Below are 288358 nucleotides of genomic sequence, written 5' to 3'. Positions count from 1 at the left end.
TTTATCTTAAACCAAACTTTGCACCCTCTATAATCTGTATGTTATTCCCTGATAACCAGAAACTTCTATGCTCAAACTCTGTTCACTATTTTTTTTTAACATCAGCTTAATAAAATTTTTAAATCTTTTACTGGACCAACATCTGTTGGTGAAAGAGACACACTTTCCAGCTACACAGAGCTTGTGTTCAGGTCTGGGAAAGGAGTGCCACAGCTAAATACAGGGTGGAACAGATTGTTAAGCATAAGGAGTTAACACATGTTGCAAGAGGTTATTTAAAATGAAGTGGACAATTAACACCTCTGCAGCCAGTCATAGGACAAGGTGTAAGTGGGTTACAGATTATTGTAAAGCCACATAAAACCAGTGTCTCTACTGAGTCTCTTTGGAGTCCAAAAGTAATGAATTTAAGCTCCCAGACTCATCTTTTGCAAGTGTTGTGCAGGTTTCTTTTGAGGATAAAGACTGAGAGGTCAGATATAGAGTGATCATTTTGTGAAAAGTGTTCACCCACAGTGATTGGATGTTTTTGTCTTTTATCATTTTTCGGTGCAAGTTCTTTTATGGGTGTAGTGATTGTCTGGTTTCACCCACATAGTTGTTGTTGGGGCGTTTAATGTACCGAATGAGGTACACCACATGTTGTCATAGCCACAGGCGACGACTTTCCAAAGTCTCAGGGGAGGCTCAACCCCAAGCTCTGCCCCAGGCCCTGTCTCCACTCTACCCCTTCTCCAGGGCCCCACACCCACCCCGCCTCTTTCTGTCCCCACTCCACCCCCACCCCACTTTGTCTCGCACCGTTCTGCCCCCTCCCCCGAGTGTGCCATGTCCTTGCTCCTCCCTCTCCCCCCAGAGCCTCCTGAACGCCGCAAAACAGCTGATTGCACCGGGCGGGAGGTATGGGGAGGAAGGTGCAGGCACTGATCTGCGGGGCCTGCCAGTGGGCAGGAGGCACTGGGGGCAAGCTGATAGGGGGGCTGCCGATAGGTGCTCAGCACCATTTTTTCCCCGTGGGTGCTCCAGCCCCGGAGAACCCACGGAGTTGGTGTCTATGGTGATAGCCATGTGTAGGAACCAGGGATCTTGAAAGGTATGTTGTGGTGGGGCAAAGGGGGAAGTTGGTCATCACAGCAGGGGAGATATAAGCCAAAAGTGAACAGTTTGCTGCAACCCTCATCTGGACCCGTCCTACACTTACACATCAGAGTAAATCCAATTTAATATTGTCCTAGAGTGAATAGTTATTTTGATATCTGATACACCTTTATTACTGATGTGTTAAGTACACAATCTGTTAATAAGGGCCAAGATTTTCAAAGGATTCCAACTCCCATTGAAATGTAATTGGGAATCGGGCACCTAACTACCATAGGCTCCTTTAAAAATCTCAGCCAACATTCCTAAATATAAGATCTATTAAAAACATTGTAGCTGCTATATGGTAGGTTACAGGACACTATTTATGAATTTATTTTGCACACTGCTGTAAGATCAACTTTTCCAATAGCAGTGCAGTTAATAAAGGACATGGCCCCTGAAATGCACAGAATTGATGTGGGTACTATGCAAAGTCATATAATCTGCTAGAAATAGTTGTCGATCTACATTGTTTAGCCCTTCAAAGCTGTGGTTATCCTTCATATTCAAAGCTGAATGTTTGGAACAGCTTTGTGACTGTTGTAATGTTTGTACACAGCAAACCTAGTTTAAAGGGCACATCAAGGGTTTCTCAGATTTAAAAAAAATCTACTCTATCTCATATCCTCACTAAGCAAATGCCTACTACTGTAAGAGATTTTACTTAACACTCAGAGACAGACTGGAATGGCTGTCAGCAAGAGAGGTCTTACAGAGAAGTTGTATGACATAGATAAAGAAGCTGTTCTGTTATTCTGAATGAAGCAGTCAGTTGTTTTAATTGGCTTCGTGTTCACTTCTTCCTGTATTACTGCTGGTTCAGAAGAGTGGGCTACCTACCTGATTCTCCAGGACAACGTAAGAACAGTGGTTAAAGTAGATTGAAATAGGCAGAGCAGCTGTCACTGCACCAGCCAGAGAGGAGGAGGAGGTGGTGTAAGGGAGAACAGCTTCCCTAAACCAAGGAAGGAGGGAGAGCTGTGCCCCGCCTACTCCCCGTTACATTAACCCCTGCCTACAATGTCTCTCTGGAAGTTCAAATGTATCCATATTTTCCTAACCAAGATGGCCCCCTCTCTCATTTTAAACTTGTATGGGGATTTTTATAGATTAAAGAGCCAGATCTTCAGCTGGCGCAAAGCAATGTAGCTCCACTAATCTCAATGGCGCTATACCACACACCAGCTGAGAATATGGCCTTATGATTCTAACCTAGAGATGCCACAAACCACTGTCAGGTAAGGCGAGTAATCCTCACTTCATATCATCATAAAATGCTATGCATCATACTGCACTGAATTTCTACTTCCAGGATTACCCTCCATCCCTTTGAACATGCTGCCTTAGAAGGTGTCACGGTAACACAAACCAACCAACAATCCTCTCGTTTCAGTTCTTTAATTCTCAGAGAGAGTTTACATTGGGGCAAATTCATCCCAGATGTAAATCCTGTTTAGCAAGGATTAATTTGGCCCAGTGGCTCTAAGAGACGTTCTGTACAAAACACTGTAGGTGCACTCTCTCCCTCTCTCATATAGAGTAATCACACATAGGTTTCAGAATCTCCTCTCAGGATCATTGGCAGGCTCTTCTACTGGAGAGACCCAGAGCTCCCATCCCTGTTAGTCTCTTCCTCAATAGAAACCCACAGCCTCTTGCTTCCCAAGTACTCTTTGCAGAGAAACTCATTACCATTTTGATCTCTCCCTTGTGCTGAGAAATGGGAGCAGCCTATATACACCCTCCCTTGCCAACGTTCCTTGCTGTGATGCCTACAACCCAAGAACACTGGTTAATACAACTCCCTAAAGGCAGTTGTTGGATCAAACCAGAAAAAGGTTAGTGCTGGACCAAAAGCATGTTTTGAAGGGACAGCATACTCATTTACAGGCAGAAATCAGCATTATATACAGTTTTAATATCCAGTTATTCCAAACAAGTCAATCAGTTCTTCAGTTCAACAGATTAATTGCACATTTATGAATGATATCTGGCCTTGACTTACATTTTTCTATCTTACAAACCAACTGTATTTATCTGATAAACTTTTGGACCATACACTCTTGTAGAAGGAAATTGTGGCACTGGTGGTGAGGTTTTTTATTTAAACTTAATTAAGGATTTAGTGTGTCCATCTGATTCTTGAAGAGATCTGCTTATCAGGCCTACTCCCTACTCATTCCTTCCAGTTCCAGGAATATGCTGCTTAGAAAATTATTTTACTGGATCTCTGCCCAGCTGAACCTACAAGTTCTCATGGTAACTGGTTTCATAGATTGATTAATTTCTGATTTCTATCAAACCAATGTGAATTAGTCTCGAGCTGAGAACATCACCTACATTGCTACAAACTAAGGGTCTGATCCTGCTCCCACTGAAGTCAATAGCAATTTTATATAGACATCAGTGGGAGCAAAATCAAGTCCTGGTAGTCTAAATCCAGACATCAGGCACAAATCCACAAACCCAGATACCCAGTCCCCACTCTGAGTAGAGACCTGGGCCCTGGAGAGGGTAGGGAGTTAGATCCACAAGCCTGTCAATGCCCTACTAGGGCTTTCCTCCTTTGAGTCTTCACTTGCTTCCCATCTTGTGGAGTTTCATTCATGACTCCTTTCCCACGACTGGTGTTAGATTCCATTTTCAAACACAACGACTATATTTGTGCTACAGATTTAAACAGCTTTCCATCCTCATCCTACAAAAGATTTTTGTCTGGATGAAAACAGGCTGTGTGCTCATGGGGCACTAACAGGTAAAAAGGAACAAGGTCTTATGTTCTGTAAGGCAGCACTCATTATATAGGCTTGCCCACTATTGCCACTATCGTTAAGGATCAGCCAGAGTTTCCATTACAGCCACCTAATTTCAGAGATTTAAACTCATACATTACAAAAATTTCTTCAGTGTGAAACTTGGCATTCAGGGGCTCACCCAGAAGCAATTTATTTTTAATTGATATAGCTCCATAATTGCTTTGGTCATTTTTAAGTGGCAGGTGAGGAAAACACAATAGACACTTGCTGGCTTTAAGTGCTTTTTTTGTGTTCTTGGAATTTATAAATGAGTGTGTTTTATATGGGATAAGTCTATAATGTGAACTAATTGCTTGAACGAAAAAAAGGCTGGTACTATGTACTAAAGCTATAAAACAGTTACTAACCACATGCACCAGCTACTTTTTCATAGCCATTTTTAATACACATTTGTTATTAAAGATCAATAATCAGGATTTCTAATGGAAATGCTGACAGACCCTTAACTATACCTTCACTGGCCAGGCACTTTTCTATTTTGGCTTAAACTATAATGGGTTTATTCTTGCCCATTGAAAATTTGATGCTAATTTTTAAAGAGTGGGTTTGTTTTGGCCAGCTTCTAGGCTCCTCAGAGAACTGCAAAAATTGCACAGTGGAGATTGCTGCCATTCTGAAGATAAGGGGCCTTATTCACAAGTCACTTACACCAGTGCAAATCAGGAGTAAGTAAAAATGATTGAAGACTCTGAGAGGACCCACCACTGATTTCAGAAACAGTAGATTGCTAAGCTTATAAAATGTTGTCTTTAAATAAAATTAACAGGGGTCGTGCAATAGATAGTCATATTGAAATAAACAATATAGCATACTGTATACTTTACAGGATATGAGAATATTGAAAAGAAATCAATAGTAAGCTACTTTGGTGTAGCCCTTAAAATGAATCTATAACAAAAGCACTTATCGTGCAATTGTACATATATGAGCAAACACTTGTGCCTACACAGAGTTCCACTGATTTAGTTTCAACTAGATCAAAAAATTGCACACACTGTCCCAATATATCCTGTATTATTATAGATACACCTTTTAGAGTGTAAGCTATGTAGGTTTGGCACTGTCTTTTATTTTTGCATGCTGTACAGAGCCAAGTGCATTGTCAGAGCTAAATGGATAATTATTAATGATGATTAGAAACTGGGGTTGGGAGTTGAGGTAGTAATGGGGCAATGGGATAAACAGTCACCTTAACTCCTCATCAGGCAGTCAGCTCTAATGCAGAGCCATAACTCATGACATTACAAGTAAAAATCATATCGCAGGGAAACTGCTTCAGATGCCTGGAAGTAAACTCCTTTCTGCTTCTTTGTGTATGTACACTCAGAAATTCACAGGAAAGTGTGGCTATTTTTAAGGCTTTTAAATGGAGCATCCTCTTCCCCTTTACACAGTCCCCTCTCGCTTCCCATTGGAAGGAGTTAGGGGTTCTAAAGTGGTGTTTCAGGAGCACTTCACACTCCGACCCCAATATTTTGTATTCTGCTCTAGCTAGTATATCTGCTAAATGTTTCAAGCCCAAAATTATTATAGAGGGATCGGTAATGACCGGTAATGACCCTATGTTTAGGTTATTTAACACTTTCCATTGGGAAAGGTTCTCCTCACCATTTTTGAGATGCTCTAACACCTCCATTGTTTGCAGCAGGCCTGTGATACTGGGGGGGGGGGGGGGGGGCGTGATTTTTTTTTTTTTGTCCCATTAAATTCTGTTTAGCTCCTGCTGATGTATAAACTGTTAAAAATCACCAATTTCCTTCTCTCACTTGCATTCTTCAAGATAGGAGGGGTAGGAATTAGGTCCACTATATAGCCCCATCAGACCATTTCATACTTCTAGAATAACCCCCCCTCTCTTGCTGCCAACCAGTGTAGTTAGTCTTGTAGCTCAAGGGACAGAAGTCTGTGATGAACATTCAAGGTGGGGGTGAGGGATAGCTCAGTGGTTTGAGCATTGGCCTGCTAAATCTAGGGTTGAGAGCTCAATCCTTGAGGGGGCCACTTAGGGATCTGGGGCAAAAATCAGTACTTGGTCCTGCTAGTGAAGGCAGGGGGCTAGACTTGATGACCTTCCAGCTCTATGAGATAGGTATAAGTTCAAAGCCTTCTCATGATATGGGGGGAGGTATTATAGTTACAACTTTGTCCTTTTTTATTTTTTAAAAAAACTAGGACATTATGTTAAAAAACTATTATAAAAACATTTTTTAGCTTGCAAAGTCACATCCTTGAAAATTAGGAAATGTAAACTTTATAGGTGTCCATGCAATCTTAATTCTGCCCCCTGGTTCATATGAATTATGGTACAGTCTTCAGTTATATGATCAAATGCTATTTTCCCCATGGACCCCTCCCTTATTCAGTGCAAAGAATGGACACACAAGAATGCAGAACTAAGGTTGTAAGGGCAACTGTAAATCTGGCATTTCCTAACTTTTAAGTGCTTAGTTATGCTGCCTAAATAACATTTCTTTCATGTAGGTGAGTGGGATTTTTTAATATATTTGGAAATATGTGAAAACATTGTTCTTGGTGACAAGGCCAGAGAGTTTTGCCACAGGGAAAAACAATGAATGCAAATTAGATGCCAAAGGACAGTGGTGGTAAGGAACTGCGGCTGACCACTCCATGACAGAGAAATTGGAGTGATGTTAGAAATGAGCATCCAGGAAGTATGGTCAATAGAGATAAATAACAATAAAGCTGCATGTGTGTCACAGATGTTATGGAGTCATGGATTCCTGATTCCCATGTTTGTTTGTTTTTTAAATATCCATGGCTTTTGTAGTTTGGGCTTTTTTGTGGGGGTCAGTGGAGTGGTGGGTGGTGGATGTGTTAATAAAACAGTTGCACCAGTTTCACTGAAAACCTTCAGCACTGCCAGGTTAAATCCTAAAACTGCATACCCCTACAAATGACAGCTCAGCAACACTGAAACCAAGGCCCAGACCAGTGGAGTACAAATGACAGGTTTAATTGTTCTAGGGGTCGTGAGATTACGTTTTTCCCAATGTAGCTTATTCTTCAAGAAGAAGGTGGGCAATCATATGTTCCAGTGGCTGCTGGAGGGAGTAAAAATCTCCACATTGAAAAATTACATGGATTTTAAATTCCAGTTACCAAGAGTTTGGATATGTTGCATAAGAGATTTTACACACTGCAATTTGTTGATTCTTACACACATTCTTACATTTGTGGATAAGAAGTTAAAGGGTAATATTACCCAAAATGGGTTTGTGATCTAGAAAATTCTGCTCCTGGATATAATTAGTTGTTAACTGACATTCTAAAATAAAATAAAGGAATGCTGAACAGGGTCAATGCCATTAATATTATGTGAGAATCCAGAAATACTGGAATGTAGAGGTCATATTGACAGTGCTGCTGTGTGTAGCACAGTGGCAATGAGGCACACAATTCTAGAGGCAATATGACCAAAAGTTGAATTTCAAGACTGTACCATGATTTGGAATGTTCAAGATTACTAACATTATCATCATTATTTATGATCTTGGCAGTAGTATTCTGAATTTACTCAATGGGGACAAAATTGCACTTGCCAAGGCCAGAAAAGGAAGGATGCCATAATCAAGATATGAGATGACCTATTAATTCATCTAGTCCATCTTCCTGACAACATTGAATTGCTCCTGAGTGCCTTTTCTTATTCTTTGTTCAATCCAGTTTTAAAAGTCCTAAGGGATGGGGATTCCATCACTTAACTTGAGAGACAGATTTATACCACCTGCTGTCAGGAAATTCTTCCTGATACTACTTTTTTAACAACATTATTTTTCTCCAGGTTATAACCTCATGTACCTCACTAACTAGTGATTCTCTATCCTTTTTGGTTTTGCCCTTCAAATGTGTACAGACTGTTATGTCTCCACTTAGTCATCTCTTAAAGCTATTCATATTCAGTAGAGCTGAGCAAGTAATTTGTGATGACTCATTTATCAGACACATTTAGCCACTTTTTCTGCTCATGGGATCCATCTTACTCATAATTTCCAATATGTCTCTGATAGGATGCTGCTGCTCTCACCTGTGTAATGTAATCTACCAGACAGGCTTCTGTGAAGTCAGGAAAAGGGGGGCGATAATGACAATTAAAGACCATCAACTGTATGTAATTTAGGAAATCTAAGAACCAGTCTTGCTGCTTGAGGTGGAGTACTGCAATCATCTGAGGAGGTCATGTTTTATTTCTAATTACAACCTGTCAGCTTACCAGGACCAGATGGTGTTCACCCAAGAGTTCTGAAGGAACTCCAATATGAAATTGCAGATCTACTAACTGTGGTACCTGATCTATCATTTTAATCAGATTCTGTACCAGATGACTGGAGTATAGCTAATGTAACGCCTATTTTTAAAAAAGCTCCAGAGGTGATCCTGGCAATTATAGGCCGGTAAGCCTAACTTCAGGAAAATTGGCTGAAAGCATAGTAAAGAACAGAATTATCAGACACACAGATGATCATGATTTGTTGGGAAAGAGTCAACACAACTTTTGTAAAGGGAAATCGTGCCTCACCAATCTATTACAATTCTTTGAGGGGGTCAACAAATATGTGGACAAGGGTGATTCAGTGAATATAGTGTATGTGGACTTTCAGAAAGCTTTTGAGAACCTCCCTCACCAAAGTCTATTAAGCAAAGTAAGCAGTCATAAGTGATCTGGAAAAAGGGGTGAACAGTAAGGTGGCAAAATTTGTGGAGGATACTAAAATACTCAAGATAATTAAATCTAAAGCAGACTGCGAATTCTCACAAAAGGATCTCACAAAACTGGGTGACTATTCCCAGGCAGAATTGAGACAAAGCCAAATGCTGGCTGTACCTGCCAATAGAATGCCAGAGCACATTACAGCTTGTACAGCTAAAGAATAAACTATTCCCTTTACATCAGAGACAGTGCCACTATGTCTAGACGTCTTCCACAGACAACCTAAGTAACCCTTATCATAGAGACCTCTTGAAATTCAGCGAACTGTTTGAACACAAAGAGTCATCAAGTGTCATAGTGGTCATGGTCATTGGGCAGAGTGGGTAATGAATCGACATATTTAAAGACTTCTCATTGTCATAACAGTTCTTGTCCATATCCTGTATTAGTTAGAGGAAACAAGGATGTTTCCAGTAGTGGAAAGGTAAGAGTGCAGGGAGTGGAAAATTAAACAAATTTGCCTGAGAACATCTATTTTGTGCTTTTAGGATTGTGTAGTAAAGTGCATGGTATCATTTCATCCCTGAAAGCCTGAGGTATACTTCAGTTGAAACACTTCTATATTTTGAAAGCTCTGAAAATCTGATCTTCCTTTCAATATGAAGTCTTTATGACATTACACTGAGGATACATTTTTGTATTATTATTCCTTATGTCCTTCAAGATATTGAGTGGTTAGAAGTGTTCTTGACATCCCCCCTCTCTTGCTATTCTGTAATTAAACTTCTGCAGAACACATCAATTTTGAAAGTGAACTATAAAGTGTTCTCTCAGTCATCCTAAAATAATAGGTTAGCACTTTTATATGATTTTCCAGTTTGAAAATGTTTGAAAATGCTAGCTAATTAATTCTCATAATACCCCTACGAGGTATGTAAATATATATTATCTCACTACAGCTTCATCACGAGGTTAAGTGGCCTACTCAAGACCATATGGAGAGGTAAACAGCAGACTTCAAGGTCTTGATTATTATATCAAAGATAGATCCACATTTTTGTCTATCAAACATTTATGGAGACATGAGCATTTAATCCTGATTTGCATGGCATTGTTTGTGCAAGTAGACACACATTTGTATACAGATAATTAGGAAGGCATCTAACAGATCATTTCTACATGCAACGACCCAGTTTGTGCATGCAAGCGTAAACACAAATTAGGATGTGCTGCTGCCAGCTGGAAAAGGGACTATCATAGTTTAACTTCTGTGCCAGGGAAGATAATGGAGCAAGTAATTAAGGAAATCATCTGCAAACACTTGGAAGGGGGTAAGGTGATAGGGAACAGCCAGCATGGATTTGTAAAGAACAAATCATGTCAAACCAATCTGATAGCTTTCTTTGATAGGATAACGAGCCTTGTGGATAAGGGTGAAGCTGTGGATGTGGTATACCTAGACTTTAGTAAGGCATTTGATACGGTCTCGTATGATATTCTTATCGATAAACTAGGCAAATACAATTTAGATGGGGCTACTATAAGGTGGGTGCATAACTGGCTGGATAACCGTACTCAGAGAGTTGTTATTAATGGTTCCCAATCCTGCTGGAAAGGCATAACGAGTGGGGTACCGCAGGGGTCTGTTTTGGGACCGGCTCTGTTCAATATCTTCATCAACGACTTAGATATTGGCATAGAAAGTACGCTTATTAAGTTTGCGGATGATACCAAACTGGGAGGGATTGCAACTGCTTTGAAGGACAGGGTCATAATTCAAAATGATCTGGACAAATTGGAGAAATGGTCTGAGTTAAACAGGATGAAGTTTAACAAAGACAAATGCAAAGTGCTCCACTTAGGAAGAAAAAATCAGTTTCACACATACAGAATGGGAAGAGACTGTCTAGGAAGGAGTACGGCAGAAAGGGATCTTGGGGTTATAGTGGACCACAAGCTAAATATGAGTCAGCAGTGTGATGCTGTTGCAAAAAAAGCAAACATGATTCTGGGATGTATTAACAGGTGTGTTGTGAGCAAGACACGAGAAGTCATTCTTCCGCTCTACTCTGCTCTGGTTAGGCCTCAGCTGGAGTATTGTGTCCAGTTCTGGGCACCGCATTTCAAAAAAGATGTGGAGAAATTGGAAAGGGTCCAGAGAAGAGCAACAAGAATGATTAAAGGTCTTGAGAACATGACCTATGAAGGAAGGCTGAAAGAATTGGGTTTGTTTAGTTTGGAAAAGAGAAGACTGAGAGGGGACATGATAGCAGTTTTCAGGTATTTAAAAGGGTGTCATAAGGAGGAGGGAGAAAACTTGTTCACCTTAGCCTCTAAGGATAGAACAAGAAGCAATGGGTTTCAACTGCAGCAAGGGAGGTCTAGGTTGGACATTAGGAAAAAGTTCCTAACTGTCAGGATGGTTAAACACTGGAATAAATTGCCTAGGGAGGTTGTGGAATCTCCGTCTCTGGAGATATTTAAGAGTAGGTTAGATAAATGTCTATCAGGGATGGTCTAGACAGTATTTGGACCTGCCATGCGGGCAGGGGACTGGACTCGATGACCTCTCGAGGTCCCTTCCAGTCCTAGAATCTATGAATCTATAGAGCTGAAGAGATAACTGATTTTGCAATTTGGGGGCCAAATCAAAACTGATTTTTTTTCTCACCAAAACAAAACAACCAATCACAAAATATTTGGGGTTGAACAAAATGTTTTATTTGACCTAAAACCACTTTTTGTTTGTTTGGGGGATTTTGGTTCATTTCAGGTGTTCTTCACCCATTCAAAAAAAAACCCCAAAACATTAATGAAAATTTTAAACAAAATATCATTTCAAACTAAAAAGTGGAAATGGTTTAACAAAATGGTTAAAATGAAACATTTGGAAATGAAAAATCTAAACATGTAATTTCGAAATGGCTGAAGCAAACCATTTCAAATTAAAAAAATAAAATCTTTTCATCCAAAACTATTTGCCAAACTGGACCTGAATTTGCTAATAGTTTCAGGCCCCAGAAAATGCATTTTTTTGGGTGAATTTACCATTCACTGAAACAATTTTGCCCAGCTCTAGAACCCCATTAACACTGCATCTGCAATCATTCTGAGACCCAGTCCACATATTTAAATACTCTGGGCTTGACATTGATGTACAGGGGTGAAGCTCCATTGATTGCAAATGAGTTATTCTTGATTAGCACTGGCATTAAGTGCAATCGGAATCAGGACCTATGATCTGCTAGGGAGGAAGGATTGTCTTATGGTTAAGGAGCTACAGCAGCACTCAGGAGGCCCAAGTTGAATTCCAGCTCTGCCATGGACTTCCATGTGGCTTTGGGCAAGTCCCTTAACTTCTCTGTGACTCAGTTTCCCATCTTTTGCTTGTATGTTGTTGTATTCTCCCATCCTTTGCCTCTATTGTCCGATCAGAATGCAAACTTTTCAGGGCAGTGACTGTCTTTAAATTAAGTATTTGTACATTGCCTATGTATACTGAAATCCAAAAACTGGTTATGCCCTTCAGCCACTACTCACACAGACTACAGACTGGTCCCGGCTGAAGAGAAAGGTGATATACATGTACCAGCACATGCTAAAATGTTTGTTCCACTTTTGCATCTGATGTTATGATTGAGCCTTCACTGCTTCAGTTTGGTTCCCTGTTCTTTCAACCATTCCAGATGATCAATCCTTGTATGCAATTAAAATCCTAGTTGTGAGTGCACTCAAAATATACTGGTGCCTATCTGCTTTTCCACATAATGCTTCATTAATTCTTTCAGCATGAACAGCTTGTCTGGTGATCTCAGCTCATCTTGAGCATAGTTTGTTACAGAAGGATATATCATCCCTGGGGATCCAATGCAGGAAAGCACTTAAGCATGTGTTCAAGTCCCTTCCCATTCAGCAAAGCACTGAGCAAATGCTTAAATCCCATTTACTTTTATGGAACGTAAGCACATGCTTAAAGTTGTGTGTGATTAAGTGCTTTGCTGCATACAGATACTTTTCTGGATGGGCCCTAGCTGATTTGACAAACTAGAGGCTTTGCTTTTAAAACAGCCTAGTTTTGTCTATTTTTGCTCTGCTTTTCAGCTTGATTCAGGGAAATAAACATTGTCCCACTCCAGAATCTTACAAGAATCCACTTGTAAACAAGATGAGTTTACAAAATTTTAAAAAGTGACCCCTCTGACAAAGATAATGAGAACAAAAATTTTGGTACCGGTAATTTTCATTTAATTCAAAAAGTTCTTCCAGCCAAAAACTTTTAACTCACAGCCAGTAGAGCTGACAGAAATAGGTAAACAGCTCTGCTTGCTAGTAATTTCGGTATATTTCCTTCTCTCTGGTTTATAATATAACATTTTGTAATGATATTTTGCCAGTTATCAAACATCATGTCACACAGACAACCCTTAACTGAGGAAAACTGGCATCCGCTTGTCCAGCTCCACAAGTAGGAGAAAGTATAAATAAAGCATAAATGATTAATTTAGCCTTCTCTCCCTGCCTACCGTTAACAGCTCAAGGACCCACAGCACACTGTGCTCCTCTGATGTACCAGTGCGGTAGAGCCTTCAAGACTGTGGCTAACCCCTTTCCAAGTACAAACACCTGTAAAAACAAAATTAGCACTGCCAATATGTCTAAGCAGAAATGCTTTCCAGTAGGTTATAGATATAATATTCACCCCATTCAGGGGAATCCAAACAAAACAGACATGTCTTATTGGGGCAAAAGGATATTAAGAATAATAGACAGATTATATGATAGTTTCTTGAAGGCAAAGAAAGAGACATTAGTCATAGTTTTGCTATAAAATGAGACTTAATCAAAGGGGAATGGGTTAGAGGTTATGTGTTCTATTTGTGCTATTATTATTTTTAAATCATTGAGGCTTCCATGAGTGGCAAAAGAAATTATCCTGAACAGTGCAAAACAATCCAGACCTCACTGGAGCACTTCAGATGAGCCAAGAGAATCCATCACACAAGCCCTGCTGGCTTCATGCTAACCTTCATTTTATGCCTTTTTAACAAGAGATGATTGGGATCTTGGCTACCTCGGATAGAAAAGATTTTATTTAATCAAATCACCAGGCAGGCATGGCTGGTTATGAACAGCAACCTTAACACACTGTAACTTTTCACAGAAACAGCGTTGTTCTAATCTGCTGCTTTTCTCCTCTTCCTTCCCATTTCAACAGAAAACTCTAGTAGATGTTTATGATTGCTCCCCTTTGGCTATACATATTATTACCAAGCCTGCTGTATAATTAATAAGTTTTAGGGGGGGAGGGGCTCAACCCACCCTCCAATATTGCAGGTACACAATTAATTGTAATAAACTGTACAATTAAATGCAAAGATGGCAACCGCAATTGCATCCGTTTATATAATGACTGCAGCCATAAATTGCATGTACATAATTGTCTGAATTATGGTTGCACCAAATGAGGGCTAGATGTCTAAATGGGTGCAGTCTGAGTGCAATCAACAATGTCTCCAATTTTATGCCTATGTTTCTTTTTTTGTGCACCCACATTATTGGATGGGTTACTTGAATTACATTTTTCCAAATTTAACTTTCTTAAATTACATTTGTACTTATCCCAAGAAGAAAGATTGCATATTTCACAAAGAGCTTTATATCTGAGATACATTAGCTTGATTGTTAAATCTAATTTCTTTTAAAAAAAGATACATCTTATCAAAGAACCAGAGAAATTAGAAATGGAAAAGACCTTTAAATTCATCTGCCTCATCTCCCTACCAGTGTAGGATTGTCCCATTGTACATTTTCTAGTTCTTCTTTAAAGTTAATGTCCCCAAGTGATATAACTTCTACACCTTCTGCTGTTGAATAGATCAGAATGCCAGGAAGCATTTACTGATATACAGCCTAAATTTTCCCCATCCAGTTACCCCAAATGACACACCATTGCACCATTCTAAATACTCCTTCCTTGGCATTTTCAACTTTCAAACTAGTCATGGAGAAGAAGGTTCACTTGGTGATAATTAACAATAACATTCTTCTTTACCTTTTTGAAAATCAGCAGCACAATCACTTCCCTCCATTCCACTGGTATTTCCCTCAGTTCTACACAATTGTACAAAAAAAAATTGCCAGTGATTCATTTAGCTATTTCCATTAGCACCCTTAGAGGCACATTATTGGGATACAAAGATTTACATAATATTCATTCAAACTTTCCAAGTAGCCCATTACTTACTTTTGTATCTAAAGCTATTTTCACATGCTCGTTGTTACTTCCCAATTGTTCAACCTTTTATTGTAATTTTTCCTCTTAAAGACTATTTTCAAATCATTAATGTAATTCCCTGGCTCATTTCTTTACAAGTATACTTTCTCTGTAATACCTGTTTCTGGTTCTGATCTATTTGTAGGCTTGTTAACGCTGTCTTTAATCCACTGGATTAGCAATAACTCTTTCAGGAGGAGGGAGGTGGGTAGGGGTGGAAAGGGGGAGTGGGTGCAAAAAGTTATGTATTATTTGTATTATAGTAGTGCCTAGAGGCCCCAGCGGAGATCAGAGCCCCTTTGTGCTAGACGCTGTACAAACACAGCGAAAGATAATCCCCGCCCTGAAGATTTTACATTCTAAATAGATAAGAGAAAGAATGGAAGGGGAAATAGAAGTGAAGTGACTTGCCCAAAGGTCACACCGCAGATCAGCTGCAGAGCCTGGTTTAGAATCCAGGCCCCCTAACTCCTGATCCTATGGGCTATAATGCCTGCTAATGGATGTTTGTTAATATTTCCCAAAGGGATGTTGTAGTTGGGATTTTTTCTGCCCTTTTATCTTTCCAAGCAATCCACAACTGACAACAGCCTTGTTTGGTTGTCTCCCACTTTCAGTTATATATATATAAAATCTTGTCATGTGATAACTGTTAGTAAATGGTGACTCTTTCAGTGGTGAGCATAGTATATTCATTTGCCTTCCAGGAGAATATATATATATATATATATATATATATATATATATATATATATATATATATATATATATATATATATATATATATATTCTCCTGGAAGGCAAATGAATATACTATGCTCACCACTGAAAGAGTCACCATTTACTAACAGTTATCACATGACAAGATTTTCAAAAGGAAGTTAGGAGCACAAACCCCCTTTGGTTTCAATTGTGTGTATACTACTGAAGTTCCATGGAGCTTTTCTCCCTATAAATAATTCTTCAGTCAAACAGCTCTCCCTTCTTTAATTTTGTTTGACTAATAAAATCAGACCAATTCGCAGAGATACAAGGCTTTCAGGTCAGCCTTAATCCCTATATAATCCTATTTGGTTAATTTACATGATGAAAGGGTAGAAGATATAGATGGGATGTAGGCCTCACTCCATCTTGTGCCTTTTGACACCCCCCCCCCACACTTTTCCCGCTACCCTCATCTTTAGGGTTGCCAACTATCTAATCACACAAACCCTGTCCCTGCCTGACTCCTTCTGCAAGGCCCCACCCATCTCCCTTCCCTCCGTCACTCACTCTCCCCCACTCTCACTCACTTTCATTGGGCTGGGGCAAAGGGTTGGGGTGCAGGAGGGGGTGCAGGCTCCAGGAGGGGGCTCAGGGATGGGGCAAAGGATTGGGATGCAGGAGAGGGTGAGGGGTGCTGGCTCTGGGAGGGAGTTTGGGAGCAGGAGGGGTCTCCGGGCGGAGGCAGAGGGTTGGAGAATAGGAGGGGGTGTGGGCTCTGGGAGGGAGTTGGGGTGCAGGAGGGGGCTCAGGGCTGCGGTAGGGGGGGTGGGGTATAGGAGGGAGTGATGGGTGTGGGCTGCCAGCTGGGCAGCGCTTACCTTGGGTGGCTCCCAGTCGGCGGCTCCCTGCCTGCCCTGGCCCCACTCCGCTCTCGTAAGTTGCCAACACGTCCCTGTGCCCCTTGTGGGGGCCAGTTATCTCTGCGCACTACCTGCGCCCCGAGCGCTGACTCCGCAGCTCCCATTGAGCAGAAACTGCAGCCAATGGGAGCTGCAGAGGCAAAGCCTGCCTTAGCCCAGCTGCGCCACTGACCCGGAGCTGCCTGAGGTAAGTGGGGCCAGGGAGCTCCATGCACTGCCTGCCCCCTCCACGTGCCACCCCCAGAAGTGGCCAGCACATCCCAGCGGCCCCTGGAGCGGGTGGGGACCAGGGGGCTCCGCATGCTGCCCCTGCCTGCAGGCACCACTACCGCAGCTCCCATTGGCTGCAGTTCACGGCCAATGGGAGCAGCAGAATTGACGCTCAGGGCAGGGGCAGCATGTGGAGACCCCTGGTCCCCACCCGCTCCAGGGGCCGTAGGGACGTGCCGGCCACTTCTGGGAGTAGTGCGGGGTGAGGGCAGGCAGGCAGCCTGCCTTAGCCCCCCTGCGCCGCTGGACTTTTAGTGCCTAAAATCTCCCGGTATGGCTTCAGTAGCCTCTGGGAGATAGAGCCCAATTCCAGGAGACTCCTGGCAAAACCAGAAGGGTGGCAACCCTACATCTTTCCCATCCATAGCATGACAACTTGCTTACAGTGGTTGCCATTATACTGTCAGCTTTTGCTAACATTTACAAAACAGTGATATCTGAGCCACTTCAAATAGGGAAGTGACTGCAATATACCCCCACTCCTCTTGCACATTCTTGTAACATTTCATCTTCCTCGTGTTACCAGCTCCATTTGCCCATTTTGTCAGCTTCTCAAATAAATATGCCTTTACCTTCTTCCACACTGCCCCTCGGGCTGCCAACCCTCCAGGATTGTCCTGGAGTCTCCTAGAATGTGATGAAACCTCCAGGAATACATCCATCCAAAATTGGCAACCCTAACTGCCCCTTACATATAAGACACCCTACCTGAACTGATCCACCAGGCCACTCCTCACTCCTCTACATCTCTGCTCAAGACCCACTTCTGCTGCTGCACTTACATGAAATCAAACAGTTAATGATAGCTGAAGAGGTAGATGGTGATAGTTGACATTGAACCCATTTATAATTATAAAGAGAAAGCAAATGTATATATCTATATATAAATTGTAAATATTTGATAGTATCCTCTCCCCTGCCTCCCTACCCACAATCTTTATATGTCACTTAACAGCTTTTTGGAGCAGAGACTTTCTCTTTATATGTGTTTAGGGACCTTAGCCTGCCTAGGGCCTCTGGGCACAATAAATAATAACAATACTTACATATCACCCTGTGGTAACTGGCAGCAAAATGTTTGTAATGGTAACCACTGTACACGGGCTTACGCTGACCTCCAATGTGTAACCCACACTACCATTTATGTCACCTGTGAATTTGTCCCAGTCTGCATGCTAATTATCTTCATTTGTGCACATTGAGGCAAGTCAAAATTCAATGTCAACATCTATAGCTCCATTAAACTTAGGCTTCATCCAGTAGATTAATGAAACCACTCTATCCACTCAGCAGTTAGTGCATAGAAATTTGCTGACTTCAGTGTCTATCATGCTGACCAATACTGCTTTATTGGTCCCTGGTAACCCTCTGCCTATCTGTATCCATCTGTTGTCTCTTGTCTTATACTTAGATTGTAAGCTTCTCGGGGCAGGAACTGTCTTTTTGTTCTGTGTTTGTACAGGCCCTAGTATAAAGAGGTACTGATCCATGGCTGGGCTCCTAGGAGCTATAGTAATACCAATAATAAGTAAGACAAAGAAGAACTAGATAAAATGTCTGTCTTTTTTGAAAAATGCCATAGTTGTTGCAGAAATAAAATAACTTCTGAACAGATTTTGTTGTGTTTCATTTATTGGTCAATAGTTTGCAAATTTCGGACTCACTCAGAGCGTGTATTCATTTGCATGAGACAAGGTGGGCGAGGTCATAGCTTTTATTGGACCAATTTCTGTTGGTGAGAGAAACAAGCTTCTGAGCTACACAGCGCTTGTCTCTCTCACCAACAGAAGTTGGTCCAATAAAAAATATGACCTCACCCACCTTGTCTCTCTAATAGCCTAGGACTGACATGGCTACAACAACTCTGCACACATTCATTATCATGACATTTTACAGCTATTTTAAAAATTGTGCAAGTTTTTACAAAAGGTTTGATTTTGTGGGTGGGAACTGTGAAACCGAGAAAGGTTATTAGTAGGACCCTACCAAATTCACAGTCCATTTTGGTCCATTTCATGGTCATAGGATTTTAAAAATTGTAAATTTCATGATTTCGGCGATTTAAATCTGAAATTTCACCGTGTTATAATTGTAGGGGTCCTGACCCAAAAAGAAGTTGTAGGCGGGGGGCGCAAGGTTATTGTGTGTGTGTGTGGGGAGGTTGTAGTACTGCTACCCTTACTTCTGCGCTGCTGCTGGCGGTGGCACTGCCTTCAGAGCTGGGCAGCTGGAGAGCAGTGGCTGCTGGCTGGAAGCCCACCTCTGAAGGCAGCGCCACCACCAGCACCAGTGCAGAAGTAAAGATGGTGCAAAAGTAAGGATGCCATGGTATGGTATTGCCAACCTTCCTTCTGCGCTGCTGCTTGCAGAGCTGGGCCCTAAGTCAGCAGCTGCCACTCTCCGGCTGCCCAGCTCTGAAGGCAGCAGCTTCAGAAGTAAAGGGTGGCATGCTATAGTATTGTCACCCTTACTTCTGCGCTGCTGCTGGCAGGGCCCTGCCTTCAGAGCTGGGCACCTGGCCAACAGCTGCCACTCTCTGGCCACCCAGCTCTGAAGGCAGCACAAAAGGAAGGGTGGCATTATCGCAACCCACCTAAAAAAACCTTGTGACACCCCCTACAACTCCCTTTTGGGTCAATTTGAGAAACGCTGGTCTCCCCCGTGAAATCTGTATAGTATAGGGTAAAAGCACACAAAAGACCAGATTTCACGGGGTGATGGAGGGGAGACCAGATTTCACAGTCCATGACGCATTTTTCGTGGACGTGAATTTGGTAGGGTCCTAGTTATTAGTGACTCACATTGACTTTGTTGGATGAAGACAGAGTACATTTTGAGCGGGGGATATAATTCCCAAGATGATAATAATTCTCAAGACACTTACCCATGCTAGTTCTGATCAATCTAGCGAACCAACAATAGATGTGTAACTGTGGTGGCGTGAGCAAAGGCGGGGGCAAACCACCCTTGGTACATGCCTAGGGTCTTGGACGGGATTGTACTCGGGGTGGTTAGCCCTTCCTGCGGCTTCTGCCATATCTATACATCTATTTTTAGCTTGTCCTTAATTTGGCATCCAGTTGATGTTATAGAGTAGGAACACCATAATCAAACAAGCCATATTTATCACACTTTGATTTATGGTTGTTCTGTAATTTTTATAATGATGTTTCCATGCTTTATATTTTAGCTCATCTTTTACACCAACTAACAAACAGGGAAAGGAAAAGGAGGCTGGGGGATTCTTGCCGTCTCTAGGCCACAACACACAGGCAACCAAGAAGTGATAGTAACCATGTTTCCAGTGAAAAAAGCATTTTGAAATAGCTAGAGGTTTCCTTTGGTTTGTCACCAGCTACCGCGTGTGAAGATGTAACACACCTCTGAGTGCATTTATCTGTATACTGTTGGGATCAGATAAAGTGTTTCCTGTCAGAGTTTGGTATCAACAGCACTCTGAGGGGTCTCAGTGACCCTTATAACCTGTGTTAAAGTGGACAAGCAGCCAGATGGCTACATATTTCTACATTCTTTTGCTTTGTTTTTTCAGTGTTAGATATACACTGTATATATCTTTTCTCTTGCAAATCTAAAGAGTGGAATAGAGTCACAGAAAAATGCCTCATAATAGAATTTACTGTAGGTGACAAACAGTTGTACCACATAAAGAAGAGAGGTCTTTCAAAAAGTAAATTAGTTATAATTAGGTTGTATAGGGAACAAAACAGAAGGCTAAATTTCTCCTTGGTTGTGACCAGGACTTAAATTCGTAGAGAGTATCTCTTAGACCCTGCACACCCGTCATACCGCCTCCCTCCCAATGCTATAAAAACTCCAGGGGGGTTGAACATATTTACCAGAGCTCCATTCCGGACAGCTCCGGCTGACTTTAAGCCCCGGTTGTGACTGTTACAAACATACAGCACAGGAAGGATCAAAGACATTACATTTACAGCCATATAAAGAGACTACTCAATTTGCTGAAATGCCCGTTATGTGTAGATAGTGCCTTACTACAGACAATAATTATTAAAATTCCATTGTCTTTTAAATGAACAGTATTCCACATCAATGCTTTCTAGCAGTTCCCTTGCTATACTGAATGGAACAGGGCTTTTAATGTGAAGACAAACTATAAACTGCATTTAGTGATATAAAAAGGATGTAGAAAGAGGAATAAAAGGAAATAAGTGGTAGAAAACAAAACATAAGGATTTCCAGCACTACTGGCAATGACTGAAACATAAATCTGAGAATTAACAGACCATAGAAACTGTCTATAGGCCAAATCCTCATTTTACTGACTTCAGTGTTACCAAGATTAGCCCCTATAAAAACATGGTAAATTTTCCAAAATTTACATTGAACCAGCCAGAAGTGTCAGTGCTCTTCAAGATGATGACCAATTCACTTCCTAACTTCAGGTTCATCACTGTGTTTCTCAGAAGTATGGGAAAGCATGCACAGCTTTAAGTGGAGCAAGTTCATTGACTGCATTAAAGAAGACAGATTTATGGGGTTTTATATTTGAGTAAGAGGAATAGATGCAAATTACAGTTTAGAGGTCTCAGTCTAGCCAATGGTCTATGAAGCAAGTGTATAGCAGCGTTTCACATAAGGTGGCTTTTAATTATGATAGCTAATAGAAAATATATAAAATGTTAACTAACATCAGTAAAGCATAGAATCATGTGGTTATCTGCTCCATCCCCCGACAGTGCACTAGTGCTCTCTACAATATATAATGTAAATGTGGGCTTGGACTAAAACCCTGCATCTGAACATCTGGTGAAGTTTGGATCCAGTTTGGTGACCTTTGCAAATGGTCCCAACCACTAGACTCTTTTGGACTAAAACCTCAATGTGAACACCCCTAACAGATTCAGAACCAAACTTTGAGGCTTGAATCCCTCTCTTTGGAATTAATTTTGAAAGATTTTGTCCTGTCTAATTTTTAATCTCTTATACAGTGTAGCTTCCATTTCTTCCCCTGGAAGACTCTTCTACAGTTTAATACAGAAGTGTCTAACAACATTAGCCCAATAGCAAAATACATTATTTTAAATACCATGGGGCTAACATCAGGAGAGGAGGAGCAGTCTAAACATGCTTAATTTCTAGTTACACACATACAAAAGCCTGAAAAATATTTTCAACACTGTCTGATCAAAAACCCAGCCTATTATATTCTAAGGTCTCATCTCACCCATAGCACTTTCATTCAACCACTCCACCCACCTGTACCACACACACATCCTATTCAGCCAAGGAGTGTCCACCAGTTACCCACTTCCTTCACCAAGTCACCCACACTTGCACGTGCACGTGCACACACACACACCACTGCTCGTTCCATTCATCCAGTTCCTCCATACACAACTCAGACCTCCTTCACTGGGTCACATCCAATACACAACACCACTTTCTCCTCCCTTTTGCTCAGTCACCAACATGTGCTTCAGACAGGTGTCAATCCATATAACAGGTTTCACATGCAAAACAACTTCTCAAATCGGAGTGTAAGCTGGGTCTGAATGAGCTCTCTCCTGACCTCTAATGATGAACTGGGGGGAAAAGACCTCAGGAGCAGACTATATTTGCATAGACACACCTACTCTGCCTAGGGGATCAGACAGACCTGTGTTGCCAAAGTGATGATTTTTGGCTCTTTCGGGTTAAAATTCACTTTCATATTGAGTGCACAGGTAACAAAATGTTGTTATCCTTATTGTATCAGGCAGGCGCAGCAGGATTGTACTTGCATGCCCTGACTGAGGGGGCCAACCTAACTTCAATCTCATTCGCTAAGTAGGAGGTAGTGACGTCAAGGTGTTACTACTTGGTGGTATGGGTCTGTTTAAAGGGTCCTAGAAGCCATTAGACCCTTCAGTGTTTAAATACAGACCTGACTAGACTAATTATAGAGTCCTGGTTCTTTCTCAGTGCACAAGAGCCTGTGAGTCCCCTAGTGTAGCCTCTGCACAGCCAGTCGTCCTGCCCCTGTGCAGTGAATGTTCGACTGTGTTATGTCCATCTGCAGCTACCACTGGGGGGACAGGATTGCACACTCAGGGACAGATTCAGTGAATAATATTTCACCTGGGTGCACTGTCCAGGATTTTGCAAATATCCTCAAACAAGTTAAAAATTGGCATTTGTGGACTTGTGGGACCATGAATGCACTTCAGCCACAGAAGTCTAACAGAAGATTTTATTAAAATTGAATTTGACCCCAAGGCACCATTATAAAGTAGGATGGTATGATTTATTAAAGTTGGTGGGCATTGCTTTCAGATGACCACTAGAGGGAAATGTTGGTCTGTTAACAATGCAATTTCTGAGAGGTTTTACTGCATTTTTTAATCAGACTTTAGAAGGAAATCTCTGAATTCTGTGCTGTGCCCTTCTGTCATTTGTTCTATACGGGAAAACATCAGATGTAAAAACTAAATAAATAAATAAGCATTCATGCTCCTAAAATTGAGGGACACATTTAAGCCAGTGTGTTATGAAAGTAACATTAGTATCATTAGCCTCTCAAATGAGTATGTCCGTGTATGCTTTGTGATTAAAGATTAAAAACCTCTTGTTTGTTCCCTGAAGGGTCACAGAAGTCACTTTGGTCAAGCCACTTCTGCCTCTGCTGAGCAGAAGAATTGGACCTAATGAAAAGTTTTATTCTTTTTTAAGGTACAAATGCCATAGTAGTCCCTAATCAAGCAAGGCCCCCATTGCTTTAATGGGAGTCTTGCTCCATTAACGACTGCAGACTTTGGCCCTAAGTCATTAAGTAACTCATTGAATCACACCACAATAATAAATCATATTGTGATGTCCCTGTATGTACATTCATTTAGCATTTTGGAGTGCATGGCTTCATGATATGATGTGTCTGCATTTTAAAATAAACATGCTGCTATTTTATTCTGTTGCATGTGTACGGCAAACACCTCCTGTTTATGAGCATCCAAAGTATTATGACGGATTGGCTAAATTCTAACTAAAGTATGGAGGGCATGATACTGATGACAAAACAGGAAATGTGGAAATAACAAATGCACTATTCAGTACTACAATATCAATACATTAAGGTGACATTTCTTTAAAAAACAGACTATGACATATTAAATTGCTGTATCTCTATGCAACTACTCTGTAGGAAGTACTATACTTGAGAAAAATCTGTGCTTCAGCAGTTTGTGCCCCTTCAGAAGTTTCTTGAACATGTCACTTGAGAGCAAGTGCTTTGGCTGCCAATATAAAAAATTCTCTAGCCACAATATTTCATAATGGGTGGGGGAAAGCTTTTGATAGGACAATATAAAGATCCTAAACTAATGTTTCCACTGGATAATATTGTAGAATTGCTGTAGTCAGGGTATAAAACAAAAGGAAATGTAAGAAAAATGTCAAGGAGTCTGGTGGCACCTTAAAGACTAACAGATTTATTTGGGCATAAGCTTTTATGGGTAAAAACCTCACTTCTTCAGATGCATAGAAAAATGTGGACATCATGTAGAAACATTTTTTTTAATTATACATGTATAGTTTTCCACAAATTATTTCAGTTATTCTTTTTAATATCATATGAGACATTGTTAATTACATGTAACTTACACGTCTGTCTTTGGAAAAGATGCCCAAATTTGCTAATCTTACTTGGATGACTGCTGACAAGTTCTATGCCATCCTGCCACAAGCTGTTACCGTATCCATCCTGAACCATTCCAGTGTCTGCCTGACTCTGTGGTAATGTTCTCTAGGATCATATGTATGCCAGTCTACTTGCAAGGCACAGAGAAAGGCTTTGGCTTCAGCTTTCACAAATTATAAAAGCCAGAATTTTGTCTTTTGCAACATCTTGGGCCAAATTCATCCCAGGCATAATTCAAATTAATTCCAATCCTTATAGTTACCAGTTTCCAACCAGTACTGAGTAAGAGTTGGTGAAGGAGAATTTTTAAGCAATAGAGGTGTTAATTATTGTCACCACAAAAAGAAATGAAGAGGTCTATTTAAAATACCACTCTCAGACCATAGTTTATGACGAGAAATGTGCATGAAATTTCCATCTCCCCTCATCCTGAAAAATATTTCTGCTATTGTTTGTGATAAATATTTCATTTTTAAGGATACAGAGAACTAGCCAAGCTTCCAGAGGAGATTGAATGAAAAGTTAAATGTTAGCTCTAGTATTCACCCCATTAATCAGAGCCACTTTCTGGGTAGTGCCTACTCTCAGACTCTGCATAAGCACCTACATTGCCTCTATCAGGCTGCCAGTTCGTGTGGACAGTCAGATCACACTAGTCCATTTAAAAGATGCAATAAATCTCTTGTGTAGCCTATTTGAAAAGTGTCAGTACCTTTGTTTTCATAGGCTTATTGTTCATGTTGCAGATAGCTTCTGGAGAAAATCTTAACTGAAATAGATGGCTCCATCACAGTGTGGGGTTTGGGTCTTAGGCCCTGAAAGTTTGTATCTTAAATGCTCTTTGGCACTCTTATACCCTGGAGACATTCTTGTACTGCTGTGACGGACACTATATAAACGTTGAAACAGATAGATTAACTAGCAGTGTAAAGACTATTTCTCCATCTGTTATGTCATTTACAGGACCATGAGCGTAGCAACTTCGTTTTGGTCCATGACAAAATTATTGCTAACAAATAATATTTAGTAACTGGCAGTAGTGCCAAGCAGCCCCAATCGTGGACAACAACCCCATTGTGCTAGGTGCTGTACAAACACAGAACCAAGAGACAGTTCCTGCCCCAAAGAATTTACTATATATAGTGTATTTATTATTCAAAGCATTCTAGAAACATTAACTAGTTTGCTAATTATTATTCTCCATAGCCATGTGAGGTAGGTAAGCGCTGTCACAGTTTCTGAACTGTCAGGAAGGTTTAGATTCCAGGAAGGACTTATTTCCTTCTTGGAAGAGAAACCAGTTGATATAAGCACAGCATATAATATCCTTGTCTAATTAATTTATTATAGGCACACTCTTGAACAGTTACAATTGATCGTGGTAGCAGAACACAGCAAGAATTACAAAAAGCAACAGTGTTCAAACATAGGCAGACTGTTTCTCCCTTCAACTGCTCCAGAATAATTAGTTTACCTCACTTACAACACACCAAAATATTTATGTGAAGGCTACCATTCAAAATTACCTCTTTATAATAAGGTGATCCAGCTGTCAATCAAAACTACTTATGGGTTGCACTCAGTTCTGTCTGTGCCTGCATAAGCAGAAGTGTTCATTCCCTTGATATATTTTAATTATTATTTCAAGCTAAGATAAATAAATGGGGAAATATAGGATGGATTATATTATACTCTGGATTGTACACCAATAAAACTGTTAAGCAAGTTCTAATTGCAGAACCTTTATTTTTAGTGATTCATGAGCCAAAGTGAGCCCACAATGGCTTTCAGGTTTCTGCATGAGTTTGCAAGTGGTTAAAATAAAAGTATCTTTTAACTTGTACAAAAAGTAGATTTCATCTGGAGATTCCAAGAGAAAATAAATGTGGACACCACAATACCAATTTCGCAAAGCTAATTCTTAGAGTAGAGCTATAATTTAAGCAAGAAATGAGGGATTTGGAGGGGGGATGGCTTCAAAAGTTCCTAAGTAATTTAAGAGTAAAAGTCTCACTGACTTTTCATGAGACCCCCATGTTGCTAAGTCACTTAGGCACTTTTAAAAATCTCACCCTTAGGCCTTCAATTCTGCATTACAAAAACGTAGAATTCTTTTCCAAATACTTCATTGCATTTCTAAAAAGAATTTTGCATTTATGCAGAAGCAGTTGTGCTCTCCTAGATCTCCAGTAGCACAGCTGAGCTCCTTGACGATCCAGCCCTAATGCAGATTCACGATAGTTCAGAGAGTCGAGACATCTACCACTAATTTATTGTTTCTCCTGCAAATTGATATTAACTGTTAACCTAAAAGAAAGAACTGAAAATTATCATGTTAATAATGTATATATTTAATGAAATCTGCAATGTTTCCATTGTATCAGCATATTCTTCTCAGGGATTTACAGCCATTGGGAATATAAGCACAGCTCTAACATTGTCCATCTGTCCCTGTAAAGCATCACAGGCAGAATGCCAAATAATGCTTTTGGAGCAGAGTTATTCTTCCCAAAATGTTTCTGGGGACCTATTGTAACCACAAACACCCAAAACCAGAACTGGTCTTGAACCTCCAGGGCATGACATAACTGCTGACATATTTCAGACAGTGTCTGAGCACCTTCATCACAATCCATGCCAGCAATTTGTTAAACTGTCTTACTGTGGACAGACACAAACTGTGCTAATAGGGAATTTGCCCTTAGGTTGAGTGGCCTCTCCAATTTGTGATTCCAGTAGAGAACACGACTATGGTTTCTGTTAATTATGAGGATTGCCAGAATGCTTGTAGGGATTAGAAACAGGAAATCCAATGATCCACATAAATGATTTTAAAATGTTGATATGTTGAGCATTCAGAGAACTTAAGGCCTTACATAATGTGTAATTTGACACCTAACATTGGTCCTTTTGGTGTAAACCATGTCATTACATTACTATGTACTACTTTTGATTGACCCAATCTTGAGAGAAGTAAACTTGCATGACACTGTAAAGTAGAATTGCCACATGTCCCATTTTTTAAAGGGTGCATCCCATTTTGGCTAGCACTGCCTAGCCAAGATATTAAAAGACGCCCCAAAATAACTTTCAGAATTCATGCAATGTCACCATCAATATGTTGTGTTGACTTGTTGCAATGTCATAACATTTCTTTATGCCATCATGATATTTTGCATTGTTCTGATGTTGCAACACAACAGGAGAACACTGCATTGCAAAGTGATGATAATACATCATGTTTTAATGACTCTGTATTGCAAAGTGACAACACTCCAATTTGATCTCACAATATGCAAACTTTCCCGGGAGAACAGTTAATGATCACAACCCTAAAAAGTATAGACTGAGCCACTGTTGGCAGATATGTTGGACAACAATAATATATGTATCTTTTGTGCCACCAAGTCACCATTGTACCTTGTAAATAGTCATATTACTGGATATAATAAAATCTGCTATATGCTTCATCTGAATTATACTAACACAAAGTCTCAATTCTGTTCTCAGAGGATGATTTCATAGAATCAAGAGGTCTTCTAGTCTAGTCCACTGCACTCAAGGCAGGACTAAGTATTATCTAGACCATTCCTGACAGGCGTTTGTCTAACCTGCTCTTAAAAATCTCTAATGATGGAGATTCCACAACCTCCCTAGGCAATTTATTCCAGTGCTTACCTACCCTGACAGATAAGAAGTTTTTCCTAATGTCCAACCTAAACCTCCCTTGCTGCAATTTAAGCCCATTGCTTCTTGTCCTATCCTCAGAGGTTAACGAGAACAATTTTTCTCCCTCCTCCTTGTAACAACCTTTTATTTGAATACATATGCAAGGGTAATTCATATAGCTCTTTCTGAGTTTAGAATTGGGTGTATAATGTTACTCCTGTGTTTTCAATTCCTTTTCATGTCATTATTATAATGATAGATTTTAAGGCCAGAAGGGACTATTATGATCTGTCTGACCATACTTATATTGTGGTAGCAGCTAGGAGCCCAATCTGGCACCAGGATTGCATTGTGCTAAGCACCATATCAACACATACCAAAAAGATCCTTCCTGGCCTAAAGAGCACACAATCTAAAGATAAAATGAGAGACAGCAGATTAATACAAAGTAGACAGGGGGAGCACAAGATAACAATGAGAAGATACTGGACAACAAAGGATCTGTGGCTATTGCACTAGTTTTGCACTTTGTTTTTTAATTACAATTTTGTATAGATTAGAGAGGTGTTTCTGTGTGGCTCCTAGATTTTGGATTATAAATCCAGATTAACCAAAAAAAAAGCAACTCAATAAAAACTTTAAGCAATTTACTGAGCTGTGCTGTTTAATTGCAAATCTTTTACTTTGTAAAATTCCAAAAATCTTTCATCCAAGGTGTACCTCTGAGCTGCTTCCTTCTAAAGCAAACTTTGAACACTTATCACTTGGATGGCATTTAGACATCAGAATAAAATTACCTGACCACAGTAAGTGAAGATTTTAGGACCTGATATAAAAAAGAATGAGATAGAGAACAGTGAAAAATTGCCCATTGCAGAGCTAAGGAGAAGAGTGATCCAAATTTTAAAGAAACTGGAAGAAGGTCCTAAATATCGGGGATGAAATCTTGATCCCACTGAGGTCATTGGGAATTTTGCCATTAACCTCACTGGGGCAGGATTTCACCCCTGAACTCCAGCCATGCTGCTACCTGGTCACAGGATAATTCATTTGTCTAATAGTTCTTTGTCTTCTATTCTCTTGTATGTCATTTTGCTATGCCTGGCATGAGATATACTGTATCATGGCTGATGATGCCATTAAGGCAGTTGCTAAGCAGAGTGCTAGAGCTGGCAAGTTCACAAAGACTGGCTCTAAGGCCCAGGAAACTAAATGGACATTCTGTATGTTGGCTACCACCTCAGTCTGAATCTGCAGTGGAATGCATCATAAAAACCTCAGAAGGAAAGGAATATTTTGGACTATTTGTCTTGGAGCATTTTAAAATGAGACCCCTATTGTAATTGACGTTATCATGACGTTACCTAAAGAGAGAGGTCATATAAACAAAACAATAGCTAAACAAGTTAAAATCATTAAAGGGACACTGCCCAGTAAGTATACCTCTCTCCAGACTACTTCAAATTGCTACAGAGCAATAACCTTTATCTCAGACATTCAAAAACAAAGCTCTAGAAGGGCATTGTAAAGTTGCAGGAGCAGGATCCTAAATTTTAAATTTAATTATAGTGGCGAGTCTGAAGCAGCACGATCTCTACCAGCACAAAGAACTATAAACCATGGGTCACATCCACTCATGCTTGTAGTCTATAGCTATATATTGCCCCAGTTCATCAAGTTACCTAAGCAGGTGTCTGTCTTTAGGCATGTGGGTAGTTCTATTGTAGTCAATGGGACTACTCACATGCTTAAAGTTAGGCATGTGTTTAACACCTTGCTGAATCTTGGCCAATCATAGAGCGATAGATTATCATAGTCAACTGCATATAATACTTTGGTGTAAGTGTTTTCGGGGTTCTTGCTGACTTATGAGCTCAAACCCAATTGCAATTGAAATAAACGGATCGCCCCTCCCAGGGCTCCTTGCTTGACTAGCTGTGTCCGTCTCTCCTTATTCCTCACCTGGAACGGACAGAAATTTCTACAACAAGGACCTCAATAAGGGCAAAGGGCATGAAGTAGTAATTGAGTGTGTTACAGTTGCAGTGCAGCATTAACATCAACAAAGGGGCACAATGTGGTTCCACAGGAACTTAATCAGAAGGACGCACAAGCCCAGGAATGACTGCCAAATGAATTGCGTGGGTAATGATGCTTCAGATACTCTGATAAAGTCACAGGGGCCTTCAGCCTTCATTAATACGGCCATTGTCCTATGAGAGTTATTTTTTTATTTGTACCTTTGCTTTCTCATAAACAGGCTGCAGTTACCCATTTTGTTCAGGCAACTTCATATTTTGCCTGTGGAATTTCTGTACCCGATCACACCCAAACACACACAATGTACATGAAGAAATTAGGCAATATTTCTGAAAAATGTGATTAGTGATACAGCATATAAACCAAAAAAACTGCACAATAACAGAATTGTTCAGTAAATGCCTGTTGAGGCTAATGCTGTTGTAAACCTATTTCGTTTTCAGGAACTTTTCCATATACACGTCTTTGTAACTTTAAATCTAGAAGGTCTGATATACCATACTGTACACATGTTTATTTATGTAGCCAAAGTGTGTAGAGGTGGGATAAAGTGTTGTCAGTTTCACCGAATGTTTCAAATTGTAACCCTCTTAAGAAGCACATTCCTACCTGCACCTTAGCCCCTCAGTGAGTAGTTTCCTGGAGGTCCTCTCTATTGTTGTATTAGTGTCATCACTCCATTAGTATCCTGGCTGGGTCTGGGTATCTAATTCAGAAAGTGCACCTGAACAAGCATAAAAAGAATGATAAGTCCTACCTGTGCTTTGGGGTGAAGTGTTTTTGTAAAACAAACAAACTATTCATACCATCATGAAAAATAACTTCTGCTGTACCTGTCAAAGGAACAGCAGGTCTTTTCTGGTGAATGAACAGGCAGCGGCTGTGCTTTTTCAGCCACTGAAAAAGAAAACAATCTGTAAATACAAGTATACAAGACATTTTGTTAGCTGACGACCAGATTCTGCCTCCCTTAGTAGGCAGTGGCCCTATTACTTTCAATGGGACTACTCACTGATGGCTCAATTATGAGCCTAGCTGTGCATCCACACTGAGCAGTAAAGAAAGATAAGGAACCCCTTCCTGGCCACATTGCCAGACCCTGAGCAAAGGGAGTTGAGGTGTGAGCAGCCTTGTCTCCATCCCTCCAACACGCTGACCAGCACAGCTGAACTGGCATGGAGGGAGAAGTAAGGCTACGTCTACACTATGGGGGGGAGGGAGAGGGGATCGATTTCAGATACGCAAATTCAGCTATGCGAATAGCGTAGCTGAATTCGACATATCTGATCCGACTTACCCCGCTGTGAGGATGGCGGCAAATCGACCGCCGCAGCTCCCCCGTCGATGGCGCTTACTCCTACCTGGGCAGGTGGAGTACGCGCGTCGATTCGGGGATCGATTATCGCGTCCCTACGAGACGCGATAAATCGATCCCCGAGAGATCGATTTTCTACCGCCAATCCGGGAGGATAGTGAAGACCAGCCCTAGGTTATGCTAGCAAAGGGCTGGTGCAGTTTACCTCCCCCTGGGGAAGCAGGCTCAGAAGGTGACTCTCAGAGTTGTGCTCTGGTTCTTGTCCTGCTCCTAGGGCAATACAGCTACACACTGCCCCTTACTCATGCTGGATTGGAAGGTGCCAATACTCAGAATGTCTAAGAGTAGAAAAACCTGGCCCTCTATCAATAATACACTTATGGCCTGTGTTATACAGGAAGTCAGACTAGATGGTCACAAAGGTCCCTTCTGGCCTTGGAATCTAGGAATATTGCAGAGTTAAAGTTAACAGCGTACTAAACTGTAAGAGTTTCCCCTTTAGCTATCACTCTATTGTGTCTCTATTAAGTTATTTCCTTTTATTGTGACATGTTTCTTAAGAAAAAATAAAATCTCTCATCTGCCAGATATTTTGGTAGGGTCTGGAGCATCATTTCTTTAGTCATCCTAATAGCTCATTTAACACTGGGTTTTATATGAGGGCTTATATAGCATGCTGATTTCCACGCAGTAGAAAACCAAAACAAAATGCCTGAATTATAATAGAAGACTGAAGATATTACAGCAGCTTTTCAAATGGTGCAAATATTTGCCTCAATTATTCTATTTACAATTCCAAAAATAATTCTTCTGTTGGACTCTTGAGTACAAGACACCACTCCAAACCATTTTTAAGGGAGTTTTGACATAAATGAAACTTTATGCTGGCATGGCAAGTAAAGTACTTGATTAATAAAGAGTTTCACTGTTTTCAAACACATATTCCATGCAGGCTCATTTGAAGAAAACCACAAGTGGAGAATGCTTTACTGCTTCCAGTCACAAGGGGGTTGTGTATTTCAATCCTGCTTACACAGTTAGCTTACTTTGGAGCTCTGGTAGGAAAGAAACATGACCAGCAGAAATAATGCTACATTCAGTGACCCTGCCCTTAGAATCAATTGGCCTGATGGGAGAACTTTTTCTCTCTCTTTTGCTACTGTTTTCTTAGTTTTTAACCTTTTAATACTTAATAATTCTTGAAACACCATCTTTAGAGAGAAGTCTAATGCCTGAGGACTTCACGTACTGATTGATATGGAATTCAGATGCTGTGAATGGGAAACTGAAGGCTTATATTGACAGATGGCATTCAAAGTAAGTATACATGTTAATAGTCATCATTTACACATATCTGAAAATTTGCTAATATTTTGTGGGGTATTTCTGGATGGTCAGTACACCTTTCAAATCATCTTAGGCTACAAGGGAACGGAATATGCACAAGGGTGGTAGTTGGTGGAAGTGGACAACTAGGAGTAATGAGGTCAAAGAAGAACTTAAGAGGAATATCCTGAATATCAAGAAAAAATCCCTAATGGTGAGAACTATTAGGGTTGTGGAATAGCCACCCACAGGGCTTGTTTCTTTGGTCACAGCCCTATCTCTTGGGTGCTTTAAAATTGGATTGAACAAAGCACTAGAAATTTTTCTGTGGTTAGAGTAAAAAGCAAAATCAAGATCGCTACTTTATTCTTCCTTCATCCCAAAAGCCCTTTCTGGCAGGCCAGGAAGGAACAAAGCTGCTCCTTGCCTAGTAATGAGTGATGCCTACTGGTTGGCTGGCACCTAAAAGGGCTGGATTGGCCAATAGTCATGAACCCTTTGCAAGGCTGGCACCATCTATATTACACATTTAAAATGGCATTTTGGGGTCTAATTTTTTTTAAACAAACAGCTTCTAACTTTTCATACACAGTGAAGCATGCAGAACTATTTGTACAAAAAGGTACACACAAATACAGTTTGTTATTGCGAGTTAAGTATTTAGCTGTTGCTCCAGTCTGAATGTACAAATCCTGTTTGCACATATAGAGAGAGGGGAGGGATAGCTCAGTGGTTTGAGCATTGGCCTGCTAAACCCAGGGTTGGGAGTTCAATCCTTAAGGATACTATTTAGGGAACTGGGGTTGAGCAGGGGGTTGACTAGCTGACCTCCTGAGGTCCCTTCCAACCCTGATATTCTATGCTATTGCAAAATTCCAGACACATTTAGAGTCTGTTTCTGAAAAGTTGGCCCTATTTGACCTTACTCTAATCATGTGTATATATAGCACAGATGGGTAGTGGTACAATCATGGGTAATCCCTTCATGGACTGTGTGTCATTCCATCATTAATTCATTGTGTGGTCAACCTCTAACCCAGATTTCAAAAGTATGGAGACTGCCTGTTGTATTATCACTGAATTAAATAAAGTCAGTAGGATTCAACCAGATTATTTATTACTGAAACAAAATCCACACAAATGCAATGGCTTCCTTTTCTCTTTTTCCTTCCTCCCCCTTTCCCTGACTAATTCCATCTAATGTCCTGTAGTATGTTCTGCATTTACTCTCTCCTCCATAGACATCTCCTTTCTTCAGAAATGAATCATTAACATGAAACACACCACTAAAGGCCAGATGATGTAATGCACGCCTTGGTGGCCTTCAGGATCAATCTGGAACTACACTGCTCCAGACTGAGCTAGTTCTGTAAAGGAAAATGTGACTAAGGGACTTTTTCCTCTGAGTGGGGACAGGGTAGTTTCACTGTTGCGAGTTCTGTTGGTCCCCGAATGAACATGGCTGGCTGGCAGTAGATTGACTTTTTGGTATTTTAACTTTGAAAGAAGTTGACCTATTTTAGTCTTACCTGATCGGTTCATTCTCTTGGCAGTGACTACAGGTTTAGAGCTAAGTTATATGCTGTAAAAGTTTTCTTTTCTTTCAAGCTCCCCTTCTAACATATTCTACATTAGAAGGATTTACGGGGATATATTATATAGCAGCATCATTAAAGGGCACCAAAAGCTTCCAAAGAATAGATCCAGCAAATTAGAGAGCAAAGGAATATTGATGGGCTTCAAGTACAATGCTTCTCTAATGATACCTTTTTTATTTAGTAACAAATATGTTTTTCCCATTTCAGACTCCTGTTAGTACTATAGTGTCCACACAGCAAAGAAAGAGTAAGATGGATTCCATTCCTCATTATTCATCATGAACAGGATTTATTTCTAAACTTTAATGAATTTTATCTGCTAAATTGCATTTAGAGAGGCTTCACAGGTATCACTAAGGACCCAGTTTGGCCTGCAAAACTGTTATTCCTCCTGATGATGTGCAAGAAGGAAAGAATCCACCCAGTTTAACTCTTTGATCTCAAGCTGAGTTTAAAAGGATAGCCATTAGGTAAATTGATACAAAAATCATTAAACAATAAACATGAAACCCTATCATGCTGTTTATACAGAATCACTTTTCAGACTACAGTCACACTTTAAATGTGGATTTTGGAAGATCTGAAGAGTTTTGAAATAATATGTATGAAGTAATATGTATTCATATTTTAGGGACAGTTCTTTCTTGGAGGATTTCCCATGAAAATAGGTTTCCATTCCAACATTTGACATCATGGAGATTCCCCTCTTCTAAATAGTGATGTTGCCAAGAGAAAACAAGAAGACAGCAATTTTTTTAATGCCAAAATATAACAGCCATATTCTTACTCTGAAGACTGGGAAGGTAGGGGTTCAAACTAGACGTTGACTTTCCTGTTCAACAGAGGAGAAGCAGTTTGCATAACTCTGTAGGCCTTTAATATGGTAAGGATTCATATCTACCCAAGTCCATCTAGTTGTGAACATATACACAAGGCTCATGTTGGATGGATTTATGACCACTGAACAGATTTTGCATTATTTCACTGGAGCCAGTAATGAGACTTGGGGTCAGCTTTGATACAATAAGACAGTTCTGTTCTCAAGGAAACAAAATTTCCCTCTGTAAAACCAGGCTAGAATTACAGTGTGCTCTAAAACATAAGATAACTAGACAGTTCCCACTAATTTGGGGGAGATGTGGAAGTGTGTAGGCCTCTGCTAGACATAGACAAGGCCTTGTGTCTGATTCAACAACACGACTCTGGGAAACAGATCACCTCTTGTAAAAACTGAAATGTAGCAAGAGCCAAAATGGAAATTAATGAGGCATTTCCCAGCAACTGGGAGAATTACAAGATGTAAAAATGTACTAGGGCACTGCCTGCCACAGAGTTAGTGATACCAAGATTAGGAGAAATTTCCCCTAGGGTCAAAGGGCTCAGTTCAGTCCAGCATCAATCTGAAAAATCAACTGAAACTAATTTCTGTGGAGCTAGGATCGAGCCTCCTGTTCAGACGGAATAGGGTCAACCTATACAGTGTTGTGATGGAGCAATCCACCACTGAAGAGGAGAGTGCTCAAGTGAAGAAACTTAACTTCACTGAAACCATATACTATAAACTATAAAACCACAACAGAAAAGATAAAGGAGAACCAATTACACTGGAGAAACTACAGAGTAGGTTTCTTTCCCTTTATTATAAAAAGCCCTACGTCTTCTTACCTCAGAGGAGTATTTTATACCATTCTGGGTTTCCTCTGAACCCTGTAGAAGCCAAGTGTGCATGCTAGTGAATATCATTCTAGGACAAGTGAGGCTGTGTTGCTTTTCATATCATGACACAGTACCACCACCTGGTGCTGGGAATGCAGTATTGCAGTTTCTCCCTTAAAATGAACAGAGAAACTGCAATATTAATTTGTTGTTTTGGTTTAATTTTTGTTTGGTATCTGATTTCCTGGAGGGTTGGTTTTGGTGACCCCCTCCTTCTGAGGCAAGAGGAACTTTTAAGACGGCAAATTGTTTTTAATGTTTAAGAGAAAACAAACTATTGGAGAATTTGTGGCAGTGGGAGGAGAGTATTGAAGGTGAAGAGAGCTAAATGGCTACATATGAAAGGGAGGTGGAGCCAAGGGGTCTATAAAGTTGGATCCATTACTTATGAGTATCAATACAATTTTGTCATGGTAAAATTAGGCAAAATTCATGAAACAGTCATGCTAAAACTGTACAAGATTTTGTAAATGTACTAGATTTTGATTCAGCTTAGGGTCTGGAAATGGCAACAAAATGTGTAACAATTTAACAATCAAGTATTGCAGTGTAACACGGAGGCATTGACACTTACCCACCAGCCAGGTGGCCCACTGAGGTGAGTCAGGGAGTGGAGCTGGCACTCCCTCCCCGATCCCCGCCGCTCAGGGCTGAAGCCCAAGTTCGTGTCCCGCTGCCTGGTGCTGAGGCCCAAACTCCCAGACGTCTCTTAAAATCATGGAATTTGTGTCGGCTGTGACAGAATCCTAGCCTTAATTATGAGTCAATGTAGGATTCAGTTCTGAGCTCAGCTCAGGATTTACTAAAACAAGAATTCCCATAGTGTAAAGCTGTCTCTGTGGAAGTGGGGGCTATATGGATAACTTATCTGACATTTATTAGACTGTTGTAAGTCAAATCATTTATTTTTATCTCTAAAAATGAAATACCATATTGATACATGAAATGGACTTCTGACTTCTTTATACCCTTCTTCCCAAAGGTAGGGGGAAAGTATGCATAAAGCACGTATAGAAGTGGATGGACACAAACAAAACTCACAGACCCACTGCTGACTCACAGATGAAGAATGAACTCAGACAAGACTGAGTGTGAGAACTGAGGGGGGATTGATTGTGGGTCATGCAGGACGATTTCTGAAGAACTGTTTCAAAGCCACGTAATCACTGCTGCAATGATCTATTTATCTCTGTCTTTTGCTCTGTCAGGAGCAGATCGCTGCCATAGATTGTAGCACTACCACATGCAGATCCTCTTGAGTTACTGGAGAGAGCCAAAGCTTCTGGCACCGGTGTCCTGCTACATGATCCAATAAGTCCAAAAGATTCCAGCAGAACTTACTTGTATCCTGCCATATGATAATGGTGCCACTGAATCCTTTCAGCCATCACCTTGCCCTCTTCTTGAAGCCAGAATGTATTAAAAAGGAGGGCAAATGTGATTGCATGAAAGCACTTGTCTTCACTACTGGGGTAAGTTGACCTAAGTTATGCTACTCCAGTGATGTGAATAATGTAGCTGGAGTCGACGTAGCTTAGGTTGACTTACCCCAATGTCTTCACTGCACTGCGTCGACAGGAGACGCTCTCTAGTGGACTTACTCCAGCTCCCCAAGAAGAGTAAGTTAACGGGGTCGACTGGAGAGTGCTCTGCCGTCGATTTAGCAGGTCTTCACTAGACCCGCTAAATTGACACCTACTGCATTGATTGCAGCAGCATTGATCTCCCCGGTAGTGAAGACAAGATCAAAGAAAACTCAGTTCTGATTCTGTGGAAGCATATAACTACTAGTCAAGCACCAGCAGGGCAACTGTTAGTGGGATCAAGAAAAAAATTAAAGGGTCTGTCATGGGATATGTCTGCTCTTAAAAGATAGGAATTCCCTTCAGCCAATTAAGTGTCTCTGGATGTTTTTGCGTTTCCCCATTTTTCCTCTTTGATTCACCACTTTTAATTGGTCGCTGTAAAAGGTAGATGAGCTTGTATTCAGAATTTTTGAATAATTGCTGCTATCCAGATGGACAAATAACTTATCAGTGACACAGAATATTCTGCTCAGACAAGTTGAAAACCATCATTAATGCTTAAACAGTACCATGCCACACAAAACAAAAGTCTCTCAAACCCAATGCATCTCAGGTTTCCAGTAAATATAAGATAGAAAAACAATACAAAAAGTCCAACATGCATGAGCGGTGTTACAATTATTAGAGAAATGCATAGGAAAATTTGAACTTATTTATAAAAACATTGAGTTCAGAAGTACGTACAAGAGTTATAGCCTAAAATGCATCTTTAAGTCCTTTAATTGGTATGTTCTCTGCTTGTTTCAATGAACATATCTGAGCTATGGATTGTTCATGAACCATCCATAGTTATTTTCAGCTGATTATTTTAAGTTAGGGAATTGTTCCTTGAGTTTTGTGACCTAAGCCTCATGGTACTCTTGCTGTTCTCATTGGATGACTTAACCTTTATAAACTACTCCTACTTTTGTCTGAAACATATTTCAATTCAGTAAGGGTGAAAAATAACCCCTGTGCAGAGAGCTAATACAAACCTATGCACCACTTGCACGCTATCTTAAATGGTTCTTAGGCCTTCTGCTGGATCTCAGCACATACGGGAATTTCAGTCTAAATTAATTTCTGTTCCTGATTAACTTCCAAACTTCAGCCACACAGATATCTGTGAATACTAAATAATACAGGGTACAAACAAGCTGACTCAAAATCTAGTTTCTAAATTCAGCAAGCTGATTGTGAACAGACTTTTTCATGATCCAGCCAGCTCAAGTTTCATTCCAACATTAAGAGATTAAAAGGGTCAGGGCTCCTATAGGAATAAGTAACAAAATATAGAAAGCAGAAACGTTTGCAGCTACGAAAAACTGGGTGAAAACTTCAGTAGCATCATATGTCCTGGAAGTAATTTCCAGCAACATTAAACAGAATCTAACAGCAAAACATTTTCCATTTGTTAGCACATGAAGATTAGTCCCAGTGCGTGAGTCAAGCATGGAAGCCAAATGTAATTTGAACTAATCATACACAATACTGTATCTTGCAATGGAATAATTATAATTTAATGAGTGTCTGAATGGTGCCTCATGATTTTCAAAAAGTTTTTAAAACCAAAATGAATATTAGTGTTTTACATCCGGTTTTATAATCTTAGCAAGAGAAAAATAAAGATGTATTGATTGCGTATTTAAGAAAGCTCATACTTCCATAATATCTGGCTTGTAAGGTGCTGGACAAAGACTGGGTGCCAGGCATAGCAACATCTGGTAACTTAACAAAAAGAAATGTCATGAGCACCCCTCAAGGGGTAGGGTACTGCTACATGCAATAATCTTAGAACATAAGAACGGCCATACTGAGTCAGACCTATGGTCCATCTAGCCCAGTATCCTGTCTTCTGACAGTGGCGACTTGAATGGGGCAATAGTGAAAGGTCATAAAATGAGCTGTCTCAAAATTAAATTAACTTCAACTTTATCATCAATTCATTTGGGGTGAAATTCAGCCCAGTCCAGACGATCTGCACAAATCTAGGCAACACTTAAGCCACACCTAACATGGGCGTAACTAGTGCCTCTGTGAACTTCCTATACTGAATTGAATTTCAGCCCATGTGGAGACCTTCTATTTCTTATATGAACTACTTGTGTCTCTAGAAAACCTTATCATTTAATAATAAATAGCTCTGATTTCATGTTTCCAGTCTTCTACGTGTCTCAAGCCACAGGTGGGTACTATATTATTATCATTCCTATTTTACATATGGGGAAACAGATAGCTAAGCAATGCAGTGAGTCAGTGTTGGATATGAAGCTAGCATTTACAAGGCTAGTATATTCATTTCCTAGTTCAATTTCTTGCAGTTCTTCTCTCCATGATCACCTAGGACTAAACCCTGGTCTACACTTAGAAGTTTTACCAGCATCACTACATCAGTTACTGGTTTGATTTTTTTTGTTGACATAGCAGTTCTGGTAAAAGCCCTAGAGTAGTGTAATGTACTGGTATAGTTTATTTCACTGTGCCAAACTGGAATGAACTATACTGATAAAAGCACGTTTATACTAGTATAACGGGGTTTAAACAAAGGGAATTTTGCCACTTTAACTACATGAGCACAGTGAAAGTGGCAAAACTTTTAAGTGTAGACATCTCTCCAAAATGCCATGGTGACACAAAGCATCAAGTTCTCTTCTTTTGCTTCCTATCCATCCTGTTCCTGAACCCCTCTCAGACTCCATTTTTCTTCATAGTCTCCATTTGTTGTGTAACTCCTGCCAGTGACTCTTTCATCACACTGTTGAACTCCTCTGGTTACGTGATCTCTCTCATTGTCTTCAACTCACACTCAAGTCTTTGTACTTCTGCTACAGAGGGACAGCCACCTTTTATTTCATGCAGAATAGCTCTCCTGTAGAAACATGAACGTTTCATATCTTCTTGAATCATCCCTTTTAGATCATTTGGTATTTTGATTGACTTTGGTCAGTGGTGGCTCTATTCTGCCCTTATAGATGTGGCAGTCAGGTGACATACTAGAACAGGGGTAGGCAACCTATGGCACGCGTGCCAAAGGCGGCACACGAGCTGATTTTCAGTGGCACTCACACTGCCTGGGTCCTGGCCACCGGTCTGGGGGGCTCTGCATTTTAATTTAATTTTAAATGAAGCGTCTTAACTATTTTAAAAACCTTATTTACTTTACATACAACAATAGTTTAGTTATAAACAAATATAGTTATAAACAATAGTTTAATATTTAGTTTAGTTATAATGTTTAGTTATAAACAATAGTTTAATATTAAACAATAGTTTAATATTTAATAATATAGTTATAAACAATAGTTTAGTTATATTATAGACTTATAGAAAGAGACCTTCTAAAAAACGTTAAAATGTATTACTGGCACGTAAAACCTTAAATTAGAGTGAATAAATGAAGACTCAGCACACCACTTCTGAAAGGTTGCCGACCCCTGATCTAGAAGCTTCTTCTTATACCTAATCCATTCCCCTTTTGTCTTGCTAAGCCTGTCCACCTCCTAACACCTCACTAGTTCATGCATTACTATGATCAGATACAAACCCTTTCTAACTCTAGATAGATAGTTGTCTTACCTCCTTTGGCTGATTTCCCTTTGGTTAATACCCCAGATCACTCATTGCATCTCATCTAGCTAACTGACTTTTAAAGATATATTTCTATTCTAGGACATGTACTGAAGCTGCAAATACTACTATAATGGACTGGCTCACTTTCTTTAAACCTGAGAGCCAAGATGAGTAATATCTTTTATTGGACCGACTTCTCTTGGTGAGAGAGACAAGCTTTCAAGCTACACAGAGCTCTTCTTTAGGTCTGGGAAAGGTAATCAGAGTGTCACAGCTAAATACAGGATTAAATCGATAGTTAGCATAAGCATACATATTGTAAGGGACCATTCAAGGTGAAGTGGTCATAGGATGAAAAAAAGAGGAGTTAGAGGGTTACAGATTCTTATAATAAGCCATAAATCCAGTGTATTTATTAAGATCATAATTTTCAAACGTGACCTATTGAGAGACTCAGCAATAAAAGCAATTTCATATATGATTGACTAATTTTTTCATCCTATCAGCATATACCTCCTTTCTTCCCCCAAGACAAATTCCTCAGGCATATTTTGCTTAGCTGCTCACGCATAATTCTTCTCAATTTTTTTACCACTCCTCTGACTTTCTTGTGTTTTCCCCATGCTCTTAGCATTTGCATACAAGCTCTTAGCGCAAGGATGGGCAAACTTTTTGGCCCAAGGGCCACATCTGGGAATAGAAATTGTATGGCGGGCCATGAATGCTCACAAAATTGGGATTGGGGTGGGGGAGAAGGGGAGGGCTCTGGTTGGAGAAGGGGAGGGCCAGAACTGAGGAATTCAGGGTGCAGGAGAGGACTCCAGGCTGGGGCAGGGGAGTGGGATGCGGGGTGGGAGGGCTCCAGCTGGGGGTGCGGGCTGTGGTGGGGCTGGAGATGAGGAGTTTGGGGTATAGGAGGGTGCTCTGGGCTGGGACCCGAGGGGTTCGGAGGGCAGGAGTGGGATCAGGGATGGGGTAGAGGGTTGGGGTGTGGGAAGGGGTGCAGGCTCCAGCTGGAGGTGTGGGCTCTGGGATGGGATGGGACTGGGGATGAGGGGTTTGGGATGCAGGAGGGTGTTCTGGGCTAGGATAGAGCTTACCTCAAGCAGCTCCTGGAAGCAGCAGCATGTCCCTTCTCCATTAGAGTGCCCCCCTCCCCCCGGCTCCTATGCGCTCCAATGGTCCCACTCCATTGGAGCGCATAGGAGCCAGAGGGGGGCCATGCCACGGCTTCTGGGAGCCGCATGGAGCAGCCCCCAACCCTGCTCCCTGGCTGGAGCACTGGAGTGCTGGAGCGGGGCAAGCCCCAGACCCCACTCCCTAGCGGGCGCTCGAGGGCCAGCTTAAAATGGCTGGTGGGCCGGATCCGGCCCGCGGGCTGTAGTTTGCCGACCCCTGTCTAGGGACTTCCTTATACTTTCTGCTACATTATCTCTTTTTCATTTTATGGTTACATATTATCACTCTTTGAATCCAGTTTAGAACATAATGTATAAACCCAATTTCTAAAAGATACATAATTAGCATACAGTTTTGGACCAAATTGTGTGCACCTTAATTGAACAAATTCCCACAGGCTTCAATGGCAGTTTCTCAATTAAGAGCTGTATAAGAGTTGGTAAAAAAAAAAAATGTTTGAACAAGCTTACATTTTGGGCTTATGCACCCTGACAACACCCCTACATAAACAATTAAATCTCTCTTTTACAAAGCTCACCGAGGTCTGCATACATATACCTTATACACTTTATAATCCAAATAAAATACTAAAAACCCTCACAAAATCTAATTTAAGGCACTAGGCTGTGTGGAGTATTTAAACATATGTGGAGACTCTCTCATTGGTTATTGTACCTGAATATTCACCCAAGTATTTCCCATAGAAAAAAACATTATAACTTATCCCTGGCTAATTTTGCAACTTCCTTTTTGGCTGTTGAATCTGAACCTTATCGCAGCATATGCTCCCTTTTCATCCAATTCAGCCTTCTTTCTTGGTTGTAAGCACTTGTCTGGGTGGAAGAAAGGTGGTCACTTGTGTATGAAAAAGGGTGGGTTTTGCTGAATACTAAAATGCATACTTTGCTCAGGAATACGAGAGTTCACATTTCCTAGGTAATGGGCACCAGAATCCCACAAAACTGTGATAAAATTATATATAACTTTTATGGCACAGGCCTATGGAGCCATTTACAAAAATAATCTGTTTTTTATATGATTGGTAACAAAAATACATAAAAATGTTGTTTGCCCATATATTGAGAAATATCCTGTCTTGGCTCTCTGCTGCTAGTGAGTCACAATTTTACAGGTTTCACTAAAATAAAAATGAAATTAAAAAGCTCACATTTTCAAAGAAGTACAGAAACATAATATTTATAGAAGATCATAAACAAGTACTCTGTTAATAGCCATTGAACTTTGTTTAAAGAATAACAGACTAACATTTCCAAAGTACTCTTTCCTGAGATTGAACAGGATTTTACTCAAACTGTTGTGGTAACTAATGAAAAACAAATGAGACTCCCAAACAGTTTTGACGGTTAGACAATATCATTGCTTCTTGCACTTGCAATAGCTGCTTACGCTGCAACTACCCATTTAAATCACAGTGTCATTTTATACTTGAATTCTCAATCTGTAGTATAGAAAGCACCAGACATATTTAGTCCAAATTGGAAACATTCAAACATCTGATGGAATGCAGCTTGGCCCAAATAAGCCAGCAGCTCCTGCATTGCAGGGCTTACTTCAGCTTTTAAGAGGGACAGAGAAATGTAACACACCAGTGCCAATCAAGCCATTTCATATAATACTATGAGAATGGAAGCTAAGAACCTCTTGGGAGGCTGACATTCATAGTAGTTGTAGTTTAGGTGCCTCATACCCAGATTCTCCTATATGGGGCAGGTTTCCCGAGCTGGAGTACATCTCCCATGATGCCCTATGGCAGGAATTCCCTTGATGCACCACAGTGGTTCATCGAGACAGACCATTGTGTATCATGGGAGAGGTACTACAGCTGGGGAGCCCGGCCCATAGAGGAAGAATAAGAGCATGAGGTGCCTGAACAATAACTTTCATGAGGCACAGTGGAGGTATTTCTGAACTAAAATTAAAATTAACATTTTTCATTTTTTGGCCACAAATTATTGTTTCTCAACTTTTTGTTGAAAGTCAACATTTTTCATAGAAACTTTCCCCGTTTTTCTGACAAGCTCTAATGTTTATTCATGACATGAAAAAGAGGGTGAGCAGTGAGATTGTAACCCCAGAACTTGACATTACTTCCTGTAACCTCAGAACTTGACATTACTGCCATTAGCCATTTTGTGTGTCCAGCCACTGCTAGCTGAAAACCAAATACCACATAGCTAGAAATATCTTAGGGCCCTGAGATGCAAGGCCAAACAGCTGCCTGCTTGCAGTTCTGCTAATCAGAACGGGAGGATGGGACAGAAATTTAATGTACTACGAGAATCGAAGGAATGTTTGTACAGCTAACCTTGGTTTTAAGTGCCCCTGACATACAAGTTTTATTGTTATGACTAGAAACGCTTTGATAAGAGAATCAGTAATTTGCTGAACTTAGGCGAATTGGTAACCTACTAGGGGTTACTATGGTGACCCACTAGGAGTCACTGTGAGTTATGTGCTTTGTTTAAGTTAGCTATAAAAAAGATTAGGTAAAAGTAAATACCTCAGAGCAGTCTGAAGAAGCTTTTCTTTAGCCAAGGATCTGACACCCCAGCAGCTGGATAGAAGGAGAGCTCCCAGAAGCCTGGCTGCTGATCACTCAAAACCATCTCAGACTTTGGGTAATTATCAATGTTTTGGGTGCTCTGAATCTACTGCTACTGCATATGTGTGCGTGCGTGTTCGAGACCTAATAAAAAAGTAGTTTTAGGTAAAAGAACTCTTGTTTGTACCAATCATTTATCAGACGGAGGAGCTGTGTCCCCATTGATTTATTACTTGCACCGCCTGGAGAGAAACAGTTAAGTTACCATTGCTTTGGGTTCTGAAAACTTGGGTAACAAGATGGCAACATTTTCAAAAGACACAAACCTGGATAAAACAGTGAGGAACTTCAGAGGGACCTAACAAACCCAGGTAAATGGGCACTATGAAGGCAGATGAAATTCAATGATGACTAATGCAAGGTAATGCACATTGGAAGAGATAGTTGGAGCAACTCAGACATTGCTGGGTTCTGATTTGGTACTGCAATTCCTATGTTCGTGTACTCCTCACTAAATTTATTTTGCATTCAGATATCTAGTTAAAACCTGAGATATGAATAGTGGGATTAACATAAGTGGAAAATATTCCTCACAAACCAACAGAAGCTTTTGTTCCTTCAATAACTGTTGCTAAATATCTACTTCTAGCTTTTATTACTACTTATAGATTAATGGGTTCTATGATCTCCATTTTACACTCTAGGAAGCACTAAGAAGCCAACATTTTCAAAAATGGCCACTGATTTTCAAATCCCAAATTCGTCTCTCAAATTCAAGTCTCTCAAATTAAGAGACTTCAGGTCTGCTTTTGAGAGAGGATAAGCACCCACAACTCAAGTAGAAGACAATAGGAGCTACAGGTGTTCATCACCTATGAAAATCAGGGATGAAAACCCATTCCTGTTTATGTCAATGGGAATTTTACCACTGGCTTCAGTGGGCCCAGGATTTTATCCAAGACTATAATGTCTCAGCTTGGGAACCCAAAAACTGAGGTGACCTAAATCAGTTTGAAAATTTTGGCTCATGCACACAGCAAGTCCTCAAAAAATTCCACAAGGGCACACAGCAGTTCTTTGCCTTTACTCCTAAACTCTGTTCACTTGACTTCATTGCCTAATTTGATTTGTTGCTGTGTAAAATAAATACCAAGACTTTGGAGGCCCACATTTCTGAAGTCCACTAATGGTAATAACACCTGCAAACTCTGTGGGAATTTTTGCACCTGCTCTTCTGGAAATGTGGGCCCAGATTTCAGTGACAATGAAGAAAATTTTGATTTGACATTCTTTCAGAGCAAATGTCACTCAATCCTTCTAGGCACCTCAGGTCAAATCCTGCCTTGATTTACAGCCCTGCAAGCCTTTTGAAGTCAATGGGGAAGATCCTCAGCTGGTGTAAATTGCTACAGTGACACTCAAATCAATGGAGCTATGATGACTATTTATACCACTTGAGGATCTGCCCCAGTGGGGTTGCACGGCGAGTAGTTAAGGTAGTAGCTGCCTCGTCATTACTAGAAAAACATAAAACAAGTTGGCTATATTCAGGACTAAGGAGGGAATGAATTGTGATTTAAGATGAAAAGCACTAAATATGTACCATATACTTAACTGAGCAGTGACTAAGGAAGGGACACTCTCAATCTATACATGTTTGAAGAGTGTGAAACACAAATGTGGGAGAGAAATTATGTAGGAGCAATGGGATAAAATAAGGAAAGAAAAATATAGGATTAGAGGTGGTCATCAAAAGGCAGAGGGAAGTCAGTGTTTTAAAATATGTTTCCCCTTTTTAACATCAAAAGTTCTCTGAAATTTTAAAATGTGAAACATTTCAAACTAGTTTTATAGTTTGTTGAAAAATTAGAGGGAAAGGGAGAAATAATGAAAATGTAAACAATTATTCTGTTTAGTTTGTAATTTGAAATTTTGTTGAAATATAACACACTTTGATTAGTTATAATTAGGATAAACTTCAGGAAATCTTCCTAAGAATGAGATCTACCAGTCTGTGCAATAATCACTTAAGTGACATGGTATAAGCCTTCTCATGCATTGATGTAGCGAGGCAGTCACCCCACTCCGGCCCTGAAGGAGTTAAAACAGCCTTGGGAAAGGGCTGGTCCTGGGAGCCAATTGGCTGGGCTGATCGGGAAGCAGCCGCAGCCGGGGCCACGCTCATATCAGGCCACAGCTGGCCTTATAAAAGGGCTGTGAGCCAGGAGCTAAGGAAGTCCCTCTCTAGCTGTTGAGAGAGACGGGTCTGGCTGCTGGGGAGCTCACCAGGGTACCTAGAGTGAAGCAGGGCTGGGGGAAGGCCAGGGGAGCTGGGAAGCTCCAGCCTGGAAAACCCCCAGGCTGCAGGCTTTGCTGACGGCCTAAAACAGGTACTGGGGTTGCAGAGTGGCAGCCCAAGGGTAGGCAAAGGCAGCAGGTCCAAACCCTCCTTGCTAATGATGACTGGCTTGTACACTGCAGTCTGCCCCAGTGAGCAGGGGCTAGATGGTGACTGGCAATAACCATAGACTGAGGTGAGGTGGGGATAGAGGGTTGGGGGTTCCCTGGGGAGGGGAGACCTAGAGCTGTGGGGGTACTGCAGAGGGCAGAACCCTGAGAAAAAGGGGCACGGGGTCCGGGAGGGACACGGGGGCCAGCGGTAGACGAGACACTGGCCTGCAGAGGGTGCTCCTTAGGCTAGAGAGCTAATTCCCGAGATGACCAGCAGGAGGCGCTGCACCGGTGAGTCCTCGCATCGGTGTAATTGATACACCTCTACCCAGATATAACGCTGTTCTCGGGAGCCAAAAAATCTTACCACGTTATAGGTGAAACGGCGTTATATCGAACTTGCTTTGATCCGCCGGAGTGCGCAGCCCCGCCCCCCCGGAGCACTGCTTTACCGTGTTATATCCGAATTCATGTTATATCGGGTCGTGTTATATCGGGGTACAGGTGTACCAGACAAAACACTAATAAGTGTTCAACAAGGAACCCATCCAGCATTAGAAGAGAGTAGAAAATATATAATATCTCTTCCATCTCTAGATTCTATTGGTCTAATTCTAAATCACACTTAACTTGGAATTACATTGATGTAAATCCATTAGGACTGATTTTACTGTCAGTTACCCCTGCATAAATCATGAGAAACTCCACTGAAATCAGCAGCTTTACTCTTGTGTAAGTGCAATCAGAATCAAGCACTATAACCTTAAGATAGATGTGATTTGTGGTACTAGTGTTACAGAGATTTCACTAAAACAACAAGGAGTCTGGTGGCACCTTAAAGACTAACAGATTTATTTGGGCATAAGCTTTCGTGGGTAAAAACCTCACTTCTTCGGATGCATAGAGTGAAAGTTACAGATGCAGCCTCTTTGTATAATGTAGCTGTAACCAGTGGGAAAATAGCAAGTAATGGGCAGAGTTATATCCTAAAATCATTTAGAACACCTGTTATGGCCTGGAACAAAGCAATCTTTGAGAACAACACATCAGAGGGGGAAATGGCTAAGAAAAAATAGTAACTTGATTCGTTTGTGGATGCTAACAGTGTAGAGAGTGTTTAGCAGAACATGAACTGCATTCATACCTTGAGTTTCCAAGTATGTTTTTCCTCCTTAAGTGTTGCATCCGATTTTCCTTTCCACCATTGAGAATAAAGGGATGATGATAACTTAAAAATATTTTATAATACTTTAAGTATGTCCTGTTTCATACTACTGCATATTTTGGAGACATGGTGTTCGTACCAACTGAATGGCATATTTGTACGTTGGGGAGCTACATTCACATTATAATTCAAAATGTAGCTGAGCTCCCTACTTGAGTTATGCTACTAGGCAAGCTGCATACAGAAAGTACTCTGTGAAACAACCAAGGAAAAGAAATCCTGCTTTATTGTGCATATAATCAGGAGAGTAAGGAAAGAAAATTTAAACAGTTATTTAAACAAATCTCATTCCAATTACTACTTTCCTCTCTGTCAGGGTCAATTATTCTCACGTTTGACATGACCAGAGGTGATCTTTTTTTTCCTTTTCTGTTTTTTTTTTTTTTAATTTTTTTTACACAATATATAGAGTGCCACACAGTCACTTTTAAATGACTGTAAAATAAATTAATGTACACAGGAAAAGGAGACTTACTAAACTTAAAGATATCCTCTTATTTTGTCATATTTAGGCAAGTTAAAATGCAGGAGCACTTTAAAAGCGGTAAAGTGTTTCAGAAACACATTCACTTTTGCCCCTTAAAGTAACAGTGAGAATTTGTTGAAAAACAGAACATTTCTGCTTTGGCGTCTGTGCCAGACAAGAAAGAAAGTCCAGGAATGTTTTCTTTCTGTTAGGAAAAATCCTAGCAAAAGAGTACTACTCATTAAATGAATTTGACATACTAATTACAGTGTAAGACTTACGATGTTCTAGTTAACGTGGATGGAGAGTACTGACAAACCCTTATCAGGACACGTAATGCCACACAATATTAGGTCTCAAGAACTGATGTGTGTCCTTGATTAAGAATACATTTTTGATCAAGTGTGAATGAAAGTGGCTCAGGTCATTTTTTTAACATGACAAGAGTAAAATCAAAGTGTTTTGTTTTTACTGACTCTGGTCTTTCTTCCTTATTTAATAATCATGGAAGATAATGTATATTTTTCTTGTACAACGTTTTCCTGTGTAACTGTGGTGTTTGCTGCTGTAGTGTATTTTCATGATTGCCTTCAAAGTCTTATGGCCAAGCTCCACACTATCTTTTCTCCTATATGTATTGATGGAAGTACTCAAAAGCAAACAAGACTGCGTATATCTTTTTGTATCTGTGCATAGCTTAATTGTATTACAACTGCTCCAGGTCCATGCTTAGACACACCCACCTCCTCTATTACCTCTTTCATTATACAGTATTAAAGGATGTCAATGTGCATGCACTGGCAATGCATGGTGAAAGTAGACTCTTGCAGGGCATCCCGATGGAACTGAGTATTTCTATAGGTATTTGTTAGAAGTGCCAAAACTTCTCCATGTGTAGCATATGCTTGCCAAGGTAAGTCTCCAGCCCTAATATCTGGTCTAGATCATCAAGACTTTCTAGTTGCCTCGTTTCAGTGGTGGCTACCATTTTTGCAGAGTCAGATTTGCTACCTTAAGCTGAGGGAATGGTGTGAAAATACTCTATTTAATTTCTCTGATGATCCACTTATCCAGATTTAGCTTGACCCCCTTTTCCCCTAAATCTATAGATTATGGCACCTCAGTTGGTAGCATGTTCCTACACCACAGCTCCAAACATCCTCATATCCACAAGGGCTGCAACCCCACAAAACTTAGCAGAGGTTTCTTTTGAAATCATTCTCAGGCTTAATGAATCTGTACTTCCCTTGTGAGATATTAAACATGATCAGCCTTGAACTTTCTTAGTCCAGTTTGATCAACAACTACCAAAAGCTGGTAAATTTAGCTCTTCTGTGCATAGTTTCTCCATCACCACCATGGAGTTTACCCACTGTTTTAGGCACATTTACATTGACAACCCCTAAATTCTCCAAACAACATTGCAGCACAATTGGGATTTTCTTTTCAAATAATTTTAACTCTTTCACAAACTGTTCTATGGTGTAATGGGGACACTCACCTCTCATGAGTACCTCCTGTCTGCTGGGTATAATGCTGCAAATTCTCCTGCCCCAGACACATCCTGCAGGTTGTTGACCTTACTAGGTGGGTCTTCAGTGATTCAGCCCTCGGGCTAAGTCACACAATGAGAATTGAATGAACTCCTTCTGGGAGGTAGCAAATATTTCAATTAAACTGTTTGCCCCCGCTGTCTTCAGTCCTGTCTCTGGGTCCTTTAAATCTAGCCCCTTTTCTTAGACTTTACAAAATGAGTGTCCCTTTTCTGGAGCTTAGGCCAATCCAGCATTGGGTGATGGAGAAACTCAGGACTACCCACTACTCCAGGTCACAACCCAGGGACCCTATACACAGCTGCCGTATACTGCTCCCTCCTGTTTTCTGATGCTATTCCCTGGGAATTTTCCCACATAGCCTCCTTCTCTTCATCCTTATCTCAGAGCTAAACTTCTCAGAACCTCTTCCTCCTTTCTGAGTGTAAAATATCACCAGAACCCATCTTCCAGTTCTCTCTCAACCTCTTATGACCAGCAAGGAGCACCCTTCCTTGCTCCTCTTGTCCCCCAGCCAGGAACTGAGCTGCTCAGGCTCTGTGGCTCCTTTTATCTGAGTCTGCTGGGCTCTGATTGGTTGTTTCTATGCAGCCTCTCTAGGCAGGCCTGGAGGACCCACCTTTGCTGCTTTTTTCCCTGGCAGAGTGTGGTAGGATGGCAGGTCCTCCAGCCTGGAAGGGCTAGGTATACCCAGTCACACATGGGTTTGGGTTTAACCTTGCACTTTTTATAAAATGGATGTTGTGCAAGCATAGGCTTAGCTTTTGAAGTGATATATTCATCACCTTCAATTCTGTATTGTTGTGGGGTTTTTTGTTTCCCAGCTGACATATCTATTTAGGTATTAAATAAGTCTTTCTCTTTCTCTCCAGTCCAGATCTGAATGGGAACATCATAGTTCCTCCTCATTTTTCAGTTCTAGGGGGCCACTGAAGAATTTCAAGCAGCATGTATACATGACTGAAATTCTTCCATGTCTAAGAAAGGTTCATGTTCTCCCAGTTCAATCAGGGTATCAGGACTCTAACTGACTCCATAAGTTGGGCTTATTGTCCTTTTTTAGGCTGCTTAAGTCCTTAGAGGACTTCTGACACCACATTATTTTTTTTTATTTGCATGGGTATGACATATGGGAAGGTCACCTAAAAAATTAATCAGTTGGAAGGAGACTGAGACAAAGACAACAAGCAGACCTGAAAAGAGTTCAAAAGCTTGTCTCTTTCACCAACAGAAGTTGATCTAATAAAAAATTATCTCAACCACCTTGCCAAGCAGAATAAAGTCCAGACCAGGCATATATATACTTGGTGCTTAAATAGGGCCAATTTCATAAAGCTGAAAATAATTATCAGCCAAATCAGTTGGGAGGAAGAATTTAATTAGAAAAATCTGAATGATAATTGGGAATCATTTAAGGACACCTTACTAGATGCACAAAAAGCCACAATCAAGGAAGAAGGCTGTATTGGTTAAACCATTCTTGTTTAGAGGAGAAGTGAAGGCAGCTATAATATAGCTAATGGAAGAAAGGGGAAGGTGAAAGTAATGAATATATATATATATATATATATATATATATATATATATATATATATAAAATCAGAAGTTAGGAACTATAGAACATTGATAAGGGAAGCAGCAGAGTTAAGGACAATAATAGAGTTTCTTAAAATATATTAGAAACAAAAAGAGAGTCCTGACAAAGGTATTAGTCCATTACTAGATGGAAATGATAAAATTAATCATAATAATGTAGAAAAGGCAGAAGTGTTCAATAAATATTTCTTTTCTATATTTGGGAAAGAAACAGATGATATAGTCTTATCATATGGTGATAAACACCCTTTTTATTCCACTATATATGGAAATTTACCACTACTATCATGTTAACCAGAAGCTACTAAAGTGAGAAATTTAAAAATTAGCAGGTCTAGATAACTTTCATCCAAGAGTATTAAAAGAGCCGGCTGAGGAGTTCACCAGACCATTAATCTTGGACCACTGAAGAAGTTCCAGAAGACTGGAAGAAATGTTGTGCCCATTTTAAAAAAGGGATAACCCAAGTAATTATAGTCCTGTCCGCATGACATCAATCCTGTGCAAGATAATGGAGTGGCTGATATGGGATTTGATTAATAAAGAACAATGGAGGGTAATGTAATTAATGCAAATCAACATGAGTTTATGGAATATGTATCTTGTTAAACTAACTTGATATCTTTTTTATGTGATTATAAGTTTGGTTGATAAAAGTAATAGTGTTGATGTAATATTCTTAGACTTCTGTCAGGAGTTTGTCTTGGTACCACATAAAATTTTGATTAAAAATTAGAATAATATCAGATTAACATGCACACATTAATTTGATTAAAAACTGGCTAACTGATAAGTCTTAACAAAGTAACTTTAAATTGGGAATTGTCATCCCCCAAGTGGGTCTGATTCCAGAGGGGTCCCGCAGGGATCAGTTCTTGGCCCTACATTATTTAGCATTTTTATCAATCACCTGAAAAAAACATAAAATCATCACTGTTAAAAGTTACAGATGACACAAAAATTGGGGGAGTTGTAAATAATGAAGAAGATGGGTCACTGATTCAGAGAGATCTGGATTGTTTGATAAACTAGGTACACACAGACAATATGGATTTTAATATCGCTAAATGTAAATGTCTACACCTGGAAACAAAAGTGTAGCCATACTTACAGGATAGGGGACTCTATCCTGGGAAGCAGTGACTCCGAAAAAGATTTGGAGGTTGTGGTAGATAATCAGATGAACATGAGCTTCCAGTGTGATGCTGTGGCCAAAAAAGTTAATGTGATCCTGGGATGCATAAACAGGGGAATCTTGAGTAGGATTAGAGAGGTTATTTTACCTCTGTATTTGGCACTAGTACAACTGCTACTGGAATACTGTGTCCAGTTCTGGTGCCCACAATTTAAAAAAGATGTTAATAAATTGGACAGTCATTCAGAGAAGAGCCATGGGAATGATTAAAGAACATGTCAGACAGACTCAAGGAGCTCAATCTATTTATCTTAACAAAGAAATGGTTAAGGGGTGACGATTACATTCTGAAAGTATTACCTGGGGAACAAATATTTAATACAATACTCCTCAATCTAGCAGAGAAAGGTTTAATATGATGCAATGGCTGGAAATTGAAACTAAATAAATTCAGACTGGAAATAAACCATGCATTTTTAACCGAGAGAGTAATTAACCACTGGAACAATTTAGCAAGGTTCATGGTGGATTCTCCATCACTGAGAATTATTAAATCAAGTTTGGATACATTTTTAAATAGAGGAAGCCTGTGCTATACAGGAGGTCAGACTATATGATCATAATATTCCCTTTTAGTCTTAGAATATATGTATCTAATGTTATGCCTGCCTACTAAAAAGAATTGCATCACAACTGACAAAAAGCTTTTCTCCAAGATTTAATTGCCTGTGTAGTCAGTTAACCAGAAGAGTTTAGAAGAGTATCTGAAACAGTGCCACCTGGTGATGCTCAGTAACATTATATGGGTGATTTCAACATGCATGCAGATGATGATCCTTCCAGTCTTAGTCTAGACCTCCCTGTCTCCATGGATATATCTACACTGCAGCTGGGAGCAAGCCTCCAAGTCCACATAGGCAGACTCACACTACTAAGGCTCAAGCTAATGCACTAAAAATAGCAGCAAGAACATTGCAACTCATGCTGCAGCTTGGGCTCTCAAGCTTAGTGGGTTGAGTGGGCTTGAGATTCCGAGCTACAGTCCTAGCCACAACATCCACACTGCTATTCTTCAGGTGCTATCTTGAGCCCCACTAGCGCGAGTTTGTCTATCTGGACATGCTCCCAGCTGCAGTGTGGACATACCCTATGACATCAATGGGAGCAGCTCACCTGATTTCTGGACATGTATTTTTTGATTTGTGAAGTCTAGCAAGGAGATACAAGAGTGCTTCATTCACAATCAAGACACTCAAACAACACAGTGATGAGAGTGGAATAAAAATTAGACCACCAGACAGACATTCAGCCCCTGGTGAAAATTATCATTGGTTCCCATCAGGAAGGCTAGGTACTACAATTTTTCAACCAAACTACTGTTTCGACCCATGATCAGACAAATATCTCTTGAGGTTGAGAATCTCATCAAACTTTCCAAACTTTTGAGGGGAAAGTTTCCTGAAAAGTTGATGACGAGAAGAAAGACCTCTAACTACTTGGGCTACTTCTCAGGGGATGGACTATGTGAGGAGGGTCTCCACTGGTGTGAGATAGTACATTTTTTAGAATTATGGTTGACATTGTAACAAAATTAGATTATTAGTTAAATACGTAGTTTTAAACATTGATGACATGCTTAGAGTTTTATAAACTGAAAAAATAAATTAATTTAAATTTAAGATGAAATAAGGACTTTTTGGTTATTTGACTATGTAACTGTTATGCCTCTGTTTTCAATCTACTGCATATTTAAATCTCTGTGTGCAAAGACATGCAGACATTTAGTTTTCAGTTCATTGCACTCTGCATCAAAGGGAAAGATTGCATTGTGCTCATTTGTGAATCCTTTTCCTTTTTTTCTGGTTTTCCTGAATTGTGAATAAAAGTCCCTTTAGAATGAAAGTACATGCTCTGTTCTTTGTATATGGAAATTTAACAAGGTCACAACAATACTGAGAGTATAAGGACATTGAAGATTAAAACACACACACACACACACACACACACATCAACAACAACATAGGAAAATAGATACAGGGCAAAATGTTGGTCACATCACTGAAATGAATCACCCTTAGTGGGATGACAAGGCAAGCAGGGTTTGGCCTGCACACACAACCACATACCACTTTGGTAAACACGGTTCTTTGTAGGAAAGAAAAGGAACCAGGATAACTTCCAGAAAGAAAAATTTATTTCGAAGCACAAGACATTCTGCCAACAGTTTGCTTAAACAATAAGAACTTCATTGACACTTTAACAAGGGGAAGCATTTCTCTGAATTACTGCCTTATTTAAACATTACACAACAGACATAGTTTAAAGTGGGAAGGGAATATCTGTGGCTCTTCATAGGACTATCAAGGTCAAAAGTCAACAAGAGTACTTCTTCTAATTGAAGAGAAGAAATTATTTCCTTACTGCCATACATAGTGTGTTCAGTTTTTACAACAAATATTTAGAAATTAAATCATTCTGTTATGAAAAGACATGATTCACTCTACCCTAGACAGACATTAGCGTAATTGCAAATGTGAAATTCATAGTTTCTAACATTTGTAAATATTTGCACAGAACCATTTCCTGTTTCATGAATACAAAAGCCTAACTTTGCTACAGAACCATTTAGTGTGGAAGCCGATGCCTGCTTGCCATATTTATGGAAACAGACCCACTGAAGTCAGTGGGACAATATTCATTAATAAGATGAGTAGAATTTGGCCGATGATCAGGAAAACAAAGCTGTCATACAATATACTTTCAAAATCCTATACTAAAAGAACATTACAGGTTAACAAACCAATATGCCTCAGGAAATTTAGGGGGAAGACTACATGCTTCATCCTAAATTTTGCTGGTTTATACACGTTGCAATCCCATGGACTTCTCTGCCTTAGTCCATTGCCTTTACTGGAATTGTACATCTGTGCAGAATTTGGCCCTCTATCTTTAACCTACCAAGTTATACTAATGTAGCACCATCCAAATTCTGTCTTTAGTTGCCTCTCTCCACTGAACTCAAAACCAAATCAGTTTTTATATTTGTGGAATTATATTATCCAAGTTCAGTTTAAGAGATACAGAAAAATTCGGAATGGGTACTTTTCTATCTGAAGTAGCTTGCGTATCCCGATTTCTTGATAACAATAACATTTATTTTCCCATTGATCAATGAGTGATTTTCAAGTGTAATTTCCACTGCTTTGTGCTGAGACAATGGAGCCCAACACAAGGGGCTTGGATTGCACCTTCACTTACAAGGCTTCATTTTTAGTTGCATGTTACTTGTAGCTTCTCAGGTTTTAGAATTTGAAGGCAGAGGGGATTTTCATCCAGGGGTTCTACTACTTTTGGTTTTGTTTTCTTTTAAGTGGCTGCTGAGCTAGTGTAATTGTTTAGGGCTAGATTCTCTGCTAATGTAAACTGGCAGAGTTCCATTGACTTCAGTGCAGCCTTGTGATTTTACCCCAGCGGAGAATTTGGCCCTATATCTGAAGAGGAGGCACAGTCTCAACAGCATTGCTAAATGGAAAAAATTAAGAAAGAGACAGACTGGCAGAGGAAGAGAGAGAGAAATCTGGAGAGAGATCATAATGCCTGTTTCAGTAGCTCCTTAACAAGCCAGTTGCAGGCAGTGGAGGACAAGTCAGTGAAGCTCAAGCCGGCAAAGTGTTATTCTGGCTGTTACTTGGGGGGAGGGGGGGGGAAGAGAGAGAAGGGGTCTGATTTAGTTTCACTGCCAGTGCTTGTGTGAGGATTAAACAAGATATCTATCATTGTCTCACATACTGAAAGTGGGATGCAAGAGCATTCCTGCCAGGCATACCTGTTACCATATGCCAGTGTGGAAATTCATTTTATTCATGTTAGGGAAATAGTGAAATGCGAAGCTCACCGTACTATGACCATATATAAATTCAAACAGAGACGCCATGCACCAGATGTAATAATACTTAGATTAGATTAGGCAGACCATCACAGGGCTGGGGATCACTAGTGTCTGGTTTATACCTGCCATGTGTCTATACAGTTTATATTAAATATTTACAGAGCAAAGGCAGTGTGGCCTTTTCTATTTTGTAATATTCTGGTAACGAACGCATGCAAAAATAAGGCATGCCAGAAAAAAAAAATTGGAAAACCCTCCATAGTAGCTGGCCAAAGTGTCACAGATGTTTGTAAACACGGTAACACTAGAAAATCATAATCAACAATACAGACATCAGTATCCTCAATGTCTGACTATTCTCATTCTGCAGTCAAGCAAGCCAAGCTATAAGTGCAACACCTGCCAGCCTCCAGCAAGCATACATGAGGAGGAGGAGGAGGACATGAAAAATGAGGAAGAAACATTTTGCCCACCTGTAAAGTCTAAGCCACCAAAGTGTGAAAAAAAAACCCACAGGGAATAAACTGTCACTCATGAACATCTAAACCTCAAACAATCAATAATACTCCTGACCTCCATTGGCCTGTAGAATGGAGCAGGAGCATTGGGGGAAGAAAGTTCAGCTACACGGGGCTGTGGCAGTGACTGACCAGCCACATGTCAGAATGTATCCTAGAGCGGTGCAGCTTTGCAATACAACTTCCTATGTACTGCACCTAAAAGACACATTCTGGCCCTCAGTTCTGACCAGCTATTACTCAGGCAAGAATACTATGTCAGTCAGGAGATCATTGTAACTCCCCAATTAGATTTGCTCAATGGTCTTCAATATTCATCCCAGTGGGAATTTTCCCTGATAGATGAGTGATTAAAATTAGTAAGAACTTTAGGATTTAACCCATTGACTGTACAAAAACCGTCAGCAGCAACAGCTCACTTCATTGCATCGTAATGCAGAAAGCAAAGCTACTCATCCCAGTCATTCTAAAGTCTTTCGTTTCCTTTTGGCCTGATCATGATCTGTACCCTTGACTCCCATAAGGCTCAGAATTATTGCCAATGTTATTCAACTTATATTCGAATGACCTACCTTATACTGGGTCTCACAAGTTTGTTTATGCAGACGACATATGCCTCAGCACTCAGGCACACTCCTTTGACATACTTGCGATTGTTCTGAACGCAGATATGGTGATGGTGGCTATGGCCAATTATTGTCATCGGTGGTGCCTGATACCAAGTGGAAGTAAGATTGTATTGATTGTCTTCCACTTATATCATACACAAGTAGGCAGAGGCCTGAACACATTTCTCAATGATTAGCGATAAAAGCATGATTCACACCCAGTTTATCTACACATCAGTTCCGACAGAACTGTCACGTTTCGTGACCATCTTACCAACACAGCGACTAAGGTCAAAACGTGCAATAACTTTCTCAGAAAACCACCCAGAATGCCATGGGGTGCCAATGCCCAAACGTTATACAGTTCAGTCTTGGCACTCTGTTACTCAGCAGCAGCGTACTGTGCTCCAGTATAGGCTCACTCATCTCACACAGAGATGATCCACACACAACTTAATTCCACCATGTATATTATTTCAGGCACACTTAAATCTACTCCTCTACCATGGTTACTGGTTCTCTGCAGTATTGCTCTGCCCAGTGTTCGCAGAGATGAAAGTATAGCAAAGCTCATGATGAAATTGCATCATATGCCACATCTACCGTTAATTAAAGACTTGTTCAATCCACCACATAGTCTGCACTCACATCGCCCAATGGATATATTTACTGGGTGAGGGATTTACGGTAGAGGACACATGGCGAGCTTCATGGTCTGCAGAGAAAGTGACAAATAATTATCTTGTCTCGGATCCCACTCAACGTCAACCTGGGTTTGATGTACTGCAAAGGCAATGGAGCCTTCTGAACCAGTTTCAGAATTTGTGCTGTAGCGGAATTTCAGTGGCATTTTAGAGACAGTCCACTATGTCATGCTATGACTAGGGTTGACAACCCTCCAGGATTGACCTGGAGTCTCCTGGAATCGACATAAATCTCCCGGTGACTACTGAAAGCAATCCAGGAGATTTTAATAGGCTATTTTAAGAAAAATGACATATCATGTTGGAAAAAAAAAATATCTCGGAGTAACTTCAGTCAGAACTGGCAACCCTAACTATGACACATATTGTTGAGGACTGCTAACTGGCTCAATTTCCTGGAGGTTTTCATGCCTTGAACATAGTTGATAAGAACGCTGTGGCTTGACCAGATTGCATACAGCAAATAAATAATAATAATGGTCTGTACCATGAATATGCTATATGTATTGGGCACTTAGGTGCCAAAGTGCAACAGATGCCTTAGAATACAGTACTAGGGTAGGTAGATAGATGTACCTAGCACATTTTGGGTGCTATTGAAAACAAGCCATAACAAATAATACTGGATATATATATATGTATTTTCTCATTTCTGTGCGGTACAAATAATTCAAATGGTATTTCAATATCCTCTCAAAGTATACTTGCTAATGTACCTGTAGCTACCCTACAAGAGTACAGTCATCTTTTTCTGGGATGAGATTGTGACCTGTTTGCACTGTATATTAATACATTGATATATCTGAACATATTGTATCTTTCTTTTTAACCCTCATGGACAAAATGCTCTTGCACTCAATATCCCCTCACTCATGGCTTAGGTTATAGTCTCATAATGAGAAATCACCATTCAAATGGTCTGAAGAGTTTGCCAACCTCCCCTGGCAAAGGGAAGGAAGAGAGGAGTTGACAATCCTCATGTTGCAAATGTACAAAACAAAATAAAACCCCTGAAGTAGTAGCAAAGACATGTTCCGTGTTTGGACAACACCTTGCACAATGGGATCCTGGACTGTGAGTGGGGCTCCTAGAAAGTATGGCAACTCAAATATGTACATAAAATAATTAATAATGGTCCAAAACAAGAATTGAAATTATTTTTTACTTTCCAGTTCACCATTAAAGGCTGCAATTATACAATGTAAGTACAGTGGTCACATTCAAAATGTTTTCTCTACTTTGAAAGGCTCTACTGATGTAAGCTGGGAGTTTCAACAGAGGCCAAGGTGGGGAAGTGCCCAATTCCAATTGAATCTCAGTGGGATTTAGGCACTTAAATTCCATTGGCTCCTTTGAAATTCCCAACTTTAAGAAATATTTCCTACACTACTGGATGAAACTGCCTTTGTTGTGCAGGAGTTCAGATTAGATTGTCATAATGGCCTCTTCTGGCTTTAAAATATATAGATCTACGAATCTATACTAAAAATGAGGAGTTGCAGTGGAACCAGTATTTTCCATCGAAACAAGAAACTTTTTAAATTCAACCACTGAAAGTCTGGAATAAAGCAAAAGGTTCATTCTGACCTCGAATCACTGGAAGCATATTTTAGGGCAGACTGGATCTGGGGAAATCAGGGCATCACCATGCTCAGCAGAAGCACTCCTTATTGCTGCACTCCATCATGTACCTTCTTACTGATGGATGGTTCTGACAATGAGCCCAAAGCTGTTGGTGCAGGGCCCCTAGCTCATGGGGACTGCACCAGCCAGGGACTATTTCAAATGCTACTCATGCCCCAATGAATCGTAGGTGGGAGATATGAGCAGCTTTGTCCTGACAAAGTTCTGGGGAACCAGCATCTCCATTCCTTTTCAACATGAGCTACAATGCTAGATCTTTTCTCTTCCCTTTTAACAGGAAACCCCCACCCACTGTTTCCCTAACTCCCTTCAGCAATGCTGCATACTTTTCCTATTCTCACCTCAGCCCATTGGGGTAACGCTGAGCTGGCATAGCAATGCAGATTAGTGGAAGTGTGTGAAGACAGAATTTCACCCTGAGTTTTGAGGCTTTTAGGAAGAGGTGCCCAACTAAGTTGCTCCCCTGGGGGCTGAAGATTCATTTGAATCAGAATTTATTATAGACACCACCATGTTTTTTGAGGGGAGAGGCCATCCCATAGTTGCTATTATCTTGGTGCAACTGAATGCCACTGGCTATATTACATGAGCGCTTAATAGAGCTCTTGGTCAATTTTCTATTGGAGCCTGAATTGTTGCACTGAGGGAAAGCAGGATACTTCCAGCAAGGTCCAGGTTTCCTTTAATTTAAGAGTAAATCTATTTTATCCTCAAAAAAAGTGGTGGGTTTTTGTTGTTATTTTAATTTCTGGTGGTTAAAACAGATTAAAAAATAACTCTTAAACTTGCATCTCACTCAACACACTAGTATTCAGGGTCTCTAATTTCCATAGGAAAAGGTCTTTCATTTAGCTATTAAAATTACCTTTCCTAAATGGACGACTCTCACACTAGCAAAATCCAGACCTTTCAGGAACATCTATCAACTGAAAAACAAATGGCATCAGTCTGTCTTCATTTCTTCTGGAAAAAACCCAAATGTATTTATATTAGCATTTCAAGTGTATAATAAATCATTTAAAACTGAACAGTAGCTTTCTCATATGAGCAACATTTGAAATCAATAAAAGGGTCGAATTTGTGTATTAATAGGTCCCAGTGAAGTGTTACTGCTGTTAAACAAAACAATTTTTTTTTAAATTATCACCAGCACTGGAATATCAAACATAGTTAAAATGCTGGCTTTATTGAGTCTTTAAAACCACCTAAATAAAAAAACAAATTCCATACCAAAGATATTCAAGGATTAACTAGAGCTTTCCTGCAAGAAATAGTTTTTGTGGGTTTATCTGAAATTATGATGGTAAAAATGCAGGACCTTTATGACCTGCTCAATGGCAGGTTTACATTGAAACTGTTATAAATTATTACAGAGATGAAGCCAATCTAAACAGTCCAACATAAATATATCTGCAGACATACTGGCTACTACATATTCTAAACACTGTCTGTATATGAATAAACAGAGCTTTCTAAATCATTTAAGAAAATGTATTTATTCATAAAATCAATAATATTTATATTTATGTTTGACAAAAAAAGACCTATTATATCTAACTTATTGGAACTTGAAAACTTTTAGTATGGGTTCTTATGTGGTTTTCCTACATCTGATAATGGCTGAGAATTTTATTTTGAATTACATGAGTGTTTCTAATAGTTTTTGTATTTGAGTAATCCTTACCTGTTTAAATTGTTATTTTATTACATTTCACAAGTTAAATATTTGAATAAACATACTGTACAGTGCCACTTTCATTCAGCAGCGTGTCCACTAAAACTTTCATTGGAATATAAAACAGGCATAGGTAATATTGAAAAACAAATCTATATTTGTGTGTTTTTACTTTCTTTACTTTACTTTGTGTGTTTATACATTTCAATCAGCAGTAAAAATCATATTTCAGCTCATACTATTATTAAGAAGCACTTGTGTCAGGAAAGGAAATTGGAGATCTTAATATGGCCAGAGCTTGTGTATTCCATATATATATATATATCTATATCTATATGCATGAAACCATACAGGAAAAATTGTAGACTCGAACAAAAGTATAAAACATAATGACACTGTGTTGCTTCCTAATTTCACACTATAATAAAAATAAGAACATTAAAATACATTCAAATTACTTTAAAATACCTTCTTTTAGCTTGGAGGTTCCCAAAGTGCTTTTGCAAAAGTGGCAGGTAGTGGAATAAATTTCAAGTTGCACCTAAATTGCATATGCAAAATATCGTGTGGGGTACACAACTGCAAAATTAAAAATAGCAAATTGCCGATTAGGAATATAGGATCAATGGTCCCTCCCCATTCTGTGAGTGAACGGTGCAAAAGGCAGGTGGTGGCCATGCAGAAATGTTTCTTACTAATCTCCATTAGCTGGAAGTTGACTTATGACCAGAAACTCTTGGGGTTTTTTTTTAAATCCTTATGATTAAAACTCTGGCTAGTCATTTTTATCCATATGTAGCTGAGTGCAACTGGCCCTCCTGGTTCCTGGCTCTGCTAGGCTCCGATAAAGTCACTCAGAGACCCTCTGGTTCTGAAACCACTGGTGCTTTTATTTACAAGTCTGTGTTCCCACCACCTTCTCACCATACAGTGTGCACAACTCTGGGTTCCTTATGTCTGAACCCAGGAGAAAGGGCTTTCTCCCTCTGCCTGCACTCCCTCACTCTTCTCCGTCCCACTTCCCTCCCCGGCTTCCTTCTTCCCAGCCTCTTATATAGCCTTGGGCTAATTGGGCTGGCATCTGGCTCTCATTCCCCAATTAGGGCAGGTTTTTTTCAGCCAGCTCCACTTTATTCACCTAAATGGGGCTGGCATAGCAGAGGGCTGAGTCAGCAGTCCCTGTCCAGCACCCTGTCCCACACCTAGGAGTGGGCCTGGAGTGGGTGCGTTTCTTTCAGCAGGCATCTGCCTTCCTCAGCTCCTTAGATCCTCTCAAGTGCCTGGTCCTGGGCGGGGACTTTAACACCACCGTCGAAGAGCGGTGAGTCCACTTTCCTATGTCCGGGTGGAGGTAGGTGGGTCATGCCACTCCTGGTTGGATCGCATTTATTTATCTCGTCACCATCTCCCGTGGGCCCACTCCTCCACCATTTGGCCAGCCCCGTTCTCAAACCACCACCTGGTGGCCGTGACGGCCTCTCTCACTTCAGAGAGGCTGGGGCCAGCCTACTGGCATTTTAACAATAGCCTGCTGGAGGATGTGGGCTTCATGGCTTTCTTCCAGGAGTTTTGGCTGGCCTGGCAAGGACAGAGGGGTGCCTTTCCCTCAGCACAGCAGTGGTGGGATGTGGGGAAGGTGCGCGCCTGGCTCTTCTGCTGTGACTACACCTGGGGCACCTGCCGGTGGGGTGATGCAGTGATAGAGCAGTTGGAACAGGAGGTCTTGGAGCTGGAGAGGCATCTGGCCTCCAGCCCCGGAGATCCTCCCGGCATACTCCACAGAGGGATGAAGTGGGAGGAGCTCTGGGCCATCGAGGATCATAGGGCCCAGAGAGCATTTGTTCGAGTCCGCATCCGTCCGGGCCAGAGTCTTCTACGCCAACCTCTTCTCCCTGGATCCGACCGACGCTGATGCCTGTAGGGTGCTCTGGGACGCACTCCTGATGGTCAGCGTGGATGACCGGGACCAGCTGGAGCTACCTCTCACTCTGGCTGAGTTCTCGGAAGCCCTCCGTCTCATGCCCACTAACAAATCTCCAGGCATGGACGGGATGACCGTGGAGTTCTACCACATGGTCTGGGATGTCCTTGGCCTGGACCTTGTCACCATCTGGGCCGAGTCCTTGGGGAGTGGAGTCCTCTCTCTGTTGTACAGGTGAGCTGTGCTCATCTTGCTACCCAAGGAGGGGGACCTCTGCGACCTTTGGAATTGGTGTCCCATCTCGCTCCTCAGCACAGACTACAAAGTTGTACTGAAGACGATTTCTCTGCAGCTGGGGTCCGTGCTGGCGGATGTGGCCCACCCCGACCAGACCTATACCGTCCTGGGCTGCACCATCTTTAACAATCTGAACTTGGTCTGGGATCTCCTGGAGCTCGGGTGTAGGGATGGTGTGTCATTCGCGCTCCTGTCCCTGGACCAGGAGAAGGAGTTTGACTGGTTGGACCACGGGTATCTCCTGGGCACTCTGCGGGCATTTGGTTTTGGGATCCAGTTTGTGTGTTTTCTCCAGGTGCTGTACGCATCCTTGGAGTGTTTGGTCAGGCTCAACTGGACCCTGTCGAAACCAGTCAGTTTTGGGCAAGGGGTGCGTCAGAGGGGTGTGTCAGGCCAGCTGAATACTTTTGTCTCCTCCGTCGGAGGCTGACGGGGTTGGTGCTTCGTGAGCCGGAGCTGCGGCTGGTCCTGTTGGCGAATGTTGAAAATGTGCTCCTCGTGGTCCAGGACCCTGGCGACTTGGCGCGGGTGGAGGCTTGCCAGGCCGTCTACTCGGCAGCCTCCTCCGCCCGAGGGACCAGTGGCAGGTGAGCTCCCTCCCACCCGCGCTTCAGGCCATCCGGTGGAGCGTGGGTCCACTGCTCTATCTCGGTGTTTACCTTTCTGCCACGCATCTGTCTCCACCGGAGAACTGGTACGGTTTAGAGGGCAGGGTGACTGAGTGGCTCCAGAAATGGACAGGACTACTCTGGTGCCTCTCCCTCTGAGGGAGGGCACTGGTGCTCAATCAACTAGTCCTGTCCATGCTCTGGTACCAGCTCAACACCCTGGTCCCAGCCCCGGGCTTCCTGCCCAACCTCCAGGCGGTGATTCTGGAGTTCTTTTGGCCAGGAGTGCACTGGGTCTCTGCATGGGTCCTCCACCTTCCCCTGGAGGAGGGAGGGCAGGGCCTGAAGTGCCTACACACTCAGGTCCACGTCTTCCGCCTCCAGGCCCTGCAGATGCTCCTTTATGGTGCAGGTAGTCCGGCGTGGAAAGTACTGGCGCACGCCTTCCTCCACCGCCTCTGAGGGCTCCGATATGACTGTCAGCTCCTGTATCTCCATCCGAGAGGTTTTCTGCAAGATAAATCCAGGCTGCCGGTCTTCTACCAGGACCTCCTCCGGATCTGGAATCTGGTTTCAGCAACCAGGTCTGTGGTGGCCACCGAGGGAGTAGATCTCCTTATGGAGCCCCTGCTACACAATCCCCAGCTCCGTATACAGGTGGCAGAGTCCCCCTCGGTGCGCCAGAGGTTGGTCCTGCAGAAGTCACCTGGACTCTGACTGGGGAGACTGGGTGGATCCCCTGATGCTCGCTCAGCGCATGGGGCTCTCCACCCTTCATACTCTCCGGTGCATACTTCAGGAGGTGAGGGCAGCCTTATTGTCTACTTCTTGGGTTTACCTCCAGCAATTCCTGTGGGAGGGTGCTCCCCGCCCACCCTAGGCCCTCCGCATTTTTTCATAAGGCCCCTGCCCTGTGAGCCCCCCCATCTGCCCCACCCATACATCCCGATCCAGCTGCACGACCTGCGTCTGGTTTGCTTTCGAACCACGCCAAGGCATATCTGTACATGCTCATGCTCCATACTCTCCATTTCCATACCCTCGTGTCCCGCCCCAATGCTAAGTGGTGGAACCTATTGCCACCTACTGAGGGAGAGGAACCCTGGTGGGCCAGCCTCTATTCCACTTTAGTTCTATGGCCCGCCAAGGATATTGGTTGGTGGCTCCTTCATGGACCATGAGCACGGGCGTGTACTTCATGCAGTTCATCCCCATCCAGCAATGCCTGCCCCTTTTGTGGTGTGAGGGAGACCCTGGTGCACATCTATCTAGAGTATGCTATGGTGCAGCCCCTGTTCCGGCCTCTCCTGAATCTCCTTTTACATTTTTTACATCTCCTATACACACATCCTATCCTTGGCCCCACAAAATCTTGGGATATCCTCGTCAACCTCCTCCTAGTGATGGCCAAAGTGGCCATTTATAACACCAGGGAGAGGATGTTGGCTGAGGGAGTTCTCTGCGACTGTGGGGTCTATTTCCAGTCTTCTGTCCATTCCAGGGCAGAGTTCCTCTGGGTGGCGTCCGCTGGCTCCCTTGACACCTTCGAGGAGCAGTGGGTGCTGTCCAGGGTTCTCTGCTCGGTATCCTCTTCCGGTTCCCTTGTTTTGACCCTTTGACCCTCGCACCTGCCCTTGGTTTTTTTTCCGGTTGTCCCCCGTAATCATTTGAGTTCCCAGACCCAATGGATCCTCCCCATAGGCTGGGGGAGGATCCTTTAGCGCTTCCCGGAACCCAACAGGACCCTGTCACACCATATAAACATCTAATCCTTTTTTTAAATCCTGCCAAACTCTTAAATTATGCATAAAATTACTTCTTTTCAATATATAGCTTAGGTACCTTAGACTAGATGATCACAGTGGTCCCTTCTGACCTTAGAATCGATGAACCTCTCTTTGACAATCTGGTCATTCCCAAAAATGTATGCATCATTTGAAATAAGTAAATAAAAAGATGCATTAAAACCCCAACATGAGAAAACAGACTGATACTAATTAATGTTAGCACTATAGATTTTGATCCATCGATTAGATCTCCACATTTACAGACTCAAGCCCTTAATTCTGAGTATTTATTTGTCACATAAAATTTTTAATGGGTGTGTGATTTCAGACAGTTAGTGCTGCATGTGATTGGTAGTTCTGTTCTCACTGTCTTCATATGCTTGTACCCTGCTCATTCCCACTGGCAATCTCTTTCCTGATGCAGTTTAACACTTGTGAGGAGAAGAATCTGCTTTGGTCTCAGAAACATTAGCTTGCTGTAGTTTTTGAAAGTTGCTTGCATAGTAAAGAAAGGGCTGAAGAAAGAAACAGGATTTCTGCTTCAGTATTAAAATCACAACGGAACTGCAGGACCGAGAATGAACCATATATTGTTTCAGGTTTCCACTGGGAACTTGTAAGAGCTACAAGGAAACGGAAGCCACCATTAGGTCTCTCAGATCGTGGGACAAGGAAGGATCAGATATAATTATCAGAAATAGGGATAGAATTATTTTCCCCATTCTAGCTCTCCCACTCCACCTCCAAATGGCTGGTGGTTTGCTCCTGCTCCCTCTGCTCCAGGAAGCTTGCTCTATCATCTGGCCTCTGACCCCCTTACTCCTTTTCTTCCTCTTTCCTTCCTCTTCTTCACCCTTCCATTATTAATCAGGGCCCACCTCTTACCTTCTTTGCTCTGCACTTCCCCCATTCTCTGGGCCCCCTCTTCTCCGCTCTGACTTCTTTGTCCCACAGACAAATGAGGCTCACACTGCTCTCTAACACCTTCCTCCCCACTGGTCTGCTGTGCACCCCACCCACCCAATTCCTCCCTTACCAGATCCACCTGTTTCAGGATGGCGGGCCGCAATGGGCTCCTCATGCTGGGAGTACAAATGGGAGGTGCTGTGTGATGATGTAATCACACAGCACATTTACTAGTACTTGTCCCCTAATGGCACCTCAAAGCAGCAGCTGCAACAGCAGCCCTCTCTGGCTCGATCTGATGTTGCTGCTTAGTGAGACTGACTGTGCAGAGCTTGGATATACCCAAAGCCTGAGACCAGGACAGCTAAGCTGGCTGCATCCTCACTAGCAGCAATCTTGAACAAAGAGACTTTAGCCCAAGCTCAAAGGTTGGGATCAAGATTCAGAAGAAAACTGAAACTTTGGGTGGTTTGAATTTGTGGTTCTAGTTCATTCCACTACAAAGTTTGGATCCAGATCTGAACTTCCACCACTCAGAGGGCGTTTATACCTGGAGTCTCAGTTCAGGGCTTTCAGGTAGTAGTGGTAAATCCTGAAGAATATTGAGACATTTGCACAGAAAGGGAGCTGGTGCTATCATTTTCATCCTTCCTCCTCTTCCTGGCACTGTAACATGCAGTGTTGCTGGATTTGAGAAAATGATTAAAACAAAAGTAATTATAATGGATTTTTGCCCACCCACAACCTCTGAAAATATCAGCCAGGCACAACAGTCGGTTATATACGCCATTAACAGTGAGGCAGCTCATGTTGACTCCAGACAAAATCGCTGCAGAGTGAATGAGTAGTTGCTATCTATGGTCCACGGGCCCCTGGCAGGGAAATGAATGTCTACCTTTCAGCAGTTATGATAAGTAGGGCGCTGAGTGGTGAGTCATCACTGGTTTTCCTTGCTACTGTAAACTAGGTTGCTGCAGGAAGCCTTCTTATAAGATAGCACTGGAAGCAGAATAACAAACCAATTGCAGTTCTGTAATTTCATTCACTACTTCATTTTCTCCCAAGGGCAAAATGATACAAGCAGCACTGACAGGAATGGAAAGATGTTTCAATTTAATTACCATAAATGAACAATAGCAACAAATAAAGTGGTGGGAATGACAAATGGAATTGGAAACATAAAATAAGGAACCAAAGAAGGAGATGGAATGAAATCTAATGGGGGGAGGGGAGAAAAGAACAGGCAGAAGACATGAAGAAAAATAAACAGAAAATGCAGTACAAATTAATTTTGTATAGTATATTTCATACAAACTATACGCTATGATGCTCTACAGTGTTAAATAATGGTGTATAAAACAAATAGTAAGTAATAGCAATCAGAGCAGTAATATACCGGTAAGTAGGCAAAAAAAGGAAAAATGCTTGTAAAGAAGATAAATAATCAGAAAGGTAGCGAAAGGCAGCAAATACAAGAAAAGAAATAAGATGGGAAAATCTCCTAGTAAAGAAATGACAGATTAAAAAAAAAAGGGGGGGGAAATGTATGAGAGAAAAATACAGCTGGAATTATATAAACTAGTGCTATAAAATCTACGTGACTGAGCAGAACAAGAACTGCAGCACTTTCTAAATTTTCCCTGATGCTGATACTATCAATCAAATCCTTATGACTGAGTCTCAGGTGCTGCTTTACAGTATCTTCCAAACTTTGGCAAAAGCTGGGATCTAGAAATGTGAAAGGCCTAATTCGATCCTTCAGTCCATACCAGCAGAGAATTGGTCAAAATGCAAGAAACAAAGGCTATTATTCTCCTAAATTCTATGAGTTCCTTTTAACTGTCTATACATCCTTGTTAATTTCATCCCTACTGAAGTGTATGGGCTGATATTGATGAAAATGCAATAGCCAAAAAATCATGAAAATGTTTCACACTTTTGCACAGTCCTGCTGCCAATGCTGCTGCAAGTGCTGTAGGTGCTATCTGTTTTCTTTCTACTGTCTTTTAGCCTATGTTGAGATTTCTACTGGCAGTTGCATGAGCATGAGACAGCATGACCACTTTCAAATATGTGACTTGATCCAATGTGTCTAAGCTTACATTGACTTCCGTGGGACCTAAGTGAACTGCACTTTCCAGGGCAGCTTCATTGACTTCATTCACACCTGAGGATCTACCCACCCAGATACAACACTCACTCTGGTAATGGGACTGAATATTGTAGCTCTTATGGGTGTGGGGGGAAAACCTGGATGTGAACTGCAGGCACCATCATCTTCCTAGGCAGACTGGCAAGTAACTGAGAGTGTGAATGATCACTCGTTATCTCAATGCAACGGCCTGATTATGGCAATTTAAATGCCAGTATGGTAATCATATCACAAGTGCTTCGAGCAGAATAAATTTTTCATTTGAAACTTTATCACTTTGTTCAAAATGGAAACTTCTGCATAAACTACTAGTTCTAATGTTCTAGGATTTTATGTTTAAACTGAACATTTCAAAATTTTGGGTCTTTTTTATCAATTCTTCCCCTTTTCACCTTTCTTTCCTTTTAATTTCTCTCTCTTTCCCCCCCTATTTTTCCTTATCCTCAACTTTTGAAAAGTTACAGAGCAGGACATTTTGAAAAAGTAAAAATGGCAAAAGGAGAACTTGAACAAGAAACCAAACACTGAGCATCATTCACTCGATTGCATTCAGAAGCAAAAAGAAAAAGGTGGGGGAAATGGGAAAAAAAGGAAAAAATAAATTGATTTAAAAAAAAAATGTTTTTAAATGGAATGAAATTACTTCACATTTTGGTCTTTTTTTCAACCAGCTCTACAACAGATCATTTTAACAGAAATATCTCTCACAAACACAAAATGAGAGAAATGTGCAAAGACACAGTAAATCATGAAGCAAACACAGGGAGCTAGTAGGAATATAAATACGAGTCAAACCAGGTAAATTAGAACAGAGATATGCAGAACCTCAAATACCAAGAGTGAGATTATAGTGAATCCTTAAGGGTATTGGCAGCTATGACAGACGCTGGTCACTGCGATGCTGATTAATTGCTCTAGAGTAGACCTGATTAAGAAGATCTGCACCTAACTGATACATTGGGGTTGGCTGAGGAGAGCAAAGAGGCTAATTAGGCAGAAGGTAGAAAACACAGAAAGGAAGTGCAAAGGGGGAGAAAGCGAGGGAGGCTTTCAGAGTCAGACCCTAGAGCAATGGTTCTGAACTATGGGGTGGGCCTCTCAAGGGAGGTGTGAGCAGTGTGTTTGTTTTGTTTTTAAGTGCTCTGGTTGTCAGCCCTGGGTGGCTGGGGATCATGCAGAAGGGCTGCACACACCCAGGAGGCAGGGACAAAGGAGACAGCCAGAACCCTGCCACCCAGGCTCAGACTCTCCTTCCCCAATCCCTCACCTGCAGGTGGTGGGGTTCCAGCTGTCAGCCCCAGGATGCAGCAGGGTGCAAAGTCTGCTGTGAAAAGGTGATATTAAAGAATATTACTTTTCACATTGCCACCCTTACTTCTGTGCTGCTGCTGGCACAGCACTGCCTTCAGAGCTGGGCACCCAGCCAGCAGCCACTGCTCTCCTTCACAGCTCTGTCTTCACAGATCGATGATGGTATATGTAGTTTGGAGGGGGGGCATGTAAATGATATAGCCACAAGGAAGAGGGACTTGATCAAATAAGTTTGAGAACCACTGCCCTAGAAGTATCTCCCAAGAGGAAGATCCCTGGCCAAGGGAGCTAAGGATTGTATGTTACTGTAAATACAGGGCTGCATGAGTTTGTCAAAGTAAGGGGAGGACACTGTGAAATAAACCACTTGAGGTGCTTACCAGAAGAAGGTATCTGACCCTGCCCTATCACAGTAGCCAATACAAATGAAGAAATGAGTGCAACATGAGAATAACAAACAACAAAATATATAACTCAGCACCATATTTAAATTACTTTAGAGCATGCCTGTTCACAAGAGGATGTAAGGTAATGATTTATGAGAATTGCAAAATTACTCATCACTGTCACAGATTCTTCTCAGGAGGCTACACAGAGGATTGCTGTTGAACATGTGATTGATGAGACACACATACAGAGATAAAAAAAATTTACTCAACACCCAATAAATTCCTATTATCAGCACACAGAGATGCATAGAGAGGATAATCATAAGATATAATCTTAGTATTATAGACATACTCAACCTCTGAAAAACAAAGATAGAAGAAAATGTAAGTGAAGATCACCACAAGAGGAAGCCGCTGGGCCAGCCTTCCTACCATGTTGCCCCATGTCACTGTCTCAGTGTCCTGACAACAGGCTGAATAACCACATCTTTTATACACCTTAGCCAATTCCACTCGCACATGTTCAGGATTATATCAGATAAAATTTCTCCCTTTGCCTTTGTGTCATATTCCGGCTAATCGTAGTTAAACTTCGGACTGTTCATACCTCACTTGCATCAATTCATGTCCCAATAGTTTTGATACGTCAATGCCTTTAGCTCCATGGTTACCTTACTGCAAAAGTACCCCAAATCCCCTATATTTTAAACATTTATGCAATCTTGCAATACACTTGTTCTTCTGTGGTTAAATTCTTTGTCACAAAGTATGAGAGTGTATAATAACTTCAGGTCAAACCTTCAGGTCTACTTCAGCTAAGAAATAATAGGTTTAATTTTTTGTTACTAGTCCTCAGCTTATTGCCAAACCTACCAGAGTTGTTATACAGTTTTTATATTTCCCTACTTGCCTCTTACAGGTTATTAAAGCTTATTCCAAGCATTTTAGCATATGACATGTGATTAACTTCTTACACAGAGTCCTTCTTTGAGATCAGGTCAGGGTCACTGGTCAACAAGGTGGAACAATGTCATGTAGAGTATGATTTGATAGCCATATAAGGGAGGAAAATTTAAAATAAAATCATTAGCTATGCAGAAATGTTTTGAGAAGATCCTGATCTGGAAAAAATTATTTGTTAAAGAGAGAAAAATCCAGATGACAAAAACAACCTGTAAAATAATTTACTTTACCTTTTTTGTGGGAAATAACGCTCTTCATATGAACCCCAAGCTATTCACCAGCTGGAAGGGATGATATTTTCAGATATCATGGATACCAGTGAATGTGAGGTCTTGAAATCCGTTGCTGCAACCTCTCCTCTCCTTCTCCTCCCTATGCTTGACAGACTCAACAAAATGTAAATATTTTACAGCAGACAGGAGAAACAAAGACCATCTGTAAGTGTCACCCACCAAATGTCACCTATGTCAATGTGCTAAAAAACCTACAATTTCTCAAATATTTTAAAAAGAAGTTTCTTTAGGTTGACAATTCCATATGAAACTTAAATAATGACATGACAAATATCACACTGCATCCAGTCTTCCACTCTCTTAATAGCAACCTGTCCCCCACTCAATCTTCATCTCAAAGGATACTTACAGATGGTGGCTAGAATATTTTCAGGTCAGATTGCCTAATGGAGAGAACCAGAAACAGGTACTGTAGGAGAATCCAAAAGCGGAAGAAAGAAGATACCTTTGAAAATTGCCAATTGCATTATTTTTGCTGTTCACACTTTATTTTCTCTGTTAGTAGGATGAACCTCATTGGTGGCCTCAACAACAAGGGATAGAACCCTGCTTTCTTTGGCTACAGCAGCTGAGACGTTGAAGACTATAACCTCTAATTTGCTTTATGGGGAAACCAAGTTTTAGCTCTTCTGGAAGGAATCATAATTTAAACTGGATGTATCCTTTCCAATTTAATTTTTTTGTTTTTGTATCCAGTATCAACGGATCACAGCGCCCCTATTATACGTATGCACATTCCCCAACCAAAGCCTATTTCATTATTTAAAATTTGCATCTCTTTTCCAGTTTGAATTTTTCAAATGAAAGTAGTTGCATCTTTATCTAGTTTTCCTCCATAAAACATGTTAGTCTGAACAGCAGGGCCGGCTCCAGGGTTTTGGCCGCCCCAAGCAGCCAAAAAAAAAAAAAAAAAAAAAAAAAAAAAAAGCCGCGATCACGATCTGCGGTGGCAATTCGGCGGGAGGTCCTTCGCTCCCAGGCAGAGTGAGGGACCGTCCGCCAAATTGCCGCCGAATACCTGGACGTGCCGCCCCTCTCTGGATCGGCCGCCCCAAGCACCTGCTTGACAAGCTGGTGCCTGGAGCCGGCCCTGCTGAACAGACAAGGGTTTCAGATAGTTAAGCGAATTGGATACACATTTGAGTCCTTATGCAGTGTGTTGTTGTAGCCGTGTCAGTGCCAGGATATTAGAGAGACAAGGTGGGTGAGGTAATATCTTTTATTATATTATATTATTTATAAAATATTTTAACCTCACCCACCTTGTCTCTTTGAGCCCTTAGGCATTTATCCAAATCAAAGCCAAACCCCAAGCTTTGTGAGGGTCACCCATTAGCCTGGCTGGGCAAAAAGCTTATTTAAATTAGTGATTTTAAAGTGATATTAAACATAATGACAATATTTCATGGAAATTAGTGTGACCTCTAGACAGCGTATAGTACAGCTGTTTAAATAAGAGATATTGCCAATATTGGGTAGAACTCTGCTCTCGGTTACACTTTGAACTTGATGATATTGTATATATGTAACGAAGAGCATAATTTGGCCCACTGTACCTGATTTTAAGATGTTGCATTGCATAGTTGTATAAAAAACAATACCGGCCCTGATCCGGCTATTGGATCCGTGAGAGTGGAACAGAGCTTACATGGAGCCCTGTAACAGGATTCTATGTGGATACATGGACCCATCCAGGTGAATTCAATTACAGAATTAAAGACATTGGGTGAACTCCTGGCCCCACTGAAGTTTATGGCAAAACTCTTTTATTAAAGTCAGGATCCAAAATATTTAACAATGACAGGTGTAGATAGCTGATACATCAAAAGAAGTTGTATGTTTTTTCCTTCTCCACTCCCCTTTCATATGTCTGTTGTTTTCTTAGATTGGGACTGTGGTTTTATTATGTGTTTGAAGAGTGCTTAGCACTAGGGTGTGGCACCCTAACAACAACAGCTGCTGTTCACCAATATACATTCAGTAGGATACCACACCACTTAAGTAACTCAGATGAAGATACTATTTAAAAACTGGAAAACACTAGTTTATGTATTTGAATTTTAAAAAGGATTAACATGGATTTTCATCCACAAGTGAATATGAAAGCAGAAGTGCTGTTTAATAAAGACGGGACAAAACAAATGGGTGGAAAGAATCCAGGAAAGTCATCTGTAATCTAACCATATGAAAGCCAAAAGGCAACCCCTAAACTGCCAGTACAACTGCCTGTAGAATTTGCCAAGGAGCCAGAGTCTGATGTGGAAAATACTATATTTTTCCACAACTTCACATCTGGACACTATAATTGCCATCTAAAGGAGTGGTGGTGTTCTGGTAAGTAAATGACACCCAGCCACCCTGCCTAAGCATTTTTGATTAATTAATGAAAAATATATTCAATATGTAAGTACATTAGCACAAAAAACATTGGCACTGCATTACATGTGACAGGATTTTCCAAATATAAACGCATAAATACACTCTCTGCAGCTGAAATCTAGATTAATGTGGGGTAATGATTTTATTTCCTTAGAAAACTTTGAAATAGTGACAATCATTAGGAGGGGCGCTAACAGTAATTGACAATAATATATTTTATATTTCGAGTATACAAAAGGACTCGACATGTTTTACCAACTGATTCACTTAAATACCTGGAGTGAGATTCTCACCTTCAGTCCGGTCCCTTTTTGCTATGTACAGTGGCATAAAGGATATCTAAAAGCCCCATTTCCAGCTGGGGAAGGGTTTTCCCAGTACAGGCACTGTAGAAGAAGCCTTAAAGCTGCTTCTTGAGGACCCCTCACAAGATGGGGTTGGAAGTCTAGTGGGGGGCTGTGGAGAATCCAGCCAGGGCTGCAGTCTGTAGAGCAGCACAATAGAGTCTCTAAGTTACACAGGGTCTCCTCAACTCCTGGAGCAGCTCAGGATCAGGAGGGCACCAAAGTGGGCTGAAATCAACTGCACTACATCAGCATAGCGAGATGTGATTACCACCCTGTCTAAGGAGAAAAGACCCAATCAGTTGACAACCCTGACTGGAATGTGAACAAGGGTCCAAACAACAGGTGTCAAGGTTGACTTGCCAGCCAAAGTATCCATTCATAATTGACCAACCATCCAGTGTTCCTGAAACATCAACAAAAGCTGTATTTCCCCCACCTTTTCTATCCTGTCTCTCCTCCACCTTGTGTCTGACAGTTAAAAACAGAAGAAGTGATTACTCTTCAATCATCAGGACTCAATGTAAAATTCACCCTTTCCTTTTCCTCAAATGTTGCATAAACAAAAGAGACATATTTTGCCTCCAAAAAAACCACACTTTAATAGGTTTTAATTGATTGGTTGCATAATCACTCAATATAAATGATTATTTAATTTCTTGTGTTTGAACTTTCAACTTTAGAATGAATGCTTTTGGTTGTTTACCAAGAAACCAAGTAAACCAAGCCTCTGTAGAATAAAACCATAAATCTAAGTATCATTGTTTTAATGTAGGTCAGTGAAAGAATTTATAAATAACTCTAACTCTTTTGACCCTTGAGATCAGTACAACAATGCTTAAGTACAAGTTATATGCAATATATATACTGTAAGGTACTTTTAGAGGTACTATAAGTATTTAACATTGCCCAGTGTTGTGACATTCTTTAATAGAGGAAAATATGTGCAGTGCTTGGAATCAGTGGGATGTGTTTAGGTGGCTATGTCAGGCTTAATTCAATATTTTCTTTGGAGTTGTTGACTGATGTTTCAGCCTTATTAGCTAATTATTTTTGATATTTTCTTTTTGATGGGGAGGATAATGTTTACATTGACATTGCTTCATCTCATCTGGACATTATAAAGTTGTCTCCATATATACGTTAGCAGAGAAAGAATCACATGTTGGTATAGTAATATTAAATCCTTAAATCTGAATTTTTTAGTCTTGATACTTTAATGCAGTTGTCAGACAGCTCCATTCACATCATCTTGGTAACTTTGGACCTGATCCTGCAACCCTTACTGGGCCAAGTGTCCCTTTAATTCAATGAAATATTTACAAGGGTGAGGGTTTTAAGACAAAGCCCTATGTTAAGTCACTAAATTCCTGATCCTGCACCACTGACTTCAGTGAGAACTTTGCCATGGACTTCAATGCATGTAAGGTCAAGTCCTAAATCCCAGTCAAATGAATGACAAACTATGTTGATCAACAAAATATTATAAAATATAATTGTTGCACGGTACATCAATTTGTTCTTCTATTGATACACAGGCTGATACATAGGCAGCTAGAGAAAACCAGTAAGTCCTAAATTTAGACTTGAACAAATAATATTTGTGATGCTCTGGGCCTTTTCAGTGAAGATTAAAGACTTTTCTCTTTTTCACTCCTGTGTCTAAACCACTGGGTCATTTATTTCTCTCATGCACCACACCTAGAATTAAATAAGGACCCGTTGACTTCAATAGAGCTATGCCAATTTATACCAGGAAAGAATCTGGCTCAGATTTTAAGGCCAGAAGAGACCATTATGACCATGTATGATAACTTTTTGCATAACATAGGCCAGGGAATTCCACACAGTAATTCCTGCATTATACCCAATAACTTGCAGGAAGGGTCCATAACACTGGTCTACAATTTTTGAGAAGTCATCTGCTTCAGAGATAAAATGTGCTATTTATTATGTATTTTGATGTGCTGAATTCAAATATTAAAATTAAAACAACTGATTGGCTACTGTTTTTAAGATATTTAAGTTTTTTACATTTTATGTCTATGTATATTGTATAGATAGTAGAGTTTTAATCATAAATGGTAAACCTAGGTCTTTTCATGTGTTTATGGTTGCTTTACATGATAATATTTCACCTGTCCTGTTTATGTAACACTTTAAAAATCAGCCAAAGAGTTATATAAATAAAATTTATTATGAAACAAAAGGCAAAAAACTATTCTGTACATAGTTTAGTCCTATTCAGTGTCTACTCGGCGCTTCTTGGCTTGTCGCTTGTATTCATTAAATGGAGCGTCTCTTGTCACTGTCCAGCAATAGTCTGCAAGCATTGATGGGCTCCATTTGCCCTGATAGCGTTTCTCCATTGTTGCAATGTCCTGGTGAAATCGCTCGCCGTGCTCGTCGCTCACTGCTCCGCAGTTCGGTGGAAAAAAATCTAGATGAGAGTGCAAAAAATTTATCTTTAGTGACATGTTGCAACCAAGGCTTTTGTATGCCTTGAGGAGGTTTTCCACCAACAACCTGTAGTTGTCTGCCTTCTTGTTTCCAACAAAATTTATTGCCACTAACTGGAAGGCTTTCCATGCCATCTTTTCCTTGCCACGCAGTGCATGGTCAAATGCATCATCTCGAAGAAGTTCACGAAACTGAGGACCAACAAAGACACCTTCCTTTATCTTAGCTTCACTTAACCTTGGAAATTTTCCACAGAGGTACTTGAAAGCTGCTTGTGTTTTGTCAATGGCCTTGACAAAGTTCAACAGACCCAGCTTGATGTGTAAGGGTGGTAACAAAATCTTCCTTGATTCAACAAGTGGTGGATGCTGAACACTTTTCCTCCCAGGCTCCAATGACTGTCGGAGTGGCCAATCTTTCTTGATGTAGTGGGAATCTCTTGCATGACTATCCCATTTGCAGAGAAAACAGCAGTACTTTGTGTATCCAGTCTGCAGACCAAGCAAGAGAGCAACAACCTTCAAATCGCCACAAAGCTGCCACTGAAGTTTATGCACCTCAAAAGTTGTTTCATGTTGTCATAGGTTTCCTTCATATGGACTGCATGACCAACTGGAATTGATGGCAAAACATTGCCATTATGCAGTAAAACAGCTTTAAGACTCGTCTTCGATGAATCAATGAACAGTCTCCACTCATCTGGATCGTGAACGATGTTGAGGGCTGCCATCACACCATCGATGTTGTTGCAGGCTACAAGATCACCTTCCATGAAGAAGAATGGGACAAGATCCTTTTGACGGTCACGGAACATGGAAACCCTAACATCACCTGCCAGGAGATTCCACTGCTGTAGTCTGGAGCCCAACAGCTCTGCCTTACTCTTGGGTAGTTCCAAATCCCTGACAAGGTCATTCAGTTCACCTTGTGTTATGAGGTGTGGTTCAGAGGAGGAGGATGGGAGAAAATGTGGGTCCTGTGACATTGATGGTTCAGGACCAGAAGTTTCATCCTCTTCCTCGTCTGACTCAAGTGAGAATGATTCTGGTGCATCAGGAACCGGCAGTCCTTCTCCGTGGGGTACTGGGCGTATAGCTGATGGAATGTTTGGATAATGCACAGTCCCCTTTTTCTTCTTTGACACACCTTTCCCAACTGGAGGCACCATGCAGAAGTAACAATTGCTGGTATGATCTGTTGGCTCTCTCCAAATCATTGGCACTGCAAAAGGCATAGATTTCCTTTTCCTGTTCAACCACTGGCGAAGTTTTGTTGCACAAGTGTTGCAGCATATGTGTGGGGCCCACCTCTTGTCCTGATCTCCAATTTTGCAGCCAAAATAAAGGTGATAGGCTTTCTTAACCATAGTGGTTATACTGCGCTTTTGGGATGCAAAAGTCACTTCACCACAAACATAGCAGAAGTTATCTGCACTGTTCACACAAGTACGAGGCATCTCTGCTCACTTTGGCTAAACAGAAATGTGTCCCTTTGCAAAACCAAACACTGACAAATAAGAGAGCACGACACTGTATGATTTCTAGAGCTGATATAGGGCGATTTGTTCAGCAGAGTGATGTAAGCTTCGTTATGATGGCATCATCCATGACTTCTAGGAATAACATGATGCAATTCATATCATGTATGACGCAATACCAGCTTCAGATTGCATCATTCATTGTTTTGCCTAAAAAGCAAGTACTGTCCAAACCCAATCATAGATTTATTCATAGATCCAGTCAAAGATGTATTTTAGTCATTTCTGGTTTAAATTGAGATCCCTTCCCTTTATAACTCACTTATCCTCCGCCATTCCCAAGTCAAGGGTCGTATATACTGACCCAATAGCATATCTTGAAAACTAGAGCCAATCAACAATTTTAAGCATCATTTTCGTTCTCAGTGACCCAGAATTAGTAAAGTTTGACTACATTTATTTCAGAAGCATTTTGGCTGTAGAGCAGTGTAATCAGCCTTGAGAACCTGGCCCCGAACTTGATTTATAGACTCCAGCTACTGGAGAATTTATCACACCAGAGTAGTTACACCTCTTCCTAGTTTGTTGTGGCTGAATTTGAACTGTGGACCAGTTAGCCTAAAGTCGATCCCTGGAAAGATACTAGAACAAATTAAACGATCAATTTCTAAGCACCTCAAGGCTAGGTATTAGCCAAAATGGATTTATCAAGAATAAATCATACCCAAATCAACCTAATTTCCTTCTTCTCCAGGTTAAGTTCTCCTCACACCTTCTATGGGTCAGCTCGATTATCACTTCAAAGTTTTTTCTTCTGCTGCTACTGATAGCTCATCTCAATTGATTGGCCTCTTACAATTGGTATGCGTACTTCCACCTTTTCATGTTCTCTGTATGTATAAATATCTTCTGTCTGTGTGTTCCACTCTATGCATCTGAAGAAGTGAGCTGTAGCTCACGAAAGCTTATGCTGAAATAAATTTGTTGGTCTCTAAGGTGCCACAAGTACTCCTGTTCTTTTTGGTCTAGTTGAGAAGAGAGAAATAGTAGATATGATATATCTTGATTTTATATAAGGCACAGACACATTCCCACATGACATTCTCATAAGCAAACTAGGGAAATGTGCTCCAGATGGAATTACTATAAGATGGATGCACAACTGCTTATAAAACGTACTCAAGGAGTAGATATTAATGCTTCGCTGTCAAACTAGAAGGGAGTATCTAGTGGGATCATGCAGGGGTATGTCCTGGGTCCAGTCCTATTCAATATTTTCATTAATGAGTTGGAAAATGAAGTGGAGAGAATATTTATAAAATTTGCAGATGACATGCAGCTGGGAGGGTTGCAAGCACTTTGGACGACAGGATTACAATTCAAAATGACCTTGATAAATTAGAGAATTGTTCTGAAACTAACAAGATAAAATCAAATAAAGAAAAGTGCAAAGAACTTCACTTGAAGGAAAAATCAAATGAACAACTACAAAATGGGGAATAACTGGCTAGGTGGTAGTACTGCTGAAAAGGATCTGGGGGTTATGGTGGATCACAAATTGAGTGAGAGCCAACAATCATAGAATCATAGAATATCAGGGTTGGAAGGGACCTCAAGAGGTTATCTAGTCCAACCCCCTGCTCAAAGCAGGACCAATCCCCAACTAAATCATCCCAACCAGGGCTTCGTCAAGCCTGACCTTAAAAACCTCTAATGAAGGAGATTCCACCACCTCCCTGGGTAACCCATTCCAGTGCTTCATCACCTTCCTAGTGAAAAAGTTTTTCCTAATATCAAACCTAAACCTCCCCCACTGCAACTTGAGACCATTACTCCTTGTTCTGTCATCTGGTACCACTGAGAACAGTCTAGATCCATCCTCTTTGGAACCCCCTTTCAGGTAGTTGAAAGCAGCTATCAAATCCCCCCCTCATTCTTCTCTTCTGCAGACTAAACAATTCCAGTTCCCTCAGCCTCTCCTCATAAGTCATGTGCTCCAGCCCCCTAATCATTTTTGTTCTCCTCCGCTGGACTCTTTCCTATTTTTCCACATCCTTCTTGTAGTGTGGGGCCCAAAACTGGACACAGTACTCCAGATGAGGGCTCACCAATGCCAAATAGAGGAGAATGATCACCTCCCTTGATCTGCTGGCAATGCCCCTACTTATACAGCCTAAAATGCCAATAGCCTTCTTGGCAACAAGGGCACATATCCAGCTTGACTCATATCCAGCTTCTCATCCACTGTAACCCCTAGGTCCTTTTCTGCAAAACTGCTGCCTAGCCATTCGGTCCGTAGTCTGTAGCAATGCATGGGATTCTTCCATCCTAAGTTCAGGACTCTGCACTTGTCCTTGTTGAACCTCATCACATTTCTTTTGGCCCAATCCTCTAATTTGTCTAGGTCCTTCTGTAACCTATTCTTACCCTCCAGCATATCTACCACTCCTCCCAGTTTAGTGTCATCTGCAAACTTGCTGAGGGTGCAGTCCATGCCGTCCTCCAGATCATTAATGAAGATATTGAACAAAACCGGCCCCAGGATCGACCCTTGGGGCACTCCGCTTGATACCGGCTGCCAACTAGATATGGAACCATTGGTCACTACCCGTTGAGCCCGAAAATCTAGCCAGCTTTCTATACACTTTATAGTCCATTCATCCAGCCCATAATTCTTTAACTTGCCAGCAAGAATACTGTGGGAGACTGTATCAAAAGCTTTGCTAAAGTCAAGGAATAACACATCCACTGCTTTCCCCTCATCCACAGAGCCAGTTATCTCATCATTGAAGGCAATTAGGTTAGTCAGGCATGACTTGCCCTTTGTGAATCCATGCTGACTGTTCCTGATCACTTTCCTCTCCTCTAAGTGCATCAGAATTGATTCCTTGAGGACCTGCTCCATGATTTTTCCAGGGACAGAGGTGAGGCTGACTGGTCTGTAGTTCCCTGGATCCTCCTCCTTCCATTTTTTAAAGATGGGGACTACATTAGTCTTTTTCCAATCATCTGGGACCTCCCCCGATCACCATGAGTTTTCAAAGATAATGGCCAACAGCTCTGCAATCACATCCGCTAACTCCTTTAGCACCCTCGAATGCAACGCATCCAGCCCCATGGACTTGTGCTCATCCAGCTTTTCTAAATAGTCCTGAACCACTTCTTTCTCCACAGACGGCTGGTCACCTCCTCCCCAGTGCAGTAGTCTGGGAGTTGACCTTGTTCGTGAAGACAGAGGCAAAAAAAAGCATTGAGTATATTAGCTTTTTCCACATCCTCTGTCACTAGGTTGCCTCCCTCATTCAGTAAGGGACCTTTCCTTGACCACCTTCTTGTTGCTAACATACCTGAAGAAACCCTTCTTGTTACTCTTAACATCTCTTGCTAGCTGCAACTCCAAGTGTGATTTGGCCTGCCTGATTTCACTCCTGCATGCCTGAGCAATATTTTTATACTCCTCCCTGGTCACTTGTCCAATCTTCCACTTCTTGTAAGCTTCTTTTTTGTGTTTAAGATCAGCAAGGATTTCACTGTGAAGCCAAGCTGGTCACCTGCCATATTTACTATTCTTTCTACACATCGGGATGGTTTGTTCCTGCAACCTCAATAAGGATTCTTTACAATACAGCCAGCTCTCCTGGCCTCCTTTCCCCTTCATGTTATTCTCCCAGGGGATCCTGCCCGCCCATCAGTTCCCTGAGGGAGTCAAAGTCTGCTTTTCTGAAATCCAGGGTCTGTATTTTGCTGCTCTCCTTTCTTCTTTGTATCAGGATCCTGAACTCGACCATCTCGTGGTCACTGCCTCCCAGGTTCCCATCCACTTTTGCTTCCCCTACTAATTCTTCCCTGTTTGTGAGCAGCAGGTCAAGAAGAGCTCTGCCCCTAGTTGGTTCCTCCAGCACTTGCACCAGGAAATTGTTCCCTACACTTTCCAAAAACTTCCTGGATTGTCGATGCACTACTGTATTGCTCTCCCAGCAGATATTGGGGTGATTGAAGCCCCCCCCCATGAGAACCAGGGCCTGTGATCTAGTAACTTCTGTTAGTTGCCGGAAGAAAGTCTCATCCACCTCATCCTCCTGGTCTAGTGGTCTATCGCAGACTCCCACCACGACATCACCCTTGTTGCTCACACTTCTAAACTTAATCCAGAGACTCTCAGCTTTTTCTGCAGTTTCATACTGCTCTGAGCAGTCACACTGCTCTCTTACATACAATGCAACTCCTCCATCTTTTCTGCCCTGCCTGTCCTTCCTGAACAGTTTATATCCATCCATGACAGTACTCCAGTCATGTGATTTATCCCACCAGGTCTCTGTTATTCCAATCACATCATAATTCCTTGACTGTGCCAGGACTTCCAGTTCTCCCTGCTTGTTTCCCAGGCTTCTTGCATTTTTGTATAGGCACTTAAGATAACTCACTGATCATCCTACTTTCTCAGTACGAGGCAGGAGTCCTTCCCTCTTGCACTCTCCTGCTTGTGCTTCCTCCCGGCTTCCCACTTCCCCACTTACCTCAGGGCTTTGGTCTCCTTCGCCCAGTGAAACTAGTTTAAAGCCCTCCTAACTAGGTTAGCCAGCCTGCTTGCGAAGATGCTCTTCCCTCTCTTTGTTAAGTGATGTGATACAGCTGCAAAAGAAGAAAACAACTAACCTACGAGGAAAGGTTAAAAAAACTGGGCATGTTTAGTCTTGAGAAAAGACGACCAAGGGAGGACCTGATAATAGTCCTCAAATATATTAAGGGCTGTTATCAAGATAGCTGGAATTAATTGTGCTCCATGCCCACTGACTGCAATTAGCTAAATTGGCAGCAATGGAGATTTAGGTAAGACATTAGGAAAAACTTGCTAATTATAAGGATAATGAAGTACTGAATAGATGATCAAGGGAGGTTGTGGAATCCTTATCATTGGAGGGTCTTAAAAACAGATTACATAAACATCTGTCAAGGATGGTCTAGGCATACTTGGTCCTGCCTCAATCCAGGGAGCTAGACTAGATGACCTCTTGAGGTCCCTTCCAGTCCTACATTTCTTTGACATTACAATTCCATTAAAATATATTATTGCTGCAGCACTATATTTACCTTTACCACCATGTTTGTGCTGTAACATATGTTGAGAATAGGAAATACCACAGTAAATATAAAGTAACTTATACTAGGATTTTAGTGGTAAATGTTCTGTTTTTAAGGGAGCCTGCTGTGTTTTAGGCTATTGTCCAGTAATTGCTTTTCTATGATGTTAGAGCAATATTAGACTCACCCATAAGCATTTGGGATGATTGAAATACGCATTTCCACTGAAATATTAGGGGAAGGAACAATTGTCAGGTTTGTATTTGTTAAAAACCTGACCAACTTCCCAAGTGACATTCTGGAAAATATGCAAATGATTTTTTAAGTTATTTTAGTAATAATGGTATTCAGCTCAGGAAGTTTATATTAAATCCAATCTACCGAGGAATTACAGGGAGAACTTCACTGTAGCTGATGGATGATAAGAATAAAGTCCTCTCAAAATGAATTGAGCCTTGTGTATACATCCATAAACTATGGTCAAACAGTTTATTTCACATAAAATCTCTACATAATGGGCAATGTCATGTAACACTGATCCCAATCCAATTGTATCCCATATTATCAGTGTATTTTTTCAGCTGAAAAATTTAATGTGATAGTATTTACAAATATTGACTTTAGTTCAGGCTCTTGGAACTTAAAAACATGATGTGACTTCCCAGAGATAACTTGGGAATTAGAGCGTCTTTTGGTCAGTGCAGAGATTGGTATTTATGCACACTCTTTGATGTCTTTGAAAATAGGTTTGTGGTAAAGTGGGCAAATATTGTTAATGAAATTAGCATTAATATTTATGAAACACACTGACAACTTCTACAAAGATAGCCTTGAGTGTGGGAAAACCAAATATGTGGTATTCAAATTTGAAAAAATTTATTTGAGACAGCAAAAGTGCATAACTCTTGTGAACAGAGCACTTAATCACACACTTGAATTATCAAGAAATCTCACATAAGTTTAAGGAATCATTTCAAATAAACGTAGTAACAGGCCATTATGAAATCTTATCCACAATGAGTTACAACAGCATGCAGTGTTGTGCTATATAAAAGGAGTAGCAAGAAACAGTTTTTGAACTAGAGGTTTGTACTGTATTTATACAGAACCTAGCACAAGAGGGTTCTGGTCCATGACTGGGGCTCCTCAGTGCTATCTCAGTACAAATAATAAATAATTATTAGAAATGTTAAACAAAAGCCAACATTTCAAATCAGAGTAATTATTTAATGACTTGTAACTCAGATCATTCAATGAATTCTATCCAAACTTTGCAGAAACATTATTTTTGCCTTTATAATTAATATGTCAATTTTCAATTTTCCAAGCTAAAATTATATAGTGGTTAAAACAGGATCTTATAATGTAAAGAAGTTGCTACTTTAACTATGGAGATACTATTGCCTCTCCGTCACACCTAAAGCAAAGGGCATATTTCACAGTTATCTTTTTATCCCAGGATGAAATGCTCACACAGCTATTGCGCTAAAAACATTCTTGTTTATTACAGCTTTTAAATTTGTTAACATCCAAATGGCGTAAGTTGACCTTGGGGAGTGTAAGGTAATGGAATATGTTTGCTGCTTTGGGCCTTTTGTCCTTTAAAACAAACAATGAATTGGGGCCCTTTGTGAGAAAATATAGTTTGAGAATTTCTATTTTCATGGACGTGTAATGTAGTGGAAATTAGCAGGGTGCACTCAAATGAAGCTCTTTCTCTCTCAGGTACTGTACAGACTCCTACGTACAGCATGTGAGGAATACAACAGGAGTAATATTTTGGCATTGTAATAGTAATGACAGAACATATCCTGCTCTAGTCAAAATTACTGTCCTGACACTAAGGAATGAAATTTTCATCAGTGTAACTTTTTCATGCTGTGACACAACAGTCATCACTTCTCCCATTCCTCTTAGGTATTTGACCCTGAGACAGCAAGATAATTAAGCACCTGTGTAACTCTAAGCATATAATTGGTCCCATTGACATTAATGGGACTACTCACATGTCAAAGTACATTGCTGAACTGGGGCCTGAGTGACCAGTCTGTCAGTTTTTATTCAAGTGAATAATTCCATTGACTCCAGTGACATTTGAGGGAACAGAAACCTTGCAGGATTGGGCACTGAGTTTGTAAAACAAAACTTGAACAGATTAGTAATTAAAACTGAAGACATTAGAAAAAGGTGAAGGTAGTATAGGTTAGTTTATCATTAAATTAATTTCAGTTAGCCTATGCAAACTAAATTCTGATAAACTCTGTCCTTCTCCACATCTTCCCCTTCATTCACATTACTTCAACAGGAAAGAAGCACAACATGGAATGTAGCTTATGCAATAAATATGTAAATAGTTTATGTGGTATATATTCTCCCCATAGGGAATTTTGTGTTCAATTGAATACTTCTAACTAGGGCCCTACCAAATTCACATCCGTGAGAAATGCATCATGGACCGTGAAATCTGGTCTCTCCCGTGAAAACTGGTCTTTTGTGTACTTTTACACTACACTATACAGATTTCATTAGTATTTCTCTCCCCCATCCCCCACCACCTTTTCGGTGATGACCCCTACAGTTACACCACCATGAATTTCATATTTAAATATCAGAAATCATGAAATTTACCATTTTTTAAATCCTATGACTGTGAAATTGACCAAAATGGACCATAAATTTGGTAGGGACCTACTTCTAACTAATGGATGATAATTTCAATGCAAGTGAGACAGAAAATAGTCAAAAAGGAATAAACTCAACTGTTTGAGAAGATCGAGGTAATATTCTGAAAATATTTGACAGATCTTTGTTTCCTGTTTTAGGTACAACTGAATCTAATACACCCATCTCTCATATACTTCAGCACCACCAATGGTGACCAATGGAAATAGAAACATGTGCACTTTAATAATCCTAAACTCAGTTCAACCGACTTAAAAATGTCACTTAGCATTAGTATCAAATACCCCTATAACTAATATAAATCATATCAGATCACAAAAGTTGTGTAGATTAATAATTTTCCTTTGTTATTTTATACTGAATATTCAGTACAAATGGTTGCTATAAAACTAATTTAATGAGCATATCAAATAAAATATATAGATCTGATTTTAAAAATGATGAGGCTACAAAATTCATATTTTTGTGCCTAAAAAAGTAGCCTGATTTCCAAAAGTGCCGAGCACCTACATTCTCTCATTCACTTCAGTGGGTACTGCTTTTGTGTTCAACACTATACATTCAAGCTTTTTTACTTGGGCACCTAAGTAAGGATTTAAGGACTATTTTAGGTTTAGAAGTCCATTTTTTGAAATTTTGGCCATAATGAAGATTTAATTGAATAATTAATAGTAACATCAAACCACTAATTTTACAGAAAATATAGATTAATCAATAGCCTCAGAGTGAATTAGGCAGTACTTGTGGGGTACTTTATATTTTAATTTAGTCTGTAGGTGGGATACTGGTTAATATATTCACTTATTATATCTGCTAGCAGCTATGTGTTGTTTTAAAAAACAAACTAATGGCATAGGATTACAAAAAGTATTAGCTGCAGTCAGAATCTCTATGTGGTGTCCCTGATCTGTTGGGTGTAATTTTAAAAGGATTAGTTATATCAAAACATTTTTTTTAAAGAGGGACATTGTGAAAAATGTTTTACCTGTGAAAGAGCCTTAGGAAGACAGCTACCAGGGTTGCTGCTACATTGGTTTGGATTACAGCCTGTCCAGGACAGAGTGGAAGAATAAATGAGTCAGCTGTGCATGCTTTCCAGACATATTTGTAATGAAGATCACATCCCTGAATAACAGACCTGGGTTGAGTGATGATCTCTGCCATCATAGGAATGGGGCTTATATCGTTCAGTGCAAATGGTTTTCTCCTATCAGTATTTGGAAGTCCAGCTTCATTGGATCCTAAAAGATTCTGAGGGCTGCGATCAAGCTGGTTTTTTCAGATATTTTTCATGTAAAAAGTGATTTATTTGTTGAAACAACATAAGGAATCCTTTATGGGAAAACCTATAGCAGCCCTGAGTGTACTTATGAATGATTGTCTTGCACGTTGCCAGATGGAATCAATATAGCATTTAAGTAGAGCTGTCCAGAAAAGAGAAAAAAAATTCAGAAATTATTGTTGTTCTTCATCTTCATCAAAATTTAATTTCAACCGAAAATTGCCAACTAGTTGTAGAGTTCAGGAAGTGTGAGAGATATTTTAGGGAGGACATCTAGTTTATATGCTCTATGGCCACTGAAGGCTGTTTAATTTGTTAAATTTTCCAGAATATGGTTTAGTGATATGAGAGGCTTTGGTTATTGCTATTACTCCCATTTTTGTTGGACAATGTGTATAACCACAGAATCATAGAAATGTAGGGCAGGAAGGGACCTCAAGAAGTCATCAAGTCAAGCCTCCTGTGCTGAGGCAAGACCAAGTAGACCTAGACCATCCCTAACCATAGGCGCCAACTTCTCCTGGTGCCGGTGGGTGCTCGACCCCCCACACCCCTGCCCCGCCCCCTCATGCCCCTGCCCCGCCCCCATTCCAACCCCTTCCCTAAAGTCCCCACCCCAACTCCGCCCCCTCCCTGCCTCATTGGACCCCTTCCCCAAATCCCTGCCCCGGCCCTGCCTCCTCCCCTGAGCGTGCTATGTTCCCACTCCTCCCCGCTCCCTCCCACAGCTTGTTATCCCACGAAACAGCTGTTTCGCAGCAGCAAGCACTGGGAGGAGAAGCAGGGACGCAGCGCACTCAGGGGAGGAGGCGGAGGTGAGCTGGGTGGGGGGGCAGGGCAGGGAGCTGCCGGTGGGTGCAGAGCACCCATCAATTTTTCCCCATGGGTGCTCCAGCCCTGGAGTATCTACGGAGTCGGCGCTTATGTCCCTGACAGGTGTTAGTCCAACCTGTTCTTAAAAACTTCCAGTGATGGGGATTCCACAACTTCCCTTGGAAGCTATTCCAGAGCTTAACTACCCTTATAGTTAGAAAGTCCTTCCTAATATCAAACCGAAATTCCCCTTGCTGCAGATCAAATAATTTCTTCAGTGATTTTTTAAATAATTTGTCCCAGTATCTTTACAGGTATTGGCAATATCAGGTGATGCAAATTGAAATAACTTATTGCATTTGTGTATATATGCAATCCCACTTGCAAAAGATGCACTGAAGTTACATACTTATCTGTCATTTGAATGTGGCTTTTTTAAAATGGTGTGTTAAGTGTCCCATTCTCATCATATAAACACAAATATTTCATGTCTTTACACTGCACTGATTAAATTAGTGGTCTCCACTTTCTATCACCATTGACTTCAGTAATAGTCCCCAACAGTGTAGTAATGACATGAACATGTCTGATATTGTGAAGGTCATGGTCCGATCCTAGGAATAAACTCTGTGCCAGGGCTTTGGCCCTGGATTTTGTGGAACACTTCAGTCAAGGTTTAGAGATGGACAACCAGAATGATTAATAGCATAGAAACACTTTCATATGAGGAAAGAAATAAAAGATTGGGACTTAGAAAGCAACAAATACAAGGGGACTTCATAAAAATATACAAAATAATGAATGGTATAGAGAAGGCACTTCTATTCATCCTCTTTCATAATACAAAGACAACAGGAAAATTAAAGGCATCAAATTTAAAATTGATGAAAAAAATACTTTATCATACAACCCACAATTGCCACAAAATTTGACTGAGGACAATAGCTCAGCAGGATTCAAAAAAGGTTATGACAATGTATAGATAAGACTATCCAGAGTTATAATATTAAATAAGGATTTTTTTTAAAAAAACCCTGTTTTTGCAGCGATATAAACCAGAACTAGTCAAAAAAATTCCACTGAAGTGTCTTTTTGACAGAAATTGGGATTTGACTAAACAAAAATTTCCACAGAAAGTGTCTGCTTTCCTCAAAATCTTTTTATTTTTACATCAGAAAACCAACAACCCCCAACCCTCCCCCCCCCCCCCAAAAAAAGTGCATGGAAATTTTCGGCAACCAAAATCTTCGATTTTTTGACAAAAAGTTTAAACTTTCTGTGGCAAAAACCCATATTTTGATCAGCTCCAATATAAACTGAACCACTATGTTACAAGGGTTAGGAAGAATTTTTCCTATGGGCAGGTTATTCCATTTCTGTTTACTATGGAAATCCTTGTACCTTCCTCTCAAGCAGCTAGTACTGGTCACTATCAGAGATGGGATACTACACTAGATGGACCATTGTTCTGATCCAGCGTTGCAATTCCTGTTCCACACTTGGTAAATCTTCCCCTATGACTATATACTGTCTGACTACATACACAAGTCCATTGGCCTAACATAAAAATTTTGTTTTGCAATTAAACAAATTTTGGTTCGAGACCCAACATTCACTTTGTGAACATTCATAGAAACAAAACTTCATTTTCACAAATATTTGCAAAAAAATGAATAGAAAGAGATGCAAACTGAGTGAAAACAGAAATCTACGCAGAATTTATTAAATGTTTGCGAACAATTTCCCCCTACTCTCAACCACCTCTATTCACAACCAGGAGTGTGCTCAAAAATGTGGTGTACTTTTAATTTAGGCAAAAAAACCAATTCACAGATTAAAAGTAATAATTTCTTGGGAAAAAAATAGTTAATTTTTCCTTAAAGATAAATTTATAAGGTTTTACCACTGAATTTTCCTACACTCATGAGGATCAGAACTTGAAACAGTTTCCATATTATTGGGTACAGTGGGACAAGAAAAATCAGGAAATTCATGTTTTATGAGTTGAAACCAAAATCAAAGTTGCATGGTCATGCTTCACATCATCCGTATTGGATACTTCTGTTATAAAGGGTCTAGAATGTTTTGCAGCTATAACTTTGAACTTTTAAGTTTCTTCTAATGCTGCTAAAAACTAAGCACCTGATTCAATTAAGAGAACTAGTTACAGCTTTGCACAAGACTACAAAAATCCCTTCAAATTGTTTTTGTTGGGTTGTAGTGCGACCTTGTCCAGTGATGAAGTAGAATGGATTGTTTACTGAATAACCTTTGCAAAATAATTCAGTAAAAACTCATAGAACTCTCAAAACCATAATTCATATTCCTAATGTACTAGGAAGGCAAGCATTTTGACACACACCTTTTTAGCTTCTGTAGTGTAAATTGAGTTTCAATCCATAAAACTGAAATATATATTTTTAAAAGATGCTATGTAATTTTTAAATTTTAAATGAACATCTCTTATGGTTAAGTTTCCAAATTGCTGAGCTGAAACTGTGTGGCTCAGTCCAACCTAAGTAAGCCATTAGAGCTTTACTCACCAGGAGCCTGACCCAAAGCCTCTACTGAAGTCGGACTTTCGACTTTGGACTTTCGATAAGGCCACAGTTTCTCAAGCCTTTAAAAAAGAAATCTGTTTTTAAAAAGTCTAATCTGACACCTGTATTTATTTTAGATGGCATGTGGTTTGTTTTCGTCCACTCTATTTGAGGACTTGCAGTTCAGAATACATAGGATGTCAAATTTATGCTATGTTTTGATAGCAATCAGTTTTGTCACAATTTTAGTGAGCGTGAAGTTTAAATTACAGTTCTTAGTACAAGTCAAAATACTATTTTGAATCAATAGTGGCTTAATCAACTGAACCAATTAACTCTCAAGACAGCGCATATGAAAATTAGTTATGCATTTTTTTGTATAGCAGAAAATACTGTGTATTAGGTCAAATTCATAGATGGCACAATTCCATTGGTGTCATGAGGGTAGCTTGCTTGTTAGAGAAAAGCTATTTAAATGGGTGTCATTGGTTTCTGTAAGCCATTTAGAACTGATGGTGACAAGATAAGCTAATACAACCATAAATAAAAAGATGGTTAGTGAATTATAGATGTCAAATTGGCAAACTGTCTCTTTGTTATTGGCATCCCTGAAATAGGCCCAATCTGGCTGCCACTTAAATCTATCACAAAACTTCCATTCACTCCTATGGACTAAGATCCATTCCCCACCTTCTGTATTGATCACCAAAAATATACATAGAACTGAAGTTAGGTGAAAATCTATTAAGTAAGATAAAGGTTTTAGTTTGTTCTGTCTTTATTTCTCTGTTTGCCACAAGTCTCTTACTAAGAGACCGTTTTTGATGATACAGTTAAAGGAACCTATTAGAAATATGAAATCATTATTTCTAAAGGATTCAGGATTTCTCCTGTGGACAGCTGCTGGCTGTAGAACTGAGACAAATTTAATTCAGGAAAATATCCTAAGTAATGGAGCCAGAGAGGCTAAATCGGAGTGGTAAATATTGCTAAGCCATCATTACTTGCTAAATAGTTATTAGTCATCTCTATTTTTTTAACTGCACGCTTGAAGTTGTAAAAAAAAAAAAAAAAGACGCTTGTGATACATTCTTAAACAAAATAGAAAAACCTACCCTTTGAAACCACGAAACTCTGCCAAGGGAACCTTAAGGGTCTAATTTAAACCAAAGTAAAGAAATCCACATTTCAAGGGTTTGAACAGAAAAAATCCTAGAGCAGTGATGAAGACACAGATGAGAGAAAAGAAAGGGATGAGTATAAGACGAGTATAAAAGAAACAGAGGGAGAAGGAAAACAAGCAAGGACTAAGTTAAATAAATAATCATATACATAAATACATTTCCAAATATTCAAGCATAAAGAAAGCATAACAGAAAAGTAACTGAGGTCTATGCACATATACATTGGAAGATTTGTGGTATACTGTTGTCTCTCAGGTAGACTATTCCCAGGCCAGTTAAGGCTATATACTCTAAGTCAAAACCAACATTTTAAACTCTATCCATAAACCAACAGTCAGCCAGCGCAGATTATTGAGAAGTAATGTCACGGCAAAATACTTCACTTAACAACCTGCCACATTCTGCATTAAGTTGAGTTTCTGCTCTCGGCAGTAGTCCAACCTAGAGGAGAATAGAGTTTTCTGTAAGCATTATTTTAGAATTTGGTAGACTCCAGGAGTTTCTGAGGGCAGTTCATGGTGGTAGTTTCATTTCACCGTGCCATACGGGTAGCTCTTATTTCCACAGACCATTTAAGTTGCCCAAAATAATTCCTAGAACATATCTTTAAAAAAAAGTCCATTTGATTTAAATATTGTCAGAAATTGTCTGACCAAAATAGGGACAGGGTTCTTGCATTTTTTATCTCTGCATCCAGGATACAGTCCAGAATATCCAAATATGTTTCTGAAGTTGAATATACAAGCCACCATTACAGGCAGACAGTGTTGTATGTATTACAGCCAGAGAGCTGAGCCAATCACAATTCAAGAGCAGGAGAGGTTATAAGCATAGGAGTTATGAGAGCTCTATGGACTCAGTGGAAGACTCTGAGTGGTGTTTGCTATCAGGCTGGATCTCAATACCTGGAACATTTTGGACACAAACTACAGACTTTCTCTCTGATACACAGGAAGAAAGCACCTCCCCTATTAATCAAAGGACTGTATGCTCTAGCTATAAGGACCGATCAGACATTTGTTTGCTGAAAGATAAGCATTTTGATGAGGATTCAGAACATGACAGATTTTTCAAGCGCTGAAGAAATCCAGGTGACGCACAGTGCATTTTAGGCCACCCCAAAGATTGATAAATCATCTTTGAAAGATAAGAGATGGGGAAAAATGTGTTTATATATGTGAGCTAAAGTAGAGAAGTTGGTAGTAATAGTAGCAGCTTTGTAATCTGCATAGAAAGAAACTGGTAGATTTACCACTTAATAGCTTTTGATTTTACAGTTATTGAAGAGCTATTGCAAATACAGTTTAGATTATGTGCATTAAAAGTAAATGTTGGTGTTCTCTTTTGGAAGCAGACTGGAAGCTGTTACTAACACTTATATTAAGTATTTTAAACACAATATATCCAGGACGTTACTCTGTGGAATGCTTTCTAAAAAGTCCTGAAAAGATAGAAATGTGACTATACTTTAGAAAAAAGTTAAGCCAAGGTGCAGGAAACAGGAATGTAATAGTAATTGTACATAACTTACCTTCACCCACTGTTACAATGACTTACCAGTTCTCCTAAATTCACAGTTTCCAAGGTCACAGGGGACCACTGTGACGATCTAGTCTAATATCCTGTATAACACAGACCATTTAAGTTGCCCAAAATAATTCCTAGAACATATCTTTAAAAAAAAGTCCATTTGATTTAAATATTCTCAGCAATGGTGAATCCACCACAACTGTTGGTAAAGTGTTGCAATGGTTAATTACTCTCACTGATAAAAAAAACAAACTATACCTCATTCCCAGTCTTAATTTGTCTAGCTTCAACTTCCAGCCATTGGATCATGGTATACCTATCTCTGCTAGATTAAAGAACCATTATTAAATATTTATTCCCCCTGTAGATACTTATAGACTATGATAAATCACTCCTTAATCTTCTCTTTGTTAAACTAAATAGATTGAGCTCCTTGAGTCTATCACTAGAAGGCAGGTTTTCTAATTCTTTAATCATTCTTATGACTCTTCTCTGAATCATCACCAATTTATCAACATCCATCCTGAATTGTGGGCATCAGAACTGAACACAGTATTCCAGCAGCAGTCGCACCATACCAAATACAGATGTAAAATAACCTCTCTATTCCTTCTTGAGATTACCCTGCTTATGCATTAGCCCTTTTGACTACAGTGTCATGCTGGGAGCTCATGTTAGCTGATTATCCACCACAACTCCCAAATCTTTTTTAGAGTCACTGCTTCCCAGGGATAGAGTCCCCCATCCTGTAAATACAGCCTACATTCTTTGTTCCTAGTTGTATACATTTATATTTAGCCATACTAAAACATATATTGGTTGTTTGTGCCCGTTTTACCAGTCAATCCAGATAGCTCTGTATCAGTGACCTGTCATCTTCATTCTTTACCAATCCCCCAATGTTTGTGTCATCTTCAAACTTTATCAGTGAGGACTGTATGCTTTCTTTCAGGTCACTGACACAGATGATAAATAGTGTAGGGCCAAGAACCGATCCTTGTAGGATCCCACTGGAAACAGACACATTCAATAATGATTCCCCATTTACACTTACTTTTTTTAAGACCTATCAGTTCGCCAGTTTTTAATCCATTTAATGTCTACCATGTTAATTGTATATCATTTGGGGTTTTTAAATCAAAATGTTGTGCAGTACCAAGTCAAACACCTTACAGAAATACATAAAGAGGGTTAATTTACTAAGGCAAAGAGTTGGGTCTTTCATTTTGACCTAAAGGTGGTCACGGTTAAAGCTGCTCTTAAATCCTTTGGATGGTATCCTGGCAAGCAATTTTAGAGTTAATGCTGTAGGTCTCACTGCACCTGGAAGTAGCACTGACTCTTTATGCCATTTCCAAGTCATTACACATAAATAACGTATCTCTGCTGCCGCACAACACATCTCCCAGCGCTCCATCCTCCTTTCTGAATCACAATATGATAAATTCCACAGTCAGTGACTGGCTGCCAATAAGGTTTCCCACCAGCTCTCATTAATCTCCTCTTTTTCATTCAATGCTTCCTCACTCCAGTGGACTGTGACAGTCACAGACAGTCTTGGTTGCAAAGGGAGAGGCAGTTTCAGAAATATCTGGTCCAACCTATTGGGAGTGTTAAAGACCAGGACTAGGACTTATAGTCCATCTGATAGTCAATGGGAATCCAGTGAAGGGATCAGAAATGATGTGCTCTTATTTGTAATGGCATATTTACTTACCAGATATTTATTCAGCCACTAGATTTATCAGTGTGCTTAGAGAATTCCAGATAGGGTGTGGTCCCTGACAAAAAAAAGTAAGACTGAGCTAGGACTTGAACTGTGAGGAAGGCTGTTTGTTTCTGTCTGTTGCCATAGTGGTTTTCTTTAATTAAATGCTTCCTTATGAGGATACGTCCTCACCTCTAGGGCTTCTCTTCGTGCCTGGATACAGTATTGCAGGGGACTTCACCTCTTGTACCCTCTCTGGTGGCCTCTTTCTCATCCACTACAACCAATCTCAGCCTCTCTCAACTTCTCACAATTCCCTCTCTGGATTTTCTGTGGCTCTGCTCTCCAGTCAACTCACATAACAGTTCATTCCCCTACCATAATAACAAAAAGGCACAATTTAAAGGCCAGATCAAATGCCCACACTAATAGTTATTCTGCCCCTCTCAAGCCTTCTGCTTCTTGGCAGCTTTTCCTGGTCCCTGTAGAGCTTCCCTTGTCTTGCCTCTTTCCCAGCAGGATTCCAGTCTATTGCTTCCCTTCATCAGGGACGCCACCAGTTTACCTCTGGGCATCTCCCTACTCTCTGTAGGCCCTATCTTATGCCTCCCTGTGTATAACTCAGCCTGACATCCTCAGCCTCTTCTTAGAGGGGAACTACCCTAATTCCTCCCTCCAAGGTCCTTCTTCCTCTACTGAATTCACAGCTCTATGAAACTCACCCTGCTTCATTACCACAGCTGGAGTCACTCTTTCTAAATAAGCCCCATTACACCCAGCTGGAGTCACTAATTAGTCCTGATGTTGCCAGTTTATCAGTGAGGCTGAGGCATAGTTCATAGTCAATGAACAAGGGTGAGCCCAGCTTGCCTCAAAGGGCCAGCTAGCCCTTGACATGCCTGCTTAAGACATTGTGACCCATATACAGTGATAAGATATGGTGTAAGAAGTAAATCTGTGACAGTTTGATTGTTCCTGACTACAAAGGAAACACCTAGGTTTGTGGCTCCAGAGCCTTTCAACTTCAACAGACCCACAGAATAGCTGAAGTGGAAACACAACGTTTCACATGCTTTCAGTTTATCATCAGGCATTGTGGAAGGTGCCATACAGATGACATTTATGCTATGAATAAAAAAGATGCACAATCCGTGCTAAAGAAAAAACACAGAGTAATGACTTAGAGATAGTCTTTAAGGAGTCTGATGATTACTTTATTCCTAACCATAACATCATCCATGAAAGGGCTTGTTTTAATCACTGATTACCTACCCTTCTGGCTGCAGTCACCCATTCATTACACATAGACTCATAATCTTTAAGGCCAGAAGGGACCATCAGGATCATCTAGTCTGACCACCTGCATCTTGCAGGCCACAAAAAGCCCACTCACTCTCTCCTGTAGGGGGGTCCAGAACCTCTGGCTGAGTTACTGAAGTGCTCACATCTTGATTTAAAGACTCCAAGTTCCAGAGAATCCATCAGTTACTCTAATTCAAATCCACGTGACACAGGCCCCATGCTGCAGAGGAAGGCAAAAAAGCCCCAAAGTGTCTGCCAAACTGACCTGCGGGAAAATTCCTTCCCAACCCCAAATATTGCAATCAGTTAGACCCTGAGCATGTGAGGGTCTCTCTCAGAGCCCCTCCCCAGGTAGTGTCCCATCTCTGGCCATCAGAGATGATTACTAATAGAGGATGTGGAGGGGCCATATGCCATTGTACACAACCTCATCATACCTTCCCCTCCATAAACTTATCAAGCCCGGTCTTAAAACAAGTTAGGTTTTTTTGCTTCCACTGCCCCCCTTGGAAGGCTGTTACAGACCTTCCTTGATCTGGTGGTTAGAAATCTTTGTCTAAGTTCAAACCTAAACTTACTGATGGACAGTTTATATCCATTTGTTCTTGTGCCAGCATTGGCCCTTAACTTACACAGCTCCTCTCTCTTCCTGGTGTTTATCCCTCTGATGTATTTATATAAAGCAATCAGATCTCCCCTCAGCCTTTGTTTTGTTAGGCTAAATAAGCCAAGCTCCTTAAGGCTGCTTTTGTAAGGTAGAATCTCTGTTCTTCTGATCATCCTAGTTGCTATTCTCTGCACCTATTCCACTCTGGATTGATCTGTCTTAAACATGGGAGACCGGAATTGAATACAGTATACCAGATGAGGTCTCTCCAGTGCCTTGTATAATGGTCATTACACTTCCTTATTTCTACTGGAAATACCTCACCTAATGCATCCCAGAATTGCATTAGCCTTTTTCATGGCTGCATTGCATTGGTGGCTCATAATCATCCCGTGATCGACCAATAAATCCAAGTCTTTCTTCTTTCTTTTTTGCTTCCAACTAGTAAATCACCAGCTTATAAAGCAAAAACTCTTATGATTAGTCCCTAAGTGCATTTGCACTATTAAACTTAATCCCATTTCTATTACTCCAGTTTTCAAGGTTGTCCAAATCTTCTTGTATGATATACTAGTCCTCCTCCGGATTGGCAATATCTCCCAACTTTGTGTCATCTGTTTATTTTATTAGCACATTCCCTCTTTTTGTGCCAAGACCATTAATGAAAATGTTAAATAAGATTGGTCCCAAGACCGATCCCTGAGGAACTCCTTTAGTAACCTCCCTCCTGCCTGACAGTTCACTCTTTCAGTATGACCCACTGTAGTCTCTTCTTTAAACAGTTATTTACCCACCTTTTGATTCTTGTATTTATTCCCATCTTCTCCAATTTAACTAATAATTTCCCATGTGGAACTGTATCAAATGCTTTACTGAAATCCAGGTAGATGAGATCTACTGCATTTTCTTTGTATAGAAAATCTGTTATCTTCTCAAAGAAAGAGAACAGGTTGGTCTGGCATGATCTACCTTTTGTAAAACCGTGTTTTATTTTATCACAATTACTCTTTACTTCTATTTCTTTAATTACTCTCTCTTTCAAAATTTGTTCTAAGAAATTAAATACAACTGAGGTCAAACTAACAGACCTGTAGTTTCCCGGATCACTTTATTTTCTTTCCTTAAATATGTGTACTATATTTGCACTTATCCAGCCATAGGGTATGACCCCCGAGTTTAGGGATTCACTAAAAAGCTTTGCTATTGAGCTTGCAGTTTCATGTGCCAACTCCTTTAATATTATTGGATGGAGATTATCCAAGCCCCCTCATTTGGTCTCATTAAATTCTCTGAGTTTGGCTTCCACCTCAGAGGTGTCATTTCTACTTCCATATCCTTGTTCCCATTAGCCATCCTGTCACTGCACCCAAGTTCCTCAGTAGCCTTATTAAAATCTGAGGCAAAGTATTCATTTAGGTGTTGGGCCATACCTAAATTATATTTATTCTCCACCCTGTCCATTAGAAGCTTGTATGAGTTAGAGAAACATTGTAATTTTGGAACTCCTAAAAGTGAGCATCTTAGAGATAGAATCATCATTGGCATTTCTGATGATTTATCATGGAAGGTGCAATCAAAATTAGATCTAACCCTTAGACAATGGAATTAAGTTGGCATAGCACTCAGAAATGATTAAAAACCAAGAAACCAATCCAGGGTCTGCAAAAAAGTTTGATGAAGTCGGTTACAAAAACCCCAACTGAAGAAAGGGAATAGACAGTATAAATGTTTGTAGCCAAATGTACATATTCCAGAGCAAAGCAACAGATTATCCACAAGGTGAAATCATGATCATATACACATGGATGAGTGTCCAGCCAAGAACACAAAAAGCAGAAAATGTCACAAAATCAGTCATTTTGCAGTAGGCTGGCCAGCTATGGGCAGACACTTGTTCCTTCCAGATGCTAAGAAAGACATTTTCTTCCAGTCCTTCCCTCACTTCCCAATTCTTGAACAGACTTCTATCCTTCCGTTTCAGACTCCTTCCTCCCTTACCCTCTTCCACGTCCCACCCAATTCTGAACTGAGACGGTATTCTCCATCCTCCTATCCTCTCTTGACAGAAAGATCCGAGGAAAAGTCCACGAAACATTACTCAAAATGTTTCCTGAACTTCGTATTGGTCGCCACATACAGAGAGTATGGCACGGCCTAATTTCTTGTACAATGCATAATAATCATTGCTACATACCAAAAGGTTTGGAGATAAAAATCTACAAACACTGATGCGAATTTTAATGTAAAGCTTTAAATGAAATACAGTTTAGATTTATTATATAAAGAAATGCATTTAGCTGTTTTAAATTTTGCATGATGCTTGACCAAGCAAGCAGGGGCAGCTTTCTTTTACGGGTCAGAAGAAGGTTGTGTGGTCTCTTCAGGCTTCTCTTATTAATGTGGACAGGTTGACACTGAAGAAAAGCATGTACTGTGTGTATTTGTTTTATTTATTTGTCTACTTAGACTTTTTTCTAGTGGTGCCTCTCAGATTCGCTATGTGTTTTAAACCCATTAAAAGCACACATTTAAAACAAAACACATCAAACAGACTATAAAAAGACAGGCCTCCTAAAAACCTCCTAAAATACATGAGACATTGTAAAAAGTGTGTGAGAAAATGACACCAGGCCAGGAAAAATATTTTATTTCCCCAGGAAAGTGAAATCTTGGATTAACTGTTACTTGTGTTACTCAGGGATAGCACACAATCCTAATTTTCATTATGAGAATTGGCATTATTACATGTTCAGGCCAGTCCTCGCTTCTTTACCATGGGCCCAACCCTGCTCCAACAGAAGTCTTTGGCTAACCTCCAGGTGATTTCAGTGGAAGCAGGATAAGACCCAGTGTTAGCTACCTCCTTTTTGGCTTGTGTATGAACACATGACAGAATCTGATTTTCAAATATGAGCACCGAATTACAGTGCTCAACTCCACATTTAAAGGCTGACATCACCACTTAGGAATCTAAAGCAGATATTTAGATGCCTAAGTACCAATGTGCTCAAATGCAGAATTGGACAGCTTTACTTAAACACAGCTATTTTAAACTATGTCCCACTGGATGCAATAACGCTTTTATTCAGGTCAAGTAGTTGATATCAGTGAAGAGTCACCAGAGTAACCCTAGAGAGCTAAAAGCAGAGTCCAAAACCATCAATGAGAGTTTGAGTAAAGATTCAGTGAAAACTGAGTATGGACCTCAAGGTTTGGCCCACAGATACAAATAAAATACTGTGTTACAACATAAGCAAATATGAAAATTATATTTGAAATATAATATTGAAAAAACCTCTGACTTTCTTGTACTTTATAAACCTGTGGAGAAAATTACAGTGCAATTATATTAATTACAATGCTAGCTGGAATGTCTGTATCTCAGTGCAAGAATAAAAACTTCCATTGAGGGCTGTTATACATACAAACTTGCACCATTTTAATTAGATTCTAAAACTGAGCAAGTTATTTCAAGCCATGTCCTTGTGTGGACGATCTTATTTCAGAAGGGAAGTGGCTAAAGTCAGTTGAGCTAAATTTGGTAGCAAACTAGCAATAGTCAGAGGTGACTTATGACATCTCCAGCTAGTAAGGAGGCTGTACCCTTTCCTCTCAGACATGGACCCAACCATCATGAATTACATGTTCATCCTCCAGGCCAGGAGTTCACAAAAGGGCTCTGATATTGAGAGAACCCAGGATAAAGCTTGCACCGCATTCTTGGGCGTCTGGGTGAGGAGGCTATGGAACATGGGGAGGAAGGTAGGCAGTTATACAGTGGATGCAGCGGGGGTCTGTGCTCTTGTTGGCTTTCCTGCAGCTCCAACAGACGCTTCATCATGTCCGTTTGCTCCCACAACAGACGCTTCATCATGTCCATTTGCTCCCCCATTAGCCTCAGCATCGCACCCTGCCTCTGCTCTTCACGGTCACTTAATTCTTTCCTGGCCTCTGCCACTGAATGCCTCCATGCATTAAGCTGTGCCCTATCAGTGCGGGAGGACTACATGAGCTCGGAAAACATGTCATCGCGAGTGCGTTTTTTTCGCCTTCTAATCTGATATAACCTCAGGGACGGAGATGATGGGGGGGCGTAGAAACATTCTACGCTCTATGATTCTGGGGGGATTGCATGGTCACCTGTGCTGCTGAGTTTGCCACGCTGACCAAACAGGAAATGAAATTAAAAAGTTCCCGGGGCTTTTCCTGTGTACCTGGCTAGTGCATCAGAATTCAAAGTGCTGTCCAGAGCAGTCACAATGGAGCACTCTGGGATAGCTCCCGGAGGCCAATACCATCAATTTGCATCCGCACTACCCAAAATTCGACCCAGCAAAGTCAATTTTAGCGCTACTCCCCTCGCCGGGGAGGAGTACAGAAGTCGATTTTAAGAGCCCTTTAGGTCGACGGAACGGGGTTGGTTGTGTGGACGCATTCATTTTTAAATCAACCTAATGCGACTAAATTCGACCAACCCCGTAGTGTAGACCAGGCCTTAGCCTCTGGCTAGGAGAGAAAACAATTCCATTCCACAAAATAGTAGAATGAGCCCAAATCTTGCCCCGTTTAGAGCAAAGCATAAGACCTATCTCTTAACAAAAGTCTTCCCACAATTACTCCATCTGAAGAATGATTCAGGAATGCTTCCTTAGAGAAAAGCAGAAGGAGGAGAGGAAGGGGAAAAAGCATGCACAGTAAAGAAAGTTGATATTAAGAAGGGTGGAGAACAGTCCTGAGAACTAAATTTTCTGTAATTAATTTTAGGGAGAGAGATTGTAAAGAATATTAAGGGTGACTGTGTGGAGATTTAGTCAAATAGTTTGAAATGATTTTCGTGCAAATCAACCTGTGAAAAATACTATGCAGTTATCAGAAAATTCACCCAAGGCACAGGATATTTGATCAATGTGTCTGTATAACTCAAATTTGGTGTATCTGCACTATTTGAGATTAACATTAGATTAATAAACTATGGATATTAGATTAATAAACTATGTAAACTAAAGCTGAGGCTCCCTCTTCAGATTTCACATTTAGAAATACTTAAAATTAAATTCCGTATGCAAATCACAGTGTCAGACAGACTATAGAAATAAATAATCAGTTTCATTTTGTTGAAATATAAAATCCACACTCCCTCCCCATAGTCTTTGTCTGTTTTACTTGCACATTATATCCTAAAAAATCTTTAAAATTAAAATAAGATGATGTCCTTCAACGGGATGCAACAAATGTGCAGCTACTGTATAATTAAATCTTCCTCCTTCTTTCTTTGATGCTCTGATTTCCTTGTAAAAGATAGTTTGTTTTTCTTACTTAACCAATAAAGACTTTCTGCATACTTAATACATTTTGTGAAACCTCCCATGTGGACCTGTGTTTTTATGTCTATACGATGAAAAGGTAGCCTGGAACATATTATGAATTTATTACAAAACCCAGAGGGGTAGTATGAAAACAAAGGGGTGGAATCCAAAGCAGGTGCAGGTGCAATGAACACTGATCTATCTCTAAGATAATTATTTGTACTGTGCATTAAAGCTATAGAACTAAGAATGGAATCAAACAAAGTTGAGAGATATACCAGGGAAAATTGAAAATAGTCCCTCCTTTAAGTTTCCCTTTTAATCATCTGGATAAGAAAACAAAGTGGAAATAAAATCCTTCAATATTTTTCTAGGTATTTGTAATAATTCTTCCTTTAAAGCCATATGCAGAATCTATCCTGAACGTGATCTAAGCATTTTATAACCAGTGACAAATAGAACTATAGCTGCAATTCTGATAAACATCAGCTATTGCAGTGGGATAACCAATTTTACTGTGATCATTTATATTGGCACTCAATTAATACAGTGATCGGGGCTACATATGAATCTAGATAGACAGAGAAAGAGAGATCACTTTGGACTAGATTGCCATGGCCGTTACTTGGCCATGGAAAGGAGTAAGAGAATAGGCCCCCTCTCACTCTCCTGTTTGTCCCTGTTCAGATTGTGACTCTGGCTGTGATGGGAAAAGCAAGGGCTACTTATCTAATACTCATCCCTGTGAACAAGTGGGTGAGGAAGTGGCAGAGGAGGGTGGACAGTAGGATCAGCTGTCTCCATCCTCCCTTTGCTGCATGAAAGGGAGTTTATCCCCCATTCCACAAAGTAAAGAGGGAGCAGGGGAGGAACTCAGACTCCCCTATGACTATGTGCCTGTGGCAAAAAATAGTTTAGTCTCCTGTGAGCTATGCTGTATGGTTAGCTGTAATATTTTGGTCTAATTTTGGTTGTTGGGTTTTGTGTGAAGGTCCTAGGTGGTGGTGGTGGCCTATGATATTCAGGAGGCTAAACTAGGGTCCCTTCTCACCTTAAACTCTATGACTCTGTGATTCAGTCACAACTTGTTCCCTAGTCTGCTCCTGTGTATATATATCTCCTTACTATATGTTCCATTCTATGCATCCGATGAAGTGGGCTGTAGCCCACGAAAGCTTATGCTCAAATAAATTTGTTAGTCTCTAAGGTGCCACAAATACTCCTGTTCTTTTTACATGCTACCCCTTACTCAGGGTAAATCATTGAGTTACAATTCTAGGTCTAAGTACTCAGCATGCTAATATGGGGCATAACCATCCCAAGCACCTAGACACACACACACACACACACACACACACACACACACACACACACACACACACACACACACACACACACACACACACACACACACATCAGAGACTGACCAAGATCTATATCTTTTGCTATAGCTATAACTGCCCCTTACCCCTAAAGACTACATTGTATTTCACATACAGATATTTAGCCACATACTGAAGAGGAAAATAAGTTGTGGATGAAGCCCCTATGGACAGCAGAAGCCTATAGATGACAAAAGTAATGGAATTTAATCTGGCAGAACTAGGAAGAGACAGACGTGGGAGGAAGCCAAAACACTAGGAAAGGGATAGCACATACGTGCCATCTGTAACTAGGAGCTAATATACTGATCAATGCAAAGAGGTTTTTTTTAACCTCAGATTCATTGCTTAAAAGGCAAATGTTAAAAGTGGAGAACATGGTCCTCGGTAAAATTCTCTTTCTAGTGATCAAATGGCAACAGTTTATTGTAAATTTACAATTGCATTCAAGTTCTTCCCTTACAACACCAATTTTGTCACTACTAAAAATGTAGCACTGAAATTTAATTGCTTTTCTTATCCAAACAGATTTAGAAATGGAGGCAGAGATGTAAAACTGTTTTTTGTAAAAGTGTTGAAATGTATTTTAATTTTGCCTTCTGATACCGGATTAATGTAAGTGCTATGAAAGAAAAAACCCAGACCGTTACTTTGGAAACCGACATAGACTTATCACTGGGTGTTCAATTCAATACCCATTAATGCTTATACATATGGTACTAATTCTGCATTAATTCTGTCAAAAGTGATATCATGCTTAGAACTTCCAAATTATGACATCACTAAAACAACTTTGCTCTTCATGGGTTTGGAATATGTCTGTGCCAGAATCGGCTTGAATTTATTCACCCAGCCTATTCTGACAAGTTAAGTTTAATTAGTTCATGCCCTCATAATGAACAGGAGACTATGTTTTTGAAGATTTGCCAAAATAGTTTCTATTCTCTTCCACTTAAGTGCCAAACGCTTGCACTTCTTTATGCTATTTATACCTTTGCGTATAATTACTGCTCCCTAAGGTGTGATTGTCCTATTTCATAAGAGTTTGTGCAGCTGCCAACATGAAGATGTAAATAAATTGTAATACCGTTGCTATGAGGTGTAAAAATCCCACAGCTCATATCCAGACCCTTGTATAATAAACTCAAGTAAACATTCCATTTCCTGTAAGTGATTGTGGTTTGTGACTAGATTTAAAAGGCAGTGCAGTAAATCATCACTTATTTAATGACTTGGTGAAAACAAAGTCATATAAGCATGAAACCAAAAGCTGTATTTACAAACATTTTTGTCCTTAAAAAAGGAAAAAATATTTGTACACAAAGGTGCCTAAATCTCTATTATTGAATAGTGTTTGGAAGCTAGTTACATTTAGATTTACTGGACCAGAACTTGGGGTGTGGCTTCATCACACAAAGCACAGGTCAGGGGGAATCTGCACAAAGGACGGACTTAAAGTTCACCTCTGCACTATCCTGACTCCACTGCAACCTCTGTGTATGGCTGGGTTCCTCAAACCCAGTTAGAAAACTGTTTTTACATATTCCAGTCTACAATAGGCCAAAATCCACAGCTGAGTATGGGCATGATGAAGGTGCATCCGAACCACGCCCTCTTTTTCTTTCCAAACAACAAGCGGAAGGTGGGGCTCTTAAGGAGCCCATGCTGTTTCTGTGGCACCAGCGAGTCACTCTTGTACAAGGGTGATCTTCTGTAAGCCAGTTAAACTTGCATAAGGGCCAGATTATGTCAGTGGTTTGGGGCAATCCATACTGGAGAATCTGACTCACTACTTTTCTTCAGCTGGTCTATTTAACCAGTCATTATATCATTACCTTCTCCCTGTCCAACTTGTTCTACCACATGCCCATGACCAGTCTGCAGCTACAATATAGCTTTATTGTTTCACTTGGTATCCAACGTAATGAAGTTAATCAAGATGGGCTCTTTCAGCATTGTTAAGGTGCCTGTATTGTGGAAGCTCAGTGTAAAAGAGAAACAATTACCTTTTAACACACAAGTTCGATATATATATGGATAGATGAGTTAAACAGCGTGTTAGGTAGGTGAAGTGAGAGAGATGGAATACATGATACTGTTGTGTGAAACCATAAATGTTTTATTCTAACTATGGCCACACTATTCATGATTAGTGAATCTATGAGGGAGTTAAGCAGGTCAATCCAAAGGAGTGTCAATAAAACCTTTATATCACACTGCATCATCATGTATTTTATGTTACATGTCACAAAGAAAGTGGTCATGTTTTAGAATTTTAAGAATTTTATTAATATAATTTTAAGCCTCTGACTATGAAACTGTATTGCCTTACTGCCATGAATCCAACTGTACAGGACTCAGAGGGAAGAGAAATATAGCTAATAGCTTAGCTTGGGGGGCAGTGCTATCTAGTGTATAAGACACTGGATGGGGAGTCAGAAGATGTGTGTTCTAATCACAGCTCTGACATTGACCTGCTGTATGATCTTGGACAAGTCACTTTACCTCTCTGTGCCTCTGTTCTCTTACTCTTCATCTATCTCACCATTTTTCCAGTAAGTTCTTCAGCACAGGGATTGTCTTTCATTATGTCTTTCATTGGTCTTGCCTCAATGTGGCGGGGGGAGAAGGGGAGACTGTAAAGGGCTTGCACAATGAGATCCCAATCTTGGTTGGAGCCTCAAGATGCTATTGTAATATAAATATTGAAAAGCCCCTAAAATATCAATATTAGTATTGATTTTAGGGTCCAAGATCTCACATCCTACCAGGGCTAGATAAACAAATGCATTATCCTGTTGAAAGAGGAGGATTCCCAGCCTACAATGATATAATCTTTTTCTGGTCCAAATGAACTAAAAGTGGTCATTAGTTCAGGACTGAACATTACATGTCCTGGGAAGCTGTTCAATGTAATTTGGGGATGGAGGTGTAGATAGGAATGCCATGTTTGTGAGGAAAGAAAGAAATACTTTTCTGGCAGGTTGTTTAAAAAAATGGCAGCTGTTTTAAATTGCCTGGGGGGCTGGATTGTTAAAAACAGTCTCCATGGAGATGGATTAATGCATGTGGGGTGGTCAAAGGTGCAAGATGAATGGAATTTATCACCTCTTCACAATTTATCACATAGAGAATAACAGCACATGCTGTATGTGGTATATGTGTGTAATAAGTGATGACATCGTTTGGTACAAAGGGTTTATGATTGATATGACTTTGGAATGAGTGCATTACTCATGAAAGACCAAGATGTAAGTGAGTTATGCAGGTCATCCAAAAGGAAGGTAAATAAAGCCTTTCCATCACACCACAGATTGGTGTATCTCCTTTAGCCATTATATTTTACAGGAAAATTATTCTAGAACTGACCCACCAAACTTAGAGAATCATAGATGTGCAGGGCTGAAAGGGACCTTGAGAGGTCCAGCCCGCTTTCTCCCTCTCTCCCCCCACCACACTGAGGCAAGACCAAGTAAACCTAGACCATCCCTGACAGGCATTTGTCCAATCTGTTCTTAAAAAAACACTCCAGTGATGGGGATTCCACAACCTCCCTTGGAAGTCTATTCCAGAACTTAACTACCCTTATGGTTTAGAAAGCTTTTCCTAATATCTAACCGAAATCTCCCTTACTGCCAATTAATATCATTACTTCTTGTTCTTCCTTCAGTGGACATGGAGAACAATTGATCACCATTCTCTGTAAAACAGCCCTGAACATATTTAAAGACTCTTATCAGTTCCCCCTTCAGTCGTCTTTTCTCAAGACTAAACATGTTCAGTTGTTTTCTGAACCTTTTATCATTTTTGTTGCTCTTCTCTGGACTTTCTCCAGTTTGTCCACATCTTTCCTAAAGCATGGCACCCAGAACTGGACCCAGTACTCCAGCTGAGGACTCACCAGTGACAAGTAGAGTGGGACAATTACCTCCCTTGTCTTATATACGACACTCTTGTTAATGATATAAGCCTTTTCACACCTACGTTGCATTATTGACATATTAAATTTATGATCACTATAACCTTCAGATCCTTTTCAGCAGTACTATCACCTAGACAGTTATTCTCCATTTTGTAGTTGTATATTTGATTTTTCCTTCCTAAGGGAGGTAATCTGCACCTGTCTTCATTGAATATTCATCTTGCTGAGTTCAGATTCACTTCTCCAATTTGTCAAGGTCAATTTGAATTATAATCCTGTCCTCCAAAGTGCTTGTAACTCCTCCTAGTTTGAGGTCATCCACAAATTTTATAAACATACTCTCCCCTCCATTATCCAAATCATTAATGAAAATATTGAATAGTACCAGAACCAGGACTGACCTCAGTGGGAACCCACTAGGTATGCCCTCCCAGTTTGACATCAAACCGTTGATAACTACTCTTTCAACAAATTGTGTGCCTATCTTAGAGTAATTTTATCTAGACCACATTTCCCAAGTTTGCTTATGAGAATGTTATGCAGGACTGTGTCAAAAGCCTTACTAAAATCAAGATATAGCGTCTACTGCTTCCCCCCATCCATTAGGCCAGAAACCCCCTCAAATGAGGAAATTAGCTGTGTTTGGCACGATTTGTTCTTGATAAATGCATGCTGTCTCTTCCATAACCCTATTGTTCTCTAGGTGCTTGCAAACTGATTGTTTCAGTATCTTTCCAGACATTCTCTTACTGGTTTCCTGCTTCTAATTCACTTAAACAATTTATTGGGCTTTGGTGTTTTTTTGTTTGTTTGTTTGTTTTGTCTATGGTTACTTGCCTTTCACAATACCTCTTAACCCTCCTAATTTCCATTTTACCTGCCATAACATATGGTCCTTTCTATTAGTTTCACTTGTGCTGGATTACTATTTACTGGAGGCTACCAGTTCGACTTGAGTAGCCTCTTGAACTTTACCGTCTAGCTATATTGACTTTTAATTGCCTTCCTATTTTCTGTTTTGTTTCGGTGCATTCACGCCTTCTGTGATTCTTATGGGATGCTCATGCAGCCTTCATGCTGAGTCTAAGGATTTTAATTTCCTCACTTTTGACTTTAGGGTCTAACTAACTTATTTTTTTAAAATCTCCCTATCAAAAGTTTAGTGTCACAATGATGTGTTTGGTACAATTGCTCCCTTTAGGATGTTGAACTTATTTATATTGTGGTCACTATTAATTAGTGGCTCAGCCATAGTTACTTCTTGAAACAACTCATGTGTTATATAGAGCTAAGAATAGCTTCTCCTCTTGTGTCCTATAGAACTTGCTGGTACAAGAAGAAATAGTTGAACAGGGTAAGAAGTTGTTTCTCTAAACCTTGCCCTGCAGGGGATGAGTTTTTACACAGTTATCTGAAGTGTCCCAATTTTACTATTTTATTAGACTGTTACCTCTTTTATGTTCTTCAACATTGTGCACTTGACATTAGAGCTGATTGAAAAACAGAATTTCCATCCCATGGGAAATACCACTATTATTATTTATCAATATTTTGATGTGCCATTTCTTCCCTAATTGGATTGAAAAGTTGGAATATCAAAACTTTTTGCAGAACAAAAAGTTTAAAAAAAAATTAGACTTTTTTCGTTCTGAAAAACACTGATGGGCAATTCCTGACTAGCTGTCCTCAATATCTTTTTCATGATCCGGCAGCCAGTAGTATAACACTATTAGTATATTTGTATTCTTCTAAATTGGGATTTCTAGCTATACAGATTTCAGTGTGTGGTCTTCTCTGCACTGAAATGTTATCTCATTAGATTTTATGGAATAATTGGAGGACAATGCTGTGCCTCGCTCCTATAAACTATTCTGGCCTTGCAACAATTTAAAGCCAGTACTCCATATATTTTTGTCATACCATTATGTTTCTGAAATTCCTGTTATGACAAGGTTCTCTGGTAGGAATGCCACTTCATTTATTTTTGCTTTTAAGCTTCTTGAATTGATATATAAAATGTATAGTTTTTATTTTTGGTTGTGTGACTTTTATCTGACACTAATGTATTAGTGTGCAAATAACCAATTAGACATTTAGCTGAGCATGTGTGCATGAAAATAACTGATTTGTGTCCATAATCACAGTAACCGCATGTCCTCATTAGGGACACAATAAGTGAATGCATTTTTTAGTTGTGTTCCTGGGTTTCAGCAGTTTTAATTATTTATAGCCATCACTGTGGTACTTACCACCTTAGTATCTGAGTCCCTCTGGAAAATGAGGCCCTCAATGTCCACAGCGCCAGAATCTCTGTTTTTAAGGACTTGACTGAAAGTTGAGAAACCTGAAGAAGCAAAACTTCAAACAAGCATGTCCAAACTACTGATATTCTGTCAGCCATAATTTACAGTGCTTGGTGGTTCTGGCAAATGAGGGTTTTCCTGTGGAGTTTAGTGCTGTGACTTCACATGCCTTAACAGATGTGCTAAATCAAAATGCGTCATCACTTATACATCATGACATTTCTCTATGAACAGGATAAACTTGGAAGGCCAGATTTTGAAATGGAATAAAGTAGGTTGGCTCCCTAGAAGTCAATCGCTCTAGTGATATAAATGGACCTACGCCCATTTATGTCAGCTAAAGATCTGGCCCACAGGGCCTCACGTATTATCTGGTGGCAAAAGTGTTCTATTAACTTCATCACATTTTAAAAATTCATATATATTTCTGACTAATTGCAAGCCCAACATAGGGATTATGATGCAGGAATCTGTCTCTTGTTACTGCTACTGCTTGGTCCATTTAGAATACGCATCCTGAGATACAACATTTAGTTCTAAATCCAGGTTTCAAACACCCCATTTTAGGATAGTTTTTATCCAAGATGCTGCTTCAGCCCATAATACAGATATTGTAATATTCAGGTCTAGGTTCATATTATTCATAGGTTCTAAGGCCAGAAGGGACCACTGTAATAATCTAGTCTGACATCCTATGTAACATAAGCATAGAATTTCCCCAAAATGTTTTTTGTTTGTACTAGAGCATATCATTTAGAAAAATATCCAGTCTTGATTTAAAATGTTCTAGTAATGAAGAATCCATCCATTATCAACACTTTAACCCTAATAACAAATAAGAAAATAAAAATAACAAAAATAATAATTTTTTTAAATGGTGTAATTGGCTTTTGATTGGGGCCCATTTTTACAAGATAGTTTGGGAAGCCAGAAAATGAAATTTAGTCTGAGGATGGTGGAAATATCAGGTAAAAATGCTAACACAGATTTTTGGATATGGTTTAAGCTGTGCCAAGGAGGAAATGGAAAATAAAGAGACTCTTGGAAAACGAAGAGGTTTTGACTGACTATCAGGACTCTGGCCAAGAGACCCTGAATTTCCTTCAAAGACTGTTGCCAACTCACCTCACTGAGGACAGGTGGAAACAAACCAAATAAGTTTGTCAAACTATCTCAGTGACAAAACCTGTAATTAATAAATACATAATATGTAAATAAATTAATTAAATGAAAGCACGTGTTTATAGTTTAACTTTTTAATTACAGAGCCCAAGTACAGAGAGAGAAAAGCTGGCAATTTCGGCCTGATTCTCAGTTACCGTAAGTCTTCTTTACATTGCTCTGACAATAATAAAGGAACCTTAAAGGGTATGTCTAGCCAGCATTTTAGAGCAAGCCTTCCATCCCAGGTTGACAGACTTGGGTTAACAGGGCTCACGTTAGTGCTTTAAAAATAATTGTATAAACAGCATTTTGAAGTTGTAGCTTGGGCTGATGCTCAGGCTTAGAAGACGGGTATACTTCAAAGCATGAGCTCCAGCCCAAGCCGCAACTTCAAAGCACTGCCTATACAGTAGTTTTTAGAGCACTCACACATGCCCCACTAGCCCAAGTCTGTTGACAATGAACTGGGAGGCTGGCTCTAACATGGTATGTAGACATATCCAGAATGACCTTGTGGTTAAATTTATATAACAAAGCGGTTAATTTTCTGGATGTTTTCTCTTCTGGGATACCAAAGTGGGTCACTAAATGTGAGTCACAGATGTGTAAAATCCTGACCCCACTGAAGTCAATGGAAGTTTGGCTGTTTACTTCACTGAGGCACCATTTCACCCGAGGTATCAACCTGTGTCCTGTTATATGTTTTCTTTTATTGAAAAGGAGCGCCCCTGTTATAGTTGCTAGATTGTATAAAGGCTAGATATGTATCAACAATGTTTTTATTTAATTGTTCATAGCTACCACTGTACAATGTCAGGTGACAAGTGAAAACCTGACTAAAAGCTTAACATCCGCATTGAATGAAATATTTTAAAAACAGAAAATTGGGTTTTCAACTAAACAAATTTTTTTGTGGAGAGTGTCTGATCTCCTCACAAATTTGAGTTTTTTTATTAGAAATCGCAAACCCCAAACTTTTTATGCAAAACCCAACTCTTTTTTTTTTTTTTTTTTTTTTTTTTGGCAGTTTTTCGCTGCAATTTTTTTGGTTTGGGGCCCCGAAAAAATCATTTTTCTGTTACCAATATTTTCAATTTTTTGACAAAGAGTCTAAATTTTTTGTACTGAGGTGAATAAGGGAGGGATTTTCCAACCAGCTCTGTCACTATCCATAGTGTTTCTATGAACCTGATACAGTACTTACTTTATCATCAGAAATTATACTAAGTGCAATACATCAGACATGCTGCATCACAGATTTAGCAACTTGTATTTTATGACACATGTTGACACATCCGACCAAAATATTCCCAGGTCAAGATAAAATTTAATTCAGTTAGGATTATGGCTAAAGACAGATAAATTATTTCAGAAAATCTTATTAGAACAATGTAGCTATCAGAACAACAAATGTTTGAAAATTTTGAAATTCCATCCTAAGAATTTGTTAATAAAATGCTTTATCTTTGCTCAAGAATTCCCTTGCCCACACCACTGGATGTCATCCACTGATGTAGAAACTAGTCTATTAAAACTAATATAATTAGTTCTCAATCAACTTCCTTTGTTCATCTGACTGCTACAGGTAGGGTCACGGTCATAGCCTCCCTCTCTAGTTTATTTCTAGAGAAGGAGGTTCCTTGTGGTCGAGACCATTATTGGAATAGTGCATAGGGTGAGGTTGGACAGTAACATTAATGTATGTGGACACTAAGTTCTTCAAACCTATGTTAGGAGGCAGAATAAGATACTTAGAGTGATGTTTGTCTTCTTTACAGAAAGGGTGCATAAGCTAGAGTGGTCTTCATTCTGGTTCTGCTGTGTTGACTTTGTTTCAGAAGCACCCATGGATCAAATAGGACTCACTGATGGTGAACTTTGGTAACAAAAGATGGGTATGTCCCTTCAATTAAAGGTGCTTTTTCATAAATGGTGGTGATTATGATCTAATGGGCATAATAGAAACCTGATCATTCACATAACTGAAATGTCATAGATGAGTATAATTTATAGATCAGTATAACGTATATAGAATTAGAAAGCGCAGAAGATGTGGAAAAGTGTCATTCTGTAATTGGAGCCTTTGAATGTTACCATAATATAAATATCTAATAATAATTATGATAAAAGACAAACACTATGGCAAGGTATGCCATAGAAATATCTCTAAATAAATAAAAAATAAAATGTTTTTTATTTGTATGTATTTCATTTTGTATAAATCTACATTCCTTTTCAAGAACATCAGAATTAAAAAACTGTTAGAAACCCAGTAAATGCAGAGTTAAGTTTGTACTTCTCAAAACAACCTGACTTCTACCTCACAGGGATGCCTTGAAGAACAAAAAATCAGACACAGACAGTTACTTACCTGTTCTGTAACTGTTGTTCTTCAAGATGTAGGTGGAGACATGTATTCCACTCAGGTGTGTGGGTGCCCAACACATTAAAGCCAAAGAACTTTGCTTAGCAGTACCCTTCTGGCCCTCGGATCCCCTTCCATAGCTATATAAGGGCAGCACTGCCACAACCCCGCTCAGTTCCTTCACACCAGCATCTAAGATTGGAGATTCTGATGCTGAGGGGCTAGAGGGTGGGTTGTAGAATACACACCTGCAGTCACATCTCAAAGAACAAGAGTTATAGCACAGGCAAATAACAGTCTTTTCTTTTTGGAGTGGTTGCAAATGTGTATTTTACTCAGGTGACTCGCCAGCAGTAACAGTAGGAGATGGGGCTCAGAGTTTACTTACACAATGACTGCAAAGTTTGCATCTGGCCTAGCTGCCACAGTAACAGCATAATGTTTGGTTAAAGTATTTACAGAAGACCATGTAACAGCCCTGCAAATGTCCAATATTGAAACATCACTGAAAAATTTGATATTTGTCACTTAGGCCTTCATCAAATGAACCCATAGCTTCTGTGGGGACATGGTCTGAGCTAATCCAGAAGCCCTAGTAATGCAGGAAGTTATCCACCTGGAAATTGTCTGCGCAGAGACTGGCTGACCTTTCATCCAATCTGTGTAAGAGACAAAAAGCTGAGGTGATGAACAAAATGGTTTAGTCCTTTCCAGATAGAACACTAGGCACTGCCAGACATCTAATGTATGAAGACACTGTTCATCTACATTTGAGTGTGGCTTTGGAAAGAATACAAGTAAGATAATAACCAGCTTAAGGTGAAACTGTGAAACCACTTTGGACAAAAACTTTGGATGTGGCCTCAAAGACACTTTGTCTTTGAAGAATTGTGTATATGGAGGCGGTGCTATTAGGGCTTCCATTTCGCTAACTCTTCTTGCGGATGTTATAACAAGAACAGCTGTCTTTTGTGAAAGGAAAGACTTCGAGTAAGTTGATAGCGGCTCCAATGGGGAACCCATCAGGGTGCCAGTACAGTACACATTTACACTGTTTCTTTTACAGTCGGAAACAGACAATACATTTCTGAAATCTCACTATCATGGAGTTTGTGAAAACTGACTTTGCTTGGACCAGGGGATGGAACGCCAAGATTGCCACCAAGTAATTCTCAATGAGTTAAGAGCCAGATCTGAGGATTTCAAATGTAACACATAATCCAAAATGTCCTAAGCATCGGTTGAATACCCTCAGATATTGACCAAACCAAAAAATGCTTCCACTTGGCCAAACAGGTAGTCCTAGTACATGGTTTTCTATTAAGTAGGACCCTCCGATCTGCTTCCAAACATTGCCCTTCCTCCTTATCTTCTTCGTGTAGTCCGTTGATTCAACAATGACATTTTCATGTTCTCTCTTTTTGTGGATTCTGGAGTGACTCTGAAGTCCAAAGCGTGATGCACATGCTCGTGAGCAGATTGGGGAAAGTCATTGTGAGCCTCTTGGTACCACAGCAGAATGATGCTTTTCTCTTGTGGCTAACAGTCAATTTTTTCTATCCTCTTCAAAAGCCTGAGAAGCTGTCAGTGTTGTGTGTTGCCATTCTGATCTATTTAATGCAGCCGTCTCAAGATCATCTGGTTTTATTGTACCAAGGTCTATGCTGTTCTTGATGCTGTCCTTGTAGTGCTTTCTGGGCAGCCTTGATTCTGGTGTCCTTGTGCCAATTCTCCATTGAACATTTTTCTGGGGTGTCGATGTCCTAATGGTGTGTCCAACCCAGCGTAGTTGGGCTTTTATCAGCATGGCCTCGATGCTTATGGCATTTGACTTTTGGAGAACCTCCAAGTTGGTAATTTTGTCTTGTCCGTGGATCACCATAATGGTGCGCAGAGTCTGCATATGCAAGGCCTCTAGCTGTTTGATATGCCATTTGTATGGTGTCCAGGTCTCACAGCCGTAGAAGAGCGATGTGAGCACAAAAGCTCCCTATCTAAACATGTACCATCTCCACCATGAAGTGCAGACTGCTCAGCACTGGATGTGCAACATTGCTGTGGTGTTGAGTCAGTATGTCAGGAAGAAGAGGAAAAGATCTGGGAGGTCAAACAGACTGAAAAGGGTGGAAAGAACCAACACCGTCTTGACCAAGCTGCCGCAATAAGAATCAGTTTGGCATGGTCCAACTTATGTTTGAGGATAACCCGAGAGATGAGAGGAATAGGAAGAAAGGCATACATTAGGACCACTCCCAATTCAGATGGAAGGCATTGGTTAAAAGCCCTGAACTGAGTCCTGCTCAAGAACAAAATTGACAGCACTTCTTGTTGTCCTTTGTTGCAAACAATCAACGGTCTGGATGCCCCAGTCTCTGAAGATTGACCTCACCACACTAATCTTCAGAGACCATTCATGATTCTCAGAGAAAGTTCTGTTGAGATGATCAACCATCTGGTTTTGAATTGCACTCCCCAACCTGTTGTGGAGATATTGGTAAGTACAGTCCTGGTCAGCAGAGGATGGGCAAAGGGAATACCCTGACATACATTCCTCTGTTCCACGCACCATTTTAGAGAGTCCACTATCTCTAGAGACAGTTGGACAAGCCTGTCCATGACTGACAACTTGGGCAATAGACCAACTTCAACCATGACTGAAGATGACAAAGACTCAGTCTCCCATGCTGGACGATGTAAGTGTATGAGGCCTTATGGCCTAGTAACTTCAGGCATACATAGACCATTGAAGGTTGAGATTGGAGGTCCAAACACAGGTGTTGAATTGTCTGGAATTGCACATGGGGGAGAAAGGCCCTCAAATTCATAGAGTCTAGTAGGACCTCAATGAACTCAATTTTTTTAGTTGGAATCAGTATTGACTTGTTTTGTTCAAAAATCAACCCTAGTTGATCAAAGAGATCCAGTGTGAAATGGACATGACTGAGGACTTGTTCTTCAGATTTGACCCTCACAAATCAGATATGGGAAGAAATGAATTCCTTTCCTCCTGAGATAGGCTGCTACCACCATCATGTATTTGGTAAAGATGCATGGGGGGGGGGGGGGAGTGACAGGTGAAAGGGGAGAACTGTGTACTGATAATGTTGACTAGCAACTAGGAATCTCAGAAACACTACATGGAAGTAAGCATCTTGGAGACAGGGCAGTAAACCAGTGGTTTTGCTTCAAGATGGGGAAAATTGTAACTAGGATGACAATGCAGAATCTCATATTCTATGTACTTGTTGAGACCACAAAGATCAGAAAATAGGTCTTACCCCTCCCTTGGACCTGGGGATGAGGAAATAACATAAGTAGAGCCCCTTTCTGCGATGCTGCAGGGTAACCTCCTCTACAGTTCCCAAAGTATGCAGATTCTGGGTAGATTCAAATTGACTGCTTGTCGGCAGCTGATGAAGGATGAGCTGGCTGATTAACATTGAAATCAGGGGGCCTTCTCTTGTGAGACTTGTGTCCTCTCTTAGAAAAGACCTGTTGCCTTGCAGAAGTAAGCAGGCTGTCTGAAATACTGTTGGGAATACTGACAGAACTGCTGTTGTAGTTGCTGACCCACCAAGGTGCCTTCTAACTTCTGGGTTATAAACCCCTAAGGATCATAACATGGCCCTGGAGTTCTTAAAAGAATGTAAGGTCTCATCTCTCTTTTCAGAAAAAGAAGACCATCTGCCAAATGGTAAGTTTTCTCTGGTCTGTTTCATGTCCAGAGCAATGCCAGTGCTTTGCAGCCAAGAAGCCCTCCTCATTGTCACATCTGAGGCCATAATCCTAAATAAGGTCTCCAACATAATCCTAGGTTTCAGAGTAGCAGCCGTGTTAGTCTGTATCCTCAAAAATAACAGGAGTACTTGTGGCACCTTAGAGACTAACAAATTTATTAGAGCATAAGCTTTCGTGGGCTACAACCCACTATGCATCCGAAGAAGTGGGTTGTAGCCCACGAAAGCTTATGCTCTAATAAATTTGTTAGTCTCTAAGGTGCCACAAGTACTCCTGTTATTTTTGAACATAATCCTAAATGAAGTTGCTGCCACATCAAGTGCTGACTGTAGCAACATCTTAGCCACTAGACAGCCCTCTGCCAGGAAATCCTTAAACTCCTCCCTGGCATCTTCAGATAATTTTTCTGTATCTCTGGACATTGTGTTCCAATTCACAAAGTCATACTTAGACAATAGCACCTGCTGATTAGCAATTAGCATTTGGAAGGAAGATGAAGAATAAACCTATCTCCCCATTAAATCCAAGCTCTTGGCTTCTTTTTCATTAGGTTTGGACTTATCATAGAATCATAGAAGATTAGGGTTGGAAGAGACCTCAGGAGGTAATCTAGTCCAACCCCCTGCTCAAAGTAGGACCAACCCCAACAAAACCATCCCAGCCAGGGCTTTGTCAAGCCAGGCCTTAAAAACCTCTAAGGATGGAGATTCCACCACCTCCCTAGGTAACCCATGCCAGTGCTTCACCACCCTCCTAGTGAAATAGTTTTTTCCTAATATCCAAACTAGACCTCCCCCACTGCAACTTGAGACCATTGCTCCTTGTTCTGTCATCTGCCACCACTTATATCTGCCTTGTCTCATTCTCTCATTGGCAGCAGTCACCACAAGCAAATTAGAACTGGGTGTGAGTAGAAACACTCCAAAAATCCTTACAAACAGACATAGTATCATTTGTCGGTACACTTGAGAGCAGGAGGCAAGGATGCTGCCATGTGCCATAGGAACTTTGCAGCTCCAAGAGAGCACTGTTTATAGGGAGGGCTCCTCTCCTCAGGGCTGAAGGTTGGATGATTTCCACTAATGTACTGGCATTCTCTTGGATGAACTCCACTTAAATACCCAGGGCTGCAGCCCTCTTCCCTAAAAGGCCCTGGTAAAATTTAAAGTCTTCTGGAACAGGAGAGGATGAGTCCAGGATGGTAGAATCATCTGCTGAAGAGGATGATAAAGGTGATAGAGTCAAAACCTCTTCCTGAGGCAACGTGGGCTCCTGTTGCTGCATTGTAGATTCAATAGGAGCCATATCAGTTTGTGTCTCCCGCCTTCATAGGGCAGGAGAGGAAACAGCCAGAGGATTCAGGGATCTCTGCCAAGAGTAAACAGTTGACCAGAATCTTGGAGAATATGGGACACCCCACCAGATTCCACGAACCCAATGTGGAAAGTATTATGGCACCAGAGGCCACTAGGTGCTGATCCAAGTCCTGCTGTCCCCACATAGATCTTGATACCAATATCAGTCCTCTATAGAAGGTCTAGAAGACTTACGAGACTGGATACTGGGAGGAGATGGAGGGGAAGAAGCTGATCCCAAACTCGAGAATGAAGAGCCCTCCTCCAAGTAGTTTGTACATAATGGAGGGGGCAAAACTGCTGAGGCTACTCCACACTCCAATCTGTCTTAAGTCCAGTTCTGCATTGGCCTTGCAAGCGGTACTGCAGATTCTGTTGGTACAAGCTGGAGACTTGAAGCTTCACTAACATTTGGTGCTGGCATCAACAATGGGGCTGAAGTCAGTACCAGAGTCAAGGTCAGTACAAGAGGAGAGATCAATCCTCCTGGTGTGGAAGCCTGGACTAACATGGCCCTTGTTACCATGGCACTCACCAGAAACCGGAGTCAGTGCTGAGAAAGAATGTCTCTGTGATGATTACGGGATATGCATCACCTCTTTAGCAGGCCTGCTAACTGGTACTGCAAAAGGCTGCTGAAGCAATCAATTCAGACCATGCTGGTACCAGGCCACAGAAGGCCGTGGGTCCAAATCATAGCTTGTTCCATGAGGTGTAGTCTTAAATGCAGGTCCTGTGCAACCTATGCCCTTTTCTTGAAGGAGTGACAAATGGAGCACTTCTCCTAAATGTGCCTCTTCTTAAACAGAACAAACACCAAGTGGAATAGCCACCCCACACAAAGGTAAGGGCATTGCACTGGGCAATGCTAACAAACAGTAACTAACTACTAAGTTAACTAACTAAATAACTACAAGGATACTATTACTAACTAAACTAACTATTTACAAAAGCTGACAAAGATATCTCTGTTCACAAAAACCATGAGGTAAAATGATTTTAGGTCATAGGTGATGAGAAGGAACTGAGGGGGATCGGGGCAGTGCTGCCCTTATTTAGCCATGGTAGGGATTACAAGGGCCAGAGGGCATGAGAACCACTTCAGTGGGTACTGCTGAGCAAAGTTCTCTAACTTCAGTGCACTGGGCGCGTGCACCCCCTGAGTGGAATACATGTCTGCAACCACTCAAAGAAGAACTCTGACTTCTTTATCTATCCATAGCAAATAATTTAACCTTATAAGTGGCCAAAAGAACTAAATTGGTTTACTCTAAAACATACAGCAGTTGTCCAAGTTTGGCTTTACTTCCTGCCATACACACACTACCAAAAAAATCGTATTTGACAAATTTCTAATTAGACAATAAATACCATGCTAAGGGCAGTCATTCTCTGTTTCTCATTAAGGGACCCCAAAATGCACTGTGTTGAGGGCAAAGTGCAGGTTAAGCGATCAAACGTGTGTGACAAATTTAATACTTGCTTCTCACTATTTATCACAAGAATGTCACTAGAATATATATGGAATATATATATATATTGTGCATTATATATAAGACATAAAAGGTCCATAAGGTTTGCTTAGTTATAATATTTATGTGATTCTTTGTGACATGAGTGTGTGACAATTTAAAAATCACCATAATCTGGAGTATTACATCACGCTGCCCACAACCCCCAGTCCAAACAACCTCCTTCCCTTTACCACCTAAAGAACATAATTGTACTCTAGTGATGATCCATAATCAAGTAATGTTTAACCAGCATGAAATGACTTGCACTGTGCTCTGAAGTTTAGTGAATATTTTATATGCAGTAAAATAATATTTGGCACTCAGATAGCACCATTCATCCAAGCATCTCAGGGAACTCTGGAAGCATTAAGTAAGGAACAACTAAAAACAAAATTAGTTGCATCTGAGACCTGCTAAAAGACTGTTAAAGGAAATGATCCAAAAACACTACACATTTTAAGTGAGACTAAATGAAGGCGCTTCAGTTCCAGCAGCAGAAACCAGATTTATTTTCCCTAAAGTTTTTACCTTACAAAGACATAATGAGTCTCCCCGCCAGCAGGAGTTCTGCAGGATAGAGGACTGCATGATCAGGCCCTCAGTTTACAAGTACACGTGTGTTTGTAAGATTCCTAATTCATTTATTCCTGTTTATATTATTGTATCATTTCTTTCTTCCCCTCTCTGGCTATGTTTACTCTGCACACTCCTCATGGCAGCATGGACAGTATAAACACTGCATACCTCCCTGGCATGGGTATAAATAGCAATGTAGACAGTGCATAGGCAAGTAAAGACACATCTGAACCCTGAGGATACATATCCTACACAGCTTTCCATATGCACAAGCAATGCCTCCCACATCTACATGGCTCCCCCCTGTCAGAGTCTTTCCCCGCTGCAGGAAAAGGCTCCAGCAGCTTCCTGCTTCTGGAGCCTTTCCCCACTGCCTTCCTCCTGAAAGAGCCTTTCACTGACCTGTGTAGTTACACACTGCAGTGTGGACACAGCCTGCTTTTCACCACAGTGTCTAGCTACAAATACCCCACATGCCGCCAGTAGTGTGCAATGTAGCCTCTGTAGCTATGTAGCTGTTGGGAATAGCAGCTGTTCTTGTCTCAGCAGCAGGGACATTTAAAAACTATCTTTCTGCAGATAGCAACTAGCCTTTAAACAGTTGCACAAGGGCAGAGCGTACAAGGAACCTCCACTAAGCCACCACACACTCACTCTGGGCCTGTTGCGAATACAGTATCTGCTCTCAGGGGGAACAGGGGCTGCTCATTCCATGTACCCTGCAGGCAGTCATCACTGCAATGCGGGCGGGGAGAGAAGTAGGGTCATGCCCCACCCCCATGCCAGAGGGCGCAAACTGCAGTGTGCAAAGGGATGGTGGAGCCTGTACATCCCTGGTACAACCGGGTAGCTCAGGGAGGGGTGTACCTCCCCAGCTTCCCATGAAGTGTGGGTCTGACTCCCCCCTACTCATGGTTGTACCTATCTGGTAAAATCTACATTGCCATAATATTGATCCTCCTGGAGGGAGGGGAAGAGGAGCCCAACCTCTTACTTACACTCATATATGTTCACTACACTATTCTACAGTAATGGTTCAAATGCAGCACCTTAATAGCATTTTCACAAATAGTGCTTTGGTTTATTTTCATACCGTACATTAGTAATACACCTCTACTCCGATATAACACTGTCCTCGGGAGCCAAAAAATCTTACCGCGTTATAGGTGAAACCGCGTTATATCGAACTTGCTTTGATCCGCCGGAGTGCGCAGCCCTGCCCCCCTGGAGTGCTGCTTTACCGCATTATATCAGAATTCGTGTTATATCGGGTCGCGTTATATCGGGGTAGAGGTGTATTTATAAAGGTTATAATAATTTGAACAAAAATATAGACCTGATTTCATCCTTCTAAGATACAATCTCTGATTGTCCTAAGAATTATGCTGCTTTGGATGTTGTGCCACAGCTGACCTTTACTTTGCTGTTTCTTGACTGCTATACTCCATGAACATCAGTCTGCGTGTTTTCCATGTCCCCATTCCTACCTGTTTGTTCTCCCACAGACAAGGATTAAAACAAGTACACTTTTTACCAACTAATATGCTTGTAAATTTCATCTAAATATTTCCTGCCATTCAAACTGGAAGAACTTTGTAAAACTTTTCAGACATACTTACTTGTACGCTAAGATTTCAAGAACAACAAAAACAGGCTGTTTTCCCATTTTACCTTGATTGATATGTGGAGTTTAGCTATGCCGCCTCAAGCTGTGATCTTGTCATGTCTGAGACCTATGGATACTCAGGCCTGCTCAGTACTTGTGTAAGTAAGTTCTAAGGGACACTTACTGTAGGAGACAGAAGAAGTGGGTGCTGGCGATTCAGTAGCTGGCACTCTTCCTTCTGTGTCAGTACTGAACCAATGCCCCAAATATGGCATTTGGGAGCAGCCATGCTGTTGAAAAGGTTATTTGTCAAATGAAATGTAAAACTAATGTCCTGACTACTTGCGGTCATTAGAAATCTCATGATACTTTTCAGAAGACTAAGGGAGCTAGCCTGGGTGTCCTGGACACATTCCAAATAAGTAATCCTATGCCACCTGCCTAAAACACTCCCTATAGTTTCATTTGGGAGAATTATGTTTGGCCTACTTCCGACATCATATTATTCTCTTTCTGTCCTGAATGGTAGTGTAATGCCACTGTTGCACTATTTGAAAGTCTGTTGCCTTCTACCTATGAGGTGGCTGCATTACAATGAGGTGAAGCAATCTCTATGTATTTAACTATTTGTGGAGAGATTTGGAAATTTTCTTTGAAAGATGTTATATAAAACATGAATTGTTAACTAGAAAAACTAATACTGACAAATCTAAGATGAAAAAATATAATTTATATAGATCCATTTATTTCACGCTTCACTTGGCCCTCATTATACAGCGTGTTGCCCCAAGTCATCTAGATAATTTTGCACTATCCCCTTTCCGATCCTCCCATTCTCTTCTCCCCCTTTAAAAATATTACACTCAGAGTAATTGTGTGTAAAAGTTGCATAATGGTTTCTATTCTAGCCCCCTGCTTTCAGTTATTCATAACATTCTGAAATTACGTGTTTCAGGCTGAAATACTCAAGATTTGGTCTCTGCCTAAAGGTGAACTTGTTAGAAAGTTTGAGCAGAAATTATTCAGCCATTATTGAGTAGGAGGAAAATAGAATAAATAGAAAACTATACTAAATATACAATTGCGCCCTCACATACACACCTTTCCTCCCTGGGTTACTTGGGAACAGACAACACTCACCGGCATAGCTGGGCGCCTGATGTTGTTGACACTGAAGGAGATCCTGAGTATCTCAGTGGTGATGTTGGATAGGTGGAAATCCTCAATCCACCCCTCTGCTGCAGTCCTTGTACTTGTAAAGGAAATAAATCTTGGTGCTGCCTCCACCTGGCTGGGCCCTGTACACACTCTGTGGCATGCCTTGGGAGCTTCCAGGAATAAACCTGAGCTAATCTGAGCAATGGGTCTAACTCAAAGGTACAATTTATAAACAATATACACTCAATATACATATAAGTAAAGATGTGTTAACTCTAATCTAACAAATTAAAAAAACATCATATAACAAGAATGAGATTAAACAAAATGTCATAACCAATTTAAATCAGCAGAGGGCATGTCAATAAGTCAATTAACAAATGCAATTTACAGGAGTAAATGAAACTTAACCAACTTGCATTTACACTCCACACACTCCCATCCCAGAGTGGACACTCCTCTGAATTTCAGAGTTCTAGACCTTGAAGCTGGGGACAACACTCTGTTGGTTTGGTAAAGCAGTCCAGTCAAGGCAACAAGGGGCAGAGCAAGTTTAATTTGGATCATTCCAAGCTGAACAACCCCTCTGAAGATTGAAGTTGTTTTAACCAGAGGTCAGTAACCTGGATTCTGGTCAGATGACAACACCACTCAGTCTCTTCTCAGACTCAAGCAACCCCCTTAAAGTGTCATCGCTGTCCCCCTTCCCTTGCAAGCACTTTCCCCAACAACAAAGGTGGTGGTTACTCACGCTGCCTTCACGGCAGGCCCAGCTCTGGGCATAGCAATATTCTCTGCCCTGGCACCAATGAAGCCCAGCAATAGCCTCTGTGGCTCCCTGTTTGGTCAAAGCTCCAGCAGGCTCAACAGCAGCTTCTGACTTTCTAGCAGCAGCTCCTGGCTTGAACAGAGCTCCACAAAGCGATCTCAGCTCCACTCCAAGATGCAGCCCACGGCATGCTCTCTCTCATTCTCTGGAAGTGGAAGTCTCTCTCCCTTATCCATATACCAAATGACTGGAGGATAGCTAATGTGATGCCAATTTTTAAAAAGGGCTCCAGAGGTGACCCTGGCAACTACAGGCCAGTAAGCCTCACTTCAGTACCGGGCAAATTGGTTGAAACTATCATAAAGAACAAAATTGTCAGACACATAGATGAACATAATTTGTTGGGAAATAGTCAACATGGTTTTTGTAAAGGGAAATCATGCCTCACCAATCTACTAGAATTCTTTGAGGGGGGTCAACAAGCATGCGGACAAAGGAGATCCAGTGCATATAGTGAATTTAGATTTTCAGAAAGCCTTTGACAAGGTCCCTCACCAAAGGCTCTTAAGCATAATAAGAGGTCATGGGATAAGAGGGAAGGTTCTCTCATGGATTGGTAACTGGTTAAAAGATAGGAAACAAAGGGTAGGAATAAATGGTCAGTTTTCAGAATGGAGAGAGGTAATAGTGGTGTCCCCCAGGGATCTGTACTGGGCCCAGTCCTATTTAACATATTCATAAACGATCTGGAAAAAGGGGTAAACAGTGAGGTGGCAAAATTTGCAGATGATACAAAACTCTCAAGATAGTTAAGTCCCAGGCAGACTGTGAAGAGCTACAAAAGGCTCTCACAAAACTGGATGACTGGCCAACAAAATGACAGATGAAATTTAATGTTGATAAATACAAAGTAATGCACATTGGAAAACATAATCCTAACTATACATATACAATGATGAGGTCTAAATTAGCTGTTAACACTCAAGAAAGAGATCTTTGAATCATTGTGGATAGTTCTCTGAAATCATCCACTCAATGTGCAGCGGCAGTCAAAAAAGTGAACAGAATGTTGGGAATCATCAGAAAAGGGATAGATAATAAGACAGACAATATCATATTTCCTCTATATAAATCCATGGTACACCCACACCTTGAATACTGCATGCAGATGTGGTCGCCCCATCTCAAAAAAGAAATATTGGAATTGGAAAAGGTTCATAAAAGGGCAACAAAAATTATTAGGGGTATCGAATGGCTTCCGTATGAGGAGAGATTAATAAGACTGGAACTTTTCAGCTTGGAAAAGAGGCGACTAAGGGGGGATATGATAGAGGTCTATAAAATCATGAGTGGTATAGAGAAAGTAAATAAGGAAGTGTTATTTACTCCTTCTCATAATACAAGAACAAGGGGCCACCAAATGAAATTAATAGGTAGCAGGTTTAAAACAAACACAAGAAAGTATTTTTTCATGCAATGCACTGTCAACCTCTGGAAATCCTTGCCAGAGGGTGTTGTGAAGGCCAATACTATAACGAGGTTCAAAAGGGAGCTAGATAGATTCATGGAAGATAGGTCCATCAATGGCTATTAGCCAAGATGGGCAGGAATGGTGTCCCTAGCCTCTGTTTGCCAGAAGCTGGGATCGTGTGACAGGGCATGGATCACTTGATGATAACCTGTCTGTTCATTTCCTTTGAGGCACCTGCCATTGGCCACTGTCAGAGGACAGGACACTGGGCCTGATGGACCTTTGGTCTGACCCAGTATGGCTGTTCTTATGGCATCATGGGAGTTATAGTCTCCAAGGCTGGATTGCAGTGCTCAGGATCTTCTGAACTGGAACACTCCCAATTAAATTCAGAGGGCCCTCTAGTAGAGGGAGCCCAAACAATTGGCTCTCTTTTTTTCTTTTTAATTCTTGAACAGTGTGAAATGCTTAAACAACTAGAGACTGAAATTTGGCATGAAAATATAGCCTTTGGTAAGGTGAAGTGCCTTTCCCTGTTTTAAAGAAAATTAGTTTTCATTTGTATATTTTAAATTTTTGAGTCTGCTGGACTAAACTTACATAGAGAAAAATGTATGCTACGGCAAGACCAACTGAAAGTCTTAGAATAGTTTGCTAATAAAGGAGTGGGTGAGAAAAGAGCCAAAGCTATATGTGAAATGGTAAAATTAAATTAAAGATATGAGAACTAATGAAGCCCCTCAGTGTGATGAAATTTTGGAGCAAATACCATAATTTCCCCCAGTCCATAACGTATAGATGGTCTAACACAAATTAATGTTATTTCATTATGAGAGAGGATATCTTTTGTCTGAATGTAATGCACAACTGGTCAGAGCATGAAGAACTCTGTCATTTAGATATGCAATGTCCCTCAGCATTACATCAGCCAGAGAAAAGTCCATATATTTCATACCAAAAGCATGCATTCATGAATAGATGTGTTTGGATGCATCTGGACCTGAATCAGCGTAAGAGAAGGAATTGTGAAGAAACTAACTGGTTTTAAATGAAATAATCTTTAAGAATTCTTGAGCTAGGCAAGGAAAATACCAATTAGTAAGATATAGCAGACCTATAGTGGAGAAACCAGTGTCACTCAAGACACTTTGTAATCACATGATTTAGTAAATATGCTGTGTGACATAAACTGAGGGAAAACAAGTAGAGAGCTCTCTCTTTGTGCCTTATATGCATAGTATTAAGTGAGAATCAGTAATATAAAATACAAAGAGCTAGTGTGAGAGTTTCCTTTTCATCCCAAGTAAAGAAGGTAGAGCTACTTTGGAGAGTTATTATTCTCAGGTCCCTCAGGAATGCTGTGGTAGACCTGACTGCACCCATAATATTGAATATCATTATTGGAATCCTTCTTGTCTATGTCACACTAGTTCAAACCTAGATAGTATATTGCCTTTAATTAATTGAGTGTTTATGAATTTAAAAGTTATTCACTTGTGAATATAGTGAAATTTCCAGGATTTATGATGGGAACATTTTATAACAGCGGCATGTGTTTCCCTACAATTTGTATAGCTTCATTCATTATAATTTTTCCTGATGTTTTGCCTACCATATTATTAACTTCCCCAACGTAATGAAATACCAGCTTGTCTTCTCACAGCAGAGAAATGAGAGGACTAATTATGAATGTGGAAATCCCAGTGAAAACATGCTTCTATTGAAAGAGGCTAGTGGTCCAAATAGGAGTTTGCTGGATTTATGAAGACTATAAAAAAAAGCAAACATACAGGAAAACAGATGCATTTTTTCATCCAAAATCTTGGAAGTCCTACACATTGAAAAAAGGGTATGTTTTTTTTAACATTCATGCCTCTATTCACACAAAAATATATTTTACTATAAGTTATAAAGTTTGAATAAATCATCAAAGTTTCAAGTACTTGCCATGCATAAATATTTAATCGTTTAGAAGTGTTCTTTTCAAAATGTAAGAGTTTGTAAGCATAGTATTTGATTTGTTACTTCTGCAGTAGTGAGATTGCTTTTGATTCAGTAGGATTGCTCTTTAGCACTCTTTACAGTTAGGAATTACAATAACGGGAAAATGGATAGTGTTCAGCGGTGGTAGAGGGTTTTTTTTTCCCCTCCAGCCTGTCAGTGAGAAGATGGGGTGAAAAGCCTGTGAAAGTGTTGTGGATCACTGGTTATTTTACAAAGATCCAAAGCTGACAGGACCACCATGGTCATTCATGTTTATTGTTCAAGAGGGTGTTTTTTTGGATCATCGCTTGCAAAACCAAGCTTGTAAAAAAAACAAGTTACAAAAGGGGGAAGGTGTGCAGTGTAAGCAACTGGCCTCGTGAAACATTAAGACCTGCTCTAAGATATTCTTACCCTCTGTTTAAGGCAATTTGTATTATTACATGTGCACTCTTCATTGTTATTTCTCACAACAACTCAGGCCTGCTTCTGCACTCTGTCGTCCGGGTGGCCACTCATAAAAAACTTGATTTACATTCTTGCTTCAGACTCTCCACCTTTTCACTTCCTGTTGCTTCTGCAGTCTATGTTTTGCTTGCCTTTCCTGATCTTTTAGTTTTAAGATTGGACAGAAATATTTTTGCATGTGTACAACAGGGGAAAAAAAGACAACCGGCTCAGTTTTTAAAAGTAATGTGTTTATAATTTGTCTTTCAAGTTACTTACAACCCCTTGGTTTTCTGAATCCTAGGAGATTTCTTGATATTGACAAAGTAGTTCAAAAGGACAGGTGAACATTTCTACCGTAGAACTGTTCTGTGCATACAAATTACATCAATTATTATTTCATGTCTAAATTGGAATACAAACCTGTATTTCTTTATTCTGGATTTTATGCATACCTAATTAACCATATCAAAATCATGGTTACATTTAGCCCATGATAATGTTCATTACTGTGGATCAAAATCCCTCCTCATGTCATCAGAAATGTAGTCACTTAGTAACAAGTTAAAGACTATGGGCGAAGTAATGTGTGGTGCTGAGCACCTGCATGTTCCCATTTGGCAGAAGTTTGCAAGTGGGTGCTCAGCACTTTTTAGGGTCAAACCCTGTGAGGCAGATCCTTGGGCTTCTGTGGAGCTATAAAAATCAGCACCAGTTAAGGATCTGCCCCTGTGACTATAATTCAGTGACATGGCAGGAAATATCAAACTACTAAATATTTTGGGTATATCGATAATAATACAGTAGAACCTCAGAGTTACAGACACCTCGGGAATGGAGGTTATCCGGAACTCTGAAATGTTCATAACTCTGAACAAAGCGCAGTTCGGACTCCAGATCCAGCAGCTGACACTCCAGGCCAGGCTTCAACAGCAGCTGAGCTTCCTACTCAGCTCCAGCATGAGTTTGCAAGTTTGTCCCCCTCCCAGGGGAGAAACAGCACATCCCCCTCCTGGTGAGGGGGAAGGGGTGAAAACAGTGCAGACCCCAGCACTGCTCCTGCTCTGCTGGCTCCCTCCAGCTGCCTTGGGCTGGCAGCCCCAGGTCTTGCTGTAAGTGTCTGCCCTGGGGGTGGGGATGGAGAGTGAGGACAGGCAGCCCACATGTGCCTACCTTTAAGATGCAGTACAGGCACAGTAGAGTATTTGCCTTTTTTTTTTTTTTTTGGTCTCTGCTGCTGCCTGGTTGGTTACTTCCAGTATCACTTGGTGTCCGGCTGACCAATCAGTCTGTAACTCTGGTGTTCGTATCTTTGAGGTTCTACCGTAATACTCGCACTTATACAGCACAAAGGATTTCAAGGCACTTTGAGAACCATTGCTGAATTTGGCTTCATGTATTTTTGATCCTTTTTACACCAGTGTTATAAATGGGTACAGTGAAGCAAAGAGAGGGTAAGGGTGAAATTCTGTCCTGTGCTGCTGGCCAATGCAACAATTATTAATTGTATTGCAGCAATGCCTGGAGGCCCCAGTTGAGATCAGGTCCCAGTTCTGCTAACATATAATAAAAAACTAAACAGCCACAAAAAGTTTACAACCTGTATAGACAAGACCAAGGAAGTATTAGGATCCCCATTTTACAGATGAGGAACTGAGGCACAGGAAGATTAAGTCAATGGTGCCCAACCTTATTACATAAGAGGGCCACATAAACCTAAGCACAACCTTGTGTGGACCAAACAATTTCTACATATTTTAATAAGATTTAAAGTCACCTGTATTGATTTATATTTTAAGTTCAGTTTGTTTTGTATGTATTTGTATAGGTTGTTTCTATGTACAGTATTGTCTTTTTACACACTTGTGTAAACTAAAATAACATAAACATGACGACAAAACGCTAATGAATCAGCAATTAGCATATTGTGTTGAAGCAGGCCATGGGCCTTATGAAATGATCTGGTGGGCCATGTATGGCTTGTGGCCATATAGGTTGGACACCCCAGGATTAAGTGATGTGAATGAAATTACACAGGAAATATATGGTGGAGTGAGAAAAGGAATCAAATTTCTCAACTCTTAGCCACAGGACAATCTTGCCCTGGTACATCTTAAGTCCCATTACCCCCTCTTTTGAGGACTTAAGTAGAGCATACATCTCCTGCTGCCCCTTTGTGGGGGTGTCAATTTCACTTAAGTGACTTGCCCCAAGTCACTTTAGTGAACTGAGAACAGAACTCAGAGTGGGCCTCTCAATCAGTGGCTCTAATCATTTGACAGCACAGCCTCAAGCCAGCAGAGGGAGAGGGGAAAAAATACCGAGGATTTCGTTGAGGGGGATGAAAAGAAAAATAAGCAGAAGCAGCAATGAGTTCAGTGGCTAATTTGGCTAAAATGTGCCAGTCCTTCTTTACTTTGAAAAACCTTCAAATACAACAAATCTCATTCAGACTAAAACCTCTTTGATTTCAGAAGTTTCATAGTGTCTTTCTTAAGTGTTTTGTTTAAAATGATGAAGTCCTAATAAATAGTGGACACATAATAAGCTTCTGTGGGATTTGGACTTTATCCCACAAGTGAGAGGAAGACCTCATAACTCAGAGAGTGATGAAGCCGCAAGAGAGTTATGAAGGTTTTCCGCACTAGTGGGATTAATTCCATATTCCACAGATGCCCATTATATAGAGGTTCTCTGTTTATACTGCAAGGAGGCAAAAAGCATTTTTTATTAAATTAAAATGTCAAGGTTTAATATAAATGTCTTAGTCAGAGAAGTAAAGAACAGCTGCTTTGTGATGTCACAAAGCATCCTGAAAGTAGCGGTAGAGTTAGTGGAGAGACATCAGATGAAAATATTAATTCATTAATAGTATTTATGTTGTGAGTATGCACCAGTACTGGTAACACTCTCTCTATATATTTTTAATTCATCGATCAGTCTCGGAAGGTGAAAAAAAGTGAATTTATTGAAGAGGATCCTTAATATGTGGATAGTTTCAGTTTATCGCTTATATAAATTAGAAATCTGTTGCTAAAAGAAATGGTAGGTCAAATATCTACTCCTCTTGAGTTGTGTTGCCTCATGTCACTCATACAGCCCATCTTAACAAATTCAGAATCTCCTTTTACCTCAAAATGGGTGCAAGAAACTACAAACCCTTAAACTTAGGCACTATCCTCCTCACTGTGGAGATACCTGGATTTTTAGTGGCTTGTTCTGCAAATCTCAGATACAGAAAACCAATGGGCTGAAATATTTTCACAAATTTTAGAGGGGGAGTCAACATTTGTGATTTTGTAACTAAACTACATCTTTAGCTATGTAGTTAAACACCATGTGTGGTGTTTGGTTTTGTTTTGTTTTGGTTTTTTTTAATGGAACATAAACTTTCACTGAATTCTTGCTCTCTCTGCAATGCTAACTTTCAATCACAGATTAAATCAATACTGAAGACTGGCTCTACTCATTGTTATAGTAGAGCCAGAACTTTTGATTTATGTGGGACAGAACCAATTTAAATAGTTTCAAAAACAGAATAATTATTTTGCAACATTCTGCACATAAGCTCTGTAGCAATGCATCACTGGGTTGCATTCAGCATGAGAGCATATATTGACTGACAGACACTCACCTTGTCATTTGTTATTGTGCTTAGACTTTAAATATATACATATATATTGGGAAAGAGAATCCGTTTTCATTACAAACTCCTGAATCAGAACCCTGAATATGGGATTGGATCAGAGTTTACAGCTCAAATTTTCCAAATAAATGAGCCAAATCTGAATACCAAACCCAAGCTTTATTTCTAAAGCCAAAGGGTAAAATCCTGCCCTTATGACAGAACAAAGAGCCATGATAAAGGCTGAGGATATCAAAATGCTGCCATCTTCCATCATGTAGTGGAGACACCATCATCCTGTTGGCTTAGAGGGTAAACAGTGCAGGGTCCTGAGACAGTCTAAAAGGTAATCCCCTACTATGAAAATGTTTGGGAACACCTAAATTGTGTTGGCACTGCAGCATTCATTCTGAGAGGACAAAAGACCTGAAAAATTCCCACGCTGTCTGACTATGGCCCTTTGGAACCCTTTATTGCTGCTTAGGTAATAGTGATCCAGAACTCTGGAACATGGGGTTGCAACCCCACTTTTCTGTTGCATGTAGGGCAGGAGGAAAAGACACCCCCCACCCACCACCACCACCACCACCACCACAGCTCTCTTCCCCTGCTAGTACAACGGTGCTGTGAGGACACCTAATGTATTTAGAATATTGTTTATCTGCTTTAAATAGCTAAAGATGTAGTTTAGTTACAAAATCACAAATGTCAATTTATCTTTGCTAGATCTCTGAAGCTACCTCCATATCAAAAGGCTCTAATCCAATAGCAGCAACTGTGGAGATGTACTATCATAAGAATCTTAAGCTGGGTCTCAGGCAATGGTGAGATAGTTGGGCTGTTCACCCAAGAACAGCAAATGGGAAGAAAAGAGGAAGTAATAGATCTTGAGGTGAAGGCAGAAAGGGGGTAAGGGAGAGGAGGAATGATGGCTTATGTACTAGTACCTTGTAGGTCTTCCTACAATTTCTCTCACCAGAGTATCTATGCACCGAAGGCTGTCCTTACTCAAGAATCAGAGAGGTAGCCATGTTAGTCTGGATCTGTAAAAAGCAACAGAGAGTCCTGTGGCACCTTTAAGACTAACAGATGTATTGGAGCATAAGCTTTCTTGGGTGAATACCCACTTCGTCAGACACATGAGTCTGACGAAGTGGGTATTCACCCACGAAAGCTTATGCTCCAATACATCTGTTAGTCTTAAAGGTGCCACAGGACTCTCTGTTGCTTCTTACTCAAGAAAACTCCCTCTGAGCTCAATAGGAGAGTAGTCTGAGTAAGGATGGGAGGAAGTGAAAAGAAAGTTTTAAAAAAGTGACTCCAATAAACTTTTAATTTTGTGAAGAGTCGAATTTTTATTTCATTTTATCTTGGTAAATAGTATTTTATAAAAACAGACTTTTAAAATTGCATCTCTCCTGTCACCTTTGATGATTATACACCAGCCTGATTCCATTAATTTAAATGGAGCTATTCCTAATTTGCACCAGTGAGAAAAGAAAATCAGACCTTTTGTGCTGACCAGCATAGCAATCTGGTTGATGAAGAAGCATTAAGACCCTATGCATGAATCCATTAGTACATTATTTATGTTATATTTATTATAAGTGCATTATTTATATTACAATAGAACCAACATGTCCTAAATGAGATTGGGCCCCATTGTGCTAGGGACCATTAAATATACTCAGTAAGAGAGTCCCTGCCCCAAAGAGTTTATAGTCTAAATACACTAGACAAAGAGTGGGAGAGAAAACAGAGTAAAGTAATTTTTTCTAAGGTCACACTGCAGTCCAGCAGCAAAGTTGGGAATAGAAATTACTCCAGTGCTCTATTAACTGGATCACTGGATATGTATTTGGAAACATCTTCATCTAATCAGATAGCTGCTGAAGCCCCTTTTAAAGACGTTTTAAATTTTAATACTGTTAAATGCTGGGGTTTCTAATGGTGTTGTCCCAACTATTCTTACTGCAGGGGGAAGGAAAAAGTGGAACATACATGAACCATAGGAAAATGTCTGGGTGGTGCAGATTTTCTTGAATTTATTAGATCCTTACAGCTGTCTACATACTTTAATTAGTGCTTACTGATTAGTGTATATAGGCGTGCACAGCCCTTTTATAGGGTGTTACTGTACTGGATTGTCTGTTGCTAGTTTCAGTGGGCCAGATCATGCACAAAGGCAGGAAAACCAAGCAAAAAATGCACACACAAAAATGACCAAATTTTGAGACTGGGCTCACATGGAAAATCCCTCCAACCCTGTGGAAGCCTCTGCTCACACTCTCTGCATCTTTATTTCACTGGGGGAATGGCTGGGTGCTAAAGGGACAGGACTACAGAGAACCACTCTCCACATCATCATCCCTCTCCAGATACGGAAAGATTTCTCCATGTAAGATAAAGCTGATTGCCTCCCCATTATTCTAGACAGAATGACACTGCATGCTGTCAAGCCCTGGAGCAGGACTTTGACACAGGCATGGTTGGGGAAACAATGGAAGCATGCTCCCTCAGATAGCCATGCTGCCTTGAGGGACACAAAGCTCTGGGAGTGGTCAATGCACTAGATGTCTGCAGTCCATGGGATTTCCTAGCAGGACTTGGGACATTCACAAGTGAGGACGGCTTAGTGTGTCTGCTTCACAAGTGAGCAAGTCTCTCCCCTTCCTGATGGGATGATTCGGAGCAGAAATTCATGGAAGGCAGGATTTGGCACTGAGTCCTTTATGATCTAAAAAGTTCTTGTCTCCATGAAAATCAGCACATCCCTCTTCTAAAGTCTCCTTTTCTTGAAATGTACTTAGCCTCCACAGGGTAGTGGGAGAGGAGGCAGTGGTGGTGGATGACATACTGGAGAATACAGCATCCTCACCAATCAATCAATCAATGTGTGTACCCCCTAGGGGTATGACTTCAATTTGTTCCTTGAAACATGAATCAAGCAATGCCACAAACAAATATATTTCTCTGTCAAACATTTCACTTCCTCTGGAGTCTGTAGACAGTTTAAGAGCTAATGTGCCATAGCGTATGTGGGGGGGGGGGCGGGGAGTTGATGGTTTTTTTTTTGCCAGCAAACTGCATCGGCGTCTTGCTAGCTCTCAAACTCAGTTTGCATTTACCTAAAGAAGGATAGCAGACATCTTAGAAGCAAAACTCACCTTGCCAATATACTGACTGATCCAAAGCTTTCAGATGATAAGGAGATTCTCAGATATCCCACCACGATGGAGCTAAAATATCAAAATCCACTGGAACTTTCTCAAGAGAGATTAAAAAAACACAAATTTGGTGAGCCAACTTCAGCCCAAAGGCCGATACAAGAATCACTGAATAAAGTCTAGTCTTACAAATGACAGGCTCATATGGTGCAGTTGCTGTCATGTCAACGTACCAGTGTTACATAACTTGTTTTTGAGTGGAATTTAGAACTGGTGAAAGAGGTTGGATTGTCAGTACAGAAAATGGAAATGCTCCATATACACAGAATAATGATACGTTGCCTTTCCACTGCACCTCCCCATCAAAAATTTCAAAGCATTCACAAATCATTAATGAATTAAGCCTCAGAATGAATCACCAAGGGAGTTAAGTATTTTCATCATTTTACATGTGGTGAAACTGAAGCACAGTGACTTTTGTGTCTTGCTCAGAATGATACAAAGCCAATGGCAGAGCTTAAATATCCTGAATAGCAATCCTGGGGTCTGATCATGCTTTCACTTGAATAAATGAAAGCCAGATTACACCCCATGGACTCCATTCTCAGTTTCTCTATTATGCACTAGGGACAAGACTAGGTAGTTTTAAACGTGGTGTTCTGGGGAAGCTGGGGGCGTGCCCAGATTAAAGCAGACTCAGGGTTGCTCTAATAAATGCTCTGCTCCCCATGGCCCCTGAGTAAATAAAAAAGGCCATAGTGTAGGGCCAGTGTAGAGCCTTAATACCAGTTCTGCACAGGATGTATTCTCAGAGGCGTGTTTCTCTTGTCTTTAAGGCTTCTTTATGCTGCCTTAGCACTACAGAGAATTGAGTCCTGTGTTTTAACAGCTAGACTATGCTCCCCCTTCCGTTATAGGCAGAGCTGGCAGTGCCAACTATTATTAAGGTTGCCTGACCCTTCCCATTATAAGACACTGTTTTCAGTTGCTTACAACTTTGCCAGACTTTAAGCATTTGGGCAGAAATTTTCTATGCAGAGTGTCTGCCTCAGGCTGAATTTATTTGCAAGTTTCAGCAAAAACATTTAATCCATTTCCAAGAATGAGGTTTAAAGGGGAAACATGTTGTTTTGCCACGTTACAAACGATTACACCATTTTGCTGAGAAGCTCTGCAGCTTGCTTTGGAGCAGGGACTTACAATTTGGCAGAGGGCTTCCTTTGTGTCAGGGATGTATGTGCCTTTTGCTATTCCTATGAAAATCTGTCCAAATTTGGCCAAGTTATAGCCTTTGAAAAATTTCAGTTTGCACATGGTCAGTACAGACTTGTTGGAGCTTCACAGCTAAATTCCATGAAGATTCCATTTGCACTGAGTATGCCCCATCCCATCACTTGTCCTACATTTGATCAGGCTGTGCAAGCACTACCCCTACAAAGCAACTGAGCATACTCCATCCCACACAACAGTAGGGGAAATTGGGACTGGCAGCTGATGGTGTGGAGGGAGAGCAATTGAGACCCAGGGACTGCCTGATGAATGGGACTGAGATTTGGAGGCAGTGAGGAGGGAGATTAAGAGAAGGAGTCGGGGAGGTAGAAGATCGGATGAGGAGATTAGTTGGGGCAGGGGGAGAGGGAAGATGTGAGATTGGGACTCAGATGAGGAACCTGGAGTGGGAAACTAGGACTGGCTGGGCTGGGAGACTGGGACTGGGATGGGGAACCAAGGTGAGGAAGAGACAGAACTGGGATAAGAACAGGTTGAAGGGGACTGAGCAGAGGGTATCAGTCTTCACGGGAATCAGCAGAAACATCTGTGCCCACTACAGTACACTTCCCTCCAGTGCCTGGAAGGGAACCCAAGATTCCTGAGTCTCATCATTCCTCTGCTATCAGCAAATACCTGTGAAGCAAAGAGTATGCTCCAGCTAGTACACAAGAGGATAACAATTTACTACTGCTATCAGTTACTCCATTAGCTCAAGTGGCAGCGGTTTGTGTGGTGAATCTAAAGGTTCAAATTTTTCTGAAGAACCATGTGGGTGTCAATATGGTTCCACATGATGGAATGTCTGCTTTTTCACTTTGTAACCTTAATTCAGCCCTGTTGTGCACAGAATACTGTATTATGACTCAGTATTCATTATATATCAAATATTTTTCCCTACAGCACCACTGCCACATATCACTGCCTCTACCACTTAGCTCCTATGTGGGCTATACCGAGACTCAACAATTGAATGTAACAATATGTTACACCTTCCAAAACAGGTTATTCCAAGTTAATTATGGTTATTCCAAGTTTATCACACAAACAGTTGGATGGAGGGGAAGAGGCAGGACGAGGGTATCTAATTGCACAGCTTGATGGTTCCATATCATTTAATGTCTTAAAAATTATTTTAAAGTTCCCCATCAAACCCTAATTCCCTGTGCAGCAGTAAGATCTGCCCCTCCCCCATCTGTCACATACAAAGTGACCCTGGCCTCATTGCTGTTATATTTACATTTTATTTTGTTTTTTTCCCTATGTATATAGATCATCCCCAACTGCCCACTCCCACCATAAAGCATTATTAATTCCTTTGTTAAAATTATAAACTTTCTTCATGGTTCTCTATGATCAGGGTATCTACTCCACACAAGACTGAAAGGGGTTAAGATGGCCAGGTGAGCCAATTGACTCCACAGGCTGCACCTGGAGGAGGAGCCAGGGAGCAGGGAATTTATTGGGAGCAGGCTCAGCTGGACAGGAACAGGATGGGACTGTATAAAGCCCAGGAGCTGACAACAGAAAGGGGCTGCAGGGAGGTAGTAGTGTGCAGTCACTCCCGGGGAGAAGGGAGGGGTGTTAGGGGCTAGAGCGTAGTCCACAGTTATTTCCTGAGAGAAGGGAGTCAGGAGGCTGGTGAACCCAGAGAGGGGGAAGCCAGCAAGGTAGAAGAAGGCTCAGGGGAAAGCAGCAAGATAGAAAGTGCAAGTCTTGGCTGCTGGCTAGAGGGCACTTGAGCTGGAACCTGGAGTAGCGGGTGGGCCAGGGATCTCTTAACACCACAGGGGACATGGCACAGACCAGGCAGAAGACAGTGGACTTCCTAGACAGTTTGTCTGGGAAAGATTTGGTTACTCCACCCCTGGAAGGGGAATATGTATAGTGACCCAGCCAGAATGCCGGATCACAAAAAGGAGGCTGCAGTTCCTAGAGCGAGAGGGGCTGCAGGGTGAGACAGGATGGGTGTAGACACTGCCACTATCAGTGACTGGATCTCCTCACACTCCCTCAGTTGATAGTTCCCTCCTTCTGTATAAACTCCCTCCTCCTCGTGTGGCTGTGTCTATCTATCCAACTATATAGAATGCATTAATGCAGTATCTGAGCACCTCAGGTGGGGCTGGGATGCAAATGGCACTCCAGTTGTTCTATAACTAACTTTCCTTCTGGTGCTGCTAAGAGATGGGTCCCTGCAAGTGTTAAGCAGAAAGGCCATTGGTTAGTTTTAGGGGGCATAATGTCATGGTCTGGGGCTATGAAAGTGCAACTGGAGCATGCCCTTTACCTAACCTCCTTGTTCAATTATTCCCTTTCCCAAACCTCTAACACCAACCGTCAATCCCACCAAACAGATCAGATGATGTCTGCCAAGCTAGACTTTGTGGTTTCTAAGTAGGAGAGTTTGGCAAGAGCTATTATTTGTATTGTGCTAATTAAAACAACAGCAGCATGAAGGAACCTCTTTTCAGAAGTAGAAATTAGAAATTTTCTGTCAATCTGGTGTTGAACACCCCAGTGCTTTGTAACTAAGGATTAAGACACAACGGAGAGTGATTTTCTACACCATTATAGAATGCATTAGTTATTGCTGAAAGGCCTGAAAATAAATGTCCCTACAATCTGCGCGGTTTCACATTGCACTACAACTGTGACTCTTCCCTCACCTGGGAAGGGATACATACAGCTTATTCCAAGGATCCCAACATATAATTCTTCTATCTAGGAAGGTTTTAATATAGTTACTGACACTTTTCTCCCAAGACCCTGATTGGAACCGACAGTTTATGATGTTCTTAGATGTAAAAATGTGTGAGGTTATTTCTTGATTTTACACATGTACCTGGAATGGTATATTCCAGATGTCAGATTAATTTAACTGAAATGCTCATTAGTAGGAACAACAGCACTACTTGCTAGGATAGATTCTCCAATTATATTCTGTAAGCATGTTTAGATAGATGATGGATACATACAAATAATAAGAACACACACATATGCAACAGAGATCATTAATCAAACGAGAAGTTATGATACTGACATTTTCTTTTAAAAGGAATGGGGGGAAATGGTTTGGATAGATCCTAATCTTCAAGGGGACAAATTCTAGAGAAACTGTTTCAACCACAACTATTGAAATATTTATGTACTATTTGCAAATTACCTCTATCAAAATTGATTTTAAAATTCCTATATATTCTTGTACAGTAAGTTTACCAATGGGGTTCTAATAAGATTTCTGGACACAAGAGACAGAATTTGTCACTATCCCAGCAGAGATTAAAACTTTACTTTAGAAATAGGAGGTAACTATCATAACAAAGTTAACCTCTCATAGCATTTTGGTTAAGAGAAAAGGATTTAATTAAGGGAAACCAAGATTCCCTTCCAATCCTTCCTTCCTTATGAAAAATGAATACTTTACTACTTTGATCTTTGACCTTTATTCCTACAATTAATTCCACATCATATTTCTACATATTGCTCTCTAAGGAGAATCAAGTTTACACTTCCCCCCCAGTCCAAACTGTAACAGCACTTAATTAGGTGATAATTTATGTAGTACTTAGCATGAACTTTTGGCACTTGTTGAAGTAGCCAGCATAAGTGTACACATGTTATCACCTGCCTACATCAAGTAACAGAGGCCATGCAGGTATCTTGGGCTTTATAAGGTATCAAGTAACATTTATAATCCTGTTGTACCTGGATTTCTAATAGGTTAGACCTGTCTCCAGTGTACATTAATATATATGTCTGTAGCAGTCAAAACACTGATTGTAAGTGGTTCTAAACAACTAGAAAATAGGGGAAACAGATGTTGAGTAAGCCTACAGCTAGGCTATTCAAAACTTTGTCATTCAGTTTGAGGGGAAGAGTGCAATAGACAAATATTTCTTATTTTCATACCCACTATGTGAACAGAAGAGGTAAGCCAAATTCTGCTTTCATTAGTGTAAATCTGGAATAACTCTACTAAACACTATACTTGTTTAAAGAAACAAGGTGGATGAGGTAATATCTTTTATTGGACCAACTTCTGTTGGTGAGAGAGACAAGCTTTCGAGCTTACACAAAGCTCTTCAGGTATTCCTGTGAACAGCACAGGTCATTCAAGGTGCTGGACCTATGTCAGAGGTAAGATGGTGACAAAATGATGACAGACACAGAGAAAAAGACAGACATTCAGATGTATAGCCTGGTGTGTCTCTGTTATCTTGTATCTATGCAATGGAACTTTGCTAACCTGTACTTCTATAAAGCGCACACACTCTTTTTTCCCCACTTCTCAAAGATTTAATAGAGCAAGCACTATTGTGAGGTCTTATCTCATGGTGCTAAGACTAACTAATGTTCACAAATGTTCTACAGAATTTTTATGGCACATTATAAAGTATTTTCCATAAACAGTTGAAATGAAAATCACCAAAAATTACATTCTAATGTGCACAATCCTTGATTTTTTATCATCTTTGTTCATGTCAGATTATGATATCCTTTCTCACATTTACTAGTAACTTACTCCACAAGTAGTCCTATTGAAATCATACTTGGTATTACAATGCCAAAACTTCTGATACTCTGGAAATAAAAACACCATTGTGTTTCTAGCACACTACTGATTAGTACCAGAGTGTTTAAAACAGATTTGGTTGCCATTGCCTTGTGTTTTTTGAATATACATATCAATTTCTGTAAATCATTACCATAATGAAATAATCTGAAATACAGTCAAAAGAAATGAATGAATCACAGCATTTGGGAGAATACAATTAAAGAGAAGGGATTTTTTCTTGCAATAACTTCATGTGTGGCTAGCTAAAGTTCACCTGATAGAATATTAAATGTACTCAAGGCCTATATACTGCTTGTAGGTAATAAATATTTAATTGTTCCATTTTTATAGTCAGCATTATTCATTAAATTTTTCTATAAAACTATAACAATCTTAGCTAGCCTACCATTTACAATTTAAATGCCACTTTTCCCCAAAGCAATTTAAAGTGCATATTATTTAAAAGCTGGTATTTTTCATAAGGTAGGAGTAAAATGGAGTACAAATAGGTTGGTGCAAGTTGGAGCTCAGGGCAAAAAGTTCACGTGTAGAGCAAAATTAACAAATTTGGGTTCTTCACTAGTTGGAACAAAGGCAAAATCACTTACCCAGGCTGGCAGTTGTTACAAGTGAAATGTTGCATAACATAATACTAATTTTTCATTTCTTTTGTTTTTTGAAGCAGAGAAGAAAGTATGGAGGATACAAGGGAATCTTTCATTTCCACCTATGTTCTTCCCCACCATCAAAGACAATCTCCACAACAGATAGGCAATAGCAAAAAATAATGGACAGCAGATAATCTTGAGGTTGAAGGGGTCTTATCTAGTGCCTGCACTTGAGACTGGAAGACACGTAATCCTGAATTCAAATCCTGGCTCGACAGTAACCCTCTGGCCCTGATTCTCCACAGCCTTGTACCTTGGGTACACTCATACAAAGTGGGTATGAAATGTCATAATTCTGATTGGACAGTTATGTTTTGTACCCACTTTGCACAGCTGTAAATGACTACACAAGCTACAGGACATTGAAGAATCAGGCCCAGTTTGTGTCCTTGGACAAGTCACTAGCCTCTCTGTGTCTCAGCTTTTTTGTTCCCCAACCACACACACGCTTATTGGGAGGATTAATTAGTTAGGATTATATCATATCTTTAAGGCACAGTCTGACACTAGGAGTGTTATGGACCTGTATTGGCCCAGCAAGAGTCGCCTGATTTAAAAGTCCACAGTGCAAAAGGAGAATGCAGGCACTGTAATGATGGGCAGGTGTTGAAAGTTGCTGGCTATTTTGGGGAGGCTAGCCTGACAGTTGGTGATAACACTGCAGAGCCCTGTTGCTTAGGGGAGATCAAGAACCAGACTGTATCCAATCGTAACCCAGCCTCACTTCTTCCAGTCACATGCAGTCAGGACTAGCCACAACTGAGTCTTTAATGACTGGCTCATTCCTGAGTCCAGTCATGGAGGCTGAACCCTAGACTAGGTTCCATCATGAAAAAAATAAAAAAACAGAAGAGCAGGAAGAGGCAGAGGCTAGTTTATATTTTGTCTACGATTTAACAAATGACCACAAATCGTGTAATTACAGTGGGCCCAATTCAAAGAAAAAAGTGTTTGAGCTTCTGCACTGTGGAACTCCATGCATGGCCAGGGAAAACACAGAACAACAATTTTCCAGGACTTTTTGCCTTGCCTGGGCTTCCATGCTATAGAGGCCAAATATCCAGTAGTTTTAACTGAACCAAGGCCAAGGTTTGTAGAAGTGCATCCACTATAAATACAGAATAATCTTAGAGGTAAAGAAGAAATGGTGATGCAATAAAAACAACATGCATTCTGGATGAGACCTGACAGAGGAAGTAATGGTGACCATGATTTGCCCTTTCTCATTATAAAAAGGAGGATAATCTTTGTGTTAATTTTCTTTTCAAAGAAAGACAAGAGAACTTGTTCCTGCACTGAGGCCTTTTGGTGCCAGCTAAATCAGCCCTGAGAGGTTGCCGGCACCCCCCAGGAAAACCCCACCTGGCAGGCTTTCTGTGAGAACTGCAGAGCCAGTCCTTGAAGCTCTACATCTCCAAGCTCAGTATAACATTGTGGACTGGGTATGATCAGGAAGTGTGTGTTATGGGGAGCCAGCAGCCAGGGTGGGCCTGTGCCTCAGCTATTCTGCACTTCATTGAGCCTCAGTGATTTTGTGCCACTAGCAATGGCCCGTATGGACCACTGCAGATGAGGTGCACATTAGAGGAGTCCAGAGGGGAGCAAAATTGGGGTGGAAGAGAGATGGGTAGATGAGGAATATGATGGCAGAAACAGATAGGGATAATATGGTCATTGAAGTAGAGGTGAGGATTTTGGGGGAGAGATCAGGAGTAGCCAGGAAGATGTAGTTGGGGTAGGGAGCAGAGGCAAGGGATTTCCATGCTCAACTTGGAAGTGATGATAAGCCAATTTATAGGCAGAGAAATGGGGGAAATAGTAAAGGGGAACCAAAAATTCTGGCCTGATTATTTGTTTAGTTTACTTCATTTTTTTAGTCTTTGACCATTGAATGCTCTGGGTCCAAGTACAATCTTTATTGAAATTATAAAATAATAGTTAGAACCAAGGTCCAAAATGTAAAACTCTCCCATATTCCCTCAAACCTGCTAAGTCCCTCCCCCACCCCAGAAACAGGCACAGGCCAACATGCAGAACATTTTCCAACATTTGTATAATGAGTGGAAGGAGGAAGAACTACCTTACTTACCCAAGGCTTTGCCTCCTCAGAATTCTGGTTCCCTCTATAAGCAGCGCCAACCCGGCACATTTTTGTAAGAGGAAGCATGATCATTACAGGACCACCATTTCCTTCATTTCCCCTCCTCCACCCTCCTCTCCTGTTATCCACCACCTCCTCTCAAGAAGGTTCCCACTGCTCTCACCCACCCTCCATCTTCTTCCTATTTCAAAAAAAAGGAAAACTTCATTGCCGCTGTTCCTAGACACACCGTTTTGGCCGGTGAACAGGCAAAAGTATGCCACATTCAGTTGAAGATACATTTCTATTCCACAGCAAATCATAAATACCCAAGCAAATGCCAACACTTTTCATTTGCACAAGTCTCAGTTTTAGTAATCAAGTTTTCCCCCATGCATTTTCTCCTAATTATATTATTTTAAAGCACATGAAATAGTAATTCCACATGACATTTTTATCACCTGCTTAACATTTCAAATGAAACTTTTTATTGCATTTGATGTTATTTAAACACTTACCATGTACTCTTCAGTCTTACCATTTTCAATGTGTTCTGGCTATATTAAGCAAATATTTAGAAACCGTTGGAGTATGTGCTGTTTTTTTCCATTTTTAAGTGTTTAATCTGTAATTAACATATGGCATATTGGAAATACATTTCATATATAGACCTGTATGTGTTAAGTGTTAAGAATATATTTTTGCATTGCCACAGTTCAGTTTGTCAGATTTTCCATTACAAACTTCTAATTTCAGGGGTTTACAACTTGTCCATAAAACTTCTCCTTCAAGGAGAAACTTGGCATACAATTTCCCAGTCCAAAAGTATGGGGCGGGTATTCAACTCTTTCAATTTAGAGACATGAAGGGGTAAGGGGAAATGCAGGAGTTTGGGTTCTGTTTGGACTTCTAAAAACGGCTCCATTACAAAAAAAGAAATTCTGTGCCTTTAGCATACAAAATAAATTCAACATTTCTGATATTTTCAGGAGATAATAAAAAGGTCACAGATATCAATATTTTTAAGTGCATATTGACTCCAGTTTGAAAGGATTTCTGTGGCTCCATTCCAGGGGCAGGTGAAATAATTCCTGGATTAGATTGGCAGTTAGCGTAAATAAGCATATCTCCAACTATTCTAGTTATTGACTTCTGTGGAGCTATGCCAATCTACACCAGCTGAAGATCTGGCCCAGTTCTTTAACGGTTCTGTGATCTTACTAAACTGGAGCTAGATGAATAGTGAAACCCTTAAATCCTATCTCTTCATATGCTGTTCATAATATTATGCAGTTAATTATTCATAAATATTCATTTACTGTTCAAACCCCTTGTGATAGAGCCCTCGTTGGTCGGGCAGCCTAGTGGCTAGATCGTTGGTTAGGGGGGCTGTAGGGGGACCTGACCCCTCCATCTCCTCAGGTCCTGGCCCAGGGTCCTGTGTTGCTCAGCCCCTACAGGGGAGATGGATCTTTCTCCCAGCCATGAGGGGGCTTTAGGGCCTGTTTTCCTGGCCTGCTCCCTATGCAAGTCCTTTTAGGTTGGGGTGTAGCCCCGCTAGTCCAGTTGCCCCACAGTTGGGGCTTCTCTGTAGGTTCCCCTTGGCCGGGGAAGACTTACTTGCCTCCAGTGGCTGCATTGGCAGGCAGGTTGCTGGCCTGTGCCTTCAGGCAGGCATACAGAGAGCTCCTTCCTCTTCGCCAGTCAGCCCCTGACTGAGCCAGGCTCCCTTCTTTTCTCCCCCCTCCAGGCCTAGCATTGGTGGCACGTATAACGGGGTGGGGCTAGCTGAACCCACAGGTGTCCTGCTGTGCCCAGCTGCAGTCTCTCTTCTCCTTCACACCCCTCCTAAAATTTTTATAAATTTATATCAAATGTGCATTATTCACTTTTCATTTTTTGCCTTTGTTCTTCTGTTTAAAAGATTTGTCCAGTCAGGGACAGACAAATTTACCATGGGACCAATCACACACCACAAATAACAGATATACAAAGTCAACAGTTCATCGTAAAAAAACCCATTTTATGAAAATTATAGGGCCAAACTAATTTATGAATAACAAATATATTTACAGAAATCAGGAACCATTTGTGAATGAGATGAACCCCAGTTATATGTTCTACCAGTTATATTCATGATGCACAGATGCAACTTTATTGTTGCTATTTTCATAATGTATTTTATATCCATAATTTCAGTTTCTCAGATGCAGCTGCCAAATGAATTCATCTAAATGAATCTCAGTGTTGCCAAGTCTCGTGATTTCAAGTCTTGCGGTATTTGATATGTAAAGCCCTAGCTTCTGGATTCATGTGATTAGGTGAGAATCTCAGTTTTCATTTTAAAAGAGAGTACATTTTTAGCCCTCATTGTTGCAGATAAAAGCTTAAACTTTAAGCTATAAGCACTCTGATTTTTGACCCTTTAAAAGACATAGTTTACATATATATTTTTAAATCTCGTGATCTTTAAGCCATTCTCATTATATTTGAGGCCTGACTTCTTATTCTGAAATGCTTGCAGTTGGCAATCCCATTATTTATATATTTCTAGCATGCCCATCTGAACACTAGATGCACAGACTGGTTTTTGATGGGCAAGTTCTACATATTTCCCCCCAAAATCTGCCTTTTTAATCACATGAAAAGTAGAGCTTTTTTGGGTCCCATTTTCTATTTAACCTGAAGACTTTAGAATGATTTCTGCTGTATTTGAATGTTCTTTCATCTGTTTTGCAACAACAGGCTCTGGGCAATGGACCTGAACAATCACCTGTCTCTCACACTCTTTCCTCTGACACTTGGCATGGTTATAACCAGGAGAAAGCCAGTGTTACATCACACAATTCTGACCTGTTCATTGTTTTACTTGTGTCCTCCCTCTATCTCATCTTGCCTCTTTAGGTCAAGTACTGTGCATTAAAGTGATGATTCCCCTATTGATATACAGGGACAGATTCTTCATATGTCCACCTACTTATGCCTCTTCTGCTCAAACAACAGACTGCACTACTGTTGTCCTCTGCAGCCATAAGGGAATGGTGCTACCCTAGTGATGCTGGTTTTATTTTTAAGCTGCATGGTACATATCTAAGCAGAGGCACACGCCTACATTTTCTTCTCACACAGACTAGTCCATTTTTTGGTTGGGTCGTGTTTTTCTTTAGTCTCTGCCTCCATGACATAGCTCCTTACTCCCACTGTTTGTTTGTTTTAAACATTGCATTCTGATCAATCTCCTTTTTTTTCTCCTTACCCTCAAACTGCAACCAATTAAAAACATCACTTATAAAAGTACAGCTTTTAAAACACGCTTTGAGAAAGACAGCTCATCTAGTAAAACAAGGGACTGACACTGATCTCACCCAGTCTAATTTCAGATATGTGCTGTTCAGGGGGGTGGGATTTGACCACGTGTGGGACTTGAGTGAAGTGCAACACCAGAACATGTGCAGTCTAACGATTATGGGAAAGAAATCCTTGATTTGGGGGGAGTCTATCTCAGGCTCTGTTCATTTTCAAGGTATAAACTTATGGGGAGAAATGTTTTTTCTTGTAATTAAATGCAGCACATATATATCACTGCAGGACTGCAGAGGACAGCAAGATGGCTAGCAAATATTGATGGAGGAGGAGGAGAGGACTCAGATGAGAAGTCAAAAAAGAAAGGAATTGGGAGGAATACAATCTACAGGTGGTCACAAGCTAAATATTAAGGGAAATCAAGTGGATAGCAGGCACTTGGACAAAACAAAGGTATTGGCTGGGATAGAGTGTTAATATCAGATGTAAAGATCTGTCAAAGGTAGCCATTTATAGAACACATCTATAACAGAGGGACCCTGAATTCACACTGGTCAAAAGTATTAGGAATATATGGTATATTAGGGAAATACTAGCAGGTAAAAGACTTGAATCTCAGACAAGTTGGGAGAGGGAATGTGTAGTCTGGAGAACGTCTATTGGAATTAATTCAGTTTGAAGAACAGTGTGATAGGTTCAATTACTTTTTGAGATGTCAGATAACTCAGGCTCAATAAGTTTATTAGTCAAAGATAGATCAACACAATACAGAAAAGGTTAATATTTCATTCAATCTGGGAAATAGATTTGGAGCTTCACTTTCTGTTCCAAAATATGAGCCCATATCTGCTTCTATATATAAACAAGTTGTTTACAACAAAGAGATTCACAAATCCCACTGTATTATCACAAGCCTTACATCTCTTCTCGTATCTAGCTCCATACATTTTGCAGAGACGCTGGTACCAGTCAGCCTCATTGTAATCCTCAACAAAACATACCTCTTCTTTTCTGACATATTCTACCAGACTCTGCACATACAAAGAACAGAAGTATATGTAAACAGGGCAGAGACTGCAACACTTTAGCTACCAGTAAATTTTCACAGCAAAGTTTAGAACAAGTATAAAGAATTCTGAGCACAATTCATGGATATAAAGCACTCTAAAAATAGGTGATATACCCTATGTATTTACTACTAGCTACTTCTTATTTTAGTTGTACACCTTATACAGTTACACTTGTAGCTAAAATAGTAAAAGAATTTACATGTTTTTGGTTAACACATCTATTTGTGATAGCCAATTTCATAGTCCTTGGTACAATTCCATTTCTTATATGGTGAACCTACCACTGCAGAATCAGTATTATAGTTTCACAAGAAGTACTTTTCCACCTCACCTTTGGTCTAGCCATAAAGCATTGTGGGACTGTTCAGTCAATAAATGGCAGTGCGGGCTACCAAAAGACAATAGTTTAAAGAGCCTTTCTTCTCAGGATTATTTAATAACCTGGTTCTTGTTTTAGTTGTTTGCTACTATAAATCCTTTCCACAGCATTTCTAATTGTGTCTCTGGTGAGTGTCTTGATGGGCTTGCCCAGTTCATAAATACATGGTCTTGTCAGATGTACTTATTTAATTTTTGCTATATCATTGTTTATTGCAGTTTCTCCCGCAAGTGCCTCAGCTGAGATTTGGGCCCCATTGTGCTAAATGCTGCATATATCATTAGTAAGACACTGTTCAAACCTTAAAGAATTCACAGTCTAAATGGATGGGAGAGAGAAAGCATTATATTACTATGATGCATTTTATCTTATTTTTTCCTGAATTAAGTAATTGTTTTAAAGTACATTAATAAACTGTTATAGCCTGTCATAAACAGATAGTTAAGGGTTAATGCCTCTTTTACCTTTAAAGGTTAAGAAGTTCACCTAGCCTAGCTGACACCTGACCAGAGGAACCAATGCGGGGACAAAATGTTTCAAAAGGAAGGAGGGAAGTTCCCTTTGTCTGGGTCAGTTTCAGTTTTGGCCGTAGTGGAAAAGATCAAGGAATCAGCCTCTTATCAGAGTAGTGACTATTAGAAAAGGAATAAATAGGTTTATGTTTATTTTCTTTTTGTAGCTTGTCTTGGCATTAGGGGATAATCAAATTGGCTATTCTTTTGTGTACTAAGGTTTTGCCCAGGGGAACCTCCTCTGTGTTTTTGAATCTGAAGTCTGTGAGATCAGCTTGTATGCTATCTCCCAGAGGGTTTTCTTTTACCTTTCTTTTCTTTAATTAAAGCCTTTTTTAAAGAACCTGATTGATTTTTCCTTGTTTGTAGTTCCAAGGGGATTGGATCTGGACTCACCAGGGATTGATGGAGGAAAGGGGGGGGGGTGACTAATTCTTCCTTGTTTTAAGATCCAAGGGGTTTGGATCGGTGTTCACCAGGGAATTGGTGGAGGAGTCTCTCAAGGCTACCCAGGGAGGGAAAGGTTTTGGGGGGGAAGACAGAGTTTCCCAAATGACTCAAACTATTTGGGTGGTGGCAGCCAGACCAGATCTAAGCTGGTAATTCAGTTTAGGGTTCACATGCAGGTCCCCACATCTGTACTCTAAAGTCCAGAGTGGGGGTGAAACCTATGACATAGCCAATCTAATAAATTATTATTGTGAGAATATGCGATCTATGGGCTACATTTCAGCTGGTATAATTGACTATAGCACCATTAGTGCTATGTTCTTTGCTATATGGGTTCCTTTCTGTCATTCACTGCCTTTTATGGTGGCTTCACTACTTTCACTGGTGACTACATTTTTGTCCTTAACATATGCTGAGCAATGTGAAGAATAGGGTTGATAGCAGAGATGGGAAAAGGAAGAAATAAAACAGGGAATCTAAGCAAATTTCCCTTTAAACCAGTATTTTTCAAAAGAAAAGTTGTAAAACATTTAAGTATCTAGACACTTTCAAAAATTTTCAGAGGTTTTAGAGAATCCAAAATGTCTGAGCTGGGATAAAACAAGAAGTGGCCTTAACCATTGTGCAAAGAAACTGAAGTCAATGGAGTACTGTCAATATTCACCAGCTGAGGATCTGGCTGCTAGATTTCAAAATACCATGTCCCACACCAGCTGAAGATCTGGCCTCCTAACTTAATCTCATGGCCTTTCTGGCCAAATCAGAAGGAGGCAGTATTGGAAATCTAATGAGAAATCATCACTTTACCAGATTTTGTACTCTGTTTTACACATGTAAGAAGTTTGAATTGTTTGGTTAGCATCCACATTTTTGAACCTTGGATGCTTATTTAATCTGAAACAAACTACCAGGCCTTTTGAGGTTCACCCATCACTAATTCTTTTCAGATCATAGTTATAACATTGGAGAGGAGAGGACTCTCTCCCCCTCCAAACCTCACAAATTTTGATTTGTGTGTGTGTGAAAGGACACATGTCCTCTCCTTCTGCCCCATCCCCATCCCCTTATTCGTTTCTACAGCCATGAGGGGTATAACTGAGGCATGCCTAATGGCAGGCGTTTGGGTGGCAGAGGGAGTATAGAATCTCATGAAACACAAATATTTGCATTTATGCTTCCCTGAAAAATAGAGGGTATTCCTTTCCTCTTTTCAAAAAGCCTGTGGAAACACAATAGGATGTGCACTATAATAAATAAGGCTCATAATGACTATTTTTGTCCTTTAATTTTCCATCTAGTGAACAAATGATTCATTTTCCCCTTCAGAGTTACAGATGTGAAATTTACTGCTCTTTCAGAAATAACACTCGTAGCAAAATAATGAAATGCCAGAGTTCCAAAATAAAAGTACCAAATTCTAACAAAACTTCATGGGACAAATCTGAGGTGCTTATTCAGTGTGTACTAGAGCAAATGCCCAATGACTTCAGTGGGAGTTTGCCAGGGCAAAGACTGAGTAAAACCAAAGGGAAGGCATCCATTAGGTAATGTTGGGGTATTCTGGCCCAGAGGTTCCCCAGTGAACAGGGAGAGTAATGGGTCGGGGTGGAGCTCTGAGTCTAACTACTCCTCACCCACTTTCAGGCAAGCCCCTGCCCCACCCCCCACACAGGGATTATGATTTTGATTGGGCTTCACAAAGGCCATTCAAGGAAAGGGTTTTATTTCCTGCTCTTCACTGCATGGCCACATAGGAGCTGCCATGATCATGCCCTGTATTACAAACTACTTGATACTAAAAGTGATGCTTTCATGAAGCTAAATTTTGATGCAAAACATATTATTATAACATCGTCAACCCCAAACACTCAAAATCATGAATCAGGCCCTCAAGAGTCATGTGATTGGCTTAATTTTGGGGATTTTTAAAATAATAATGCAGGGGTTCTTCTTATTTGCCAATTGGTTTTTCTTTATCCTTAAGGGTACACTTGGATCACATTTTCAAGCTTTTCTCTGCATCATGAGGGCCAGACATTTTTTTAAATGAAAGCTGAGATTTTTATGTAGTTACATAATGCCAGTGCTGATTACCAAATATCACAAGACTGACAATAAAATGACAAGAGCTTGCAAAACTGCTAGTACTTAGTGGTGGGAGTACTGGCTGGATGAGTTTGTGTTAAGGAAATGTTAACATCAAATTATATAGATTGGTGAGATGATGAATTATAATAAAATGGTACTACATTTCAGGGATATAAGAAGCATTAATGACACTTCACATCCCAGTGATACCTTCCAGTCATACAATTTACTTTTAGATATAGTCCAAAACCAGAATATCAAAGTCAGTGTTCCTGCATGTTTTCAAATGTTCAAGATTCAGAGCTGAAAGCCAAACCTGCCCCTATGATCTGGATTCTAGATTTGATCCAAAAGAAGGGGACGTATTTTCAATGTCCTATTCATATCCAATCAAATCTCTTGAGAACATCAGTTCATCCAGACTGACAAATCTTGCTGCAATTCTGAGCTAAACATTTTCAAAAACAGCTTGTGAGTTTTCACCACCACCATCAAAATTGTAATCTGATTTGGTCTCAGACCTGACATCTAAGCATATTTCTTTTCTATTAAGCAATTTCTGTACAGAGGAAGGATAACCCCATGGCAAGGGTGCTAGCCTGGGACTAGGGAGACTCAAGTTAAATTCCCTGCTATGTCACAGGTTTTTTGCATACTTACTACAAATAATACACGTTATTGTGTAGAAATGTGATTAGAAACACTAGTAATAGTCACTAGACAAATCACAGTAATTGTACATTGTAACATGCAACAGAATGAAAAGTGTGCGATCAACAGGCATCAAATTTAATTCAAAAGCTTATTTTTATCAGCTTCTAATATTTAAGTAAAACTCACCAAGTTATGACTAAGCTTGAAATTTAATCCATCATCAAATGGGACTGGGTTCTATCCCGGGCTCTGTTAGGTTCCATTCACTGACCTGCTGTGTGACTCCAGGTAAGTCAGTCTGCATCTCTTCCCACCCCTGTCTCACAAACAGGTACCTATTTAGGAAAACTCATTGAGGAAGGGTGTGATGGGGTCTGGGTTTACCAGTGGTGCTGCCTAGTAATTAGGTCACTGGGTCCCAGCTGTTCCCTGTCTCCAACGTCCCACGCCAAGAATCACTTGAATGCTGTGGCTCTCCAATCATTACAATGTTGACCTTTTGGTAGGTAGCGACACCCTCTGGCCGGGTCACCAATTGAGTTCACCCTTTTTTGGGGTAACAGAGCCCAACAAAAGAAAGGGCCTTCAGCCCACCTCCAGGCTTATGTGCGTGGCATGCCTCAGGGCTTACAATGTATCTGTTCTCTCCTTCACTCCAAAGGGCGGGGGAGAGGAAGGGGTTTATGCCCTCTCCAGAAAAAAGGGTCCCCTAGTCTTAGGTGTAGTATTTATGGGGAATTCATTGTATAATCAATGCCAGGTTTCTTTTTTAGAGTATTGAGTATAGCTGCCAGGTCACAGTTGTCCATTCCAGGTTTGGGGGTTTACTGGAAAGTTCAGTTAGTTACAGTTAGAGAATTCGTATGCTGTGTTCTGAGCTGCTGCGTTAAACCATTGGTCTGTGGAATCTTAATTTGAAACTATATACAGCGTTGGTGTGATTCTTTACAGAAGATCCTACTCAGTTAGGACACAACATTATGGAAAGGCTCGTCTCTCTTCTAAGGCCTGGAGTAGCTGCTACTAGCTCCAAGCGCGTGCCTGGGGCGGCAAGCCGGGGGGGGCACCCTGCCAGTCCCTGCGAGGGCGGCAGTCAGGCAGCCTTCGGTGGCTTGCCTGCGGGAGGTCCGCTGGTCCCGCGGATTTGGCGGCAATTCGGTGGCGGGTACGCCGAAGCCATGGGACCGGCGGACCTCCCGCAGGCGTGCCACCAAATCCGCGGACCGGGGACCTCCCACAGGCATGCCGCCGAAGGCAGCCTGCCTGCCATGCTTGGGGCGGCAAAAAAGCTAGCGCCGCCCCTGGCCAGAGCTCCTACTGCACCCTTGTTCAGAAGCTCCCAAGGTAGGTCTCTCCTTCTCTGCTATCTCCCCCCTTCTGAGCTGTCTGGCTCCCTTTTAAGATCCTCCTCCAGTTGAAGCAGGGTCTGCAGGCGCAGTGGGGCAGAGCCACCTGGGCCCAAAACTGCATCTTAACCCCTTCTGTCCCATCACACAGGGATTGCCTCTCACTGTGTGTTTGTGCAGTGTCCAACACAATGAGGTCCCATTCTTAGTTGAGGCCTTAGTCTATGACAACATAAATAGAGAGAGTTAGGGTTGCAAAATCAAGCTCTCAAAACTTAGGAAATACCAAAGTAACCTTAATTCAGACCCTTTGTGCACATGCATTTTAGTACAATCTTTAATTATATGATCACATCCTTCCCTCTCCCCTCACAGAATTCCTTCCCCATTTCCTAACTTTTGAATGCTTGACTTTGCAACTTTAACATTCTTTTAATGTAATTTTTAATGTGATTTCCTAGGTTTTTTAAAAGGCCATCTGGAAGAGAAGTAGTTAGTTACCTGTACAGTAACTGGAGTTCTTTGAGATGTGTTCTCCCTATGGGCACTCCACTTCAGGTGAGCATGCCTTCAATTGGAGAGTTTTGGTAGCAGCATCCATGGATCTGGGCCTGCAACATACAAATCCTCATGCTCTGGTCCAAGGGTATATAGGAAAAGTTGGACCTGCCGCCACACTGGTTCCTTCTCTACAACAAAACCTAGCCAGTGGAGAGGAGAGGAGGGTGGGTAGTGGAGTTAATACATCTCAAGGAGCTCCAGTGACTGGTCAGGTAACAGAGTCCTTGGTGGTTCCTGCCTCAGGGGTTGGGAACCTGCCCATACCCAGTTAGCTACACCCAGTTAGTTAGGTCACAACCTGGGCCCTGTTTCCCCACTATTTGCGGGGGGGGGGGGGTCTGCCCTTCGTGGGCCTCCTTAAATTTCTCTGGCTGGGGGATCAAAATGAAATCCACAAACCCCCTCACATTCAGGGAGACTCCCTCCCTGCGGTCCCAGCAAAAGGGGGGTAGGAGAGAAGTGGTGAGACTATAGTGCTGCCAACAATCCAGCCCCAGCTCAGTGGATTTGGAGAAATCGCTCTGACTGTGTCTCTGAGACAGGCTTAGCCTCTCTGTCTTACCCTGGGAGCCCAATGTACTCGCCTCACGGTCGGTGAAGTTTTCCTGCCTAGGAGTTCCCTCCACAGCTTCAGAAGCTGCACCTGCAGTCTGCTGCTTAGAGCAATCCTGCTTTTTGCTCTCCCGCTGCCTTTTAAAGGCCTCCTCCCTATCGTGCATGTTTGACAGGGCTGGAGGGGTGGGGCTAGCACTGCTACCAGGTCCTCTCTGGCCTCTTTCTCATCCAAGTGGGGGCCTATAAACCCCATCACATACCACCCTCCCCCTCAAAAACAACACAGAGGTGTTACTCCTTGTGGTGGATGTGTCTTCTTTATCCACGACAACATTTGTACTCTGCGAAAAGAAATCAGCATTAGCGTGGGCCCTGCCAGCCCGATGTAGCAGCTAGAATCAGTATGGCTGGAGGACTAGGTACCAACACATGATCCTAGCGCATGTGTCTTTCATTGTATGTAGCCATCAGAGGAGCATGTGCTGTGTGATGAGTAAAAAGGGGTTCCCCAGTAGGCAGTAATGCAAAGTATCAATGGCCCACTTCACAGCTAGGGCCTCCTTGTCTATCACAGAGTAGGCTCTTTCACAATGAGATGGTTGAGTTCAGGATCCTGAGAAAAGGAAGAAAGGAGAGTGGCAAAATACGGACACTGGACTTCAGAAAAGCAGACTTAAATTCCCTTAGGGAACTGATGGGCAGGATCCCCTGGGAGGCTAAAATGAGGGGGCAAGGAGTCCAGGAGAGCTGGCTGTATTTTAAAGAAGCCTTATTGAGGGCGCAGGAACAAACCATCCTGAAGTGCAGAAAGAATAGCAAATATGGCAGGCGACCAGCTTGGCATAACAGTGAAATCTTCGGTGAGCTTAAACTAAAAAAGGAAGCTTACAAGAAGTGGAAATTTGAACAGATGACTAGGGAGGAGTATAAAAATATTGATCGAGCATGCAGGGGTGTAATCAGGAAGGCCAAGGCACAATTGGAGTTGCAGCTAGCAAGGGATGTGAAGGGTAACAAGAAGGGTTTCTACAGGTATGCTAGCAAAAAAGAAGGTCAGGGAAAGTGTGGGACGCTTACTGAATGGGGAGGCAACATAGTGACAGATGATGTGGAAAAAGCTGAAGTACTCAATGCTTTTTTTGCCTTGGTCTTCACAGACAAGGGCAGCTCCCAGACTGCTGCACTGGGCAACACAGCATGGGGAGTAGGTGAGCAGCCCTAAGTGGTGAAAGAACAGGTTAAGGACTATTTAGAAAAGCTAGACTTGCACAAGTCCATGGATCCAGATCTAATGCATCCATCGGTGCTGAGGGAGTTGGCTGATGTGATTGCAGAGCCATTGGCCATTATCTTTGAAAATTCATGGTGATCTGGGGAGGTCCCAGATGATTGGAAAAAGGCAAATATAGTGCCCATATTTAAAAAAGGGAAAAAGGAGAACCCGGGGAACTACAGGCCAGTCAGCCTCACTTCAGTTCCTGGCAAAATCATGGGGAGCAGGTCCTCAAGGAATCCATTTTGAAGCACTTGGAGGAGAGGAAGGTAATCAGGAATAGTCAACATGGAGTCACCAAGGGCAAGTCATGCCTGACCAACCTGATTGCCTTCTATAAGGAGATAACTGGCTCTGGAGATATGGGGAAAGCAGTGCATGTGATATATCTTGACTTTAGCAAAGCTTTCTATACGGTCTCCCACAGTATTCTTGCTAGCAAGTTAAAGAAGTATGCATTGGATGAATGGACTATAAGGTGGTTAGAAAGCTGGCTAGATTGTCGGGCTCAACGGGTAGTGATCAACGGTTCTATGTCTAGTTGGCAGCCGGTATCAAGCAGAGTGCCCCAGGGATCGGTCCTGGGGCCGGTTTTGTTCAACATCTTTATTAATGATATGGATGATGGGATTAATTGCACCCTCAGCAAATTCACAGATGACACTAAGCTGGGGGGAGAGGTAGATACAATGGAGGGTAGGGATAGGGTCCAGAGTGACCTAGGCAAATTGGAGGATTAGGCCAAAAGAAATCTGATGAGAGGTTCAACAAAGACAAGTGCAGAGTTCTGCACTTAGGAAGGAAGAATCCCATGCACCGCTACAGTCTTGGGACCGACTGGCTAAGCAACAATTCTTCAGAAAAGGACCTGGGGATTACAGTGGACAAGAAGCTGGATATGAGTCAGCAGTGTGCCCTTTTTGCCAAGAAGGCCAATGGCACATTGGGCTGTTTTAGTAGGAGCATTACCAGCAGATCGAGGGAAGTGATTATTCCCCTCTATTCGGCACTGGTGAGGCCACACCTGGAGCATTGTGTCCAGTTTTGGTTCCCCCACTACAGAAGGGATGTGGACAAATTGGAGAGAGTCCAGCGGAGGCCAACGAAGATGATTAGGGGGCTGGGGCACATGACTTGCGAGAAGAGGCTGAGAGAACTGGGGTTACTTAGTTTTCCCAGTCTGTCTTGCTCACTCTAGGCAATAAAGCTGTTCACCCTGTAATTTGAAACAGGGTCATTGTCTCTTCTTCTGAGGGTCTGTGACATCCCTGTTTACCACAGCTAATTGGTCAGACATGGAGAGGGTGGGGTCATATGTGGAGAGGATGGGGCCTGTTCATTGTTCCCGCACAAAGTTGGTGTCTCAGGCAAGGATAGCTGCAAAGGTCTCAGCTGTGGGCTGAGGGTTTGGAGGGGATGAGAATTGGGCCCTTTGGTTTGATGGTCCCTCTCCTGGGTCATCAAGTTCACTCACTCCCGCCCATTCAGTTTCTATGGTGGAGTGACACAGTCCGGTGGTTGTAGGTTTGCATGTTTTGCCAGAAATACTCCTAGTCCCTGCTTGGTATATATGGGTAGGCCTACGTGAATGCAGTGCCCACCCACATATACAATGAATGTCCCCCCACCTCCAGTCAGACTTACTGTGTGGGGTAAGGCCTTATGTCCATGTGAACACACTGGAGGAGGATCATTCCTCCAGTGTCCTTCCCAGGGTCTACCAGTTACTGGCAGATCAGGGTCTGATTACATCCTGAGCCCACGAGCCCTACTACTTTCTTACTCTCTACCCATACTGGTGGGGCTTTTCTTACAGGCCCTAGATTCTGCAGTCCACAGTTGCCCATAGTCACATTCCATATATGGGCACTGCCTATAGAAGTGGCACACCTGTCCACAGGAGAAGCACTTCCTGCCTGATGGTGCAGACATCAAGAAATGGCACAGCCCACCACTGCCCAGTTTCTCTGGGGTCATGTTGGGGGTTCTACTGTAGGAGACTAGGGGTCCTTTATGGGTGGTAGAGGGATCTGCCAAGCTATCCTCCTTTCTTGTTGTTCCAGTGTGGGGACTTAGCTTCTTCTCCACAATTGTGTGTCCTTGTGCGATCCCATCAGACCTCATACCACACTTCACTGGTTCTTGGTGAATCTCTCTGTCTCTCCGGGTCCAACCTCCGGGTATCTTGGGGAAGGGGGGTTGCAGACAGCCAGGTAGTTTTCCATAGGGCTTTTGGCATCCGTCGTGGTCTCAGGCCAATGTCTACAGGCCTGTCCTCCTGCCAATAAAATCTGGATGAATTGCTCTACGAGCATGAGCTCTGCAGTGTGTACCCCTGTTTCAATCACTGCCAGCAGTGATATCTCAACTTCTGAGTTATCATTTGTAAGCGTGCCCCTAGATGGTATGCCTCTTCCCGGAACTGCTGCCAGTAAATCTCCTCGGTGATCTCCAGGTAATCAAAGATCATCTCTTTTACCTTTGCATAATCTTGGGCTGATACTGAGTTCAGTTTCTAGTGAGCGATTTGGCTGCTCCCAACAAGTGGGGCACCACTAGCATGGCCCACTGTTCTGAGGCCCACCCCATGGCAGATGACACCTGCTCACAAATGGTGAGGAATTCCTAAGGGTCATCACCTGGGCCCATCTTGGCCAGCTTCAACTGGGGGGGTGGGTAGAGTTGGTGTTCGCCTCCTCTCCAATCATCCCTTGAGTTTGGAGTACAGACAGAATTTGTCGCCCTAAATTCTGTTGCTGCCTCTGCTTGCATGTGGCTAATTCCTTTATTAGCTGCTGCTTCTGCTGCTGCAGCTGTTGTTGCTGCAGGATGGCCCGCTGATGATGATTTTCAGTGACCTATTTTAGCATCACTCTAGATCCATTTCTCACAATGGACTTTAAAACCCCAGGCCTCCTCTTGTGTGTGTGTGTGGGGGGGGGGGTTCTTCCCTTCCCAGCAGGGCTGGCTGACTGCCCCCATTCTCCACCACTTGTAACAGAGTCCTTGGTGGTTCCTCTTGAGGGATGGGGGAACATGCCGACACCCAGTTAGCTACACTGGGTGGTCACAACCCAGGCCCTGCTTCCCCACTATTTGCAGGAGGGGTTCTGCCCTGTGTGGGTGGCATCGGCTTTTCCACAAAACAGTTGTAAAAATTTTGCTTTTATCGTGTGCAAAACAATGTATTTTCCCTTAGCCTTGCTCTGAAAAGAGCTGAACTCTTTTTGCTGAAATTGTCCAAAAAAACCCTTTGGAATGAGGCAGACAACCAGCATATAAAATTTCAGCCAAAATACTTGGCAAAACTACAAGCAACTTAGAGTGAAATTTCCTGATGGAAAGTGATGGGCAACCTTAACTATAGGCACCGCTGCTACCTAGGCCACCTTCAATAATGATAGGACTAGACTGATCAGGTCAATTTCAACAATGTCAAATGAAAAAAAATATAGATAATCTGTCCAAAAGACTAGTTTTATTTCCCAATGAAGTTTTGTGATGCATTCCAGTAGCAAAATATGTGTTAGTTGAGGTAGTTTATAGAGTCATAGATTCCAAAGCCAGAAGAGACTATTGTGATCATCTTGTGTGACCGCCTGTACAACACAGACCCTAGAACTTCCCCAAAATAATTCTTAGCACATATATTTTTTTAAAAAATCCAATCTTGATTTTAAAATATTCAGTGATGGATAATCCATCATGACCTTAGTAAATTGTTCCAATGGTTAATTACTTTCACTGTTAAAAATTTACACCTTCTTTCCAGACTTGAATTAATATGCAAACTAGATACCATCAATTTAGGCTTAAACAGAGACTGGGAATGGCTGAGCCATTACACACATTGAATCTATTTCCCCATGTTAAGTATCCTCACACCTTCTTGTCAAACTGTCTGAAATGGACTATCTTGATTATCATTACAAAAGTTTTTTTTTTCTACTGCTGATAACAGCTCATCTTAATTAATTAGCCACTTAGAGTTGGTAGGGTAACTCCCACCTTTTCATGTTCTCTGTATGTATATATATCTCCTCACTATATGTTCCATTCTATGCATCCGATGAAGTGGGCTGTAGCCCACGAAAGCTTATGCTCAAATAAATTTGTTAGTCTCTAAGGTGCCACAGGTACTCCTGTTCTTTTTCCAGACTTTGTGTCACTTCAACTTCCAGCCATTGGGTCATGTTATACGTTTCTCTGCTAGATTGGAGAGCCCATTATTAAATATTTTCCCTATGTAGGTACTCATAGGCTTTAATCAAGTCACCCCTTAAGCTTCTCTTTGTTAAGCTAAATATATTGAGTTCTTGGAGTCAATCACTATAACACGTTTGCTAATCCTTTAATCATTCTCATGACTCCAGATTGCTTTGAATCAGTGACCTGTTCCTCTTCATTATTTATATCTCCCCCAATTTTTGTGTCATCTTCAAACTTTATCAATGATGACTGTATGTTTTAGTGTATCAACAGTAATTAACACCCACCGTCTTTTCTCTGCATCAGAATATTGCATGTTATTCTACTTCTAAGCCAATATTTTTTCATTTTATTTTAAATAAGACTATGATATTTTGATCTACCTGCATGCTCCTAAAGCCTCTGCAGTTAAGTAACTAGAATGAGAACACGCCCCACTTAAACTCACTGTAGCTGGGATCTTATTCCTTGCTATGAAAAAATTACTTTTGGATCAGAATCTAGACAATCTTTTTTTTTGATTATTTATCTAAAACTAAAAGCAGGAAATGATTCATTTGATTTCTGCCAATACTGGAGTGTTGCCACTTTTAGCTCAGGAAGAGTAGGCTTCCCTTGGCAGCCCTTGCTTGCAAGATGATGAATGAAGTTCTATGTTTAGTGCTAGCTAAAGTTTTATAGAGTCTAAAAAAGCAATCTAAACATGTTGCAAAGGGTTGAGAGGGCTTTTTAGGTAGCTGTAACATAAGTTTTCATGCTGTGTCACAGCAATATCTTCAATACACATTGGGGGGGACCCTTTCCAGAAAGATCTTAAATACCTGAGAATGCACTTGATGCTTATTTATTATGACAACAAATTCCCCAAAATGTGGGTACACTCATATTTACATTACTCAGAGAAAAACATAAAATGTACCTTGTTCTCTTAATGGTAAAGCACCAAAGTCATATGCAAACATGTTAATGAATAAAGACTGAGGATTGTTCTGGTATGTCTTGGTGTTCAAAGAAATAAATGGAGTTCTTCACCTAGGAAGCAAGCTGACAGCAGACTTGTCTCATGAAAAGAGTGTCACAGACAAACCTGTCTGTAAAGAGCTGCAAGGATTTGGGGTGAACAATATCTAGTTAGAGATTCGAATATCTTGTTAATTAAGTCTATGCTCTAGAATGAGGGTTAGGATTTTATTGTATATGGAACCATTTGTTTCCAATACTTCTACTTGTTATCACTGGAATCTCTGTGCTTTTTTAAATAAACTTATACTTGATTTCACTATAAACATATCTAAGTGCTGTTTGTTAAGTGGGGTGGAGATCTGAAGTGGAACCAGTAAGCACCAGATAACCAAGGGGAGGACCATGCTGCGCGTACTGGGGGAGTGGAGAATGTAAACTGCACCATAGGTTCTATGCTAAGCGTCTTAGTCAGTGAAGATCAGAGACACTGGGATACAAAGTCACCTTCTGTCATCTTTGCATATAACACTAGCCAGCACTCAACTAATCATTACTCTTCTTATGAGATTATTTTTGGACACCTCAAAATCATGCTTCCATTTGAGTTGAAGTTCAGGCAACAAGAACTGACAAGGCCCCCTGCACCTACATGGCTAGTCGTGGGTCCAGATTTAATGCATCCAAGGGTGCTGAGGGAGTTGGCTGATGTGATTGCAGAGCTATTGGCCATTATCTTTGAAAATTCGTGGCGATCGGGGAAGGTCCTGGATGATTGGAAAAAGGCAAATATAGTGCCCATATTTAAAAAAGGGAAGAAAGAGAACCCGGGGAACTACAGACTGGACAGCCTCACTTCAGTCCCTGGCAAAATCATGGGGAGCAGGTCCTCAAGAAATCCATTTTGAAGCACTTGGAGGAGAGAAAGGTGATCAGGAACAGTCAACATGGATTCACCAAGGGCAAGTCATGCCTGACCAACCTGATTGCCTTCTATGATGAGATAACTGGCTCTGTGGATATGTGGAAAGCAGTGCATGTGATATATCTTGACTTTAGCAAAGCTTTTGATATGGTCTCCCACAGTATTCTTGCAAGCAAGTTAAAGAAGTATGGATTGGATGAATGGACTATAAGGTGGATAGAAAGCTGGCTAGATTGTCGGGCTCAACGGGTAGTGATCAATAGCTCGATGTCTAGCTGGCAGCCGGTATCAAGCGGAGTGCCCCAGGGGTCTGTCCTGGGGCCGGTTTTGTTCAACATATTTATTAATGATATGGATAATGGGATGAATTGCACCCTCAGCAAGTTCACAGATGACACTAAGCTGTGGGGAGAGATAGATAGGCTGGAGGGTAGGTAAAGGGTCCAGAGTGACCTAGACAAATTGGAGGATTGTGCCAAAAGAAATCTGATGAGGTTCAGCAAGGACAAGTGCAGGGTCCTGCACTTAGGAAAGAAGAATCCCATTCACTGCTACAGGCTGAGGACTGACTGGCTAAGCGGCAGTTCTTCAGAAAAGGACCTGGGGCTTACAGTGGACGAGAAGCTGGATATGAGTCAGCAGTGTGCCCTTGTTGCCAAGAAGGCCAACAGCATATTGGGCTGTATTAGTAGGAGCATTGCCAGCAGATCAAGAGAAGTGATTATTCCCCTCTATTTGGCACTGGTGAGGCCACACCTGGAGTATTGTGTCCAGTTTTGGTTCCCCCACTAAGAAGGGAAGTGGACAAATTGGAGAGAGTCCAACGGAGGGCAATGAAAATGATTAGGGGGCTGGGGCACATGACTTGCGAGGAGAGGCTGAGGGAACTGGGGTTACTTAGTCTGCAGAAGAGAAGAGTGAGGGGGGATTTGATAGCAGCCTTCAACTACCTGAAGGAGGATTCAAAAGAGGATGGAGTTTGGCTGTTCCCAGTGGTGGCAGATGACAGAACAAGAAGCAATGGTCTCAAGTTGCAGTGGGGGAGGTCTAGGTTGGATATTAGGAAACACTTTCACTAGGAGGGTGGTGAAGCACTGGAATGGGTTACCTAGTGAGGTGGTGGAATCTCCATCCTTAGAGGTTTTTAAGGCCCGGCTTGACAAAGCCCTGCTGGGATGATTTAGTTGGTGTTGGTCCTGCTTTGAGCAGGGGGTTGGACTAAATGACCTCCTGAGGTTTCTTCCAACCCTGATATTCTATGATTCTATATCAGTGGCCTGAGGACAGCATTACAGAAGATGGAGGAACAGATGAGAGAGAAACAAACCTGCTAGGCACAAGATAATAGGAAAATTATGTGCCCATCCCAAACTTACTCCCTTTTGGAGGATACCTTACACAGTAATTAAGAAACTAAAGAACTTGTCCTTGTAGATACAAAAGCCAGCACCCTTCACTTTGTAGTGCATCGAGAACTAGTGCACAGATGCACTGAAAGAAAGGGGAGGGCAAACATTGAGAATGCTCAGTATCCATCTCAGAGGGATGCAGAAGAGGATTTGGAGGTTCCCCCAACAGATTCCTGTGGCTCATAGTGAGACACCAATTGTGGAAGAGGAATTGCCAGGATGTACTCCGGCCCTCACCACCCCACCGTCTTCAACAGTCAGACTTTTCACAACAGATAGGCCTGACCTCAAGGACATAAACTCTGCACTCACTGGTAATCTAGATCCAACTACGAGTGAATATGGAATCCTGTGTGGATGGCAGACTACCTGGATTCCTAGGAGCTACTTATTAAATACTTATTTAACTAGATGGGGGAAGTTTTAATAATTAGTGTAGACAGCATCTCCACCAGTAGATGGTGCTCTATCCTTATCTTAGACTCAAGTTGTCTTGTATATTATGCGGTTTAACTGATGTTCAGGCCTGCTGTGTGTACTGGAGTTGGTACTTTCAGTGTCCTAACAAATCTTTGTGAGCCTATAACCAACTATTACAATATTGATGTAGGGTTGATGGTTGTGTCTATGGTTGGGCAGGTCTTGCTTCTACTTTATGTCCCTGTTCCTGTAAATGCTGGCTACAGCCTTTGGTACTGTTTCATCTGACCCCGTAACACACTACTTGCACGTGCACCTGAGAAAGTAGATTTGCAGTTTCTTATTTCTCTGTTCACTGTCAATGCAGGTAACCTAAGGAGTGAAGGAACTCTCTCTACCTGTTCTCTTCATGGTGGTTGCATAGCACAGAGATCACATGAAGACTGATCTGCCCTGAACTAGTAAGTGCACCCACAACTTCCACACTAGTAAACAAAAGAGGTTAAGTCTGCAAAATAATATATTATACAGTTATGTAAACATGCATGATAAACAACTGACCTTCAATAAGCAACCAATACCAACACAAAACCCTACAATAGCTATTGTGCCTGGTTTTGTTTCCTCTACATCAACCTTATATGGGAGTAACTCCACTCACTTCAATAGATTTATATCTGTGTAAGTGAGAACAGGATCAAACCCAGTATTTACCTAATTTCATGTTCATGGAACAAAAGTCAAAATATACATATAAACAACAATGTTTGCTCTCCATTTTGTGCTCCATCATCCCTGCTGAATTAGGTGGTAGGCCAGATATACAAGGCAATCTGCCGAAAGCTTGATTTCTTCTGTTTGCTATTAACTTGGATATGTCTACATTTCCATCACTGTGCTGAAAATGCACTATGTGGAGAAACAGATGGTAGCACTGTGCAACCTGTAAAAACTATTTTGGGAAGACAGTGGGCATGACATCATATGCTTCTGCAATGAGCAGATGTTACACTTGTGTGCAAAAAAAGCTCCCAACATTGACTCTAGCTGGGATCAGGGAATACGTTTATTGGCTGCATTAAAAATGGTCTGTACATGCAAAGTGAGATTTCTTTAAGGGATGAGATTGCAACGTGTGCTGTGATTTTAACACCATTTAAAATGTTGAGTGATTTTTATGCTTTGGTTTAATTGCCAGACCAGGAATACTGCTACCAGTGCAATCTACCATTGGGTAGTAAGGTCTGACTCAGTAAGTCACATTCTGATGGTAGATAAAATAGTTTCCCCCACTTCCCACAGTATTTTCATGTTTCAGGTAAACGGTTGTGTTATGAGAGAGATCAGGCTACATGGCAGTTTTGTTTCATTTTTGTTTTTTTACCCACAAAGTAGTTATTATAAAATTATGAACAGAGATTGTCAGAGTCTGAAAGGCATCCCCAAAATACTCATTATTCTCTCCTTATACAGTATTTTATTTCTAACTTCTCTCTTAGGCTACAGATTGCTTAGACAATGGGCAAAAATCTGTTCTCAGCTATACTATTGCAAATCTAGAGTCACTTCATTGAAATCAGTGGAATTATTTCAGATGTACTCAGACATAAATGAAAGCAGAATTTGTTCCTCTATTTTAAACCTTAGGACAATGACTGAGTCTATGAGTCTTCATTGTTCTGCCTAAAGGATAAGCCTACTCAGCCCAAGCATTGCTATTCCACCTTCTCCCAATAGGCGGTCATTTTTTCTCCTCATTCCCATTCTCTCTTTCAACCCTTATTTTTCCTCCTTAACCTTTATAAAACCAAGACTGATTGCAGTATCTCTCCTCTAATTTTCCATATGGCTCACTGAAGTGACAGTTCATCTCTCCCCTAAAGAGACTTAACATATCTACTTTCTCCTTTTCTCATAAATAGAAAAAAAAATTAAAGCTTTTATTTAATTTATTTATTTATTGCAGATGGATGTCTCTCACCCTCCACCAGATCAACCATTAATTAATTATTATTATTTGTACTGAAGTAGCATGTCAGGGTCCCAGTCACAGACCAGGAGCCCATTGTGCTAGGCGCTGTACAAATACAGAACAAAAAGATAGCCCCTGCCCCAAAGAGCTTACATTTCCCTTTACTCGTTCATGAAGTAAATGATATATCCTTACACTGTTAAATTCAGACACTCAGAAAGCTGGATTCCTTGGCTGAAATCTTCAGCTGTGCCCAGCTATCTGTAGTTTTAAAGGGAGAAGGAATGGATTTCAAGCTTACTCTACGTCTATACTTACCTCCGGGTCCGGCGATAAGCAATCGATCTTCTGGGATCGATCCCAGAAGTGCTCGCCGTCGACGCCGGTACTCCTGCTCCGCGAGAGGAGTATGCGGAGTCGGCGGGGGAGCCTGCCTGCCGCGTGTGGACCCGCGGTAAGTTCGAACTAAGATACTTCGACTTCAGCTACGTTATTCACGTAGCTGAAGTTGCGTATCTTAGTTCGAAGTGGGGGGTTAGTGTGGACCAGCCCTTACAAGCTCTAAACTCTCACTTATTTACTTTTAGTGTTCTTGCTTATTTAGTCGGCATTAACTGTAGCACCATTCCATTGCTCCAGAAGTTTCGCTCCCTCTCTCTCACACTTTTTTTTCCAGAAGGCTGTTCTCCTCCCAACTCAGAGTTGCATTCCTTCTAGCAGACTTTCAATGCACATTCAGAAATATGTGAAAAGAGACACTTCAGCAAAGACTCCTAAGCTTGGAACTAAACTCTGTAGATGACAGTCACTCCTGTGCAGAGGGCGACCATAAAGACCAATGCATCACTTAAGCCTTTAAAATAGGCCTGCAGTTGTGCATAGGCCTTGTGCTGATTCTCTGCACAGGGTATGAATTTCATACACTGTGATTCAGTTGAGGTAAAAGTGAAAAAGGGTTCTTTAACAACTTAGACACGATTTTCCAAAAGATTAATGTTGCACAACATAAAATACAGGCATAAACTGCATTTCTTTTAACATACTTCAGCTAAGCTCTAATGCAACAAATAAACAGGATTGTAGCTTACGGTTCTCCTTCTCTTTTCATCAGCAAATATAGTATTAGCAGAGAGATTTTTCACTTTTTAAAAGGTAAATCTTTTTCTAAGTAAAATGTGAAAGGAAAAGGCATGCCCCATTAGCATGTAGGTAAAAAATGATCTGCTCAGCTGGGAATTTCAGGTACTTGGTGGCATCGTAATGATGATTCATGATTACAGGGTTTACTGTCTTGAGTGGCCTCAAACATTTCCTTGTCATGTAGCCTCTCCATCATAATTAAAATCCCATTTGTTTGCACATATACAGTAGTGCTGTGCAGAAACACACTTGAGACTTTTGTAAGCATAGCTCGCACTATGAAAAATTGCCATTCAATTACAGAATAAAAACTCATGTGGATGTACTTTAATTTGAATATTGGCTTGATCCTCTCTCCTAGTGTTGCTGGCACATGAGGCTGCTTCCTCTACCTCCTCCATCAAAAGTAATCAATGTTAAGGCCACTTTTGAGGCATACTTGGCAGCAGCATGTGATCCTGATGAGAAGCTGCATTATATATTTTCCAGCAGCAACATCTAGGCTTGTGGGTTGGCTCCTAAAGTGAGTGGACTGCTGATAGTAGGTTGTTTCTTTTGATGGATGGCTATAAGGCTGTCCTGCTGCTCGATTGCACTCTGTGCTGGATTTGTTTTTTGAGTCACTTATTTTTTTTAATCATTTGCTCATATTTCCAAGTATGAGGATAATGGCCCCTGCTTAGTCTTGAAAACATCTGTAGTCATATTTGTACTGTGAGAACCTGATGTATCCTATAACATGAATCATTAATAATTCATGATGCCCTTTTCTGAATAGAAACCTATTTGAATTACGCCCTAAATTTTCTCACCTGAAAGATCACTGGTTATATTTCTACCAGAGAATATCATTTTCTGAAAAATATTTGTATTTGTCCTAAAACACCAAAGTCTCACTGTTTAATCGGTTTCACTTGGCATGCCAATATATATTTGCAATCCTATTTCCCATGGTGGACAGGCGATTTCCATTCTTGAATTGTACCTTTCATCCAAGAATCTCTAACACTATGGGTAGGTCTACAGTTTGAGCTGAGGGTGCAATTACCTGCTGAAGGAGACATACTCGCACTACTTCTGATCAAGCTAGTGCGCTAAAGAGAGAGTATAGTTGCAGTGGCATGAGAGGCTAGCTGCCCCAACTATGTGCCTCATGCCTCAGACGGATCGTGCCTCAGGTGGCTAGCTCCTCCTGTCATTCGTGCCTCTATGGCTACACTCTAATTTTAGCATAGTAGCTTGATCAGAGTTAGTACAAGTGTAACGCCAACAGACCCCCAGGCGTCGGCAGGTGGGTTCGAACCTGGGACCTCAGTGCATGAGCCTCTACCGCATGAGCCAAAAGCAACTGGCTGTTAGCTAACGGCTGTAGAGCAGACTCTCTCTCTAAGTCATCTCGGTGCCACTACCTCGGACAGAACACCACACCCAGGAGGCGTGGGGGTTATATACTTCCCCTAGCGGAGGAAGCAGGTCCTGAGCTTCAGAGACTTTCCAACTGAAATCCCAGACAAGCCTCCATTTGTAACGCCGACAGACACAGGTTGTCAGAAGGCAGGATCGAACCTGGTGTCTCTGGAGCTTAGTGCATGAGCCAAAAGCCATATGGCCCTTAGCTAAGGCTGTAGAGCAGACTCATCATTTTTTTAATGTCTCTCTCTAAGTGGTCTCGGTGCCACTAGATGGGACAGAACACCACACCCAGAAGGTGTGTGGGTTACACAGGTGTCTGCTTGAGATGGAAATGACACCCCAGCTCGAAGTGTAGATACATCCTTTGCCTACACTGTAATCAGGAATTGTAACTGCAGCAAGTGTAGATATACCCAAGCTAGCATTGATCTAGATCCATCAAAGGGAGGTTGAGTAATAATAGCAGTGAGGCCTCAGCAGCACAGAGGCACGAGCTAGCCTCACCCAGCCGGGACCTTGGGTTCATACTCGAGCCGCCATCACATCTTTCACTGTGACTTCACTTTCATTACTTCTCAAGCTAGCTCTGATCAAAGCTTGCTCGGGTATGTCTACACATACTGCAATCATGCCTCCCAACTGCAGTACAGACATACCCTAATTAACAAAGCTACATAACTTCCTGGGGAGGTCAAGATGTATTATAATTACACACACACACAAACACCAAAAAAAGTTAAAAGAATATTAATAAAGTTGCAAAGTCAAGCACTCAAAAGTTTGGAAATGTCAGAAATAAGGTTGCCTTTGCAATTTTAGTTTGGCCCCCTTGTGCCTATGCATTATGAGACAGTCATTAATTATACAATCACATACTATTTTTCCGCAGCACCCCACCTCATTCAGTGCAGAGGCTGGACAGTGCTCACTTAGTGAGCAACTAGCCAATATTCTGTTTTCTCCTCATTGCTCCATGTGTGGTCCCAGGCCTTATTTACTGCATGCTATTCAAACCCTGCCCATGGACTTTTCTATACAGCCCATCACTATGCATATGAGTGCATCACAAATCAATCTTCACAATACACGTGTGAGGTCAAGAGGTATTATTATTCCCATTTTATAAATGGAAAATTGAGGCACAGAGAGATTCATGTTGGAAATGTCCACTAATTTCGGGTGCCCAATCTGAGATGCCTATGCCTGATTTGTCAGAGAATTTCGCATTATATAATTCTTTATATGTTCAGAGCACAGCTCCCATTGATTTCAGCTGCAGTTGTGAGTACTCAGCATTTCTGAAGATCAGACCCCAGGGTACCAAGCTGGGCACCCAGAAGGTGGGAAATACGCAATTAGTGACCAACTAGGAAACGTTTGGTTTAAGTGACTTGGCCAGCATCACACAGGAACTCTGGGATCGAATCCAATTCTTAAGGATAGCATTCAACAGCCTTAACCATAAGATAGTTCCTTTCTCTTCCTGCCAATCCCTGCAACAAATAAGGCAGAGGTCTTACAGACAACAGCTTCCTTCACTAAACAACTCTGATTCATCCCCAAAGCATATATATCTTATGCCTGGATGAGGCAGGGGTCCTGTGGGAAAAAATAGTATGTGATCATATAATTAAAGATTGTGAAAGAATTCATATGCATAAGGGGGCTGAATTAGGTTATGTGGAATGAATAAGGAATGAACAAACTTGTAAAACTCATGATCTACATGTAGATAAGACATTAGTGGAAGAGAAGGCCAAACCTGACAAATAAAGTGTTCCTAGTGAATAGTTCACCTACCTCTAATGTTAAGTGAAAAATATCGGTACAAAAGTAGCATTGATCCATGGGGTTTTTAAGTGGAAAACCTTTCCTCCACATTCATATTTCTTCTTCATGTTGCCAGTGGAAGTGAACCAAAATGAATAGCACACAAAAGTGATTTAATGAAAGTGGTCAGCTGTTCATGAGTCAGATGTGAATTCATATAAGGAAGATACATTTGCAGATTAAGTTTATGCTAGTTGCATTAACATCTAATATATACTAAAGCTAGGGTCAGGGGATGTAGGAAATACCTATAGGTTTAATGCATGTACAATTATAATCATCCTGGTCATTGTTTTTTTATACAAAACTCCCAGTTGATTTCTGCATACAGATTGATGGGTGGATATGGCCCTAGAATGTTTACAAAGCTGATGGCAGGAAACAAAAAAAAAAAAGCGGGTGGGCTAATTTTTGGAAATACTAAGCGTCCTTTGAAAAATGAAAAAGCTAGAACCTGGGGGGTGCTGGCTCTAGGGTTTTAAATGCTGTGAGGTGCAATCTGAGCAATTTCTTGGCATTCTATGCAGTATATTAATTAATCCTATAAAGAACGCTGACGAATAGAATGCCCTCAGTGTCAGGGGCTCATTTAAAAGTCAATGGTTGAAATTCCCAGGTGTTGGCTCTGAGTGCTTACACGGGAAAAGCTGTGTTGCAATAGAACTGTTATATTTCAGTCAGTAATTCAACTGTAAACCAGTTACAAAAAGAAAAAAGAAGAACAGGGAACTCAAGCTGATGTGTAACAGCATGAGTGTGGAAGTTAGGTCAGTGCATACAGTACTGCAGCTTCATGTAAGAAAGAAACAGGCACATGGGGAAATATTCCTCTTGCCCATCAAAGCACTTCACATATTCACAGTGTGAATTTACACAAATATTTATTTAATGAACTATAGCAGTAGCAGTTAATATCTGTTGCATTCCAGCAGCAAAAAGAAAAAGGTAGCATGGACTAAACTAACACCTCAAATAATCTGACTCACCACATTTCCATCTTTTATTTATTATTTTTCACTGGCCCATCCGCCATTCTCATTTTTCACACAAAGCGTATGACAAAAGCAGAAACCTAAAAATATACAATCCCATGGCAGGTTTGATAAACCAGAACAGTGAGATATGGAAAACACATCAGGTGTAACAATGACCAGCAAATGCTCAGTGGTGCAAAAAGCATTTTCAAATAGCACATTGGCAAAGATGTTTCTTTAAATAAAGGGCTTTCCTTTTTTATACCTCAAAAGTAGCATACAATACAACAGTGACACATAACACTCTCCAGGTTATCAGGAATAATGTCATGTGTATGGGCCCTTGAGAATTGCCATTTCCTCTCCATGTGAAAACACAACACCAACACCATTTACAGTTCAATGTTTTTAACTGTATGAAGGGCATGCACAATCTAAAGACCAGGAATCAGAATTTACGAGATATATTCCTGCCTCTGCCACTTATTTACTCACTATGGGGCTGATCCAAAGCCCATGGAAATCAATGAGAATCTTTCCATTGACTTGACTGGGCTTTGGATCATGTACTATGCACCCAAATCCGAACCCACAGAAAAACTCACTGACTGCAATGGCTGCGGAATCAGGCTCTATGTGACTTTGACCTAATTATTCCAGCCTAAATTTTCAAAAGTGACTAGTGATGTTCATTGCCTCCATTTTGGGCTGCCCAATTTAAGGCACCTGATAGGACCCAGATTTTCAGATGGCTGCTGACTTGAAAGGTGTCTCAGGATGTGCAGCCACTCAGGAGTTGGCATCACTCAGGAGACTGCAAAAGATCTAACCTTTAAAACTTCAGAAGCAAAAATAGTCTTGTTGTGACCATCTGTAAAATAATCTCCCCTATTATGGTGCTGCTGGGCTTAGATAATTATTGCTTGTAAAGCACTTGAGATCCCTGGACTGACAGACTCTAATGATAACTTTTTAAATTATTATTATTCACCGAAGTGAAAGAGAGCATTCAAAGTTTCTTCTGCAATTTCAGATAGTTTGCATTTTTTGATCATTTTTAAAACAGATTTAATGAGCCCTAGTACCCTACATCGTTCTTATTGTAAAACTGAGTGCAATTGTAAAAATGCCAATACTTTAAAAAGAATAAACATTGCAGATAAGACAAAGTGTTTACATTTGGTAGAAATATTTCTTCAGGTGAGCTGATGTAAAAGTCTCACAGGTAAAATGTTGGAAAGTCAGTATTGATCTAAAAAAAGATGTTGAAAATGAAATATTTTAAAAATGTATGGAGCATTTTTGTTAAGCTCTTTAATATTTGTGACTCTAAAAGGTCTGTTTTTTTCTGAGATACTGTATAACTGAATGTACCTATTCTCCAGGTCTCAAGGACTGGGATTTATCTTAATCTCTAATAGAAAACTGAGTTGTTTTTATAAACCAAGGTGTACACTGACTCTTTCATGCTATACATCTTTCTACTCCTGTGGTCAAGTACCTTGCAGTTATTATCGCTTATTTGTTCAAGTGGTGAGGAAATATTAAATATCACAAGTTCTCAGCAGAGACTGGACAGTAATTATCAACAGATGGCTGGCAATAGGGTATTGAGAGGGGGAGAGAGAGAGAGAGTTCTTCCTACCAAAAAAACTTGTGGAAAGTTCTAGGCAACTCATTGGTCACACCTCTGGTTAGGATCAGATTCAAGTTAACTACCTATTTCCCCCCACTTTTCACATTACCTGAACTCTTGCTTACAGAACTGTAACGAAATGTTACCAATTCAGGCGTAAAAGCTGCACCTTCACCCTTCTGAAAAGAATTACATAATACAAAACAACACATCAAGTCTTGGGTAACTGGGAATATAGAATTTTGCAAGTCTGGCCTAATCTCCCATATGCATGTATCTTAAATGACTAACATTAACCTCCTGTGGAAGCAACAGAGGTTCAAGATGTAAAAAAATACACAAGAGGGCAGATCTTCAGCTTGAGCCAATCGTCATAGCTCCATTGAAGTCAGTCATGGAACTATGACAATTTCCACCAGCTGGGGAGCTCCCTCAATATGTTCAATACCTTGGTTTTCAGAAGAAAAGTTTTACATGTGGAACTGTTAGACGCTGGCTGTTCTGCTTTACAAATCAGTTCTCTGATTTTTTTTTAAGCCTGTCTAGTCTGGAAACCTTAGCAGAAATTAAAGTCAGCAACTGTCTGCAGTGAGTCCTTTGTCCAGCTGGCTGGAAGAAAAGGGGTTGTCACCCCCATAAGGGCTTCCTCTGCAATTGGTGCAGAGGGGGAAGGAAGGGAAGGTCTACCTAGATGGAGCAAGGAGGAACAGGAAATGGCTGGATGAGCACAGACAGGTGGGGGAGGTACTGCCTTCCAGGTGACCAGAGGATTTGTGGGGGGTATTTATACCTTGGGCAGGTCCAGAGAAGCCCTCTCTCTCAATGGGATCAGGCTAGCAACAGTAATGAAATGAACTATTGTCATAATGCCCACCCCACCTCTCTCCTCTTTGAGCCTTGTTCAGTAAGAAATATGTCTGGCTACTGCACTGCAGAAGCCCCCAAAAGGACATGGAAGTCCCACCAAACTGGTTCTTAAGATTAAATCTGGTTGGTCCGTTGTGAACTTCTGCAGAGTGAAATGCCAGATGTATTTTCTTTTATTAAGTCAGGCCCTTCATTTGTGTGGTATGCAAAAGGAGAGAAATGCTTTAGAATGCTATAGGAAGAGTTCCATCGTTTTAAATACATGAACAAATATTTCTCCTGGAACATTACGTTAGTGCCTGCATTTACTGATTGTCAAGCCTTAGACTGGACAGATTTCTGACAACATCTATCAATAAAACTTTTTCTGTGAAATCAGATTTTTTTAATGTGTCACAGCAACATTCATTTCCACGTTTTTTCCTAACTATAATAACCTCCAATGAAATGCTAACAGACTTTTAAAAAGAAAGAAATCAGCACTTTTACCTTAGTTGATGTAATAAAAGAAATTTTGCATGTTTATATATAAAAAACTTGTGTGCTTTTAAAGTATTCTTTAATCACTTCGTTTAGTATTTTTACACGTGTTCCAATAAAAAGTTCATCCAATGAATTCCCTTCTAAAAACACTAGAAAGTTTGAAAGCTGAAGGTCCAGATGATTAATTAAAAGGCTTGTTGCACTAAAGCAGGGAGGGTGGCATAGCTTGAGTAAATGTAAGAAATAGCAGATAAAGAGCTGCACATTTTGGAGTTTATGCAAACACCCAGGACACACAGACGCGTGCACATATATACACACACTCTCTCTCTCTCCCCCAGAAATGGATTTGGATTAAAAATTGCCAAAATCTCTGCCTGAGGCCAACCAGCCAGACCTGGAAGCCTGTTCGTTTTCACATAAAAATAGTAATGCTGAATAAAAATATTTGGAGGGCCTCCAATGCCTCACACAGCATAATTTCTGTTCTCTTCCCTACACATACACACAAGCTTGCTCCGGCTGTACAGTCCCTGTTCTCCCCAGCTCCTCACCCATGTAATATATTTATGCTGCTGTGAATGAAAAGTAACATTTTCAGTTTTAAGTGCAAAAAAATCAATGTCTTTTAACCTTTTCTGAATGTGCAAAATGTCATAATCCAAACAAAGAACCAGGATGGAAGCATCCTCCAGTGGACAGGGCATGTGGCTGGGAGTCAGGTCACCTGAGTTCTTTCCTGTTTCTCCCTTTAACTTATGTGATCTTGGGCACTTATGTGATCTGTTGCCTCAGTTTCACCATTGTTATAGACTGGATAAAATTACTGATATCTATCGATGTCGAGAGCTACAGAAGTATTAACTGTTATTTTTATTGCTTAGTATTATCCCCTTAGCATCAGTGGGACTTATGTTTATGTTGTAGGGGAAGAAGAGACCCCAAGATCTTAAACCCAATGTTCTGAATACTAAAAATCTGATTTCAATTGACCAGCAGTATTGGTGTGTGCAAGCACCATGTACTTAGGTGCACAAATCAGAGTTTTGGGACAGGCATTTGTGTACCTAATTGCCCAGTTTGCACATACAAATTGAGAACATATTGTTTGGAAATGTTTCCCTAAAGATTTTTTTTTTCTGCTGTTTTTATTGTTTTGGCATAAAACACAAATCTAAATAGAACACACAACAATTATAACAGAAAAAGGAAACTCAACAAACATAAAAGAAAAAAATAATCATGTCTTCTCAATGTACTAGTCTGGGCTTGGCGCATGTGACACTGTCTCCCTCTACTGTCCAACCCCAGTGACAATAAACGCCTGCAAATCCAGTTACACTTCTAGCTCAACTGGTAGCACCCTCTTGTGCGGTACTGATGTTCCTGGGGTTTGATCCCTGCGGACAATTCTAGTGCTTGAAAATATATGCCACTCAAATGCAAATTGAAATTATGTTATTGTAGTGTCAGGATTAGTTCACATAAAACGGTAATTATAAAAATTAAGACAAAAATATTGAACTGAAAGTAAATGAAAACGCTTTATGAAATAATCTTGAAGTTGAACTGAACCCAAGCTATCTCCAGAATCAAAATGTAGATTTTGTAATTCTACTGTGACTCCAGTCCATACTTGGCTTTCCTAGATATTTCAATGAACCAGCAAATTGGTATATATACCCCCACCCTTTATTGAGTAGATAGTTTACCAGCTGTATGTCATAGACCCTTTACTTCCAGGAGCTATTTTACATAGCACAGGGGATACTGGTCTGTACTTTTGGAGCAGGAGGTTGTACATTCTGTGTCTGCTACCACCATGAAGTTCCAAGTAGTAAATGCGAAGTCCTAGGCAACTGAATTTGTGACAATATCCAGTACTCTTGGTGCAGAATAGACTTTCACTAACAGAAAAAGAGCTGTTCTTATTTTAAAATGGAATTGGCAACTTTTCTCATAACATTTGTTGACAGATAATGTACATTTGAGCTGGTGACAAATTAACCATTGGCATAAATTTCATAAGAATAGTATGTAAACTTACTGCAACCAGGATCTTGCGCTGCCTTGATCCTACTGCATTTCCTTGAACATCTGACATTTTCTCTTTTGCTGCTTTTATGAGAAAGCAATGTGGGCTGTCAACAATTCTGTTTATTTGTGATCAAAAAAATAGAAGCTAAATAACATAAACAGCATAGTTTCACCCCTTCCCCCCAAGTGTCTTATTCTCAGAGGAAGACAAGACACAGGCAACACTGTGTAGCTACTGGACAGGAGGTGCCATTATGGCTGCCAGAATTTTATTTGTCCTTAACCCTGAAAAGGCGGTTCTTTTACCAATAGCCATCTCTTTGCCTGTGCACTGAAAACTTAGCACTGTACTTTCTCCTATTCCCAGGGCAGATATTAATGGCTGTTCTTCATCACAGAGAGAAAACTTCTTCTGAGTTTGGTAATGTTCCAATGCAACAAGTAACAGCACTTACCAGGGACTTAAACAGCAATCTTTTGATGCTCAAAGATGACCCGCTAACACTGGCAAGCCTTTGGGCCAGCTCGCTAATTTTGATAGATGAATCATTTCTGAAGTATTCAAGGGAGAGAAGAAAAAAACTCATCTCTCACGTGTGTTGCACTTTGGGAAGAAAAGACTTTATGTTATAGGGCACAGACACACAATCTTATTTTCAGTGCATATACAGTAACAGGTCTAATATGATTCATCATTAACAGAGAGCAATAAAGAACACAATTCCTAGACAATTTTAAACACACACACATGCAGACACAAAATGGCTGGCAGTCACAATGTGTTATTATCAAAGTGAGTAGCATTAATCATTTTTAATGGCCAATCTGTTAAAAAGAAGTTCTAACTGATTACTGGTGTAAAAGAAAATAAACATTGCACATACAAATCTTATTTCCAAAAAAACTGAATCACTTTTGTCAGGTATTTAACTTAAACCAGCAAAACAGACCATCAAGGAGGCAGTATTTAAATGGATGCCTGCAGCGATGGGCAGTCAATGGCCTCTTTATTTGTTAAAGATGGATTATTTTAAATAAATTACAGAGCACTTTCACTGAATAAACAGAGTCTCAGTGGCTGTGGCATGCTATACATGCTTAATTGAGCCACAGAAATCCTAAATGACTACTGAGCTGTGTAATCGCCTTTGATTTTGCTGATAGGACCTGATTCTTTAGGCAAAAACCAAGCCATTGAGAGCTGAAAAGCAACACTACCTTGAGGAAAATAGAAAGTTTAATCTGGAAGATATAATATTTCGGAAACCACAAGGATGGAGTGTTCCAATAACTGAACACAAGGCAGCTTCAGAAGTGAACGATTTGCGTGTCATTTTTATTTGAGCTCGATATGTTAAATGTCCCAAATGTTTATGTTGTATAAGCCCACTTAAACATTGCAAAGTGCAACAGATTTGTTGGCAAAATAAAAAGTATAACTTTTTTCAATCTCTCTTACTGTGTCTTCTTGCATTGATCAAATACATTACACACACACACACACACACACACACACACACACACAGAGGAATCATACACACACACCCAAGGGCTTTCTTAAGTAATGGTGTAATTTGACCTTTTCTGGGAAACATGTTAATGTGATTAATTTTGCGGGTTACCTATAGCTACTATAGGCAGGAGTAAAACATTAGCTCAGAAATCAGGAAAAGCTTTTAACCCTTACTGAGCATAGTTCTCATTCCCATGCCAAGCATTTTAACTCTTTATGTCCCATTCCTGCAGTCACACTGCACCCAAAACTCCCATCTGAAGTAAACATACTCTGGGTGGACAAAAATTGCAACACCGTACCTTTCACGAAGATTTCCTGGGTATTTAAAAAGTGGCAAATAATTTCAAAGTGACATAAATGAATCCTGAGTTACTGACATATGGGATTCATTTTGACAGGAGGTATGACCCTCCATGATATTGCTCCCATTTGTCAATATCTTAGGAAAATGGTTTGACATTGAGAGGCAGTTTGAATAACAGCAATTAAGAGAAAGATTGATGCCATTGGGCATTTTAATAATCATTGTGTACCTGGATTTTCTCTAAAGAATTTCAACACTTACCACTTTCTTCATAATAAGCCAGTACAAAAACACGTAGCTGTGAAATTCTCTATATAATGGGATATGATAAATTGCGTTTGCAACTTTCATAATTCTATTGTATATAAAAAAAAGATATAAGCTTCATAAATCTCAGCAATTAAACAGCCTAATCATACTGATAAATTACTGATGTGTAACATGCATGGATGTATGCTTCTATAATGGATAACCATTTTTAAAAAGCATAAGTTTGCCAATATATGAGCAGGGGGAAAATTCCCAGGCAAAGATTTTTCAAAAGTTACCAATGATTTTGAATGCTCAACCTGAGACACCTGAAAGGGGTCTGATTTTAAGAAAATGAGGGCTCAGCAATTTCTGAAAATCGGGCCCTTTTAAGGTGTCTCAAATTGGGCTATTTATTTGCAGACTTTCCTATGGTACTCATCAATGTAGTATCCAAACAACTCACATACAGGAATGAATCTTAGCCTATCAACACTCTTGTGGGATAGAGAAGTATGAGCTTCATTTGTCTTACTGATCATGCAGGAACTCTGTGGCAGAGGTGGGAATAAAGCCCAGCTCTCCTGAGTCCTAGTCTAGTACCTGAGCCATAATATCATCCTTCCTCTCATCAGTCCTTAGTGCTAGGGAGCAATGTGATGCTGGAAGCGTCCAAGTAATTTGTAGCTTTTGTCCTACAGTGTTAAACTTATATTGTCCTGTGTGGGCAATATAAGTGTCCATGCAGTAAGCATGGTCCTGAGACTTCCACTGAGCCCAGGCCCCCATTTCATTGGTGCACAGTGGAATAAGCCTCATTTGAACTTCTCTGGGCTGCTTTACTATGGACCCCTTTTAAACTGCACCTTTTTTACTATGTTCACTGTTTCCTGTGGCCATGCCCTGCTGAATCACCTTTGATTAGGCACACAGGGCTGCCTGCCATCATCTGCACGGAGGTAGAATATACAAGCATGTTTTGTTTTTCTATTTGGCTGTTGTGCGAACCTGGCTGTGTGATCAACATTGTGTGGCACACATCAGGGGGATGATCATACCATTTAGATAGGGAAGAAGGGACTAAACAATTGAAACATTACTAAATAAAGAGAGAAAGGGCTTAAGTAAGGGCACATGTATGGAGACAAAGGGAGAATAATCATATTTTGGATAAAAGAAATTAAACGTTATTTCCTAAACAGACCTAAAGGCAATACAAAGCAGAGACTTACAACTGCACCACATGTGTGTAAGAAGAAATATGATATAATTTGTTAACTGAGACTTACCTAGATCAGGAAACAGACTTGGACATTAAAATTCTAGGGCACAGTTAATGGAAAAGAAAGATTGAATAGGACACAGGGGATACAGCTATATAGGTGATCAGGCATGTTAACTTTAGGGAAAAGAATGACATAGCTAGTTTGACTGCTATTGAAAAGACAACTGATGCTGTGAAACCATCATAAGAAATTTACACACCTCCAGGGACTGTGACAAAGGAGATCAGAAAATACTTCTGCAGATAAGAATGGCTTGCAAGCAAGCTGGAATACATGATCAAAAGTGGCTGGGGGGTATCAGTTTGCATTTAATTGAGAAAAAGTTTGTGGAATCATTAAAGAACATTGTGTGTTCCTCAAAAATAACAGGAGTACTTGTGGCACCTTAGAGACTAACAAATTTATTAGAGCATAAGCTTTCGTGGGCTACAACCCACTTCTTCGGATGCATATAGAGTGAACCATATATTGAGGAGATATATATACACACACATACAGATACTGAAGGCAGCACAAAGTTGTTTCTGTTATGAGGGGTTTGTGAGCCAAACATTAAAATAAAATGCATTTCGTATCTAAAATATAGCAATAAGAGGGTCCTTAAGTCTGAAATAGGGACAAGCACTATGTTTGAAAGAAGCTGTGCAAAAGGAATAGGTTCAAATTGTGCCCTTAGATGCACACACACACAGCTTCTATTAACTAGCTTCATGCATTACTATGTCTGTTGTAGAATTAGCGGAAACAAATGCCTCTTGCAGTGCAGTTATCAGTGTTCTAAACTGAGGGATCAGTGTGCACTTACATCTTCCACTATATGAACACTGAAAAGAGACTCAAAAGCATGCAATACACTCTGCAAGAATGAAATGATGTCCCAAAATATGAGGATAGCAAGCATTGTGAAAGCAGTTAAGAAATAAGTCTCTCTTTCATTATATAGTGCCTTGCAGCCCAGAAGATCCTAAAATGCTTTACTAGCTATGGGTTATGTTATGCCTACCTCTGCACAAATGTATTAGATGGAGAGAGGGTGCAGGGATCCCTGTCTCTACCCATATATGAAACTGCCATAGTTTGGTTCCCAGCAAAAGGAAGGATTGTTGGGCTTCAAAAGGTATGTCAGGGTGGGGTAGGTGATTGGCCAAACGTTCATCTCCCTTTCCTTTTCCCCATCCCAGGCAAGGCAGGCTATACAGAGGGAAAGGGTGAATTTTTGTATTGTAATTCAGTCAGGAATCAAAGGCTGAATATTTAAGCTGGGACGAAAATGAATAGCTCATGAAGAGAATGTTTGGATGTGAAATACAAAGGCAGAGCTCTAGTTAGTCCTCAAATATTAATCTATCCCAATCCTGCAATCATTCTGGATCAGGTGCAGGATTTGGCCTTTAATTTTTTTATTTCAGAAACTGAACATATAGCTTTTCAACAGAAATCACAGGCACTTTAACTCACTCCAAACCTAGCACCTACCTTTGCATGTCTGGTTAGAGTAACCTACACAAATCCTTCGTTTGTACCCTCCAACCTATTTCATTACACACAAAAATCATTTTCACTGTGTTCTATTGAGAGCTAATCAATCGCCACCCAAAACCTATATCTGAATGAAAGATTTAAATAAAGGCTGTTAGAGTCTCATAGAGTCACAGAGTAGGGACCATTAGATCATCTAGTCTTACCGCCTGTATGTCATAGGCCATTAAATTTCACCTAAATACTCCTATGATGAGTCCAATTACTTCAATTAATCTGAAGCATTTTAGAGAATTCTCTGTACCATGGCAGTACACTGATTCACCCCAAGTGGTGTCCCATCTCTAGTTGTGTCTAATCTCTGATGTTTCAGTGGGAGGTGGGAAAAAAAATACCCTCCAGATAACAAACGTGAACTGGGAGGAAAAATTGCTTCCTGACCTCTGTATGCAATTGGCTAAAGCCCTGAAGCATGCAATTAGATTATACACATTATCTAAATGCAGAGTTACAAGTATTCTGAGCATCTTGAGCGCAATGTAGGCAATCCCATTCTCCCCAAGGGCTGTGAAGGAAGGGGAAGAACAGGGAGACCCATATATTCACAGATTCACACGGCCAGATGGGGCCACCAGCCAGTCAGCCCCTACTCCCAGCACTTAGGCCACAAAACTTCACCTAGAATTGGGATTAAAGCATATTTTTCTGAAAGACATCCAGTCTCTTGTCATGTCACTTCCCAATGTCCTGCCTCTGCAAAGAATAATCCATGAGCAAAGATTACTTCCCATTAATAGTTTATCTTTACTATATTGTCATATATTCCACTTTTCTTTGGTTTTTGCAGTGTTTTATTATCCAAGATTGCTTTGTGTCCTTTGTATATCATTGTGTTTCCAATTCCAATAACAATGATAGTCAGAGAAATACTGCAGCCTACTGATGCAAAAGAGCTAAGATATGGCTCCCTTTCCTGAAGTTTAGGCTACAGGTAGCATCCTGTTTCCAACCTTTAGCAATGCAAATAAGCTGATGTTGGCAGTGTATCATGAACTGCTCTCCAGTCATTTCCTTAATGACTTGCTAATTTTCCTCTCTATATCCCTCCACATCACACAGTGGAATCTCATACACTCATGCAGGCCAATGCAACTGAGACATTAGCCGATGTTGATAGCACCATGATTTCTGATTTTATGCCAGCTCTTGTTTTTCTGTATTTTCCCTTCTAGGAGTCTGCTTCAAATCTCCAATTTAATTTTTGAGGGTAGCTGAGAAATATTTCTGTAGATACTTAACTGCTCTGTCCATTATTCCCCTTTATAATCTGTAGCTGCCAGAACCTTGTATTTTACCTTATGCTGTTTGGCATTTTATTCTTGATCACTTAATGTACTCAATGTAAGTAAATATTATGCAGCTTCTCATCTAATCCTTTTAGTTATTATTTTGTATTAGCAATGAAAGAACTCATATGTTTGAACTTACTCCAATAAGATTGTTTAATACGTGCAAGATACTTGGTAATCTTTCTTGGACTTGAATACCACTTTCAATGAGTTTTGAATGTATTAATAGTTGAAAAGTGCTATTGTATCCCAGGATATGGTAATCTCCTTAAGCCTCCAGAAATTACAAGAACATTGTTTGTCTTTTGTATTATAACATTAAGATTTACCAGACAAACACAAGACTCTCACTCAGAAAATGACATTTTTCCAATTTATTAACTGAAATTTCTACGGAATACAACTGCAAAACTAGACATTTAGGTATGTTTTACCCTAACGATATCAGTTTATATTAGTAGAAAATACTCAAGAATGCTTTCCTGGGGGACCCCTAAGGTGAGATATTGCTTAGGGATCATCTCTCTGTTGGTAACACATTTGTTAATGGAGTACTCTCAGCTGTGGAAATATAGGATATGCTAAGTCAATGAATATGAAGGGACACAGTAGTGCTACTAAAAAGAACAGAAGTACTTGTGGCACCTTAGAGACTAACACATTTATTTGAGCATAAGCTTTCGTGGGCTACAGCCTACTTCATCCGATGCAAGTGGTGGAAAATACAGTAGGAAGATATATATATACACAGAGAACATGAAACAATGGGTGTTACTATACACACTATAAGGAGAGTGATCAGTTAAGGTGAGCTTTTATCAGCAGGAGAAAAGAAAACCTGTTTGTAGTGGTAATGAAAATGGCCCATTTCCAGCAATTGACAAGGAGATATGAACAGGAGTACTTGTGGCACCTTAGAGACTAACAAATTTATTAGAGCATAAGCTTTCGTGGGCTACAAAGCATATGCATCCGAAGAAGTGGGTGGTAGCCCACGAAAGCTTATGCTCTAATAAATTTGTTAGTCTCTAAGGTGCCACAAGTACTCCTGTTCTTTTTGCGGATACAGACTAACACGGCTGCTACTCTGAAAGGAGATATGAGGAACTGTTAATTTGCAAATTGGACACCATTAAATTAGGCTTGAACAAAGACTGGGAGTGGATGGGCCATTACACAAAGTAAAACTATTTCCCCATGCTTATTTCCCCCGCCCCCCCCCCCCATATCTCAGATAACAGATAAAAGAATCATGGATCTGACCCTTCCCCTCACCTTTCTGGAGAAACTGAGGGAGAAGTATGTAAGCTCCACCCATGGTGACATCATTGCTATTTGTAGGCTAAGCAGATGCAAATAGCATTTCTCTCTCTCTCTCTCTCTGCCAAATTCTCTTATATGTTGCTACCTTCCAAGTGCAGAATGTAACATCTTTAACCAAAACACAATGTGATGTCTCCAGTTCAGAGGAAACAAAAGCCTGGTCTGCAAACAGTTTTTGTATTTTGTAGTTTTGCATTTGGGTTTAGAAACTGATATAAACTGGTGCAGCCTCCTAGTGTGGAGGCATTTACACCAGTGTAATGGTGCTTATATCTAAATCAAGGTAGTTAAATCATTACAAGGACTGTGTGTAGACAAGCCCAACGTTACATAAGATGTTGAAGGGAAAAAATGTGTTCAAAAAGAAAATTTCAGTAACGAATAAAAGAAAATACTTTTTTCAATTAAGACTTAAAAACATATAATATATATGAGGACTGTTTGAAAAATTCAAAAAGCCCTCCTGATCACCTTAAAGTATAGTCCAATTCAAAATTTACTGATCAATTATTCCTTTAACAGCAGCAGGTGAAGAAAACCTGTTAATGTGCTTAAAGTTATGAATGTGCTTAAGTGCTTTGCTAGATCAGGCCTTGAGTGGTCTTTGCAGGATTGAGCCGAAGAAGAGGAAAGTAGTCCAAGGGGATGGAAGGAAGCCAGAGAAATAGCTGACAGAATATCTCTCTCTCTCTCTCTCTCTCTCTCTCACACACACACACACACACACACACACACACACACACACACACACACACACACACACACACACACACACACAAAATATGTCAGGGAAACAGAAAAAGCTGGCAAGGGAGAAACACAGTGAAAAGCAAAGTTACTGAATAGTAAATGAGAGCCAGAAATACAACATAGGTTTGGAAAAAAGTTTATTTTATTTCAAATTAATAACAGGAAAGAATCTATAAATGTGGCACAAATTGTTTAATGCCCCATGGAGTGCCAATATTATACCAATCATTTATACATGCAGGTGTATTATTTCTAGTTCCCTGGATAAAAAAAAAGAAAAGAAAATTGCTTTCCATGTATTCTGTTGCATTTAAAATATATATTTTCACTGCTCTATTGCCAAAGGTTCTTATTCTACCAGACCCAATAATAACTAATCACTGGCATGGGCCTGAAAATATGGTTAGCACTTTGTGGGGGGTTATTCTTCCATCTCTATTAAAGAACCATTTTTAAATGGTCCTTAGTTAGTGATTTCTCCCAAATTTGTGTGTCTCCCTATGGACAGATTTTTCTATAAACCCTCTCCCTCCTCCACATTTCCATAATTCTTGATCTAGCGGTCTGCTATTTGGCCACATTAACTTTTTACTCTAATTGACCCTATGGATTTCCTTCCGAAAAATCAGCACATCAATGTACATTCTGATTCATTCAATGTTTCCTCTTCTTTCACCCACTGGAGACATGCTGCCATTGCATAGTTTTTTGTGGCTGCTCAACAGCAGCTGTGGAGGGACAAAGAGGGGTGCAACAGAGCTGCCAAACCCAGCAGAAGACCAGCAAAATGGTGCTGTAGAGAATTGGATCAGCTCTGCTCCCACTATATATAAATGTATGGAATCATGCTTAAGAACCAGCCTTTAGTTTTGCCTCAGATCTTCCCACTAACATACTTATTTTGGCCATGCGGCACTACACAGGATCTGACCCAATGATTTTAACAATGTGATTAAGGTCACTGTCTGCTGCAGAAGGACTCAAACTTTAAAAAAAGCGTAGACTATCCCTTTCATTCAGCCATCACAGACAGCACCTCTTCTTCCATTCATGATCACACAGCATCTCTGTGGCAGCTACAGTAATTACTTAAACAGAAAAAAATATATTAGGATTAGAGCTGGTTGGGAACTGGAATTTCAGTTCCATGGCAAATTCTGATATATATTTATATTAGAAAAAATCATTCCAAAGCAGGAAAAAAAGGGAAATTTTCAAAATTTCTCATAAAATGAAATGTTCAAAAAATGTATTGTTTTGATTTTTACTTGTTTTATTTTTATTTGAATGATATAATTTATAATATAATAGGAAATAATAGAAAATGAAGTCATTTTGAAAATGAAAAATTGAAGTGACCCTTTCCTTCTCAAAATGCTTCCGTTTTTATTTTTTTCCTCCCTAAACAAAATGTTGTTGAAATCAACATATTCCCACAGTATGTTTTGATTTCAACCAATCAGCATTTTCAAAAAGAAAAACATTTAGGAACGTTTTCAACCTGCTCTACTTAAGAAATAATGTCTGCATTTTTAGTCAACTTTAACGTGACAAGGGGTTTTTGTACTATTGTCTTTATTTAATCTTCCTTCCCAGCTGTTCTGTCCTCCCCCTCTACAGACAGACAGACACACACACACACACACCTTCCTCCCCTGTTCCACTTTCATGTGCTTAATGATGGCTGGTTGCCTTCTGCCCTGGACATACTGCCCAATTCCCTTCCTCCCTGAAAATTCTTCACTGATGCTCGGCAATTCCCAGTGATAACTCTGATCACCAATTCCTCTTTCCTCTTGCCTTATTTACCATTGGCCCCTTGTTTTCAGCTGCTTTTGCAGATCTCTGGGATCTTCTTCACACCAAAGGGCTTGAACAGCTGCTGCTAGAGCTGGAAACAGGGAGCACAGCCAGCATCACATGTCCAACCCACTCTCTGCAGACCACCAGCAAGTTCTCTATAGATTACCAAAATGTTCAGCATCCAGAGTTTGTTGGTCTACCACATATAACAGGCCTGATCCTGTTTCTGTTGATGTCAATAACAGGAAGCTTGGCATTGACTACAAAGGGAGCTGGATTGGGGTCAATAAACAGTTGGTAATAGGACCTGACTTTCAGAGGTGCTGGGCTCTTGCAGCTCTAATTAACCAGAATCATAGCTGTAGTGTTAAGTACCTATGAAAATCAGTCTGTAACCACTTTCCAGCTTCTTGGTGAGCCCATTCCAGCTAGCAGAGTTATGGGGACGGGGAGAAGGGAGGAGTGGGGGTGGGGAGGAGTGGAGGGTAGGGCTGGGTCCCTTACATCATTTTATTTTTTGCATTTTGTTTCAAGATCCTGCATCACAGACATTCATTTCACTATTTAAGCCACAAAAAGAGGTGAAAAAATGTTTGAGCTTAGCAAATGAATGCTACATTTTGAAATCTGGCAGGATTAGTCTTCCTCTTCCCCCCTGGGAGGATTAATTTGCTTCTTTTTTTATTCTGAACTCTTTATTATTCCAATTAAAGGATATAAAAGTGCCATTGAGAGTTCTGGAAAAATTGAAAGTACACACTGTATGCGGGAACTGCTTAAAATAAGAATAAAATTTATGGAGAGCGTAGACATTTTTATCACATTAATGTGACCTATTAATGATAAAGGGAATTTCCTTCATCTAATGAGCTCTGTGTTTATGGATGTAACAAGGGAGGGTATTTTATATTAAATATAAGGGAGTTAAAATCTTAACCCCAAGCTACTAACTATATTTCATTTTGCATTTAAAAGGAATATTGTTAACATTTATATTGTTTTAGTTACTACAACATGGAGATCAGACTTCTCAATATTCATTTCAATTTATAGATTGAATTTGAACATTAATTTCAGAGACTCTTCAAATTAAATTAAGAAACTGGTATATACGGTAAACAAGAAAGGTTGCAATTTTCTGTACCTATGCAGTATGGCATAACATATGATAAAAAAAATCATAAACGTTCTAATCTTGGTATGTCAAAAAGCGAGATACCATTTATTTTATTGCATCAATTTCATAGAAGTTCAGTCAGTCCTTCTCTCTGCCAATGTAGGAACATTTCCTATTTTTCTAGTGCATTATTCAGTCCAGTTTTAAAATAGTTGGAGCAATCACTTATCAGAAGAGTGAAAAGAATGGCCACAGTTCAGATTGCAGTAGCAGAGCCTGATAACATCACTGGGGTCTGAAACTTTGGTACTGTCACCATTTGCTGCCATTCACACCCAACTCCAGCCAAAGAGAGAATCTGCCTTTGCATGCCTCTCAGTATTACCTGAAAACAAACAACAATGAGGCTCTGTTTTAAAACTGGACCTTGTGGCTTTAGGTTATGCCTATAAGTGCTTTGCAAGGCTTCCACTCAGACACCGTATCAAAACAGCATCAGATCAAGAGAGGGCATGTTTTAAAGTGAGAGATACGGTACACTCAGTGCTCTAAATGAAGCCATTATTTTCAGGATGGATTCTGATACTGAGATATGCTTTAATTTAGTTTATCCATGTAATAAATCTCCCACAACAAATTCTCCCAAGTCTCAGTCCAACTCTAGTCTCCAGACAAGTGGGAGCATATTGGAGGGGGACCACGGCCTGGATAGGTCAGAGGAGGGTTAAGAACATTTTAAATTAAGGTCAAGATAAAATCACAAATTGGTGGGGACTGTGCTAATGGAAAACAAAGAGGTAGAAGTACCATTTTCATAGGATCCTGCTGGTCAAGCTTCTAAATGTATGAAAAGCTAATGTCAATTTGACATAGTTATAATGCATGTCTGCTCAGGGAAGATCTTGAAGTAGTGTGAGGAATGGCAGCTTCACAATGAATGGGTTTCTCTAGAATAATACTCATTATTATACTTAAAACACAGTTTCCTCTTTTTACCTGAATATTTTAACAGAACTGTAACCATATATATAATTGATTGAAAGTGACACGTTGAAATTTCTAGTATACACTACATTACATTCTATTTTAAATGAATATATAATTGGACTTTGTCTGACACCTTTCAGGCTCTAGTGAAAACAAAATGTCACATCTCAAAGGGATAGTCTTGATTTTATAAGAAATAAAATAAGCAAACCTCTCTGTGCAAACAGCCGCTTTGTACTGAAGTTTCCATGTAGATTCTGGAAATTGTATTTTTAACTGCATGGTCTTTTTCAATGAGTAAAATGCATATTGCATGCTGTTTATTCTGTGTCTCTTAGGACCCAGAAAATACTTACATGGGAAATACATGAATTATCTATAATTCTTGAAGATGGCGTGCATGTTCTATGTCCAGATACAAAGGGATAAGAGAACTTGTACAGATGTAGAGTAGCAGGAGTGCAAGACATTGGTTTATGCATGAACAGTTGAAGTACATGCAGGAAAATCATTTGTCCACATAAGACTGATGACACATTCACAGCTGGAAATTATGTGGGATAAAATATTAGTCATGCCCTTTTTACTGAATTACCGGTATCCCTGCTAAAACCATCTGTGGACGCTCAACTTTACTCTATCCAGATGAGATATTTTTAACGTGCCTACAATCTTGGGACAGTCAGCATTCTGGGCAAAGTTTGCAGGACCAGTGGCAGGAGCTCAGTAGTCAAGAACCACCATAGATGTTCAGAGTCAGTCTCAAGGTCAATAGTCAGGCCGAAGGGCAGAACTGGAGACAGGTCAAGGATCAGGCCAAGCTTCAATACCAGGTGTCAGGGTCCATGTAAGTATGCTAGGGTTCAAGCAGGAGGCAAGGTCTAAGTCAGAGGCAAGGTCAATACTGGATGTATTGAGAATGTAGGATAGTCAAGGCAGCTAGCTAGTGGCCCATATTGTTACCTGGACACTTCCTCTCTTCACTTTGTCAATGCATATTGCAAGGTTGACAAAGACATCAAAGCAGATCAAGGTTTCCACATTGGCTACCTCATCTTTGATTGCCTCGCATAGTCCCCACTGGAAGTGGTAGAACTGGGCCACTTCATTACATTCTATATCAGAGATGGGTCACCTATAGTGGGCGATGTAGGAGGTAGCCAGTCTCTGTCTTTGCCATAGTTTTTGCAGGGTTACCTCGGCTAAGTGAGCATGAGTCATCGAAAATAGAGGAAAAGGCCTGGAGGAAAGAGACCCAGTTCAACAGCAATGATGAGGAGAAGCAGGAGAAAAGGGAATGATGGAAGGGTTGGTATGGAGAGGAGAAGCAGAAGCAACAGAAAGTCCCTTTGGCCTGGAGACCCTTTACACATGTTTCAGCTCCATTCCATGAAGCAATATATCTGCAGAGTGATCAGATATTGAGGCAGAGAGAATTGACACTCAGGGAACATGCCCCTCCCGAACCAATTCTAAATAACAAGACCAGATAGTCACATGCTGGTGCAAAATCAAAATAAATTGCCTATACATATCAGTCAAGCTTTCTCAACTAAATTCAGAAGAGGTCACCATGTATATTGGCCATGCACATTCACTGATAATTGAAGAAAAATATTTTTAAATATCTTCTATAAAAAGGCACATGGGAAGCATATTTGGGATATTAAAGTGAATAAAAGAATATAGCTTTGCACCACTACATAATAAAACAATCAGTGCAAAATACAAAGCATTGCACTTTTACTTGCTGATATTCATTACATTCCAAAAAACCTAAAGCAGAAATACCAGCAGTTGCTGGAGATGTCATGCAGAGGACAGTTATATTGTTCACGTAATGTGGAGCTGTAGGAAAATGCAGTTACTGGACAGACATGCAAACACCCCACATCACACCACATTATTAATAAAGATGAGAACATCCCAGTGGACCTAAAACTTGTTCTGCTGGCCATATACCTGGAAGATTGGACAATCACCTTACCAACCGGGAAAATGGAAGCTTGAATATTCTTTTCCATGCCAAAATTTGCTTTTCTCAGAATCAGGAACACTTCCAGCACAAGAATGTATTCAGGAAATATCACTGGGAAAGTAATGCATGTTTGATGTCCACACAAACAAGAAGCCTTGAACTAAAACTTGGGGAAATCTTAGGATCCCTGGTCAGATGTATGTTGTAAAATGTGGGTAGACATATAATCTTTTAACACGCAGTGTCTGTCATTTTTGCTGGCTGTAGCAGAACTATCATTTATAAACTCTGTTTTACCACGAATAATTAAAATGCAATCAAATAGGGCTACCTTCTGGAGAAGGGACTAAAAATCACAACTACGTTAAAAAGGCAAGAGGAAAAGCAACAGAGCAGTCTGCAAAATATCTTTGATGCCTATATACAAATGAAAGGAGTAAGGGGAATAAGCAGGATGAACTTGAAGTCATAGAGTATGAAGAAAATTATGACCTAATTGGCATTATAGAGACTTGGTGGGACAACTCCCATGATTGGAATACCAGCATTAAGGGATGTAGCTTGTTCTGAAAGGAAAGGTCTGAGAAAAAAGGAGGAGGTGTTGCACTGTACGTCAAGAATGTATACACTTGCTCTGAGGTCCAAGAGGAAGTGAGCAACAGACCTGTGGGTGAGGATAAAAAGGGAAAAGAACAGTAACCTCTGTTTGCCAGTAGCTGGGAATGGGCGACAGAGAATGGATCGCTTGATGATTACCTGTTCCGTTCACTCCCTCTGGGGCACCTGGCATTGGCCTCTGTCAGAAGACAGGATACTGGGCTAGATGGACCTTTGGTCTGACCCAGTATAACCGTTTTTATGTTCTTATGTAGCGATGTTATGGTGGAGGTCTATTATAGAATACCAAATCAGGAAGAGGAAGTAGATGAGTCATCCTACAAGCAGATAACAAGATTAGCTAACACACATGAGCTAGTATTAATGCGGGATTTTAACTTCACTGATATCTGCTGGAAGTCTATTACAACAAAGCATAATATGTCCTGCAAATTCTTAGTATCTGCAGAGGACAACTTTCAGATTCAGAAAGCTGAAGAAACAACTAGGGGGGGTCATCCATTTTGGATCTAGTTTTGACCAAGAGCAATGAATTAGTTGTGAATCATAGGATTGGAACCTCGAGAGGTCATCTAGTCCAGTCCCCTGCACTCATAGCAGAACTAAGTATTATAGTGAATGTGAAGGTGGTCGGGAACTTGGGAGGAAGTGATCATGATCTGATAGAATTCAAGATTTATGGGAAGGAGAACAGCAGAACAAGGACACTGGACTTCAGAAAGGCAAATTTCAACCAACTCAGAGAAATAGCAGGCAAAGACCAATTAGGAAGAAAAGGAGTCGAAGGGAGCTGGCAGTTCTTAAAAGATGTAATACTAGAGGCTCAACATTAAGCTATTCCAATGCAGAGGAAAGATAAGAAGAGCTTCAGGAGGACAATGTGGCTGAATAAGGAGCTTTTTAACTATCTAAAAACCAAAAGAGATACAAACAGGAAATGGAAGGAGGGGCATGTCACCAAGAAAGTATACATAGATATAGCACAAGCGTGTAGGGACAAAATCAGGAAAGCCAAGGCAAAGAACGAGTTATAACTGGTAAGAAATGTTAGAGACAACAGGAAGGGGTTCTTCAAATATGTCAGATTAAAAAGAAAGATCAAGGATGATGTAAGTCCGCTGCTCAATGGAGAAGGTGAGCAGGTAACGGAAGATGATAGGAAAGCAGAGCTGCTCAATGCCTACTTTGCTTCAGTCTTCTCCCAAAAAATAACATGTGACTGGCTGACTAGCAAAGTTACCATAGACAATAAGAGGGAAAGGATGCAGTTTGGGATAAGTAAAGAACACGTCAGAGATCTTCTGACCAATTTGAATGAATTCAAATCAGCAGGACCAGATGCTATTCACCCAAGGGTACTGAAGGAATTAGCTGAAGAAATCTCGGAGCCACTGGCAATAATATTTACAAACTCATGGATGACAGGAGAGGTCCCGGTAGACTGGAAAAGGGCTAATGTAGTGCTCATCTTTAAATAACGGAAAAAGGAGGAGCCAGGAAATTATAGATCAGTCAGCCTGACTTGGATACCTGTGAAGCTATTACAGGAATATATAAAACATTCAATTTGTGAATACTTGGAGGATGAAGGGGTAATAACTAGCAGCCAGCATGGATTTACTAAGAACAAATCATGCCAAACCACCTTGATTTCCTTCTTTGATAGGGTTACTGGTTTGGTGGACAGGGGAATGCGGTGGACAGAATATACCTGGAGTTCAGCAAAACTTTTGACAAAGTCTGTCAAGGCTGTATCCCCACTTTGAACTTTAGGGTACAAGTGTGGGGGCCTGCATGAGGACTTCTAAGCTTAACTACCAGCTTAGTTCTGGTCCGCTGCCACCATTCCCTTCCCTGGGAAGCTTTGAGAAACCTTTCACCAATTCCCTGGTGAATACAGATCCAAATCCCTTGGATATTAAAACAAGGAGAAATTGACCCTTCCCCCCCTCCTTCCTTTCACCAACTCCTGGTGAATACAGATCCAAACCCCTTGGATCTTAAAACAAGGAGAAATTGACCCTTCCCCCCCCCCCCTCCTTCCTTTCACCAACTCCTGGTGAATACAGATCCAACTCCCTTGGATCTAAAAACAAGGAAAAATCAATCAGGTTCTTAAAAAGAAGGCTTTTAATTAAAGAAAAAGGTAAAAATCATCTCTGTAAAATCAGTATGGAAAATAACTTTACAGGGTAATCAAACTTAAAGAGCTCAGAGGACCCCCCTCTAGCCCAGGTTCAAAGTATAGCAAACAAAGATAAACACTCTAGTAAAAGGTACATTTACAAGTTGAGAAAACAAAGTAAAACTAAGACGCCTTGCCTGGCTTTTTACTTACAAGTTTGAAATATGAGAGACTTGTTTAGAAAGATGGGGAGAACCTGGATTGATGTCTGGTCCCTCTCAGTCCCAAGAGCGAACAACCCCTTAAACAAAGAGCACAAACAAAAGCCTTTCCCCCCCCCAAGATTTGAAAGTATCTTGTCCCCTTATTGGTCCTTTGGGTCAGGTGTCAGCCAGGTTACCCGAGCTTCTTAACCCTTTACAGGTAAAAGGATTTTGGAGTCTCTGGCCAGGAGGGATTTTATAGTACTGTACACAGGAGAGCTGTTACCCTTCCCTTTATAGTTATGACACGCCCCCCAAATCACAGATAGTGTTGGACGTCCGGTTCCACACTGGCTGTGATTTCTTCCTGGAGCTCTAGGAGAAAACAGAGTTAATAAGACACATGTACCTTTAGACATACTACTGATTATATAAAACTAACAATATGTTCCAGTCCAAGAACAATTTTTAACCAGTTGACTCTGGGAAACTTTCCCGGGAGAGTGCATCAGCCACTTTGTTAGAAGCTCCTGAAATGTGTTGTATTTCAAAATCAAAATCTTGGAGAGCTAAACTCCACCGAAGAAGTTTTTTGTTATTCCCCTTGGCGGTATGAAGCCACTGTAGCGCAGCATGGTCCGTTTGTAGTTGGAAACGCCGTCCCCAAACATATGGGCGTAGCTTTTCCAGCGCGTACACAATGGCGTAGCATTCCTTTTCGCTGATTGACCAGTGGCTTTCCCTCTCAGACAGTTTCTTGCTGAGAAACACGACAGGATGGAATTCTTGATCCGGTCCTTCCTGCATTAAAACTGCTCCCACGCCTCGCTCGGACGCATCTGTGGTTACTAGGAACGGTTTGTCAAAGTCTGGGGCCCTTAGCACAGGGTCAGACATGAGTGTTGCCTTAAGCTGGTTAAAGGCCTTTTGACACTCATCAGTCCACTGAACTGCATTTGGCTGTTTCTTTCTGGTTAGGTCTGTCAGCGGGGCGGCGATTTGGCTGTAGTGGTACAAATCGCCTATAATATCCGGCCAAGCCTAAGAAGGATTGGACCTGTTTCTTTGACTTTGGAACCGGCCACTTTTGGATAGCATCCACTTTGGCCTGTAGGGGATTTATAGTTCCTTGACCCACCTGGTGCCCCAGGTACATCACTCTGTTTTGGCCTATTTGACACTTTTTAGCCTTAACAGTTAGTCCTGCCTGCCGGATGCGCTCGAAGACTTTTTCCAGGTGCTCCAGGTGTTCTGTCCATGAATCAGAAAAAATGGCCACATCATCGAGGTAGGCAACTGCAGATTCTCCCAATCCCGCTAGGAGACCATCTACAAGTCTTTGGAAGGTGGCGGGTGCATTTCGCAACCCGAAAGGAAGTACATTGAATTCATACACCCCTGCCTGGGTGACGAAGGCTGACCTTTCCTTAGCGGGTTCATCTAGTGGTACTTGCCAGTACCCTTTTGTTAAGTCTAAAGTAGAGATGAATTGGGCATGTCCCAATTTTTCCAATAGCTCATCTGTGCGTGGCATTGGATAGTTGTCAGGACGAGTTACAGCATTTAGCTTACGGTAGTCCATGCAAAATCGTATTTCCCCATCTGGTTTGAGAACTAGAACCACTGGAGATGCCCATGCACTGTTAGAGGGGTGGATTATACCCATCTGTAGCATGTCCTGGATCTCCCTTTGTATAGCAGTTTGGACATGAGGTGACTCCCGGTAGGGTGGGGTTCTAATTGGGTGAGCATTACCTGTGTCAATGGAGTGGTATGCCCGTTCGGTCTGTCCTGGAGTGGCTGAGAAAATCGGTGCAAAGCTTGTGCACAGCTCCTTGATCTGCTGTCGCTGCAGACGTCCCAGGGTCGTGGAGAGGTTCACCTCTTCCACGCCACCATTCCTTTTTCCTTCGTAGTAGACACCTTCAGGCCACTCCGCGTCATCTGTTTCCTGGGCTGTAAACTGGCAAACGTTTAATTCTCTGGAATAAAAGGGCTTAAGAGAATTAACATGGTATACCTTAGGCTTTATGTTGGAGGTGGGGGAGGCTATGAGATAGTTAACAGCTCCTAGGCGCTCCTGGACCGTGAATGGTCCTTCCCACGACGCTTCCATTTTATGGGCCTGGAGCGCCTTTAAGACCATGACTTGGTCTCCTACTTTGAAGGACCGTTCTCTAGAATGTTTATCATACCAGGCCTTTTGCTCTTCCTGAGCATCCTTTAGGTTTTCTTTAGCAAGGGCTAAAGAGTGTCGGAGGATGCTTTGTAGGTTGCTTACAAAGTCTAGAATGTTAGTTCCTGGAGAATGCGTAAACCCCTCCCATTGCTGCTTCACCAACTGTAATGGCCCCTTAACCTCACGGCCATACACAAGTTCAAATGGTGAAAACCCTAAACTGGGATGTGGTACAGCCCTGTAGGCAAAAAGCAACTGCTGCAACACTAGGTCCCAATCATTGGAGTGTTCATTTACGAATTTACGTATCATGGCCCCCAAAGTTCCATTAAACCTCTCCACCAGACCATTGGTTTGATGGTGATGAGGGGTGGCAACCAAGTGATTCACCCCATGAGCTTCCCACAGGTTTTTCATGGTCCCTGCCAGGAAATTAGTTCCCGAATCTGTAAGGATGTCGGAGGGCCACCCTACCTTGGCAAAAATGTCTGCTAATGCCTGGCACACACTTTTAGCCCTGGTGTTGCTTAAGGGTACAGCTTCCGGCCATCGGGTAGCAAAATCCATGAAAGTCAGTACGTACTGCTTTCCTCTGGGTGTCTTCCTTGGGAAAGGACCCAGAATATCCACAGCTACTCGCTGAAATGGGACCTCAATTATGGGTAGTGGCTGGAGAGGGGCTTTAACCTGGTCTTGGGGCTTTCCCACTCGTTGGCACACCTCACAAGACCGGACATAATTAGCAACGTCCTTGCCCATTCCCTCCCAGTGGAAGGACTTCCCCAACCGGTCTTTGGTTCTGTTCACCCCAGAATGGCCACTGGGATGATCATGGGCTAAGCTCAAGAGCTTTACCCGATACTTAGTGGGAACTACCAACTGTCTTTGAGGATGCCAGTCTTCCTGGTGCCCACCAGAAAGAGTCTCCTTGTATAAAAGTCCTTGTTCTACAACAAACCGGGATTGGTTAGAAGAGCTGAGAGGCAGTGGGGTGCTCCGTGCCGCTGCCCAAGCTTTCTGAAGGCTGTCATCTGCTTCCTGCTCGGCCTGGAACTGTTCCCTTGATGCTGGAGACATCAGTTCCTCCTTGGACTGTGGAATGGGGCTTGGTCCCTCTGGAAGCGATGCAGGTGCTGGGGCTGTTTCCATTGACTGTGAACCACTGTCCGCTGGTGCACTATGTGGTATCTCAGGCTCTGGCTGAGCCTCTTGGGTAGAGTTATCTGCTGCTTCCACCAGGTCAAGCTTGTTGGTGCCCTCTGGTGTTGGAGTTGTAGACGGGTTTGCAAGCGCTGGACTCAGTGCTGGCAATGGTTCTGGTGCTGGTTGCGCTGCCAGTTCCGGTTCTGGGACTGGCTTTGGCTGGGTCTCTGGGATTGGATCCACTAAGGCTGTTGCAGTCGTTGGCAGGGGATCCGGTTCCACCACCTTTGTTTGGGTCTCTGGTAACACAGACGGGGCCCTGGTGGACGGCTCAGGAACAGGGATGGGGGTGAAAGCTTGCTTAGCCTGGCTGCGGGTGACTATTCCCACCCTCTTGGCTAGCTTTACATGGTTGGCCAAGTCTTCCCCCAGCAGCATGGGGATGGGATAATTGTCATAGACTGCAAAAGTCCACATTCCTGACCAGCCCTTGTACTGGACATGCAACTTGGCTGTAGGCAAGGTTACAGACTGTGACACGAAGGGTTGAATGGTCACTGGATGCTCCGGGTTGATGAGTTTGGGGTCCACTAGGGATTGGTGGATAGTTGACACTTGTGCCCCAGTGTCCCTCCAAGCGATAACCTTCTTTCCGCCCACTCTCAAGGTTTCCCTTCGCTCCGAGGGTATGAGAGAGGCATCTGGGTCTGGGGAACTTTGGTGTGATTGGGGTGTAATGAACTGTAATCGGTTGGGGTTCTTGGGGCAGTAAGCCTTTATATGCCCCAGTTCATTACATTTAAAACATCGCCCTGCTAAGGTATCACCGGGGCGATGTTGGTAGGTGGAGACTGGTGTGGTGGAGTGAGAAGGCGTCTGGGGTTTCCCTTGGGATGTGGGTGGGGCCTTGGGTTGTCCCCGGTGATAAGGTTTTGTTTCAGCTTGCCCCTTCTGATATTCGCTCCAACTGCTACTAGTTTTTTTCTTTTCTGTCACCTCCACCCATTTGGCTCCAATCTCCCCCGCCTCGGTTACAGTTTTGGGCTTCCCATCTAGGATGTACCTTTCTATTTCCTCAGGAACACCCTCTAAAAACTGCTCCATTTGCATTAGGAAGGGCAACTCTTCCGTAGATTTAACATTTGCTCCTGATATCCAGGCATCCCAATTTTTCCCAATGTGGTAGGCATGTCGGGTAAATGACACATCGGGTTTCCACCTTAGGGCTCTGAACCGCCGACGGGCATGCTCGGGTGTTAGCCCCATTCTGATTCTGGCCTTGTTTTTAAAAAGTTCATAACTGTTCATGTGTTCCCCTTAGGCATTTCAGCCGCCACCTCTGCTAAGGGTCCACTGAGCTGCGGCCTCAGCTCTACCATGTACTGGTCTGGAGTGATGCTGTATCCAAGGCAGGCCCTTTCAACATTTTCTAAGAAGGCCTCAGTATCATCGCCTGCCTTGTAGGTGGGGAATTTTCTGGGATGGGAAGTGGTACCTGGAGAGTTGTTGCTAGGATTGGCTGGTGTATCCGGCCTAGCCCTTGCTACTTCCAGTTCATACTTCCTTTCTTTTTCTCTCTCCTCCATCTCTTTTTCTTTCAGCTCCATAGCTCTCTTGTGGGCCTCCTCTTTGGCTTTCTCCAGCTCCATAGTTCTCTTGTGGGCCTCCTCTTTGGCTTTCTCTTCTCTTTCTTTTAGCTCCATCTCTCTCTTGTGGGCCCCCTCTTTGGCTTTTTCTTCTTTGGTAGTCATTTTCCTGTTTTCTTGTGCTGGGTCACACCCCTCTGCAGTTGACTGAAACTGGGATGCACTCAGCTCTGGCTGCTGCTGAGTTAACAGAGACTTTCTAACTAGCTACTCCCGAGGATGTAAAAAGAAAAAAAACAATTCAGCTTGTAAATTCCTTTTACCAGTCAAAGTTTGCTCATTAATTGAACCCTTCTCTTAACAAAGGCTCTTGTTAAAAAAACTTAACACCTCTGCCTTCAGGCAAGGAGAGATAAGATATGCATCTACCTTCAGCTCTGCTATCCAAGCAGCTAGAAGGAAAAAAAATCTTACTGGCTTTTGGGTTTAAAATGATCTCCACCGCTCTGCCACCATGTCAAGGCTGTATCCCCACTTTGAACTTTAGGGTACAAGTGTGGGGGCCTGCATGAGGACTTCTAAGCTTAACTACCAGCTTAGTTCTGGTCCGCTGCCACCATTCCCTTCCCTGGGAAGCTTTGAGAAACCTTTCACCAATTCCCTGGTGAATACAGATCCAAATCCCTTGGATATTAAAACAAGGAGAAATTGACCCTTCCCCCCCTCCTTCCTTTCACCAACTCCTGGTGAATACAGATCCAAACCCCTTGGATCTTAAAACAAGGAGAAATTGACCCTTCCCCCCCCCCTTCCTTTCACCAACTCCTGGTGAATACAGATCCAACTCCCTTGGATCTAAAAACAAGGAAAAATCAATCAGGTTCTTAAAAAGAAGGCTTTTAATTAAAGAAAAAGGTAAAAATCATCTCTGTAAAATCAGTATGGAAAATAACTTTACAGGGTAATCAAACTTAAAGAGCTCAGAGGACCCCCCTCTAGCCCAGGTTCAAAGTATAGCAAACAAAGATAAACACTCTAGTAAAAGGTACATTTACAAGTTGAGAAAACAAAGTAAAACTAAGACGCCTTGCCTGGCTTTTTACTTACAAGTTTGAAATATGAGAGACTTGTTTAGAAAGATGGGGAGAACCTGGATTGATGTCTGGTCCCTCTCAGTCCCAAGAGCGAACAACCCCTTAAACAAAGAGCACAAACAAAAGCCTTTCCCCCCCCCCCCGCAAGATTTGAAAGTATCTTGTCCCCTTATTGGTCCTTTGGGTCAGGTGTCAGCCAGGTTACCCGAGCTTCTTAACCCTTTACAGGTAAAAGGATTTTGGAGTCTCTGGCCAGGAGGGATTTTATAGTACTGTACACAGGAGAGCTGTTACCCTTCCCTTTATAGTTATGACACAGTCCCATATGACGTTCCAATAGGTAAGCTGGAGAAATGCAAGCTCAACAGAACTACCATTTAGTGGATACAAAATTGGTTAAACAACTGAAAACAAAGAGTAAATTATTAATGGAATGATGTCAGATTGGAGGGAGGCCTCAAGTGGGTCTACAGGGATCTGTTCTGGATCTGTTATTGTTTAATATTTTTATTAATGACCTGGATGTAGGAATAGAGAGTATACTGATCAAATTTGCAGATGACACAAAGTTAGGAGGGGTTGCCAGCACTTTGGAGGATAGAGCTAAAATTCTGAGGGATCTTGATAAACTGGAGAATTGAGCTATAGACAACAAAATTAAATTCAACAAAGACAAACATAAGGTGCTACACTTAGGGAAGAAAACACAAATGCACAAATACAGAATGGACATTCTCTGCTTCAGTTCCAGGGGCTGACAGCTATTGGGGCCCTGACAGGATTCCAGCAACAGGCGACAGCAGTGACAAGTGACAGGAGGCCCCCTGCAAAGGTCCAGCCACAGGTGACAGACTCCTGAGAGGGCCCTCCTCAGGGTTCCAGCAACAGGCAACAGCCTCTCATGGGGGCAGGGGGACGCCTCGGGCAAGCGGCTGGGGTGTTCCATTTTCTCTTTGGGAAATATGGTCACCTTGCAGCTCCCAGCTGCCGTGGGCAGAGGGGAAACCCCACAGCTCCCAGCCACCATGGTGGTGGGGGAAACCATGGAGCCGCAGCAGCAAAAGTCACAGACAGGTCATGGCTTCTATTAATTTTTGTTTATTGCCCGTGACCTGTCCATGACTTTTCCTAAAAATAACTATGACAAAATCTTAGCCTTAACTATGAGACACCAGAGTCTCCCCACTAGGAGAGGAGAGGTAGTACATTATATCAGTCACTGGCCATGGTTTACCATGGAAGATGTAGTCCACCTGTGAAGCCTAAGCCATAGAGGAGAATGGACATGTGAGGCAATGAAAATACAACTAATAGACTAACAGACTTTAAGGCAAGGAGGGACCATCACAATCATCTAATCTGACCTCCTGCACATTGCACTCTAGTGAAGCACTGCAGTGGCATATCCAATTGAAATATTTTGGATTTCAGGCAAAATATTTTGGTTTACAGGAATTTGATTTTTCACTGAAAAAATGAAATTTTCCACAGAAAGCAGAAGCTTTCCGTGGAAAATTTCACTTTGTCAAAAAACCAATTTTCCATCAAAAAACATTTTTGATGGAAAATTTTTGACCTGCTCTAGGTGTAGACCTAGCATGAGGGGGACTAACACAGTGACCTGAAATGCTTTTTTAATTAAATAAACTTTAAAGGCCAGGGAGGTTTTTTTTGTTTTGTTTGTATTTAATATTTTAACAGAATATACACGTATATCCCAGATAATAGGAATAAATGCATTTTAAAAACAAGGTGTGAAGTTGTCATATGTTCTTGGGTGTCTGTATTCCTGTTGACATTCCTAAGACTAAAAGCTGGTCTGTAAGCTCTGTTTCTTACATGGCTTTAGGCATTTGATAGCATCATTTTTTGCAAGAGAAACACATGAATGCCAAGCAAGTACGTAGATATTATTTTTAATTATTTTGATTTTCTTTTTGAAAAGGTTTTATTTTCAATTAACTCTACATGTGCACTGGATAATAAACAACTCGCAACAACAATAGTTGTGGCTAAAATGAGTGACAACACAGTTTGGTCTGGCTTGCTCAGATAGGGACAAACCATGACCCCAGTACTGCAATTAGAGCCAGACAGATGGACCTTTGCAGCTGCACCGTGCTCTGTTCACTCCAGTGTGAATACACCTTTCCCCTCATGAATCCCGGGGCCCTACTATTTTCTGTTGCCATTTTCACACTGGCATGGTGGCCTTTTCCCACCTCTTCCAGCTTTTGTGGGCCATGTGCCATCCCTTCCCCCACACACTTCCATGGGACTTGCATGAATGCAAGGGTTCATCTACACAAATCTGATTGCAGGATCAGGGCCCATGACACAACCAGGTTAAAAAAACCAACAAGAAAATACGTTTTAGTTTGACTTCATTGGATGTTTTGCCCAAATAAGGACTTAATAAAAAAAAAACTCAAAATCAGGCTCACAGTGAGTCGCTATATAAAAATCCTTTAATGGCTGAAAGCATCTCTGAAACTCTTTCTGCATAGAAGACACTCCATATACAATGGAAGTAAGACAGAGCCATACTAAGTGTAGTAATAGTCACTACATTTGATTAGGTGATCTAATGACTAAAGTGGTATCATAATGCGGGGGGTGGGGAAGACCACAAATTATAGCCAATCATCCTAGTTAGTCATCCTAGATGGCAAGATCCAATTTTCCTTATAAAAGATTCCCCCCATTTGAAAATATTGAGATTTCTCACAGTGACCTCTGTTTTTCAAAGAGGGCTTAGATATCTGTCAATCTACCTGACTGATCCATTTAATCATCCACAGCAATTAAAGTCCATGGCCTGAAACCAAACATTCTTCTGTGTTTTAGAATCAAATATTTATAACAATTTTAAAAAGTTTTAGAAACACAAAAGCAGCAGTGACAGAAGAGAACTTGTTTTGTTTTGTTTTAATTCAAAATCCAAATAATCCACTTAACAGAGGATTAGAATATTGTCCCCACCCCTATATATGTTCCCAAACCATCTGTTTAAAAAATAAAGCAAAGCTGAATGGTGATTGGCAGTATAAGAATCACACATTCCTTCTGCCCTTTGCTCAGGCACGATGCCACATAAGTTTGATGCCATAAAATTTGTGTTTTTTTCATTTTGAATGATTTACAGTGGAGCAGAATTTATAAATCAGAACAGTAACAGGGGTTATGAATAGGGATGTATGTTTTTCCAAAGTGTCTAAATGAAATATTTTGAAACACACTAAAAGAACTACACAGTTCTCCACCTGGCAGCCATAATTGAAGTTAATAACACTTGTTTAGACATAAGGAAACTCTTTGACACCTAGACCTTTTTTTAATGAAATGATCAAACAATCATCATCTAGTCTTCAGAAATCAAAGCAGTTAGTTCTGGCAATATGTCATATTAAGGCAGCTAGGTTTCCAACCATGTCTAATAATTTTAAAAACATGTTCCAATTTCTTAGCGAGATCACCTACTTTTAATCATATGCTACTTTGGAAATCCTGTTGCAGTATTTAGGACTATTATCATAATATTAGTGACTAGCTATGACAGCTTTTCAGTGACTGATGACGTGAAACACATTATATGCAAATACTTTGATAACCATAACATGTACAATTGATTGTTTTGTATTTCAGATGCATGCTTTAGACGCCCCATGGATAATGGCTTTCTTGATGTATATTTCAGACATCAGCTGATGGGATAAAATACCTAATTCCACATACCCAACGGAAGTGGGCATTGGAACTTGAGATATGTTGCAATCGGTAAAGGCATGTGTGTAAAATAACTCACTTCATAACTGGGAATATTTCTCCAGCTAAAAACAATCTCTGTTCAAGAGCATGAGGCTGAAATGTTAAGATTCTGAAATACTCTAATGAAAGATTTATGGCAGCTAACAAAACAGAGTGTCTTGTTTGTACAGCATATAAACCTGAGATCCCCACTTGAGTCTCCTCCCTCACTCAGCCTCCTTCCTTCCAGCCAGTCCTGGGATGCTGCCTACTTAGTTGTGCCTTCTCTCTCTCACTATCTTTTGGGGCTGCATCTATAGCTCTTGGTGGTGCATCAGGTGGCTTCCCTTTCAGCTCTTGTTTCTGGGGGTGGTGGTGAAGTACAAGACAGGGCTATTGCAAGGGTCTTCTGCAGGGGAGGGGAGAGGAGTGGCCTGATCCCTGCAGCCTCTATGTGGAAGTGGAAGAGAAAAACTCTCTCTCCACTACAGCAGCTGCTAAGAAGCTAAACCGTGAGGAAGAGAGAACCCCATAAGGTTTAGACTTGAAGTAGGGGACCCTCTAGGATTCCTCAGAAAATGCACATTCCTAACTATGGCCCTTTGCTTCCTAGCACATGATTGGTAAGGAAGCTCCAGTTTGATATTGAATAGCCATCTGCTATCACTATTACTGCCCTAATCTGAACCAGCAATCTAAAGATGAAAAGTTCTCTAGCCCCTTAGCAACTCTCTTCAAAGTACCTCCCCTCCTGGTACATCCATCCCCATCTTTGATAGTTAAACACATCTACCCTTCTTTATACTATATTGGCTTAGAGTCCTTCCTTGTGAAAGGGCTTTACAGCCATTTTTAACTGCATGTAAGATGAACATCTGCCTAAATATTTATAAGGGTTTCACCAGTTTAACTTAAGGTGTGATTTGCAACAGGATAGTTAAATCGGTGCAAAAGACTGTGTGGAGGCTCTTATTTTGGTTCAACCAAACCAGGCTTACTATGGTTCAGTTTAAGTTGTTTAGAACAGGTTTAAGCTAACCTGAAATAAGCTGCTCAAACAGAAATGAGAGCATCTACCCAAGGGTTCCCAAACTTGGTTCGCAGCTTGTTCAGGGTAAGCCCCTGGCGAGCCGCGAGATGCTTTGTTTACCTGAGCATCCGGAGGTACGGCCACGCGCAGCTCCCAGTGGCTGCGGTTTACCGTTCCTGGCCAATGGGAACTGCATTGATTTACCTAAACTGGTGTAATTAAACTGGTGCAAGTTTGTGTGTAGACAAGACCTAAAAGTGAAGGTTAAAATAACAGAGGTCCAAATAGACTTAAGAGTAAATGCATTATAGATACAGAACCATAATCACATCCTTCAGTGGCTTGTTAAAAAAAAATTCTCATCATGGACCTTAGCCTACTGTCATTAATCAGCTAAAATTCCCATTGATTTCACAGGAGTTTTACCAAACTAAGGAGAGCAGGATCCGTAGCATTCTGGCAGTGCAAGTAGGTACACAGAAACATTACAGGCCAGATGATGATGATGCAATCCATCAGGGCTTGTCCTCATAAATCCAGGAAATACCAATCAATTTATATCTCATCATCTTAACCCCGAAAGTCTAGTTAATGGTTTTGCCCCTATATTCCCTCCTGTTCCAAAATGTTGTCCTGTTCCCTCTTAACTTGATTTACTCTACTTACTTCTATTGCTGACTTTGGCACTTTGTTCCCTCTTCTAACCAACCACTGTATAAAGACATCTGTCTGAATGGCTTAGGTGTAGAGCAGCAGATGTCTTGTTCAAATCAATGCAAATTCAGATGAACATGCCCGCCCCCCGTAAACTTGCTTGGAAAAGCATAGCAAAGCTCCATGCCCCACCTTCCTCACACACCACATACACTTAAGCAAGGCTAAAAATGATCAGTATTTTTATACTCTATTTGGTTTAACTGTTTTATCTGGAAGTGAGACCAGTCAAAGAGAGAGACTTTGTGAGCTCTGCACCCAAATAGTGTTTTTAAGTAAGGCTGAGGAAGGCCTTTGCATTTTCTAATGAAAAAGCTTTTATAAATTTTGCACCCAAAAGTAAAATGGCAAGTGCAAATGCTTAAAAGTCAAATCTGGTTCTCTCAAACGGGCATAGTAGAGACTTTTTTTGTTTTTCCAATTTTAACTAAAGAAAATTCCTACTAATTATTCACCTTCAAAGTTTAAATATCATTCCCATTTATTCACTGGATTTATGGGTATAGAGAACCCGTTACTTAAAGCAGGCACGTTGGGTTATTATCGCTGTGTGCTGTGCCAATTTCCTTGAACAGAAATTCAATAAATTATCACTGATTATATAAATACTAATAAATATTTGAAAGCAAATAAATAATGAAGAGGGATGCTATTTATTTGTCCAAAACCTCTAAGAGTGCAGTCAGGCCAAGGACAACTTCCAGTGAAAGCAGGGGATGGAATATACTGATATTCTGGCCAATGACATGGTTTTGATCATGAATGTAGCAGTGATTGCTGATTTAGGTGTGCTCTGTCCCACTGTTTTTCCCTGCAATCCCTATACCAATTTCTTTAAGATCATGCTATTGTACCCAACTCATAGGATAGCAAATTCTGCCTCAGATACACACATGCAGTTCCCAGTGAATTTGTTTCGGCTCACACATACATACCTGAGACCAATATTTCCCCCTCCCATGTATCCCACAAGTTGATACATGGCCAGTCTGAGAGGAGCAGTGATTTATGGATTTTTTCAGTTCAGAAGTAGAACTGAAAAATTAAATTAAATGAAAAATCCAGTTTGATTCAAAAGTTTTTTCCCTGAATTTTTTCATTGAATCTAAAAACTTGGAAAAATTTCATATTGAATCAAAACATTTCGAATTTCTGTTGATCTAAAAAAAAGGTATTTTTCTCCATTCGTATTCATTTTGAGCTGACAAACCTTTCGGTCACTGAATTTGTTTTTCTGAATGTTCATTTTTGGTCATGCTGGGTGTTTTTCATAACAAAACAGTCAAAAAGAAAATGTTTCAAGATAATTGAAATGAAACATTTTGACTTTCAATTTTTTTCCCCAACAGAAATTATTTGCAGATATTAACTGGAATTCAGCAAATAGTTTCAGACCTCAACAAATGTATTTTTCTGTGATAAAACAATTCAACGGCTCAATGCCTAGTTGGCAGCCGGTATCAAGCGGAGTGCCCCAGGGCTTATTTGTTCAACATCTTCATTACTGATCTGGATGATGGGATGGATTGCACCCTCAGCAAGTTTGCAGATGACACTAAGATGGGGGAGAGATAGATACAATGGAGGGTAGGGATAGAGTCCAGAGTGGCCTAGACAAACTGGAGGATTGTGCCAAAAGAAATCTGATGAGGTTCAACAAGGACAAGTGCAGAGTCCTGCACTTAGGATGGAAGAATCCCATACACTACTATAGGCTGGGGACTGACTGGCTAAGCAGCAGTTCTGTAGAAAAGGACCTGGCGATTACAGTGGACGAGAAGCTGGATATGAGTCAATAGTGTGCCCTTGTTGCCAAGAAGGCTAACAGCATATTGGGCTGCATTTGTAGGAGCGTTGCCAGAAGATTGAGGGAAGTGATTATTCCCCTCTATTTGGCACTGGAGAGGCCACATCTGGAGTACTGCGTCCAGTTTTGGGCCCCCCACTACAGAAAGAATGTGGACAAATCGGAGAGAGTCCAGTGGAGGGCAACGAAAATTATTAGAGGGCTGGGATACATGACTTATGAGGGAACTGGGGTTATTTAGTCTGCAGAAGAGAAGAGTGAAGGGGGATTTGATAGCAGCCTTCAACTACCTGAAGGGGGGTTCCAAAGAGGATGGAGTTAGGTTGTTCTCCTTGGTGGCAGATGACAGAATGAGGAGCGATGGTCTCAAGTTGGGGTAGGGGAGGTCTAGGTTGGATATTAGGAAAAACTATTTCACTAGGAGGATGGTGAAGCACTGGAATGGGTTACCTAGGGAGGTGGTGGAATCTCCATCCTTAGAGGTTTTTAAGGCCCAGCTTGACAAAGCCCTGGCTGGGATGATTTAGTTGGGGTTGGTCCTGCTTTGAGCAGAGGGTTGGACTAGATGACCTCCTGAGGTCTCTTCCAACCCTAATCTTCTATGATTCTATGATTCCTAAAAAAAAATTGCCCAACACTAGTAAACAGCACCACTTGATCTGCATCAGTGTAGACCTGCAGCCCCTCCCTGGGGCGGATCTGAAGACCACCTCTATCATTGTCTTCTGTAATGGACTACCTGGGTCTGTCATGGAGTCTTTCCACAGTGCATAGGGCTTGAGATGATGTCCCTGTGCAGCTGCTCCACCAGAAGCCCCTACATGAAGCTTTAGTGGTGCAGAGGGTCTTGCACTCTGCACTCAGATGAATTTCCCCCTGGATAATATATTATAGTGATGCCTCTTGTACATATTTCATTAAAACTACAGCAGCATTTCCATTCCAAACCCCTGTTTTGGAAACTGATTTAGAAATTCACTCTGCTAAAAGCCAGTAAAAATGAATTCAGGTTCAAACACACTTCTGTGCTCACCTAACCCAGAAACAGCTTGGTTTTAAAAATGGAATTTGGCAACTGATTAATCCTTAGTGCAGTCTAATTTCTCTTGGCATTTGGAAAAGAAAAGCTAAAACAGATGAGAAATTGTGGTTTCAATATTAATACCAAATTTATTTCATAAGGATTTTTATTAGAAATAGCATGCAACTGAAACGAAAGGAGCTGTTCCTGCCCATCAACTATAGAACAGATAGATTCAATATTTCTGATGCTGGAGAGATCTGTCAACTTCCTAGATGCCCACTATGTATGCCTAATGACCCTGCAGACATTCCAGATGCAAAAGTTCAATTGACTTTAATGGCAGTTAATGAATGCACACATGAAGACTGTAGGGTTAGATGTAAATACTATAATAATTAGCTCAGAATTTTGTATAGCAGTTCAGTTATACTAAAGCTATTTCATTCATATATATGTACACACACACACACACACACACACACTTAATTGTTTGTGCATTGTATTTTGGTTGAATGGGACATATTGGATTAACACAAATGGAAACCCATTTACCATATCCCAACTACTGAAGTTAAATTAAAAACAAAACTAAAGGTTCAATTGAGAACTAAAAGAATAAATCCCTATTTATTCCCTCTTACCTCCTCTAGGTAGCAAATATATCAATCTCTTCTTGATAGTCTGTGAGGAAGAGAAAAGTATTAAGTCCAAATTCTGCCCTAATTTACACCCATTGAAAATGTCCATTGTTCGTGTTTTCACAGCCAAACATTTTAAACCTAACAGTAGGAAAAAACAGAACTAAGCTGAAATGTCATGCTCTAACTTTTCTCTGGTTCTCTTTGTCTTTTATTTGGAAAAAAAGACGCTGGTACAATACAGATAACAGGAATATGATGTCATTGGGGAAACATATGCTTATTTTTAAAGATTCTGCTGGGATTCCTCTGCATATGTAGAACAGCTCAGATTGAAACTCGGGTTTCGTTCAGTCAATTTCTTGTGAACCGTAAAACAGGTTTCACTTGTCTCTAGTGTTATTTGTAGAAATATGTATCAGTGACATCAGAAAACATTTATACATTCTCTTTTTAAACATGCCCCAATAAGCAGTCTGTTATATTTCTGTTAGTGTAGCATATTAGGTTACCTTTTAAGTTCCTGCCAGTTGGGAGCTCCTTCATTCAAAGTAGAACCCACGTTTAGCTTGAGGCTAGAACTTAGCAATAATCATGTTGTTTTAAGGATCTAATTTAGACTTTCCATAAATTCAAAGTGTTGGGTTAACCATGTTCTGTTTATTTGTGGAATATTTTCTGACACCTTGTTACACAATTAATCTACAACCTCAATTATGACCTTGGTCCTAAGAATAGAGGCCTGACATACATAGCCCATGCCACCTGTAGTATAATGCATTCTTTCACTTATATTTCTGTTCACAGGACATGCATAGATGCCAGTTTTATAAAACAAAAACAAAACAAAGCAAATTTCATCAGACTGAACTTCAGCAGTTCAACACAGTCAGTAGAAACAAAACTGTACAGAAATGAAAACAATAGAAAGTATGGATGAGAGAAAAATAATAATCGGCATCTTAAAATTCACGGGAGAAATCATGGATCCATTGTAGTCTATGAGATTTTTGCCACTGACTTCACTGGGGCCAGGATTTCACCTTATATGAGTAATTGCAAAAGCAGGCACATGAACCAGTGGTTATTAATTCTTGTCATATGACAGGGTGTTGACCTTGGGATCATGTGACTGGGGTAAGCAGAAAAAAGTCCAGTTTGTACTAGCCCTCGTGTGTCAGATTCTTCTTACAGTAATGAAAATGTTCATAAGCTAATATGAAGAATTCTGGAGATGATTCAATAATGACTCAAAATATAGTTAAAATGGCAAATATATAGGTACCTCTGAATACAATTTTTCCCTTTTCATTTCTTTTTTCTTGAGGAATATATTGTGTTATCACCATTAGACTTTGAACTCATAGCACTTTTAATCCAACTATCTCTAAGCACTTTGCAAAATGATATTATCCCTGGTTAACTACGGGGGAATTGAGGTACAGAGAAGTTAAGTTAGGATCTCAAATCAGGTCTCTTGAGCTCACTCCTATTCTCCAACCACTAGATCCAACTGCATTTAAACTCCTTGGCTGATACTTTTAGTTTACCAAGATAATTAGGAGTGCCCTCAATTAGTTTTGCATAATGAAAAATAAAGTATTATGCAATTCTGAGTCAGCACCACTTCACCTGTTTCTAGAAAACCCATTCTGTTTCACTGTGAATCAAATTCTGGAGTTTTTATTTGGTCATTTTTCTACAGAAGAAAATGGAAGAATTGCCTGAATAAGGATTGAGCAAAAACTGAGTAACGACTTGTAGGTTTGCCCCAAAAAACAACATAAGGACATCAGAACAGCCATACCGGGTCAGATCAATGATCCATCTAGCCCAGTATCTTATTTTCCAAGAGTGGCTAATGCCAGTTGAGATTCTTCAAAGGGAACAAATTGAACAGGACAATTATCAAGTCATCCATTCCCTGTCGTCCAGTTCTAACATCTGGCAGTCACAGGCTTATGGACACCCAGAGCATGGAGATGCATGGAGCATGGAGATAATAGCCATTGATGAACCTACCCTCCATGAATTTATCTAATTCTTTTTCTAATCCAGTTGTACTTTTGGCCTTCACAACATCCCCTGGCAATGAGTTCCACAGCTTGACTGTGCATTGTGTGAAGAAGTACTTCCTTATGTTTGTTTTAAACCTGCTGCCTATTAATTTCATTGGGTGACCTGTGGTTCTGGTGTTATGTGATGGGGTAAATAACACTTCCTTATACACTTTCTCCACCCCGTCATGATTTTATAGACCTTTATCATATCTCCCCTTCATCATTTCTTTTCCAAGCTGAAAAATATGAGATGTTTTAATCTCTTTACATATGGAAGCTGTTCCATACCCTTAATCATTTTTTTTTGCCCTTCTCTGTACTTTTTCCTTTTCTCATATATCTTTTTGAGATGCGTGACCAGAACTGCACGCAGTATTCAAGGCATGAGTGTACCATAGATTATATAGTGACACTGTGATAATTTACTGTCTTATGATCTGTCCCTTCCTAATGGCTCCTAACATTGTTAGCTTTTTTGACTGCTGTTGCATATTGAGCAGATGTTTTTAGAGAACTATTCACAGTGACTCCAAGATCTCTTTCCTGAGTGGTAACAGATAATTTAGACCCCTTAATTTTGTATCTATAGTTGGGATTATGTTTTCCAATGTGCATGACTTGGCATTTATCAACATTAAATTTCATCTGCCATTTTGTTGCCCAGTCACCCAGTTTTGTGAGATCCCTTTGTATCTCTTCACAGTCTGCTTTGGACTTCACTAGCTTAAGTAATTTTGTATCACCTGCAAACTTTGCCATCTCACTGTTTACCCCTTTTTCCAGATCATTTATGAATTTATTGAACAGCACTAGTCCCAGTACAGATCCCTGAAGGACACCTCTATTTACTTCTCCCCATTCTGAAAACTAACCACTTATTCCTACTCATTGTTTCCTGTCTTTCAACCAGTTACTGATCCATGAGAGGACCTTCCCTATTATCCCATGACCCCTTACTTTGTGTAAGTGCCCTTAGTGAGGAACCTTGTCAAAAGCTTTCTGAAAGCCAAATACACTATATCGATTGGATCACCCTTGTCCATATGCTTGTTGACACCCTGAAGAATTCTAATAGATTGGTGAGGTATGATTTTCCTGTACAAAAGCCGTGTTGACACTTCTCCAACAAATTGTATTCAACTATGTGTCTGATAATTGTGTTCTTTACTATATTTCAGACAATTTGCCTGGTAATGAAGTTAGGCTTACCAGCCTGTAATTGCCAGGATCATTTCTGGAGCCTTTATTAAAAATTGGCATCACATTAGCTATCCTCCAGTCATGTGGTACAGAAGCTGATTTAAGTGATGGGTTACATACCACAGTTAGTAGTTCTGCAATTTCATATTTGAGTTCCTTCAGAACTCTTGGGTGAATATCAAAGAAAAGAAAATATTCTCCACTTAGAATAGCCCTGAATAGTATGTGTTAAAGTTAATGATTCATAGAGTCTAAGACCAGAATGGATCACAGTGATCACCGCATCTGACCTCCTGTATAACACGGGCCATAGAACTTCCTCAAAATAATTTGTGCTTGAACTACAGCAGATCTTTTAGAAAAACATCAAATCTTGATTTAAAATTATGCATACACGCTTGAGAAGATAAGTGATACACAGAGCTGAGACCTGATGTATGATGCATCAGTTATAGTCAATCTGCTTTCTTTCACATCTCATAAAGAGTTCTATTAACTGTGAGCTATTGGGTATGCCATCTAGAACAGTGGCTCGTGACTTGCCGAATAATAAATATGTATCAAGATTCAACAAAAAATGCAATCAGTTTCCAAATACAGAAGCTTGCGTGAAGCTACAGCTCCTTCCCAAATTCTCCTGCATGAAGGGCAAAAGCTTGCCTGTACAGTTTCAAACGGCAGCAGTACAACCAAAATACAGAGTGTAGGCTTAAGGCAGCCTAAATCAGGAAGTATGGGAAAACCTGTAAGGAAGCTTGATCTCATGAGATCTCCTTCCAGATTTTGAATTCAGATAAGTCTGAACATGCTTCACTTATCTGAGCTTAAAGCTTTTGGTTGTTTTATTGAGTCACACCCAAATAAACCTTTGGCCCTTTTTCAAGCTTATCTACAGTTCTAAATGCCCCAGCACAACTGTGTGAGGAGTCTAGCAAGATTCTTTGTGCTATTTAGAAAATGTCCTCTTAGATACCAGCCCCTGTTACTGGAATCCTATCCAAACAAGAGAGGGCAATATATATTTCCTTTCTTGTTTAATACCTAAAGTATTGTGTTGATTTTTCCTTATAGGTGTGTGGAAAGCAATTTCACAGGCTGCACAGTTTCTGGCACCTAGCACAATGGGAACTGATCTGACTATGACCTTCAGTTCTATCAAAATATAAATAATAAATAATCTTATTTTTATAGGTGAGGAAAAATGAAGGGCAGATATGTTAAGTGTCCACGATCACACAGAAAGTCTGGGCAAAGCCAGGAATAGAAATCAGCGATGAAGTTGCCCTGGTCCTAGTGGAATCAATAGCAGAACTTCCATGGAGCCAGGATTTCATTCCTGATCTCCAATTTCTCTGTCCTGTGTCTTAACTACAAAACCATTCTTTCTGTATCGGATGCTGCATATTACAACTACAATACTGGAGCTCAAACCCCAAATAAGCAGATCATTGAACTATGCAGAAACAGATGAAGTTCCGATAAAAAGTTTTCCCAGGGAAAAAAAAAGCTGCAATTGTTTTCCGAAGGTATACAATGTTTATCTGTATCACATCTAAATACTTTGAATTGTACAGGCCACGAAGAAAGAAATGATTGATACAATATCAAGTGATAAGTTTTCATTCTTCTATTTTACTAGTATTAAAATAACCTGGGAAAGGCCCTTCCACCATAAGAATGGTATTGGCAATATTGATAATCTTTTCAACCCTACCAAAAAAAAAATTAATAAGATCTTAACAAAACCATAAAAACATTACCGCAACCAGAGTTTTTATCCCAAAAAGGGAGAAGTAACAGAGACTCCATGAAGTTCACTAGAGACTTTACAGTTGCTACTGATTTTATGTGGTAGGTACTCAGAAACTAAGGTGACAAACAGCAGTATAAAACCATAAGACAGCTAGAGATAGCATAACAATAATGGAAAGTTGCTATCATTCTGTGCCCAAGTAATGTTGATACATACAGCAACTAAGCATCCATGTTAAAGGTCACCCATGGACATTTACTTAAGGAATAGTTTAAATGACTTGAGACATCTGACATTCCGATTGTGTAACAGGTAGATTTTTGCTTAAGTTCTGAAAAGGGGCTTTCTGGAAAGTGCTTATATCAGGCACAACTGCTCTTCGGGGCAATAGGAAAGCATTTATTTTCCAGTCTTGCCTTTATGAGCCCCCACCCCATCCCCGCCACCCCCTCTAACCTGCAGGGATCATACAGGAAACATAAAAGTTACTGAGGCCTCACTGACCTTGTCAAGGCCACGTGTGGGAATTTTAAAAAGTTTGAGTTGCTTCAAAATTATAGCAATTACTAGAAATATTCCAGGGGGGTGGGAAAGACTTTTTATGCTGTCATTCCAGATTTCCCCATTGTAATTGTCATTTTCATCTGCTAGTCCTTTTAAAAATAAAATTTAAAATATAGGTGCTTTTTAGTGATTGGGTACCAGATGTTGAAAACATATTGTGGCACTCAGTCATAATTAAGTCAGGTCTAATATGCATCTGTCAGAAACCATTGACCTTCACTTTTGATGGTAGGAAGAAAGCTTTGATACTCTACCAAACATTTAAGGATTTTTGAAGGGAAAATGTCAAAGGTTTGGGTGTTCTGTCAGGAAATTAGCTCTTGTGTTTCTAATGACAAATGTTTTTAGCTTAATCTAAGTAAACAATGAAATGGTGATACTTCAGCTGGGATTTCTAATCCTAGGTATCATCTTTCATATGTTTCCCCAGCAAGGAATCAAGGAATTGTAGAACTTCCATCGTTTTTAAGGTGACAATCTGTCAGAGTAAAATAAATAAAAGCTTTTAATACAATTGTCAGTTTTCACCTGAAGAGTTTGTAGATAAAGGAAAACTTGGTAGGGAAATAAAAGGGAACTTTTTCAAAGACCAACATTAAAATATTCGGAATGCTTTACATGCTCTCTCTCCTCCATGGACAGACGAAAAGGAGTATTCAGAAAGCAGCTTCTAAAATTAGTTATATGAGTATTTAGTCAGCATTTTGAAACCTGTAGCACAACACATGCAAAATAATGGTAGACACTGCTATGTGCACTAATTGCCAAGTCCTCTTACCCTCTGCAAGAAGTGTGTGTCAGGTACAAGCTGGTAAAAAGTGACTACCATTCACAAAGTAAAGGCAATGGCCTGGATTCTGGTCTCAGTAATGTGTCTTGTAAATTTGGGGTTACTCTGGATTTACCTTAGGTTAAATGAACTCAGATTCCATTAAATTCATCTACAGCAGATTAAATTTGATCTAGAATTTACATATGGATAAATTTATACAAAGACTGCTAATCAGTGCCTCAGTTCCCCAATTGTACAATGTGGGCTGATACAACCTTATCTCATAGAGATGTTTTGAGGATTAATACATTAAAGATTGTGAGGCATTAACATACTACAGTGAGGAGAGCCATATAAGTACCTTAGATAGAAAGGGAAAATATTCTGTTAACAATTCTGCTGCTCTGACATTCTACAATTATATATATATATAAAAATCCAGAAACCATTTTCCTGAGGTTTGCTGAAAATGGGCTTAGCTTTTTAAACTCTCATTTCATTTTTTTTTCATATTACTCATCTAGTTTTACCTTTTTGCACAAATTATTTTTATTATCTGTTCAACAGGCAGTTGCAGTATTATTGATTTTTTGTGGATTAGCTGTTACACAATAATAATGCCATGTTTTCACAGCATAGTTCCTTTAAACAGGTTACCTGTATTGGTTAACTTCAAAGAGGACAGAAATTTACCTAAGCCCACTCAGAGACTCAGGCTTGAAAGCTGCACAAAAGCCACGACAAACAAACAAAAAGCTTGTTTGGGAGATGAAGGAACGTAATCTTACCCCAGTGCATCTGCAGAACCCACTGCTAGACACAGGGCAGCAAAGCAAGACCAAATAACTTCCTCCATTGCCCACCTCCAGCCAAAAACAAATAAATTCTTGAATACCAAAGATTAAAGGTCAGCCCATTTTTATTATATTTCCCTCTAGTTATAGAAGGAAAAATTATAGTTTCATGAAAGTTAACCTAAAATATAAAGTGGTCCACTTAGTAGGATTTCAAGGCTACACCATACAAAGGAAACTCCTAATTCTGAAATAAGGATGACACAAGAAGGGAAGCCGGTGTTTCCAGCCGACAGTGCTGGGAACACCATTATTGCACCTACCTAAACAACAAAAACAGAATGAAAAATAAACCCACTGAGGCAAAAAGGAAGCTCCAGGGTAGGAAAATATAACCACCCCATGCACCCACAAATAGAAGGCCCAGAAAACCATCAAAGATGCGTGATTTAGTCCCAGTTTATGTTCAGTGGCTTTACAGAACCCAATACTACAAATGCTCATGAGTTATTGTTCTTTTGAATTAAAAGAACAATTTTTGTGTTTTATTTATATTTAAACATTCCCTTGTTGTGTTTGCAACTGAAACACTGAATAATTTTATTAGTTCTTGAGAATAGAAAATAAAAGTAACTAGAAACAAAAGCTGTATCCTGAAGGGAACACACAAAAAATGCTACTGCACTTTTGATTCTGCTGTACTATAAGCTACCTATATGTTTCAGCAATGTTGAATTTTCTTCCTGGGATTGTTAAGAGCTACATGTCAAATCTGCCATCGTTTTTGCTTTAAAGCACAGAACTTTCCTATGGTAATTGCATCCTATGGTAATTTTCTGCAGCTAGATTAATCAAAGGGATAGCAGATAGGGATAATATTTTCCCAGTTTTAAGCTAATAAATTACATTTCTTATTAGTTATGTTAAACAACTGTTAAACAATAATAGAATACTATTTATTTAAATATTTTTGGATGTTTTCTACATTTTCAAATATATTTATTTCAACTATAACACAAAGTGTACAGTGCTCACTTTATATTTATTTTTGATTACGAGTATTTGCACTGTAAAAAAAAGAAATAGTATTTTTCAATACACCTAATACAAGTACTGTAGTGCAATCTCTTTATCATGAAAGTTGAACTTACAAATGTAGAATTATGTACAAAAAAACCTGCATTCAAAAATAAAACAATGTAAAATTTTAGAGCCTGCAAGTCCACTCAGTCCTACTTCTTGTTCAGCCAATCGCTCAGACAAACAAGTTTGTTTACATTTGCAGGAGATAATGCTGCCTGCTTCTTGTTTACAATGTCACCTGAAAGTGAGAACAGGCATTCACATGACACTGTTGTAGCCGGTGTTGCAAGATATTTACAGGCATTCACATGACACTGTTGTAGCCGGTGTTGCAAGATATTTACATGCCAGAGGTATTCATATGTATATTCATATGTCCCTTCATGCTTCAACCACTATTCCAAAGGACTTGTGTCCATGCCGATGACGGGTTCTGCTCCATAACTATCCAACGCAGTGCGGACCAATGCATGTTTATTTTCAGCATCTGAGGCAGATGCCACCAGCAGAAGGTTGATTTTCTTTTATGGTGGTTCAGGTTCTGTAGTTTCCGCATCAGCGTGTTGCTCTTTTAAGACTTCTGAAAGCATGCTCCACACCCCATCCCTCTCAGATTTTGGAAGGCACTTCAGATTCTTAAACCTTGGGTCGAGTGCTGTAGCTATCTTTAGAAATCTCACATTGGTACCTTCTTTGAATTTTGTCAAATCTGCAGTGAAAGTGTTCTTAAAATGAAGAACTTGTGCTGGGTCATCATCGGAGACTGCTGTAACATGAAATATATGGCAGAATGTGGATAAAACAGAGCAGGGGACATACAATTCTCCCCCAAAGTGTTCGGTCACAAATTTAATTAATGCATTATTTTTTTAACAAGCATCATCAGCATGGAAGCATGTGCTCTGGAATGGTGGCCGAAGCATGAAGGGGCATACGAATGTTTAGCATATTTGGTGTGTAAATACCTTGCAATGCCGGCTACAAAAGTGCTATGCAAATGCCTGTTCTCACTTTCTGGTGACATTGTAAATATGAAGTGGGCAGCGTTATCTCCTGTAAATGTAAACAAGATTGTTTGTCTTAGCGATTGGCTGAACAAGAAGCAGGACTGAGTGGACTTGTAGGCTCTGAAGTTTTATGTTGTTTTGTTTTTGAGTTCAGTTATGTAACAAAAAAACCCCCTACATTTGTAAATTGCCCTTTCACGACAAAGAGATTGCACTACAGTACTTGTATGTGGTGAATTGAAAAATACTGTTTCTTTTGTTTATCATTTTTATAGTGCAAATATTTGTAATAAAAAATAATATACACTGATTTCAATTACAACACGGAATACAATATATAAGAAAATGTAGAAAAACATCCAAAATATTTAATAAATTTCAATTGGTATTCTATTGTTTAACAGTGCAATTAAAACTGTGATTAATCGTGATTAATTTTTTTAATTGCAATTAATTTTTTGAGTTAATTGCGTGAGTTAACTGCAATTAATCGACAGCCCTATTAATTACTAATTATTATATTTATAGAAACCAGCCAACATCAGATTATGTTATTGCCCAATAGATATTCTCTCTAAATTAGAAGTGGCCTGAGACACAAAGGCCCCAATGCTGCAAAGGCTTAAGCACCTGCTTAACTTTACATTTGCAAGTAGCCCATTGACATGAATTGGACTGCTCACATACCTAAAGTTAAGTACGTGCCCAAGGCTTCACAGCATCAGGGCAAAAGTTTGGCCACAGCTCTGAGATTTCCCAAATCTCGGATGTGTTCTGATCGGGAGATTTAATTCAGACCATTATAGATATAGGAACCGGTTACAAAGTTTGAATACAGACTTCCATGCTGTTTGGGGGGCTTGAATCTAAGTTTGGGGGTTAGGCCTATCAGAAGAGTTGAGAAAATTCTGTAATGGTACCTACAACAACTAGTTATTCCAAAGTGGAGAATGTGGGGGGGGGACAACAAATAGAAACTGCATTTGTCCATGTTCTTTGTGGTCACAAACTGAGCAGTTAACAACAAAGAGGAACAGAAATAGTGAGTCAAGCGACAGAGGAGAAAGAATGAACAGAGGTGAGTGGGAGAAATAAAGTTAGCTTGGATCTGGTATAAGGAAAGTAACCAGCCAGGGGTTTACAACTTCACTAGAGATAAGACAGGAACAATGGAGAGGGGTAGAGGGATTGCTTAGTGCTTAGTGCTGTCTTCTATGCCATCCCTATTCCTGACTGCAGGTGTAGGGGGTATATCTGGGGGAAAGGAGTGTGGAGGTCAGGGGTTGAGTAGTGAGGGTATTCTTACACCCACCTGCCAAAGGGCCATGGCCAGCACTGCTCCTTTCCCCTCTGGCTAATCCTTTATTGCTGGAAAAGCACCTATAGTCCCCAACCTCGTGCTTGGGAATGGGACGGTGCACAATGTGATCATTCCGCTGACCAAGTTGCACTATATAGAAGGGCAGGATAGGGCTGTCACCAAAGTCATGCATTAAAATGAGAGAACATTGGACAATGGACTTCATAAGACGCAGTCTCCAAGTTTGTTTGCTTAATTGTGTCTACTGATGGAGAGCAGCGTTACCATCCCATATTCATCGGAATATTCAGCTGAACACTCAGCACTTTGTTACAGAATTATCAGGGACTGCAAGTGTACTATGAAACTGGAACAAAATCAGCTTCATGCTGAGAAAGGTCATGGGGGTAGGGAGAAGGTTATAACCAGGAGTGATAGAGACTATAAATCATTACAAAATTTTGTTTAGCCAACAAATACTCTTCCCTTGATGTCTATTAAATTTAACAGTGCAGACAGTGCCTGAAAACTCAGAACTAAATGTGTTTCATGCAGGCTAATCCCAATGGCAAGAATTTAAAAGCTTTTCTTCCCCTTTGAGAAAGATGATTGAAGGCGTAAACCTCATCTGAGATGTTTCTCCTTACTTAACATCATGCAGATTCAGGCAAAGCTGTCTGCTCCTTGAGGGAAAGCAGCTTTCTTGAGAGGGCAAATGCCAATTTTTCTTTGTATGAGTATATTAGTGTCACTGTTTGGGATGCTGAAGCTGTTGGGAATGTTTCTCTCACAACCTTCCTGGCTGGTGAAGGCAAATGGTGAAGAACTGGGCCGATCATTCGTAGAGATTTTCAATGCCTCATTGAGGGAGGGCTGGGTTCAGCTTCCTTTAAAGCAGTAGATGTATGGACTCTGCTCAAGAAATCATCACTGGATGCTGACAATCTGACCAACCACCATCTTGTATCTAATCTTCCATTGTCAGCAAAGATAAATGAAAAGGCTGAGGTGAGACAACTTTCACAGATTCTAGGTTCCTTAGGCCCTCGTGACCTTTTACAGTCTAAGAATGGCATGGATTCTGCTCTGGTCTCAGTGGTAGATCTCCTGTTGACTGTGGGTGAAAACAAAGGGTCCATGCTGGCTTCAATAACATTGACCACCAGGTGTTGATGGTAGGTGTGCAGACCATAGTAAGATTGACCAGGATGCTCTTGCAAAGTGCTCCCAAAGCCTAGTGGTGGGCAAACACTGCTCCCCACTGAGGGGACACTCATGAGAGGTTTCATGTTTCTCCTCCTGTCCAGTGTTTGCACAGGTCCACTGAGAGAGTTAGCGAAGAGACATGTGTTGCAGTATTTTCCAGCTGCAGTGACACATAGCTCTATACATCCATATTATTTAACCCAGTCAAAGCTGTTGATTTCCTTACTCAGTGTCTGGTTGAAACTGGGGCATGCATTTATTATTATTATTTATTATTATATAATTGTAGCCCCTGGGGACCCCAATGATAGCGCCTCCATTATGCTAGGTGCTGCACAAATACAGAACAAAAAGATGGTCCCTGCCCCAAAGAGCTTACAATCTAAGTATAAAACTAGAAACAACAGCTGGATACAGAGACACGGGGGTACAAGGAAACAATCAGATGACATTGGTCAGCATGACAGGCAATGGTCACATGCTGCAGCACAGCAGCACCCTAACCATTGTCAAGTTTTTTGGCCTCACAGCAAAGTAAAGTGTTAAGGAGGATTTTGAAGGAGGATAACAAGTTAGTTTTGCGGATGTTCATGGGCAGCTCCCTCTCAAGTATGAGGGGCAGCATGGGAGAAGGCACAAAGGTGCTTATTTGAAAAACTGACACATGGACATTGAAGGCTGACATGGGCCAATCAGAAGAAAGAGTCAATTTACTGATACCGAATGAGAGATGATGGGAGGGAGAGGATAGGTTGTGAATGGCCTTAAAAGCAAACAGGTAGTTTATATTTGATGTGTGAGAGAGAGAGAGAGAGAGCAAGCAGCCATTGGGGGATGCAAAGAGAGAGGTGACATGGTCAAAGCAATAAGCTAGGGAAATGATCTTTGCAGCAGCACTGAATGCAGATCAGTGGGGCAAGACTGCCTTTGTCAAGGGTATGAACCCTTCTTTCAGATATAGATCTTGCAACCAGCTACCATGCCTTTGTAACCTCAAGATTAGATCACTGCAGTGCACTTAACATTATCATCAAATCAGCTGTATTACGGTAGTGCATAGAGGTCCCAGCTGAGATCAGGGCCCCATTGTGCGAGGCACTGTACAAACCCAGAGCTGGGATTGCAGTTTAAATCCATCCAGATACCAAGGCAGCCTGCTTGCATCTCACAGCTAATATATTACAGCGGCAGTGCTCCATGAACTGCACTGGCTGCCTATTAACTTCCAGGGGAATTTCAGGTGATGATTATGACATATAAATCCCTAAATGTCTAGGGACCTGCTACCTTACTGACCACTTCTCCCATGTGAGACAATGCAGCTGTGGGCAGCAGAGGTAACTCAAGCTGAAGCCCACTCAGCATAAGAGAGGGGCTGCTGGCCAGACCAGGTGTTTTCATGAGCACTCCTTAACTTGTTTCACACACTTGGTCTGAAATAAATTGAGTCTGTCTACTTGCCATTCTGACTGAATATATATTTTACAGCTGCTTTGCACGGGCGTAAATGATGACACAAAGTGCAAGTCTACTGAGAATTACTGACTTTCTCACTGACTTTCTGCTGTATCAGGTTCCCCAGCCGTGGGCTCAGATCTCTAGGATCCTACCTCAGTTCACTTTCTGTCTCTAGTGACTCTAAAAATCCCACAAAAATGCAATCTGGCTGACGTCAAAAAAACAAAACAAAATTACATGAACCTTTATATTCCTCTTCAGTTAAGGTGCAGACAGCAGTTAACTCTAACTCTCGCTGCCCTTGTACACAACAGGCCAATGTTACTGACTGGTCACATGGTTAATCACTTATGACTAACTGCACACTTGTGTCAGGGAGATAGCTTTTCACATCTGGTTCAGATAATTCCTCGGTGCTGAAACGTTCCACCAAATGTTGCAAAAAAATACAACCTGTGCAGTATCACAGCTGGTGAATGACCCAAGCCTGCGGACTGACCCAGAGTAACAAATTTGCACCCTGCAAGAAGATCCTATTACAGCTTGGTCATTTTACATGATGAAGGATTTTCATCTTCAGTATGAGAATTCCACCTTTAAAGTGGAGCTATAAACATTAAGGGAAATGTTGACTGAAGAATTGATCAATGTGCTAAAAAAGCCACATGCCAGACCTGAGGTGGGAGGAAGGAGAAGGGAAACTAGAGTAATGCCTTCATAGTTAGGAGTCTAAAATTTCCACTATATACACAGTTTTAGCCTGTCCCACCAACTTCTTCACAAAGTAACTAGTTTCCACATGAAGTTTCTCATTTCTGATCTCCTAACAGGAAGGTTTAGGGAAAAGATCTAGGTTAATTAGACATGGCATTTGGGAGACATGGGAATCTGAAAAATGATTTTTTTTTAATCACTGGAATAGTAATATCTTGCAAAATTTCAAATGGTGTGAGCCCAAATTTTTAAATTTGTTTTATTCACATGTGCTTGTTGACAAGTGTCTTTTAGTCTCTTTCTGATGGTTGGGTGGGAATTTCTGGAATTATTCAATATAAAATTTTGAGCATTTAAGAACTTCATTAGCTCTTGCTGGAGTTTATAAGCTTGGAGTTTAAACAGCTCGGCAAGCAGATGGCTGTGCTGTAGGAAATATAAGCAACAGCCAAACAGCTGTGGTTCAACAAAGTTATATACTCAACCACCAGAGATTGCTAAATTTGTAAGCTCAGTCAGCTGAATTGTTTCAGTGCAAGGAGGTTACAGACTGCCCCAGCACTGCCTGTATTACTGGTATTATCTGCTAGTCTGTACTTGTGAGTGGCTGTCTCTATGGTAACATACAGCCAAGAAATCGACTTGCACATCTCTGCAGATTTAGGGCTGCATCCAAGGGATTGGTGAGGACATCAGCCTGGAGCATAGTAATGAAATCTACATCGGTTCTTCAAGAGCCCAGAAGGTAAGAATTGAGCCTGATTATGTGGTTACTTGTAATTATAGGTGAGTCATATCAGTGGGCTTCTGCCACACAAAAGTCCAAAAAAGTTAACTCACACCACTCTTTATTCTGTGTGGAGCAGTGACCCATACTCACTTCAGACTTAGTAATTAAGACAATAAAAGGAATCATGAAAAAAGAGAGGAATTTTTAGCACCTATCAGTTGAGACCTGCTACTTGTAGGATCAAACCCATAAAGAATAGGAGCTATGGCATTGTATTGGTATTTCAGATGTAATGATGCACTAGCTGTCCACACTGTTCAAAATACACCGGAGAAGACTCCAAATGAGTGAATGAGACATGCAATGCATATAAAATCCTGTGTTGTTACAGTCAGGATTCATGGAGTTTATGGGCAAGAGCCCAAACAATGTGGAATGCTCTGATCACTCTTTCAATATCACAGTCCAGATTAAGACACAGACAAGGCCAGAGGTGATACTGGCAATTACAGGATAATAAGCCTAACGTCAGTACCAGGCAAACTGGTTGAAGCTATAGTAAAGAACCGAATTATCAGACACATAGATGAACATGATTTGTTAGGGAACAGTCAACATGGCTTTTGTAAAGGGAAATCATAGAGAGGTGAATAGTGGTGTCACCCAGGCATCTGTACTGGGACCAATGCTGTTCAACATATTCATAAATGATCTGGAAAAAGGGGTAAATAGTGAGGAGGCAAAGTTTGCAGATGATACAAAATTACTCAGGCTATTGAAGTCCAATGCAGACTGTGAAGGGATCTCACAAAACTGGGTGACTGAGGCTTTGTCTTCACTACCCGCCGATCCGGCGGGTAGCAATCGGTTTTTCGGGGATCGACTTACCGCGTCTAGTGAAGACGCGGTAAAATCGATCCCTGATCGCTCTGCCGTCGACTCCGGAAATCCACCTCGGCAGGAGGCGGCAGCGGAGTCGGCGGCAGCGCGGCAGCGGTCGACTTTCCCGCGTCCTCACCGCTAGGTAAGCCGACCTAAAATACGCAACTTCAGCTACGGTATTCACGTAGCTGAAGTTGCGTATCTTAGGTCGGACCCCCGCTGCAGTGTAGACCTAGCCTGGGTCTAAATTAGCTGATACCACTTAGGAAAGAGATCTTGGAGTCATTGTGGATAGTTCTCTGAAAATATCTGCTCTATGTGCAGCAGCAGTCAAAAAAGATAACAGAATGTTAAGAACCATTTGGAAAAGGATAGATAAGACAGAAAATAGCATAATGCCACTATATAAATCAATGCTACACCCACACCTTGAATACTGCATGCAGTTCTTGTCACCCCATCTGAAAATAAATTAGAATTGGAAAAGTTACAGAAAAGGGCAACAAAAATGACTAAGGGTATGGGATTTAAAAGATTGGGATTGTTCAGCTTGGAAAAGAAATGACAAAGAGGGATATAATAGAGGTCTATAAAATCATGACTGGTGTAGAGAATGTGGAGAATGAAGTGTTATTTACTCCTTCACATAACACAAGAGATAGGGGTCAGCCAAAGAAATTGATAGGTAGCAGGTTTAAAACAAATGCAAGGAAGTACTTCTTCACTTAATGCACAGTCAACCTGTGGAACTTGTTGCCAGGGGATGTTGTGAAAGCCAAAACTATAACTGGGTTAAAAAAAGAGTTAGATAAGTTCATGGAGGATAGGTCCATCAATGGCTATTAGCCAAGATGGTCAGGGATCATTTGATAATTGGCTTGTTCTAGTCATTCCCTCTGAAGGACCTGGCATTGGCCCCTGTCAGAAGAGAGGATACTGGGCTAGACAGACCATTGGTCTGACTCAGCATGGCCATTCTTATGTTCTGATTTTCCTCTTATGTAATTTCCTGACTTCATACCTCAGGTTTTTAGATTTATCTGTCACTTTGAATTCCAGGCTGTATTGATTAAGGGTTTTATTTTATTTTAAACAACTATAATAATCCAGTAATAATTTATTGTAACTGATGCAATAATCCACAGCTCGTATCAGTCTCCCATTTTGGAACATACCCTGGCAATAAAACCCCAAACCTGAAATGTGAACCAAAATGTCAGAGCTATGAAATGGATATACTTCTAAACTGAACAGAAACTAGTAAATAAAACCTTGACTAAGTTAAACTACCAACAAAAAGTAACCTGTAACATTTTTAAAATTTTAAACATTCAAACCCCACTACAAACATTATTTAATCCACTAATTATACTCAGCACCATGAGCATATCTATAACCTGTCCCTTCAACAGAGCTGATAAGGCAATGTAAATAGCATGCTTGGTTATTTGTACGCTGAAACTCAACCCATCACAGCACAGGACACAGTAAAATTCAATGCACCATCCTCCCATTGTCTACTGTAGATTTTTTAGGATATATCTATCCTGCAGTCATAAGATGTGATTGCAGCTCAAGCTGACATACCTGAGCTAGTTTTCATCTAGCTAGCTCAAGTCCGAAAGTGTGAGGCTGTGGCCGCGTGAATTTCAGCGAGGGTTGTACAAACCCACCCAGAACTCACAGGGTAATTACTCTCAGGGCTATCTTACATTGCTGCATGTTCACAGCTGTGGAACCTGAGCTACTTAGATTAAAGCCAACTCAGGTATATCACCATGTGATTGTAGTCAGTCTCAATATTCTGTAGAATTCCTCCAAATGCTACACAGCAGCATACAAGGAAATATTGTACAGCTGCAATATTTTCAAACTATGCTCATAGCTGATAAACAGAATTATTACAAATGATTCCAAACCGTCTTTCAGATCCTTGTAATAATAGATTGCCAAGGCTTCTCTTTCTTATCCTTTTCTGGAATTATAGGGACGGATTCTGTCACCCACTATGTCCCCTTTATGCTGCTCCAATACAGCAAAAGAGCCATGAAATAGATGGAATTGGCATTTGGTGAATTCCTCCAATTCAGAGGCAGCATATAGCTAACGTCAGGAGACCTATAGTGTCCTCCTCATGCAGCCCCTGGTGTAGGGGCATGCAGGGAGACTGTCCAGCTCCTGAGGCTGCTCTGTTTTAAGAAATGGTCTAAGTATCAGGCCCAGAAGAGCTCAGAATCCCCTCTTGGACTGCCCCATTTCTGCTGCACCTCCTGAGAGGCAGAGCACAGAATGTGGCTCAAAGTGCTCTTATTCACATTTTGGGTGAAACCAAGTACAACCCCCTGCTCTCACCTGTGACTTCGGATACTTGGTCTCACCAAAGAGGCTTTTGAGACTGCAATCCTAAAGTGTATTAGGCAAGGCATTTCCAGTGGAGAGAGAGAAGTATCAGTGCCATTGTACAAGGCACTAGTAAGACTTCATTTGGACTAGTGTTTGCAATCCTTGTTCAACACAGACGAATTTAAACTGGAACAGGTGCAGAGAAGAGCGACTAGGATGATCAGGGAAATGGAGGGCCTATCTTATGAGAGGCGACTGGAAGAGATTGGCTTGTTTAGTCTTGCAAAAAGAAGGCTGAGGTGGGATATGACTGCTTTCTATAAATACATTAGAAGGGTAAATACCAGGGAGGGTGAAGAACTATTTATGCTAAAGGCCAATGTTAGCACAAAAAGAACGGGCTGTGAATAAATTCAGGCTGGAAATTAGAAGAAGGTTTCTAAGCATCAAAGGGTGTGATTATGGAACTGCCTCCCAATAGGAGATGTGGGGGCAAACAATTAATTTTAAGAGAGAGCTGGACAAATTTATGAGTGCAATTGTATGACGGAGTTGTTTGTGTTGGTAGGGGACAGAGCTCAACAGCCTGGGTCTTCTGGTTTATGTCCTATGTTCCTACAGGTCATGCTTCAGGGTTTCAGCCAGCCACCAGCAGGTGTCAGAAAGGGATTCCCATCTGCCCTCCTCCCCCAGTGCATTCTGAGAGGGTATTTTTAATCTCCTTTCTCTGAAGCATCTGGGATGGCCATACCTCAAGATTGGACACTGGGGGGGTGGGGGGAATGACCAGAGGGCAAGTGTGAAAAATCGCAACGGGGGTGGGGGGGTAATAGGTGCCTATATAAGAAAAAGCTCCCAAAATCGGGACTGTCCCTATAAAATCGGAACATCTGGTCACCCTAGGGTGGGGGCAGGGCTCTGAGGTGGCACCCCACGTTCTCTCTCTCAGGTTCTTGTTCACATGCTTACAGTCTAACTGATCACCATATGTGGAGCCAGGAAAGAAATTTCCCCATAGTCAGACAGGCAGTGACACTTGCGAGGGGGAGGCTGCTTTCTTTGCAGTGTGTGAGTGTGGGTCACTTGTCAGGATTATCTGGACATAGAATAGAATCTGGAAATTATCATAGAATCATAGAATATCAGGGTTGGAAGGGACCTCAGGAGGTCATCTAGACCAACCCCCTGCTCAAAGCAGGACCAATCCCCAGACAGATTTTTGCCCCAAATCCCTAAATGGCCCCCTCAAGGATTGAACTCACAACCCTGGGTTTAGCAGGCCACTGAGCTATCCCTCCCCCCCTCATTTAATCATTTCCCTGCCACCCCAGGGGCCTCGAGAACTGGTGCACCATGGTCATAAGAACGACCATACTGGGTCAGACCAAAGGTCCATCCAGCCCAGTATCCTGCCTACTGACAGTGGCCAATGCCAGGTGCCCCAGAGGGAGTGAACCTAACAGGTAATGATCAAGTGATCTCTCTCCTGCCATCCATCTCCACCCTCTGACAAACAGAGGCTAGGGACACCATTCCTTACACATCCTAGCTAATAGCCATTAATGGACTTAACCTCCATGAATTTATCTAGTTCTCTTTTAAACCCTGTTATAGTCCTAGCCTTCACAACCTCCTCAGGCAAGGAGTTCCACAGGTTGACTGTGCGCTCTGTGAAGAAGAACTTCCTTTTATTTGTTTTAAACCTGCTGCCCATTAATTTCATTTGGTGGCCCCTAGTTCTTATATTATGGGAACGAGTAAATAACTTTTCCTTATTCACTTTCTCCACACCACTCATGATTTTATATACCTCTATCATATCCCCCCATAGTCTCCTCTTTTCCGAGCTGAAAAGTCCTAGCCTCTTTAATCTCTCCTCATATGGAACCGTTCCAAAACGCTAATCATTTTAGATGCCCTTCTCTGAACCTTTTCTAATGCCAGTATATCTTTTTTGAGATGAGGAGACCACATCTGTATGCAGTATTCAAGATGTGGGCGTACCATGGATTTATATAAGGGCAATAAGATATTCTCCATCTTATTCTCTATCCCTTTTTTAATGATTCCTAACAGGTCCTGCCTGTTCTTGGCCTGTGGCACACATAATATTCTAATCTTCTGTGGGTCTCATTTACTTTGGTCTCATTTCCGTTGATTGATGAAGTGTGCAGGTGCTGACTGTTATTGGTGGCCTGTGATATATGGGAAGTCAGACTAGAAGATCTAGTGGTCCTTTCTGGCTTTAAACTCTATGAGCCCCTAGAAATATATTATAATCACTGTTGGCATTCTGTTGTTTTAATGCAAGGATCTATTATTACACAGGTGGGTAAGTATTTTTACAGTGTGAAACATCCCGCTGGCAGTATGTCCCCCCCTTCCCAGTTCATGAGCAAAAATACATCCTCCACTACATATTCGTCCTTTGGGTTTATTTGGTGGTATTACTGAACAGCTTTAGCATGTTTTTTTTCTTAACTTCTGGGCACTTTTGGCTGGTAAACGGGGTTGCTGGGGGAATATTTGCAGTGGGAGACAGAATTCTTTCCTATATATTCCTGTTGAGACCTTCAATAAATTAAATTGGTGGTTTTGAAGTTTTTCTGCCTACTTGCTATCATAAGTCTCTAAATAGAGCCTCTATAGTTTTTTCTATATAACCCATCTTAGTGTTTATAAGGTGGTAGAAGTTGTGGAACTTACCTGTAGACTTGCCAAGGTCAGTGTATGAGCATAGCCCTGCTTTATTAGACTTTGGAAAAATTCCCATTTGGAGGTTCATTTTCAAATGTATAAATCTCAGTTGGGAAAACACCATGACCTTCTAGCAACTTCTAAGCAAAAAATCTACACTCACCTCAGACCTCAGCATAAATCTAACTCATATCACCTTTTATTCCTCCTCCTTCCACAGCTGGTCCAGCACTCAGTGAAACTGCTCAGTTTCATATCTCAGGGGAGTGCTTTGTTTTGCAGTTGTTGCCACTGTACTATTTCAGCAAGATATGTATCTTTATGGGGTTTTGCCAGAAAAAAAACCACACACATCTAAAATTACTATGAAGTCCCTATAGCAAATTATTCTAAAAGGATTCTTCTGCTTCTCATCTCACAGGCTCTGAGCTCTCACTACTGATGAAAACGAGGGCGTTATTTTTCATAGCTGATTCCCACTGCATTGCTAAAGAGATACAAAACAAACATTCTAAGTAAGTCTCAAGCCAGTTTCACACCTACAAGTGCAGGGAGATGCAGCTTGTGCCTTCACGTACCAGCAAGGGCTGCTGCACTCTGTGGGGATTAGCCCTGTCCATCCAAGGAAGGACAGATGGAGTTTCAACCATCATCCTCTCTTGGGAGTCCCACTGTGGTCGTTTTCTATCACAGGCTCCAGATCCACTGACAAAGGCTACCATGGGGATGCAATGAATCAGCAGAAGGCTGCCCATATTTGGGGCTCTGCTGGCCTCCTAGTGGAGTAAAGTTTGCAGCCTCCTTTGTACTTTTCAAAGGTGCACCTAATGTATCATGTCAGAGATGGATACATTGAAATAGGGGTTCTCTTGTCAGTCATTTGCAAAACTGGTTCAAATAAAAAGCAACAGGGGAATAAGGGAATTGCATTCTATCAAAGTGCTTGGTTTATTCTTATTCTTGGTTTCAGATCAAGGATGAGTTTAATATGTTTCTGTAAGTGACAAATTCCTTTGCATCTGTGAAAACATTGCCCAAGATTTTTCAAGAGGTCATGTTTATGACTTTGTCGCTGGAAATCTACATGGTGTTTTAAATGTGACTTATGACATCCATTCTCATCCTCCTAGACCTCTCTGCAGCAGTTGACACTATTGACCTTGAGATACTGCTGCCCCACTTGAGAGAGGTGGAAAGGGTCCAGGGTACTGCACTAAAATAGTTTGAGTCCTTACTGAGGGACACACCCAAAGGGTAGTGATGGGAACCTGCACCTCCACTACTAGACTCCTTGTGGAGTTCCACAAGGATCAATTTTCTCTCTGGTCCAGACCACTAAGTGAACTGGTCTGACTACAAGGACACAAGTGACTGCAATATACTAAGATGCCACACAGTTCTACCCATCCTTCACCAAATACAACTATACCACTATCACCTAGATGGTCCAGTGCTTTGGATGAGATCAGCACATGGATGAAGAATGGTTGGCTGAAGCTGAACCTGAGCAAACCAGAGGTGATGCTGGTGGGCAGAGGAAAATATGCTGAGGCATTTGCAGCTACAGTGCAATATCCTTTGATTGAAGGTTCACATCCACAATTGGTCAATTCAGTCTGCAGTCTAAGAGTACTCTTGGATTCCAGTGACTGCGAGTAACACTTACTATCATCTCTGGTTGGCTAGGAGACTCCAGCCCATCATGGCAGATGAAGCCTCTCAGTTACTCATGCCTTCATCATCTCTCAGCTGAACTCCAGAAATGCAATATTCCTGGTCATGAAACCTTCAACACTTAGGAAACTCCAACTTGTACAAAATGCAGCAGCACTTCTCAAGAACACAGGTTACTGTGAGATGCATCACACCTGTTCTCCACTCGCTACACTGGCTTCTCATATAATTTTGAATCAAGTTGAAGGTCTCAGTCCTTATCCTCAAAGCACTCTATGGCCTGATACCAAAAAGAGTGCCTAAAGCTCTGGTACAATGACCTTGCACAATAGAACTCTCAACAATAAGAGTAAAGCTCATCTGTGTGGGAGAAAGAACTTTCTGAGGGGGTGGTCAGAGGCTGTCTGATGAAACTCTTCCAGGAAATAACAACTATCACAAACCTCACCACTTTCCGTTCCAAGTGTAAGACACAATTCTTTGACTTTGCCTTCTCCCATTTAAACACACAGCAGCAGGTATATTTAATTAATAAATAAACAAACAAGACACTCCACTGCACACAACTCTCCCTCTGGGGACAGAATGAGAGAACAAACAACATGCAACAGATGTGTATTCACCTTGCGTAATGAACTACTGGAAGGTCCTCAGCTACTATAGTGATGAGCGCAGTACAAAAACCTATATAAAACAGAATAGAACCAATGACAAGTAAGCAACTTAGCTCAAGTTTCAAATATTCACAATCTATTTTCAATACATCTGAACAACAAAGAGGAAATTATGATCTGCTCATGGATATTCCACGAGCTAACTTCATTCAGTACATTGTTCACTGTAAATAATTTTCTCATATCAAGGGAGAATGAATGAATGAATGTGAGGAATGGGGAGGAAATGAACTGGGGACATGGAATACTTATATTGTAAACTCTCTGAAGGAGGAACCATCTTTTTGTTCACTGTGCATGTACAACACCTAGCACAGTGGGGTCTTGGTTCATGGATGAGGCTTCTAAGTGCTATGGTAACACAAATAATGAGAGAATGGGGGGAAATAGAAAGACTAGGAACAAGATGCGGCCAGAGAGAAAATGGAAGTGCAGAAAACCGAAAAGAATAGAAAGCTCGGGAGAAGGAAGGATGACAGGGGAAAAGAGTGTGATATAATGTGGGACTTGCAGCAGGAGATATTGAAGAGGTAAATTCAGTGTAAAGAATGTAGGTCTGCAGAAAAAGGGAGATTAACAGTATTAAAAGGGCTGAGACTAGGGGAATGATGGTCCATTATGAGCAAGTCTCTTTGCTCTACACAAGTACGGCAAGTGGGCCAGATTCAGGATGCAAATGGCCCTTGCTGGAGGGGAACTCTCTATAGAAGTAGAGCTTCTCCTCTACATTCAGCAGAGGGAGCACGTCAAGGAAATGTCATGGAACTCCACTCTGCAATCATCAATGTCATAAGCTGAAGAAACCTTTACTTGCCAGGGCTAGTAAAGACTGACAACCATGATCAAGGAGCCTTAATCAGGTCCCTGACTGCCCACTGCCACTGCACAGAGCAGAGCTCAGATGCAGGGTAGAATCTAGCCCTGCGTGACACAAATTGTAATGGGAGCACACAGCAAAGCCTGTAGTTAAGTTTGTATAAGGATTTCCATTCTAAAGGGCTTTCTACATTTGTCTATAAAAGCCAACTAATTTTAGGATGGTGATCATTATATTTATTTTATGATAGGGCTTCAAGATGTCAGTCAGAATCGGATTCCCATTGTGCTATGCACTTGACCAAAACAGATTTAAATTTCTTACAGCAAGTGATCCTATTGACTGTCAGTGCTAATTATTGTTGCAGAAACAAACTTCAGGGTTTGTTCCCCCACATTAATTTATAAAAAAAGACTCTGAAGCCCTCTTCCTTCCCGCCTCCCTACCCCCAGCATAAATGTTAGCTCATCCCTGTTTGATGGTGTGTTAAGGAAAGCATCCCTACTCCAACTAAGAAAAAAGTTGGGTTAAAGCCCTGCTAAATTTAGTAAAGTGAAAGTATTCTCATCGATATTTCCCTACCAGAAGCATCAAATGCAGCCTCTCAAGAACATTATTAAACAAAACAGACAATGGCTTACATTTATTATTTGTTCCAAGAGTGCTAGGCACTTTCCTGATGTTCCAGTAGCGCCAGTCCCTGCCCAAAGGAGCTCAAAGTGTAATGACAGAAAGACAGGTAGACAGAGGAGAGGGAATGGGAATTACAAAACAACAACAGAAGGGACCATTAGATGATCTTGTCTAACCTCCTGTATCAGCTGTGCTATGGAGTAAGTCAGGCGTGATGATCTATTGGTCTCGTCTGACCTTAAAATTTATAACCAAAAAGGGATTTTTTTTAAGATGTCAGCTAGATTCACTCTAGGCAAATCTAGCTGAATTGCAGCATCCAACAGGTCAGGTATTTGCGTGTGTGCTGCTGCTTGTGTATTTTACACTCAAGGTCTAAGTGATTACCAGATCAGCCGGCTGCCATGTGGGAAGTATTTGCACAGAGCTGTGACACTAGGAAGTTTGTGGTTAAAAAAAAAAAAAGGCACTGTTAGTAAGGAGACTGTGCCATTCCAGCTGAGTGAAGCCAAAGTTTCACTTGGAAGAATTCCCACCAGAACTTCCATCCTCTCAACAGTGTTAGCAAGAAAAATCTTTTGCATTCAAAAAGTTTTGCTTTTATATAAAGAAAGCTCTGCTGCTGCAGCATAACCAAAACTGAGTATTGCACTATGTGAATCTATTTGTTCTAGGAAATTTTAAAGCCTGAAAACAGTACCCTTTCAAGCAGAACAATCATCAAATCTCAAATGCTGAGCAGTGTTAGGGTCCAGCAGTACTTAGGGGAGAGATCTCTATAGGAAAACACAGATGCTTCAGGTAGCAGTGCTGGTGATGAAGTGAAATCAGTTCTTTTCCCTTTGAATCAGTAATAATGATTCAGTGCCCCAGCATGGTGATAGAGGGCACTGCAATGCTCAGGATGCGATCTTTTAAATGAGACAGAACCAAGCTCATGACCGTTGGTGGTTACTAATGATTTCATAGCGCCTTTAGCCAAAAGTAGATTTAATCAAGTCTGGAGACTGGATAAAAGCAATCTGGATATTATTATTGCACCTCCATAAATTTCCTGCATATATTTGGCTGGAGATAGTTTTCTTCCCTCAGTGCTGACATTGCTGTAGGGTGTTGCTGTGTGCTATTGAACGGTTGCCATGTTTCACTCCACCTGTGGCTGGATTTGAGTTGTGGGAGAAGTGCCATTAACGCATGGTGCAGTCACCTAAGTTTGTAAAGCCCTTTTTAAATCTATCGGAATGTAAGAGTGTCCTCATTTAGTATATTATCTTTATGTAAGTTTAGTTTAGTTGTCACATGTACTTTAGTTTATTTGTCTATGTGTACTTAGGAGTAAGTATCTAAGCTGTTCATTTTGCACAAGACTCCAAATTCCTGTATTGTTAACTACCAGCCCTTAACCTGCTTTGAGCCTGTGTCTGCCTTCTTCGGTCAGGTTGACTCAATAGGACTACTCAGCGAGTAAGGTACCATTTAACTTTTCTGTTTAAGATTGTGATCAATACTCTTGCAATTACTGAGTCAAGAAAGGTGGGTTGTGTGAAATTGCTTACGTTTAGTATAACTAGGTTTAACATTTAGAAAACTATTCAAAATTCTTTTCGGTGCTTTTTTTTTTTTTAAGATTGAAAACTGCATATAAGAGATGAACCAAACTGATTTAGGGAAATCTATGTCCTAAAACTCGGGAATGTATTTTGTTACCATTGGTGTTACTAGCTTATGAGAACTGACAAGATCACAGCCCATGGTGGTGTGGCTGAATGCCTGCAGGAAGAAAAAGTCTTTTGTAAGTTCATTGGAAAGAACATACTTGCAGTGCTGACTTCTGACTCCAATGGAAGAAATATTCTACTTTTAAATGCAAATCAAAAATGTTGCTAGCATATTTCTCTTCATCAGCCAATCCATTTGTCCTGAAAATATGTTTTTTTGCTAATTCCTAGGAGGATGATAGCTGGGTGGTAGATTTATATATGCTAAGAGAAAATTTTGAGAAGAATCCAAGCATTTTGAGGCAACTGAACATTTCCAAACTTCCAGCGCTTTAGAGGTTCATTCATTTCTACTAAACACACAGTAGCTCCTCTAACGGTGTCATTTTCAGTGAAAAACATTGCTATAGCTTAAAACTGCTGAAGCTGGAAATAAATAGTATCTTTCTACTACCTCAGAAGTAAGAGCTTTCGGATGATAATCAATGCTATATATTTGAGGATTATCAATGAATCTATCCTGTTATAACTATAGACCCAGGAAAACTGTGACCAGATAAATATAGATTCATGCGTCTAGGTCTTTCTGCATTCTTTGCTCCTCCTCCCCCAGAATCCAAGCTTTCATTTTATAAGAATTGGGTTTCTTGTCCTTTTTCTTTCAACTTCATACAAATTGGACCGAGATGATTGACACTGTGATGGTATCAGGGAAGTTTGCTATTTGAGACACTATGGTACTTGAATTCAAGATACTGAGGCCTGGTTTCAGGGAACACAGCAGAAGAGTATTACATCTCCTGCATGTGGTTTTGAAGAATTAGGAATCTTGGGATGTTCACCTACTAGCTGAATGATTAAAACATTTACAAGAGAACAAGAAAAGAAAAATCAACGCAGGAGACATTTTGACTGATATTCCACTGAAAAGAAGGGCCAAGAAATGCAAAAGAACCAAAAGAATTCGGGGCAAAAAAAAAAAAATAGTGAAGTGAGACAAACTGAATAAAAGCAAATGAATGCATTTAGGGTAAAGAGTAATACAGAATAACACCTGTGGGGGTGATAGTGAACAGCAAATTCGAGAAGAGTTTGCAGTGTGAGTTGATGTAAACAAAGGCCAATGTTTTGGTGATACATATGTAGAAGCAGGGCTTAAGTTGTCATAGAGTATTTCCCAGCGCCCCTCCCTCCCCCCCCCAAAAAAACTGCTATGAAAGCTTCAGGGGAATTGAAAATATTTACCGGAGCTTCGCTCTGGACAGCTCCGGTTGAATTTAAGCCCTGTGTAGAAGCACCACGTGATGAGCAGGTAGACAGCATTCCCTCTCTATATGGCACAAATAAGACTGCACCTAATACACTGTGTATTGTACCAGTCGCTTCAGTACCAAAAATATGTCAACAAAACTAAGGCTGTTATTCAGAGAAGGGCAATGAAAATGATTAAGTATCTTGCCCAGGGGATATGAGATTTTTCTGTAGCTTGCCCGGCTCTGAAGTCCTACCGGAATTGAGATAAAAAGATATATCAATCCCAAATTTGGTAACTACTCTGTATTTTGCATAATTAAAATTCTCCTACAGCTTTTATTTGTAAGTTTTAGTTCCTGTCCTGACTTGCTGTATAGTTTTGCTGTGTGCCCTTAAATGGCTGTCATGTTTTAACACAGGCTTGGCTACATTTCAGTGGTGGGTAAGCAATGCTCTTATATAAGCAGTCTGTAAAGTGATTTGAAAATCTCCCAGATAAAATGTGCTATGCATATTTCTTTTTTTTTATCTTTACTGCACAGTGGTGGCTTTCAATCTGTAGGATTTTGCAGGGGCTGTATGATCACTGCACTACATGACAAAACAGAGAGCACAAATAGCATGTGTTAAGGAAAATGTTGAAACAATGTAAAAAAAAATCAAGATGATCTGGACAGTCAAGTCTGCATAGCAGAGCAATGAAATTTTAGTAGGAACAGTGGTAAGTCAACAGTAAAACTTCAAATGCATAACACCACAGTTGCATTCAATACACAAAGGAAGGTGAAAATACACATCATGACCTGATTTTCAAAGGTCCTGAGAGTCTGCAGTTCCCACTGATTTCAGTGGGATTTATGAGGACTCAGCACTGCACATCAAGCCATAAATCAATCAGTTAGCAACACGGCCACATTTTTTCACAACCTGCACCATTAATATAACATCAGGTGAGGAACAGAGAGCTCCCTCGTGACAAAATGTGAAACCTCTCCCACTCTACAAGTTGTCTTACATCAGAGATATTTTTTCCACCTGAAACCTTAACATCTGGCTGCATAGAAGTGTCTTCTCTGACGGGATGTAGCTCCTCTTTCAGCTTCGCCAGCTAGTTCCATCCAGCTAGGAGACATCTTTGATGACATGGAGGAGGTGCCCATTCTGGGACAATTTTATTTACATTGACCTTGACACAGAAGAGTCAATACATCTTTCCAAGACTGAGTCAGTCCTGGTAAAATTCATCCATGTGGAAAGGAAAGATGTGATAGTATGTCATTTTTATATATGCCACAGTATGAGCTGTAGTGTATAAAAGGGCTACTTATTAATCCATATGAGTAATTTACATCTACTATAAAAAAGTATACAGCATCCACATATACATTACGTATATTTTGTTCCACTAGGGTGGAAAAACTTGGGACTGAGGACACCTCAGCACTACTGGATTTTTTCCAATACTAGACTCCCCTCAAATGCTGCCTCCAAATTCAGACTGCAACAGAAAGCCTACCACAGACCAGAGCATAGATTCATAGATTCCAAGGCCAGAAGGGATCATTGTCATCATCCAGTCTGACTCATGTATAACACGGACCATAGAACTTCCCCAAAATAATTCCTAGATCACATCTTTTAGAAAAACATCCAATTTTTATTTAAAAATGGTCAGTGATGGAAAATCCACCACGATGCTGGGGAAATTGTTCCAGCGGCTAATTACTTTCACCATTAAACATTTACTCATTTCCAGTCTGAATATGTCTAGCTTCAACTTCCAGCCAATAGATCGTGTTATGCCTTTGCCTGCTAGATTGAAGAGGCCATTATTAATTATTTGTTCCCTATGTAGATGCTTATAGACTGTAACCAAGTCACCCCTTAACCTTTTCTTTGTTAAACTAAATATATTGACCTCCTTGAGTCTACCACTAGAAGGCATGTTTTCTGATCCTTTAAATCATTCTCGTGGCTCTTTTCTGAACACTCTCCAGTTTATCAACATCCTTCTTGAATTCTGGGCACCAGAACTGGACACAGCAACCCAGCAGCAGTCGCACCAGCGCCAAAGACAGAGGTAAAATAACCTCTCTCCTCCAAATTGAGATTCCCCTGTTTACACATCCCAGGATTGCATTAGCTCTTTTGGCCACAGAGACACACTGGGAGCTCATGTTCAGCTGATTATCCACCCTGACCCCCAGATCTTTTTCAAAGTCACTGCTCCCCACAATAGTGTCCCCCATTCTGTAAGAAGGGCCTACATTCTTTGTTCCTAGATGTATACATTTACATTTTGCTGTTTTAAAACGCATCATGTTTGATACAGAACAATCTGGATCACTGGATAAACTGGGAGCAAGCAGTGACCTGTCCTTTTCATTATTTACCATTCCCCCAGTTTTTATGTCATCTTCAAACTTTATCAGTGATAATTTTATGTTTTCTTCCAGGTCATTAATAAAACTATTAAATAGCATAAGGCCAAGAACTGAACACTGCGGGACCCCCGGGAAGCCCACCCATTTGATGAGGATTCCCGGTTTACAATTTTAATATTTATCAGTTACCCAGTCTTTAACCCATATAATGTGTGCCATGTGTTAATTTTATATTGTTCGTGTTTTTTATCAAAATGTTGTGTGGTACCAAGTCAAACACCTTACAGAAGTCTAAGTATATTAAGTCAACACTATTACTTTTATCAACCAAACGTAATATTTTTAAAAAATCAAGTTAGTTCGATAAGACCTATTTTCCATAAACCCATATTGGTTTGCATTACTTACATTATCCTCCTTTAATTCTTAATTGAGTCCCATATCAGCCTCTCTATTATCTTGCCTGGGATGAATGTCAGGTTGACAGGCCAATTATTTTACCTAGGTCATCCCATTTACCCTTTCTAAAAATTGGCACAACATCAGCTTTTTTCCAGGCTTCTGGAACTTCCCCAGTGCTTTGAGACTTAGTGAAAATCAACATTAACGATCCAGCAAGCTCCTCAGTCACCTCTTTTAAATACTCTTGGGAGCAAGTTGTTGAGACCTGCTGATTTCAAAATGTCTGTCTTTAGTAACTTCTGTTTAACATCATCCAGAGATACTAGTGGGATGGAAAGAGTGTTATCACCGTATGATGAGACTATATCATCTCTTTTTCCCCAAATACAGAACAGAAACATTTACTGAATACTTTTGCCTTTTCTCCATTATTATTTATAATTCTACAGTTTCCATCTAGTATCAGACTAATACCATTGCCAAGATTCTTTTTGTTCCTAATATATATTTTTTAAAACTCCCCCTTATTGTCCTTAACTCTGCTGGGTGTATGTGTCTCCTTGTGTCCCTGGGCTTCCCTTATCAATTTTCTACAATTGTAACTTCTTACTTTACATTCATTACTATCAACATCACCTTTCTTCCATTTTTTATATTTTTTTAAAGTTTTTTATAGCTAATTTTACTTCCCCTCTAAAACAGGTCAGCTTTTTAACCAACACAGCTTTCTTCCTCAATTGTGGTACTGTGGCTTTTGGGGCATCCACTAAGGAGTTCTTAAATGATTCCCAATTATCATTCATATTTTTCTTATTAAATTCTCTCCTTCCCTCCAGCTGATTTGGCTCATAATTATTTTCAGCTTTGTAAAATGGCCCTATTAAATCACCAAGTACATATATGACTGGTCTGGACTTTAGTCCTCTTGCACATTATAAATACGATCATGTCATGATCACTTGTACCTAATCTAACATTAACTTTTAGTTCTGTGATCAGTTCTTTTTTATCTGTTAGAACAAGGTGTAATAAAATATTCCCCTGTGCTGTCTGCAACACTTTTTGAGTTAGGAAATTGTCATCTATAACATTTAGAAATTCCAAGGATGCTTTAGAACTGGCAGCATGAGATGCCAGCATATGTCACTCAAATTGAAGTCCCTCATGATCATACAGGGTTTTTTTCATACACATTATAAATAGGTTCATAAGGAGGTGGGCATCCTATACCCTAGTGTGATTCGGTGGTCGATAGCAGACACCATCTAACAGCCTATCTTGTGCTTTACCTGTTAGGACATTGATCCATAAGCATTCAAGTTCATTTTCTTCTGAGTTATCAGTGACTCAGAAAAAGATAATCCCATTTTGGGCACAGAGTGCTACCCCCCCCCCACCCCCCTGTTTTTTGCTCACTTGATTCTTCCTAAGTGGCTAATAACCATTGGTTTTAACATTCCAGTCATGTGAATCATCCCACCAAGTTTCAGTATCCAACGACTTCCTTACCGAGATTTTTGCACATTCTGAGTGGGCTGTCAGCTCAACGTCCTATTTTAAAAGTTTTAATAAGATTATCATGACCTTTACATGGGGCCAGGGGGAATGTCCCAGGCTACCTTGGAGAATGCTTCAACTCCCCATTGATTGACATGGCTTTAAACTTTTGGAGCTTCACACTTGGGATCTTCATCCTACACTAGAGAGAGAAACAGGGAGACCCCTGTAGTGACCACCAAGAGAGTAGGGACCATTTTGACCTAGGGTGAAATGATTTAAATTGCTTTGAATTCAATCACTGATTTGAATCATGATTTAAATAATCAATTTTAATTTTGTTTTGCATTTGTACTTTAGTTATTTTCCTAAAGAAAGGTTGATTTTTATTGATTGGTAACTGTTAAAATATGTATATTTGCAACTAAATATAGCCTATACATTAAATTTTGTACTTCCTTTTGGTAACCAGGATACCTATACACAAAATCTATACACATTTATTTAAGCACTTTTATAGCTTAAGTTACATTTATTCAGTTTCTTAGTTTTTACCTTTTGTTTTAGAAAATGGTGCCAGATTAGTTTTGACAGATTAGTTTTTTACTTGTGATGTCTAGCTATATTTGGATGAAAATTCTAATTCAATTAAAATACACAAAAAGAGTGGTTTGTTTTTGTTTTGACTTTTTGTTTTTTTAGATAAAAAACCTTAAATGTGTTGGATACATGAGAAAAAAGTTTATCAGAAAGTTTACCCAACATGTTTTGCTTTAAAAAAAATTTTTTCTTAAACACAAAGTATTATCTGTAGATAATGAATTAAACTGATTGTTTCTGGTCACCATGTCCTTCAAAACTTTAGAACTAGTAGATCTCATCCTCTCACATCTCCATTTTATTCATAGATTGGAAGAGGAAAACAAGCTTTCCTACTTTTTCAATTCCCAGTTGGTTTCTTAACTTTGAATGAACTAGTCATTGAACTGAACTAGTTGAATAAACTGAAATGAAGAAAATATTCTCTCTGTATCTGCAGTAGAAGCTACTGCTGTCAAAAACTGGTTTAGCTCTTCAACAAATTCTGGTTCCTGATGCTTAGCCTGTGACTTCCATTAGTTCAATGGTTTAACTTTCTTTAAAATTTAAACAGACATTTTTTCTATGTAAATGATTTTAATAAAGTATACTAAATCTAGCCCTTAACACAGATTGTGTTTCATGACATCTAATTTTAAATAGTTCTTTAAGTAAATCTGTATTTAATTAAAATTTTAAAAATAATAATTTTGATTGGTTTTTGTCCAACCTGTTTAGGCCAATAGATTCCATTTTCATCCCCAACACAATCCAAAAGCTACTATGTCAGGTAATTCTCACATTCAAACATACGGTGAGAATGGAGGGAGGGAGGGAAGGGGGGGAGCATTGGTTGACAATGACAGTTTCCACCACATGGATCAACAACAGGAATTTCAAGAAATCTGGGCTCCATTTTTAGAAATGTTTGATTAAGGAACACCCACAGGCCTAGTGAGAAGTCCAGACCTCTTCCTCATTTCCCCTCAACTCTGCACCCCTTCTTTTTCCCCTTGCTTTCACACTTCCCACCCCTGCCTTCCCAGCATTGTGTCTTCCTTGCCCCCTGCTAGTTGTAAAGTATTAATTTATTTGATTTTATAGTTTAATATTTAGGTTGTTAAAATGGTTTTGGCACGTGTATGTTAGCACTATGCCGTACATTACAGATGATAATTTTAAGTTTATAATTTTGATGGGGGTATCTTTTTGAACTGGAATTAAAAATTAATAAAAAAATCTTAATAAAATGTTTGTATTCCAGTAGCAACTAGAAATCAGTCTGCATTTTGCTAGGTGCTGTACATACACATAGTAAAAGATGGTCCTTGCCCTGAAATGCTTACAGTCTAAATAAACAAGACAGACAACGGGTAGGAGACTGGATGTATTATCTTTTTTTAAACAGATACAGTTCTGAGACAGAGAGGGATTGAATGCCTAGACCAGGGTCACACAAGCAGTCTGTAGCAAAGCCAGGTATTAAATCCCAAACTTCCAAATCCTAGTCTGCCAAATTAACTATAAGGCCACTCTTCTTCTCTAATAGGGCTGTCGCGGTGCAGGACTCACCCCTGCGGTGCCTCTTGCTGGTCATCTCAGAGAATTAGCGTTTCCAGCCTCCGGAGCGCCCTCTGCAAGCCCGTGTCCCACTGCCGCTAGCCCCCGTGTCCCTCCCAGAACCCGGTGCCCCTTGTCTTGGGGTGCTACCCCCTGGCAATACCCCCACAGTCTCAGGGTCTCCCCACCCAGGGGAATCCCCAACCCTCTATCCCCACCTTGCCTCAATCGTGGGCTACTGCCAGTCACCATCTAGCCCCCGCTCACTGGGGTGACTGCAGTGTAAAAGCCACTCATCATAGGCAAGGGGGGTTTGGCCCTGCTGCCTCTGCCTACCCGTGGGCTGCCCCCTCCAACCCAAGTACCTAATTTGCCTTCCACTAGGCCGCAGCCTGGGGGGTTGCCAGGCCAGAGCTCCCCAGCTCCCTTGGCCTTCCCCCAGCCCTGCTCCACTCTAGGTACCTTCTCTCAGCTCCCTGCAGCCAGGTCCCTCCCTCTCAAAGCTAGAAAGAGTCTGTTTCTGGCCCCAGCCCTCTTATAGGGCCAGCTGTGGCCTGATTGGGGCGTGTCCCCAGCTGTGGCTGCTTCCCCCAATCACCCTAGCTTTTCCTTCCCTGCCACAGCCCTCTCCCCGGGCTGTTTTAAGCCTTTTAAGGCAGGAGCAGGTGACCACCCCGCTACAAGGGCCTAAATGGGGAACTCTGAATCTCGTTCTGTTCACCAGCCTTCACAAAGACAGAACATTTTTAATGCAAGAGGTAGAGAAGCATAACAGGTTGTTACAAGGAAGAGGGAGAAAAATTGTTCTTCTTAACCTTTGAGGATAGGACAAGAAGCAATGGGCTTAAATTGAAGCAAGGGTGGTTTAGGTTGGACATTGGGAAAAACTTCCTAACTGTCAGGATGGTAAAGCACTGGAGCAAATTGCCAAGGGAGGTTGTGGAATCTCCATCATTGGAGATTTTTAAGAGCAGGTTAGACAAACACCTGTCAGGAATGGTCTAGATTTAGTCCTGCCATGAGTGCAGGGGACTGGACTAGATGACCTCTCAAGGTCCCTTCCAGTCCTATGATTCTATGATTCTATCCCCAGGATGTGCATCTTCTAATTCCTCTATATGTTTCTCCATGCCCAAAACTCCAGCACATATTGATAGAAATAGTGAAGGACTAGGCAGAATAATGCACTCTGACTTCAGTCCTCTAGCTTTCCAACATATGGTTCAAAATGACTAATGAACTTCCCAGGAGCCTTGGGGAAGTGACTCACATACAGGAGGAGAAGGGAGAAAACACTGCAGTGAAAGATTCATTAATTGCATATTTGCTGTTAAGGAATCCTCCAAAATGAAGGATTTCTGGAGCAAACTGTTAAACTCCTGCTTTTAGGCTGGAAAAAAAAGGAACCAGTAGCCCCTTCAAAAAAGGAAACACATAGCAAGAGCTAAACAGGCCTAGGAAGTTTATAGTCTTGGCCTTCACAACATCCTCTGGCAAAGAGATCCTTGAGACAGCAGGGAGAAGAGTTGGCAGGAGACAAGCAAATTTGCATTTCAGCAAACAGGTCAGAAGAAAGAACATGGAGCCTTCTTCACCACCAGCCTCCATGTCGCCTTCTTTACTCTTTGAATAAATTTTGCTTTGAGGGGTAACCTTTAGAAGAATCCACTTCAAAAGTTAACTGGACTATAAAAGAAAGGGGCAAAAAACTCCAAGCTATCTCTCTCTCTTTCATCTAAGAAGATAAAGGAACCACCCCTTTAAATTTGAGTGGAGATCCTGACCTGAGAATTTGGTCAGCCATGTTGCTGGGATCATGTGGTAAGAATCATGTGATAAGGACCTTGACCCAAGTCTAGCTTGTTAAGTTGTAGCTATTAGAAAGTGTTTATTTCTCTTGTAACAATTTCTGCTTCCATGCTGATGATGCGTGTTAAAAAAATAATGCATTAATTAAATTTGGGACTGAACTCCTTGGGCAGAATTGTATGTCTCCTACTCTGTTTCACCCACATTCTGCCATATATTTCATGTTATGGCAGTCTCGGATGACGACCTAGCATATGTTGTTTGATTTAAGAACACTTTCACTGCAGATTTGACAAAATGCAAAAGGTACCAATATGAAATTTCTAAAGACAGCTACAGCACTCAACCCAAGGTTTAAGAATCTGAAGTGCCTTTCAAAATCTAAGGGAGACAAGAACATGCTGTCAGAAGTCTTAAAAGAGCAACACTCTGATGCAGAAACTACAGAACCCGAACCACCAAAAAAGAAAATCAACCGTCTTTTGATGGCATGTGACTCTGATGACGAAAATGAATGTGCGTCAGTCCACACTGCTTTGCATCGTTATCGAGCAGAACCCATCATCAGCATGTCCTCTGGAATGGTGGTCAAAGCATGAAGAGGCATATGAATATTTAGCACATTTGGCACATAAATATCTTGCAATGGTGACTACAAAAGTGCCACGTAAACACCTGTTCTCACTTTCAGGTGACATTGTAAATATGAAGCACGCAGCGTTATCTCCCATAAATGTAAACAAACTCGTTTGTCTTAGCGTTCGACCAAACAAGAACTGAGTGGTCTTGTAGGCTCTAAAGTTTTACATTGTTTTATTTTTGAATGCAGTTATGTAAAAAAAAAAAAATTCTACATTTGTAAGTTGCCTTTCATGATTAAGAGTTTGCACTACAGTACTTGTATGAGGTGAATTGAAAAATACTATTTCCTTTGTTTCTTTTTTACAGTGCAAATATTTGTAATAAAAAATAATACCACCAACCGAGCACTTTACACTTTGTATTCTGTGTTGTAATTGAAATCAATGTAGTTGAAAATATAAAAAACATCCAAAAATATTTAAATAAATGGTATTTTATTATTTTTAACAGCGCAATTAATTGCAATTTTTTTTAATCTCACAATTAATTTTTTTAATCATTTGACAGCCCTAATCTAAACTAATCCAATGTTGTGTTTCAACTGAACTATTTGGTAACTCCAGTTAAAGTAACAAACTGTTGAATATTGACCCTTTACAGGGCAATGGACCTTTAATGTCTGAACTGCCCAGGAGAGGGCTGGACAGTGCAAAACACAAGTTTTGGGGAAAATTCAGAACTGGGAGTGTGTTGGGGTTACCTTGCAAGTAGTGACCAAAGCTGGTGGAAGCCAGAGAGGGACTGGAGTGTTGCTGACAGACTGCTGGGGTCAGAGTTGCTGGACCCGGGCTGTAGCTATACACAGACACTCAGGGTGTGACTTGTATGCTGGTAGGCTGTTGGGAGTTACAACAGCAAAGCATTGCGAGGCACCCCAGATTGTGGGGCAGGCGTTGACACAACCCCTCACTGTTCTGGATTGCAGCCCAAAATAGCTTATACAATGGCCATCACACAATGATCTCAAAGCACATTTTGTAGATAGGTAAATATGGCCTTTTTACAGATGGGAAAATTTATCCCCGCAGAAATAAAGAGACTTGACAGGATCCCTTTCAGAGCCAGTGGGAATAGAACCCAGGTCTCTTGCGCAACGCTCCACGCACTTGGCTTTTCTGAGTGGTACAGTTTACAAAAAGTAAGTACAAATGTAACACCTGGAACTCTTGATTAAACTTCACAGAAAATGAAATTATTCACAACCTTAACTAGACACACAGAGCAAAAGGAAAGGGTTTCACAACCACACAGTGGACCAGGAGGTAAGTTAAACCTCACAGCCCTTGGTTTATTTTATTTATGTTGCATATTATTCCACCAGTGTGATATTTCACTCTTCTTTCCATTAAATCTCATCTCATGGCTGCCAAGATCTATCTGAATCACATTCTGTATTTGCTACAGTTTCTAGCTTTGAAGCATCTATGTTTGGTTGCTGTAATATATATATTATGCTCCACGCTAGCCTCTATAAGAATTTTTCCCACTCTGATGAATACCATTTATTACTGTCAGCTAGTTTTGTCCACTTTGTTGTATTATCATCCAAGCAATACTTCTCTGATATGTCTTTGAGCTTCCTTTGCAGTACTGCATTAAAGGCCTTTCTAAAATGTTAGGTGTCGACCACATTCCTTTTACAGCTCTCCCTCCCCCACACTCCAGACTGTTACTATATTGGAAAAGGCTATCAACTTAGCTTGGCACAAACTGTGCTTCACAAACCTGGGTTGGCAGTTACTCACTAAGTTCCTCTGTTCTGCAAATAAACAGAAAGCAATTTAAGGGGTCTATTTTGAAGAGATAATTCTCTCAGGAGCAGTTCTCTTCAAATAGCGGTCAATGGAACAAGCCTGAATTTCAAAATTGTTCATACAGCACTTAGGGCTAGGAAAGCAGTTGTGAATGAGCCAGTTATAGCGATGGAAGACTCTAGGGACAGGCTGTTAGAAGCCAGGGTGAATCATTTGCAGAATGATAATTATAGTTAGTCAGAAAATGGTATTTTCCATGAAACATTTTGAAATGAAAGTTTCTTTTTTGTGTGTGAAAAACTAAACCAAAAGCCAGTGTTAACGTTTTCAGAAACTTCCTTTAACCCAACAAGTATCACTTAAGATCATTATGGTCACTCCTTCCACCAGTATATCGTATACTTGGGTATAATGGTCTTTCTTGGCTAATCCAGAATTCTCAATCTTTTTGCTTTTTGACAATCCAATTATTTGTGACCCAATTATAGGATCTTTTCTTTCTTTATCACAGTAGGCTTTGAAACACTGGGCCAAATTCTGCAAAGCTAACTCAGCCAGCTAAGCCCATTGTATTAGAGTGGAGATTCACTCCTGTGGCAGGCATCCTAAATTCAGGAGTTCGTTTTAATTTCCCCCTTTTCTGAACGATCTATGAGATGAATCTAGTGGTTATTTTTGATTAATGTTTACTTTTTTGCATGTTATGACAGTGTGGGCTAGGTCTGTATCAAATTATGAACTCAAATTTATATTATGTGTTGAACACATCTCTAAACTTGACCAAGTCAAGCCTATGGAATTGCATTCCACATGGCTGCCCTGCCCAGGAAAGACACTTGACATGTCATTTAAGGACTATCACTGAGAACTCTTCAAGATTACAATTTAGGGCCATTAATTTTGAATGACTCAACAGCTGGCCCACCCCCAAGGAACAGTGTTTTGCTACACAACGGCCCACAGATAGCACATGAATGAATGGGGAAAGGGGATGGAGTTTTCCACTTGAAAATATAGCAAGGAGACAGAGACTATCCTTAAGAGCAGGATTCTGCTCTGTGGAGGAAGGGCAGAATATCACCACATGTAAGCAGAACTGGCAGGACAGGGCTGGAGAGACTCTGCCAAGCTTGAAACACTGACAAACCCAGACTCACAGAAGGGATGCGCTCAGACATGGGGAAGGTGATTCTCAGGGCTTTTGTTGTTTTTCAGACATCTGTAACTGTGAGTGCTTTTGAGACTAATGTCTCTGTTGTTAAGAAATTCCTTTCCTAACCCAAGCCTGCTTTCCCACCACATTGTCCCTGAAGGGGTTAAACTAGAAGCCCAGAGTGCCCACCACCTCAGTGGAGCTTTCAGGGAGTGTGTGTAAGTGGAGGAGGGGAGCACTTGGAAGGTCTGAAGCACTGGCTTCAGGATCTGGGGAGGCTGGATTGCAGAATCCCTTTTCCAAAGAAGTATGTCAGAAAAACGGTTTGAGTCTGGCAGCGTGCCTTACAGACCCAGAGCTAGAAAGAGTAACTAGACTCTGCCCAGACCCGGTTGTCTTGGCAGCACATGGGACCCAACAACTGGGACCACCCTCAACAGATTGGTGACCACACAAGTACTGGGCCAGGTTGTAATGCATTTAAAATCAGCAAGTTAAACTAGGAGGGAGAAAGGAGCACAATGTACAGAGGCAGTGCTAGCTCTCTTGAGCTGCTCAGGGCCCTAAGCAATTGCTTAGTCTGCTTATGCTTAGCGCTGGCTCTGACAATGAAGAACAAACATGACAGTGGAGGTCTTGCGGATATGACCATAATGGACTCTGTCTTTATTTTCCAGGTGATGGTTTGAAACTAGTGGGCTTAAGTTCAATAAAGCCCTCAAGGTGCTCACATGGCTGTGGGATTACTTCCATGAGCAAGGGCTGCACAAGCAGGCCCTATCCCATTTTACTTTCCATCCCATCCTCATCACTTTGGGGTCTGTTATTTTTATAATATTTCAGCATGGCTGGGTGTTGTTCTTGTTTTGAACTTTGCAGCAAAATTTGTTCTTGAGACCTTATTATAGCAAAATAAAAGACCCATATCCCCCCCCCCCCCAAAAAAAAAATGGAGAGGGAATAGCAGAAGTACAGAAAACCTTAACTAGAGTGGCACTGCCAGCCACCAATTTAATAAATAAATGGTTAAAAACAGACCTCCTAGATGGTTCAGAGATGGAAATGCAATTAATGATTGTTGTATGAGAGTAGCCAGACCAGTTTTAGTAAATATTCATACCCTCGCAGAGATACTGTATACACTAGGATTCATTGACTTTATAAATAAGCTTGCTTCTGTGATTAGCACATTCTGTAAAATAGCAGCGTGTATTCTAAGAGGTCAGTTTAAGGTTCTTGCCCTGGATAGAGTAATCATTATATAGCTATGCATCTTGGGCCTGAGTCTTCACTGCCTCACACCCTGTGTAGTCATTTAACACCTGTGCAAAGTGGGCTACATCTTGGCCCCAGTCAAGGAGTGCACAACACAGCTCAAGAGAGGATGTGCAAAGGTGGCCTTTGCACTCCATTGATTCTGGGCTGGCCATGTGCTGGGCTGGTCCACCAATGCAGACTTCAGGCTGTTCTAAATTTTTGAGGATACCAGTAACCTGAATGGTAGGATACCAGTAACCCTGATATAGCAGTCAGGGATCAGTTGGATGTAAGAAAGCCCTAACCACCGCCTCTTTGCTCTTGCCATCCCCCCCCCCCACCTTTGTAGCAAGGAGGAGAGGCTGAGCTGATGAAGAAGCCACTAAACCCTGGCTCTTTGCCACCACAGGCTCCCCCTACAATAGGATGGTTCTCCTAGAGCCATATACTATGGCTTCAGGGTGCAAATCAGCTATTAGGTAACATAGAATCCAAACTAGTGAGTGCAAAGTAGATGTAAAATGCTTCCATGCAGTGGGAGTGGGGAATTCTGATTGGGTACTGCTTTACACCCATTTTTAGACCTCCCAGCAGTCCTGCTTTTCACAGGACTGTCCCAATTTGCCCCACAAAACCCATCGTTCCAGTTGAAGCAGCTCCTATCCTGCAGGGCTAGCTGGGCTTGGCTTCCTGCTCTGGGCACTGCGACCTACTTCTGGCACACAGGGTCACAGCACTGCTCAGGTTTGACCTGGCCTGCTTATCAGGGGCAGCCAGGCCAAATTTGTGTGAGTGGTACTGTGACACTGTGCCAGGGCTAAGTCACAATGCTCTAAGTGGGGACCCAAGTCCAGACAGCCCCATGGGACAAGAGCTGCAGGAGCTGCCCCTGTGGGGTGAGTACAGGGCCAGCTCTCTCTACAACCCCCACCCTGGGCCTCTCATCGCCCCATGGGCAGCACACGATCCATCCCTCCAGGCCCATTTTAGCCACTTGACATGTTGGGAGGTATGTACTTTGCACAGGTGTGGATGACTACACAAGGTGCAGGATGCTGGAAAATCAGGCCCCACATCTTGTTTGATATAAAATGGGAAAGTTAAAAATGAAAGTCAATATAAATTCAGCAAAAAGGATAAATAAGAAACAAAAAGGTCAGCTACATCCATGTTTATTTAATAAATATTTTTCTTATTTTGGGGCTTTAATTTTAAGGATGTGATCTATTCTTTCTGTATGATTATCTGCTTCAAGTCCCTGTGATGAATGTACAAGTCTGAAGGATCCAGACTTCACTTCTTTAATTGACCCAAACAGCTCCCCAGCTGATTTACTATGATGAGCCCATTGCTTCAGACACATCACATCACCTAGTCTGCTTAGCTTCACTCTTCTTGCTTTCCATGGGGTGACCCTTTCAGTTGCTTGCACATTTTAGATTAGGGGCCTTTAGTTTGTCTTCTAAATAGCTCATATTTGTGGCTTTTAAGGCATATGTCCTTTTGACTCCATCTTCCTAAAGGATAGCCATTTTGGTCATACCTACTTGCTTTTTCTAAACCACAAAAACACAATTCTGGGTCTCACTGTAATGGCAGCATTTCTGCTACTTAGCTACCTTCTCCAGACCTATATTTTCCTCCCTACATCCCATCTGCTGCTACATCCCTTCTCTTTAGGGATGTTTTTATTTTCCAGTGCTTACTCCTCTTCAGTCTTCACTGATGTAGATACCTTCCAGACTCTATTAAATGAAGAGGACTTCTGCTCATTCAATAATTCATGTCTTCACCAATAATTTCAATAATTTATTTCAGACAATTTCACACTCTTGGTCCCCATAAGGGGCATAAATATCTCCTCATTCAATTTCCAAAGATGCATTTGACTGGTGCTGGCAGGAGGCTTTAAGCTGAGCTTTACTTTATTATATTTGTATGTATTATTTATATAAGGCTAACAGCATGCTGTGCACACCCTACAGAAAGGTATGAAAGCCCTTCACCCCAGAGACTTTACAGTCTAGATAGACCATGTACAAATAAAGTAAGTGGGGATGGGAACCAAAAGAGTAGTACCAGTGAATGGTCTATCTAGTAATGCTTCTCGATAGTACCATGATTACTGCTTGAATAGTTGTAGAAGATTTTTAAAATATTAGTTTAAGATTTCTGAGTGCAGGACTTGAAATCATCAGACTTTTGGAAACAGGATGTTTTAAAAGAGGAACTTGGAGGAATGATTGAACATGTGGCAAACCAAGGCAGGTGAGGGATTTCAGAAACCCCATGGAAGAATATCCAGAGACAAGAGTGAGAGAAGGGTATAAGTTGTGTGTTTTGGCACAGCGAGGTAGAAAAAGATGGGAACAGAGAGGTAGGGCCTTAAACATGAACATAAGCAGTCTCAATTTTATGCAGAAGGCAAAGTGAAGCTGGTGAAAGAACCTGAAGAGCAATGGATAGGGGTCAGTGTGGCAGAAAAATGAATACTTTTTACTGCTGCATTTTGAATAGCTTAAAGGGGAGGGGGGGTGAAGGGAGATTCTATGAGGCTACAGAGGAAGAACTTCCAGTAGTCCCAATCAGGGCCGGCTCCAGGGTTTTGGCCGCCCCAAGCAGCCAAAACAAACAAACAAAAAACAAAAAAATCCGCGATCGCGATCTGCGGCGACAATTCGGCAGAAGGTCCTTCGCTCCGAGCAGGAGTGAGGGACCGTCCGCCAAATTGCTGCCGAACAGCTGGACATGCCGCCTCTCTCCGAAGTGGCCGCCCCAAGCACCTGCTTGGTAAGCTGGTGCCTGGAGCCGGCCCTGGTCCCAATAACAGTTTAAAAAACTTAAGAGAATATTTTTGTTAACGTGGCATACACAATGTTATAAAAGAGTTGGTTGGCCTTGATTGGGGATGGCTTGCATATTTCACTGAGATAATGCAAGCATCTCAAACTCATGCTGATAAACCATATGGTGCATGCCATACTATAATGAATCCTATTTATAGACACACACATTATTACTTATTTTTACTAAAGTAGCACCTAGAGTCTCCAACAGAGATTAGAGCCCATTGTGCTAGGTGCTAAACATACACACATAGTAAGAGTGCTCCTCCACCCACTCCAAGAGTCTGAATAGGCAAGCAAATTAACAGTGAGAGAAAGGAAGTATTTTTGTCCCCATTTTACAGATGGGAACTGAGACACAGTGACGCTTACCCACGTTCCCATAAGAAGTCTGGTAGAGCCAGGATTTGAGCCCAGTTTTCCTGAGTTCCAGCCTAGGGCCTATACCAGAAGACCATCCTTCCTCTCTAAGGGCTTGTCCTCACTACCGGGGTAAGTCGACCTAAGTTACTCTACTCCAGTTACGTGAATAACGTAGCTGGAGTCGACGTAGCTTATGTCAACTTGCCCCGGTGTCTTCACTGTGCTGTGTTGATGGGAGATGCTCTCCAGTCAACTTACCTTACTCTTCTCAGAGAGGTGGAGTACTGGGGTTGACCAGAGAGCACTCTGCTGGCGATTTAGCGGGTCTTCACTAGACCCACTAAATCGACACTCACTGCATCGATTGCTGCAGCGTCAATCTCCCCGATAGTGAAGACAAGCCCTAACTTTGCTTTTATTCACTCAAACATGCACATACACATGCTCACAGGTCTTGCCATTAAAGCACTGGACTAGAAGATCTGGGTTCAGTTCTTGGCTACGTCACAGAATTCCTATATGAACCTAAGCAATATGTCCAGGTAGCGTAAATCAGCATAGATCCATTGAAATCAATGTTCATAGATAGTAATTAGGTCCCTATGCTTATGGGCATCAATATAATGTCCAATAGCGTTACACTGATTTACAACAGGTGAAGATCGGGCTCTCTTTGCCTCAGTTTTTTCATACATAAAATTGCCACATGTCTCCATCATAAAGCACTTCAGGGAGCTTAGGTATTATGATTAGGTTGTAAATCCTTCAAGACAGGGAATCTCTTATGTGTATACTCAGCCCCTGATTTTTCAAAGATGCTGATCACCCACAACTCCCATAGATTTCAAATAGTGCTGCAGGTGCTCAGAACTTCTGAAAATTGGGCCCCGTGTATATATATGTGTGTGAATAAAAAAAGAGAGACTAGATTTCATACCCAGACTATTGATACACTGTAGAGCACTGATGAGGGGTTGGAACTGAAACATCCTTACAGCCTGGTAATCAGAAGTATGTCTCTGGTACTCAAACAAGAGGGAGGGAAAGCCTTGCTGTGCTTTTTAAAACTAGCTCTGTTGGTGGCTATGGAAAGCTACTGGAGTTACTTGGCCTTCTGCTGATAGGTCACTCTTCTGAAAGGTTTTTGAGTAAGTTCGGCCCCGCACCAATAACAAATAGATATACTTAATGCTACTGAATGTAAATATTATTCTAAGTCACTTTTGTCTAGTTTTCATGAGGCCCTATCTTGAACTATCCATGTTTGTGAATCCCTCTGCCCAAGAGTTCTGCAGGTGGCCTATCTCACAGTGCTATTAGAATGCTAATTACGTACCAGGAAGAGTCAAAAAAAACATTCACTGTACTCAGATCACCTTTGAATGTTTTCCTGCTAGTGGAAAGTAGTTTTATTTCTCTCCTATTCCTTCTGGGTGTGGTGGCTCTCTGAGACCACTTCAAATGGGGACCTTTCTTTCAGAGGCAGCAAGGGCTACAGAAAGCTGGACAAGTCTCTCTAAACCCATGAATTCAATTCAGATAGTCATAAGCATGGTATAAACTCAGACTGTATTAGACTGAGATAGACACAGTGTCTTTGACAGGAGAGAAATTAGAGCCAGAGGAAGATAAAGTGCTTCTGCCTCTCACAAGGGATGAGAAGAACACTCCTGGCTGCTCTGGCTCTTTCAAGGAACAGAGCTCTTTTAGCACTGGTCCTAAGAGTTTGATCCACAGTTCTTACCAGGCCATATCTTAGCTAAGCAATGGTGTTCAGATACCTCTTTCCAACTATTCTCTTGTTGAGAAATTCCAATCAGACCTACCTTAGTAGTAGACAAGGGGCCAAATTCAGAAGGGATGGATAGGGTACTGTAAGTTACACAACGGTAAGTGAGTGTAAGTGAGTCTAAAAGAGTCTAAGCTATAGGCCAGAAAAGGGTATCTGAAGCTGTCAGTTAAATTTAACGGGCTGCTTTAACTCACACTTTAAAACATTTTTGTTAGTTGCTTTTCTGATTACAAACCTTTCTGAATGTCATGAGTGTGTAAATTACACCACCTTAATACTCAGATTCCCTAGCACCCACTTACTGATGTGTTAGGCCTTTGCAGCAGACACCCTGCCTGCCAGAAACAAAATAATGAATAGCAATAATAGATGCCCCTCCTCACTCATCATCTCTGAATTTGGCCCAAGGCCTCTAAGGACTTTCTTCTGTCAGTTATTAATTACAACATGTGATACATACCATTGTCCCCATTTTTTCCCTGAGCTTTCTAGGCCAATTCTGACTGATCTCTCTCCGTAACATAAATGGCTTCCAAACCATGAGTCATTTTGCTTAGTTTTGTCTGCACCTTTTCAAGGTCAGCAGTTCTTCTCCCTGCTGTAAGGTGATGAGAACTGCATGCAACATTTGTCGTCTGCCAAGTGTTACACCAGAAGTCATACAAACATGGGAGGTAATGAAAACATATCTGCTTTATCTCAGGCCGTGCAATAACGACACTGAATGCTTCTCCCTGCTCTCTAGCGCCACCTACAGAAATGTTAGTTGATGAACTCTACCTGTACGTGAGATTTCCCCACAACGTTCAAGAATATTTTATTCACAATGGTTTCAACACAAGATCATGGCATAAGTCTTGTGAAAACCTAAATGGTAAGTGCACAATTACTTTGCATCATTATTCTACCCCCTTGCATCCGACAATTCTGTCTTAAGTGCTTACACTACTGTAATAATCTTAGTACAAAATACGCCATTTGAGGTACCATTTGAAAACTAACAACTCACTTGTTAGTAATATCATGGTGAGATGTGTGAGCAATATTATATGTAAAGTTATGAACATAAGCAGAAATTATTACTGAAATGTGTTTACCAGACAAATCTGGGGAGGGGCTAAACCTGTTCCTCAAAGACAAAGGACAAACTAACGCTTCTAGCCAGGTGCCTTCAAAGTCGATTGGTGATCACCAGTCAAGTGTCCATTCTTTGGCAACAGAGGGGAACAGGAACACATCCATCTGCATTTTAACAAACAACAGCATGGAACCTCTTTCACCGGGAGACTCCATGTCTCTGTCCTCGGAGCAGGAAGAAACTTTATCTAGGAGTAACCTTCAGGGAAATGGGTTTCAGAGGGGTAGCCGTGTTAGTCTGTATCAGCAAAAAAAAAAAAATGAGGAGTCCTTGTGGCACTTTAGAGACTAACAAATTTATCTGGGCATAAGCTTTCGTGGGCTATAACCCACTTCATCAGATGGGTGGAGTAGAAAATACAGTATGCAGGGAAATGCATTTCAAAGGGGGACTGAACAAAAAGTGAGGGGCAAAACCACCCCAGATATTCTCTCTTTCTTTATATCCCCCTCTCTCTTTCACTTAAGAAGAAGAAAGGAACCAGCCTTTGGATTTTGGGAGGTGTTCTGACCTGAGAATTGGGTCAGCCTGTTGATGGAAATATGTGGTAAGGATTCTACCTTGAACCATGTCTAGTTTGTTAAATTTCAGTTACTAGAAAGCATTTTCTCTTTATTTCTCTTGTAATGAGAGGCGGTGCTAGAGGGGGGCTTGCAGGGGCTATTGCCCCCCCAAATGCATTAATCCCCCCATAACCACCCCTCCCAGCAGTGGCTATAGGGTCTGGTATGTACAACCTACTTGAATGCCACACACACAGTAGCTGAGGGTACCCGAGGATATAACAAGAGATCCAGTGCTCTCACTCACATGGCACAGCCTAGCAAAGGCGGGGAAGCTCCCAGTCTGGCCTCCAATCACAGCCCCAGTTGCTCTTCACATGGGCTAATCAAGGGATGCACATTTAAACACCCTTCATAGTAGGAAGCAATGCAGACTTGGATGGTTCAAATGCAATAGGGGAAGGCAGGATGTTCTCTTGCGCACCAATCAGAAGACCAGAGGCTTGATAGGCAAGTGGAAGTGCCAATCAGGCAGCGGAGAGAAGCTCAGTGTATCTCTTTGACTCAGTTGGCTACACTGAATCTCCAAGAAGGTTGTTGGAGGGGTTCCCCACCTCCTGCCAGGACATCTTTGATCCGGGTTTGGCTCTGCTCTCAGGGCCATGGCTAAAGGTACCTGCCCTGACAGGTGCTGGGGAGGAGGATACGTTATGGAGGGTTCAAGGGGGTGTAGAAGCTGTGTGAATTGGGGGGGGGCTAGATATGGGCAATGTGCATGTGTAGGCTGGGCCTTATGGGGCCCTAGGGTTCTGAGTTATATCATGGGCTGCGGATGTGTGTCTAGGATTCGCAGGGCTCTTTTAGGGGGCAGAGAGGAGGGAACATGGAGTGGATGGTTTGGTGGAGGCACATGGGGGATGGTGGGGTGCTGGAGTTCTTCTGAGGAATGCTGAAGGGTGGGTATGAATGGAACTGGGGTTCTTATGGGGATGTGGGCTACATAGAGGGTGGGTGTGACTTGAGGTGTGGGGGCGGTAATGGGGCTCTATAGAGGGCTGGGTTCTGGTGGGTGTGACTTAGGGGTGTATGAAGGGCTGGATCCTGATGGGTGGTAATGGGTGTGGGGGGGGTGGATGTTTTAGGGTAGGGGCAGTGTGATTTGGGAGGCTTGGGGGCATATTTTGGGGGCCCATGGGGCATGTTTTGCGGTATGAGGGGGGATGAGACACCTGCTCCCTAAGCCGAGGCTGGCTCGTCCCCTCTGCTGCTGCCCTGTTCTCCCCTGGGGGCAGCATGTCCTTGAAAGGGGGAAGGGGTTGGCACTCCTCCCCTGTGCAGGATACGTGCTGGGCCGGGAACCGAAGAGGCTAGGCTTCCCTCGCTGCACCGAACCCTTTAAATATGGCATAGAGGGTAGCAGCTCCAGTCGCTGCTGGGAACTGAAGAGGGCAGCCATTCCAGGCATGGTTCTAACACCTCCATCTCCTGCTCTCCCGTAGGCAAGAACATGTCCAAGCCCCGGGAAGCAAAGAAGAGGAGGTGGCTCTGGAGAGCACGGGCCCCAGCGAATATATGTTTAAGAATTTACAGTAAATCCTGTCAAGAGCGACCACTCCTGGGAGCTGGCAAAAGTAGTTGCTAGTAAAAGGTTGTCTCTCTTCAAAGGTATAGTATTGCCACTCTTACTTCTGTGCAGCTGCTGGCAGTGGCACTGCCTTCAGAGCTGGGCATCTGGCCAGCAACCACCACTCCCTGGCTACCCAGCTCTGAAGGCAGAGCAAAGAGGGGCAGCTGCTGGTCGGGAGCCCAGCTCTGAAGGGAGTTGGAAAATGTGGTCGCTGGTCGTAGATGGCAGGTGGTCGTTCTTCATAGTTTCATCATAGCTAAATTATAGGGGGTAAAGTTCCATGGCCTCTGTAAGTAGTCGCTCATAAGTGGTCTCTTTTCAGAGGTGGTCGTTAAGACAGGTTTTACTGTACTTGTATTTACATCTTGATTTTTGCTACCTGTCAAATGCTGTTTTTGTGCTTTACTGGCAGTGCTTTATTTGTTTTGTGCTTTGGGTGGGGGGGGTGTTGATTTAGTTATGATCCAAATTGCTTTTGTTACTTTAACAAAGATTGTGGCTCATATGGGTGCACAACAGTCCCTGGAAGATTGACTCTGCCCCCCCCCCCCCACAGGGCCGGCTCCAGGCACCAGCCCACCAAGCATGTGCTTGGGGCGGCACCTGGAGGGGGGTGGCGCGGCGCTCCGGCCCGAGAGCGGGGCCGCGACTGGGCTCGCCGCCCTCCCCGCGGCGCTCCGGCCGCCAGGGAGCCGCGGCGGGCTCGCCACCCTCCCCCCGGCGCTCTGGCCGGTTGGGGAGAGCGGGCCCGCGGCCGGGCTCGGCGTCCTCCCCTGCCACGCTGGGGGGGGCGGCGGGAGGCCATTTTGCCTGGGGCGGCAAAAAAGCCAGAGCCGGCCCAGCCCCCCCAAAAAACAGCTTCAAAAATGTTTTGAATTTTCATATTGTATGTATTTGATTGGGTTTTGATTTGACTGGAATGAAAATATGGGCTCAATCAGATAGGGGGAAAAGGTATACTTAGTTTTGGTCAGTTGTTGTTTATTTTAGTTTAAATAGTAGTGTGCATGTGTTTTGTTTTCTTTGCATGTGTTAAAATTGCAAGGCTAATTTTAAAATACAATACAGTACATTCTCCAATTTAAAGTAATTAGCTGTTAGTATTATTTAACCAGTAATTTTTCCCAGAAGTTTGCATTTGGTTATTGTTATAATTGTTAATATTATTACTATTTTATTTATTTATTGGCTTAGAATTTTTTCCCCCTATTGATTTTCCATGAATAAATGGTGCATCAGTGAGCTCCCATAGATGACGTTTAAAACCAGTGGGTCTGTGTATATTTTTATTCTCCTTTGGAGAATAACAGATAAAGCACATGTTTAACTATGTATTGTTAAAAATAAATAAATGTGTGCCCACCATACGTATATCGCAGCCCCCCACTATTTTCTATCTAGCCCACCACCGCCCCCCCACTAGGAAGAGGCTGGTGCTGCCCGTGCTCATAACCATTTCTGACTTTAATGCCGTATACTTGTACTCACTTAAAATCTCTCTCTTTGTAGTTAAATAAACTTGTTTTATTCTTTAATCATAACTAATCCAGTGTTGTGGTTAAACTGAGCTGTTTGGGTAACTCCAGTTAAAGTAGCCAAGTTTTGTATATTGACCCTTGGGGCAACAGATCTGTAATATCAGAACTGTCCAGAAGATGGCTGGACAGGGTAAACACGTTTTGGGGAAAATTCAGGACTGGGAGTGTGTTGGGAATCACTCTGCAAGTAGTAACCAAGGCTGGTGGAAGCCAGAGTATGACTGGAGTGTTGCTGCTAAAGTCAGAGTTGCTGGACCAGGGCTGTGGCTAACACAGACACTTGCGGTGTGACCTGCATGCTGGGAGGCTGATTGTGAGTGACCATGTTGGGAGCTATAACAGTGTAACAGGGCGGGACTCACCCCTGTGGCGCCTCCTGTCGGTCATCTTGGGAATTAGCTCTTCGACCCAGAAGCGCCCTTTGCAGGCCAGTGTCCCGCTTCCCGCTGGGTCCCGAGTCCCTCTTGGACCCGGGTGCCCCTTTCAGACTGGGTGCTGCCCCTCCAGTACCCTGCAGTCTCACTGGGTCTCCCCTCCCCAGGGAACCCCCATCCCCACCTCGCCTCAGTCATAGGCTACTGCCAGTCACCAGCTAGCCCCCGCTCCCTGGGGCAGACTGCGGTATAAGCCACTCATCACAGGAGGGGTTTGGACCTGCTGCCTCAGCCTAGTCTTGGGCTGTCCCATACAACCCCAGTACCTATTTTACCTTATACGAGGCCGCAGCCTGGGGGTTTCCAGGCCAGAGCTCCCCAGGCCTTCCCCCAGCCCTGCTCCAGATCAGGTACCTTATCTAGCTCCCCAGCAGCCAGGCCCATCTCCCTCTAAAGCCAGAGAGAGACTGTCAACTCCTAGCTTCACTGGCCTTTATAGGGCCAGCTGGACCCTGATTGAGGCGTGGCCACAGATGAGGCTGCCTCCCTAATCAGCCCAGCCTAAGGCTCCAAAGCCCCAACTCTCTTCAAGGATGGGCTTTTAACCCTTTCAGGCCAGGGGCAGGTGACCACCCCACTACAAACAGCAAAACATTGTGAGGCACTCAAGGTTGCAGGGCAAGTGGTGACACAACCCCTCACTGGACTTGATTGCACCCCAGAAGGTGATATTTACGTGTTAGTTTTCTACACAACTTCACCAGTTTATGGTGACATGTTTGCTCCCCCATGCACTCATGTTTCCCCCTTCATTTAACACACAGCTAAGACTCTCTCCAATACCCATTAATTCCAAGCCAGGCACCTCCGCTCCTCTAATCCCTCCACTCTCCCTCCCCCGCCACCCACATATACATTTTGATGTGTTACTGACTCCAGCGAGGCTACGCCCTTTTTGGTGGAGAGTATGTTAACTGCTTTTTCATGACAACACTCATTAAAGATCTATTATAAGTCAGCTCGATGGTCAGAACTCTGTTTATTCTGTATGAGAACTTCAGTGGAACTTGTTCCAACTGTATGCATTCATCATCTTACAGTTGATGAGAGAGACAGAGATTTTTGTTTTGCCTTACCCTAAATAAACACTTTGAAGAAAGGAGATACAAAATAAATAGTAATGAAGAAGCCAATAAAATATTAAGAGGAAACTTGGAATGTCTGACATTGCATAGTGTCTTCCAATCAACTGGGGTGAATTTCTTAAATTCTTCTTTAAACTGTGATACAAGTTACCAAACATTAATTTCAATCAATATTTAGAAGTAATAAAAAACTAAAGAGAATCAAAGAAAGCTGTTAAAAAGGAAGTAAGATCACAATTCCGATCAATGCTGGCAGAGCTCTCAGATGGACTGTGTTACATGGGACCTCATGCACAGTGGTTAAAGGAGATGGAAACAGGAGGGGGAGCTCTCACCACTCCAGGCACAGAAGCAGGGTTGGCGTTGGGGAGAGCTGCATAGCCAAGACAGAGAGAGGAAGAAGAGTTCCCCTCTGCTTTTAGCAGAGGTCCCATTAGACCTTACTTTTAACTCCTGCTCAAACATTACAGCTAGTTCCATCTCCCTGTCCTGCTGCTGGAAAAATGAGGCATCTTTAAGAAACATACTAGTAGTTTTTAAACTGCAATATGTGTTTTAACTGTGTATATTTCTTACTAATAAGATTTGATTTTTTGGGGGGGAAGGTTTTTATGTTTTTATGATCCACAAGACTGGGTGACACCAGTTCAGGGTAACTGCACCTGAATTCTCCCTCTATGGTCCAGCAAGGGCACCGACTCCAGGCTCCTCAGTCATCACTGCTTTTGGATGGAGATACATGTCTATCTCCCTCCTAACCAGAGTATTCCCAGGCTGCACAGTCCCCTGACTATACTGTGATATCCCCAGCAAAAGACAAACTGCCTAAGCAGGTCTGCTTTGCTTCTCTCCTCAGAGACAGTACACTGTGTATTTGCCACAGTTATGAGTTACTATACAGCTCTTTCTAAGCAAGCACTTTTATTCTCAAGGTAAAAGCATTACAGAGAAACATAAAAACAATAAAAGCACCTACACACATGCTAATAAGCTTACCAGAGATCACCCTCCTGCCCCCAACTCCAACAAGGACTGTGGTTAGTGATTAGTCCTTCAAACCCCATACAGGAGGTTTTTCCTGTGGTCCCAAGTTCTTCATAGTTTCAGTCAGAACAAGCACTCTGAATCTTATGAGGCCTCAGTAGGCCCGAGTCCTGCCAACCCTTCCCTCAAAATTGGAGCCCCCCTTGGAGCAGAAATCCTGTCCATTTGCTAGATGAGAATGAAGCCAGGCTATTTAACTAGAAATGTTGGTCCCTGGACAATCCAGTTTGAACCAGCATATGCAAGCCATTCTCGAGGTAATGGTGCCTCTCTGGAGGTGTTACAAATTGAGTGAATTTGCCTAACCACCTTGCACTCTTCTTAGTTCGGAGGGCTGTGATCCCCCTCTCCCATAAACATTTGCATTTTTAATCCAATGAACTCCTAAAATACTTAAACTTAATTCCACAAGGTTTGTCCAGGATATGGCGGGATATTGTCCCATCTGTCACAGTGGACCTGTCGGCTGGTAGACAAGAGAAGGAAGTCTTCCTCTTGCAATTGTGGGCCTCCCACTCCTCCCTTCCCCTCCCCTTCAGGCAGCAGACAGAGGCCTGACAGGAGAGGAACTTCCAGTAGTTTTCAGACAGGGCAGGGGTGAAGGCATAAGAAGCAGCTCAGCTAACAGCATTTATATAAGAAGGAAGGGGTGAGGAGGAAGCAGACCCTGGCCTGAACTACTGGGCATTTCTTAGCTTTTCTAACCCCATCCTGTGAATAATGTGTTGGTCCAGGAACTCCCTCCCATCCTTGCCTCTTGGGCAGCTCCCTGCCATCCCTCCCAGGCCTGCCTCTGCTCTTTGCCAGGGAGGGGAGAGAGAGAGGGAAGCAAGGGCCCAGAGACACAACAGAAGGATCATCTTCTGGGAGTCCTTGGGCCCAGGGAGGAACAGCAACCCCAGGATAGGGAAGGCCCAGCTATCATGGCATAAATGATGGAGGCAAGGAGTTTGAATTAATTGGGGGACCTCCTACTGGAATGAATGAGCAGTCAGTAGGAAGTGGGAGCAAGGAAGGTTAGCCAGGTGGGTGGCCTTAAAGTATGAATTTTTAGGGGTAGCCTGAGTGGCAACAACCCCACCCTCCCTAAGCCCTCATCTTCCTAGCATCCCATGAGAAGCCCAGGCTAAGACCCCCTCTCCCAACAGCCTGGGGAGGGATCCCGCTACCTGGGTCCAACTATGAACTGTGTAACACCTGGGCTTTGTTGTGTGTTACCTTATGACTGCTGGGTTATAATAGTTAAAATATAAACCACATTGCTTATAAACTCTTAGGGGTGGGATTGTCTCTTTTGTGTATTTGTATCGCATCTGGACCAATGAGGCCCTTGGGCACTACCATAATATAAACATTTAATAATAAAAACCCTGTTTTTAAGGATATTATCTCACTGCATGACTCATATAGGCCACTTATAACATCTGTGTACGGTACTGGCCCATTACTACTCCCTACTCTTTAGCAACCCTCTTTTGTGAAGCCACCAGATTATTCTCTGGCTTCACGTTGTCTCCATTTCTATGTATTATTCTGTATTTTGCCTAGAGAGGACATTTTAGTGGATCTCCTGTGCATGCTCATATGCTGCTGCCCTTAAAGGGACTGAATAGGAGAAGGAGCTGCTTCTGAGATTGAAGACAGAAGTGCCGAACCTCTATAGCAAAAGTGATCACCCAGGCAGACCTAGCCCATCAGATCTGGTATCAAAAGGCTGTAAGTGTATGTAGGGGGTGTTTCTGAGCTTTGCTATGCCCTTATTTGGTTACCACAATAACAGACCATAGTCCACTCAGAGCACAAGACAGACTACTTGAAACTAGCAGGCTGGGATTCTTCACTAGAAGAGGCTGATCTCTTCACAGAGATCCTTGTACAAGACTATTTATTTGGCCAACAGCAATACGTCAGATAGGGAAGACCTGAGGTACAATTTTCAAAAGTGCTTAAGTGACTTAGGAGCCCTATTTTCAAAATGATTTCAGCACTTCAGAGCCTAAATCCCATTGACCTTCAATAGGACTTAGAAGCCTACGTAGTTTTTAAAAAGGGGACATAGACTCGTAAGTCATGTAAGTGCTTTTGAAAATTTTATCCTGCAACATATTTTGGAAGCGGGCTCAGGTCAGAGGACCAGGATGAAGTAGTATCAGAGTGCTTATGGTCTTTGCTGATGCAGCATAAAGCACAACCTCATTCTGTGAGCAATATCTATATCCTTTAAGATCAGTATACAATATGCCAGGCAGTATTCTTCTGACACAATGCAAATACATAATACACTACTTGTATTTTCACTTTGCTGTGTTCCTTTTTAAAGTTATTTCAATAAAACTGGAGGTTATATGAATGATTCTGTAAGCAATTAATATAACTCCACAATCCAATTCAACTCATCTATATAGTACATTATTACTATTATTTATTACAGTAGTGCTTGCAGGCCCCAATCAGGGCCCAGCCTCTAAAATTGCATTGTTATGAGTAATCCACTGTGCAGTAAATATTTAGATTTCACTACTGGGCCACTGCTCCACCACAAAAGCATGATATACTTCAGCTAATGAGATTGCATATGGAGATCAGCACCAACGTACTTTCCAGAAAGAAGATTTCTAAGGAGTCCTTTCAAGGTCTGAAATAAAAATGAGGCAACTTTCGTTAACATAAAAAGAAGTGTAAAATTAGCTCCATATCTGGAGCTAGCTAATGACAAAGCTTAACTGGAGCACTGATGGGTGAAATCCTGGCCCCACTGAAGTCAATGTCAAAACTCCCATTGCCCTCAGAGGGGCTTTGACTTGCTTCTGAAATATGGATATATAAGTCTCTCCAAGGGCACATCCATGCGTTAAGATTTCTGCCTGTGGAAGGGAAGAACAGGACCAAAATTCTGCTCTCCTTGAAGTGCATAGAAACGTACCCAAATGTTTAGTGTAATTTGTTTTAATCTTCAAAAGGATAGCAACTGGCTGAGAAAATTCATAGACTGCAAGGCCAGAAGGGACCACTGTGATCATCTAGTCTGAGTTTCTGTATAACACAGGCCGCAATATTTCCTCAATGGTTTCAAGTCGGAACTAGAACAGATCTTTTAGAAAAATATCTAATCTTGATTTTAAAATTACCAGTGATAGAGAATTCACCACAACCTTTGGCAAGTTGTTCCAGCGGTTAATTACTCTCACTGTTAAAAAGTTGTGCCTTATTTCCACTCTGGATTTGTCCAGTTACAAAATGGATCAGGAGGTTTGTTAAACGTTAAACAAGTTATACTCTCTCTCTTCTGTTTATTTGAATGGAAGCTTTTTAATCCAAGAACCAAATTCCCATCCTGCAATGTTTCAGTCCCCAAGTGAGTGAATTAGGGGAATTATTAAACTGATAAAATACTTACAGGATTGCTGAATTAGTTTTAACTCTACTGAAATCATCAGTTCTTAAAATAAAAGGAACATCCGGTGGAAATGTATTTTGTCAAAAGAAAAAAAAACCCCATGTATCATCTATATTTAGTCCGATTCAGTATAGAAAGTTTCAAAGCAAGACGGAGTAAAGCCCTTAGGCAACGCTATATAAACATATTATTTAGGTTACATTCTGGATCTGATTAATTATAACAAGAGATCAAATGTTAACAACTTAAGAATCTTTACTCCCATCTGCACATATGGAGTACTTTAAAATGAACTATAATTCCAGGGTAATAAATAAAAGCTCTCACCTAAATTATACAAGCATTATCTTTTGGTTGCTTTAAAGGTGACCTTCTAATGCAGAGTTTTTATTGCAGGCTTGTTTGGTAGAAGATGCCCATATATGGCCTAGGAGAGAACCAAAGAGGAAAATGATGTCCTTTGCAAGGACATTTAATTCACATTCCTGTTCTGCTTTCTGTATAGCAGTTATGCTTATGACAGGTACACATTCCTGCAGTACTTACTATGCGGTTTATATGGGAAAGACATTCATATTTATTCTTTGCTGAGTACATGACTTGCATTGAAGTGAACAGCACAATAATCCTCAAATTCTTAATACAATAAAGCAGCTGATTTTACAAATTCAGTTTGGGCTTTGAAATCTTTCGTCAATTTGCATGTTCGATTGTTTTAACTACAACAGGAAAAATCACATAGAGCTCAATAAAAAAAATCCCACAATTGTTTGGTTTTTTTATTGTCCCATAACAAATATGGAAAAATCATATATGACCAAAATTCAAAACTACGTATTTTGGCTTTATCACATCATAGAGTCACCAGGTTAACAGATAAAAAGAAGAATCAGTGCAAATCCTTCTTATAACCCAATCTCATTCCCGATGGAGGGGGCACCAAAACACAAGGCTGCAATTGCATCTGTTCTCACAAGCTGAGCTACACCTACCTATCTAGGTTTTTATATGGCACATATCTTTATATAGTTAATATTGAAGTGACACAAGCTCCTGATTCTTAACCCCCTTGCCTCCCTTGTCCAGAGGCAGATAGAATGGGTCACAACTTCATTTTAAATTTACATTCAAACTGTTCAGCTAGGAGGGGAAACCCGCAGGAAGAGTCCAGGGTCCTGCAGGAGTTAGAGTTGCTGAGCTTGGACTCAATCCTATTCTCATTACAGTCAGTAGCAGAACTCCCACGAATCAGTACTAAACCAAGATCCTAGCACTACTGTAAATGCTCACCAGCATCCAACCCCTGATCTTTGGCGAAGTTCAGATTTGGATCCAATTCTGGATCAGAACTTGGGCTTATCCCTAATGTTGGCCTGGTCTAGAAACCAATCAGAAGGGAAGTGTTGCTGTCTCACTAGCTTCAATGCGAAGTTCAAAGCAGAAGAACAAAGAATTTGTGCCAGGCATCACTGTGGTATTCCAGGTCCTTCTAACTCAGAGGTTATTTTTCTTGACCACCCCCTTATGCTACTGTGCCCCTTGCATATAAATATTTGCACCATCATCAGTAAGTATATTTCACTGTTCAATGTTTGGGGGGGGGGGTTGTTTTGTTTTTACAAGGGTTTGAACACCAGAAGCTAAAATGCCATCTGTATTACATATACTGCTGGAAGCCTATGGGGGGGAAAAGAAGGGGCATCTGTGATTCAAAATAGATATAAACCCCTAATTCTCCCTTCCAGTCCCAGTCCTTCTCCCCACCACACCTCACACCCAAAAGGCAGAGTCCAAATGTTTTTGACTAGCTTTTTAAACAAAAGTACCAAATACATACAAGTTCTGACGCTTCAAGTAAAAATAAAACAGAACACATTCTAACTTGCCATTGATCTCCTAAAGTGCTCCACATATATAACAAAAACAAACACAACACACACACGCTAGGCATTTTGGCTTACTTAAGCATTTCTCTCTAAGAAATAATTAATACAGACACCAGCACATCAAGCTGAGAAACACAGACACACACACACCATTTAAATCACGTCTCTAGCTATGCCAGATTCATGAGCATAAGGAGGTTAAAATAGTTTATTGAGTTTGGTTATTGAATTATGGTTTAAGTAAAAATGCATGTAATAATTACTTTAAAAATGTAGGCAGATTGAAATCTTCTCAGAAAATGACTACAGTTACTCTTCACTGATAGAAGGGATAGGAGACAAGTTATTTCTAAAATATTTTTGCAGAATAGCACAAGTTAACACTATAGGTGGGCAGGAACAGTTTTCCCATCCCACCAGAATTTTAAAAATTAAAAAAAAAAAACCCATCCTGAATTGGGATGAAAAGTGGAAACCCTAAAAGTTTTCATGAACATATAATCCAAAAGGATTGAGTCAAAACATTTCATTTTAATAACTTCCAAAAGTTTCATTTCAATGTCAGCCTTTGGGGTTATTTTGTTTGGTTGGCTTTTTACCTTAAATACAAATTAACTAAAATTTCAAAATAAAGAGTTATTTCAAACTGGATTTTTTCATTTTGTAAACATCAAATGAGGACTTTGACAATTTTGAAACTTTTTTTTAATACAGGATCAGGCGTTCATCAAAACGAACCCTCTCCCACAATGGTTCAGTTTCAATGAATTGACATTTCCTGTAAAAAACAAAACAAAAAAAAACCACCTCATTGGAAAATTCCTGACCAGCTCTAGTTTACATTTGCAACCCTCCATTGGCAGGGGAAAGGACTAGATAACCTGTCAAAGCTTGATCCAGCACAATTGCAGCAAATTAGGAGACTTAACATTGACTATCATGGGACCTAGATCAGACACAGATCTTTTTCACCTTTAACATCTAGGATTCCATAAAAGCTTTTGTTAATAATTAATACATCTCAATACAGAGTGTTAGATCACAGAATAAAACAGTCTAAAAAAGCAATACATCCCTCGAGTGTTATTTGAGCTACAAAACAAACAGTAAGACTGAAAAGTGTTGTTTGAAATCGCTTCTTTCTGACAAAAGCCGGAAATTTTCTATCAAAACTGTTTTTTTCAGTAGAAAATTAGATTTTAAACTAAATGAAATTTTTCACAGAAAATGTCTGATTTCTGTTGAATATTTTGACTTAATCAAAAAGCAAAAACTTTTCAGCCCCAGTCTGAAAACTTCTGGTTTCAGCCAACATTTTTCACATTTTTGATAAAACGTCCTAAGTTTTCCATGGAAAAATAGACATTTTCTGACCAGCCTTACTTCTAGCCTTTTCACTCTCCTCTTCATTTCTGTTCCTTCATCACCTACTTTAAAAAAGCATTTTAATTTTCTCTTCCCGTATCATCCCCTTTTTTTAGCAAGATTTAAAGTAGAATTATATTAGTTGGCCAGTTTAAGGAGGCCGATCATTACTTCATGCTATGGCTTTTGGTTGGCTAGGCAGATAAAGATGTTTGAAAGTTAGTGCTGAAAGAGGAGAAAGCGGCCTGGAATACAGCCCCGTGAGCCCAGAGTGAGCTGCTTTAGCCACACTTCTTCTACCTAAGGTAATTATATGACCCCGTTTACCAAGTATCTGAGCACTTTGTGATCTTCAGTCGATTTATTCTAACGACCACCGTATGAAATAGGAAAGTACTCCTCTCTCTATTTGACAGATGGGGAACTGAAGGGAAACCCGCATGCTTTATAGTGCAGCATTTTGTTTCTCCAGGGCAGGAGCCATGGATCTTAGCTGGATACTCAGTGTCTCTGCACAGATGCAGAGAGCGCAGCCAGGCAACTCAGAAGGACCCAGAAACTTCAATAACAGGGTTTGGCAGTTACCTGACATGCTCAGTAGCTGTTCTGAGGCTGTATATGGCATTTTGATTATAGGCAACTGACCTGGCATGACACACCCTAGGCCCCTCTCCTCTCCTCCTCCCTCCCCCACCCCACAAGAGCTAAGCCAATCATAGCACAAGGGGGCTGGGGGAAAGGTTATAAATAGAAGAGTTACAGACAGGCCGGTGCACTCAATGGCCGATCAATACAGGAACAAGAGATGTGTCTGTGTCCCAGTCCCTGTACCACTTTGGATACAAGTCTGTGCTGTTCCAGCTTTATTTACTAGGAAAGCCCTCTATTAGGCTAATGTCTGGTCCATCATGGCGTGTTTTATGGACATAGAGGGAGAGTTGGGGAGAAGCATTTGTCACCCCAAGAGGCTACACAGCCTGCAGAACTTAGACGGAGCTATCAGCTAACTGCTGTAAACTGGTATTCGGTCTCTCTTAAAGAGAGCGAATAGGGCCACACTTAGTGAAGTGAAGGTTTGTGAATTCTTGCCTGATTTAGCTAGGTTTATGGGGAGAAGATGGTGCCCTTTAGAGTGAGTGCTTTATAAAGGTCCAGGAAATGGATATTGTATATGCTTATCCCAATCCCTGTACCATTTTGGATACAGGCTACAGCCTTCTGTTTCATCAGCAACCAAGAGGACCAGTCAGCTATTAACCCAGGGCTAGACTGCTGCTAGCTGCAGAGGTCCCCAGACTGTTCGCTGACAGGGTTCTGAAGGGTTGGAAAGGATGGAGATGCTGCCCTTTCTGAAGCTCTGAAGAGTCCAGGTGACACACACACATATACCCTGGTCACACTAGAGCCTAAAAACTCATCTCTGAGAGAAGATCAGAGGGGATTGTGTTTTGGTGTATGTGCTAGAGTATCAATAAAAGTTATATTGAAACCTTATATTTGAATGTTTGTAACAGAAACAAAAGGGGGAAGTCTGTATAAGGAACACCAGGAAATTTACTGTCTAATAGCTTTTGTTTAAAAATATTCGTAGTATTCCAAACACTATTCATAATATTTAAATACTATTTACAATGCGTTTTCTGTGCATTCAATATTTGTTTTACTAAGAAAATATATGGTGCTCTCTTTGCAAATTGACTGGGAATTATAAACATCCATTTCTCAGGCTTTTGTGTACAATAGGCCTGAGGTTTACCTCTGCACAAGTCCTGAAATGATAGGACTCTGGCCTGTGTTTCAGCAAAGGTGCGGGAAGAAGGGGAGTGAGTATATAGTTATACAGAATATTGCCTTAGCATTCCCTCCCTGTCCCCCTTACAGAAGCACAGAGAGCTCTAGGTATGTCTACACTGCAGCTGGGACCATGCCTCCCAGCCCAGACCGCAGCTAGCTCTGCTCAAGCTAGTGCACTAGAACTAGCAACGTGGATGCAGTGGCACAGGGGGCTAACCTGGGCCACAACAGCCACACTGCTCTTTTTAGTACACTGGTCTAGCTCAAGCAGAGCTAGCACACGTCTGTCTACTAGGGCTGCGAGGCACACTCTCAGGTGAGGTGTAAACGTACCCTAAGTGACTCACTGAAGGTCACACAAGGTGTCTGTTGTGGAGCAAAGAATTGAAGCCGTTTCTGCAGAGTCCGAAGCTGGCCCCTAGGCCAGCACAAGGGGGGACGGGGGAGGGGGAGAGAGAAAGCACTCAAGCTCACAGATGCTGCTACCCAGCTTTAACATCGCTTCCCCTGTCTTTGTGAATTATTTTTTGGGAACATGCCATGTATGACAAAATCCTGACCCCTCTTACGTGAGATTTTAAGGTAGGGCAGTGAACTCACAAAGCACCTCAATGGCCATTTTTGAAGGGGTGGGGCATCACAGCTGGGGCAACAGAGCCTCCCATTGCCACACCATGAAGCTTGAGCCATGCTCCAAAACTGCAGCAGGGTGAGGACTTGGCTTTTCAAACTGTTAACGGTTCTGAAAGGAGGCTCAATCCAATGTCCCTGCATTCTATTCTCTCCCTCTCCATCTTCTCAGTGCAGGCACCAGTCAGGCTCTTCTTACCCTCCCAAGAAACGTCCCACTCGGCAGTGATCTCATCCTGACTGTGACCTTTCATTTCAGCACCTCCATTAGCTCCCACGCTGCAGAAGTTTAAGTTTCTTACCATTTCCCCTGTGCCCATGTACATTTTCCATGTTTTCTTTAGACTTTAGCCTGAAGGTTGCACTCACGCATGCAATACAGGACAATCCTACTGAGAGAATGGCAGAAGGCACGTGCTAAAGCTCAGGAGCTTTCATATGCTTCATCTTGCTGCTAGGGAAAACAGTCTGCTGTAGGTCTAATGTGATTTCTGTTTTTTTCTATTCGTCTTCTAGCCCTAACCAACTGAGGGCATATAAATATTTCTGGCTATTATCATTCCCTTCTAGATCCTGACTGATATTTAAAAGAGTGTCCGAGTGCTTAAAGCAGAGGATTGGGAGTCAGCTGGTTGGGGTAGTAATCCTAACACTGCCATGATCTTGTGGTAGAAGCTTGCACAAGTCACTTCTCTGTGCCTCACTTTCTCCATCAGTAAAGTGACAATACCTACATGGGGGGGGGGCATGATCGAGGCTTGATTTATCAAGGTTTTAAAAAGAACTGTGAAGTTTATTAATGGAAGGTTATATACCACTGCAAAGCATTACCATTATAATAGAAGTGCTAATAATAAATGGGCCAAATTAATTGCTCTAACTTCATTTATATTGATGTGGTTATGCTAAGGATGAACTTGACCCCATTCTATTTTTACGTAATGCAAATTAAATTCAACTTGAATAAACAACATTTAAACTTCTGCAGGCGTGGAGGCGCCACCAACCAGGATGGAATTTGGAGGATGCTAGATATGCTCCTGCTCAACCAGAAGTTACAGGCTTGATGCAGGAATCTGTATTACACAGGAGGTCAGACTAGATGATCATAATAGGTCCCGGCTGGCCTTAAAATCTATGAACCCAAGGTTAGGGGTGGGGGTTGCTTTCCTAGCTGTAGACATGGCCTCATATTCTTTGCACTTCTCCTTACAAGTTTCCCATCCACTAAACGATCCTTTTGGGAAAGACATGATTGACAGACACACTAGGGCTGTAGTTGTCAGAGGCAGCTTTCTGTGAGGAATATACCACTGAAGAGCAGTAGGTTCTGGCGGCGGCAATTGTGCCTGAACATAAATATTTCTCCATAGTACATGAACTGTCATTAACTATGGTATCAAAATAGGTTTTACAAAATAATTAACATCTCCCCCCTCCCTCAGAAACAAAAAACAAACAAGTATGAGCAAGTCAGTGTAAAAATTCCCATTGAAGACAGAGTTCACTGTGTTAAAAATCATTAATCATGTTGAGGTCAACCAGTGCTTTACATATTTCCTCCCCAAACCCCAGCTTTGGATGATCTGCATCCTAACAGGTTTTGTATTGCTGAGTTGTAAAGCGTTCCTGATTAATTGTTTTTGGCGACCCATCCAAAGCCTTGAAGGCTTGAGTCCTTGAAAATAAAAAGCAGAAGTTTTGCTTAACATTAGTCCTGGACGCAGCATTGAAACAGTCTGTATTGTGTGTGTACCAGAGAATGGCCTACAGACCATTCATACTTCTGGCTGTGACACTGGGAAGAGTCAGAAGGCCATCAACAAAGTCATAAAGGAAACCCATTAGAGAAATGAGTGCACATTCAAGGACTGGCTTACCCTAAAGCAAAGGCTATTAATATTATCTTTATTCCTCCTTCTCCCTGTCACAGACACAGAGACTTCTTGCCTGTTCTCCACCACTAACGCCTCCACATCACACAATGACCCCACCCCTTCCTGCATCCTAACTTCGCTCACGCTCCCTTCTCTCCCTCCCTCTTAACCTCTAACTCTCATCAGGTTCCTTCCCATCTCAAGACATACAAGCTTTCATCTCCCACATGGAAAAAACCTCAGCCCCTTCAACCTACTGCCCACTCTCTCACTTCAGCTCCAAACTCAATTAACATGCCATATACAACCACTGTATTGAATTCCTCTCCTTTAGTTTCAAACCTGACTCTTTCTCCAATCCAGCTTCTTCCCTGAAACTGTTTCATCAAAGTCTCAAATCATCTTTTCCTATCCAAACCTAAGGGTCTTTACTCCATCTTCATGCTGCTCAAACTGTTGGCATCATCAACCATGCTCTTTTTGAAATCTTGCCTTCCTTTGGCTTTCATGCCTTCATCCTTTCGTGATTCTCCTGCCACTCCTTTGATTTACTGTTGGAGGAAACTGGCATTTTGTTTGGTGAGTGGTTTCTATGAGTCCTGATATTCCTTCAGTAAGCATTCCATGGCCAGATAGGATGGGTCTGCCTGGGTTCCCTTGTGTGTGTGTGTATCTTGGGAACCATGTAGAAGGTCCCTGGAGTGGGTTTGTGGAGGATGAAGTTCAGGGCCGCCCAGAGGGGGCGGCAAGTGGGGCAATTTGCCCCAGGCCCCGGGCTCCGCAGGGGCCCCGCAAGCCCTGGCCGAGAATCCCTTTCCTGGCTAGAGGCGCCTTTTTAATTTTTACTCACCCGGCGGCGCTCCGGGTCTTCGGCAGCACTTCGGTGGCAGGGGGTCCTTCACCTCGCTTCGGGACTTCGGCGGCGGGGGGTCCTTCAGTGCCGTGGAAGACCCGGAACCAGTGAAGGACCCACCGCCGAAGACTCGGAGTGCCACCCGGTGAGTACAAGCGCCACAGCGGGTGGCACCTTTTTTTATGTCTGCTCCCCTACTTTGCCCCAGGCCCCTGAATCCTCTGGGTGGCCCTGATGAAGTTGTTTGGGGAAAGATTTGATGGCATCTTTAAATTCTGGTGTGAATTGTGGTGTGGGGCCTTTTTGAGGTCTTTATAATGAGTGGTGTCTGAGAGTTGTCTGTTAGCCTCACTCGATGTAGTCTTTGTGATCAAGGACTACAATAGCACCCCCTTTTGTCTGCTGGTTTGATCATTATCTGGAAGTTGGATTTCAGGGACTGTATAGCTATCCTCTTGGTGGTAGAGAGATTGTGGCAGATATAAAGTTTGTTGAGAACTGTTTAAAAGATAGGAAACAAAGGGTAGGAATAAATGGTCAGTTTTCAGAATGGAGAAAGATAAATAGTGGTGTCCCCCAGGGGTATCTACTGGGACCAGTCCTATTCAACATATTCATAACTTATCTGGGAAAAGGGGTAAACAGTGAGGTGGCAAAATTTGAAGATGATACAAAACTACTCAAGATAGTTAAATCCCAGGCAGACTGCGAAGAGCTACTAAAGGATCTTTCAAAACTGGGTGACTGGGCAACAAAATGACAGATGAAATTCAATGTTGATAAATGCCAAGTAATGCACATTATAATCCCAACTATACGTATAAAATGATGGTGTCTAAATTAGCTGTTACCACTCAAGAAAGTGATCTTGGAGTCATTGTGGATAATTCTCTGAAAACATCCACTCAATGTGCAGTGACAGTCAAAAAAGGAAACAGAATGTTGGGAATCATTAAGAAAGGGATAGATAGATAATAAGACAGAAAATATCATATTGCTTCTATATAAATCCATGGTATGCTCTCATCTTGAATACTGCATGCAGATACTGCATGCAGATGTGGTCGCCCCATCTCAAAAAAGATATATTGAAATTGGAAAAGGTTCATAAAAGGGCAACAAAAATTATTAGGGGTATGGAACGAATTTCATATGAGGAGAGATTAATAAAACTGGGACTTTTCAGCTTGAAAAAGAGGCGACTAAAGGGGGATATGATAGAGGTCTATAAAATCATGACTGGTATGGAAAAAGTAAATAAGGAAGTGTTATTTACTCCTTCTCATAACACTGCTCTACAGCCAAAATGCTTCTGAAATAAATGTAGTCAAACTTTACTAATTCTGGGTCACTGAGAACGAAAATGATGCTTAAAATTGTTGATTGGCTCTAGTTTTCAAGATATGCTATTGGGTGAGTATATACGACCCTTGACTTGGGAATGGCGGAGGATAAGTGAGTTATAAAGGGAAGGGATCTCAATTTAAACCAGAAATGACTAAAATACATCTTTGACTGGATCTATGAATAAATCTATGACTGGGTTTGGACAGTACTTGCTTTTTAGGCAAAACAATGAATGATGCAATCTGAAGCTGGTATTGCGTCAGACATTATATGAATTGCATCATGTTATTCCTAGAAGTCATGGATGATGCAATCATAACGAAGCTTACATCACTCTGCTGAACAAATTGCCCTATATCAGCTCTAGAAATCATACAGTGTCGTGCTCTCTTATTTGTCAGTGTTTGATTTTGCAAAGGGACACATTTCTGTTTAGCCAAAGTGAGCAGAGATGCCTCGTACTTGTGTGAACAGTGCAGATAACTTCTGCTATGTCTGTGGTGAAGTGACTTTTGCATCACAAAAGCGTAGTATAACCACTATGGTTAAGAAAGCCTATCACCTTTATTTTGGCTGCAAAATTGGAGATCAGGACAAGAGGTGGGCCCCACACATATGCTGCAACACTTGTGCAACAAATCTTCACCAGTGGTTGAACAGGAAAAGGAAATCTATGCCTTTTGCAGTGCCAATGATTTGGAGAGAGCCAACAGATCATACCAGCAATTGTTACTTCTGCATGGTGCCTCCAGTTGGGAAAGGTGTGTCAAAGAAGAAAAAGTGGACTGTGCATTATCCAAACATTCCATCAGCTATACGCCCAGTACCCCACGGAGAAGGACTGCCGGTTCCTGATGCACCAGAATCATTCTCACTTGAGTCAGACGAGGAAGAGGAAGAGGATGAAACTTCTGGTCCTGAACCATCAATGTCACAGGACCCACATTTTCTCCCATCCTCCTCCTCTGAACCACACCTCATAACACAAGGTGAACTGAATGACCTTGTCAGGGATTTGGAACTACCCAAGAGTAAGGCAGAGCTGTTGGGCTCCAGACTACAGCAGTGGAATCTCCTGGCAGGTGATGTTAGGGTTTCCATGTTCCGTGACCGTCAAAAGGATCTTGTCCCATTCTTCTTCATGGAAGGTGATCTTGTAGCCTGCAACAACATGGATGGTGTGATGGCAGCCCTCAACATCGTTCACGATCCAGATGAGTGGAGACTGTTCATTGATTCATCGAAGACGAGTCTTAAAGCTGTTTTACTGCATAATGGCAATGTTTTGTCATCAATTCCAGTTGGTCATGCAGTCCATATGAAGGAAACCTATGACAACATGAAACAACTTTTGAGGTGCATAAACTATGACCAACATCAGTGGCAGCTTTGTGGCGATATGAAGGTTGTTGCTCTCTTGCTTGGTCTGCAGACTGGATACACAAAGTACTGCTGTTTTCTCTGCGAATGGGATAGTCGTGCAAGAGATTCCCACTACATCAAGAAAGATTGGCCACTCCGACAGTCATTGGAGCCTGGGAGGAAAAGTGTTCAGCATTCACCACTTGTTGAATCAAGGAAGATTTTGTTACCACCCTTACACATCAAGCTAGGTCTGATGAAGAACTTTGTCAAGGCCATTGACAAAACACAAGCAGCTTTCAAGTACCTCCGTGGAAAATTTCCAAGGTTAAGTGAAGCTAAGATAAAGGAAGGTGTCTTTGTTGGTCCTCAGATTCGTGAACTTCTTCGAGATGATGCATTTGACCATGCACTGCGTGGCAAGGAAAAGACGGCATGGAAAGCCTTCCAGTTAGTGGCAATAAATTTTCAAGGAAACAACAAGGCAGACAACTACAGGTTGTTGGTGGAAAACCTCCTCAAGGCATACAAAAGCCTTGGTTGCAACATGTCACTAAAGATACATTTTTTGCACTCTCATCTAGATTTTTTCCACCGAACTGCGGAGCAGTGAGCGACGAGCACGGCGAGCGATTTCACCAGGACATTGCAACAATGGAGAAACGCTATCAGGGCAAATGGAGCCCATCAATGCTTGCAGACTATTGCTGGACAGTGACAAGAGATGCTCCATTTAATGAATACAAGAGACAAGCCAAGAAGCGTCGAGTAGACACTGAATAGGACTAAACTATGTACATAATAGTTTTTTGCCTTTTGTTTCATAATAAATTTTATTTATATAACCCTTTTGCTGATTTTTAAAGTGTTACATAAACAGGACAGGTGAAATATTATCATGTAAAGCAACCATAAACACATGAAAAGACCTAGGTTTACAATTTATGATTAAAACTCTACTATCTACACAATATACATAGACATAAAATGTAAAAACTTAAATATCTTAGAAAAACAGTAGCCAATCAGTTGTTTTAATTGTCATATTTGAATTCAGCACATCAAAATACATAATAAATAGCACATTTTATCTCTGAAGCAGACGACTTCTCAAAAATTGTAGACCAGTGTAACACAAGAACTAGGGGTCACCAAATGCAATTAATAGGCAGCAGGTTTAAAACAAACAAAAGGAAGTATTTCTTCACACAACGCACAGTCAACCTATGGAACTCTGCCAGAGAATGTTGTGAAGGCTAGGACTATAACTGGGTTCAAAAAAGAACTAGATAAATTCACGGAGAATAGGTCCATCAATGGCTATTAGCCAGGATGGGCAGTGACAGTGTCCCTAGCCTCTGTTTGCCAGAAGCTAGGAATGAGCGACAGGGAATGGATTACTTGATGATTACCTGTTCATTCCCTCTGGAGCACCTGGCATTGGTCACTGTCGGAAGACAGGATACTGAGCTAGATGGACTTTTGGTCTGACCCAGTACGGCCATTCTTATGTTCTTAGAATTTCACAATTGATTTTTTTTCTGAAGCAGTTGATGTAATGATCTAGTGTGTGGGTTATTCGCTGCGGGGTGTCCAGTCAGATGATTCTTTTGTCTTATGACTGTTGGTAGGGATGTGGTAGTTGTGGGTGATGTCAGCTTTGTTGTGAAATAATTCCTTGAGTCAAAGGAAGAATTCTTCTAGTTCTCCTCATGTTAGTATGGTATCAGGTTCTATGGTGGGGTGGAAGTTCAGTCCCTTGGAGAGTTGCAGATATTTCAGTTCTAGTTAGGGGTAGTCTTGATAGATTGATGATGTTAGGGTGTCATGTAGTGTGCATGTGTGGGTCATAGTATCTTGGTTTCTCCTGGTGGTGGCATTCTGTTGGTTGTGAAGAAATTCTTGTAGTTAGGTAGGTGTGTGGAGTGGGGCGGGGGGGGGGAGGTGACAGTCATCAGGGTCATCAGTTGTTTTGGGTTTCCTGCATTATCTTTATGTAAGAACATAAGAATGGCCATACTGCGTCAGACCAAAGGTCCATCCAGCCCAGTATCCTGTCTGCCGACAGTGGCCAATGCTAGGTGCCCCAGAGAGAGTGAACCTAACAGGTAATGATCAAGTGATCTCTCTCCTGCCATCCATCTCCACCCTCTGACAAACAGAGGTTAGGGACACCATTCCTTACCCATCCTGGCTAATAGCCATTAATGGACTTAACCTCCATGAATTCATCCTGGCTAATAGCCATTAATGGACTTAACCTCCATGAATGTATCTAGTTCTCTTTTAAACCCTGTTATAGTCCTAGCCATCACAACCTCCTCAGGCAAGGAGTTCCACAGGTGGACTGTGTGCTGTGTGAAGAACTTCCTTTTATTTGTTTTAAACCTGCTGCCCATTAATTTCATTTGGTGGCCCCTAGTTCTTATATTATGGGAACAAGTAAATAACTTTTACTTATTCACTTTCTCCACACCACTCATGATTTTATATACCTCTATCATATCCCCCTTAGTCTCCTCTTTTCCAAGCTGAAAAGTCCTAGCCTCTGTAATCTCTCTTCATATGGAACCTGTTCCAAACCCCTAATCATTTTAGTTGCCCTTCTCTAAACCTTTTCTAATGCCAGTATATCTTTTTTTGAGATGAGAAGACCACATCTGTACACAGTATTCAAGATGTGGGCGTACCATGGATTTATATAAGGGCAATAAGATATTCTCTATCCCCCTTTTAATGATTCCTAACATTCTGTTTCCTTTTTTGACTGTCGCTGCACACTGAATGGACGTCTTCAGAGAACTATCAACGATGACTCCAAGATCTCTTTCCTGATTAGTTGTAGCTAAATTAGCCCTAGCCCCCATCATATTGTATATATAGTTAGGGTTATTTTTTTCCATGTGCATTACTTTACATTTATCCACATTAAATTTCATTTGCCATTTTGTTGCCCAATCAGTTAGTTTTGTGAAATCTTTTTGAAGTTCTTCACAGTCTGCTTTGGTCTTAACTATCTTGAGCAATTTAGTATCGTCTGCAAACTTTGCCACCTCACTGTTTTCCCCTTTCTCCAGATCAGTGTTTCCCAAACTTGGGACGCCGCTTGTGTAGGGAAAGCCCTTGGCAGGCCGGGCCAGTTTGTTTACCTGCCGCGTCCGCAAGTCCGGCCGATCGTGACTCCCACTGGCCACGGTTCGCTGCTCCAGGCCAATGGGAGCTGCTGGAAGCAGCGCAGGCGGAGGGACGTACTGGTCGCTGCTTCCCGCATTGGCCTGCAGCAGCGAACCACGGCCAGTGGGAGCCGCGATCGGCCAGACCTGCTGATGGGGCAGGTAAACAAACCGCCCTGGCCCACCAGGGGCTTTCCCTACACAAGCGACGTCCCAAGTTTGGGAAACACTGCTCCAGATCATTTATGAATAAGTTGAATAGGATTGGTCCTAGGACTGACCCTTGGGGAACACCACTAATTACCCCTCTCCATTCTGAAAATTTACCATTTATTCCTACCCTTTGTTCCCTGTCTTTTAACCAGTTCTCAATCCATGAAAGGATCTTCCCTCTTATCCCATGACAACTTAATTTATGTAAGAGCCTTTGGTGAGGGACCTTGTCAAAGGCTTTCTGGAAATCTAAGTATATGATGTCCACTGGATCCCCCTTGTCCACATGTTTGTTGACCCCTTCAAAGAACTCTAATAGATTAGTAAGACATGATTTCCCTTTACAGAAACCATGTTGACTTTTGCCCAACAATTTATGTTCTTCTATGTGTCTGACAATTTTATTCTTTACTATTGTTTCAACTAATTTGCCCGGTACTGACGTTAGACTTACCAGTCTGTAATTGCCGGGATCACCTCTAGAGCCCTTTTTAAATCTTGGCTTTACCTTAGCTATTTTCCAGTCATTGGGTACAGAAGCTGATTTAAAGGACAGGTTACAAACCATAGTTAATAGTTCTGCAATTTCACATTTGAGTTCTTTCGGAACACTTGGGTGAATGCCATCTGGTCCTGGTGACTTGTTACTGTTAAGTTTATCAATTAATTCCAAAACCTCCTCTAATGACACTTCAGTCTGTGACAATTCCTCAGATTTGTCACCTACAAAGGACAGCTCAGGTTTGGGAATCTCCCTAACATCCTCAGCCGTGAAGACTGAAGCAAAGAATTCATTTAGTTTCTCCGCAATGTCTTAAAGATGATAAAGTGCTCCTTTTTTATCTCGATCGTCCAGGGGCCCCACTGGTTGTTTAGCAGGCTTCCTGCTTCTGATGTACTTAAAAAACATTTTGTTATTACCTTTTGAGTTTTTGGCTAGCTGTTCTTCAAACTCCTTCTTGGCTTTTCTTATTACATTTTTACACTTAATTTGGCAGTGTTTATGCTCCTTTCTATTTACCTCACTAGGATCTGACTTCCACTTTTTAAAAGATGCCTTTTTATCTCACACTGCTTCTTTTACATGGTTGTTAAGCCATGGTGGCTCTTTTAGTTCTTTTACTGTGTTTTTTAATTTGGGGTATACATTTAAGTTGGGCCTCTATTATGGTGTCTTTGAAAAGTGTCCATGCCGCTTGCAGGGTTTTCACTCTAGTCACTGTACCTTTTAATTTCTGTTTCCTCATGTAGATTTCCTCATTTTTTTTCCTTCCAGTGGGTGGGAGCATGTGATAATTTCTTGTCTGAGGTAGTCCCTTCCAGGTGGGTGCAGGAGATGGTTCCTCAATTCTCTTCTGCGGAGCTTTACAGCACATTTGGAATTGTATATAGGGATCGGAGGGTTGTGGATGGTAAGTCCATCTGTTTTGTTTCTTGCATTTGCTCAGGAAGGAGATGTCTAGCCTCCTTCATGTTATGAAGTTTCCATTTGAAATGGCAAAATTTGATATCTTCCATAGATGTTTGCAGTGTTGTTGTAACCATGTTGGTCCCAGGATATGAGAGAGACAAAGTAGGTGAGGAAATATCTTTCATTGGACCAACTTCTGCTGGTGGGCTGTACATTTTGTGTTTTTTCTAATGACATTCAAATCAAATTTGAATATCTCGGTGGCATCCTGTAGCCACGTGGCGCACTCACCACCGTGGCACCTCCTGCTGGTCAGTCCGGGAATTAGCTCATCCAGCTCAGGAGCGCTCTCCTCTGGCTGGTTTCTCCCCTGCCCTTACCTGCCTCTCTGAAGTCCCTTTATCTGCACCAGTTCAGGCCCCACGCCCCTCACGGACCACGGTGCCCCTTACCTTGGGGTGCTGCCCCACAGCAGTGTCCCTACACACTGGGTCTCCCCTCCCAGGGGAACCCCAACCCCCTCTACCCACCTTGCCTCAGTGGCTACTGCTGGTCATCATCTAGCCCCTTCTCTCAGGGGCAAACTGCAGTCTGAAATGGCCACTCATGACTGGCAAGGGGGTTGGACCTGCTGCCTCTTCTTGCCCTGGCTGCCTCCCCGCAGCCCTAGTACCACCTCAAGCCTTCACTCAGGTGGAGCTGCAAATAGTCAATCAGCCCAGGCTCTGGTTCAGAGCGGGGCAATAAACAAAGTCTCTCAGCTCCAACCGGTACTCAGGTGGGGCTGCAAGCAGTTAATGAGCCCAGGCTCTGGTTCAGAGCAGGGTGGGAAACAAAATCACTCAGATCCAACCTGTACTCAGGTGGGGCTGCAAAGTCAGTTAACTCAGGCTTTTCTTGAGATAGCCTGAGGGATGGGGAGACTGCCACCCACTGCTTACGTGGCAGGGGGGACGCAGGCCCTCCCACTTCCCTGTGTCCCAGCCCAGGGACCTAAGGGTGGTGGAGGGGTCTGCCACCGCGTCAGCAGGGATCCAAGCCGCAACACGCTGACTCACCCTCTGCCAGCATTGCAGCCAGACAGGAGTCTATCACCCCGGGCCACTTCCACTCTCCCCCTCCAAGGGTACCTGCTGGTCCGGTGAGGTAAGGTGATCGGCGGGGGCCTCAGTTGCCAGCAGAAGGTCTGCCAGGGTTGGGCCAGCCGGCGGGGTCGGGTCATCCAGGGGTCCGGGTGGTCCGGGCCAGTTGTCTGCTTCCTATGGGGCCGAGTCATCCAGGGGTCCAGGTGGTCTGGGCCAGTTGTCCGCTTTCCCCAGGGTCAGGTCAGTCCAGGGTCCAGGCGAGTCATCGTCACTCTGAGGGCCTGCTGCCACCTCCCAGCACAAGTGCTCAGGGGACGCGTCTGTCCCCTCCAGTGGCTGGGCCCCTACCAAGCTTCTGGGTCCCACCTTTATACTTTTGGCCCCGCCCCTTGGCTTCCAGGGGCAGTGCTAAGGGGTAGGGCTCGGAGGGGGTGGAGCCACCCTCTTCCTCTGTGTCTGGGGAGGGCCATTCCACCTCACTACACATCCTCTCTTTGCTCCACTCAAATTAGACATGAGGTAGAGTTAAGACACCCTATATGGGTATCACAAGAGAAGAAGATAGGAAAAAACTGTCACCTGGATCTCCTTTCCCAACTCACCTAAGAGATGCTGCACAGAAAGAAAGACCAGTCCACTGTTAGATAATCTCTTCTGGGGCTGGAGGGAGAGATGTAGAGGTAAAACAGGGAGAGCTCTGACAGAATGACTTTGCGGTGTGTGCCACCAGCACTAGAGTAGCAGAGCTGTGTACTCACCAGGTGTGTCAGGTGAGGTCGTTTGTATTGCTTCTACTTTCCCATGTTTTTAAAAAACACATCTTCCTCATACTTCTGAAGGTATAGCAAGTGCACTGAGTTAGCATTCAGTGCCAACAGGTGAGGTTGCATGCAACATGGACCCCTTCCTCCATATGTTACATATGGATGCAGTTGTTTGTTTGACCCCAGGTTGTAGATAACTAATACTGTCACACTGCACTCAAGAGTCTGAGAACACGAGATAAATGGTATTTTCTTTTTTGGGGAACGGGGTGTTGCTACTCTAGGTTTGGAACCTAAAAGCCAGAAAAAGCAATACTGTCACTGCACAGTGAATGGGAATGTTAAGTTTCAGTAGTAAGATGGAGAGCAATACATAATTCCCTGTGACACAGCAATAATTGGTTCAATACCTTAACTTTGAAAATGGATATACTGAGAGAGAAAAAAAACCACTTTATTCTATTATTCTTTTTTTTCTTTGTAGAATATAAGGTGTATTGTGATTGGGAAGAGGCACTTCCCAACGGCAGTATCAAAGTGAAAATGAAAACTAGTGCTGAGTAAACAAAGGAACATTATACAGAATAGTACAACACTCTTAAACACAACTTTTGTTATACATATCTAGATATTGATTATCAAGAGCCTCTAGAAAAAACTTTTATTTTTCTCTTATTCTTTCCTAGATGCACCCTATTGCAGAATATCATGTCCATATGTAATTTTATTACCTCTGTCATAACCGTTGGAAGTTTTTTCTTCTCATTGAGCTACCATGATCTTCACACACTATCCCTTGGCTATGATCAATAATATAAACGTAAGAAGAACATAAGAACGGCCGTACTGGGTCAGACCAAAGGTCCATCTAGCCCAGTATCCTGTCTACCGACAGTGGCCAATGCCAGGTGTCCCAGAGGGAGTGAACCTAGCAGGTAATGATCAAGTGATCTCTCTCCTGCCATCCATCTCCACCCTCTGACAAACAGAGGCTAGGGACACCATTCCTTACCCAGAAAGAAACTGAAAAAGCATGAGTTAGCTATTGATATCTAATCATTTTGTCTTTGTTCTCCTGCTCTGCTATGATTCACTCCAGCGCCCACTGAGGCCAATAGGAGTCTTCACCAACTTTAGTGGGAGCTGGATCAAGGCCCTCATTGACATGACACTCCGATTCATTTGTCATTGTTATCTACTCCTTATTCATCACCACTTGACTGGGGTCATGATTAAAACACAAGTAAAAAGACCACCACAAGCAAGGTTAAAAAACTAATTAAGAGATGCCAAGGTCTTACCAAAATGAGATAACAAGTGGCAAATAACCATTTATAACACAAGACAAATATTGTCTGTCTAGGGATAAACTTTGTTAAACTAAAACTGTTTAATAAAATCCTACAAAGACTGTGTTTGGATACTGTCAATTTAAACCTAGTACATAGCAGCCTTCCAAGTCAACCATGGACTTTAAAATGTTGAATTACTATTTGTGATTATGAAAAAGAAGTTGATTTGAGAATGCGGACTAGCTCTGAACTAATTACTATTAACAGTGGCAACAGTGGTCTAGACAGTATTTGGTCCTGCCATGCGGGCAGGGGACTGGACTCGCTGACCTCTCGAGGTCCCTTCCAGTCCTAGAATCTATGAATCTATGAATTTTGGCAGGTAACTTTTTTGTTGCTTGAACCTATTTGCTTGCCTGTCTTGTCTTTTAAGTTGTAAGCTACTCAGGGCAGGGGATATCCTCTATTCTCTATATGTATAGCACCTAGCACAATAGGGCCCCAACCCCGGTTGTGGGCTTTAAGCACTTGCAGAATACAAAGAAACAAGAATAATTTTAGAGTTATGCAGATTTATCATTAATGTAGTGAGTTGAAGAGGTCCAGAACATACTTATCTATGAAATCACAAAAATAATGTATGTTTTAGGATTTATCTACACAGGCACACTCAGGATTTTTAATCCAAATTAACAAAGGTGTGAATTTAAAGTGGATTAGTTAAACCTCATTGAATCCCTGTGTAGACATTCTTATTCAGAATTAGTGACCTTAATTCAGTTTAGTTTAATTCCCTTCCAAAGTGACTGCCCTCTCCCCTCACAGAATCGCCTTTGGCAGGCCCCCTTTCGGCAGGGGCTGTGGGGAAGAGGAGGAGCTGGCTACACCAATTCTACTCCAGCAGGACACTCCCCCAAGCTATAAATATTCCCAGCAGAGAAGATATGGCTACCTTCCAAGCTTTTGTGCCATACGAGCAACATGAAGGGACTCGAGTGGAGCTCAGCTTGAGCCTACTGTATCTTTTTCACCAGAAAAAAAAAATCCAGCAATGGTATTCTCCTCCTCTAGAAGGGCTATGCCACTCTGCACTGATCCTGACTCCTGAGATCTTTGGAGGAGGGAGGAAACGAGGGGAACGCTGCCACTATAGGCATTCCTATTGGGATAAATAGAAGAGCTAAGCTAAACAGCATTAAGTTGGGTCAATACATGGATGGAGAGCAAGAAAAGAAACAACCCAGGCAGTGACATTTTTTAATAACTAGCAGGTACTCTTCTGACTTCAGTCAGCACTCTCTTTTTTAGGGTTGTATAGTTCTAGGTGTCACCCTAGTATCTGAGCATCTTCCATGTAAAATCAATAGTATTAGCAAAGTCCCTAGTGCACCTGGATGGAGTCTCTGGCACTTCTCTTGTGGAGGTAAAAACTTTGCTGGAGTAGTACTGAACAAATACCCAAGACGGCATTTTAGGGATTGGTGCTGCTGGAGGTACCATCGTTCACACGAGCCATGAAGGGAAGTTCTGACCATTAGTGGCCCTTCAATATCCCATTCCACATTAACCCATTTTCTGGCCAAATTCGAAACTTGGATAATTATGTTTTTTTGCTTCACTTCCTTTCCTGACCAGTTACCTAGGATTGCTCTGTGCAGTGTGAAGAGTTACTTTGTTTCTCCCCATTGATCGCTGCACTTGAGTGATGGGCTTCTTGTGCTTGAATGTGCAGGGTGAAGTACGTACAGCACGTTGTGATACTCCTGGATGAAAGCTGCTCTATAAATGTAAAATCTTTTGTATGTTTTTGTTCTTTAACACAAGGACTTAATGGAGCATGATCATGGCTGGTGGTTTGCACCCTTTATAAGAAAAGAATCATATAGCAATCTTAGTGAGGAAAAAGAAGGCATCTAGAGGATAGAAATGGGTTAAAAGAAGCAGTGGACACTACGAGGAGAAGTTTCCTTTCACAAATGAATGAGTTCCACTATGCAACCCACCCACACACATTTCCTGTTGGTTTGAAAATGGCATCTGCTTCTTATAAGACCCAATTAATTACTTCATAAGAGAAGCCCATTTACTTTAGTATGTGGTTGAACGTTTTCTACTGACTTCACAAAACGTTCAGCTTACAATGAAGCCAATGGATACTGAAAGCCAGTGTTATTACTGACAGTTAATACCAGGGAACTAGGACAACACTTGCTTTTATCGTTGCTGGTAGGCTGGCATTATGGATCAGAGACTCGTTCCAAATCTGTGAGGGCAGAGAGCACTGAGGAGTCCATGACATATAAAAGCATAGTACTTTAATTTAAAACCCCATTTTACATTTGTCCTACAAAGCTCCGGTAACAAATGTTTAGCTATCACCAAATCAGATTATTAATCCGTCTAGAGATTCGGTTGATTAGAGAGCTTTAGTTTAAGCCGAACTCCAGCCTGAACACTGTGCTTAGGGCTAGAGACCTGCTTTATAACTCCTTGTACACCTCCCTTTTGCCTCTCTTAGATACCTCACCTCACTTTCCGTTTGCTCCCCACCCACACACACACTTATTTTTATTTTATTTTGTAATCAGTAAAGACAAATTTGTCACTTCAGCCTCCTTTAAGCAGGAAGTACTGAGGGGCCACCAACACCCCAATCGCCCAGAAACACACAAGCCAAGAGTTAGAGCAAGTCAAACTACAAAATAGAATCTGGCAATTTATCCATTCATCCCAAGGGGCAGTGATAATCCTGCATTCCTACCACCATGTGATGCTGTGTAAAGATCTATAATACAGAACTCGCCAACACACTCATAATCCAAGATGGCACCTGCTGCCTCTCCTGGATCCAGAGGACCTACAGAGTAATCAATATACTCCCAAGGTACGAGGGAGAGTCTCTTTGATAGTATAAGGACAGAAGAACGACAGAAACCAGCTCTGCAGCTCCATATATGTTTGCAATATAAAGCAACTCCTCACTACAACAAAAACAACACTTTACTCACAGGACTGCAAGCTGGGAACTTGCTGCTTTGTTCAACTCCCTACATCAAACAGGGCATGAGGGACACCTCCCCCTAACAAAACAGGAAGTAGGGAAAGGGGGAGCATGACTCCATCCTCTAATACTCAGGGTAACCCAGTCAACCCCATGATGATGGCTCTTGGGGGTGATTTGCAGAAGCCTGAGCCACCAAGCAGTTCTGTGCATGGAATTCCCATTGAAGCCAAAGGGAGATGCACATTCTGTAACTGACCAAGCCCAAGAGGAGCTGTAATTGATAACAGGTGCAGGTCCATAGCACTTTACAAAAATCAGATCCTCAATCTACAAAATTGCATGCAGCAAACAAAGCAAAACTCCATTCCCAGAATAATAGGTATATTCTTCATTCATTTTTTCTTCTTCCCTACCAACATTGCACTTTAGCAATTGAAGTGAAAAGGCTGGATTATAAGAGCTAGATGTATGGATCCAGATAATATTTTCTTTTCCCAATACCAAAGCATACCTGCTGGCATAGCAGAAAATCTACATATAAATCCACAGCAGTTATATGGGGATCTGAGAACTATGTACCCAAAGTTGTGCATTGCAGTCCAGGCTGTGAAAGTTGAATGGTATTAGACAGTGTTAACTTGTGACTTATTGAGCTGTGAAAAGGCAGCTCAGATGCAATAATTGGTTTTCTGTTTTCAGACTGGATTATCCAAGGTACAGGGAGAGTTACCCAAGGTCTCACAAGGAGTCAACA

Source organism: Emys orbicularis, chromosome 5, assembly GCF_028017835.1.
Source record: "Emys orbicularis isolate rEmyOrb1 chromosome 5, rEmyOrb1.hap1, whole genome shotgun sequence".
In the NCBI taxonomy this organism is placed as follows: Eukaryota; Metazoa; Chordata; order Testudines; family Emydidae; genus Emys; species Emys orbicularis.
The sequence above is the reverse complement of the archived record's forward strand: the minus strand, read 5'-3'. Positions refer to the sequence as shown.